We start from the raw sequence: 235,916 nt of genomic DNA on the forward strand, positions 1-235,916 counted from the left end.
ATGGGAAATTAACGGAGGACAAATCTGTATAACAAGCATACTTGCTGAATTTTAGGCAGAGTGAACAAAGAGGGCTATCTGAAACATTTGATCGAGAGATTGTAGACGAGTGATCAAAAAGCGAAACATGTGTCATGGTCCCTAGACTCTGATCAAAGACCACTTTCCACAAGGAGTCCATTAAATGACAAATGTTCTCTGGCTCCAAAGCTGAATTAAGGCGTGGTCTATTTTTCAGTAAGCTTGTGACACATCGTTCTTTTTAAATTTATGGAATATGTAATTTTTCCAGATGTTTGTCTTTTTAATTAGTGAAATGTGCAGAGCTTTGAAAATGTATTTAGATCTAAATATGATTTTGTTTTATATCTGATTTTACACATTTGATATAGAGAAATTTTTTGAGCCCAGCATTACATCACCTCAGCAGCTGGTGATATCTGTTCATCAGAGGGCCCATTTGCTCATATTGGACCAGTTCCATTTAGCCAATCAAGCTCAGCTGTCTGCTTCTGAAAAATGGGACTTCACAGAAGGAATGCACAAACAAGAGAGTTTGCTCCTCCCCTTAACAGAACACAGCCACAATTTGAACTCCACCTCCTGTAGGTGTGCTGCAGTGTTACAAACTACCATGCCATCCTACAGAAGTGGAGTTTTGAGTACAACGCTAACTTCGTAAAACCTAGAATGTACGACACCATGGATATGACCTCAATACTGTAGTTTACAGGGCTAAATACTTAATTTGAGCCAGGATATACCAATCAAGAGCTAAAATGTGGAAAATAAGAGGATAAAAAACTAATTAAAAGATAATGTTTTCCAGTAGTTTCAAAGACATCTGTCCTTGATTGATGCCACTTTTGATACCTCACCATTGCCCGTGGTTCATAGCCTCTCATGCACGTGGTTTTTTTTTTTTCAAGATTTTAAAGTGCATTAAAAAATAAATTAAGAAGTCCTGAAAACCACTGAAATGTTTTAAATGCATCAGAATAGCGAATACAAGTAGATGTAAAGCTCGAAGTCTATGACTGTACCTAAGACTAATGATGGATAATGGCAGCACACAAATAAAAGGCTGAAGAGCTTTCATCTTCCTATGTGTTGGAGATTCCAAAAAAACAATGTTAAAGTTGGGGCACTGAACGCATTGCTACATGGTGATAAAAGCAATGTCTTTTAAAACTCGGTTTTCTCTCTTCTATGGCACCCTGAGTGACCTGCCTGTGCTAGTTGTTCATATGTACTTTAGTTAATAGAATGCATGTTTATATATAAATAGTTTTTTTTTTTGTTGAGGATGCATCTCCAGGACGTGGAAGTTTGGTTAACTGGAGACTTTAAATTGACCCTTGAAATCAATTTGTTTGTGTGCATTAGTGGCACATGTCATCTTGGACTGGCTTCTGCAATTGCACGTATACCTGCTAGGTAAGTGGTGGACCCTGCCCCTGTTCTTAAGTGGGTTTCATAATGGAATGATGTTTTGGGTCTTAATTTTTTTTTTTTTTTTTAAATGGTCATCACATTAATGTGTAAAGGTAGGTCCATACAGAAGAACAAATACCATGTTTAAAATGAACAAATACAGCATGTACACCACTGCCTGGCTGCAAATTTGATAACCAGTAGGGATGGGTGGACTGCCGCTTGCTGCTCTCCCTGATTCTGTTCTGCATCCTCCCTCAAGTCTCCAGAAATTTCTCCTGTGCAAGCATTAAGTGATTTCTAAAATTAATAAACAGCCAAAAGGAGGCACTTTACATAACTAAACTTGTGTTCCTTGAAAACATGATATAGTGTACTATCTGAGTGCCACCTGTAGATTAGAGGTGAAAAACACAGAAGCAGAGACCTGAAGAAGTCCAACCACATGAACTACTGACTGCCCACTGCACTTTAGTGTTCGCAGTCCTGTTATTCACATACCCATCGGGGCACTTTTGACAGCTGGCAGGATGGACTTTCAAGATCAGAACTGGCAATTCCTTAAACTGGGCAAAACACTTTTCCCTTGGTCCAGCAATTTTATTGTTTGGCCCACAGCAAACACAGTCTGTTTTATGGTGAGGGCAGAGCAATTTTGGTAAGCCATCGGTTAAGATGAATTGTGCATTCTGATGTGCCTCTTTCGATGCTGTTGTACTCTGTGGTGACAGGATTTTTTATTTTAAGCGAAGCTCTGTTTTCAATCATGGACCTGGCTGGATGTTTCTTGGATTGTGGTTCATCTTTGATATGTTATAACAGTCAAAATCCCATCAGGGTTGCTGTTTCTGTTGGCACCCAGTGGCCAATACCCTGCAGAATTCAAAGTCACTTAACCATTTTTTTCTCATCCATAATCCCTCTAAACTGCAGATGCATAAAGTGGGTAGGTGGGGACCACCACGTCAACAATCAGGTTGCCATCAGTGAGGGAGTGATGAATTGTTTGTGATTAATAGGTGGATCTAATAAAATGGCCACTTAAAGGGTTCCGTTTTGCTTTAATGTATGACTACATTAACGACCAAAAGTAAGAATACAAGCAAAGGTCACAAGTTTCTGTCTACTCTTAATATGTTTCTCCAAACTGGTTTCCTAACGTTTGTTGACTTAAATAATACATAACACATATCACCTCAGAAAGCCTGGACCTTATGAGAAGAACCTTGGACTCATGGTGGGCACCTCGTTATCTGCATACCTACGGACAGAGAATAGAAGTGATCAAGGAAGCTAATGGGATGTTAGGTTACTTATCAAAAGGTGTGGAGTAAGAGTTGAGGGAGGTTATGCTTAAGTTGTGTAACACACTTGCGTGTGAGGGCTCACCTGGAGAACCGTCTTCAGTTTACGTATCCATATTACAAAAAAAACTCACAACAGTGCTAGAGAAAGTCCAGAGAGGAGTAACTCGGCTGATTTCAGGGCTAAGAGGAACGACTGAAGAAGCTGAGCCTTTTCAGTTTAAGCAAATGGAAGAGTAAGAGGTGACATGATCTAAGTGTTTAAAATTACAAAGGGAATTAGTACAGTGGATTGAGACTGTGAACTCGGGGACATGGTTGGAAACTTGTTATGGGTGAATTTCACACAAGTTTGTCTTCACAAAAAAAAAAACAAAGACACATGAAAAATGTTACCAAGTAAGATTCTAGAGACCCAGAGGTCTCAACTTACTGTTTTTTAGTTTTATGAAGAATTACACAAATAGGATGACTGTCCTAGACTTGTTGGGATGAATGCCCAGTTCTTGTCATGACAAGTCTGTTAAAAAAAGCAAGTAAAGCTGAGTTGGTGAGCATCTATGAAAACAAAGCGTCACACGCAGAGCAGGGCTTTGGGTTCAAATCACAGTAGAGATTCCCTCTATTGGAAGCTTTGATATTCTCCACTCTTTGTTTCCTTCCACAATCCAAAAACATGCCTGCTCCTTGTGTACATGATGGCCTACATAACTATATGCTTCATATTATTACAACATGATTTTCGAATACCCTATATGTATCAACCCTAGTGCAGCATCCAAGTTGTGTAAAGATGTCAAGCACTACATCAGTGAAGAGGAAACCAGCTGAAAAGCAGAGTTGCTTTGAGCTAAAGCTGTCTACGGAGCATGTGAAGGTAGCACTGGGACACAATAAGATGCTGCAGATGTTCTATCAGACGGTTGTGGTGGGCGCCCTCTTTTGTACGCAGTGGTGTGCTGGGGAGGCAGCATAAAGAAGGTAGGCTCTATTGTAGGCAAGGAGCTGGACAGTTTAACATCTGTAGCAGAGCGACGGACGCTAAGCAGGCTCCTGTCAATCATGGAGAATCCACTGCATCCACTGAACAGGATCATCTCCAGACAGAGGAGCAGCTTCAGCGACAGACTGCTGTTACTGTCCTGCTCCACTTACAGACTGAGGAGATTGTTCCTCCCCCACACTATGCGACTCTTCAGTTCCACCCGGGGCGTAAACGTTAACATTATACAATGATATTGTCTGTCTGTCTTCATTGTTAGCACTCTTTAATTTAATATTGTAGTATCTATCTGTCTATCGATCTATCTATCTGTGACCTGAGTGACATCACAAAAGTATGTGAAAATAAATCAACAATATGGCCGTCGCCAAATCTGCTGAAAGAATATAACATTCTAAGGTCGAGGCCAAAAGTTTTGAGAATGACACAAATATTCATTTTCACAAAGTCTGCTGCCTCCATTTTTAGGATGGCAATTTGCATATACTCCAAAATGTTATGAAGAATGATCTGATGAACTGCAAAGTGCCTCTTTGCCATGAAAACAAACTTAATCCCTAAAATCCCATGCCCATAAAGGGCTTCACAGGCAAGGATATTGCTGCAAATAAGATTTCACCTAAATCAACCATTTATCGGATCATCAAGAACTTCAAGGAGAGAGGTTCAATTGTTGTGAAGGAGGGTGCCCAAGAAAAGTCCAGCAAGTGTGAGGACTGTCTCTGTATTGCTTGTAATTTTAACTTCAGTAGACCATAGAAACGTCTGACAAAAAGATCTAAAAACACTGAAGCGGCAAACTTTGTGAAAACCAATACTTGTGCCATTCTCAAAACTTTTGGCCACAACTATCGATCAGTGACTTGTAAACTTTTGCATTCGTGGCCCAATTTTGCCTTTTTTGTGTCTCCGGCGACAGTCATCCCTGCCCTCCCTTGGAGGATTGCCACCGACAGTCATTGTTCGCCCTTGGCTGAGCAATGGATTTTGCTGAAACTACTCACAGTGATTCATCGCAGGATACTCTGCAAACCACACATGAAGCTTTCCCATTGATTACAATTGTGAATCGCCAAAATAGGACAACATGCGGCCCAACGTTTAAGAACCTATGATCTTGATAAATGAATGTTTTAAGATTCCATTAATCCAATTCAGGTTTGCGGCATAAGATCGCCAGTCCATCATCGTATACACTCGCACCCGCTGGGGTAAACATCTTTAGGGGTTTGGGAAGAAATCAAGCACAGACACTGGGAGACATATAAATTTCCTGGAGAAAAAGGAGCTAGGCATGGATTTCATACCCAAGAGACCTGAACCATAAGGTGGCTGCCCTTCTTTTTAATACAGAAATATAAATCTATCAATCCATTTTATAAATCTGCTATTCCAGAGCAGGGTTTCAGGGAAGCTGAAGTCTATTTCAGCAAGCATCAGGCATAAGGCAGAAGACTAGCAAGTTAGGCGGATTGGCAATGCTAAATTAGTTCCATAGACACGCGTTTGTTCACCTGACAATGGGCTGCAGCCCTGTGTAGGGATTATTCCTGTCTTCAGCCCGATGCTTGCTTAGTTAGGGTCCAAATATACATTTGCTTCTCTAATAATTGTGGCCTGCATGTACACAGATCTTAACTGAAGTGTGAGAGTTCTGCAGACTCCGCACATGTTACCTAAAGGGTCTTTGTGACTGCATGGAAAATGCTGTGAGAGAGAGAGGGAGAGATTGTGAGAATGTAGCCACTCCTTGAAAGATGTTCTCAATTTTCCATATAAAAATATCCCTCTTTTATGGTTGGGAACAGCACCCGTGTCTAAAAAAAAAAAAAAAAAATGGCTCTGTGAACCTTTCCGGATTTGGTATTATTACTTTCTGAGCATTGTTGATGAATTTCTTTCAAATGTGGTATGATGGTACTTGTCTGCGGATGTCCTCACTCCAGTAGTAAGCGCCAAGGCTGATTAGGTTTACTGCATATTGGACAGGCCTGGTCTCAGTCAGGGCTCATTGTTAACCCAACAGCAGACTATACTGTAAGTATCCCTTTACTTGACCCAGCATAAGCTTTTGTCTCCACAGTCCTGAACTGAAGCAAGAAGGGTTCAGGAGTGCTATGTTAACCACATCTGCATCCGTTTGATAGCGTGCACACCTTTGCTATTGTTCATTACAGTATCTGGTTCGAGCAAATAAGCCCAGCAAACATGGAGCTTCCAGCACATCTCTGACTACAGAATGTCTGAAAGGAGTTGTTAAGCAAACATTTCTCTACTTTCCTACTTGAGAGGAACCAAAGTCATAACTTTATTTTTCATGATTTGGCTCTTTTTGGTTCACTTTCCCAACCCCCTCAACGTTTGTCTTGAATAGCTGTCTTCTGTGAAAACCACTTCAAAAGCCATGCATTGGCAAAAGACTCCAGTCACAATTGGAGCATTCAGCACATGGGCCTCTTGAAAAACAGTAACTCTTTTGAAGTCAAAAGAACAAGCCAGCACTTTGAAGATTTGGGAAATGCGTAGCTTCAGCATTCAGAAAAGCAGAACAGACCCTGCTCCACTGGGCATCACTGAGTAATGAAAAGTCACCTAAACAGGCAAAGCGTAATTCACTTAATCATGGGCACAAGAGATTCACAGAAAAGAAACAGAAAAAAAAACTGTTGTACGGGCTCCAGAGATATATAAAAGGTCACAGTCAAGCAACATTTATTTAAGTGTAAGCTTCAAACATTAAATTAGAAGGGCAAATGGAAATCAAATCAAAATATTCAGGTAAGTGATATAGGAAGGAGCAGTCTTGGCACTGCATTGTGTTCATGATGAGAATGAAGAAGGCAGGCACGTACCACGAATAAAATGGAAATGCCTGAATTTCTGAAACAATCTACCCTAACATCAGCACATTTACGGGTTTTAACTGTTAAAGGTTATTTCGAATTGTGACACAATCTTGGCCTTTTCTTCTAAATTTGCCTGAATAAGAAACATTTTAAACACCTGCATTCTCATCCAGGACTCGCACAGAAACAATAAATGGCAATGATTCATCTTCATTCACCTTGAAATTCTGTCTTCTGCAAAAGCCATTACTTCAGATTCAGCAGCCCCCCCAAGTCAGCCTTGCAACATGGTCCGTCTTCTTTTTTGTTGGCTTTACAAATCCTACAAATTCCAGTTCTGAGACTGCTCTGATAAATCGAGCACTTTGAGGAATTGAAGGTTAAGGGAAACAGGAAAGGCATATCACCAGAGAGACCCATCAAACCGCCCCCTAAAGACTCTGCTTATGACGAAGACGTTTGTACTTATTGGTCGCATTGACATGTTAATTAACTACATTCCAATTCAAAATTTAAGTGATAAAAGACTATTGTGGTAAACTACTAAATCATATGTTAACATCCCATTAATAAAATATGAAAAGAAAAATGTTATCAAATGAAAGGTCATAAAACATTTAAGGAAATTTAACAACGGTATACAGTATTAGAAAACACATTACATTTACACACATCACAAAACTAGTGGTAAAATCCTTACGGTTCCTTATGGTGTTGTGAAATCCAGAGTGTTCTGTGATGAGTCTGGGTGTCCCACTGCTAAAGTCTTAAAATGAAAACTATTTGGGGCTTAGGGGTTCCAAAAACAAAACATTTTGGGCAAAGCAATGATGACTACACGTGTTTCTTTCCTGAAATGTGGTGGAAATGGGATTTTTTTGGGATTAAGTTCATTTTCATGGCAAAGAGGGACTTTGCAATTAATTGCAATTCATCTGATCACTCTTCATAACATTATGGAGTATATGCAAAATGCCATCAAAAAAAATTGAGGCAGCAAACTTTGCGAAAATTAATATTTGAGTCATTTTTAAAACTTTTGTCCATGACTGTAGTTCCAAAAAAAAAATTCTAACTGAACAAAGAAAAGATCTGAAGCAAAGCAATGAAATTGTGACTGAATGTTTCAGTGCTGTTGAAGTAAGCTTCAGGCCCTGTACTGTGAGTGAGTTAGCAGCTTCTACACTTTGGCACCATGAAAAGTGTCCTGTGTTCTGCGTGATGTTGGTGAGAAGTACTAGGTGGCATGGATTTGCAGATTGCACATTCACATATGATGTAATTAGTACATTTAAGATATTCCTTTTTTGACTTTGTGAAGTGGGGTCCAGCCTCAAGTGGGGAGGCAAAATGGAAGGGTGGGGGGATAAGGGGGGAGAGAAAGAGAGCAAGCTACAGTATGTCTAATCTATCCTTTTAATCCTTATAATTATAACTACCAATGTAACAATAGGCTGCATGGCAATAACTCTTGGGGAAAATAGCAAATTAAGGTTAAAGCTGTCTTACTTCCAGTTAAGACTATAAAATGACATCAAAAATTCAGAATCAATGTCTCCATGATGGTACAGTTAACTTTGTGAGCTGGAATGTTAAAGGCCTGAATCACGAATTAAAGAGAAAGAAAGTATTCTCTCATCTTACAGGTTTAAACTCTAAGATAGTACTTTTACAGGAGACCCATTTACTAAGTAAGGATCAGTTCCGGCTGCAAAAGGACAGGACTGGCCAAATGTTACATTCTAGCTTTACAAAAGAAAACTAGAGGTGTGGGAATTCTCATACATAGAACAGTCTCATTTGTAGCATCAGATGTAGTATCTGATCCTGAAGGGAGATATGTGATTGTCATGGACAATTTATTTAACTGTAAAGTGATTATGATAAATGTTTATGCACCCAATGTCGATGATAAGAAATTCATGCAAAATGTATTTGCATCGATTTCCAATGTGAACACTCATAAAATTATAATGGCTGGAGACTTTAATTGTGTTTTAAATCCACTCTTAGATAGGTCTCCTGTCACAGGGGGGATGACATCTAACACTGCAAAGACAATTACACAGATTTAACTGACCACAACCTCTCAGACATCTGGAGGTTTCTAAACCCAAACTCAAGAACATATTCCTTCTACTCACCAGTGCATCATTGCTACTCAAGAATTGATTATTTCTTTATAGACAATAATTTCTTGCCTTCGATTAAATCTTGAAAGTACGACACTATTGTTATTTTCGACCATGCCCCTCTGATCTTGGAGCTAAAATCATTATGCCCCACACACTCATCTTGCAGATGGCGTCTTAACCCACTTCTATTAGCAGACGAGAACTGTACAGAATTTATATCCAAACAAATCAGTTTCTTCCTAGAGACAACTATATCCTTATAGGTCTCTGCAGGAATACTCTGGGAAACTCTAAAGGCCTTCTTAAGAGGACAGATTATTTCATATCTTTCCCACAAAAATAAATTAGAAACCAAGAAGGTATCAGAGCTAACCAGCGAAATTTCTAGAATAGATGAAGAACATGCTAGGTGTCCAAGTGAGGCTCTTCATAGGAAAAGACAGGCACTGCATTCAGAGCTCAACCTCTTAACAACTAAAGAAACTGAACAACTAATTTCTAAATCAAGACATCTTTACTATTAACATGGAGAGAAAGCTAATAAGCTCTTAGCTCAACAAATCCACAAGCAAGAAGAACACGAATGGAGATAAAATCATTGACCATAAAAAATATAATGCACACATTTAGAGACTAATATAAATCCTTATATTCTATTGAGCTTAAAGAAGACAACACATTATCTAATGCATTTCTGGATACATTACAGATACCACAAATAAGATACTTTTAGTGCAGAGGAACTGGATAAACCTCTGGCGCTATCAGAATTACTAGATGCTATAAAGTCACTTCAAAGCGGGAAAGCAGCAGGCCCTGATGGCTACCCTGCAGAATTTTATAAGAAATTCTCTGCTCAGCTAGCTCCCCTCCTATTAACAAACAACATTTACAGAAGCTAGAGACAATCAAATTCTACCTCAAACTTTTCGCCAAGCAATAATCACCGTCTTTCCTAAACAAAATAAGGACTTATTACAAAATGCATCATACAGACCAATTTTACTTCTGAATAATGATGTTAAGATACTCTCCAAAGTCTTAGCTAGAAGGATGGAGAAAGTGCTGCCTTCGGTAATATCACAAGATCAAACTGGATTTATGAAAGGCTGACAGCTTCCAATCTTCGACACCTGTTTAATGCAATATATTCACCAGCAAAGTCAAACACCCCAGAGATATTATTATTGTTGGATGCAGAAAAAGCATTCAACATTATTGAATGGAACTACCTTTTTTATTACATTAGAGAAATTTGGGTTTGGCCCGAATATTTGTGCATGGATCAAACTACTATATACCAATCCAGAAGCTTCAGTTTGTATTAACAACATTTGTTCAGACTACTTTAAACTAGAATGTGGTACCAGACAAGGATGCACCTTGTCACCACTGCTATATGCAATTGCCATTGAACCACTGGCAGTTCACTGTCGAAATGTTTATCAGATAAAGGGGATTATCAGAGAAGGACTTGAACAGAAAATTTCTCTATATGCAGATGATATGGCACTGTATATATCAGACCCACAAAAAAACTGTGCCTGCAGTCCTAACAGCACTTACAGAATTTCAAAAGATCTCTGGTCTCAGAATTAATTTGAATAAAAGTATGCTCTTTCCAGTGAATTCTCAAGCATACAATATTAGATTGGACACCTTCCCTTTTATCATTGCAGATCAATTTAAATACCTAGGGGTAAACATCACAAGTAAACATAAAGCTCTTTAACAACAAAATTTCGCCATCTGTATGAAAAAAAAATTAAGCAAGACTTGCATAGATGGTCAACCCTTCATCTCACTCTAGCTGGAAGAATTAATGTTGTTAAGATGAATATCCTTCCTAAGCTTTTCTTTTTATTTGAAAACATTCCAATATACATCAATAAATCATTTTTTAAGCAATTAGATTCAACCATAACCTAATTTATTTGGAACTCAAAACATCCACGTATCCAAAGAGCGACCCTACAAAGACCTAAGGCAGAAGGTGGCATGGCTCTACCTAACTTTCAGTTTTATTACTGGGCAGCAAACATACAAGCTATAAAAACCTGGACACAAATAGATGAACACAGGCTTGGTCTGCAATAGAAATAAATTCCTGCAGTACTTCTTTTTATTCCCTGCTTCGTGCCCCAATAAACGCAAGTTATCGCCAATATACTAATAACCCAGATGGGCTTCACTCACTCAGAATATGGAACCAATGTAGAAAGCATTTTAAAGTGGAGAATCTTTTATCTGTGGCACCTCTGCATGACAATCACCTTTTTCAACCCTCGCAAACATGCAGTTTTTAATACATGGAGAACATTTGGGATTAAATTGTTTAGAGATCTTTATACAGACAACATCTTTGCATCCTATGAACAATTACATTCCAAATTTAACTTTCCAGAAACACATTTCTTTCACTATCTTCAAATTAGAAAACTTTGTTAAACAGAACCTGGCCGATTTTGCTCATCTAGCACCCTCCTCTATGCTGGAAAAGATATTGCTCAGTTTCGAAGACTCAGACAGCATTTCTGCAATATATAAAATTATTTTACAGTCCCTCCCTTTCAAAGATCCAAGAGGACAATGGGAAAAAGATCTCTCACTCAACATATCAGAAAAGGAGTGGAAAGTAGCAATGCAGAGAATTCACTAGAGCTCCATATGCACAAAGCATACAATTATTCAACTCAAAATTATGTATCGAGCACATCTGTCTCGCTTTAATGCTTCCAGGACAAGATCCAACCTGCGAACGCTGCAATCAAGCTCCAGCCTCACTGGGTCACATGTTTTGGGCCTGCACCAAATTAACACCATTCTGAACAAAAATGTTTAAGTGCCTTTCAGACAGCCTTGGTGTCACAATCCTTCCTAACCCATTAACAGCTGTGTTTGGTGTTCTTCCAGATGGGCTTAAAGTGGAGAAGGACAAACAAACTGTGATTGCATTCACTACACTATTGGCACGTAGATTTATCTTACTAAACTGGAAGAATCCCAACTCTCATCTTTTATGTCAATGGGTAACTGATGTTTTATAGTATTTGAAACTGGAAAAATCAAATTCTCAGTTAGAGGATCTGTGCAGAACTTTTTCAAAACCTGGCAGGATCTAATCAATATTATTTTAGAATAAGCTTTTAAAGCACTGAGGAAATAACTCTCTTCCCATTTCTTTTTCTTCTCCATTTATCTTTATCTTCCTATTAAACTAATCAATTTACATATTTTTACAAGCTTTAAGTTTTACTCCATTGGCTATGCTCTCCTTCTCAGGGGTGGGGGTTGATTTGTTTTCAATCCTATTTTTTTTTTAATTTATCTATTTGTATGGAATGATTACAATAAAATCAATAAAATTAAAAAAAAAGAAGATATTCCTTTTTAAGTGATAGCATTCTATACATTGTAGCTAACTGGAATTCCACAGAATCAGAATAAAAGTGGCAGCAATGGGGCACCAACAGGCCCCCAGATTAGCATGGGCTATTTTGCACACTTGTGCTAACCATTCAACAAAACAGGATGAACGCATTAGGAAGCAGTTTACAAATTGGCTCTGAGTCCCCAATGGGGAATATTTAAAGAAACACTGGCCAGTGACCGTAAGTTATCCTAGTGTACAGTATACAAAGAAGGACTCTACAGATACAGTATCAACCTGTCAATAAACTTAGCGGCTGACCAAACTGGAGAGCTTTTCTGATTTCTAATTTCAGGTCTGTGTCAGCTAACTGGCAGCTCATTCCAGCAGTAGGCCTTGGCACCACACCTCTTCTCTGCTTCTTAGTATTTTGAATACCAAGCTCATCAGAGACTAGACACTTAACCTGGACTCTAGCAGACACTCTGTGAACCAGGCATGTCAGTTTGATACTTAGGAATGGGGACAGCACACATTAAATACACACTGGGTATGCTGTGTGTATTGGTTTGCACTGTGTAGTTACTGCTCTGCACTCTATTTGTGTATACTTTATGTCCTAAGCTGCTGTTGCAGTACATTATTTTCCCCAATTGGCCAAAATAAGTTATGTACATAGTAACAAACTGTCAGCATATCTCAAGCATCATTTTTTTTAGCAAACAGAAGTCTTTTTTACAATTTATACCAGAGCCAGGCTTACCTCACATTAGGAGTTGTTGTTTATTTCACTGTAAGTATATCATGATCCCTAAAGTAGTATCATCGTTTCTTTATTTACCACTCCATGATTGTGCTAAGACATAATAAAAACAGGTAAGGACTAAAACATTATAAAATACATAATGTTCAATACATGTGGCTTATGACAATAGCTTTTTGCTATGGCTAGTGTAGAACACCACTCTCTGTGTGAAGAATTCTTTCAACACTTGGTACAAGTTGTAATGAATGTCAGTGATTCATCCAGCCCTGGCCTTGTTTGCTGTCTGGCACACTGAACTATTTTCCATGCATAGCTTACATGTCATACCCAGATTAGCACTGAACTGCACTCACACAACTACTGTGGACAGTTACTGACCATGGTCCACTGAAACTATAGGAAACTGGACGGGATGGAAAAAATCCTCCCTTATACTGGAATACTTCCAACTATGAAAGTGCTGTTTAAAGAATGTGTTAAATTTACAAATAATTGCATCCACCTAACCACCTAATTAAAAACAGAAAAAATCCTGGTCTATATTCAGAAGGATACTGTTTCACATCATCTATTACAGGGGACTCTGTATCATTTCCTTCAGTTGCCGAGACCACTGTTGCAAAAGCCTGCTCACAAATGAGAAAAAAAATAAATGAAATTTTATATTATATATATATATATATATATACACATACATACACACAAACATACACACACACATACAGGGTGAGTCAAAATTATGGTACTGCTATGTATATACTTATATACAATTTTTGTGGATAATTTATGTGGCACATATAGTATATGTGTTGAACATGATGGCAAACAGAGACATTCCTGTAAATCATCTTGCACATATGAAGCATGTTTTGTGAATAAATTGTTTCCGCAATATAAATGTTAACATTATGTTCACTCACCCTGTGTATATATATATATATATATATATATATATATATATATATATATATATATATATATATATATATATATATATATATATATATATATAAACCCAGTTTACACAGCGCATCACTTTTTCCACATTATGTTATGTTACAGCCTTATTCCAAAATGGCTTAAATTCATTTTCTCCTCAGAATTCTACACACAACACCCCATAATGACAACATGAAAAAAGTTTACTTGAGGTTTTTGCAAATTTATCCCTAGGTATTTGGATAGGGACACAATTTTCATAATTTTGTACACCACCACAATGGATTTGAAGCAAAGCAATCATTATGTGATTTAAGTGTATAGACCTTCAGCTTTCATTCTAGGAGTTTAACCAAAATATTGTATAAGCTGTTTGGAAAAGGCAGACATTTTTACACATGGTTCCAAAAGTATTTGGACAAACTAACATACCATATATACTCGTGTATAAGTCATGTCTTGAAACCAGAAAAAAATCGATCATAAAATCAGACCCAGACTTATATGCCCATACAAAAATACGACACTTCACTATTATTATTATTATTTTCTTTTTAACATTTTCTTGTTTCCTCCAATCTCTCACCAGCTTCTCAGACACATTGAATTTTGTTGTAGCAGTGCATTTACCAACATCTTTCACCACTTCAACGACTTTTAATTTAAAACCAGCTTCATATTTTCTTCTGATTGAACGCTACATCATAGATAAGGGATGTACTTACGATAAAGGTGTATAAGGCTATGAGACACAAAACAGTCAAAACGTCGCTTTGGAATAGTTCGGGTATTACCGTGTGGTCATGTAGGCACAATACATAGAAAAAAAGGCAGTATGCTCCATGTTTACTCTCTCAGGTGGGCGTTGGCATATCATAATCTCTTGGACCATCCTGCAATTTCTACCAACAGTCATATCATCAATAAACACTTGTGACTGACTTCCATTAGCAGCCATGCATCATCAGGCTATAAAACTGCATCCACAATGTTTCTCATATGATGTGGCATTTCTTTTCCATAATCTTCTCTTTGCAACATTCTAGCACATATTGATCTTGTTCCAGAACTTTCTCCAGAAAAAATGTTTTCTGGCAAAGTCTACTCTGCCCCTCCTATGCTTGAGGTTTACCAGTGGTTTGCACTTTGAGGTAAACCCTCCGTCTTTACTTTCATGAGGTTTTCCCTTGTAGACTTTGGCAATGATAGGTCTACCTCCTGAGAAGTGTTCTTGGTTTGGCTAAATGCTGCGAAGGGAGTTTTCTTCACCAAAGACAGAATTCTGTAATGATCCGGAACAGATGTCTTCTTTGGTGTTCCAAACCTTCTGGAGTTGATGAGCACACTAATGTGTTTCTTCTTTTTAAGAATGCACCAGATGGTTGATTTGACCACTCCTTGTGTTTCTGCTATCTCTCTAATGGGGTTGGTTTTGTTGTAATAATAATAATTCTTTGTTTTCTCTGCATAAGAGAGTTCACAGTAACAGCTTCCAAATGTAAATTCTACACTTGGAATCAATTTCAGACCTTTTACCTGCTTAATTGTTAATGAAATAATGAGGGGAATGAATGTCTCACTCCTCGCTATGGAGCAGCTTGTCAGTCAAATGTCCAAATACTTTTGAATACCTGGAAATGGGGGTCTATGCAGAAAAAAGGCTGTCATTCCTAAACGGCTCATATAATATTTTTGATAAACCCCTTAAATTAAAGCTGAAAGTCTACACTTCTATCAACTATGACTGCTTTATTTCAAATCCATTGTGGTGGTGTACAGAGCTAAAATTATGAAAATTGTGTCACTGTCCAAATACTTATGGACTTGACTGTATTTATACTGCTTGTTAAACACGTCTTTTATTTAAAGGATGTGTAAATAAAAGGAACTACCTATATTCCCAATTACTTATCCAGATTAGGTATACAGCTTGTTAGAATGATGTGCATCAGACAGAAACCAAACCCAGTGACTCTAAACTACCATGTCATGAGAAGAAATTCAAATGTATGATAAAATCACAAAGAGGAAAAAAAACACCGTAAACTGGAGAGCAACTGTCCGCGCAGCAACATATTCATAATCAAACACAAATACATTCTGCACTGACAAGGAGATGGTTAAAGAAATTATTGATTTTTCACTGCTGCCTTACTGCTCCAGAGTGCAGTCTCCAAGTTGTCCCTATTTCAGTATGGACAACTCTAAATTAACCTAGTGTGATGAAAGTGTGCACTGGGTTGGTTGCTGTCTTTATAAGTTGTAGCAATAGATATGTCTCTTACTATAAGCACACATAAACATTTTTTCTGAGACTGCAGTTATTTGAATTTTGTAAAAACTGTACATTTTTTCTGTGACTCATTGGTGTCAAAACTTGAAATCATATAAAAATAAACATATCTCAATCACAGTTTATAAGGGGCAACACTAATTACTTTTCGCACATAGGAATAATGAACACTGTCATTCCACTTATGGTGGCATAATAACATTACAAGGGAACTGAAGAACAGCTAGAGTCAAATTGTCAAATCTGCCCTGTCCTGGCAGATTTTAGAAATTGAGGAATGGATTGTTATTCTCTAAAGCAGTCAAGGCCTCGATTAAAAAGTGTGCCAAGATTTACAGATTCGTACTTGATCTTCTCTTTTACAGATAAATGCATGTCTGCTTTAGATCAGCATTTATATTTAACATCTTAAATACCCCATTTCTAATAATTCCCAAAAACACTGAGTGGCAAACTTTCCCCATTTTTGTGAAAACATTGAACGATATAATGGCATATTAGTGGCAATGTGCTGTTACTTTAGTAAATTTGAGAACACAGGAAAAAATAAAATCTACTGGGAAGATAAATCTAGATTTATAAGAGGTTCTGCTGCTTTTTCAGTTCAAAATAACAATGAAACCTTTCCCAGATATAAAAGTGTGTTTTTACCTCTAACCAGTCAAACAGATTGATTAGCCGGCCACATTCCAGGTGGAGTTTGTAAGCAATGCAAATATCAGGCGCCGTGCTGGATATGGCTCCTCCATCACTTTGTAGGGATTCATTCTAAAAGAAAGAAATAAAAAAAATTTTACACATACTTCGATATACACTCTCTGGATCAGCTACAAATGTAAAGTCAGAAAAGTGCAAACGACCTGAGAGATTAACAAGAACATAAATTAGACAGATATAAAGAGAGAGAAGAAGGAGGACTCATTGCACCAACGTGTTTCAATGCATGCACTACATGGCAACTGGAGATCAGCCAGAGAGCAGCACAGTTGGTGAAGTGCCTCGGATATCAGCAGAGTCTGGCTGGCAGAAGCTTTGTGCATGTAATGTAAATCTCTTATACCATAATAAACAAAAGAAAACTCCACAGTCATATGGTATCCTCAAAATGTCCATATATTCAGATGATACTTTGCTTAACTGTTTTTCCAAATTGTAACTAACCACAGGTTTAAAAGAGTGGCTTTGGAATAAAAAAAAGACATTACAGAAACATCAGTGCAGTGAGAATGAGTTCAATTTAGTATTGGTCAAGTGGGCTGCAATGGAATGAGACAGCATATACTATGATATCTTTATATATAATACGCTACTGTGGCATCTGTTTGTCTGTCCAGGATTTTAAATCACCTGTAGCTCACAAACCGCTTGACCTATTGACCTGAAATTTGGTACACATATACTACGTGACGTCTACTATCCGCTTTCAGGGTGATGATTGACCTCCAAGGTTATTCCTCTTTTAATTTTATTTTAATGTAGAATCAACACTCGGCAGTGGCCAGCAGGGCGGCCGTGTGGCACATGCGTATGGGCACCGTTCTCATCCCTACCACCTTCACTTCATATCTTGAATTATTCTTGAGACAAATTGAAGACTTAAATGCCAGCTTAAGTGAAAAATTAAAGAAAACATTTTAAGTAATTGCAACACAAACACTGACTTAATCAGTTTTAACGCAAAAAGATACAGACGAAAGAAGAGGAGAAGTGGGCTGCTGGGGGGGAGAAAAGAAGAGCTGCTCGTGAAGCAGCAAGCGCATCAACCTCTGAGCAAACAAATGCTAAATGTACAGAGAAAGAGGATGAAAACTAGGAATGCTCAAGTCAAGTGTATTCACTGCATGTTATCATGCAGTGTGCCGTTACTGGTTATTATATAATACAGCTAAAAAGTTTTAACATCTACCATCTCCCATGTTGATTATGAAGAAGCCAGTGATGACACTGCATCAGTTCAGCAATTTAGCCATTTACACTGCAGCATTAAATTATATGCAGTAAAACTGCACAGAGTTTATTACATCATGACTTCAAAGTACAAGGGAGTAAAAAAAGGAAATCCTTCCAATTAAGAAAATTACACATACAATTACTGGCCCATATAATATCTGGCCATGTTTCAGTGATTACAGTTGTCCTGTTTTTACAATTATATATTTTTGAAGTTGGTTAAAGATGAAAAATATAATAAAATGAAATCAAATGTTCAACACAAAAGAAGAACAAAAAGGCTGTAGAGACTGTAGGAGATGAAGAATTAAGTAAAATGAAATTAAAAAAAGGAAATCAAAAGAAGAATTAGAAGTCTTTTTGGTAAATAACTGTTAACGTTCACTGAAATTGGTTTCAGTTAGCCATGAATAGTATTCAAATTCATCAATGTACATTGTAGAGTGCAAAAAAGATACTCAGAACTGGCTGCACATTATGAAATATATAGATTTTAGTTAATTCTGCAGGTAATGGTCCAAATGAATCACAAGAGAAGGAATTGAATTCTTTTTGAAACTTTCATCTTACTAACCCTTGACACACTTAAGGAAAAAAAGAGCAGAATTAGTTTGTCTCATTTATTTTTCAGGAAAAGCAACATAAAATAATTGTTAAACCTGTTTAATCCAATTCCAGAAGTCAGGGTGCGGACGCCTTTCCATGCATTTGTCCATGCTTGTATTCACACAGGGCCAATTTAAAAATCACCAGATAATCTAACATGCACATCTTTAGAGACTTGCAGAGGACCAGGAAGTAGACTTGCAAACTCCATACGGTGTAGGATATCTAGAAATGTTAGCCTTTTCACTTAACATTAACTCTAGTCTTAATGTTTACATTGCAAAATAAACTGCCAATGTTTTCTTTTTAACTATTGAGTAAAATTTTCTTTATTGATCAAAACATCCACATACTCCGGTCTAGAAATGCTTATAGTCATGCCCTTCTCCCTCCATTACCAAGTCTGTGAAGTATAATTAACATTTAAAAAATACCAATTGAGACGTTCCTTTATTGTGGGGAAAGTAATTCAGATTATGAAAATATAATATTTAATACACATCATTTATAAATGTTTTCTATCTGAAAGTGTAAAGTACCATTTCAGGCTCTATATAAATAAAATTATTGTTACTATTACTCCAGTAAGACAGCTTATTCCTTTTCAAAACATGGCGGTTTTGTGGTCAGATATATTCCACTCGGCTGTACATCATAAGGCCTGTATGGTAAAAGTAGCCAAACTTCTGTCGACAAATGCAATGTATACGGTACATGGGTGGGCTCTGCAATGGTATGGCAGTTTCCTGCCCAGTTTGACAGGGATAAGCTTCGCTCCCAAACGCACCAAACCTAATTGCTTTATGAAGGATTTTGTTATTCTTCTATATTGTTGTATTCATTCAGCAAAAGTGGTCATACTACTGTATAAAGATAATGGTGAGAACTACAACTACATTGTTGGTTTATTTTTACACCCCAGAATTTTTACTAGCTTTAAAATTACACAGAAACTATACTATTTATTGTGACAAAATATAAATATGAGTTTTAACAGCCAAATTAAAGATATCTTACATTAATGAAAAATATGACATTTAGATCTGGCATTATACACATCTTTTTGTTGAAGGTCAACTATTCTCATTACACAGCTCATTTCTGTTAGCTCAATTTTTCTGAAAAGCGACTCTTAAACTTTCTTCAAATAGCAGTGCATAGAAAAATGACTTTTCAACCACAAGTTTATTTAGGGGTACTAATCGGTTTGACAGATAATTAGTTAAATATGCAGTAAATGGTGGTCTCTTCCATATTTATACAACTTCTGCAGCAAATTCTCAACTAAGGACATTTTCAGCAAAAGCCAAAAACGTATGGCATTTTGTTCTGCATGAGTTCTATTCAATTTATTCTTGTTAGGAACAGTTCCAGTTATGATTCCACAGCACTATATTAATACATTATCAAAATCAAATATTGCCCTGGAGTCTAACTCTTATCTGATGTTAGCATTCAACTACTTACAATTACTACACTTTCTACCCTGTTTTAATTGTCATCATTAATCATAATATTATATCACTAGTCTGCTTTCTTTGTTTTTTTTGCATTGAATATCTATGCCATGTACAAACATCAAAAAATAATGAAGTTTTTGGCACTTCATGTCATATTTTTTCGCTTAAAACAATATACAGAGTGATGTAGTTATCATTACAAATATGGTACATCTGACTGTTTATCCATTATAATCTTTTAGAGTTGGGAGAACATAACCCGAGATCAACTATCATTCCCCAGAACTTAACCAAGTGACTATAAGTTCTCTATATGTTGTACTGTATGATAAATGATATACTTTTAACAAACAAAAACTCCCTAAAATACATTTAAAATATTAAGCAGCATACACTTTCTGTAACTATACACTGACACCTTGGTGATCTCTGATTCTCAAAGAAGGCCAGGGGGCTTACTGTTACTAAGCTACTGGACTTCCGCTTTTCATTTAACTTGATTTATTAACCATTGCTTCATTAGAAGAGTTTAAAAAAAGAAAAAAAAAAAGAATAAAAAGTGACTTGTTTAGAAAGCAACTGTTGTTTTGGTCTTGTTTCCATGGCTCAAGCTGCACTCACATATTCTGTTGTGCTACGTAAAAAAAAAATAGTGAAAAGAAAAGGAACGCAAACAGCTGAGTAGGATAGTGGAATAGCTGTTCTTAGAACAAAATCCGGTGCTGGGAAAGCTGCTCGACTTTAATTCTGATAAAATGTTCTGACACAGGAAACCATCAAGTGTTACATTAGATGAACAATAAAGATTATAACAGATGAATGCTTTAAGATGTTATGTTGCAGGATGGACACATGAAATTAAGAAAGAAGAGTATGAGGCAATTTGGAAGACATCTGATAGGAACAATTCATTGAATAAAATGTACAGAAAGTTAAACAGAGCTTGTATGAATCAACACATGGTAGAGTTATTTTTCTGTTCATTATTATTGTGGTGTATTACATGAGGCAACTATTACTTTGGAATGTTCTTTTTGTGTGATATATGGTAATGTATTCTTTTACACTGCTGTATAAAATGCAGTATGTGTGTGCTGGTTAACTTGCTAGTCTGTTCTGTGAGATAATCCAATAAAGAACAAGGATCTTTTTTGCATCCCTTCTTGTTGACTGCAGTTCTGAAAGAAGAAATGTTACTGTACCTAGGATATGCCAGTTATCTCTATTACAGTATTTTAGGTGTGATCATCAAGGAAAGATCAGGGAGTTATTTTTTTTTTCTCCCTTTGGCTTTTATTTTAATGTGCTTAAGAAATGTTTCATTGTTTTTTTTGCACACAGAAGAATTCAGTGGCCAGTTATAATAAAGTAACATTCCAACAGAAAACGTGGTGATTTGTAGAGCATGTCATCACCTCAGACAACCTGATGACAATAACAGTGTTTAGTATTTGGGGATTGATACGATGAAATAATGTACATAAACATTTTGAAGCATCGTGAAAAAATATCTAAGACTTTCCAAAATTCATGTTCTTCATGCTGGTGTAACAAAAAAAATTATATAGAGTGCTTAAAAAATTAAAGGAACACTTTTTAATCCGAGTATAGCATCAAGTCAATGAAACGTCTGGGATATTCATCTGGTCAGTTAATCAGTTAAGCAGCAGAGGAGGTTGTTAATCAGTTTCAGCTGCTTTGGCGTTAATGAAATCAACAACTGGTGCACTAGAGGGGCAACAATGAGATGACCCCCAAAACAGGAAGGGTTTAACAGGTGGAAGCCACTGATATCTTTTCCTCCTCATCTTTTCTGGCTGCTTTTTCGCTAGTTTTGCATTTGGTTTAAGGTTCCTTATTTAGTCATGTTTAAACAAGAAAACATTAAATTTGCCTTCTAATAACAGACAGAATGAAATAAAACAAACAAATAGAAACAAGACAGGTTAAGGTAAGGCAGTTAGATAATGCATATTTACACCAAAAAAAAAAAAAAAAAGGTTACAGGATATATATATCAAAACCTTAATCATTATCTCCGATATTTCTTATTGAAAAGTCGAATGACACAAGGAAGAAAGGAATTTCCGGAGCGATTTGTGTGGGTTTTCAAAGCGACTATCCTTCCTGATTTACTGAAGTTTAGGTCTACATGTAATGGATGTCTGTCATCAGTTGAGATGATTTCCAGTTTCTTTAACAACTAGTTAAATCATCAACATCAGCCCCAATAACTTTAGCTGCATACTTTGTAATCTGCTGGAACTTTTTTGAGTTTTGGTTTGTCAGATTATTAAACCAAGCAATGAAACTGAAAGTGATCACAGACTGGATCAGACTGCGATTTGACTACGGTCAGTGTCACTACTGGTAGCATGAGGCCATACTTGGACCCTATTGAGGTTGCACAGGTAGTCCTACTTCTCAAGGATAGCACATCAATATGCGCCATTGCCAGAAGGTTTGCTGCGTCTTCCAGCACAATCTCAAGGGCATGGAGGAGATTCAAGGAGACAGGCAGTAACTCTTGGAGAGCTGGACAGGGCCGTAGAGGGTCCTTAACCCATCCGCAGGACCAATATCTACTCCTTTGCACAAGGAGGAAGAGGATAAGCACTGCAAGAGCCCTACAAAATGACCTCCAGTAGGCAACTGGTGTGAATCTCTCTGACCAAAAAATAAAAAAACAGACTTCATGAGGGTGGCCTGAGGGCCTGATGTCCTCTAGTGGGCCATGTGCTCACTGCCTGACACTGTGGAGCTCGATTGGCATTTCCATAGAATACCAGAATTGGCAGGTCCACCACCTGTGCCCTGTGCTTTTCACAGATGAGAGCAGGCTCATTCTGAGCACATGTGACAGATATGTGAGAAGCCGTGGAGAATGTCATGCTGCCTGTAACATCGTTCAGCATGACCGGTTTGGTGGTGGGTCAGTCATGCTCTAGGGAGGCAAATCCATGGAGGGACACACAGACCTCTACAGGCTAGACAACTGCATCTTGACTGCCATTAGGTATTAGGATGAAATCCTTGGACCCATTGTCAGACCCTATGCTGGTGCAGTGGGTCCTGGGTTCCCCCTGGTGCAGGACAATGCCCGGCCTCATGTGGTGAGAATATGCAGGCAGTTCCTGGAGGATGAAGGAATTGATACCATTGACTGGCCTCAACACTTGCCTGACCTAAATCCAATAGAATACCACTGGGACATTATGTTTCAGTCAATTCGACGCTGACAGGTTGCACCTCAGAATGTCCAGGAGCTCAGTGATGCTGTGGTTCAGATTTCAGAAGACACCACCCCCCACCCCCCACACAGGACACCATCCATCGTCTCATTAGGAGCATACCCCAATGTTGTCAGGCAAGCATACTAGCATGTGAGGGCCATACAAACTACTGAGTACGATTTGGAGTTGCTGCAATGAAATTAAGGTAAAATGGACTAGCCTGCTGCATCATTTTTTTCACTTTGATTTTAAGGGGGGCCTTTGAATTCAGCCCTCTGTAGGTTAATAATTTTCATTTCCATCCTTTTGTTCCTAATACATTACCCAGTCCATATCAGTATAGATATCCAACATGATTTTTTTCCCCCATTGAGATCTGATGTGTTTTCAAAGTGTTCCTTTAATTTTTTTGAGCAGTTATATATATACGTCGTCACGCATGCATTTTGGAGGGTCACCTTCCGGTCTCGGTAGAGGTATGTAATACCTCTTTGGAAAGAGTGGGACACTGCTGATAAAATTTTCACCTGCATCTATCTCCATAGCTCTGCACTCAGTAAGGGCAACTGATTACACCCCTTCTGGGCCAGGTCCTATAAAACAGGGCATCCCCCAAAGAAGACACCTTACTTTGATTCATGTCAGACCGCAGGACAGAGCTCGACAAACACAAGACCTGCTTAACCAAGCAGCATTATCGACTTATATAGCTATAGCCTATATTTCTGTTATTTAGCACAATCACATGTTTATTTTGTTTTGCTTTATTAGATTAATTAAACGGGATGACTCGGTTGGTGTCCAAACATTTCTTTTGGACCCGATTCTCATTACCACTTGACCACTACAATTATTTGATAAAAGTTGTACTGATCAACATGAAGTTCACTTTTGCATGGCAAATTAGTGAAGGTGGCAATACAAATATCCATGATTTCTACTGCCTTCAAAATCTTGATGCAGCTGCATTAAATTGTTATACATTATGCGCCAAACTGCCCTCTCTAAGCCTTGAAATACATCAAAAATTTCAAAATAGCTTTTGGTGAAATTATTGACTAACAGTACATATGGCGAAAAACACACATAAAACAGACAAAAAGGGTTGCTAATTTAAAAGGTTTCTTTGTGTTCTGTACTTCTAGGTACTTCCATCAACTGACTATTCACTTGACAGTGTTTCATTTTCAGTCTCTGTGGCCATTTTAAATATGTCAATGTACTGCTCCATTTTAGTGTTCCCAATCATATTTTTACAATAAATCCAATTTAATTGGATTGAGGCAAAAACAAAGCCCAACAGTAGAACCATGCAGCTTAAAGTTTATGCTTCCCTGACACCAATGGAAGACAAAGGTACCCTCAAGAAAGTGTGTGTAGAATTGCTCCCAATCAAAGCCCAGACTTACCACTGATTCCTCAATGTCCATTGAGATCCCTGGAAAGAATTTAAATCACAGCTGTGTTGTATATTTTGAAATGTGAAATCTTTCCCATTTCTACCAAGACATTCACTGCAACAGCACTTGTCAATTAATTCTTCCTAACTAAAGACCACTAAATAATTTACATCATGCCTAACATATACCCAGTTCTTTTTCAATACAATCCACCATTAGGACAATAAAACATGCTGAACCATATATTTAATTTCATTAAATGTAAATGTCATATTGTAGGATCAGAAAAATACTAAAAGGCAACTATTGCTTATTTAAAATTATTTGGTGAAGAGGCACTTACTGGCAGATATTTATATGGGTTGTTCAAGGCTGTCTGAATAGCGGTGCGAGGTGCAGCATTTAAATGCTTTCGTAGAGTACCAGAACAGCTGTAGTATACCACCTCATGCAGTGCAAGGTATTCAGGAGGCAACAAATGTTTTCTGGGTAAGACAAGAGTGAAAGAAAATAAAAGCAAAAGACTTACAAACATTGACATTTTAAAACATATGTATTGTTGCTTCTGTTTTACCTTCACTGTAACTTAGTGCAAGTACCAAAACACCTTAGCTCTCAGGATTGGACTTGTGTCTGGTAAATTACAAGTTTACACTTATACTTTACATTAGCTTCAAATTAGCTAATTTAGTATTCACAAACGGTTAATTACAATGTCCAATTTAAAAAAAAATACCCTAAATGCACATGGAATACATTACAAAAAAAGGCATGCAAAAAACAATCACACATCCCTTCTACTTGAACAATGGGTACAGTTTCGCTCATCAAATCACCTACTTGACAATATGATCAATGAAATCTATGGCTTCAAGTCGGAGCATTTCAAACTTGTTAAGTTTTTTGTTTTTTTTCAGTTCTTTCATTTCCAGTAAGGTCTGCCAAGAAAGGACAAAATAAAGTGTAAAAGAAAAATAGTACAACATATGTTTGTTTGTCTTTATGTGAATTTGAATTGCAGAATTCTTGCCTTACAACATTTTCAGATTAACAATCTACAGGGGTCTACATTCCAATATGTAATAAAGGTCCTACAGATGAATGAACTACAAAGACAAACAGAGAAATGTAGAAAGATGATGAGGGTCTGAAATGCATTCAGCTTAGGTTCCCTCTGTCCTGTAGTGTTTTATTGTCACAATATAATTTTAAAGAGACAATTCAAAACAACTTTACCTGCTGACTAATTCTAATGGAGAGTAAGCATACTTTCATCACTGCCATGGAAAATTTGAGAGAAAAGGTGTGAGGAATTTAAGGCATTAAAATGTGATCATTGTGAAGCCAGCAAGATTAATATGGTTAGAAAAGTCACCTAAAATACATTGATTTCATAACCCGAAACCTACAGAAGGAGCAGCCACAGCAAATAAAAATGCCACATAAAACATTTCATTCAAATACTCTGTACTGATTAGAGGGAAAAGGATCTTAGCCATGTTTTCAACATTGATTAAACTGGACTTGTACACAAAAGGAAGCCAAGCTGCAAGTGTATTTCCCTTGGGAAGAAACCTGCCTCGGTGTTCTAAGCTGCAAAGTTTCACTGCACCTTAATGATCATAGTAAGTACAGCTCTTGTGGTGAGAGGAATGACTAAAGCATCAGATACCTTGATACTTGGATTATATTACCATCCAAAGAAAAACAAATAATAATAATAAATGCTGATGAAGAAAGCCAAGTTCAGTTGTGCAGAACAGTGTAGCTAAGTAAAATTAGTCACAAGGAATGATATCTAGCGGTTCAAAATGCCATCACATGATCACACGGCACCTCTCAAGATTCAAAACACAAACATACCGAATTGCAAAATTAAACAGAGTAAGAGTAATACTAAGCAAGGCGAGGTAAAACATGTCTCATTGTGTCCAATGTGTCAAGAGGAGAGGGTTTGGAATGTGAAATCAACAAATTCTAAAATAATTTAACATTATGTTTTTTTTTACAGTGATATGGTATACAAGACCGCAGACTATTATAAAGAAAAAAAAAGTTACATCACATGTATTTTGGCACAAGTGTTGAACGTTTCATTCACATAGATATCACCTGCCCACTTGTTTTTTATTTTTTGAGTGATGATCACATACAACATCAAAGGAAGTGAATGCTGCAAAAGTTTTTTTAGAACTGTTGTAAGAGGAAAGAAACATCCACCACAGTCTCCATCACTTCAGTATTTATGTGCAGTATATATGAAACAATAAATTTCCTGGAAGATGTGACTGATCATCACACTTATGCATTCTTTAAAGACTTTTTACCACATAACCTCTTTATGGGGAACATGAAACCAGGGTTTAGACTCGTCTGTTATGACAACCCCCTTGCATTAGTCAAATTATTATATAAAGTTACCATTTGCAATTTAAAATATTTAATTTAGACTGTAAGGCACAACAAATTTCATTATAAGAAAGCCACTTTTCAGAAATATACATTTTTTTATGAGATTACTTACATGAACCACCTCTATCAAGCATGCCAAAAATTTAGATAAGTAGATAAGCAACACTTTTGATTGTAAGAATATTAACTTAAGACATTTGTTTTAATCACCTTCCTTTACAAAGCAACTGCTTCCTTTAATAAAAAGGTTATGTAACAGGTATGTTAATAATAATAATAATTTTTTATGGCCGGCATAGTGGCGCTGTTGCCTCGCTGTTAGGAGACCCGGGTTCGCTTCCCGGGTCCTCCCCTGCGCGGAGTTTCCATGTTCTCCCCGTGTCTGCATGGGTTTCCTCCTTGTGCTCCGGTTTCCTCCCACAGTCCAAAGACATGTGGGTTAGGTGCATTGGCGATTCTAAATTGTCCCTAGTGTGTGGGTGCGTGTGTGTGTGTGTGTGTGTGTGTGTGTGCGCGTGCCCTGCAGTGGGCTGGCAGCCTGCCCAGGGTTTGTTTCCTGCCTTGTGCCCTATGTTGGCTGGGATTGGCTCCAGCAGACCCCCATGACCCTGTAGTTAGGATATAGCGGGTTGGATAATGGATGGATAATGGATGGATGAATAATTCTTTACATTTATATAGTGCTTTCTCACATGATTGAATGCAGCTAATAAATTTCTCTAATTCACTGGTGAGTATAAGAGCCTGTTTTTTTGGTTACACGATTCAAAGGTTCCATTTAGTATATTATGATCTCAATAAAAAATACACATACTGTACATGTGTGTTTTAGTGTAACTAATTTCATAGAAATCAAAGGAAAATTACTTTTTGAAGGTGGAATAAGTCTGTTTTTTGCTGAAAACCCTTCTGGGGAGATGTATCTTCTCCGTCATCTTCCTTGTAATCTAGAGAGATATCTGAATAAAGAAGAAAAAAATACCAGTATGGATGAATGAGAGACATAGTCCAGTGTTAATACAAAATCAACCTGACCATATCTAGCTTCAGGTAAAGACTGACAATCACCAGAAGAAATCTAACAAGAGAGTTCAAAAGAGCTTCAATTGAAGGCTATGCAGCATGAAAAATCAAGAATGAAATATAAATTGCGTTAATATTACTAACATGAAAACAAACAATACATGTAAACAGATGTTCTTAATCTCTCTATGCACAGTATAGAAGAAAATTATGGGGAAGTTCTGACTTCACAGTTTCAACAGATGTACAGATTTGAAGAATTTCTGAATACACTTCCAGCATGATTCTGTCCATCGCTCTGTCTACCCATCTCTGTGTCCATGAATGGATCAAATGAGTTAATCAATTTATTCACTCATATGGATATCCTGAAATGTTCCAGTGCTGCTCAATATTTCTGCAGAGAAATGTTTTTTAAAAGAGGTTTAAAAGGAAAGTTGTCAGGAATAACAACAACTGCATACATTTTTGCAAGGTCTAGGGAATTCCTAACTGTTTAAAAGCAATGGAGCAAATCATCAAATAACAGACGTGAAGGTATGATATGTTAGCTACCTCCAGACTCTTTCACTTAATAGATATTTACACTTTGTTTACTTAATTTTAAAAAATGTAAACACTCGCAACAAGGATTATCATAAAACAGCCAAAGCTACCCGACTATTGGACCAAATTTTTAATCACAATTTTCAATGGTGACAGTAAGGCCTAGTAGCTAAGGTCCTAGATGTAAAACCACATTGTTGCTGATTCCTTCATACACTACCTAACCATGAGCAAATCATCTACCAATACTATGATGTGAGAGTGGAGGGATGCATGAAGACGGTATATGTTTGAGGTGTTTCTGTGGGTCATTAAACAAAGTAAAGTAAGCTGAAACCAACCTGTCCTTTTAAAACCCAATTAGTCACATTCATATCACAACCCAGGCTGAAATTCTAGGTTATCACCTCAACCTCAAGAATACACATTTCAAAAACCTCAGCTATATCACCTCTCAAATAATATAGTATGTTATTTCTAGATGGCCCAGTTAATGGTAAGATCTGTAAGCTACAGATCACATTTTAAACCCATCTGCAAAAGAGATATTTGTGGCCCAGTGGACAGATAGTTGTCTCTTTTTCAGAATGATATGGGACTGCCGAAACTGCCATTATAATGAAACTGAGAAATCAAGGCTCTAGAAGCACTGAAAAGATCACAAGGAAACGCATGCAATGGTTTGTGACTGTTTGACCCTTAATAACTGCTTCACTTGGCATAAAAAGCCACTATGAAATCTAAGTTCAAGAAAATAATACATGAAAAGAAATGCTTCATAATATTTATTAAACATAAAAGAAACCTAAACAGTAAAAGTTAGTTTTGTGATCCACATATAGCTTATAGTTATTGCCAGGTTTAAACACTCATTGAAAGCAGATATTGTCTTTTTCTCTGTAACCTGTAAAAGCAACACTGGTGGCTTCCCTTGAAAAACACGTAATAAAATCCCAAAAGTTGCCAAAGTCTTTATGAAAACACACTGCACTGTAAAACAAAAGAAAAAAAATCTGGGTATCCAATAAAAGCTAGACAAACGGCAAATGGGGAAGCAATCAGCTATAAACATACATTTGCTAAAGAACACATTGGAGTCTTACATAAGACAAAAAATAGATGTCAGAAGAAACCTACAGTTACATAAACATCTGAGAAAGTGTGAGAAAGTGAATATTGCTGATATAGTACTTGCTGAACTAAAGATTTTAAAGAGTGAGTCTCCCCCCCACCCCAATTACTTCAGCAGATTTTACACATTGAAAAACAAAAAATAATCCCTACTACTAAAATGAGCCACTGGAGGGATATTTCCACTTTCTAAAGCTATTTTCCTTTAGGCCTGTCGTATTATTCAAACAGACTTAGAAAACACATAACCTCACTAAACAGAAATTCACCCCCGCTATGACTTTTACAGTAAAATCTACAAACACCATTTATAAGCTGGTTTGGACCATTCTAGATCAAATGAAATACTATGAAATCTAAAAAGAATGCATTTCCACAATAATCTGATCAGAATATACCCTTACACATCTTGGCAGCTACATACGACACCTGTTGCAATACTTTGCTATTCAAGACAGCACTAATTGGCTCAAAAATGAAGCCTGCCCCAACCAACCCATACTGTCTGACTCCAACCAAGCCCAATATAAGCTCCTAAAACTGAAGGGCTGATTTGACAAAAGTCAAAGAATTTACATTAAGTCATAATAAATAAAAAAGTAATTCATTGGGCGTCCTGCTCATGTGTGAATTGTGCTCACTCAGCAACCTTTCAAGCTCTCTCTCCCTCTGTCTTGTTAATCAACAGTATACATTTATGCTTTTTAATTCACACTCAAAACTTTATGGTCTTAAATGGGCATACATGAAAATTCCGAAAGAGATGGACATCAACAAATAATTCATACGAATAAATATGCTATATCATTTTCTTTATAAATGCTATCCTTACAAACACTTAACATGTATCTACTATCGAAAATAACAAAAAATCTGGCTGCTACAGCATGTTAATATAATATTTATTTATTGTATTTTGTAGGCAAAACAAAACAGGGCAGATCTGGGAGTCTTGCTAGATTGTCATAGTTTAGTAGAGCATGTAAAATGTTGTCTGAAACTGATTAAATGCTATCATATCAGACTGATCTGAATCCGTAGAACCTTGTAAGAAGGAATACTTTGATTAGGATCTCAAAAATATATACAACACAAACTTCTTCAATTCAATTTTACCAGTAGCATTTCATCTGAATGTTTCTTAATTTCATATTATAAAATGTGCCTACAATCTTGTAATTCATTATTTTAGACTCCATGTGAGACTCCATGCACCACAGCAGTTCTCCCATTCTCTACAGTCACTAACCCATCCCATTCCTTGAAGCTTCTGTAATAAAAAAACACTGTGGTGCATAACATTTAAAACTATGGCTTGTATAACCAAAAAATCTGAAGCTGTAGAAGCAGGCTGGCATGAACACCCTCAGCCCCAATGAAGGCATTGGGGGTCTCAGGAAAGGCAGCAGAATCAAGATTTATTGTATGGTGCAAATACTGATGTACTACAGATGGCAATGAGAGTGCAGCCATAGGAATCTCTTACATTTATTACAATTCTTATCATACAAGACATTATTCATCCTCATCTGACTCCTGTCATTTCACTGCTCTAATCTTGCCTCTAATTAATTCTACCAATATTTCTTAGCTGAGGGGGTGTTAAACATGTCTCTGTCCATCATTTCTGTTTGACAAGGCCTATCCTTTCCCCCTACTAGCTCAGCGCTTTCTCTGTCTAAGCGAGCAGCCCATCCTTTCCCAGCTCTCCTGCATGTCTGATCATTGGCTTATAAACTATTGGTGGTTTCTAGGTCATACAGAATAATAAAACTATGTAGGCATAAGTCTTTTTAATCCTAACTCTTACATCTTAATGCTTAGTAAAATATAGTATTTACTTTTTCATGTGCTTATAATACTTTTCGAATATGTAGAGATTACCATTGTCAAGAATACATTTTTTCTCTAAAGCATACCTAATTTTTTTTACTATATTAGGGTAACAGTAATATGGGAATAATAATAATACATAAATACACAAATTTCAATTTACTTTTACATAAATGTATATTACACATAGGCATTTTTGCTGCATACTGACATTTCAATGCAGATTAAACAGGCATAATGTAAAAAGGAAAGGCCAGCCATACAGTTATTTAGCCAACTATCCTGGTTAAAATTTTGAGTTATCTGACACCAACTGTAATATTTTAACAAAATTTAAACTTTTCCTTGGGGACAAATAAAGTATAATGCAGCCATCTATCTAACATTCTTGCAGCTAATACATTTTTCTTCAGCCTTCAAAAAACTTAATACATTTTCTGTTGCTGGCTTCATTATGACCATGGACCATAAGCATACCAGAGCATTCTCAGTCACACTGGCCCATATTTGCATCATCAAGTGAAAAAAGGCAACATGTATGTAATAGAAAATCCAGGTTAACTTTGGGAAAACTATTAAATAAATAATATCCAAATTAGCACATATTGCTAGACCAAATAGATGAATCATTTTTAAAATTATATATACTGCATTGGTAATATTCAATACAAATGATGCTAAATTGCATAAAGGCTTTGCTGTCACTATAGTCTTGATTCTAGTTACACTCTTACTTATATTGCAACAGTTCAAGACCACTATTTATTATGAAATAACAACTTTTAATTAATAAATAATATCAGAACATACTTTATATTTAAAAAAAATTAATTTTCTTTTTTTTAGTATCTAGTCAAAGTCTTAACTATGATGCACATGTCAGAGGTCAGCAATCTGTCTTGAAGAGTTATTTTTATATCATGGAACTTATTCTTTATATAGATGTCTTAATTTTTCATATATATGAACTTTTTTCTTTATAGAGAATGTTGTAAACAAAGAATACCAATATCTTACATTTCCCATTTATAACAGTTTTTTGTTAATTATTTTACAGTGATGAGGAGTTAATAGTTTTACTTGCATAAAATTGTTTATCTTGAAAACTAGATATCTACTTAGCCTTTCATGAAAAATAACATTAAAAGACAAAAAAAAAAAAAAACAAGGAAAGACCCAATGGCATAATTAATTGTTACATTTATTTCTTTAGCCATTTTTCCTCCATCTGCACAAATGAAAATGGCACTCTACTTCTCCTGCCTATCAAAGCTTTCAATTACTGGTAGGTATATTAACAAATACGAAAGGTCCGCATTTCAGATATATAAATAAAGTATAATTTCTGAAGCAGCAGCCTGGGAGTGAGGAACAGAAGTTGCCCCACATTTGCCCTTTAACACATAGCAACTTACACACATTGACAGCACTTAATGGGTAAGTCAAATTTCAGGTAATTAATATAGTACCAGGACTACCAACGTAAAAACACATCTTTGCTTGGCTTAAGAAACAAAAAGAAACCGGTTCACATGCTGAAGAGCAAGTAATCAGGTACCGTCACTATGTGGACCTCAATCCTTAAATATGCAGAGTGGATGAGTGGGCAGGAAGATTAAGTAAATCATTTAACCTAGATAAGCTTTACAACTGAAAAATCATTCTTTTCCTTTCATATAGTGCAGAGTTTTGTAATTAATATAATTCAATTGCTGGTTTAATTGGTTTAAATCAAAACTTTAATTATGAATAATATCCTCATTACCACTTAATCATGCTCATTGTTAATGGGCAGGGAAACTATCCTGGCAGCAGAGGGCACACAGTGGGAGCGAACCCCGAACAGTGTGCCAGTCCATTGAAAGACTCATAATTTCACTCAAACAGAACAAATATGGAATCACCCATCACCTTAGCATGTATGTACAGTATTTGGGAACATGGGAGGCAAAGTGTAAGAGGAAAAAAAAAAAAAATCAGGTATGGGCTTCAAACTAAGGACATTTAATTTGTCAGACAGCAGTGGTCATGAATGCACACATTTATGAAAAAAATTCTCTGCATATACTGTACATTAAAATTCTCCTGAGATCATGAGGTCTGTTATTATAATATCAGTACAGATAAGTTGAAAGAAGAATGCAACTATGAATGCAATTGATCAACTTAAATGATTTCTACTCAGTTACACTAGACCTCGCTGCACCTCCTACTGGAAAGTTTTTTTGAATGCTTCCTTGATTTCTGCAGATTTTTCAAAAATATAACTACATCTATTTATGCAAAAATCTGGTCTAGAAGGAGCTGTATTTATGTCAAGCTGTGCACCATCTGTAAAATACTTATGACTGTAATTGTCACCTCTAATATTGTAAAGCTTTTTACTTTTTAACAATAGAATCATTTATTTGAATTGAGTCTTTTTCTCAATCTGTTTTAATTAAGGAAACTATTAATAATTTAGAAGCTGAATTTAATCACAGAGCAAGTGAAACAGCATTTCACAAACAAAATTCTAAATTTTTTTTTGTGCTGGGGCAGACAAATTAAAATACTATAAATGCTTAAGCTTTCATACCACAATTACATACACCGTACACAATAAATAAACACAAGTTCAATGCAATAAGAGAGGGAAAATATCTGCATTTTGATTCAAGTCATGGTCTTCTTTGTGGATTCATCTTATCCCGCTGGCTGAAAAAAAAAGGATAATCTTACCACTGATCCTTTTAAAAATGTATGCTACTTTCTATTGCCTTTTCCACAACCAGGGCACAACGTCTTTGGAGGGTCTGGTAAACACACCTTGGCGAGTAGCAGAAATGAAAGATACCATTCTAAAACTAACAAGATTCATTTAATGTTCTGAAATAGAAACCTCTGTTTAAAGCAAAATATTTGCATTTATTGGGCTTCTGAAAAACCTGTTGTGCTTCAAATGAGACATTTATTGGATGACATGCATATGTAATTTCTAAAAAATATTATGTTTTATAGCAAATCATAAAAAACAGGCTATACATTACACATTAAATTTTAACGCAGCGAATATTTACTACAGATGCTTCTTATAAAAGAAGTGTCAAATTGAAACAGAGATTGAACACTTGGTCTGTGCTTCTTAAGGTTTTACTTACTCCACCAGCTTTTATTTATTTATTTATTTATTTTTTTTACCTAGATCAGTCAGGATGCAATGTTACATACTGTATCTGCATATGCCAGAATATAATGAAAGTGATAATGTATATTTGACTCAAGATACAGCTGTAAATGTAGAAAATCTATTTAAACAGAACAGTACAATTATGAAAAAGAAAAAAAAAACTTGTTTAAAATTGCACATCAGCATATACGCATTTTGGAAAGTAAGACATCTTTGCTGTGCAGAATTAATTCTTAATTTACTGCAGTGGAGGAGGCTAAATGAATGACAGATACTTTCTACTGTTAACATGAAGCTAGTTGTTGAATAAATTGGTGTCTATTTGATAGTGAAGGCAGACACATGCAGTCGATTATTCACGATTATTCGACTTGCCTTTCAGGAAGTCCAATCTTGACTTGTTCCCTAACACGATGAAAGTTTAATTATTCCCAGATATCACATCTAACAGCAATAGAGGTCACGTCACTAGTCCAGTAAAATGACAGCAAACCAGATTCACTTTTAAACGAGACAAAGATTTACATAAAAAGATCAGAGCTGTGTAATATATAACCAAATTTAAAGCAGGAAAAAAACAGAATGCTCACAAAGAATTTCTAATGCACAATATAAGGAAAAAGTGTGAAAGCAGTTCTGTTATGAAAAGTCTAACATCTTAAGGTACATATTTTAAAAAAGCAGAATAAAAAAAAAAAAAAACACCTGTGGAAATTGTGCTATGAAAGTGTTGAAGTGGCTGGGGTATTTCCTTGGAGATGTACAGAATGCGATGTGCCTTTGAAATTCTGAACATGTAGATTTCAGTGGGGACCACGTCAACAGAAGCTCCTTTTTCATGTGAATACCTAATAATTGTTAATGTTGAATAGTGTGATATAATTAGTAATACTTTTGTGTTTTATTATTTTAGTCAATCACACGGCAAACTAGGTGTGCAGCCAATTTATCACAATCGTTCCAGTAAATGCAGCGGGGTGCCAAACCATTACTAGAAACTGAATAAAAAAAAACAGTATTTTGATGGTTTTGATAATCTGATTTTATACAGATTAGTTTAAGAAAGCGTGAAATTAGACGTTCATTAAAAGGCAATCAACCCTAACATTCGACGACGGTTGTGGAGTTGATAGCACATAATAACATATGGGCACACATATATTTGATACATTCCCCTGCATAATGAAATTATGGATCACGGGGTGTAAGAAACACTGTGCAGGAAATAACCCTGGACCTGGGTACCAGTAAGTTGCTGGGCATGCTCATGCACACTCAAACTGGGACCAGTTACTAATTAACCTAACCTGCACACCACAGGGGGTATGGGAGAAAAAATAGAATGTCTCAACCAAAACTCCTGACACAGGATAACATGCACGCTCTACACAGGTAGCAACTGGGTGCAGGATTGATGACGACGATGACATCACCCCAATTTTGGTAAAAAAAAAAATCTTGCATAAAAAAATAGATTTTTTTATTTTATAAAATCAGTACATTCTGTTCATTCTGTTTTATAGAACTTACTGTCCAACTCCTGAAACAGCTTGACAAATGTTTCCAGCTTTTCCTGCACCTCATTAATAACTTTCCCCTTAGCATACGTTAATATTTCTATGCATTTAGTAAAGGCAGTCAAAAGCTCATCTTTTGCCATTAGCCTGGAGAGAAAGATAAAGGAAAAGAGAGAGAAAAATTAGATGGTGATACAAATGTATTCACTTTAGAAGAGAATAACAATGAATGCCATTTTAAAAACAATACAAAAGGACTACTGTATTCAGTTTTTTTCCCCAAAATAAGACATAACAACAAAACATTTATAAAGATGCTGAACATTTGTTTTAAACTTTTAAAGCAGCAACACACTAGCAGTACTCACATCTATATGAATTATTATACTCTGTGAGAAATATGTACAATGTGAGGAAAAAAGACAAAATCAGTAGTTATAAGTATATAAGTGATAAATGCAGCTGTATATCAAATGTAGCTTTAAGTGATGCATACTAAACTACATTTTTATCAGTAACTAGAAAACCACAACTGGCATTCTGAAAATCATAATGTAGCTTGTACGCATCCACTTTAGTATTTGTTGTGTTCAGTGGAAGAATAAGCAAGAAAAAGATATTTGTGCATGTTATATTTAAACAGCATGACTTAAATAAATTCCATTGCCAGTACATTTTATTTACTAGTTGCTCAGTATCAAACTAAACAGCACAATTTAATTTTGTTAAGCAAAATCCAGTTAGTTTACTTGTACAAGCTATACATGCTGAGAGATAGTCTTTTTCATGAAGATGTTTCTTAATAATAAAAAAAAATTGATGATGTATTCATTCAGAAGGGGCGGCACGGTGGCGCAGTGGTAGTGCTGCTGCCTCGCAGTTAGGAGACCTGGGTTCGCTTCCCGGGTCCTCCCTGGGTGGAGTTTGCATGTTCTCCCCATGTCTGCGTGGGTTTCCTCCAGGCGCTCCGGTTTCCTCCCACAGTCCAAAGACATGCAGGCTAGGTAGATTGGCGATTCTAAATTGGCCCTAGTGTGTGCTTGGCGTGTGGGTGTGTTTGTGTGTGTCATGCGGTGGGTTGGCACCCTGCCCGGGGTTGGTTCCTGCCTTGTGCCCTGTGTTGGCTGGGATTGGCTCCAGCAGACCCCCGTGACCCTGTGTTCAGATTCAGCGGGTTGGAAAATGGATGGATGGATGGATTCATTTAGAAGTGGAAGTTAACCCTTTATGAAATATTACCTCATTAGAAACCTCTGGGCAGTGTAGACTATTTCTGTATCTGAGCAGACTTCTCTCATCCATTTTAATTTGTCTTTTTTACATTTTGAAATGTACAAAGTAATAAAATATTAACTTGCACCTACCTGTACAGCCATGCTGCACAGAAGTGTTGGATTTCACACTAACAATTGAGGTCTTGAAGACCAACAGTAAAATGTGCTTCAAATTAAAACAGCTAAGAAGCAGAGGAGAAGTTGATATTTTTCTTCTTAAAATAATGAAATTTTTATTTTGTTATGGAAACAATGTTACATTTTGAAAAACTGTTACTAGCAAATTAAACTGATAACTTCTTTTAGAATATAATAAGGTACCACCTCCCTCAATGAGTATGTTAGATGAAAAATACAAATTATTAAAAATTGAAGGAATGAATATGAAAACTATTTTGGAAATTAACACTGACCTTAAGTATTATACAAATTAAAAAAAAGTTTTACTTTCTTTATAAATGTTTGCTGTGGTTAAATTCTGAATAATTTAAGGAATCAAAAGTGTAATCACACTCATAGCATGGATGTAATGCACATTTTTGCCTGTTAATTAGTTGATGCTGAAAAAGCCAATTTTCGACTTACTTCTCTAGCGCACAGACAAATGGAGAGTAGAAAAATGTGGTTGACCTATTTCACAATATTATAAGTATTTAAAGGAATTCCGATGTAGCACAGAGGCATCTACAATACTTAAATAAATTATGTAAAATGACCATAACATCTTACAATTTGATAAGCATTAGCATAAAAATATATTTAATGTAGATTAGAACAAACTATTCATTGCATCAGTTAATTGTCAACACCTTTCGCAGATGTTTCACCTACAAAATCCGAATTGGTTTATTAATGCTATTCTTAAATGTCTCTAATGCCTAAAATGCCCAAGTGACATTTTCAATAAAAAAATTACATAAGTGTATATGCATATTTAGCTGCATCTTTATTTAATCTGTATAAACACCATAATACAAGAACAAAATTACATTCTGCAAATATACTTTTAATGAGTAACAGTGTAAACAGACCTTAACCTTATATGTTAATGATTTAATTCATTTCATGTAATTCACTTAATTAAATTAATGTAATTACATTCATTTAATACAATTATTTAAATTGAATGTAATTAATTTTGTTTTTACGAAAACAAACATGGCAAGTTTTGGAATATTACTGTTGCTTTCTGAAAATACTAAAGGAATGACAGCAGTATTACATTTTAGCTCTTTACATTCCTTTGCTTCGAATAAAAAAAAGGGAGACATTGCTTATGATTCTAAATTGATATTTAACCCTCAAGACTGGATCATGACATAGTACAGAGTTATATTTTGTGCATATATATTATTACTTCACATAACTGGACAATAGAACTACTGAGATACAGCTTAAATAAACCAGCACAAAGTACCAGCTCTGGAATTTATGTTATTGTTAAATCATATCTTCACAGCAAAATGAAAACACAGCACTCAGTCAACAGTTGATGCTTTCTATCAAACACTGCAATTAAACTCAACAAATGCTCAAAATGACAAAACTCCTAAAACAAAAGCCACCTATTAGATGAAATAAAATGCTACATTGGCCACTGGAGTTTGTTAATAAATACTACACATGTGGGAAAACACACATTATTCACTCTAAATATGAACCTGAAATGTTTTGAAAATGTTTAGAGAAACTGATACTGATTATATAATAAAAGAAACTAATTCAAGCGATGTGTACCTAACAGAGCCAAACAAGAAAAATGAAAATATAACAGGAGTAAAAAATATCCATATGAGGAAAAAACAGTGGCGTTAAAGGAGAGGTCAATAATTTCATTAATTTAAATCTTAAGCAAAACTAAAAGAAATAATCAGAAAACATTCTGTTTCACAACATAATATTATATGAGGAACTGAACCATATTTTACCATGACCTCTACTTAATCTGCAATTGCTCTGTCCTGGGTATGACGTTAATCTGCATCCAGCTCTGCATGTAGCCCCTCCAACCTGCAGGGAAAAACCTGGGGGTTGGTGGCAGAATTGGCACTCCAACCACCATAAAAAACCTCACACTTGTTCCATTCCATCTGAACTAGTGTGGTGCTGAGGTGTCATTCATTGCATGGCTGTACTCGGATCCTAACCTGGGGTCATGAATTGGTTTGTCATGTGGTGGTTGTGACAGTATGCTGTATCAGTGTGTGCTCCTAACCTCCTTGACTACTAGAATGGGCGGAGTGGTGGCTCTGAGGCTTGGAATCTGCACCGGCAATCAGAAGGTTGTAAATGCCAGAAGTAGTTCCACTCTGCTGGGCCCTTGAACAAGGCCTTTAACCTGCAATTGTTCCATCCTGGGTATGATGTTAACCAGCATTCAGCCCTGTGTGCAGGTCCTCCAACTTACAGGGAAAACTTGGGGATTGGAGACAGGATTGGCACTCCGACCAGCATAAAAAACCTCACACTGTTCCAATGTGGTGCTAAGGTGTCACCCTCTGCACTCGGGTCCCAATCCAGGTGGAGTGATGGGTGTGTCAACGTGCTATCATTGCATGCTCCCAACCTCTCCTCTCTACGGAGAATAGCTGCATTAATAGAAATTTACTGATTGGGAATTTAAAGAATATTGAAAGAATGCCTCTAAAGCTTCTTTGATGTGCAGCTCATTCTATCAACCCAATAAATTATGAACATGTAATGCAAAGATTTTGGGTTACAGCTCCAGCAATGTGTATTTTTCGATGTTGCATTCTTTAATGTATCAGCTATATTTAAGCTACTGTGGAAAAGGCACACTTTGACAGGACTAGTAATATCTTGATACTAATGTGTGATGTTCTATTTTTATAACTTCAAATCACATTTAAAAAAATAAATAGGAAATATCAAAATTTAACCTCAACTATTTATATAAAATAAATTAATATTATATAAAATATTCATGCACATAAAAAAACCCTAGTTGTATATAGTAGTAAAAAACTTTACTAGTAATTACAGATATAGATTATCTGCACATAATCACCTCAATAACTGAAAAGCAGATTTATATTCCTCAGTTTCCCATACATTCCTCTCCAAGCACATGCTGTGCAACTCTCTGATCTGAAAACAACAACAGGACATGACAAAGGATGAAGCAGCAGCTGAACAAATTCCTGAAAATATGGAGCATGATCTTTATCTTCCATGACACAGCTACCATACAACAACATTATTACTAATTTAAGATGACTGCTTACCTGTTTGCCTAAAGGGTACTTAGGGAGGGACGAAGTCAAAACATGCAGGCACCTCAAAACTGGATAATAATTCTTATGGTACAAATGGAGTTGTTTTAGTAGTTGCTGAACCACCTCCTATGGAGAATAAAAGATTGAAAATTTTAAAGGCTTAAAAATTTCCACTAATGAGTCTTCTTGCTTGTGTCAACATTAACTCCTCTTTAAATCACTAAAACACTTTACAAAACAGAAGAAGCCTATCACAAAAATCATCACCAGACGGAATGGTGTAACGGGATTTAACATAAATAAAAATAAAGCTGGTAGACACTGGAAACAGTTCATAGCCAACCTAGAAAAGATGGAACATATAAATAAACTACATTTACAAAAGTGCTTATTGACAGAAATAATCTATGCAAGGCATAGCATAGCTAGCATTGGCACAGAGACTTACGAATCTGTATCAAACTAATTAAATACAGGAATGGTAGTTCTAAAATGTAAGAGATTAAATAGGGGCTTTAGGTAGGTTGAAAAGTTCAGGGATAAACAGAGAGATACACAGATAAGGTGTCAAGAATATAGGTTTGAAAAATGGTAAAGCCATCACCAAACACACATCAAACTGTATAATTGTAAAAGGTTTATGTGAAACAAGCAGTATACCCTGGTTGTTGAATTCTTGTTTTAAAAGGTCAGAAATTAACTCCACTGAAAATTAATATTTTTTTTGTATGTAACTTACAATATGTACTTGTAGTGATGGAGATGAAAAAAAAACTGAATGTTTTCACAAAGAATGGAAAGAAAAAAAATTGATTTAGTAGAACCCAATTGAATCCAGTTCTGTACGATGGCAAATGATGTGAAAAATGTCAGTTGGGGGGAAAAAAAATCTCATACTCATAATTCACATATCAGCAATCCAGCTGATGCTCAAAACATGCAAAACACTCATGTTTTTTGCAATACTATTTTTAAACACATAGCATGCACCATAAACCAGAAACACATTCTATAAATACTGCACTTTTGAATGTGGTGGTGTATTCCTTTAAGGTTTTTCTTTATCAAACAATGCTTTACTTTGATTAATAAAAGCAACTTTTGACGTGTTCTTTCTTTGTTCTACTACGACAATACCTCTGAACACGGGTTACAGGATATGGTGAGGATGAATCTGTATCCAAGCTGCTTTCTTTCCCAAAAAAAAATTGTATTAACATTAGAAATAGGAGTGAAAACTTGAGATATAACAGGTGCATTATTCAAATTTTAAACTTTGTATTAATATTTGCAGAGTGAAGCGAGCAGGACAAAGCCTACTGGTGCAATAAAATATAAAGCATTGCTAAAATCTACTAAGAAACATAAAAATTATTAGTTCAACTATCTATCTGTCTGCTCAATTATCCTCTCAATTCAGGTTTGTTGGAGGCTAGAGCCTATCTTGTCAGCACAGGTCACAAATCAATATTATTCCATTATAGGCCTATGTATAACTCCACTATTCAAAAAAGTTACTTATTATAAAATGTTATGAATTACAAACATTGTGTTACTTTTTCTTCTTTTGTATGAAAAACTGCACATTTCACTGGCCACCATTTGTTTTTACTGTAAATCCTAAGCCCAGAGCCAGTTCATACCAATATTTTGATGTGTGCAAGGAAACAAATTGTACCTTCATACGCTGAAAACAGGAAAAATTTTTAAATTTTTTTTTTCCATAGCCAAGTGACGAATTGCACATTGTATGAGCTGGCGGCATTTCATCAGGCAAACAAGCAGCTTCAGTGCCAGCTATAGAGGAGCCAATAAAAAAGGCAAGCCTTTTAAAGTTGCATAAGAATTCCAACTAGCACGCAAACGGCAAGTGAGCTACCTAAAAGAGCGATGTAAAAGACCAATAAGGCATCAGTTAGCACAGCATCAGCCCGGCGTTTCAAACTGAATTAAGTCAATTGTAATGATTGTGCCTTTATGATGACACTTAAAAGAGCATTTTGTATTATAGTTTCTGAGCAATTTAACATACAGGTGATCTGCGTATAATTTAAAGTGACAATGAGAGCTTCTGAAATGTACCCAAGATGAGCAAAAGTGGTATCACAGTACAAATTTCTCTAACTTTAATTTGGAAAGACCGTCCAAAGATTGATTCCTGGGAGCACTCCTGGTTGCCAGATTAAAAAAAATAAAACACACAGACTGCAATCCAATTGATTGTTTCAAAACAATTCTTTCAGAGAGGACTTATGAATTGATGATGGTGTAGACAAACAGTCATGCTGAACATTTTTTAATTCTCCCTATGAGTTATCAACACATTTCTATTTCATTATTCTTCAGCCACCTACAAAAATAAGAAGCATAAACTGGCCTATGTAGTCTGTAGCAACAGGGAATATAAACTGAGTTACAGTGAAGCACCTATGTGAACATAGCAAATTACTAATGCATGCAATTAGTTGCTTTGAATGGTTTATGCACTTTAAAATTTGGTAGTTGTATGCTTTCCCCTGTTTCACTAATAAAATAATATTTTGAATCTTTCAAAAAAAAAGAGTTTTCAGAAGAAGAAGAAGAAGAAAAAAAAAAAAATCGGCCAACAGCCTTAAAGGGGGAAAAAAATTAGGCTTCAAAGAGTTCACTAACAAAAATATATATTTCACTACAGAGGTACAGTTTTGTTGTTAATGAAAAATGAAACAATGTACATTTCTTACTTCATTCTCCTAATGCTAATTAACAAATGTAATTGAGGTTCTTGGCATGCAGCAGATCTTGATGTGGTGTTAAATTGGGAACAATTAATGGAAAGGCCTCCAAACTAAATGTCAACCAAATAAGTTAAAGCAGCAAAGCAGAAAGTAACAAAAAGATGCATTTTCTTTATGCAGAAAATTATGGGACATATATTCAACAATAAAAAAGGTACATGAAAACATCACACAGACAAAAAGAAATTTAAGCACCGGTGGTATGTTTTACTAGTCTGCAGCGAAGTAGTAATGAACCTACACTGTTCTGGAGGGAAGGAGGAACACAGGAAGAGTTTAAACTTCTGTTTAATTTACTAAATAAAAGTCAAACTGAATTTTCTAGCAAGGTTTCAATACAAACCTTGTAAAAGTGAAGATATGTCAACTAAAAAACAGTTCTGCCAATAAAACAAAATATTTTCAAATTGTAGAAGAAGTCAACCATAATAAAAAAATCACCTTCAGGTGGTGGTCATCAGTCAGCAATTTCACCTGTTCATCTGGCTCCTGATTTTCAACATATCTTTAATAAAAAAAAGAATAATCCCACAAATCAGATACAATTCATACGGTTATGGACATTTAAACAAAGCACCTAAGACACATAAATGTTTCTGGAGTGCAAATTATATTTTTCAGACTATTTGGTCTTCTAATTTCTTCACTAGCAAAGACCTATAGACACTTCAACTCTTAATATATAGGCCCTGTTCCTGTACAATATCGCCCTTCCTTGCCAGGCAACCACTTCCATCACAAAATATATTTTCAAATTAATTTAATTATGTGTAGTAATTACACACTCAAAAATCCATTATTAATCTTTTTATTCTTGTATAAGCAGGTAATTTAAAAGTACGATGCTCAAAATTCCAACCCAAATCCTAACGAAAAGTTGTACATTTAAAAATGAGCTTTTATTCCTTTCTCATTGCATATTAATCGACAATGTCTGTAATATATATATTTATTGAAATACTTTGTTATAAAGCAAGCTACCAAGGTTGTCAGTTGATTTAGTGCCATAACCAATCCTTAAATGTTTTTACTTTTACGAGTGAGGAAAATGATAATTTGGTATTTGCAGAGAATAAAAGGCCAATTTACATCTCTATTTGCTTTCTTTACAATTCTTGCTTTTCTTTGTTGATTTTTGCCAATAATGTATTTTTTAATGATTTGGGATATACTGAGAAGTCAAACAAATTAAAACAATGCACAACATAAAAAGGCTAAACTAAAAATTATACCCAGCTAAAGGTCTTTAAGATACTGTCAGTGTTAATGCTATTACCATTAATATTTGCTTTATAAATCATTGGGTCCAGACCTCTGGTACCTGCTTAATGTAGTTCAGGTACATATAACCCCACCTTTTTTAATTGCCTTAAATATGTATATTTTAGAATATCGTTGGTTTTTGCTCACAGCATAAAAACTTCAGGTAAGCAATAGTATTGGGACAAGTGTCTGCTGGGTATTATGTTATTAGTCAGGACTTTTTGTGACTGTACTGGATTTCATAGGCCTATATAAACATGAAAATAAGAGAAATATCCATGTAAAAATTATACTGGATTTCTTTAACCAGTGGATGCTGAGAAATAAAAATATTGAATCATAGCATAGGACTTGGACACAGAAAAAAAAAAATCAACAATACAGGATATCTTAAAAGCAAATAAACAAAATCCCTGGTGTGCTTAGCTAGTGGTGACAACAACAGTAGATCACATAAAGGCGGCAAATCTGAATGATGACATAAATAATTTACTATGAAGGAAAAGTCTAGAACAACTACTGCTAAAGTTACCAAAAACCTCTATAGTACCACTATAACAGATACTAAAACCTGCACCTCAGCGCTAGGCTTTTTCCCATTGCAGGTACTTTTTTCAGGAACCAGGAACTTTTTTTAAGCTCATGAACTTTTGTAGCATTCTCATTGCAGGAGCTGGGGCCATTTGTAGTTCCAGGTAAGGAGTTCCTGGTACCTTTTTAGCTACTACTCCAGTGTATGTACTTTTTATTCAGCCTGGAAGTATTGTGGTGTGGCTCATACTGACTGGTTGACCAGAAGCACTGGTGCCAACTGACAAATTTGTTAGTAGTAGTGAAGATGGAGTACCACACTTTGCACTGGATCACTATTTATAGCTGCCTCCATTGTGTACCATGCCATGCACCGCACTGAAGCGGTAAGTCTCTTGTGAACTCCTGAATGTGCCAGACTTCAAAATACATCACTCTTTTTTGTACACCTCATATTTTGCATAAAAGTTACAGTTTCTGTTGTGCGATGAGAATACAACACATGAAAGTGATCCGGGCCCTACATCAAACAGGAACTAACTGGTTCCTGAAAACAATGTTCCTGTGCTGAGAAAATGCCTATTGACTATAAAAGACATTAACACACGAGAAGTAAAAAGGATGGTTTTGAAAATGCTAAAAAGGTTAATTTTTGGCAAACCTTTAGTTATAAGAAAGTATGGAACCAACTATAAATGGTGCAAAAGATGTCACCTCATATATAAAATATGGACAAGGTGGTATAATTTCTTTGGTATATATACTTACTCTAAGACAAGTTCACTCATCTTTACCTAATAGCTGTAGCAGCAGAATGACTTATTAAGTGTTTTTAAATCTTTACTAGCCTATGTTCAAAAAATTGCTTTCTCGCTTATTGGCTAACACCAAAACACACATGAGTTTGCAACCAAGGATTTAATTTAAAGAGGAACTGGAACTTAAATCTAGACAGGCTAAGTAAATATACAGAATTAAGTTAAAATTTAAGTAAATTTCACTGAAAAACTGACTTTGACTTGGAGTAGGCCTGCTGAACAAGGTTGTATAGAATACTAAAAATTAAACAACTGTGAAAATGTAGCATATTTTGAATCTAAGAACTGCTTGATTGTAGCAACCTCCTTCCAGTGTACATAACTTAGATTAACTGTTTCATTTGATCTGCACCGAACAAGGAGACTGTGTGACAAGCAATGAGCTTGCATTTGTGTGAGGTCTTTGTTTATTGCAAGAATTGGTTTCCAGTGTAGAAAATTTTCTCCCATGTGCAGAAAAAGTTTAGAATAGTGTTCAGACTTAGTAATGCAATATCTTTCAGAATTGGAGAAGACAGAGGTTTGCAATGGTACTGTAGTTATTGGGGCTAATCCTTTTACAATAGGTTCTACTTGGTTATGCAAAGAATAGAACCTTTTACAGAACAAATGTGCTGACGAATTGGGGACTGGTTATGTTGTTTTCAAACATATATCAATGCACAAAAGAGGCTTTTGAAATTCACAAAAAACAAAACAAAACAAAAAAAATGCCTAAAGTAACATGGGTGAATTTTTATACTTATTTAAATTATTAGTTTGTATTTTTCTGTGAGTGAGTGAGTGTATTGAACTGTCACCCCAACCATGGTCTGTTTCCGCCTTGCATCTGAAGCTGCCAACACAGTTTCTGTCACTTGTGACCCAGATATTGGATTAAGCAAGTTCAAAAAATGGATAGATTTTTAAATTGACAGTGACCAGAATCATAAACACATCTGATGATGTCAACATGTTTACAAGTGACAACTGATTATTAATGTGAAAGGAAAGTACAAACTACAGTTTTTAATGAATCAGCTGATATGTCAATTAAGACTTCACTTGTAAATCCACATCTTGAATGAAAAAAGTATTTATGGTAATTCTGTTTTTTTGCCCCAAAGGTTAAATCTCTGCTTAGTTCCTCCACCACCAAAAGCCATACCAACAGTAGTATGGTCACTTACTGCTTTGATAATGTCAGAGAAGTCTACAAATGAAGGCTCTTCACCTACAGTGAGGGATAAAGGTGATTAAAAGGACTTAATTGTTTAATCTTCTTCTTCTTTCATTTGCTCCCATTAGGGGTTGCCACAACGAATCATCCAAAATTGTTGTACGCATATTGATTTGGCAAAATTATACACCGGATGCCCTCTCCTGATGTAACCCCCCTCATTTATCGGGCTTGGGACCAGTAAATACTAATAAGAAATAGCAGTTTAGACTGAACATAAACATTAGCTATGTAATTCAAATAAAGACTTTTTAAATGTCTTTAAATGCGATATAAGCAGTGTGCCTACACTGAATAGAAGCAAGACAGAATATTTTGATAGGTAAAGGTAAAATGATGTTCCTTTCTCTCATTGTTAATGGAAACCCTTACACATGGATGCTCTACAAGAAGGGAAAAAATAAAATTAGTTGAAAGACTCTTAACATACCTCATGAAAGATGGGAGTTGGCGAACATTTTCACACTCCTCTGAGCTCAGCATCTGAGCCCGTTTAGAAGCTTTATGTTTATCACAGCATAGTACACTGAGAGGTTGGTTATAGAAGTGCTCCATAAGAGAAAGCTGAAAAAGTGAACCACTTGTTTTAAGAAAAAACAAAAAAGCACAGTTAAGAAAAATAAAAATCAACATCCAGGGAAGCCAGAATAAAGCAATGATATACAGAAATATACAAAGAATAACAAAAAAAGGACTCAGTCAACTTTTCATTTGACTAAACTAATATAAAATTTAGCAGAAACATGAAATTTGAATCTGGACCATGATTTGGCTTTTAAATTCCCAGAAAAGGATTTAGGGGTTTACATTGACAGAAAGTTTTTATCATCTAAGCAATGTGCAGAAATAATTTAAAAAATGAAATAAAAAAAGAAATAAAATGTTTGCTTTTATTGTGAAAACTGTTAAATATAAATCAAGGAACATTCTGCTTAGACTATATAATGCACTAGTAAGACAAAGCTGGATTACTGTGTGCAGTTTTGGTCACCACACTAGCTATGCAGTAGAGAGAAGCCAGTTGCATTCCAGTACTTAAGGACAAGTCAGACAGACTTAGAGAATTAAACCTGTTTAGTCTTGAGCAGAGGAGGCTGCATGGGGACCTAATCCAGGTCTTCAGAGTCCTCAAAGGCACTGATAGAGTAGATCCAGCAGAATTCTTTCAATTTAAGGGTGACTCATATATTCAAGGACACAAGTGGAAATTAAGGGAAAGTGCATTTAAGACTGAAGCCAGGAAGTATTTCTTCATCTAAAGATTTGTGGGAATCTGGAATAAACTACCGAGACATGTAGTTGAAGCAGAAATCTTGACAACCTTTAAGAAGTGCCTGAATGAGATACTGGAGCAGCTTAGCAATTAGCTAAACAAACAAGCTTGATGGACCAAACAGTCTTCTCTTGTTTGAAAAATTTTATGTTCTAAATTTTGAAAATATAAGGAAGTTTCTTAAAATCCAGAATAATGGAAACATAGGTAGTAATATGTACTGTTCAATAATTCATAAACATTGTATAAAGAAACATACAGTATCTAATATAAGTACAACCACAAACGTTAGGTTTTTAAATTAGTACATTGGCTTATAGTTAAACAGAGCCAAAGTTAAATTCCTCTATTTAATACATTAAGTAATTCATTCATTTATTTATTTTCTAAACTAGATAATTCAAGTACATTTTGTTTTTGGCACAAGATGCCAAAGCCTACACTAGCAACATCAGAGCAAGACAGAAACCAGTGCAGAATTAGGATAAAGTTCATCACAGCGCACCTTCAATCTTATACATACCAGCCTTTGGGATTTGAAAAACACTAAATGTGAACAATGACAGGGAGAATGTACTTGCTCGAGAAAGCTGAACATAATGAGTCCTGAAGCGGTAAGGCACCAATATTTGCAGTTAAACTCTTCTTACTGGCTACAGTTTAAAGTGTTCACTGGCATTTGCAAGATGCTTCTTAAACTTTCCAAGTGAAACTGAAATCCTGCATGAGGCAAACTTTTTAGCTATAAAGAGCCTAGTCTACCTGCTAGTCTAACATATGGTCCAATTAAATCAAAATGGAATACGTGTAACTTTAGCATAGTGTATTCCCTGTTATAGCTACTACAAAGTGTGTTCATAAATAAAAGTTTTAATTATTATGGAAATTGTTGTGGTTCAAAATTAAAACTGTGACTGCTCTTTTTATCTTAAGCCAGGTCAGAAGTTCTCTTTAATTTTAGTCATTTAGTCACTCTGGTGCATATTTGAGAGGGAGTTTCTTTTTGTTCTTTATTACACCTTATATAATTTATTGTATTAGGACTTTGTTTGTTTTCGTATACCCTCGGTGTCAGAGCACAGAGTCAGCTATTGTAAAGTGCCCCTTGAGCAACTCCAGTTTAAGGCCCAGCAGAGTAGGATCCCATTTGGCAGTAACATGGATTCGAACCGGCAATCTTAAGGATACCAATGAGATTTTATTTGTCATAATATAATAATATTTATTTAATGATTGATATAACTTAATAAATAAATCCAAATTTCCCCCTGGGGACAAATAAAAGTGCTATCCATGTATCTACCTAAACATAATTTGGATTTCCACTCTCTTTCTCTTCTATGTCCTAAAGTGGCATTTAGCATGGCTGACATTTACTGCTGTATTATATATATATATATATATATATATATATATATATATATATATATATATATATATATATATATCATATATATATATATATATATATATATATATATATATATAACATATATATATATATATCTAACCCACCCAATTGACAATCCTGACATCACTTTTGTACCACTTCCAGCTCTATCGCTTCATGTTAGTCAGGATAAAATAACATCTGCATGGAAAGTGGGTGTCACTCAGAGCACAAGCACTCAGTTTACTTAACAGCACAGAAATTAAATGGGGTATCTCATCTGAAACCCTAGCCCTTTGTCAAGTTGCTTATTTTACAATATGTTTTTACATATTTTGCTCTTTTACACATAAATACACACACATTTTATGTACTGTATATACAGTATATCAATCAATCAATCAATCAATATGTATGCGAAGCTCATGGCATTTTTTACTTAATAAAAATAAAATAAAATGATTTTTTGTGATTTCATTAAATAGTATGCTTTCTTTTAAGCCAATTTTTAGGTGGGTACAATGAACTAATCTTTTACATGTCAAGTGGGCCTTAAATAATTTTTGTTAATTATGTGAATTTCCCCTTGGGATTAATAAAGTATATCTATCTATCTATCTATCTATCTAACTGGGACTAAACTGAATTCTAGCTTTACATTTGATACTTACATTTTCTTCAGCAACATTCAGGTCTGTCAAGCAATGTCAGTAAAATCTACCACTTGTGTCATATAATGTGAAAGCGGACGTATGCTATATGAGCAATGACTATCCTTAGTAGAGCTGGCATCAACTTGTTTTATCACTATGTAACCTTAACTTTCATCTCTGAATTATGCTGTACAAAAAAGATCATAATAGAGTTCTTGTTTACTGCTACAGTATGTGCCTAATATTGTAGTCACCATAGATTTCTGATATAACTTTTTAAATAAAATATAAATGATAAAATACTTATGTTTTGAAATGAAATATTTGAATATTATAGAAGTTATTTACTAGTCTTAACTCCTCCTTGATCTTTTTTCTAAGTTGTAGTGTAGTTTTTTTATATACTATTGATACTTTCTAAAAGGACTAAGGCCCAGTTTGGTAAGTTAAATAATATTTACTTTAATATATTTGTATTAAAGACGGAAAACATGAAACAAAATCTAATTATTTGGACAATATATAAAGTTTACAAATAAAAGAAAATAAAAACACACTATGTAATCTTTTTAAGCTAATATGTAATTTTCACATTTCATTTGAACAAAGGCTTCTAAGGATACAGCACTTGTACCTCATTTAAACTTAATTACTAGATAATTTATTACGACAAAATTGATGATTTAAATTTGCCTAAATAGCCATTTCAGTTTATGACAGTTGAAAAGATACTGGAATGCAAAAAAGCTGAGAGGCGTTTTCTTTTTCTTATTAGGCATATAGTCACACAAGCTAGTTAAATGAATTCATTACTCTGTCAGTTACAACAGAAAATATATTTACCTGCAGTCCTTTAATGAAATTCCTTACAGAGAAGTCATGAAACAGGAAGATGCTCAGTAGAACCTGAAGTGCTTTACCATTTAACTTGAATGGAAAACTTGTGGTCAATATAAGCTGTTGAGGAAAATATTCACAAAACATAATTTTTAGTGCAATTACTCAAGTACAATTCAGCTGTATACACCACAAAGTGCTAACAGAGCAACACAACTATTAATGTGATTAAATGCACTGCAAAAAAAGTGTAAATATTGAAGAATTTGATCAACAGCACATGGAAAAGCAAAATAAACATATTTAGAAGCTATCTAATTTGACTTGAGTTCTAGAATTTTTTTCCTGCAGTCTGAAAAAATAAACAGTACATCAAGAGAAAAAAATTACTTGAGAATGAACTATGAAGGAGCTAAAAACAGAATAACAATAATAATTTTAATCAAAGCTGAAACTATTCTTTTTAAGTTTAAAGGTTATACTTCAAGCTGAAAAAACAATGAACAGATGAATTTAAAGCATTAACTGTGAACTGTTACTATAGAATGTAATGAAGTATTTTTACCATACACAGTAGAAGTGATTACTGTTGCATTCATTAATACTTTGCAGAATTTGTTAACTTAACCAGTACGAAACAACATTTAAAAAAAAAAATCAGCACTCAGTACTGCACCATAAAAGCTGTGCTTTGACAAGTCAAAAAATTATTTGGTGAAAGAGATTTCTGTAAAACACTGTAAAGACATTTCCTTTTTGTGTTTTTATGTTCTTTGCTACTGAGCTAATCACTCAGAATTTTATTTGAAAACGATCTGATGAAAAATGTTCAGACACTGCCTTTAATAAACTGTGTGATCTAGTGGTAGTTACTTTATTGGCCTGTACTGTCCAGTTTTTTGCACAAAAATTCTTATATAGCTACTACTTCCAATTTAACTTAGAAGCCAAACCTGAATATTAACAGTATGCAACTTTTGACAAAATATGAAGAAGCTACTATGGTCAGGCACAGGACCAGGATATAACAGGCAAGTCTACATTTTAAAGAAAGGCTTCAGGACAGACTACCAGACTGAAAGGACCGGACTGAAAGAAATCCTGTGCATTCAGCATGGGCCACTACAAGAATTTATGCCCTGAAAGTGTGCTGCATACTTGGGAGTGGCATTATGCATGGTTACTAGAATGACAGGATGAGTTGTGGCCTGAGTGGAAGCAAGCAGTGCTCCATCAGGAAACTACAGGGCAGTCAAACAAGCAGTATGCAACAAAGCATAACCATCTGGTCGAACAGAGGGTGAGGCACTGTGGAAAAATCAGAGGAGATAAATAACTCACAAAGGAGACATACAAGACCATACTGTTCATTTAGCAGGTCAAGTAGCCAAGAAGCTGCTTTAGAAATCTGTAACATAATGCATGCCAGGTGCTACAGAGGTAAAGTGATGCCAGGACCCTTTAAGGGTGTTCTAGTGTCAATTCCTTGGAGCAAAAGTAGGTGGTGTTCCAGGCTGTGTAACTGATTTTGTGCCTTGGCTGGAAACAATTCCTGCATGGAGTTCAAAGCTTCACAGGCAGAAGAACAGTGAACCAAAAAAATCCAATTTTTGAAGGAATAGATGCCATGGTCTAAACACATAGATAAACAATGATGGGAGATGATGTGGAGAGCTTGATTGTGCTTGGTATGTGGGAAAGAGGGTGAGCTACCTTTTTAGACAGACAGTGACTCAAGACACACATAAGAAAACTCTGTTGTTAACTTTATACTAGGTGGCTCTTTTTGTGTTTCCTCTCTAAGGTTATTTTTGGCTAATTAAGTTTCCACTTTTGGTTTTAGCTGCCTTAACATATTTCTAGGTGTGGCAATCTGCTTCAGACAGTCTTCTTTCTACTTTAGGGAGTTAAATTGTCAAAAAAAAGTGCAAAATGTAATTGTAGCCCTCTTTCATCTATATATTTCTTCTAGAAGAAATTATTTTTATGCAATAAACAACCTCTAGCATGAATTTATAGACATCAATGTGGTATAATGTTTATGTGTGAGTACTAAAAAAAGACATGACACCTTTTGTTAAATAGTCTTCATGTCTACAACTTTAAATCTACTGATTTTTTAGTGTATTGCCATTAGTATGTAATAATGTGTTTATTATAGTGTCCTCAGCAAAACTAGAATGCCTGCTATTAATTCATTTATAAAAATATTACAGATCGAGGGGACTTCTCAGCTTGAAGCTATACATAAAACATGTGATAGGAATAAAAACAAATCATTCCATTAGATGACCACATTCAACAAGAGCCCAGTTAACTTACATTCACTATAAGTGCAGATTCAAACAAAAGGGTGTTTGTCAAATTAAATTAATTTGATTAAATTTTATACCTTGTCCATAACTGTAGTCAGGTGCTTAGTGCAGGAAAGAGACTGAAAAAGCTCAATGCACAGGAGAGAGGAAACTGAATGGGGTAGCATTCGATGAACAGTGGCTGGAGAAGTGGCAATTCCAAATATGAAGATGAAAGGCAACTGATGAATGTATTGGCTGTTTTGTTAAAAAAGAGAAGCATTATTTAAACATCGATGTTTAAAAAGAGATAGAATAAAGTAAATTTAACTAATTAAAAATATTCAGAGTATACTGTTAGGAGTTTGTGTTTTGCATATATATAGTAAATACCAGTTTCTGTACATTGTGCAGCATTTAAAAATTTTGTTTACTAAATATCTGCTAATTAAGAAATAAATCTATTTTAGTTAAAAACATCACAATGCATACAAAGCTTGATATCTGATTACTTATGGAACCTTAACATAACATTCACTTAGTTACTTAGTCACTTGTCTCCAAATCAGAAAATATCCGCTAATGACAAAGGAATTAAATATTTTTTAAATAAACAAGTAATTTAGGTAGTTTTACATTGCTTGAGGGCTAAAACCCAATTTTATTATTAACTTAGAGACCTCCTTAATCATGTCACCTAAGTCATAATTAAGCATCCATTTACCACAACCATTTTTACACTAAAATAATATAATATTCGTGAGTTATTTAAATACACATAAAAGTAGAAAAAGGCATCTTTAGAAAACTTTTTTCTACTCTTGCTTACCTCAGCAGAACTACTGCAAACAAGGTCCAACACAGACTCCTAGTCATACACTAGAGATTGCTTCTAAATTGTTATTGATCTGTCCCTTACCAATCTTAAAAGATTCAAGTTTAAAACAAGAACAAGTATAACATCAAAATAAAAATACAATTAATGTTATAAAGAATGACTAATAATAATTATAATAATTAATTAGTTAATTACAATTGTATAATCCTTTTCTAGTCTACCCAACTTTGTAGTTCATTTCACACAAAACAATAGCTTGTTTTTGAACCGGATTTAGATAAAATAGTTAAAAAAAAAATTCTAAACATTATAAATAGTTACAGTAAAACAAAAAGAAAAGCCATCAGGGTTTAACAACTCTACCTGGGCAAAATGTAATTAGAATGGCATAAACTAAAACAGAGATGCAGGACAACTAAAATACAGGTGTATAAAACAGCATTGACTTAAAATGTTATTGATATGTATATGTTACATGTTATAAGCAGATATAAATAATATCACCTGCTTTCAATACTATTCTAAATTAATATATGATCAAAAAGCTTTAATCCTGAACCTGAAAAGGGCATTCTATAGTGCTGAACTGGCCAAACATTAGGTTCTGTGTGCAAAACACAATTTACAAGTTTTTATCATTTGTGATTTATAGTGTTTCTTGCTTCAGAACCTATTCATCGTGGAAGCTAAAAAAACCATAAAAATCAAGGATTGTGCTATCACTGACTCTCTAACACTAGAAGATAAAACTCCTTCAGAAAGTCATTCTGTGCCAGATAGCATATACCGTCTTCATATATGCCACAGTGAAGAGATGGGACACAGAATTCCACTGTGACATGATATTTATATCAGAGGGTCTCAATATTAGTTCCACTAAATCTTCACAGAATTTAGGTGTTACATTTAACACTGATCTATCCTTTAAGACCAGATTCTAGCTATGAAACTGAAGAAAACTGACTGCATTTTCTCAATATAAAGTATTCCTGAATTACAATTACAATAATTATTGGATTTATTTCAAGTATTATTCACAAAAGTAACACTTTATTACTTTATTATTATTTACAACCTACTGTTAACACAAAATGGTGCTGCAAAGCTTCGTACTGGAACTTTAATAATGATATATAACCCCTGTTCTTAAATCTCTACATTGACTTTTAGTTAAAATCTAAAGCCAAATTTTAAACCCCACTTGTAACATATAGGGATGTAAATAGATTCAGGCCACTTTATTTAACATAACTTATTAATGTATGAATTTTACAGCTTAGATTACTGTCACAAATCTAAAAATTTAATGGATAAAAAAGTACAAGAAGTAAATTGACAAGCTGCAGAAGTAACATACTGAGATGATCTGTCTGCCAGTGTATACTCCACTCAACTCTGAATTTAAATCCAGGGAGAATACTCAATGCACATTTATTATTGCTGTACAATTGTTAATTTATCAAATATATTTTTCACCATATCCAATTCAATATCTTGACATCCTGTAGTAGCATTACAGTTGGGCCACTGTTATTTGGTTGAATTTGCTACTTCTGACCATGAACGATACTTCAAAATGATCTGACCTTTTGCCATCAACTATAACAGATATAGGAACACCAGACTATCAATTTATTATATTAAAGTAATAGACCATAGTACCCAGTGGAGAGGCAAAATTTATGTTGAAGTCTCGCTCTAAAATTGTTGGCTGCATTTAACCTTGAAAAACAACAGTGACTGTGGGACTTCGACAATAGAATATATTGTCAGAGAAATATTGAACCATTACGATCAACAGATAATGCAGTAGTGAAATTGTTTTTTATAACTTAAACAACAGGTACATGAATATTCACTATGTACATAATGTGTCACTGAGCCATATTTCCTCTTCTAGTCATCTTGGAGTAAGTTGGCGGCATTTTTTTGTTTTAAAGTCATGAAGATCATGTAATGTATCTGGTACAAATTCAAACGACAGGAGAAGTGTGATGATATGATAGAGCTTAGAGTACTACACAATACATGACACTTTAAATAATAGAACATTTCATTATAAATGGGTATGGGAAAGTCAAATCGAACATTTATAAGGTAAAGAACTTTAAGGTAGGTTTTCTCTTAGCTTTATGACACAGACACTATCCGGAAAAGCTGAAATCTTATTAATGCTTTAAAATATGGGCAGTGCAGTCCATTAAGGTAAGGTAAAGTAAGGGTGCCCTTGCCATGATGTCCCGAATTTAGATTGCAGTTAAAGACAGAGGATCATGACCAAACAAAAGGGAAATCACACCTTCAATTTCTCAAGAAAATACTTGCTTGCTATATTAAAGACTTGACAATAAACAGACATGATATTTAACAGATGGTAATTTCTCTGTTAAATAACTTCTCCAGTGCTTTTCTGCTCATTTGTAGCTCACCAGCCAAAGATCATAACGGAAGAAAAGCTGTAAATAACTTGCTGATGTGTATTTTCTAACATAATTTGGATCTAAAAGGCTTTTCTCACATATCTATACAGATTGTGTCAGATTTCTGAAGTGTGACATTTCAGAAGGCATTAAACAGTTCCTATCATCTGCAAAAAGATTATGCCAGAAACAGTACAAGCAGTAAAATGCTGAAGATGGGCACCATCAGAGAAAAAAAAAAGCTATTAGTTAATTCCAACTCCAAGTACACAATCTACTGTACTATTGCTCTGTTAACATAGCCCGGAAAAGAGCAATGCTTGCCAATCCCAAATAATTCAACAAGCTTTTATTTTTTTTTTTTAAAAAAGAAACCCTCACTTTCTAAACTAAAATAAAATAATGACAAAACTTGAAAAGAGAGAACCACTCAAAGGCATCTTTATAAATCATCACTTTCCTTTTCCGCTTGTTAAGCAATGGGAAGTCTTCACCCAAGAATGTCAAAAACATGCATCATGCAACACCTCCAGCTGCCTCAACACTTGCCAAGATCACATCCGCTACTCAGTCTGATTTCTGGACAGTCAAGCTCTCAAACTCCAAGCTTACTTCCAAATAAAAGAAAATATCCAGGCTGCACAACAGAGAAAAGTAACTGTAGACAAGAGCTCTTTGTTTAGCCTTTCACATCATACTGTGATGCCCCAGCTGTGAATTATATAATTCAGTAGCTGCCAGAACAAACGCAGCTGCAATGCAAAGGGAGCTACAGGTGATATTCTTTTCAAACTGGAAAAAAAAGAAACCCAAAATTACTTTAATGTATTAAAGCATCAAGCAGCCCCATCTCAGAACTTATCTTTCATTACCCCTTTTTCCTTATTTTAAACAGCTGTTTGATAACTCCTCTTGAAAAATAAAACATCTTTCATCAGGAAACTGTTGCATCCTGCTGCCATGTTTTATATGTAGACTGACTGCACGTTCTAAACTGAGAGCTTACTTATAATCCCCCTTCTCTACCCTCTTGGCAAATCTTCAAAGATGAGATTAAAACAGTATACTTCTCAGTATACAACAGTGACCTATGCTTTAATAGTTACTATAATATTAGATTAATAACACATTTAACTTTAAGTTCAACAGATGCCCAAACTTACACTTAGGGGCCATTTTATTATTGTCGATATACTCTATGTCATAGTGAGTTGTTTCTCATTTTGCCTTCAGTACAATCTGCATTATTTAGGTCATGAACTCAACAAGGCATTGAAATGTGTGTTCCATTGTATTGTAAGCGGTCATGTGGTAGATCCTAATTGTAACAGCTACATTAATTTCATCTCACCCCACAGATGTTCAAACAGATTGAGATCTTAAACTCCAGGATTCTCCTAGACTTGCACTTTATTCACCTGAAAATTCCCTTAACATACAAGTACTCTGTAGATATATAGAAATAGACCTGATGAGCAATGATATGCTATCTTGTGGCATTCTCATATTGGTCTATATTATGAAAAGAACCATGTGTTTGCCATGAAAATATGTCCAACGCCATACACCATGACCATCAGGAAGAAGTATCTATGTCAAAGTGTTTTTACCCTTCCATCTATATGAGTAAGTGGGAACTGGATATCTAACTTGAAAGGCATGTTTTCTTCAATATTTAACCATCTTGTATTTGAGTTTCTTAGCCTAATACAAATTCACTTTACTTTTTTGATGAACAGTAACAAAATTCAGCCGTAAACTGGCTGATACACCCTAATACAATGTGTGAAGAGTTGTACACTTTCAGCACCATTGGGCTCATATCATGGTTGATTGATTGTTGCCAACCTGTTAAGCTGCAAAAGTCATGTTGACCTCTGCCGTTTTTATTAGCTTTCTATGTCCCTGGGTTGCTTTTAGAAAGCATTTTTACATTTTGGTCCATGGTGCACATACCCAAGATACTATTACCTGTACGATGCTTCCACTGACTGAGCAGTCAATTATGCTTAATGTGCAAGGGTCTCTCAAAGTGGCCACTCAGTGTATTATAATTCAAACAGTGAAGAAGCTACCATGCTGACTACTAATTGATATCTTGTGTTTTTATTTATTTTTTTAAATTATGCAAACTGACAAGCCTGAAAAGGAACTCAATACTGTTTCCTTTTAAACAATACATTAGGTTCAACACCAGGCTCAATACCAAAACACACACACACACACATATATATATATATATATATATATATATATATATATATATATATATATATATATGTATATACACATACATACATAAATAAAAGTATAGGAAGGCATCGTGGTTGCTAGCAATGATGCATAACTGTTCTAGAGTCCTGGACTCGAATTCTAGACTGGTCACTGTCAATGAAGATTTTACACATGCTCCCTATTTTTGTAAGGGCTTTTCTTGAGGTAGCAACGTTTTTGCTCCATATCTGAAAGTCATGCATTAAGTACATTGGTGAGCAGAAGTGTGTGTGTGTGTGTGTGTATATAAGTGAGCTCTGTGTTAGACTAACATCTTTTCAAGGGCTGGTTGCTGCCTGGTGTCCTTCTTAGATAGGCTCCACCTCATGACCATCAATTTAGTTTAATGCAGAATATAAGCTGGTGTGATTATTTGCTAAAATAATACTAAATTAATAGTGGTACATATCCACTACAAGGCAATAACTGGTTGATAGTGCACCTTATTGAAATGAATCTGAAGGAACTGCACTTTATTTAGAATCTGTGTCTCTCTTGGCTTGTATCTTATTATGATTTTTATTGTTATGTACAGTATATATAAAATTAATATATATGCAATAATTTCTGGTACAATCTGACTTTGAATATAGACTAACAAAATTTTACACTTTCTACATATTAAAAAAAAATCAAACCTGAGGCAACCTCACTAAAAAGTTGCCATTTTCACTGGACCTTTGCACCTTTTGCACTCAATAGCTCCAAAACACAACATGACATCAATGTGATTTTTACTTCAGATAATTAGAAACGATTGCATTAGAAAACACCACCGATTCCAGGTGTTTATGTTGACCAAATATTTGATTTAAATAATTAAAATTGTTCAAAAAGAATATCAGTTTTTACATCTTTTGTTCAATAAGTGTTTAATGGTTGATCAGATCAAAAATCAGTTTGCTCTTTTCTAAACGCTCACTTTATGGAAAACAAAATAAGTCACATTCAGGTTTTGTCTAGAGCAAACAATATTTGAGCAAATGGCCCATTTGTGAAGAAACGCATGCTTGAGCTGGAGTAAGAAAAATGTTTTGAGAAGACGGGAGTGAGAAGGGCAGACACTCTGAAGGGATAAGCCAGTAATGCTCCTCAGGGATAAAGATGGTGTGTGCGTCGATCGAATCTCATTTATTTTTCATTGGTCAAGTACATTACAACTGTGGTGCATTCTACACATTCTATAACATTTTAATATTATTACTAAACTATTAGGAGAACTATTACAACTGTTCCAAATATTGTTCCTTGCTGTAAAGAGACTTCTATTTCGTCAAATCTTATACTTATACTTAATTTCATAGACAGAAGGCAAGCAAGGCATTTGAAACTAATGACAGAGTCTTAGAAGCAGGCTTTATGGAAATGTGCTTGAAAGAGAGAGCACTGGTCAAAACTGGTTCAGATACAAGTGGATACTGATGAAAGATGATGAAGGTACATGTTGAACAAGAGAGAGAGAATATTTTCAAGTTTATTCTATTACCAGTCTTTGATAGGTCACATGGCTAGCTTGAAATAAATTCCAAAAAATACAGTGTGCAAAGAATATTGTGTCTTTGGTACTGCATAAAGTAAAGTTTAATTAGCAATGTAGTGGAAGCAGTCAGCACAATGGATTCTAGATATTTGACACTGATGTGTGTGGGTTTCTGAAAGAGTATTCTGTGATCCATGGCTCACATAGAACTAAAGTTTTTTTTGGTTTTAATGGATAGATGAATTACCGTTTAAAACATGCAAGTTTTTCATTATATGATTATGAGCAAAACTGGTTGAATTAAGGAAGTATCACTAAAAAGAATTGTACATTAAATATTAGGTCTTTCATAATGCATATAAAATGGTTGATTAGCAATGCACTGGAAGCTAATACGCACAACATAAGGGATGCTAGACATCTGGCATTGGTTTAAGATTCAAAAATTAAATGAGCAATCTAGCTAATGGAAAATGAATGTGGTTGAAACTGAATATATAATTATTTCATCTGCTATAGCAAGTTACATTGTTGGGCATAGCATGTTTTATTGAGTATTTTTTCAAAGAACGGCTTAAACAAACTTGTCCACTGGGACAGGTCTGTCATTAAGAGTATCCTTTCCCCTTTATTATTTGAATTGTGTGGCACACATATAGATATGTCAGTTTATAATACAGTAAAAGTGATGCAAATATATTAATCAGGATTAAAACCATTATCCCGTGTTAAACACAACCTCACCAGTTCTCAACCTGTTGTGAGATGTATTGATATATGCTCATTAATATTGTTTATTATTACCAGAAAACTGAGCAGTTTGATACAGATAAATCCCATAATGGAGAGAAATGGTTATAATGAGCAATGATTTGATAGTGATGGTGAAGTTGAAGGGGGTAAAGCAAAAGGTGAGTCTGGAATGGAAAAAATATTAATGGTATAATTCAGAAGCAGGGGCTTTACTCTCAAGGATCATCAAGATTATGAATAGTGAAACCGATGAATTTAGGGTGAACAATCCACAGTAGGTCATTGTAATCAGATAATGACAATTAAGTTAGGTGATAATGCTACAAATAAAGAAAGAAAATGGACTAATTGCTGTTATTAGTTCCCTGAATCAACTTTAAGAATTTGTGCTAATGACGTTTGATTCTCTGGGAGAAATTGTACTGTAAGCTTGTACCATCAACATACCCAACAGCTAAGTAAACGCTAAACTGCTCTTTAAAATTTTAAAAACAACTTTTACTTCATACGCTATATGCTATCAATTTATAAGAATATAAATCCTACCTACCCTACTCTATTTTCACTAAAAGACATAAGCAAATAGTTTTTCTGCATGTCTGTGGACCACAGACATTTGTGCAATGGGCAGATATATTCAGAAAATCTTGCCATCTTGAAGGCTGGCAACAAGTCACATAATTAAAAATATTAGACAATTCTGTCAAACTTGTTTTGATATTTTTCAAATAAACAGTTCATATAATTTTTTTAAAAAAAGGAAATGAAAAAATACACAAACACTGTTGTTTTCCATTAATGATTTCTTTCTTCTACGATACACACTTAATGACATTTTCACTTGGGAATAATTAAATTTGTCTGTTCTAATCTAATCTAATCTGCACAAAACAAAATACATTCTAGCTTGGTTTAGCAAGACTTGACCTAAAGATAAACACAGAAAAATAAAATTTCCATATTTTTATTTCATTAAGGAAGCATATTCCGAAATGATACTTTGTAGAAAACAAACAAAAAAGACTGCTTTTTAAGAGTTTGTTTTTCTTACTATAATAGTTTCTGCTGCAGTTTACAGAATATCACACACTGTTTAAAAAAGTAACACACATTTATCATATCGGAGGAGAAAATGAGATATTCTGGAAGCAAGAAGCTGGGAGGCAAAGTATGTGGGCGGCCCCTTATTTTAATGTGCATTGTGATTTTGTTGACTCCCATGTGGCCTTTCTTTATTATTAAAAATAATTCAATCAATACTTCTGTCTATGTCTCTGAACTCTATTGGCTACCTAGGATCAGACCTGACAAACTACTGAGACCAATTGTCACCTTTTAAAATTGGTTTAAGATTAGATCTAAACAAATGTGTGTACATCTTACCTGCAGATTATAATGAAGTCCTGAAGCACCTTAGAAGTAAAGCTCTCCAGGTCCTTAAAAATCACAACTATTGGTGGGTTTTGCCCAAACTTTCCAAGTGTGGATTTACGCTTTTTGGAAGGAGAAAGTACATTAGAATCCTGCAATATGAGAGAAAAGAAAAACTAACAATCCATTCAATTTTCTAATTTTGCATGTTAAAAACAATATTACCTCTAAGGAATTGCCTGGTGTGTGCATATTTTTCTTTGCATGAATGACAAGATCTAAAAACCACAATTTCTGAGCACCAGTACTAGCAATTTATTTCCGTATATAGCACAAAAAAAGCATCACACATATGCAATACATTAAATAATCATATTTAATGTTAAATACAGAAAAAACAACTGTACTGATAATTGGTTTTTTTAAGTTTATTTCTACTCAAAATTTAAATGAATATTCAAACAGTTTCTCTTCTGACGTTTTTTGTCTTCCATATGTTAGAAACTCTATAAACATTAACAATCTGTGCAGAATTTAAATATAGCCAAATCAAATTTTCCAAATACTCTGCACTAAAGCAATTTTGTTTTATTTTTGTTAAATTTTGTTTTTATATTGTTTATTAGACTAAATCATCTTTCACAGTCAGCACAAGGTCTGGCATATGCCACAAATTTACAAAAGTGAAAATAACTCCTTGAAATGATTCTGCTATTTAGTAAATGTAACCATATCTGAAAATGTCTTTACAGTTCCAGTTTCTAACTTTTCCTTAATTAAAATCAATAAACAAAGTTCAAGATTCTAATGCAATCACAGCTGCTTCTGTAGCTTTGACAAATTCGTCAAATTTTGCCTTCTTAACAGATGACCTGCAGAAAACTGTATAAAAAAAGTCCTCTGTGTGTTGATGTCGCTCATCAGGTGAATGTTTTTCCAAGCACCATCTATACCCAGGTCCTCACCATGTGCCACACAATGTTGCTCTGATAAGTGTAGAATGGATTGGTGCAAAACAGCAGCTACACCGTTTCATTTGCACTGTGTTACTGATGCACAGTCTGAGGTAAACATTACCATCTAGTTTAAGTTTAACTTGTTTTCCATATAAAACTGTTGAACAGCACCAAGAGTAGATGAAGTACCACATGCTGTTGATTTTTTATTCCAATGAGCACAGTTTTATGAATGGAATTGCCTTCAATCCTAAATTAAATACAATTAACATTTTGGAAACTGTTACAGTTATATGAAAAAGTCTGGGAACCCCTCTCAGCCTGCATAACAATTTACTTTAATTTCACCAAAAAAAGATAACAGTGGTAGGTCTTTCATTTCCTAGGAACATCCGAGTAATGGGGTGTTTTCCAAACAAAGATTTTTAGTGAAGCAGTATTTAGTTGTATGAAATTAAAACAAATGTGAAAAACCGACTGTGCCAAAATTTGGGTACTCTTGTAATTTTGCTGATTTGAATGCATGTAACTGCTCAATGTTGATTACTTGCAACACCAAATTGGTTGGATTAGCTTGTTAAGCCTTGAACTTCATAGACAGGTGTGTTAAATCATGAGAAAAGGTATTAAAGGTGGTCACTTCCAAATTGTGCTTCCTTTTGACTCTCCTCTGAAGAGTGATAGCATGTGATCCTCAAAGCAACTCTCAAAAGATCTGAAAACAAAGATTGTTCAGTATCACGATTTAGGGGAAGGCTACAAAAAGCTATCTCAGAGGTTTAAACTGTCAGTTTCAACTGTAAGGAATGTAATCAGGAAATGGAAGGCCACAGGCACAGTTGCTGGTAAACCCAGCAGGTCTGGCAGGCCAAGAAAAACACAGGAGCAGCATATGTGCAGGATTGTGAGAATGGTTACAGACAACCCGCAGATCACCTCCAAAGACCTGCAAGAACAGATGGTGTACCTGTACATCGTTCTACAATTCAGTGCAATTTGCAAAAAGAACATCTGTATGGCAGGGTGATGAGAAAGAAGCCCTTTCTGCACTCACGCCACAAACAGAGTCGCTTGTTGTATGCAAATGCTCATTTAGACAAGCCAGATTCATTGTGGAACAAAGTGCTTTGGACTGATGAGACAAAAATTGAGTTATGTGGTCATAACAAAAAACGCTTTGCATGGCAGAAGAACACCGCATTCCAAGAAAAACACCTGCTACCTACTGTCAAATTTGGTGGAGGTTCCATCATGCTGTGGGGCTGTGTGGCTAGTGTGCTGAATTCAGTGGATGAATTCAACCCAATTTCAACAAATTCTTCAGGATAATGTTCAAGCATCAGTAACAAAGTTGAAGTAACTCAGGGGTTGGATATTCCAACAACACAAGACAATGACCCAAAACAGAGTTAAAAATCTGTGAAGGCATTCATGCAGAGGGAGAAGTACAATGTTCTGGAATGACAGTCACAGTCTTCTGACTTATCTGAATATCATCGAAAATCTATGGGATGATTTGAAGCAGGCTGTCCATGCTCGGGAGCAATCAAATTTAACTGAACTGGAGAGATTTTATATGGAAGAATGACCAAAAATACCTCCATCCAGAATCCAGACACTCAGTCTATAGGAGGCGTCTAGAGGCTGTTATATTTGCAAAAGGAGGCTCAACAAAGTATTGATGTAATACCTCTGCTGGGTACCCAAATTTATGCACCTGTCTAATTTTGTTATGATGCATGCTGCATATTTTCTATTAATCCAATAAACGTAATGTCACTGCTGTAATACTACTGTTTCCATAAGGCATGTCATATATTAAAAGGAAGTTGCTACTTTGAAAGCTCAGCCAATGATAAACAAAAATCCAAAGAATTAAGAGGGATTCCCAAACCTTTTCATATGACTGTATGTCAGTTGATTCATTGACTATCAAAATGTGGTGGCCAGTTTTCTAATTTCATTTAACATATCAGTTTTATTGTTGAATTTACACAAACTATGAACACAAATGCGTACTGTAAATGCTACTTCACCAACTAACTTATGTTTTCATGTAATTGGCAACTTGAACAAGAATATCCTGGACCACCTATAACAATGAAGAGTTTCTTTTCACAGCCAGCAAAATGTTACCTATTAAAATGTTAACCTTTTCAGGTGTTAATTATTTTCGCTGCAAGTTTTTTTTGTCTTCAAGTTCCTGTTTGAATTCTGTTAATCTTTTTTACCCAACAAACCTTTAGATTTATTTTAAAATTTTGTAACTGAATCTATATGAGATTTCTGGTGTCATGGTTCACAAGGTCTACTTTCCAGTCGCAACATGCTTTCTCTGAGGTCTATTTGTTAAAAGATGCTGCTTTCAAACATACTGCATGTGCTGTCCGGCGGTCTGTGCCAAGATCTTTTAATATAACATTCCACAGTCAGTCATTCCATTTTAAACCCCAACAGCATTTACTTGAAATACTGCTTCAACTCTTTTAAGCTTTTCACTTAGACATCATAAAAGTGATAAACAAAAAAGAGCAAAAGGTAAAAAGAAATAACAGTATACATTGTTTAATATATCACAAATTAGTTTGAAACTTTTTAAAATCAGATTAGTAACTGATTTAGTTGAACTTTTATTTCATTTTTGATATTTTAATTTAGTTTGAAAATTGGGTCTTTTTGTGAACAACCATGTAAAATCTGTGAACGACACTCCTAAACTCACATGCTCAGCTTAGATGGTAAATTGGTCATAACATGTCTGAGTAGCTCTCTGATTTACAGATCAGTGCACAAAGAACTGAATTGCTAGAAAATTAAAAGGTGACTTTAAATTTTTACATCACAAATTCTTAAAATCAATTTTTTGCCAACTTTATTTAGACAATGTATTTTGGTTAAATGGGGTACCTAAATAATCCAAACAGCAATAACAAACCCAAGTAACACTGTCTAACACCCTTATCCAATTCAACAACAGTAAATGTTGCAGAAACAAATGCCTATCCAGGCCAATTGCACATCATATTGGTGCACATCCACATTCACTCATACTATGCCAGTTTAAAGTTGCCCATCAGCCTAACTTTTATTGTGATGTGAGAGAAAAAAACAGAGTACCTAAAGGAAAAAAATGCAGACCTCAGGGATTCTAAAACAGATCTCAGGAGTTGTGACCTATATAAATATATTTTCACTTTTTGCAAGCTTTCCATGGCTATCCAAAGAGAGTGAAATCTCAGTCTTCCTAGTATTGTCATTAGAAAAATGGACATGTTTCTGTTTCTTAAATTCATTCTATCCCGACACTTCTTTGGACAGGTTTTTGATGTATTAAGAACAGATATTTAAACAATTCTTCATGCAATTTTACATGCAGAGCCACTTGCATTATATTTTTGCTGTACATGTAAAGTAGGGAAAAGGATAAACAAAGTTTAGTTTAGTCCCATATGTTATTCATTGATTGATGGATCTTGCCCACAGCACTCAGATGGAGTCCTGTGCTGTGAAAAGCGTCAAGCTGGGTCGGGCACTGTACACTTAATCTGTTCTCTACCAGCTGAGTTTATTTATTTATGTTTTTAACTAGCAAAATACTCGCGCTTCTCAGCGGAGAAGTAGTGTGTTAATGAAGTAAGGAAAAAGAAAAGGAAACATGTTAAAAATAACATAACATGACAGTCAATGTAATTGTTTTGTCATTGTTATGAGTGTTGCTGTCATCAAGGATTTGATTATCATTATTTCTTTCAATCAGGTTCGTATTTGGAGGATGTGTTGTGTTATACACAATATTATATGTGTATATATATATATATGTGTATATATATATATATATATATATATATATATATATATATATATATATATATATATATATATATATATATATATATATATATATATATATATATATATATATATATATATATATATATATATATATATATATATATATATATATATATGTGTGTGTGTGTATATATATATATTACACAACCTGAGCCACTTTATAAAGCGCGTACAGTATTTACATATGAAGACGATTTCATTTTTAAGATGAAATGCAACAAAATATGTTTATTATATTATACAGATAAAACTTTAACTTCATTTAAATAATCTATATTCTTCACTGGGACTGTCGTGAAGGATAGAATAATTAAACATGTACTACAAAGATATTTCAATGTTCCTTAAACGTTTTGAAGAATCGGTGCTCTAAGCTTACAGATGGCTTAACGTCTATTACAGAGCTGATTGTATGGCGATCTGTTACTTGGGGAAAGAAAAGCAAGGACTGCAGTGACGGCTACGCCAATATATATTGAATATAAAACAGAAGGAGAAAACAACAGCACAGCTAAAAACGCAGCGACAAATTTCGGCAAAAGTTAAATGCTTGTGTCATGAGCACGAGGCGGCTATGCAGTGTCCGCAACGGACGTGGCCATCCACCATGCATAAGCTACCTTACTGACATTGGCGGGTGAAAGAGCCACTGATTCTTTCTCTGCCCAGGGCTGCCACGAGCCTACAGCCGCTCCTGAGTACTGCTGCAATAAATTATTTCATCGAAGGTTGCACACAATCACTGCACGTGAAACCCATGTTTAATAACGTGCTTTAACTCCTATCACCATGAAAATAATATCACGTATACATTTTATATATATATATATATATATATATATATATATATATATATATATATATATATATATATATTGTCACAAAATTGAGACATACTTCAAGAAAGGTTTGGGGCAGCCACCCGTATAATGTGGTATCCTGGCTGCAAAAGTCATTTTTACAAATAATCAGCACTGAAGTACATACAACTGAGTCCAAAACAAGACTGAGGGAAAAGGGAAAAAGGGCAGGCTTTTAAAGGGGAAGACAGGAAGTGAGGTCTTGGGAATCGGGCATGTGTTCGTCACTCATTGGATCAGGCCCGGGCGTGACATCAGGGGCGGCGCCGGTTAGTTCTGTCTCCATTGGTTCGGTCCCGGAAGTGATGTCACGAGAGCCAGGTGGAGTCTCCCAGGGATGGTCTACAGGGAAGTGAGAAAAAGAGTCAGTGCACTCTGCCACACCCCAGCCTGCCTCAGAACTGTCTTCACTCAAGCCCTTTAGCTGCCTCCCATGCGCACATGTGTGACAAGGCCCCCCCCTTAGCCCAGACCCGACGGGTCGGGCGACCCTAACCGAGAGGTCGTGAACCCGAGAAAGAGCATCAGCGTTTGCATGGAGAGCACCCCGACGATGAACGAGCGAAAACTTGTACGGCTGCAGGTCAAGAAACCACCGGGTGACCCGGGATTCACTCCTTGTGCAGGGCCATCCACTGTAGAGGCGCATGGTCCGTGACAAGAGTGAACTCCGCCCAACAGGTAGTACCTCAGCTGAGTAATCGCCATTTAATCGCCAAAGCCTCCCTTTCCACCGCTGCATACCTGGTCTCCCGGTCCAACAGTTTCCGGCTTAGGAACATGATGGGGTGTTCCACACCATCGACACTTTGGCTCAGCACGGCACCCAGGCCTGTGTCCGAAGCGTCCGTCTGGAGGATAAAAGGCAAAGAGAAGTTAGGTGCCATCAAAATAGGTGGACGTAAGGGCCTGTTTCAAGTCACTAAATGCAGTGCCTGTGTTCTCAGTCCATACCACAATGTTCAGGGCCCTCTTCTTTGTTAAATCAGTCAAGGGCGCCGCTCTCCGAGAACCGGGGTACAAACCGGTGGTAGTACCCGGCTAACCCGAAAGGCTTGGACCTGCTGCTTGGTTCATGGACGGGCCATTTCAAAATGGCATCAACTTTGGAGCACTGTGGCCTCACGGTACCTCACCCACCAGGTAGCCTAAATATTTGGCTTCACTTAACCCAAAGAAGCATTTCTTGGGATTAATCCGAGCCCGCCTCACCAAGTGTTCGTAATACCGCTTGGACCTGCTGTAGGTGTTCTGTCCACGTGCTGGAATAGATGACCACGCCATCCAGGTAGGCAGCACTGTATGAGTTATGAGGCCGAGCACTTTGTCCACCAGACGCTGGAAGGTTGCTGGCCCGTGTAACCCAAATGGAAGGACACGATACTGCCAGTGTCCGCTAGGGGTACTAAACGCGCTTTTTCCTTCGCGAGTCCGCTAAAGGAACCTGCCAGTACCCTTTGTCATGTCAAGTGTGGTCAAGTACCGAGCCTGTCCAAGCCTCTCGAGGAGGTCGCCCACTCGAGGCATTGGATAAGCATCGAATTGGGAGACTTGATTAAGCCGACGGAAGTCATTGCAAAACCTCCAACTCCCGCCAGGCTTACCGACGAGCACAATTGGGCTGGACCAGGGACTATAACTTTCCTCAATCACACCTAGCTCCAGCATGCGCTTGATCTCAAGCTCCACTTCAGCCCTTTTTGCCTCGGGAAGACGATACGGGCGTTCTTGGACAACAACCCCGGGCTCTGTCACAATGTTGTGCTCAATCAGAGAGGTCCTTCCGGGCGTTCACTGACTACCCTCCGGACGGCCGGATAACTGTTTCCAGCTCCTGCCGCTGTCTGGGACTTAAGTCCGCACGAAGTTAAGGCGTGTGTGTGAGCGGGCTGGCCGGAGGAGGGATCGGGTCCCTGTCCTTCCACGGTTTCAGCAAGTTCACATGATAAACCCCTCCTTTGGCCGACGCATTGGGTTGACTCACCAAATAGTCGACCAGCCCCTTCCTCTCCTTAACTTCGAGGGGCCTTGCCAATGGGCAAGCAGCTTAGAGTGGGAGGTAGGCACTAGGACCATGACCCGATCTCCGGTGGAACTCCCGAAGAGACGTGCCGCGGTTGTAATAACGGGCCTGTGCTGCTTGTGCTTCTTCCATGTGACTTTTAAGGAGGGGCCGAATCTTTCCCAATCTATCGCGTAACTGTGCGATATACTCTAATATGTTTGTAGAGGGAAGAGCCTCTTCTTCCCATCCTTCTTTTAGAATGTCTAATATGCCCCGAGGTTGTCGCCCATACAGTAATTCAAAAGGGGAGAACCCCGTGGAGGCTTGTGGGACTTCCCGATAAGCAAAAAGGACGAGGGGGAGGAGCTGATCCCAGTTCCTTCCATCCTCGCTGACCACCTTACGTAGCATTTGTTTGAGAGTCTGATTAAACCTCTCTACTAACCCGTCGGTTTGAGGATGATACACCGCGGTCTTTAAATGCTTTATTTTCAGCAACTTGGCAGTCTCCTTGAACGTCTCCGAGGTCAAAGGTGTCCCCTGGTCTGTCAAGACTTCCTTGGGAACACCCACGCGAAAAGACCCCTAGTAATTCCCGCGCGATAGCTTTGGATGTAGCTGAGCGCAACGGAACAGCTTCGGGTATCGTAGCGTAATCCACGAGGACTAAAATGTACTTGTGTCCTCGGCTGAGGGCTCTTGGGGTCCGACCAAATCGACCCCGATTCTTTGGAAGGGAACATCAATCAGAGGAATAGGGACAAGAGGAGCACGGTCTCTCCTGGGAATTTGTCGCAGTTGACACTCCGGCAGGAAGTGCAAAAGCGACGAACCTCCTCATTGACTCCCGGCCAGTAGAAACAGAGCTTGATCCGCTCCAGAGTTTTTTCGGTGCCCAAGTGGCCACCTAGGAGGTGGGCGTGTGCTAGCTCGCAGACCTGCCGCCGAAGGTACGCGGAACTAGCAGCAGCTTTCTCCTGCCCATCATGCATTGCTACACGATAAAGAAGGTCGTTGTCTAATACAAAGTGAGGGCCCTGTGGTATAGACTGATCAGTGCGCTGGCCATTTACAAGGACCACTGCATTTTTTGCAAATTTCAGAGAGTTGTCATTCCATTGCTCCCTTCTGAAAGAAGCTGGCGTCTCTTTAAATTGAAACCGCAATACAGAGAGAGGGTCAGCGTCGACCTCAAGGGCGCTGCCTCCTCCCGCTCGCCTCAGGCTTCAGTGGATGACGTATCAGCACGCCGACGGCCCGAGGGTAACCACGCCACTCAGGGAAGCCGCTTCATCTCTCTCTGCCGGCTGATTACACGGCGTGGAGGCAGCCTGACACGGCTCATGCCCGCCTATAACAAGGCCCAAAGTATTCCCGGGAGTGGTATGTGTCTCACCGCTTTTAATTTCATGCCAGTTCCGCCCCAGTATCACCGGGTGTGGAGGATCAGGAAGGATTGCCACAGTTAATTTTCGAACCGATGCCCCGTAACTGATGACACACGTGGCGGCCTGGTACCAGCGGGTTTCCCCGTGGACACAGGTTATACCGACCTTATACTTTAACCACTGTCGCGGTAGCACAAAACGGCGGGCAACAATGGAAGTGTTGCTGCCGGTGTCTAATAGAGCAGACGTTTTGTACCCGTTGACAACCACCGTGCCTGTGTGTGGAACCGCTAACGGGTTTATCAGAGCACACCAACCCCTCCTCCCCCTCCACCTGCATTCTGCCTCATTCCCAAGCGGTTTGAGCGCCCGCGGCCCCGGGGACGCTGACACAACCTCTGGGTTGTACAGGGGGGGGCTAGGTGTTGGGACATACCCCGGTTGAGTTTGGCTAAAGGACAGTTCAGCTCCCCCAGATTGCGAGGCCGTCCTTTGTTGTTCTACGAGCTCTATGAGCTCTGCCATGCTTGTAAATTCTCTACCCCAGACCGGCTGGGTGAAGCCACTGGGTAGTGTGTCCAGAAGCAGGTAGCAAGCCACCTGCTCTATGACTTGAAAGGGCTTGAGTGTCTGTGGCCACAGCCCTACTTTTGCCCATAGAGACCAGGCTTGCTGTGGGGTTGGCCGCTCTGGGTCAAACCTCCAGTTTTTCAGATTAGCCACCCCTAGGTGGAAATCGGGGCTCTGGCTTCACAGGGAGGCAGGCACTCTCCTCCAAGAGAGCACAAACAGCCCTCTTCACCTCCCTCTTCTGAAGCAGCCCAAGTCTGTGAGCCCCTCCCGAACACTCCCCGGCCTGTCTAGATTGCCTAGTTGAACAGGCCGAGAGCAGAGCCTGTACCGGGCCACCCTCCCCGCCTGAAAACTCGGCTCCGGTACGATCCCACCTGGACGTGTTGCAGGTCCTGTCCCCTTCTCTTCCAGGACTTTTCCATCCTGCCGACTACGCCAATGTCACAAAATTGAGACATACTCCAAGAAAGGTTTGGGGCAGCCACCCGTATAATGTGGTATCCTGGCTGCAAAAGTCGTTTTTACAAATAATCAGCACTGAAGTGCATACAACTGAGTCCAAAACAAGACTGAGGGAAAAAGGGAAAAAGGGCAGGCTTTTAAAGGGGAAGACAGGAAGTGAGGTCTTGGGAATCGGGCATGTGTTCGTCACTCATTGGATCAGGCCCGGGCGTGACATCAGGGTGGCCGGCGCCGGTTAGTTCTGTCTCCATTGGTTCGGTCCCGGAAGTGATGTCACGAGAGCCAGGTGGAATCTCCCAGGGATGGTCTACAGGGAAGTGAGAAAAAGAGTCTCTGCCCCACCCCAGCCTGCCTCAGAACTGTCTTCACTCAAGCCCTTTAGCTGCCTCCCATGCGCACGTGTGTGACAATATATATATATGTGTGTAACTGCTCAAAAAAATTAAAGGAACACTTTGAAAACACATCAAATCTCAAAGGGAAAAAGAAATCCTCCTGGATATCTATACTGATATAGACTGGGTAATGTGTTAGGAACGAAAGGATGCCACATCGTTTGGTGGAAATGAAAATGATCAACCTACAGAGCCCTGAATTCAAAGACGCCCCAAAAATCAGAGTGAAAAAATTATGTGGCAGACTAGTCCATTTTGCCAAAAGTTAATTGCAGCAACTCAAAATTGTACGCAGCACTTTGTATGGCCCCTGTGTTCTTGTATACATGCCTGACAACATCGGTGCATGCTTCTAATGAGATGACAGATGGTGTTGTGGGGGATCTCCTCCCAGATCTGGATCAGGGCATCACTGAGCTCCTGGACAGTCTGAGGTGTAACCTGGTGGCATTGGATGGACCAAAACATAATGTCCCAGAGGTGTTCTATTGGATTTAGGTCAGGAAAGTGTGGTGGCCAGTCAATGGTATCAATTCCTTCATCCTCCAGGAACTGCCTGCATACTCTCACCACATGAGGCCAGGAATTGTCGTGCACCAGGAGCCACTGTACCAGCATAGGGTCTGACGATGGGTCCAAGGATTTCATCCTGATACCTAATGGCAGCCAAGGTGCCTTTGTCAAGCCTGTAGCGGTCTGTGTGACCCTCCATGGATATGCCTCCCCAATCATTAACCCACCACCAAACTGCTCATGCTGAATGATGTTACAGGCAGCATAATGTTCTCCATGGCTTCTCCAGACCCTTTCACTTCTGTCACGTGCTCAGGGTGAACCTGCTCTCATCTGTAAAAAGCACAGGGCACCAGTGGTGCATCTGCCAATTCTGGTATTCTATGGCGAATGCCAATCGAGCTGCATGCTGCTGGGCAGTGAGCTCAGGGCCCATTAGAGGACATGGGGCCCTTGGGTCACCCTCATGAAGTCTTTCTGGTTGTTTGGTCAGAGACATTCACACCAGTGGCCTGCTGGAGGTCATTTTGTAGGGCTCTGGCAGTGCTCATCCTGTTCCTCCTTGCCCAAAGGAGCAGATACTGGTCCTGCTGATGGGTTATGGACCTTCTATGGCCCTCTCCAGCTCTCCTAGAGTAACTGCTTGTCTCCTAGAATCTCCTCCATGCCCTTGAGACTGTGCAGGGAGACACAGCAAACTTTCTGGCAATGACACGTATTGATGTGCCATCCTGGAGAAGTTGGACTACCTGTGCAACCTTTGTAGGGTCCAGGTATCGCCTCATGCTACCAGTAGTGACACCGACTGTAGCCAAATGCAAAACTAGTGAAGAAACAGTCAGAAAAGATGAGGAGGGAAAAATGTCAGTGGCCTCCACCTGTTAAACCATTCCTGTTTTGGGGGTCATCTCATTGTTGCCCCTCTAGTGCATCTGTTGTTAATTTCATTAACACCACAGCAGCTAAAACTGATTAACAACCCCCTCTGCTACTTAACTGACCAGATTAATATCCCATAAGTTTCATTGACTTTATGCTATACTCTGATTAAAAAGTGTTCCTTTAATTCTTTTGAGCAGTATATATATATGTGTGTGTGTGTGTGTGTTTAAGATCTCTCCAGAGATGTTCAATCGGCTTCAAGTCTGGGTTCTGGTTGGGCCACTCAAGAACATTCACAGAGTTGTCCTGAAGCCACTCCTTTGATATCTTGGCTGTGTGCTTAGGGTCATTGTCCTGCTGAAAGATGAACTGTCACCCCAGTCTGAGGTCGAGAGCGCTCTGGAGCAGGTTTTCATCCAGAATGTCTCTGTACATTGCTGCAGTCATCTTTCCCTTTATCCTGACTAGTCTCCCATTTCCTGCCACTGAAAAACATCCCCACAGCATGACGCTGCCATCACCATGCTTCACTGTAGCGGTGGTATTAGCCTGGTGATGAGCGGTGCCTGGTTTCCTCCAAACGTGACGCCTCGCATTCATACCAAAGAGTTCAATCTTTGTCTCATCCGACCAGAGAATTTTGTTTCTCATGGTCTGAGAGTCCTTCAGGTGCCTTGTATCTTTTACTAAGGAGTGGCTTCCGTCTGGCCACTCTACCATACAGGCCTGATTGGTGGATTGCTGCAGAGATGGTCGTCCTTCTGGAAGGTTCTCCTCTCTCCACAGAGGACCTCTGGAGCTCTGACAGAGTGACCATCGGGTTCTTGGTCACCTCCCTGACTAAGGCCCTTCTCCCCTGATCGCTTAGTTTAGATGGCCGGCCAACTCTAGGGAGAGTCCTGGTGGTTTCGAACTTCTTCAACGTATGGATGATGGAGGCCACTGTGCTCATTGGGACCTTCAAAGCAGCAGAAATTTTTCTGTATCCTTCCCCAGATTTGTGCCTCGAGATAATCCTGTCTCGGAGGTCTACAAACAATTCCTTTGACTTCATGCTTGGTTTGTGCACTGGCATGAACTGTCAACTGTGGGGCCTTATATAGACAGGTGTGTGCCTTTCCAAATCATGTCCAATCAACTGAATTTACCACAGGTGGACTGCAATTACGCTGCAGAAACATCTCAAAGATGATCAGGAGAAACAGGATGCACCTCAGCTCAATTTTGAGCTTCATGGTAAAGGCTGTGAATACTTATGTACATGTGCTTTCTCAATATTTTTATTTTTAATAAATTTGCAAAAATCTCAAGTAAACTTTTTTCACATTGTCATTATGGGGTGTTGTGTGTAGAATTCTGAGGAAAAAATGAATTTAATCCATTTTGGAATAAGGCTGTAACATAACAAAATGTGGAAAAAGTGGATATATATATATAGTTTTAATGTCAAATAATGCAAAGAGTATGCGACACGTGTTTCGCCCTAATTCTGGACTCATCAGGCATACACACACACTGCACCCCCCCTTGGGAATCGAACCTTGGACGTCAGGGGTAATTACATTCAAGGCATTCGTAGTCTGAATCACAATCTGACTGTATGGGTGGTTACCTACCAGGTAACGCTTGTGGTTGGTCAGCAAGTCGGCCAAAAAGCCGCCATGGTGCCCTCTTTCAGTTGCGAGAAGCAGATCATAGAATGGTTGAAATAGTTTTACTGTCAAATAATGCAAAGAGTACACAACATGTGTTTCGTCCGAATTCTGGGCTCCAGGCGTACACACTCACTGCACCCCCCCTTGGGAATCGAACCTCGGATGTCAGTGCTAAAGGCGAAGCCTCTTGTGTTGCGCCACGGCGTGTGGTTCGTTTATTTGACCCTATGTAGATCAGGGTATTTATATATATATATATATATAATACCCGCGCATTGCAGCAGAGAAGTAGTGTGTTAAAGAAGTTCTGAAAAAGAAAAAGGAACATTTTAAAAATAATGTAACATGATTGTCAATGTAATTGTTTTGTGACTGTTATGAGTGTTGCTGTAATCAAGGATTTAATTATCATTATTTCTTTAAATCAGGTTCGTATTTGGAGGATGTGTTGTGTTCATGTTACATTCCGTATTTGTAAACCGTTGTAAAGATAACAGGTTTCATTCATCGATTCCTTTCTTACTGCATCAATAAACAGCTTGTCTTCCTCTTTATTTGAGACATCACACACTGCATGCACGGATTTTTTTTTACACTGTCTTCCTTTAGCTGGACATTGACTTTTTCCACCGTGTGCTTTGTTCAGTCAGTTCACGTGAGCCACTCGGAGTACATGCATCGAAGGTTCTCAGCTGTGCTTGTGCTACCTCGTGCGATGTCCACGGCTTTATTTAATGTTTGCTAAGACCCGGCAGTTAAAAGTTTCTCTCGCAGTTTCGCTGAGTTTGTGCCAAACACCACCTTGACCATCTCATCTTCGTTTCCATAAGCACAGAATATTTAGCGGCAGAGTGACTCTATTGGATTGCCACTGACAAACGACCTTATATCATATACGCAGGCACTCAATTACGTGGGAGGCATGACGATGAGAGATGCAACTCCGCCTCACACGGCGACCGAGCTGCAGGCTATGGCCGGTACCGTATTTACTCGTGTACCACTCGTTTTTTCCCGAAAATGAGCATTAGAAAATCAGGTGCGCGTCATACACGAGGAAATGGTGCATGTCATACACGAGGAATATGGTAGAAGGGTAGGTTTGTTTTTGAATCAGTTTGGCGTCGTCATTCAGCATGGATAGTAACTGTTTACGCTCCTTCCCGGCGAGAGAGAAACTAAAAGTGGTTTTGGAAGTAGAGACGATAGGAAATCTGGCAGCAGGTCGCAAGTACGGTGTTCCAGAGTCGTGTTCGAGATTGGCGACAGAAGAAAGAAAAACTTTCGTCATGCAACAAAAACAGACGCGCATTTCGTGGAAAACGTGCCCAGTTCCCACAAGCTGAAGTTGCACTCGCTGATTACATTCAAGGCAGGCGTCAGCTTGGATATGCAGCGTCCACGGAAATGATTCAGGTGAAAGCTCGTGATATAGCGAAAGAACATGGAATACCCATCACTCAGTTCAAAGCAAGCCGCGGATGGGTTATGTGCTTCATGAGAAGGAATGGCTTATTAATAAGATGCCGCACGACCATTTCGCAGTGTCTACCAGATGCATATGAAGAAAAGCTACTAGCTTTCCAAAAATACATTACTCAGTTGAGGCAGCAGAAAATGTATTTAATGGGGCAAATGCTGATCAAACGCCAGTTTATTTTGAGAACCCCTCAAACACTACTGTTAATGCAGTCGGAGATAAATGATACGCACGGGAGGCAGAGAGAAGCAGCGGTGTACCGTGTGCCGTATGGGACGTCAGTAGCGGTAGCATATCCAGCAGCGAATTGGAAGATGATGATTAAACTGGAATATTCTGGTGAGCACAATAATTTTCCACTTGCCGTTACAGTCCTTTACCGATTCTCTATATGGTTCTTTCTTTTCTCATTTCACAGGGCTATTTGTCATTTCCACCTTTCGCAGCATGGTGTGACTGAACACTGAACGTTCTGCAGTAGGGGTACTGCTTACAGTTAGTACAGTATACTGTATCATGTGCAGAAAGAATTAAACAAGACATAATTATTCTCCATTACAGTTATTCACGTCAGTGTCTTACTCCAACCTCACTCGCTTCCTATACAATCACAATGTGTGTCGTATACGGGGCAAAAGATTTTTTCCCGATTTTCTTTGTAAAAATTAGGGTGCGCGTCTTACACGAGCGCGTGTGGTACCGGACTAAATACGGTATATATGTACATAAGTAGGTTTCAGTTATGACCGTTAGTCATAGAATTTCAAAAGGAAACCTGCCTAACCTTTGTAAGTAAGCTGTAAGGAATGAGCCTGCCAAATTTCAGCCTTCTACCTACACGAGAAGTTGGAGAATTAGTGATGAATGAGTGAGTTAGTGAGTGAGTGAGTGAGTGAGTGAGTCAGTGAGTTAGGACTTTGCCTTTTATTAGTATAGAAGATAAGGTGGGTAGAAAAAAAAAAAAAAAAGAATTGCTTAATGACTACATTTATTGTGTCTAGGCCATCACAGGCAATTTTTTCTACATTTCATATATGTATTAGGATGAAACCATCCAAGCCCCATTAACTTTTCTCTTTGGTTATGGCATTTTGTGTGCACAGAAAATCCTGCTGTCATGAACAACAATACATTTCTTTGCAAGTAGCAGCATTCACCTGCAACTTTTACGCAGTTGTGAACAAATTATAAGCACTTCATGGTTTGCAGATGCATATGAAGCAAAAATGTAAAAATAATAGGAAGAAATACATAGAGTACAAAGCACATACTATTTAAGGGTATATGAATATTAACCTACGTATGTATAATATAACAAATATATAGTTATAATAGCATGCTACATAGGTTTTAAATAGTTTTTTAACTAGGTTTAAATAGGAATTGAAAGCCCCAGTGCAAATGTGTTTGTTCTACACTGACAAATGTAAAACAAATTCATTCGTTTGTTTACAGAATGTAAAAATTAGTATGGAATGCTCTGGACGAGAAATTTCTAAAAGTTCAACTAAATTAGGGTTCAACAGGTCATTGTCACATCTTTTAATAATGTTTTCAGAATGTAGCTTCCTGAATATCAGGGCATTCATGTGTAAAACTGCTGAGAATCTATGCTAAAATTTTCATTATGTTAAAAACATAAAAATGGCATACACACTAAAAACAAAGTTTGAGTTTGCAAATGGGTCTGTGTAGTTTTGCTCTGGTTTCCTCCCACAGTACAAAGATAGGTTAGGTGAATTGGCAATGCTAAATCGTCCTCTTTTGTGTGTGCGTGTGTGTGATGACCCTTAGACCCTGCAATGGTCTGATGCCCTGTTCCTGCCAGTGCCTATTGCTTTCTATGATAGGCTTCAACTGTCCCCATCCCTAGATAAGCAGGATGGATGGACCAATTAATACTATGATCTATCCTGCTCAAAGGAACTTTCACTTGCACATATCCAATTCTTAAATGCATAAAGAAATACTCTTCACTTACAGGTTAGTTCTCTGCCTCGGATTAACCTTGAAATAGGTTATTTCAACTTGAATATGTTATATGCAGTATTTTCCTCTTTTACACACCCAAAAGGCAGAGTGGTGGCTCTGAGGCTAAGGATCTGCTCTGGTATCCCGAAGGTTGCTGGTTCGAATCCCCGTCACTGCCAAAAAGAGATGCTACTCTGCTGGGCTCTTGAGCAAGGCCCTTAACCTTCAATTGCTCCAGGGGTGCTGTACAATGGCTGACCCTGCACTCTGACCCCAAGGGGTATGCGAAAACCAAGTAATTTCCTTTCGGTATTAATAAAGTATAATATATTAAAAAAAAAAAGATGCTGTCAGCAAAACAGATCGATAGTAGTCAGTACTAGCAATTGAAACAGTAGTGCGAACTACAGTACAAACTTCCCAAAGATGCATGACTATATGTTAGCTCGATATACTGTAATCTGATTAACTGTTAACATGATGGACTTGAAATTAGGGCAATTTTGTGAATTGCACCTAATAATGGTTGGATAGGCTCAAACTTGCCGTGTCTCAAAAGGGACTAAACAACTTAAGAACAAACAAGTTAAATATGTGAAAAATATATGTACATGTACTGTATGTGTTCTCTTCTCAAGTCATATCAACGTTTAATGAAATCATGGCATAAATGTATGGTGTCTTCAATGACATTCTTAATTTATGTAACTTTTTGCAAGCACATCTTCAACATTTGATTAATTTATGTTAAACAAATGTATGAAATCATTATGACTGGCATATAACTTGCAATAATGCCAGTCTAGTTTTGCAACCGGTTATGTTTTAAAACATAAAAGAACTGAGTGCTAGAAGGAAATTCAAAGAATCAAATATCACAACACTTAATTTTGTAAAATATAATAAGCCACTTATATACAAATACTTCCATAAACACTAGCAACCATTCTTTCACTCAGTTAACATCAAGATATTTTTAAACTTTCAAAAATATCACAAATTTCAACAGGCACACTGCTATTACTAATCAAAATGTTTTTTATCGGTGTACATACCTTACATATTTTGATTATCTTTGTACTGAAAACAAATTGTACATAATGATTTTCAGCTAGAAGTGCACATTTGTTTAATGCTCTCATAAATTATGTCCTTTAGGTTTGTGTACTATAGCTTACAGCCAAAGTAATGGCAGTCAGTGGATGGGCTGGCCAGGAATGGAATAAGCTCACACCACTTCATTAACTTTTGAGATTTTGAGTTCCTCCACCAGTACAATACAAAATCATTGACATCTCCAGTTCAATCTTTTGTGGTGATTTATTCAAAAATGTCTACATCATTTCATGCCACATTTTTTTCAAAGCACCAACATAAGAGAGTACTTGTTATTAAAAGATAAAAAAAAATGTAACTGTTCACTTTTAAGCTGTATTAAACTTCTCTTGCAAAACTCTCTCACGTTAACATACACAGAATTTTTCAGATTACTAATTAGAAACAGGACTAAATTCTTATCAATCTGAAAGCATTTAACATAGGTCTGAGGCAAAGGTCATACCTAATTTCTCTGCACTTCTTTGCTTTTGCAATTTTCCCCATTAATTGAAGTTATTCGGTTCCCATAATGTTGTTATGAATGTCTGCCCTAGGCCTAACTTCAACCATGCTTTTATAACAAAAATGAATTATAACTCTTACTTCATTACTTGGAATTTAATAAAAATCGAACAATACTATTCACCTATAATGATAAGGTATGCAGAAATAAACTACACAAAATTGTAAAAATACATTTTGTATATAGTTTTATATAAATTTTACTGTATATAAAGTGAGGAGAGTGTGTTGAGCAGATGGAAAGAGTACTTTGGGAGGCTGATGAATGAAAAGAATGAGAGAGAGAGAAGAGGTCGAATGATGCTAAAAAAAGTACTAGATAAATAGAAAATACTAGAAAAAGTAGTTTATGAGCAATTAACTCATCACCTACAGGACCATCAGGTAATGGATCCTTTTCAGTCAGGCTTTAGGCCCCAACACAGCACAGAAACCGCGCATTTACGTGTCCTAAGTGACGTCCTTTTGGCATTGGACTCAGGACTCAACCATGTGGTTATGGTTCTTCTCGACTTATCTGCTGCTTTCGACACAATCGACCACAACATCATGATCTCCCGACTCAAATCCTGGGCTGGTGTATCTGGCTTAGCCCTCGACTGGTTCAGGTCATATTTCTGCAACAGGACTCTCAGAGTCATGCTAGATGATTTTTCATCTGAATCAGTCCCACTCCCATGTGGGGTCCCCCAGGGTTCCATTTTAGGGCCACTACTTTTTTCAATCTACATCCTGCCTTTAGGTGCAATTTTTAGAAAACATGCAATTTCATATCACCTATATGCTGACGACTGCCAAATTTATTTCTCCCTCAAGCCAACTGACTCCACCAAACCTCTCCTCGACTGCCTATCTGACATTAAGGACTGGCTGGCTGTAAACTTCCTTCACCTGAACGATTCAAAAACCGAGGTCATTGTTTTAGTCCTGACTGCAAACAGGCTCCACCCCTTGGCCTCATTTCTCTTCCCATTCCAGTAACTTCGTCTGTCTCCAATCTTGGAATCAAAATGGATACGTTCCTGAAAATGGATGTTCAAGTCAACAGCACAGTAAAATCCTGCTTTTTCCATCGGCTAATCGCCAAACTCAAGCCTATTCTGTCTAACCACCTCCTGGAATCAGTAATCCATGCATTCATTACGTCCCGGCTTGACTACTCTAATTCCTGCCTTTTTGGTATCAGTAAAGCCATTCTTTCTAGACTCCAACTGGCTCAAAATGCGGCTGCAAGGCTTCTAACTGGAAGTAGCAGAATCCAACACATTTCATCGATTTTAAAAACCCTACACTGGCTGCCGGTTAGATTCAGAATCGATTTTAAGATTCTCCTCCTAACCTATAAGGCATTAAATGGTCTAGCCCCCGCCTATTTGAGTGTCGTGCTCCATTGTCACAATCCCCCTCGTGTTCTTAGATCCGCAGATCAGCTGCTCCTACCCGTTCCCAAGGCACGTTTTAAAGCTCGTGGTGAAAGGGCTTTCTCCGTCTGTGCACCCAGGCTCTGGAACTCCCTGCCCTTAGTGGTTAGGCAAGCCGCTTCAGTCGCCACATTCAAATCTCGCCTAAAAACTCACTTCTTCACATTGGCTTTTAATTCTTAACCTGTTTTATTTTCCAATTGCCTTTTGCTATTTTCTCTATTTTATTTGGTCCACTGACCTGTTTTTAGTATCTCTGTTTTAATTCTCTCTTGATGTTTGTTTTTAATATTTTGCTTTTAGTCCTGCTTGTTGTAACTGTACAGTGCTTCGGTCAGTTGTAATGCTGTGTTTTTAAGCGCTCAACAAATAAATATGTTATGGTATGGTATGGATGTGGAAATAGTGAATTAGGAAGTGCAACGGATTAGCAAGGAGGAAGTAAGGACAGCTATGAAGAGGATGAAGAATGGAAAAGCCACTGGTCCAGATGACATACCTCTGGAAGCATGGAGGTGGAGAGATGGAAGTGGAGTTTTTAACCAGATTGTTTAATGGAATCTTGGAAAGTCAGAGGAGTGGAGATGAAGTGTACTGGTGCCGATATTTAAGAATAAGGGAGATGTGCAGGACTGTAGTAACTAGAGGGGGATAAAACTGACGAGCCACAGCATGAAATTATGGGAAAGAGTAGTGGAAGCTAGGCTGAGAAGTGAGGTGATGATTAGTGAGCAGCAGTATGGTTTCATGCCAAGAAAGAGCACCACAGATGCGATGTTTGCTCTGAGAGTGTTGATGGAGAAGTATAGAGAAGGCTAGAAGGAGTTGCATTGTGGACCTGGAGAAAGCATATGACAGGGTGCTTCGAGAGGAGCTGTGGTATTGTATGAAGAAGTCAGGAGAGGCAGAGAAGTATGTAAGAGTTGTACAGGATATGTACGAGGGAAGTGTGACCATGGTGAGGTCTGCGGTAGGAGTGGTGGATGCATTCAAGGTGGGATTACATCAGGGATCGGCTCTGAGCCCTTTCTTATTTGCAATGGTGATGGACAGGCTGACAGACAGACAAGATTAGACAGGAGTCCCTGTGGACTATGATGTTTGCTGATGACATTGTGATCTGTAGCTGTAGTAGGGAGCATGTTGAGGAGACCCTGGATAGGTGGAGATATGCTCTAGAGAGGAGAGGAATGAAGGTCAGTAGGAACAAGACAGAATACATGTGTGTAAATGAGAAGGAGGTCAGTGGAATGGTGAAGATGCAGAAAGTAGAGTTGGCAAAGATGGATGAGTTTAAATACTTGTGATCAACAGTACAGAGTAATGGGGATTGTGGAAGAGAGGTAAAAAAGAGAGTGCAGGCAGGGTGGAATGGGTGGAGAAGAGTGTCAGGAGTAATTTGTGACAGACAGGTATCAGCAAGAGTCAAAGGGAAGGTCTACAGGACAGTAGTGAGACCAGCTATGTAATATGGGTTGGAGACGGTGACACTGACCAGAAAGCAAGAGATAGAGCTAGAGGTTGCAGAGTTAAAGATGCTAAGATTTGCATTGGGTGTGACGAGGATGGATAGGATTAGAAATGAGTACATTAGAGGGTTATTTCAAGTTGGGTGGTTGGGAGAGAAAGTCAGAGAGGCGAGATTGTGTTGGTTTGGATATGTGTAGAGGAGAGATGCTAGGTATATTGGGAGAAGGATGCTAAGGATAGAGCTGCCAGGGAAGAGGAAAAGAGGAAGTTCCTAAGCAAAGGTTTATGGATGTGGTGAGAGAGGACATGCAGGTGATGGGTGTAACAGAACAAAATGCAGAGGACAGAAAGATATGGAAGAAGATGATCTGCTGTGGCGACGTGTAATGGGAGCAGCCGAAAGAAAAAGAATATAGTTTTATATAAAAATATTTGTTCTCCCTAAATACAATTAAAATGCATTAAAAGGAGAAAAAATGTAGTTAACAAACATCTTCTGCTGGTATAGTTAATATAGAGATCTATATATATCTATACTAATAAAAGGCAAAGCCCTCACTCACTCACTCACTCATCACTAATTCTCCAACTTCCCGTGTAGGTAGAAGGCTGAAATTTGGCAGGCTTATTCCTTACAGCTTACTTACAAAAGTTGGGCAGGTTTCATTTCGAAATTCTACGCATAAGGGTCATAACTGGAAGCTATTTTTCCCCATATAATGTAATGGAGTCTTGAGTTGGAGATGGCCGTGGGGGGCGGAGTTTCGTGTGAAACAAACACTGCCGGTAAATGTTCTGTGCTTATGCAGAGGAAGATGAGATGGTCAGGGTGGTGTTTGGCACAAACTCATTGAAACTGCGAGAGAAACTTTTAAGTGCCGGGTCTTAGCTGACATTACGAGATGGCACCAGTACAGCTGGGAACCTTCGATGCAAGAACACCAAGCGGCTCACGTGAACTGACGCAATGTGCAGACAAAAAGCAACAGTTCCAAAGAGTGCTGAACAAAAACCGAATTACACAATTGAGAAGGCAGCAAAAAAATATGAAGCGTCTTATACATACAATCATATTCATAAGTGCAGCTACTGTGGAAACAAAGCACACGGTGGAAAAAGTGAATGTCCTGCTAAAGGAAGACAGTGTAAAAAAACCCGTGCATGCAGTTTGTCACATCACAGAAAAAGGAAGACGAGCTGTTTATTGATGCAGTAAGGAACTAATCGATGAATGAAACCTCTTATCTTTACAACGATTGACAAACACGGAATGTAACTTGAACATATCCTACAAATACGAGCCTGATTGAAAGAAATAATGATAATCAAATCCTTGATGACAGCAACATTCAATAACACTCACAAAACAATTACTGTATATTGACAATCATGTTACGTTATTTTTAAAATGTTCCCTTTTCTTTTCATAACTTCTACTTCTCCACTGGTACGGGTATATATATATATAAATGTATATATATACCCGATCTACAATACATACTTTAGCATAGACAAGCCACACGCTGTGGCTATAATTGTAGAGTCTTAAGCCTCTAACGCCGACATTCGAGGTTCGATTCCCAAGAGGGGATGTACGTACTATGTACATGCGCTACCCGATTCATTTTACCTTCGCATCTCCTTGGTTTGGGACGTATGAAAAAATATTAGGTTAACGCAGAATCATGTTACGTTATTTTTAAAATTTTCCCTTTCTTAGCACAAGCACAGCTGAGAAGCTTCGATGCATAACGCGTTAAAAAATAACGCATTTAATCACACTTTCAATTCCAAGCAAACGGGAACTTTTGTCAATGCATGATTTCCTGGTACATCCATTACACTGATGCACACATCACAGCTACAAAAATGTTAGAGTCGGAATAAAGCGCGTTCCTACGACTGATCATTTGACTACCCGTAAGCCTTGATAAAAGCATGGTTTTGTGCACACTGAAAAGCAAGCAAAATTAGATGCATTACAGAAAGCGGACTTTGTGGCTCTTACTGGGGATCATTGGACTTCCATGACCGTTAGTAATTCTAATTACTTCTAATTATAAAATGTTCAATGATCACACTGTTGTAGTCTAATGTACAAAAAAATTTTGGCTAATGTTACTCAGAGTTTAAAGAGTAAGCTGGTCAAATTACCTTTTATGTTTCTGACTTATTTTTTAAGAAGAAAACTGCACTTTATGGTGAAATTTTGGTTATTATTATTTAAAGACAATACTATTCTGAAAATGTACTTAAAGTACTTAAACTACCACTTTATTTTTAAGTCTGCCCAATTTTAACCAGGGATGATATTTTTGTTTCTGTTTTGAATTCAAATGCAGTTTAAAAGCTTTTTTCAGAAATTAAAACAGCTTCAGTTTACAATATTCATGTCCATGTCTATTATTTGATTCTGTCGCCCACTAAAACCGTTTTAAATTAAAAAAAAAACATTTGCGATTTGGGGCAAATTTACGTGTGCGATTACATACGATTAATCAAGATTAATTCTTACACAGCCTTTAATTAATTGGATTAATTTTTTAAATCGAGTCCCACCTAATATATAAATATGTAGATATATATGTAGATTTGTATATATATGTGTATATACAGTATATATGTAGATATGTATATGTTGTATATACAGTATGTATATATGTGTGTGTGTATATATACAGTATGTGTATATATGTATATGTATATATATGTATGTGTGTATATGTATATATATAACTGTATATATATATATATATGTGTATAGATGTGTATATATATATATATATATATATATATATGCCAGCAACACTCATGACAATGACAAAACAATTACATTAACAATCATCTTACGTTATTTTTAAAATGTTTGCTTTTCTTTTCAATAACTTCTTTAACACACTACTTCTCCGCTGCGAAGCGCGGGTATTCTGCTAGTATATAGATATATATAGATAAAATATTCAAATTCAGTACTGTATATTGAAAATTATAATAAAGAAATGGAGAGCAATTCCTTTTTCACAGCCAAAAAAAGCCAAAGGTACTATTAAACAGTACGTTTTAAATTTGCATGGTATATAATTTTTTATCCTAACAGCACACACACAAACATCAAATAAACTGCTACTTTCTTGTAAATTATTTTAATATATCTATACTAATAAAAGGCAAAGCCCTCACTCACTCACTGACTCATCACTAATTCTCCAACTTCCCGTGTGGGTGGAAGGCTGAAATTTGGCAGGTTCATTCCTTACAGCTTCCTTACAAAAGTTGGGCAGGTTTCATTTCGAAATTCTACGCGTAATGGTCATAACTGGAAGCTGTTTTTCTCCATTTACTGTAATGGAGATGAGCTTCAACGCCGTGGGGACAGAGTTTCGTGTGACATCATCACGCCTCCCACGTAATCACGCAGTACATAGAAAACCAGGAAGACCTCCAAAAGCGCTGAAGAAAACATGCATTATATAATTGAGAAGGCAGCGAAACAATAAGAAGCGAGCGAGTGACATATACAACCATATTCATGAGTTCTGCTACTTCGGAAACAAAGCACGATGTAAACCTACACTTTAAATTAAGTTCATAGACAGGCTGCCGCTGGCGTTTGTAATTTAGTGCCTGCCCATATAAGGCCGTCCGTCAGCGGCAATCCAATAGCAAACTCCCACTAAATATTCACGGGTTAAGGACTGTGCTTATGCAGAGGAAGATGAGATGGTCAGGGTGGTGTTTGGTACAAACTCTGCGAAACTGCGAGAGAAAGTTTTAAGTGCCAGGACTAAGGTAACATTAAATACAGCCATGGACATAGCACGAGATGGCACCAGCACAGCTGGGAAACCGATGCATGTACACCGACGGCTCACGTGAACTGACGCAGTGCACAGATAAAAAGCAACAGTTCCAAAGAGCTGAACAAAAACCGAATTACACAATTGAAAAGGCAGCAAAAAATATGAAGCGTCTGATACAAGCATATTCATAAATCCAGCTACTGCGGAAACAAAGCACACGGTGGAAAAAGTCAATGTCCGCTAAAGGAAGACAGTGTAAAAAACCCGTGCATGCAGTGTGTCAGGTCTCAGATAAAGAAGAAGGCGAGCTGTTTATTGATGCAGTAAGAAACGAATCGATGAATGAAACCTGTCATCTTTACAGCGATTGACAAACACGGAATGTAACTTGAACACAACACATCCTACAAATACGAACCTGATTGAAAGAAATAATGATAATCAAATCCTTGATGACAGCAACACTCAGTAACACTCACAAAACAAATACTGTATATTGACAGTCATGTTACGTTATTTTTAAAATGTTCCCTTTTCTTTTCTAGCTTTTTAACACACTACTTCTCGCTGCGATACGCGGGTATATATATATGTATATATATATCCCGATCTACATACTCGAATAATGGATACTTTATTAGCCATCAATGATTGTTTTGGTAAAGCCATACTCAGTGTATTCATTAGATGAGCGGTAAAAAGTAAAGCGAGGGAGGATGACTTATTGAGGCATGCAGGCTGTAGTGCGCGTCAACTCTATCTGAATTGCGATCACATTTGAAAAAATATATCTTTTCAAGTTCTATTTAGTCCATATGTGTCAAACTCAAGGGCCGCGGGCCACATCCGGCCCGGCGTAATTATATCCGCCCCGAGATCATTTTATATACTGTATTATTGTTATTAATGGCCGGGTATATGAAGCGCTGGTAACACAATAAACTACAGATCCCATAATGCAGCGCTTCAGCTGCCTTGCAACACTTACGCGTTAATCAAGTCTAGCTTATGATGCTGCAAGTTATTGCGAAGCTAGCTCACACGATGCTGAAGAGAAAAGTTGATTCTGAAAATAGAGCCTTTAAAACCGATGGGAGGCTGAGTATATGTTTACTGAACCCGTGTCTCATTTGTGGAGCTAATGTGGCTGTAATTACAGAATTTAATCTAAGACGGCACTATGAGACAAAACATCAGGGTAACCTGAATGCAATGCAGAAGATACAGAAAGCAGAAGAATTAAATAAGAATCTGACACTTCAGCGGACGTTTTACCCGTGCACAATCACAAAGTGATTTCAAGTGAAGCTGCTTTTATGGGAGACACAAATGCACCAGTGCAATTGCCCCACTTTCCCTGTTGCCAAGTAATGTTAAACCAAGTCGTCACTACGGTGTTCCCAAATCGCACTTTGCTGATAAACTGAGAGCACTGAGTTTGCACAGCGCTTTGGTGACTTTGAAGAACAAAAAGTCCGTCTACATGCGGCTCGAACCTTGTGCATGTTTGGTAGCACATATCTGTGTGAGAAGCTCTTCTCAGTGATAAAGACTAACAAAACAGCACACAGGAGTCGCCTCACTGATGAGCACCTGCAATCCATCCTGAGAATCTCCACAACACAGAACCTCACACCAAACAGAAGCGAACTTGTTGCCAAAAAGATGCCAGGCGTCCAGCTCTAAAATGACATATGAGCAAAGACAACTGAATGATTTGATTTGTTATTGCTGAAAGGAACACATTTTATTTATATTTCCAGGTTTTGTTATGCAGCATGTTCATATTTGAATTTGTATAATTTTGACAGGATATATTTTTATGGAGAGCAAAATCTTTTGGGATATTTAAAATCTAAGTTTATTTTTTATATAAAATTACATAAGAGTAAAGAAATTTGAATGTTTGTTCTTTTAACGTTTACTTTATTTCTAACTTGTATAATTTAGACAGGATATATTTTTATGGAGAGCAAAATATTATAAGTTGTTTAAGGTTTGAGTTGATTTATTCAGAATAATATTCCTGTCTGTTTTACCATTCCTACCAAAGATATTTCTGTCGACTAAATAAAAATTCCTTCTATTTAAAATTTAAATAGAACTTGAACAAATCGATAGTTCATAATATCCACGCAGACTTGCGTAAGAGCGGAGTTATCCATTTTAACAAGCAGCGTATTGCACTGATACGAAATAGCTGTGTGTGTATATATGTAGATATGTGTGTGTGTATGTATATCTATATCTATATATCTATATATATATGTATGTATATATGTGTGTGTGTATATATGTGTATATGTATAGATATGTATATATATATGTTTATGTGTGTGTGTAAATATATATATATATATATATTGTCACACATGTGCGATTAGGAGGCAGTCAAAGAGCCTAAAGGTGAGTGAAACATGCGAGATAGAGGGTTGTCACGTGGTACTTACCTGAATCTCTTTTGCTCAACAGAAAACTTGAAGAAAAATAATTCCTCCACTTCCAGGATTCCAAAATGGCGCAATGCGTTACTTCCGGCCCACCATGATGACGTCACTTCGGCTCCATCAATCCACCTCACTTCCGTCCCATCATGATGGCGTTGTTTCCGGTTCCTGTTTTCAACGTCACTTCTTGCCAACCATTTCCTGTCCCATAATCCTTCTCTGTATAAAGTCGCCATTTTGACTGAAGAAATCTGTTCATTGTTTTGCTCTGAGACTTTGAATCGTTATTTTCTTTAATTGTCTGGACGACAATATATGGGGACGGTCCCCAAAACTTTGTTTTGTGTTGTGTAAGATTCTTTTAAAGAAGAATAACCATCACAATTGGCGTAGCGACAGGATTGTTCTTTGTTTATTTAAAGATGTCGGAAGAACAGGACCTGAACACCGTTCTGAGCACCATCATGGGCGATCTGCAAACCCTGAAGATACAGATGGGTGAGACAAGGACCCAGGTAGCAGAAGCCAACGCTCGTGCTGCTGCTGCTGCTGCAGGTGTACGGACGGAGGTCGCTCGGCCACCACCTATTGCTATTGCTACACTAACAGAATCGGACGACATCGAGACATACTTCTTGATTTTCGAGCGTACGCTAAGCGAACGCATGGCCAAGGTCGGAATGGGCGTACATACTGGCTCCCTACCTGAAGGAACGGCGCAGAGAGCCTATTATGATCTAACTGAGGAGCAGGCAGCTGATTATGGCGCTCTAAAAAGGAGGTCTTCAAGCGCCACGGCGTATCTCGGAACAGCAGGCAGAGAATGGAGGGAGTGGCAGTTCGATCCAGAGAGACCGATAAGAACCCAGGGCTTTGAAGCCTGGGGAAAGTATGTCGCTGGCTACGCCCGACATTAATAATTCACATAAAATGGCGAGCTTCTAGCATGTGAAACTTTGTGCATGCCCTCCTGACCATATCGCCCAGCAAGTACGGAAGCATAATTTTGAGGACATGGACTCCTTAATCCAGATCACTGAGCGTCACTGGGCGGCTTGCAAATCAGGGAAATCAGAACGGTTCTCCCGCCGAACCCAACAGGCACGTGGGGCAACTCCTGAGCCCACCCGACAAACTCCCGAACCTGCCGTCCGTAGAGCGGGACAGAGGTGCTAGTCTTCCCGCTGTTTCAAGTGTGGGGAGATTGGACATCTGTCCCCCAACTGTACCATCGAGCCCATGGATTGCTCATTAGTTAGGGGAGAAAGGTATTGTGCCACTGTGACTAATCCTTTATCTCTTCCATATACAGGTGCAGTTATTATAAATGGCAGGAAGGTAAGAGCAATGTTTGATTCGGGAGTAACATTTCCATTGTTGCCACCCGTTTCGTTTTACGCAACAGTGGACTAGGATAAAAACTAGTCTAAAATGTATTCATGGGGATATCCGGTATTATAAAACGCCAGATGTGTGTATCAGTAAATCATCACCTAACGAGCATGGCCATGGCTGTATTACGGATCCCCTTTTCCAGTTATATTGGGTAGAGACTGGAATAAAATTACCAGCGGTAATAACGTAACTGTACCTAAGAAACATTTAGGCTTAGTAATGGAGAATACTGCTCCGACTGCCTCCATGCCATGTCCCACAGTAGCACGGACCCATACGGGTACCCAATGTGAAGGAATTGATGTCCCATCGACCTCTGCGGGAACTAGTGCAGTTAACGCAGATGACGTGGAGACAGAAACCACACCCCTTAAGGTCGCACAAGACCCTATACAAGATTTAACTGCCCAATTTCTATTAACACCATCGTCTTTTAAAAGGGAACAATGGAGCGATGATTCCTTAAAAATATTAGGAATGCAGTAGTATCTACCGAGGGTTATACAACCCTGGATCCCATGCCACCGATGCGTTCTTTGTACTTAAAACGAATTATTATATAGAGTGGCAGAACACGAGGGAGAAGTGCGAGCGTTGTTGTTAATTCCACGCACTTTTTGAAAGGTGTGTGAATTAGCACACGCTCACCTTCTAGGAGCCCACTTAGGCTCGAAAAAACATTAGAGAGAATAAAGCTCCGATTCTATTGGCCGGGAATTAACGAGGAGGTCCGGCGATTTTGCTCTTCCTGTCCTGAGTGTCAACCGCCAGATTCCTAGAAGGGCCTTGAGCTCCTCTCGTTCCCCTTCCCTTATTGATATCCCTTTTGAGCAGTCGGTATCGATCTCGTAGGGACCATTGGAACCCTCGTTAAAAGGATTTAAATATATTTTGGTGCTAGTAGATTATGCCACTCGCTTTCCGGAAGCTGTTCCATTGCTCAGCTAATCTGAAAAACATCGCGGGAATTAGTAGGGATATTCGCCGTGTTGGGATTCCCAAAGAGGTTTTAACGGACCAAGGGACTCCTTTCACATCGGAGACGTTCAGGAAGTAGCCAAATTACTCGAATAAAACATCTGAAAACGTCTGTCTATCATCCCCAAACTGACGGTTGGTAGAGCGTTTCAATCAAACTTTGAAACAGATGTTACAAGGTAGTTAATGAGGATGGAAGAAACTGGGATCAGTTGCTTCCTCTCGCTTTTTTGCTTATCGGAAGTCCCTCAGACCTCTACTGGTTTCTCTCCTTTGAATTATTATATGGAAGACAACCCAGAGGGCTTTTGGATATGTTAAAAGAAGGATGGGAAGAGGAGGTCCTCCCAACTTCAAATATTCTTGAATATATCGCAATTACGCGATAGATTAGAGAAAATCAGACCTATTCTAAAAGAAAATTTGGAAAAGGCACAAGCAGCGCAGTCACGTTATTATAACCGAAACACCACCATTCGGGAATTTGTCCCGGGTGATCGTGTAATGGTACTGTCCCAACTTCTCATTCAAAGTTGTTAGCACATTGGCAAGGCCCTTATGAAATTAAAGAAAGAAAAGGTCTCGTTGATTATTTGGTTAAACAACCTAATCGGCGACCTACTGAACAGTATATCATATTAATTTGCTGAAACCATGGAAGGACAGGGAACTTGATCCCTCGTCCAATCAGCCTCGTTCTCTTTTTATGTCATGTGCCCATCTTAATTTTGGCCCGATTTGACATCAAACAACGACAAGATCTCGAGCGGCTATCTTGTCTGTCCCTAAAGTTGTGGACGAGATACCGGGACGTACGTTGATTGTTCACGATATTATTACTAACCCTGGAGTGATTGTCAGAGAGAGACCTTATAGGCTCCGGAGGCAAAGAAAGAAGTAGAGTTGGAAATTAGGCGAATGCTAGAATTAGGGGTTATTGAGGAAGTCATAGCCCTTGGTCTAGTCCAATTGTCTTAGTTTCTAAACCTGATGGGTCGTGGAGGTTTTGTAATGACTTTCGACTTAATCAGGTCTCTAAATTTGATCATTATCCCATGCCGCGGTGGATGATTTACTTGATCGGTTGGCAACGCTCAATTCCTAACTACTCTTGACATGACGAAAGGGTATTGGCAAATTCCCTTAGCGGACTCCGCCAAAGAAAAAAACGCTTTTAGTACACCCAGTGGACATTGGCAATACAAGGTCCTTCCTTTTGGCTTGCACGGGCACCAGCTACCTTCCAACGTCTGGTAGACACACTGCTAAGGCCCCACAATTCATATAGTGCTGCCTACCTAGATGATGGTCATTTATTCCAGCACGTGGAAGGATCATGTATGGCAGGTTAAAACAATACTCTCCAAGCTAGCATCTGCTGGTCTTGAATTAATCCGAAGAAATGTTTTTTTGGATTAAGAGAAGCCAAATATTTGGGCTACCTAGTAGGAGGGGGTGTTGTTAAACCACAATGTTCCAAAATTGATGCCATTCTTAATTGGCCCCGTCCGATGAATAAGCGGCAGGTACAAGCATTTTTGGGATTGGCAGGTTACTATCGTCGTTTTGTACCGCATTTCTCAGAAGTTGCTGCTTATCTAATTTAACAAGGAAAGCGAGCACCTTTAAAAGTGGTATGGGATATTTCGGTTGAGAAAGCATTCAGTGACTTAAATTGGCCCTTACTTCAGCACCTGTTTTAAGATCTCCTGATTTTTCTGTTCCTTTCATCCTCCAGACCGACGATCGCCACAGGTTTGGGTGCCGTGCTGAGCCAATGCGTTGATGGTGCTGAACACCCTGTTATGTACCTGAGCGGAAACTGCTGGACCGGAGACCAAGTATGCTGCAGTGGGCGAGAAGCCTTGGCGATTAAGTGGGCTGTCACGTCTTTGAGGTACTACCTACTGGGGCGTGAGTTTACTCTGGTGACGGATCATGCTGCCTTTACAGTGGATGTCCCTTCATCGAGTCTAACCCTCGCATCACTAGGTGGTTTTGAATCTTCAGCCTTATCGTTTCAGTGTCATTTATCGTAAAGGTTCCTTGCAGGCCAATGCAGATGCTCTCTCGTGTCCACGACCTCTCGGTGCAGGTCGCCCGACCCGAGGGGTCTGGGCTGAGGGGGGGGTCATGTCACACATGTGCGATTAGGAGGCAGTCAAAGAGCCTAAAGGTGAGTGAAACATCGCGAGATAGAGGGTTGTCACGTGGTACTTACCTGAATCTCTTTTGCTCAACAGAAAACTGAAGAAAAATAATTCCTCCACTTCCAGGATTCCAAAATGGCAATGACGCGTTACTTCCGCCCACCATGATGACGTCACTTCCGGCTCCATCAATCCACCTCACTTCCGTCCCATCATGATGACGTTGTTTCCGGTTCCTGTTTTCAACGTCACTTCTGCCAACCATTTCCTGTCCCATAATCCTTCTCTGTATAAAGTCGCCATTTTGACTGAAGAAATCTGTTCATTGTTTTGCTCTGAGACTTTGAATCGTTATTTTCTTTAATTGTCTGGACGACAATATATGGGGACGGTCCCCAAAACTTTGTTTTGTGTTGTGTAAGAATATATCATATATATATATATATATATATATATATATATATATATATATATATATATATATATATATATATATACTGCTCAAAAGAATTAAAGGAACACTTTTAATCAGAGTATAGCATAAAGTCAATGAAACTTATGGGATATTAATCTGGTCAGTTAAGTAGCAGAGGGGTTGTTAATCAGTTTCAGCTGCTGTGGTGTTAATGAAATTAACAACAGATGCACTAGAGGGGCAACAATGAGATGACCCCCAAAACAGGAATGGTTTAACAGGTGGAGGCCACTGACATTTTTCCCTCCTCATCTTTTCTGACTGTTTCTTCACTAGTTTTGCATTTGGCTACAGTCAGTGTCACTACTGGTAGCATGAGGCGAAACCTGGACCCTACAGAGGTTGCACAGGTAGTCCAACTTCTCCAGGATGGCACATCAATGCGTGTCATTGCCAGAAGGTTTGCTGTGTCTCCCTGCACAGTCTCAAGGGCATGGAGGAGATTCTAGGAGACAAGCAGTTACTCTAGAAGAGCTGGAGAGGGCCATAGAAGGTCCATAACCCATCAGCAGGACCAGTATCTGCTCCTTTGGGCAAGGAGGAACAGGATGAGCACTGCCAGAGCCCTACAAAATGACCTCCAGCAGGCCACTGGTGTGAATTTCTCTGACCAAACAACCAGAAAGACTTCATGAGGGTGACCCAAGGGCCCCATGTCCTCTAATGGGCCCTGAGCTCACTGCCCAGCAGCATGCAGCTCGATTGGCATTCGCCATAGAATACCAGAATTGGCAGATGCACCACTGGTGCCCTGTGCTTTTTACAGATGAGAGCAGGTTCACCCTGAGCACGTGACAGAAGTGAAAGGGTCTGGAGAAGCCATGGAGAACATTATGCTGCCTGTAACATCATTCAGCATGAGCAGTTTGGTGGTGGGTTAATGATTGGGGAGGCATATCCATGGAGGGTCACACAGACCGCTACAGGCTTGACAAAGGCACCTTGGCTGCCATTAGGTATCAGGATGAAATCCTTGGACCCATTGTCAGACCCTATGCTGGTACAGTGGCTCCTGGTGCATGACAATTCCTGGCCTCATGTGGTGAGAGTATGCAGGCAATTCCTGGAGGATGAAGGAATTGATACCATTGACTGGCCACCACACTTTCCTGACCTAAATCCAATAGAACACCTCTGGGACATTATGTTTTGGTCCATCCAATGCCACCAGGTTGCACCTCAGACTGTCCAGGAGCTCAGTGATGCCCTGGTCCAGATCTGGGAGGAGATCCCCCACAACACCATCTGTCATCTCATTAGAAGCATGCACCGATGTTGTCAGGCATGTATACAAGAACACAGGGGCCATACAAAGTGCTGCGTACAATTTTGAGTTGCTGCAATTAAATTTTGGCAAAATGGACTAGCCTGGCACATAATTTTTTCACTCTGATTTTTGGGGCATCTTTGAATTCAGGGCTCTGTAGGTTGATCATTTTCATTTCCATCAAACGATGTGGCATCCTTTCGTTCCTAACACATTACCCAGTCTATATCAGTATAGATATCCAGGAAGATTTCTTTTTCCCATTGAGATCTGATGTGTTTTCAAAGTGTTCCTTTAATTTTTTTGAGCGGTTTATATATGACAGCAACACTCATCACTCACAACAGTGACAAAACATTGACAATCATGTTACATTATTTTCAAAATGTTTCCTTTTCTTTTTCATTGCTTCTTTAACACACTACTTCTCCGCTGCGAAGCGCGGGTATTTTGCTAGTATATTATATTGTCCACTATAATGTTTCTGCATCCTTAAAGTAGCCAGTGCTAACCTATCTTTGTATGATTAATTTCATGTACTGAACACACTAATATAAGTTACTGCCTTGACAAAACTGAGTGCATTTAATTTTGGCACTGCTTTAAAACCGGTGTACATTTACTTTTGATCACTCCAAAAGGAAAAAAAAGCCCCAAGCTTTTTTTTGGAGTTTATAATATCTTGTATCACAACTAATAAAATATGTGCACTATTTGATAAACAGCATCACAGTCCTTTTAGTACTTTTTACCTTTCCTTATACTCGGTTCTCCTAAGTAAAGAAGCAGCAGATGAATAGATGTGATGTACTAGAGAGTACAGTTGCATCATTCTCTCTCATTTACTTACTGGTAGTATGTTTGTCCCCAAAATAAATATATATTATACAATTTCAATAGCAAAGTGACTTTCTTCCCTTCTGTGCATTTTTTTTTAATTGAAGTAAATTTCAATAACAAAATGTAAAGCTCTTTGGTGAGATCATTCATTTACCTTTCACATTTTTTACCTTTCCAGAGGAAAAAAAAAACTCCTCTTAATGCAGCAATACAACTAGCATTGTAACTTGTTGCATATGTACTCATTTTCATAGTAAGTGCTCACTGTTCATCTTAGCATACCTGTATAATTATTGCATGCTTTCATTATTATTAGCATGATCACCACATGCACACTCTTGCAACAAATGTAAATTTGATATTTATATTTTTATATTATTTGATATTTTTCCACTTCTGTTCATATTTTGTAAACTTTTTAGCATCAAAAAAACACAGTACATACTGCATTAGCTTCATTGTATGTAATAAAAAAATCCGTCTCTGTAGTACAGACATGTTTAATCATAAATTCATGAGTGAAATCTAAGGTGTGAGTTGAAGGAAAAACCTACTTTGAATAGTAAGCACAGTAAAAACATTGTAATCTGTTCCAGTAAAAATTAAACTTCTCTTATATCTACAATAAAAGCTGAAATAGTGAAAAGAAGGTATGCTTGCAATTGAATGCTATTTGTGTGTTAGTCAAAATGAGGAGGTGTTGTAGATGCTCTTGTGTGTGCTGACTGGTTTCCTCTTTTCTTCTTGTTTTTTTACAAGTGCAGTGCAAACATCTGTACAGTTTTATTCCAACTATACTTAAATGTGAAATGCAAGACTAAATTTAGAGGAGGTCTAGCTTTTTTGGCATGAAAATATTTATGCATGTTTCAAGGCAACCACAAGCAACATTGCCCAGAATGCTTTCAATATTTTTGTATTGGCTATTTTTAAAAATGATGAATCTAAGCATGGATCTTAAGTATAGCTGGCTTGTGGTACAAGTGGTTGTCTACTGCGCATCATTATAGGGGTACACACAGATGTTGTACCAAACACACCATGAAAGCGGAAGATTTTTATGCCACTCCCATACCTCCATCAAAATTCTTATACCTGCAAGGGATACTGAGGGTACAGGAGACAGCTCGTCATATTACTGGAAATTAAAGGTGATTTTAAAAAATAATAAAAAGCTAGTACAGCCAATAATAAAATCTCTTTCTTGTCATTTTATAGACTAGAAAATAAATAATATTAAACATTTTTATATGTTGAAGACAAAATGTATTCAAAATTGTATCCAAGGTTTTATCTGAAATTTATAAAATAATTTACTGTTTCGCTTTGATGATAAAGCTAGATTTTTATACAATGCTCCTCTTTATATTCAAAGTCATTACTTCTTTATGAACACTCTACTTCTTTCACTGGACAAAAAAATTTGATTTTCCTGCCAAAGGGGAATGCCTGGTCTTTTAATAAAATGTATTCACTGCAAGAACCTCAATGGAATTAATTAATGCAAAGCCACTTTCATGGTTTAAGATCGTTTGGCAAAGATTAATGAAAGGCTGGGGTGTGAAACAGCCGCAACTTGATTTAACCTTGATAAACAGGGCCCAATGCTGATTCTCAACAGAGACATATTATTACATGATGCTATACATAACAAGTTTAAAGATATAATACAAGCGGCATTAAGCATTACTGTTATGCAGTCTATATTAAAAGGATAAACTTTACTTGTAAAATAACATCTTCAGTATCCTTTGTTTCCAAACTTTCCCCATTGCTGAACACATATTGGACACACAAACACAACACATATATAGATCACTGCAAGCATACTTTAATAGACTGATAAAGGGCTGTTCCACAATTTTTTGATTTAGTCTTTAAATATTGTGCATGCATGTTAATGCAAATGCACAACATTTGTTTGCATTCTAAAGGGAGGATGCAAAATGTGCTTGGATATTTTTAAACATACATTTATACATTAAATATTAAGGCTTATTGTAGTAATGTGAAATAGTGTGTTGTGTCCTTCCAATGTTAATATTATTTATTTAATCTAACATCTATATATATATATATATATATATATATATATATATAAAATTCACTAAGGCAAGACAACCATGAAAAGCACGCCGGAAGGGGCGTGGATTCACTAAGCCGCCAACAAGTGAGACACCTATGGCGCACACAGGAAGGAGCCACGCCCACCAACTCCAAGACCATTGGATACGACGACAACTTGCAGGGCCACGCCCACCAACTCGGACGCGAGGACACAGAAAAAATGGCGTCATTTTTATTCGTCTGTCGTAGAGGCCACATGCAGTGCAGGTCAGGTTAATGTCATGCACCTCCGAGCTACGTTGACTGTTCATAGAGGCATTTTCTCATGGAGGTGAATCGCCATATGCAGCGTGTGAAACGGTTTGCGAGGGGTATCCCATGGCATCCTTAAAACAATCCTTTACAACTGAGGTTAAAGTGCAATGAAGTAAGCAGTCTTTAAAAACCGAGTTTTCGGTTATGATGCACGGCCGCGTGCACTATAGCAAACTGTTTTACACGTTACATACAGCAATTCGCATCCGCGACAAACATGCGTCTTCTTAGATGCTTCTGCAGGAACACGGAAGATGTTTCCCTGCCCACCAACAGTCCTTTTTCACCGGCCGGCATCTATCCTCGCTCTCTAGGCATTCACACTGCCTGCCCATTTGCCCGGACGCAAAAACTCACCGACCACCCAGTTAGTCACTTTCGTCTGTGGTAAGAGTTCACATGCACGTCTAAGCCACGCGGCGTTTGTTATGCTGCGGGTTCACTATTGTGTTGTATTTTGCTCTCTCCAGAGTTCCATCTTTTCATTTACTTACTGTTGTATTCTCACACCAACCCGTTTTAGACATCCATGTCTTTCCAGAAGTGTTTAGCATTCAATAAAAAATTATGCACGAGATTGACCGTGTGTCTACCCAGCGCAGAAAGGCGTGGGTAAGCCGTTGAGCCCCATTCGGGCTGCAAGCAGTGGAATTCCCACTAAGTATGACTCATACGCTCCCACTGATTACGTCCCTACCCTTTGTACACAACCCCCTCCCACCTCGCTACTACCGTGGTCGGGTGTCTTGGTGGATTATATATAGAAAAGCAGCCAAAACCGAGGGGTATCCCATGGGATCCTTAAAACATTACTTTACAACTGAGATTAAAAACACAATGAAGTAAGCAGTCTGTAAAAACCGAGTTTTCGGTTACGACGCACGACCGCGTGCACCATAGCAAACTGTTTTACACGCTACATACAGCAATTCGCATCCGCGACAAACATGCATCTTCTTAGATGCTCCTGCACTTTGTACACACCCCCCTCCCACCTTGCTACCACCGTGGTCGGGTGTCTTGGTGAATTATATATAGAAAGGCAGCCAAAACCGCACAGAGCAATAAAAAGTCTAGAGTTCCATCTTTTTATTCACTTTCTGTTGTATCCTCAAACCCTCCCTTTTTAGACAACCATGTCTTTCCAGAAGTGTTTAGCATTCAATAAATAATTATGCATGACATTGAGCGTTTGTCTACCCGGCGCACAGAGGCGTAGGTAAGCCATTGAACCCCATTCGGGCTGCAAACCGTGGAATTCCCACTAAGTGCGTCCCAACCCTTTGTTCACACCCCCCTCCCACCTCGCTACTACTGTGGTCGGGTGTTGGTGGATTATATTTAGAAAAGCAGCCAACGACTCAAGTGACGAGTTGGAGGTGGGCACATGAGCGGGCAGTACATACTGAACGTGAAATCAGCAGACTAGCATGACGGAGGGAGCTGAATGGGCGTCTTTCTCCTCTCCTCCCGTTTTACACTCCGCGCCGTGCACCCCCATCCCTCCGTCTGGCAAGAGAAGGTGCGATTTTGGTCCACCAGTTTTCAGTCATGGACGATTGTATGTTGATTCGTTCCATGCATTTTTACAATGTTGCTTTTCTTGCTGATTTATTACATTACTAATTTTTCAAATGTTAATTTTCTCCCAGTGCTTAAACATTATTAAAAAACCGGCATGATTATGCGGCGTATGGTACGCCGCGGGTTGGCTAGTTGTTATTTATTTTCACAATCAGCTTAAGGGATGCAGGTGTTTCCATCTAAAGTATAATTTCTTTAAAGTAAACCAAGAAACTGAATACAGAAATGTAAAACATCCTTGTTTAGTACAGAAAATGCACACTATCTTATAGAAAAAAAATCACAATAGTACATTCATTATTCTTTCAAGGTCTTATTCACTTTAAAGCAGTGGTGTACATAGGGGCTGAGACTTCGGCAAAGAAAAAAAAATTAAATATCATTTACCTATCTTAAATCTTTCAGTGTTTCACCAAATTACAAATCATCACCATCAACGGAAATAAATAAGCATAACATTATTATATACCATATCATCAAATATAAACAATGTCCCATCAGCTAGAGATCCAGTAAAATAATTTAATAAGTACAACCGATCCTAGGCTAGTAGTATGTTGCAGGTGAAGCCACATTTTTATTATTCTTTTATTTTACAGTGTTGAGTGAATGCAGCATAATTCCTCTGCTCTTTAGATGCTGTAACTATTAAAAATGAAGGGATGCACATGGAAGTATAGGTAACATAAATCAGAGAACATACAAGTGCAACAAATTGAACTAATTCTAATATTTTATGCATACTCATATTGTGCTATGAAAGCAAGCTTCAATGACAAACCGTAAAGCACTGCACATAGATATTTTATTTACTTTTTATGTTTTACCTTTACAGATGTACAAGGCCTCTCACACTGTAGTGATATAATTAGAAATGTAACATGCTATAAATGTACTCATTTTTATAGAAGCCCTTAGTAGATGTCCCCTCTTTGAATCATGATTGTTCAATGCTCATTTCGGTGTACTTGCTTATTGTATACAATATGATTTTATTAAGCAATAGTTAGCATCTAGTATTATTACACACTACATGTACACATTTGCAAGAAATGTAGGCAAGAAGGCATCATCTTGAAAACTAAGGTTTGAAAATAAAAATGACTGCTAACACTGTGACATTTTTGGACCTCCATGTTTACTTTGATGCACTGCCAAACACTTTTAATTATTATATATATTATTATTACATTCTTTTCAATCTTGCAAGCTGGTAACACTCAGAGACTTCTCTTCTGATTGGGTTGTGACTTTGGGTCTGCCAGATCTCTTTTAAGGAAAACTAGAAAAACTGAGATGTTCTAAAACTTTTGACCAGTAGTGTACATCATGCTTTTATTATTTTAATTTCACTTACTAGGGTCATTTAGAATTCTAATTATGTTATTAGTTACAACTCTAACTCACTAAATACTGTGACAAAATAGGGTGAGTGAAAGGACAGTATGGGATAAGCTCTTAAATTGGCATTGCTCAGATCATGCCAGGCACCACAACAGAGTTAATGATGAGACCTGAAAACTTTGTAAGATCACAACATTCTTTATAGTACCATTTTATCTACAGTATATTAACCCTGTTCAGCCTATGCACAACTGGTTTATTTGGGTAGTAAAGAAACATCACTCTTGACTGTATACAAATTGCACTTACAATGATTTTCTCAAAGCTAACAGACGATAAACCTTACCTTTGTGACAGTCTGGTACCATTCGCAAAGTGTTGCTATAGAACACTGAATTCTCTTCTTGGGGATGCCGGATATATTGGCTTTAGGTTGAGTTTCCTCTTCATCCTCTTCGACTGATAAATGGTACCCCATCAGATGAAGCAGCAGTTTCTGTAATGTGTGTTTCAAAGCTAAGTTCAAAGAAAGTAGAAGGTAGACAGATCATGTGTAAAAGTGATATAACACTTTTAAGTGTAGTATCAAACATATAATTCTAAAACATTAATTTAACAGTGTACATTATATGATGATAGCAATGTCTATAACATGACAACACATCAAATGCTTCCAAAGAAAAAATATACTTTACTGCAAAAATATCAGTTTCAAAAATCAATAAAGGACATGTTTTTTCAGTCAAAAAAATTTGCTCTAAGGCTGCAAAAAACAGTGTCATGTATAATAACCATTGATAAAAAAGCCACCAATTAATTTTGTTATCAATTATCTGCCTTGTTACATACTATAAACATTACTTCATTGGCCAAGATAAACATTGTATTTTTAGATATGGGGTCGTTGGATGATGCAGAATTGATGAAGCGTTGAAAGAGTGCAGTCATTTCAACATTACATTTACCAAAAATATGTGTTTTGCAGAAGAAATAAGAGTGAGCTCACTTGGCATGACAGGACAACTGCAAAGAAAGCACATCTGAGTAATGGTGCTCTCTCTCTCACTTACACTAGGGCAGCACTCTCAAGGTTTTTCTTCTGGCAGCTCAAAATCCTTATCAAAAAGAATCTGACTATCGGCAATATGTAAAATATCTGCTGCAGAGTATCTATTATGATGATGTTAACGATCAGAATTTCATACCATACTGTAAGGAAAGAGGCTTTAAGTGTACAGTGCATCCGGAAAGTGCTCACAGCGCATCACTTTTTCCACATTTTGTTATGTTACAGCCTTATTCCAAAATTGATTAAATTCATTTTTTTCCTCAGAATTCTACACACAACACCCCATAATGACGGCGTGAAAAAAGTTTACTTTAGATTTTTGCAAATATATTAAAAATAAAAAAATTGAGTAAGCAGATGTATATAAGTATTCACAGCCTTTGCCATGAAGCTCAAAATTGAGCTCCGGTGCATCCTATTTCCCCTGATCATCCTTGAGATGTTTCTGCAGCTTAATTGGAGTCCACCTGTGGTAAATTCAGTTGATTGGACATGATTTGGAAAGGCACACACCCGTCTATATAAGGCCCCACAGTTGACAGTTCATGCCAGTGCATAAACCAAGCATGAAGTCAAAGGAATTGTTTGTAGACCTCCGAGACAGGATTGTCTCGAGGCACAAATCTGGGGAAGGATACAGAAAAATTCCTGCTGCTTTGAAGGTCCCAATGAGCACAGTGGCCTCTATCATCCATAAGTGGAAGAAGTTCGAAACCACCAGGACTCTTCCTAGAGTTGGCCGGCCATCTAAACTGAGCGATCAGGGGGGAAGGGCCTTAGTCAGTGAGATGACCAAGAACCCGATGGTCACTCTGTCAGAGTTCCAGAGGTCCTCTGTGGAGAGAGGAGAACCTTCCAGAAGGACAACCATCTCTGCAGCAATCCACCAATCAGGCCTGTATGGTAGAGTGGCCAGGCTAATACCATAGCTACAGTGAAGCATGGTGGTGGCAGCGTAATGCTGTGGGGATGTTTTTCAGTGGCAGGAACTGGGAGGATAAAGGGAAACATCCTGGATGAAAACCTGCTCCAGAGCGCTCTTGACCTCAGACTGGGGTCACGGTTTATCTTTCAGCAGGACAATGACCCTAAGCACACAGCCAAGATATCAAAGGAGTGGCTTCAGGACAACTCTGTGAATGTCTTTGAGTGGCCCAGCCAGAGCCCAGACTTGAATCCGATTGAACATCTCTGGAGAGATCCTAAAATGGCTGTGCACCGACGTTTCCCATCCAACCTGATGGAGCTTGAGAGGTGCTGCAAAGAGGAATGGATGAAACTGGCCAAGGATAGATGTGCCAAGCTTGTGACATCATATTCAAAAAGACTTGAGGCTGTAATTGCTGCCAAAGGTGCATCGACAAAGTATTGAGCAAAGGCTGTGAATACTTATGTACACGTGATTTCTCCGTTTTTTTATTTTTAATAAATTTGCAAAAACCTCAAGTAAACTTTTTTCACATTGTCATTATGGGGTGTTGTGTGTAGAATTTTGAGGAAAAAAATGAATTTAATCCATTTTGGAATAAGGCTGTAACATAAAAGAATGTGGAAAAACTGACGCGCTGTGAATACTTTCCGGATGCACTGTATCCGACTCCAATCATTTTGTGGTCTTTGCCGCCATCTAGTTGAGAATAAAAGCAAACAGTACCCTAACTTTTGCTGATGTTTAACAATGGTTTTAGTCTGCCATCACTTGACGTTGACCTTTGTCCACAATAACCTTAATGGCTAGACTTTACACTTAGTAAGATTTGTTGTTATGCATTTTTTGACAAACGGGAAATAATTTTGGTACAAAGGAGAGCATTGTTTATGGAATAAAACTGTGCAGAAGTATTTTAATAAAAAATAAAAAAAATAAAAATATTAAAACACCTGATAAACCAGCTACCTGAATAGCAAAATAATCACTACTTGCAGCGTTAATATGTACCATAAAAATGTACAGATAACTTTTTAACTAACCAAAAAATGTACTATCAATGAAAATAATAAGGCAATGCCAAAAAACACTTTTTCCAATAATTTGAAGATTGAAATTTATTTTGTATGAAAAAGTATGTTTAACATTATTTTTAAATAATAGTTTCTTATTGAAACCTTTTTTAGAACTACAAAATCGTTTATAAGTTATGTTCGGAACTTGATCTGTTTGAAAATTTATAAAAGTTTTATAGAAAAGTGTAATCTGCCTTTACAGAAAATAATTGTAGACAATATTGAAATGTGAAAGTGAATAGTAAGTGAAGCATACACAGTTACAATACTTGCAATTCTCCTTAACATACTGTACATTTCATATGTTTAGCAAAACATTGTTGGCAGAGCAGTTAAATGGCATATTTTTTAGATTTAGATTTAATTAAAATCTTACATCAAATGGCGTATTTTAAGGCCAGATGCTCTTCCTTACACTAGCCTGCTTAAATTGCCTTTTATGTGATACAACAGGGACGGTGACCTTATTCTAATTTAAGTTCATAGGGTAAAAAGCAGTGCTGAAGATGATGAATACGGATAAAGCAGCTGGCTGATCTAACGCATATAGATTATGTTGAAGGCAGTGGAAAGCCTTGGAGCTGAATGGTGGACAGACCTGTAAAACATTAGTGTGGCAGATGAGGACAAAACACTCCAGGTAAGGGGATGGTGAAAAGTGCAAGTGCTTTTATTAAAAAAAACTCAACAAATGTCAGAAGTGTTCAAAAGTGCAGTGCTTCAAAAAACATTCGGTAAATAAATAAATAATTCATAAAAAGAAGGGGACTTTGTGGAGGTTAACATCAGAATAAATAAAGTCAATAAAACAAGGTTAAAATTCAGGCAGGAAACTGTCCTTTCTAAAAAGCCTGTTGCATTCTTTTTCACTGGCGGCTTCCCATGCTTATCCCAAACGGACATTGCAGCAAAAGAGTTGCACTACCAACAGATGCACCTGACCTTCCACAGGTCCGGGTCCCTGTTATCCCATGGCTACAGTAAGACTCCCTCTCTGGACTTAGGCATGGGTCCCCGATGGCCATGGCGCTCACATTGAAGCTCTCCTCTCAAGTCTCCTCGACCCCTGCTACCTTCCCAGTCTCGCTTCTTTTAGCACGCATCTCCCTAAGTTGCTTAGCCAGAGTGATCACTCTTTCAGCCCCCAGGCGACAGCCACTCATTCCGCTCAAGGGGCTCGCCTTCCCAGTTGCCTGCCTTCACCCACTCTCGAATTCACTCACATACACTGGTTTGTTCTTCCTTCCTGTCTTCTTGTCCCTCTCTCACTTTAACCTCCATTTTCTTCTTGCTTTTTTCTTAACTTGATTTTCTTTTGTCTCGCCCTCCCGCTTCCCTTTTAAAATGGGGACGTGGCAAAGCTGCAGGAATCACCAGCTCCCAGCGTCAATTAGGGTTGCGGGCGATCCTGCACCTTTGCGCTAAGTGCAGGGCTGTCTGCTCCCGCATCGCATACAGGAACCTAATCCTTAATAATTATTTACATTACCTTACCTGTGATGCACGTTAAATGATGCACGTTACTGGCCTATCGTTATAGTTTCTATCAGACAGTTGTGGCAAGTGCCCTCTTCTTTCTATCAGATGGTTGTGGCAAGTGCCCTCTTCTACGCGGTGGTGTGCTGGGGAGACAGCATAAAGAAGAAGGACGCCTTACACCTGGACAAACTGGTGAGAAAGGCAGGCTCTATTGTAGGCATGGAGCTGGACAGTTTGACATCCGTGGCAGATTGACAGGTGCTGAGCAGGCTCCTGTCAATCATGGAGAATCCACTGCATCCACTAAACAGTATCGTCTCCAGACAGAGGAGCACCTACTGCTGTCACTGTCCTGCTCCACTGACAGACTGAGGAGATCGTTCCTCCCCCACACTATGTGACTATTCAATTCCACCCTGGGGGTGGGGGGGGGGTAAACGTTAACATTATACAAAGTTATTGTCTGATATACCTGTATTTTTATCAATCTTTAATTTAATATTTTTTAATATATATATATATTTTTATTAGTATGCTGCTGCTGGAGTATGTGAATTTCCTCTTGGGATTAATAAAGTATCTATTCTGATCTGCCCGATTACCCTATTCATATGATGGGATAATATTTGCCATTTTGTAGTTCTCTGGAATTTCCCTAGTACCCGGTGACTTCCTAAAAATATGTGTGAAGGATTTATTTATGCATTTACTAATATTCTTAAGAACTTGAGAATAAATATGATCTTATCCTGATGTTTTAGTAGTCCCTGTTACAAATAGGAGGTTATCCCATTTCCTCAAATGTGAAGATTTCAGTACAATGCAAATTTACAGCATTTACTATTTCACCATCTGCATATGTTAATTCCTATTTACTATGCCTAACCAGCAGCAGCAAGCACATCACACCCATCCTGCTCAGTCTTCACTGACTCCCTGTATCTTATAGAATCGAATATAAAATCCTACTAATAACCTACAAAGCCTTAAATAACCTCATGCCAAACTACATCAGTGACCTTCTCCGTCACCATGTGCCTGCCTGCCCACTAAGGTCCTCTGAATCTGGCAATCTTGTTGTACCCCACACTAATCTACACCCCATAGGTGACAGGGCCTTCAACTGTATAGCGCCCAGACTCTGGAATGACCTACTGAATTTAATGAGATCAGCCGAATTCATGAATTCTTTCAAAAAAAACAACTCAAAACTCATCTGTTCAGGAAGGCTTTTAGCTCTACTTGACCTTATTACTCTCAGTTTACCTCTCTGTCAAGATGCTCAGGTAACCTGTATGTGTGTGTGCTAGACCATCAATTATGTTGTCTGTTAGGCTTTTTTTTTTCCCTCTGAATTCACTGTCGTAATCTTTATTTATTTATTAGGTTTGTACAATGCTATATACTGTATACCCTGCCGTTCTTTCTTATATTCTGCAAGAGCATGGGAAAGGCACTATATAAATAAAATGTATTATTATTATGCCCGATACACCTCACCTCCTCCTTGACTGTTTTTTTACTACTAAAATACTGACGGAATATGTTTTGGGTCATCTTTCTATCCTGATCTTTATAAAATACTAAATCTAGACAGGCTTCCCACCATGTTGATGCTTTAACATGTCACGTTAAAAAAATAGTCACAAAGTACATCTGTAAACTCCTGCTTAATATTCGTGTAGCACCCATGACTATGATATCCCCCTGTAAACTTGACTTTTTTAATATTATTAAAAAGATGCACATTGAAATTACTGTCTGCATTGTGGAGTCTATAGCACACCAAACAAATAAGGCCAAATTCCCTACTTACTGCTTTCCAGATGTTCTCACTAAGCTGTGGTTCATCATCCAACTGAAGAAGACTTCCATTTAAATTCTGTTTTACATAAACAACCATAAACTACTTTTCTGTTCTGTCTACCCTTCCTAAAATGTATACCATATATATATACTCATCTCCATTCTTTTTATTTAGCCAGGTTTCTGTTATTGCTATATCATAATTATGCTCAGTTACATAGAACTCCAGTTCTCTTCTTTTATTACTGATACTTAAGGCAAGCTAATTTTAATGTGTTATTTTATTTTTGTATTTAAACTCTGGGTTAGAATTTACATCGCAGGCATATTTGTTTTCACACTGTTTTTTGCCTGCCTACCACCTCAGAGTTTTCAGAGACACTATCCAGCTCCTTAAGGACCTAAAAACAGTTTGACACTTCCAATTCTGCATAGTAGCCTCCAGGCAGTGTGCACCCTTTGCTTTGTGACTAATCTATCTCTACCCATCCTGTCTGGAGTCTCCTCCCACTTCATTTTAGGAGTGAAGACTATCTCATTAAAGGACACCTGGTCCAGGTCCATCAATTCTATGCTGCAATGCAGGCCAGACAAGTCCTCTTCCATTTCAGGGGCCCTGAGCTGAAGATGCTGGATAAGCTAGCATTTCCTGCAGACATACCCTTCAAGAAGAACTCACCCCTCTAAGCCATCCTCCAAAAAAGTCCAAAATCCAACAGGACTTGCATTGCACTGGCCTTCCTTTAAAAATGTGGCTCTGGATTACTAAACTCTTTTTATTAAAATTAAATGATTTAACTTAAATTATTAAAATTAAAAAATTAACAAATTAAAGAACTACCACAGTTATTAAACACTTTCTTGCTCCTTTAGCTACTATAAAACTCTCCCCTTGACTTGCTGCTGTGTGCCTTTCATTGAAGTTATTAAACTTTACTTTTCCCTGTCTGTTACATAATTTTGCACCCTTCTTATTATCTCCTTCCTTTGAAGATCTTTGGTTACACCATTTGTATTACATCTTATTCATTAACCTTTATTGGTGTCACCCTCTTAAATGTGCTAACTTTCCTGACTGGTAAGAACTGTTCTATCAAGTAAAATGTTTTACACATTACTTCTTTCTTACTAAGAAAACTACTAAATACCAGCTGCTATTCTCTTGTCAGTTTCTATTGCCACGAGCCCTTTCTTAACTATTCTCAAGTCAGCCATCTACCTGTACTTAAATACTTTCTTCCTAAAAAATGAGTGCATATAGCCACACTTTCCACTAATGCTAATGCTTTACTGTACAAGTCCAATATGGTGTTCTATCCAATATTTTTTTATATGCCTTAATTTCTTCCCACTATGGAATCGCTGTTAATTTTTTTTTTTTACTATTCATTGCTACATCCCTGGTTATTAACTTATGGACTTGTCAGTTTCTGCAGCTGTTTTCTGCACTTTCTGTCCCACCTTGCCTCGCCGATACTAGTTTTGAATACTAGTAACATGTACATGTAACAAGTAATTTTTCCATGCGCTTCTCCCAAACACATAGATACCTTAACTCCAGTGTGAGTTGGGGGAAAAGAAAAACCCTTCTAGGGTTAAAAAGCTTTAAAAAGAAAAAAAATCTTAGTAGCAACCAAAAAAATAAAGTTGTTAGGAGTAAATTTTTTATTTTAGTTGACTCTCACACTGCAGTATCATAAAACACTAACTTACATTAAAGTTTACACAACAAGTTAACGTTTTTTGAATTCAAATCTTTCCATTGTTGTTAATTATCAAAGAGTGTATAAACTAAAATAATGCCAAAAAACATGCATTGACATAATTTAGCTTGTACTAGTGAAAACTAAAGTAAGATCTAACTGTATTGTAAAGGAACCTGCTTTTTAAATGGGATTTCACATATGAAATGTACACTGAGAGTGGCAAGTGTAACTGAAAAAGAGGTGGTGGAAGGAGATATGAAAAGAATGACTCTCAACCCAAAGAATGCTCAAGAGAGTGAAAAAGGGATTTCAGAAACAACAGGCCAACTTGGGTAAACTTGGTTAATAAAGTGATGGTGATGAAGGTATCAACAGGGGTCAATAGCAGTTTGCTATATACTTTAGACAGAATGAAGAGATGGTAAACATCTCATCATCATCCTGCTCTGGATAAGTGGGTTTAAGAAAATGCTCTGTTTTCATTGCTACCTCTACCATGTCACCAGTTTTATCCAAATATTCTACATGTTGACCTATAGGTGACAGTAGTTAAACTAAAAGATATGGTTTAAAAAGAAACACTTCATTCCTCACAAATAATATATTAAAATTGTGGATATTAAAAACTGCAAAATTAGAGTGAAGGGCAAAATGAATAGCAACATATCACAAACTAAACATATTTTGTCAAAGTGTCATAAATACATTTGCCAGAAAAGAAATTTCTGGCACAATTTCAAATAAAACAGGTTAAATAAATCACAAGTATACAAATACCATTCAGCAATAAAAATATTTAGGGAAAACATCACAGAATAACACATTTGCAGACAACTATAAGTCCAAGATGAAGCATATTATACGATTACTTAGTATGCCAACACATGCTTGACACCAATGTAAAGTACACTGATTTAAGCAATAATGAATCAGCATTGACCACAGCATGGCATTTGCACCCCCTAGTGACAAAAACATTGAGCAATTAGGATTTATTCAGTTTAAAGTGTTGAAAACATTCTGAAGTATCTAGTATATCTAATAGAAATACACAATTACAAGCTCACTAATTAAATACATCATTTGCCCCAGAAATTAACTACAAATGTCATGAGTCCACAGTTTGCAAACTCTCACAATGTTTTAGCAAACTATCTTGTTCTAACCACATACACAGTAACAAGAAATATAAAATATGCTACTTTTTTATACTTACATGGACAATCTTTTGCATCAAGACCAACCACATATGGTGTAACTGACTGATGAAGCAACTCGCATAAGTTCTGAAAAGTCATATTGTGGTCTGTAACATTCACACCTGAAAAGAATTGGAAAATATATTTAAAAATGCACATATTAAATAAAAACCTGTGGAGTTTTAGCCACTTTCAGTAACTTGCTAAATAAGTAAATGCTGTAAGGCCTATCAAGAAAATAGTTACATTATTGTATAAATCAAACCACAGTATATATCACTTCTTGAAAAATAATAAAACAGACCTCTTAGATTAATAATAGTAATGAGATTTAGGGCAAAGATTTTTTTTTTTTTGCATCATTGTCTCAATTACACTGATACTTATTTAAGTGTTTTCAAAGTCTTCTATATAAATACATAGTTATTATAAATCAAAAGTACCTCTATATAGTAAGTAAAGTTTTACTCAGAAATTATTAGTTTATATAGAAGTACAAATAATATACATCCGTTCCAAATCATGTGAATTTGGCTGACAAGAAGAATCACATTTAAGAAATTTTGTATTACATGTTAAATTTTTACCGCTACTCCTTCAGATTAATGATAGTAAAGAGCGCTTAAAGCACTGTTAACTGACCCAGGACAAGAGCAGCTGTAGGGATTTCACTTGACCTCATTCGAAATGTCCATTCATCTGTTTTAGAACGAAAAAATGTTGTAGACGTTCTTGCAAATTCTGCCAAACTGTCCAGTATGTTTTTATTCAACTCTTCTTGAATGCTCTATGATAAAATATGAAAATCACAATTATTATGTGTCAATTAAAACCCTGGTGCTGGAGGGTTGCAGGAGCTAAAAATTTTAATTCCAACTAATTTCTTAATTAGAATCCAGTTCTTGTAGCGACTTAAAATTAACAAAAATGTTCTACTCCTTGTTCCTTTTATTCTGATGCATCAGAAATGCCAACAAGTTTAACTTTCTTTTTTATTCCAAAATATAATACATACTCTATATATGGCAAGTTATTAGATTAGATACAAGTAGATTATAAATATATTTCCCTTCTACACCAAAAAAAGAAAAATGAGACAATAATAGCAAGTAGTGATCAATCTAAAATTTTACAATGGCTACACAGTTTATAACTATTATGGATGACTGAGGAAAGCTTCGAGGAGTACTAATTGATGATGGCATTGATAAAAGGCTACAAAAAAGGGCAGAAAAAAGTACTTTTTCCAACTGCGAAATTGTAATGTTTTCCAATTTTATGTAGCACTAGACATTTTTTTTACCATTGAACTGTAGTAGAAAGATTAGAATTCCTCCAACTGTAACACAACCATCTACAACTATGGTGGATTTTAATCACATAGTAATGTTCACCAAGCAATGGTGCACCTCCTGGTATCGGCTCAAAAATATATTACAAGACAAAGATTAATTATAACCATGATGTTATTGGATAGCTAGATAAAAACTGTAGTCCAGGACAGTCACCTATAAACAGGGTTTATGTTAAGGTAGATTTCTGACAGCCTTAGTCGAGGGACAGGTATGCATTGTACAATTGTGAGTTCAAATTGGCATACTGAGGAATACTGTATTAAATCTAACTCCAATTTGTTGTCTGATGATGTAATTGTAAAATTTTGTCATCAGTGTAATCTGAAAGTATCATGAAATGTGTTATTATATAAGCACTTCTATAATTATGAGATACTTCTATAATCAGCAATAGTATTTTGTAATAATGCCTCTGAGGTAAATAATGGGGGAAGGTGGGAAAGTATATTACCTTCACAAAAATCACTGGCTTGTATACAAAGTAAAATGCGTTTGTGAGAGGTTATATTTAGAACCCTGAGATACCTAAACATGAGGGTATTTAGATGTATATGAAGTAAATACTGTATTGCACTTTTGGGTGTAATTGTGAACACTGATAAAAACTAGTGTGATCACTGGAGCAGCCTTGGCCTGTAAGATTTTAGTTAGACAGATGAAGATGAATTCTAGGGATTCCTTCACTTTTGTCTCAAAGAACATTGTATTATTGGTGATATATATACAGTTGAATACCCATTTGGACCTGTAGGTTTTCTACTTTGAAAAAGATTTTATGACAAAAAAAATTAGAAAGTAAAAGGATCAGCATGCACTTCTTTTGGAATTTCAAAATGTAAAGTTCAAACTATTATTAATTTCTGACAAAAGTCCGAGGCTAGCAAGGCAAGTAAACAAGAACTAATCATTAAGATATCATTTTTTTTTCTTTTGGTTTAAATAGCTCATGCTCAGCTTTTAGCAGGTTATCTAAACCATTTTAAGTTTTTACATAATTTAATTAGGACTCAAGCCTTACACTTTTCATGTGCATTTGCTACACATAAAAAGTAAGAACAAATATATACATTTAAAACTGTACATTTCTTTTGCAAATAACTATCATCATGAAAAAAAGCACAATTTCACACCTAAAATGAACGCAATCACTAAATTAATCCATATGTAAAATGTCACAATATATTAGATTACTTGTAGATGATACAGAAATATTAGCTTTCCCTCTTAAAAATTTCTGTCCAATGTTTAAATGTTAAAATTTAGAGTCTATGTATCTGGAAGAGATAAGTTCATTCAGTACCTAGTCTTCAGTTTTAGATATACATTTAGAGTATGAGTGGTTAGCACTGCTGTCTTACAACTCCTGAATGCTGCGTTCAATTCCTGAATCACACACTGCACACTTATAGTTGCACTCTCCCAACGTCTGAATGGATTTTCAACCATGTTTTTTACCTTCCATAAGCATTTAAGTTAATTGGCCACTCTAAAACAGCCCCATGTAGGAGCAACTGTATAAATAAGTGTGACAACTGATTGACCAGCTCCCTAGCCAGGGTTAGCTCATGTATTTGCAACCTATGCCATTTAGATAGGTAGTGGCATCCAGCAGCGGATAAATTGGATAAGCAGGTTAGAAAACAGAAGGATGGAGGAATTTTATTTAAAAAAATACATCTAGAACATATGCTGATAAATGATGTTGTACAAATCCATTTTAGGGCCAACTACAGTCATATATGGTCTAAATCCAATGCTAAACTGGCCTTGCACCAGGCACTCATATGGTTCAAAAATGAGGACACTAAACATACTGCTGGCAATAATGAAAATCTAAAACTTGAACTATACAGAAAACCAAATATCTGCAGTAATTTGTCTGAATGTGCAACTTAATGTTATGGCTGAAAAAGATTGGCAGGTCATAGGAAAAACAAATATACTATTTTAGCCTATTTTCATTAAGCATCATAGTGTGTAAACTATTAAGTAACAATTTGTAAATGCAGGTCTTACGTCCGTTTCCAATTTAATTTGCTGCCATAAAGACTGAAGGGTCTCAAACCGCAGTTTGCTGGATGCAGACTCTTCATCCTCATCATGAAAATAGTCACCTGTGGTTGGAGGATACACAAAACAAAAATGTGTCAAATAAATGAGACAAACTCAGCTATATATTTTTTCTTTTATTATATGAAAAAAAAATATTTTTCTTTACATTTTATTTCATTTTAAAACCAAAATAGACATACACTGTAAGGAATACAAATAAATTAAATCTGCAACAAGGTTGTCCTAAATACATGAACAAGCTAAATATAAATGAAAATGATAAACAATTTGATATGAAAAGTAAAGATGCCATATAATTGATGAATACCCAAGATACATATGAAAAGTAAAAATGCTGTATGATAGATTAATTAAAAGACATAAATGAGTACATCCTCTTAAAATAGTTCAGTTGAAGGAATAATCCACCCAAAAATTATATTTTTTATGTCCCTTACCCCCATGTATTTTGTAGTGATGGACGATAAATTTTAATTCATGCAGAACAGAAAAGGAGAAATTTATGACATAACAGAACTCAATGCTGGTCAGTGCTCTACAAAAACTGACAATGAGAAGAAAGGCCACAGGAGAAAAAAAAAAAATCTTGTGTAGCATAATCAGTGTCTGTTATCCAGTTGCTTGCTCAAAGCATGCAAAAAATATTGTTAAACAGTTACATCTGGAATTATTAGCACATGTGGAAGAATATATGATCAATTTGTAGGTGTCTATTCGGGGATTATATTCTGCTATGTGAATTTATAACTCCTGTCACTAGGAAAATATGATGTTGTTTAACAATAAGTAATGAAGTGGGTTTCATGTATGTTAAATAGTTTCATACTTGATATTTTCTTTAAGTTGTGACCAAAATTATATCTGCATATGTACTTATTAAGTACAGTATATCATATCAATAAAATATTTCCACAGGGTGTCAGTAGAAGTCTGTGAAGGCAAAGAAGTTTCAAGAACAGGCAGTTACTGAAAGTACAATTAATGATCTCTATAAGCAATAAAACTGATAAATGTTTGCGAAGGGTCACCGAACATGACTGAACTGTTGTTAGTAGAAGGTAAGCAGGTTGACATTGATTGATAGGATGGCTAGTGTTGGGGGGGGAGATGTTTAAGCTACAATAGTGGAGACTGTTTTAACGATATTATTCAGGACTTTTTGTTAAATTAAAATATTTTGGTTCATTTTCTTTCACACCCATACATAAATAGTAAATCTAAAAACTCGCTGGAGTGACTTTCTTACTTGAGGACCTGCCTCTCCCTATCATTTGTTGGTCAAGTGTTCTGTCTTCAATTCAAAAAGTCACTCCTGTGAGTCTTTGGATTTGCTGTTTATGTATATGTATAGATCTAAAAGACATCCATAGCTCTCTCTGGAAGGATCTTGCACTGTCGCAGGTTAGCACAGAGGCAAAAAGGAAAGTGGGAAGTTGTGAATAATGAGGTACATTGAAGTGTGGAGTAACCAAGTTGGATCTGCATGCTGGAGGAAAGATCATAAGGTGTTGTCCAGTAGATCAAAGAAGAGCAAATACAAGCACTACACAAGAACTTGAGTGAAGTAGGTTGAAATGCGCTGTGACTTGTCCTGGTTCATTTGTTTTCATTTTACTTAGGAGCTAACAGGTTAAACAATAAGCAGTCTATCAGTAAAACAACATCTAAAAATATAAGATGTTTCATAAATGAGAGGAGACCATTCAGTTGATCAGGCTTATTTGGGTAGTTACCATCTACGTTGGCTCAATATCTTACCCATATGCTTTTAAAAAGTTGTTAAGGTTTCTTCTTGAACTACATGACTCTGTAGTTTGTTCCAGATTCCCAAAACCTTGTTTAACAAGGTGCCTCCTTTAATCAGTCTTAAATGCACTAACCCTTAATTTCCAATGGTGTCCTGGAATTCACAATTGATTCAATTTTACAGGTACCTCGGAAATTTCTGAAGATTAGGTCACCCAAACAATTTCCTCTGCTCAAGACTTAAGCATTTTAATTCTGTAGGACATGCCCTTTAGTCTTGATATGAACTTAGTGCTGGAAGCTGTGCAGAGAAAAGCAACCATGTTTTTTTTCATGTCATGGTGACAAAAACTGCATATAGTAATCTAGATGCAGTCTCACTAATGTACTATAAAGTCTGCTCTTTAATTTAAATTCGCTTTTTTTTTTTTTTACAATACTACCTATCCTGTAATTTGCCTTTGTAATTGCTTCTGCACATTGCCTAAATGATAATTTTGCTTCACTGTAAATTCCCTGAATTCTTAACCCCTTAATTTCAACAAAGATTTAGTGTGGAACTGCACTAAAGGCATTTTGAAAGTCTAAGTAAATTATATCATATGATTTGTTTTGTCTGTTAATGCAATTTCCTTTTTATTAGCCCACGCTGTTATTTCAAGAGTGCTGTATGAGAGACTTATTTTTTACTTTTTAGTACACTTTTTAACTTGATATAAGCGTCGTTTTAAAAAGTATTTATATATATATTATTTTCAACTTTTTAGTTTTGGGTTTGTTTTAGTATAATTTTGTAATCAATATTTTAACACTTCCTTAATATTTATATCCATTAATAGTGCCATCTATTGGTGAAATCTTTAAATAAATATTCTTCATATGAAAATTTCATTTCTTAATTAACATGGATTAATTGATCAATTAGTGAAACTGATTATTGATTCATGTATTGTCATAGGAAGTGAGTAAGTGTGCAAAATTTCAAGTCATTTGGACAACAGGAAGTGGGTTAAATATTGATTACAAGAGTTTGCTAAAAGACATCTGAAGGACTCCGAGATGGTGAGAAATAAGATTCTCTGGTCTGATGAGACCAAGATAGAACTTTTTGGCCTTAATTCTAAGCGGTATGTGTGGAGACAACCAGGTACTGCTCATCACTTGTCCAATACAGTCCCCACAGTGAAGCATGGCGGTGGCAGCATCATGCTGTGGGGGTGTTTTTCAGCTGCAGGGACAGGGCGACTGGTTGCAATCGAGGGAAAGATGAATGCGACCAAGTACAGGGATATCCTGGACAAAAACCTTCTCCAGAGTGCTAAGGACTTCAGACTAGGCCGAAGGTATGACCCTAAGCACACAGCTAAAATAATGAAGGAGCGGCTTCACAACAACTCTGTGACTGTTCTTGAATGGCCCAGCCAGAGCCCTGACTTAAACCCAATTGAGCATCTCTGGAGAGACCTAAAAATGGCTGTCCACCAACGTTTACCATCCAACCTGACAGAACTGGAGAGGATCTGCAAGGAGGAATGGCAGAGGATCCCCAAACACACGCAATGTATATATCTATATATAAACTGCTCAAAAAAATTAAAGGAACACTTTTATATCAGAGTATAGCATCAAGTCAATGAACCTTCTGGGATATTGATCTGGTCGGTTAAGTAACAGAGGGGGTTCTTAATCAGTTTGAGCTGCTTTGGTGTTAATGAAATTAACAAAAGGTGCACTAGAGGGGCAACAATGAGGCAACCCCCTAAACAGGAATGGTTTAACAGATGGAGGCCACTGACATTATTCCCTCCTCATCTTTTCTGACTGTTTTTTCACTAATTTTGCATTTGGCTACAGTCAGTGTCACTACTAGTAGCATGAGGCGATACCTGGACCCTACAGAGGTTGCACAAGTAGTCCAGCTTCTCAAGGATGGCAAATCCATAAGTGCCATTGCCTCCTTTGGGCAAGGAGGAACAGGATGAGCACTGCCAGAGCCCTACAAAATGACCACCAACAGGCCACCGGTGTGAATGTCTCTGACCAAACAATCAGAAACAGGAGTTCATGAGGGTGGCCGGAAGGCCCGACATCTTCCAGTGGACCCTGTGCTCACTGCCTGACACCATGGAGCTCGATTGGCATTTATCATAGAATACTAGAATTGGCAGGTTCACCACTGGCACCCTGTGCTTTTCACAGATGACAGCAGGTTCACCCTGACCACTTGTAACAGACGTGAAAGGGTCAGGAGAAGCCGTGGAGAACGTTATGCTGCCTGCAACATCGGTTAGCATGACCGGTTTGGTGGTGGGTCACTGATGGTTTGGGGAGGCATATCCATGGAGGGACGCACAGACCTCTACAGGCTAGACAATGGCACCTTGACTGCCATTAGGTATCGGGATGAAATCCTTGGACCCATTGTCAGACCCTATGCTGATGCAGTGGGTCCTGGGTTCTTCCTGGTGTAAGACAATACCCGGCCTCATGTGGTGAGAGTATGCAGGCAGTCCCTGGAGGATGAAGGAATTGATACCATTGACTGGACCCCACGCTCACCTGACCTAAATCCAACAGAACACCTCTGGGACATTATGTATCGGTCCATCTGATGCCACCAGGTTGCATCTCAGACTGACCAGGAGCTCAGTGATGCCCTGGTCCAGATCTGGGAGGAGATCCCCCAGGACACCATTTGTCATCTCATTAGGAGCATGCCTGACATTGTCAGGTATGCATGTAAACACACAAGCACATAGGGGCCATACAAACTACGGAGTACAGTTTGGAGTTGCTGCAATGAAATTTCGGCAAAACGGACTAGCCTGCTGCATCATTTTTTCACGTTGATTTTTGGGGATTCTTTTAATTCAGCCCTATGTAGGTTGATAATTTTCATTTTAATCAAATGATGTGGCATCCTTTCGAGTTTTCTTCCTAAGTTACTAAGCATCTGGTGTTCATCTGGTGTTTCTCCAAACAATGCCTTTAAGAGCAAAACCAAATTCCATTTCAAATAATTTGATAAATTCAAGAAATATTAGAGTGTTATTTATTAACCCTCATAAGAGAAAAAGAGGAAGGTTTATGGATGTGGTGAGAGAGGAAATGCAGGTGGTGGGTGTAACAGAACAAGATGCAGAGGACAGAAAGGTATGGACGAAGATGATCCGCTGTGGCGACCCCAAACGGGAGCAGCCGAAAGAAGAAGAAGAAGAAGAAGAAATGTAAATGGGATTACATTGATTTGAAATTGGGCAGCACGGTGGCGCAGTGGGTAGCATGGAGTTTGCATGTTCTCCCTATGTCTGCATGGGTTTCCTCCGGGTGGTCAGGTTTCCTCCCACAGTCCAAAGACCTGCAGGTTAGGTGCATTGGCGATTCTAAATTGTCCCTAGTGCGTGCTTGGTGTGTGGATGTGTGTGTGTGTGTGTGTGTGTGTGTGTGTGTGTGTGTGTGTGTGTGTGTGTGTGTGTGTGCGTGCCCTGCGGTGGGCAGGTGCCCTGCCTGAGGTTTGTTTCCTGCCTTGCACCCTGTGTTGGCTGGGACTGGCTCCAGCAGAAACCTGTGACCCTGTAGTTAGGCTATAGCGGGTTGGATGATGGATGGATGGATGTATGTTTCCAATACAAAATGTGTTGAATGCATACGATTTTGAGCAATTGTGGGCAAATGAATTCAAGGAGTTGCATTATTTTGCTTAGCATAACCGTTTCTTGCATGCTTATATTTTTATAGGTAATATAATCCAAAAATACACATACACACAGCTGTTTCACATAAAGTATACAGAAGAATTGTAGATGAAAAGCACTACACAAATGAAAATGCGAGTGATTAGAACTTCAACATCAATTTTTTTCACCTTGCATACTTTTCAAAATAAAGAGTGACCTGACATTTCCAAGTAAATTGCTGCTCTCCTACAAGAAGCAGAAAATTAACACAAATACATGTTTTCAGAACCAGGGATCAAGTAACTATATGGCCTTATGTCTAAATTTGGCCTCCAATTAACTTTTATTCTCCTACCTTAACGTGCAAATGGTTTATCACCGTTTCTTTTTGCTGATCTCATTAATTTTTATATTTTTGTGCACATTCTGGTATCACTAATGCACTAATAACAAGTTACCCATTAATTCGGAGGATAAAATTCTTTATTGAAAGTGCAGTTTTTCGTTACAGGGTCAGTGATCTATCAGCAAATGTGAGTAATGTTTCATTATGATCACTGCCTAAAACAAAGCTGAAACCCAAACATTTTGACATTTAGCCAGAAGATGGTTTTGCAGGGTTAGAAAATTGTTGATTACCGAATTAGCATATGTCTATTTTAGTTACCACTATCACTATTGGCTTAATGTTTTCCAAGTGTGTTTCTCTGGATTACTAATTTAGGATTTTGCACAAATAACTTTTTTTAGGTTTGCTCTTGTCACATAATGATCTATAGATAGTTCTAAATAATCAGTTCATTTTGTACACTAAAATCAATGGCTTGCTTATTAGAAGCTGGTGTGTAGTAACATGGCTTAGATCTGCATGGTTACAAGGATTGCTAGTCCTAAGAGATTTACTTTCTAAGTGGTTCACATAATGCTGAAGTTTGTTTATTATCATCATCAATTAGCTGCTTTATTACATTAGATTGTGCATTAGATGTTATAAAGTTAAGAGAATTCTTACTCGCATTTACTCTCAGAAAAGCAAAGAGACATTTAATATATAGAACAGCCTTTACAACATACATTTAAAAAAAATCAATAAATCAATATAGTAACAAACAAGAATGTAGAGTATTAGCCAGTTATTCAGGGAATTTTAAGGACTGTCGGGCAAGATCCAGTAATAGACAACAGGCTTACGTATTACAGCTTGGTTCTTTCCATCCAAGAAAATCCAAAAGCAGCCAATTGTGTCTCCTTGTGAAGATAACTAATATTATTCATATATACCAAATTGAAGTATAAACCAACTTTAAAGACAGTTGCCAAAGCAATGTAACTAGTAGGGCAGAAAAAACAAACAAGGTGTTTTAGTCACCACTCGTAACATATAAAACAAAATAAAAACAAACACCACTGAGGATGCCATCTTACTTGGTACCACAAATCTCTGACACCAATAAGTTACAATTTTTGCATTTGAATAAATATTGCACTGATTTTGGTCTATACAGTCCTCTTTAAGGAATATTATAAATTTACTTCACACTCCAGCTACCTGTTCTGGTTCACAACAAGCACATTTAGACAGACCAGACTACCGCAGGCCATCATCACCCTTGCTACAAGCATGTCTGTATAATTCCTAGGCTTGTCCAGGCTTACCGATAGACTTGATCCCTCCGAACATCTATGGTGCTTTTTCCTCACTGAGCTGATGTTGGACAGGTGACCCCAATAACCTGCAGACTAAGTCATTTCTAATTATGAAAAAAATTAGACCTAGGTGCTAAAGTGCATGCTTAAGATTAAAGCCTAATGAAGCAATGAGGACATAATCATCTGCAAACTGCCGAGATGCAACCTTCAGATCCTCAAATGGTTACACAACAAACCTTAGCCGTGTCTTATATGCTATGAAACAATTACAAGTAGGAAAGGAAAAATCCAATTGGTTGAGTTCTATTCTCATTTTGAAAACTTTTGAAAACTTGGTGTATAATACTGGAGCACCTCAGGGAACTGTCCTTCATAATACCAGCGCTTGCCATGTATAGAAATTTTCAGATGACTAAACCATCATAAGCTGTATTAATAATGGAGATGAGTCAAAGTACAGGAAAGTGGTAGAGAACTTTGTCTTGTGGTGCAGGGACAACAACCTGCAACTCAACATCAGCAAGACAAAAGAACTGGAAGTGGATTTTTGACGTGCCAAAAATCTTCTGAGACCAGTTACTATTCAGGAGGAGGACATAGAAGTGGTGCAGAACTACAAGTACCAACACAGCTCAATGTATAAGAAAGGCCAGAGCAGACTGTATTTGCTAAGGCGACTTAGGTGTTTTGATATCTGTAGCAAGCTGCTGGGAATGTTCTACCAGTCCATAGTAGCCAGTGTTGTGTTCTAGGCTGCAGTCTCCTAGGGAAGCAACCTGGGCACAAAAGAAGCACAATACGTGAAAAACAGAAACTATCAAGAAATCCTGCTGCATCAATAGGGCGAACATGGAACATACTGGAAGCCGTTGTGCAAAAGAGGATGCCGTCGTAAAAAAATCCCTCCCTACCCCTCCAGGAGGTGCTCTCTTGGAGTAATTTTAGCCACAGGGTCTTTCCATTACTATTTGCTTAGAACCTCCTGTAAGGTCTTTTTCTGCCAACTGGTATCAGACAGATCGATACTTTCAGCTGATGTACCCATTAAGTTTAACGTTATTTATTTATTTATTAATTGATTAAATGTATTATCTGTTCTGTGAACCTGTACTCTTTTTTATGTTTCAGCTGATGTATGCTTTTGAATTTTCCTATGGGATTAATAAAGTTTATGTAATCTAATCTAAAATATTATGCACAAACTATGCAAACATTAGTTTCACTCCTAAAATACAGTGAACAAATACCATGCATCTGTAACTCTTAAACACAATACTTTTGTATAACATTCCACACAAAATCACAGAATACTGAACTTGACAATAACCATTCTCTAATTCAACAGAGCATACATGGACAAGACCAGAAAATTGTTATGACCCCTCGAATATCCATGTAAGCACAAGAAGATAGTCCACTTCACCATGGCCAGAAAAAAAAGCATAGTTTTGTTTTTCTCTTGGTTTTAAGGACTGTACACTAGAAAGAATCTCCATTGCAATGCCACAACAAAACCTCTGCAAAAAGTTGGCTTCGTAAAAATGTTAAAAATCTCACAACACGCAATTGTTTTTCAAGTTACTAATATTCTAATTTTTGAGGAAAAATCCATAATGTCAAAATACAGGGAATACTTACAGTAAATGTATACAAACAACACTTACCTGCTGATAAAATTCTCTGTTTTTTTGAAGCTGGCTTGAACACAAAGCAGCCCTAAGTGAAAGAGAAATGGTTATTATAAAGTATGGATCTATTATTTGAAATAGAAAAATTAGCATAAGAAATGATCATTTCTTTTCCTTGTGGTATCTAAAGATTTTCACTCCAACCAATCTTACATAGAGAATGAACTGTGTCCATTGTTAATCTTCTAGTTTAATTCTCATTTACTCATATTGGTACCTCCTAAGTGTACTTGTATGTAAATAACCCTGCAGTACAGTATATGCAGAATGCTTTGCCATATAAGAGTTTACAAACAGAACAAAGTGTCTGAAACAAAGTTGATAATGTTCTTAAAACTTCAATTTTTTACAAATTCTAAAATGTTTGGAAAATAAGAAGTAACTTTTTACCCTACTGAGGATTTTAATTAATTATCATCCATCCATTATCCAACCCGCTATATCCTAACTACAGGGTCACAGTGGTCTGCTGGAGTCAATCCCAGCCAACACAGGGTGCAAGGCAGGAAACAAACCCCGGGCAGGGACACACACACCCATACACCAAGCACACACTAGGGACAATTTTAGAATCGCCAATGCATCTAACCTGCATGTCCTTGGACTGTGGGAGGAAACCGGAGTACCCAAAGGAAATCCACGCAGACACGGGGAGAACATGCAAACTCCACACAGGGAGGCCATGGGAAGCGAACCCGGGTCTTCTAACTGCGAGGCAGCAGCGCTACCCACTGCGCCACCGTGCTGCCCTAATTAACTATCAGATAAACCAAATTTAAATAAAGTTCAGATAATTTGTTAACAGTTAATATGTATTGTAAAAACCTATAGTTCAGTCTTTAGTACTACAGTCCCCCACGGGCTGGACACCAAGATCAGGGATCTGGGAATGAGCCCCTTTCTTTGTGGCTGAGTCGAACTTCCTGACTGGTAGACTGAAGGCTGCACCACCTCCAACACCCTGTTCCTTAACATCTGTGCTCCACAAGGTTGCTTTCAATGTTCCTGATGTATACCCACTATACACACAATTGTACAACTACGCACAGCTCCAACACCATGGTGAAATTTGCAGATGACATGCTGATGGTAGGATTGTTTCCAATCAGGAGGAGTCTTCCTATATGGACAAGGTGGAGGCCCTGCTTTGGTGATGTCAATTCAACAACTTGGACGTAAATGTTTCCAAAACCAAGTAAAAGGCTGTGGATTTCAAGGGGAAGCAGCAGAGGAAACACACCCCACTTAGGATTCAAGGGTATCCTGTGCAGACAGCCAGCATCCATAGGTATCTTGGAGTGCATATTTCTGAGAACCTGATATGGGCTAATCACACCTCCACCCTGGTGTAGAAAGTAAGGCAATGTCAGCATCACCTAAGACAAGTGTAGAAATTCAAAATTTCTTCTGCCGTACTAAACGCATTCTTCAGCGTTTTTGTAGGATCTGTGCTTACTGGGTGCATTACTGCCTGATTTGGTAGCTGCAACTTCCAGAAGCAAAACACCCTGCAAAGAGTGGTTTAATGTGCTAAAACGGATCATTAAAACATGGCCAAGTCTGCAGGAAGTCTATATCAATCAGTGCAGATTCAGTACAAAATGGACGACAGCAAAGATATTTCACCCAAGCCATACACTTCTCCAGTGGCTACATTCAGTCTGATACCTCAACAGCTATATGTCCTGGACTCAGAGGCTGAGGGGAAGTTTTTTTCCTCAGGTCATAAGAATTTTAAATTCTGCTTTAACTCTGTCTTTTTTATCATTGTCATTGTATTATGCATCTGTGCTACTAAGGTTTTACAAAATTTATATTATGCTAATTATATAAGTTTATGCAGCATAAGCACTTATATTTACTATACTGCGACTAACGTTTCTGCATTTAACTTGTACATTCCAAGATAGTTATATTTTGTTTAAAGTTCAGTGACAGAGTGGTTTTTGCCTCAGTAACTTTTCACTATTTTTTTTTGTACAATTGTGTATGATTTACAAATAAATAAAAATATTGAATCCTTAAATGTTGAAATGCAACAGAATCATCTTTAACCAGTTTAATACAAATTTGAGTCTCAATGAACATAAGTCTCGGTGGCATTACAACAACATGTATGAGATCAACAGTGGTCTCAAAGAACATTCATGAATTCACACTGAATTAAATAGCTTAATTCGCCCGTTGAATTTATTAAAAAAAAAACGCCGACATTGTGCAACGTGCAAAATCCACTAAAACAGGGACCATTTTTTGGATTCGACCGCTTAACGTCAATGTGTGTGGAGTAGCAGCGCTATGCGCTGCGTCACCACACCACACTGAAAGACACGCGACCGTTCCCTTTAAAATGTGATGCTTCACAGTTGGTATATGTGAAAAACATCTCCGTAAATGTAACCAAATGCACATGCAAATGAAAAAAAATTTGACACTCGCGTAGATGAATATCAAAGCAACAGATAATGCATGGTTTTCACGTACCTTAGACACGGAAGAAGTAGTCATTGAGAAAACCAGAGGCTAAACTTAGGATGAACACCAAGTTGCTACGACCCGAAAGAATAGAAAGAAGTCTGAAGTTTTCCCGGGACTATGACGCAATAGGGTCATAGAGAGCTGATCCGGAGACTAAGCGCTTCTATTGGCTTAAATTCTAATGGCGTCAGGGTCGCAGGTCGCAGTCTGGGCGGAATTAAACGAAATACAAAATGTGTCTTGAGTGCCCTTGTTTAGAATTTCTTTCCTATACTTATTTGCTTTTTTTATCAAAGCCACTAAATACAACGAGAGAATCGTGACTGGGATTGTTTGCATACATGGCGTGTTATTTTAGAAGGGCAATCGCTTCTCAGGTGAAGTTTGTAAAAATACGTCGATATTGTCAGTAAACTGAAGTGGATGAGAACTGAAAGCTATAGAATACGCAAGATATTTGCAAGCCTGTAAATGTATCTATTGTGCGTGCCCTGCTTCCGAGTACAGCAGGACGTGTTTCGTTATCTGTAAACGTACGTTGCGTGCTTTACTTTGAACTAAGAGGTTCACCCTTTGCAACAGTTTACGTGCAGAGGCTTACAAAAATAAGCGTGCATGCAGTTTATGGGATCGTGATGACAGAGCTCAGTCTTTATACACCCGAGTCTTCTTCCTAGTGCCTTCCTGCGTCGTGGAAATAATTGTCAATGTGCAATTCCCGAGTACACTAGAATATATACTTCTTTTAAAACATCTCTCGGAATTCTCATATTGGAATCGCATTGCATACTCTAACAGTGCGTTTGCTGATTTTTATTGTTGCTTTGCTTTAATTGTCAAAATGTCAGTACGTCAAGGAGGTGGCAGCTTTTTAATAAAAAAGGCGTTAATACTTAAATTATGATAAATGCTTAAAGTTATATATAAAAATCGTGATACGTTTTATCAGAGTACACCTTTGTACTTTAAAATTGCATAATAAAATATTGTTTTAAGCACTAAACTGTGATTGAAGTTAAAAACTAAATAAAAGTTAACTTTGACCAAAATAACAAACGTCTGGTGACATTGACCATTACTGTCTTCTTTAACATCCTATACATTTTAATTCATTTAACCTGATTATTTCAAAACAAGGACATTGTGTGTCAGAGCTGGTCTTACCAGCACGAGTGCAAAACGGGAATGAAGCATTGGAGGAAAGGAGGCAAATCCATGAAAGGGTGACCTCATTCATAACAGGCAATGTTAAAATCCATAGTCTGCCTCACCTGTAAATTCTTTTAGAAACCCACACTGACACATGGAGAAGATACAAAATGACATTGTGGGCATGGTCTGAAAACTATGATCTTGGAAATATAAGAAAACAATTTAATGTCTATGTGAAATTACAAACTAAATAAGTAGGATGTAATTATATTATTTTCATCCGGACTGTTCAACAAATATAGGATTGAGGCTGTAAAACATTTTTCACACAGTACACTTTCAAGAAAGAATAACAAATTAGTTAATAAAATTTGAAAAATTGCATGTGATCATTGGTAAAATTAGCAGTAATGAAACTGCAGAGACAGAATGAACTAGGTACATGCTATGCATGTATTTTATCCTTAAATATTATTTATATAAGTAGCTTGCCTACAGATTAATTTACTAAATGAAATATAAAAAGTAAAATGTTTCATGGGCTTAAAATATTGTACCCTTTTGTACCTTAAAAATGCAACAGAAGATTTTTTAGTTTACAAGTTTGATCCAGTCAGTCATGCTAAAGGACTAAGTATGTTTTGAGTTTTTCTGTATGTTAATGGTTACCACAATTTATAGTGTATTCAAAATTTTTTTGTTTAATTTTCTCTTCTAGCTCTCCAAGATTTTGGGACCTGCTGAAGAAAATTTTCTTCCTCTTATAGTGGCTATCCCTGTCTCCAAAAAACAGTAAAGTCTGAACAAGTTACTATTACATCAGATATTTAAAGTTGACATTAACAATGCAGTGTTGCTTTGATCAGTTTGAATTAAGTAGTAACATGGTCTGTTCCAACTTTAAGACAGACAGGGTTTTTTTTAAGTAATAGCAGAAGTTGGGACACCTTTACAAATTGTTTTAACTTGCAAGGCTTAATTTATTTTAATTGGTGCAGAACATCTGTAGATTATAACCTATTTGTTGTTCCCTGAAAAAGGCCCATTTGTAATATTGTAATATCTCCTTTTTTTAAGTTTTTGCTAACCTAAAGCTTAAATTTAAACCTCTGGTAGTTTACTGCTTATCTTTTCACCATTTTAGGTCATTCATTGCATTTCAACTGATTACATTTGAGTAAAAACCAGAGAAACTGGTGTACTAAAACATTTGACTGGAGTGTACTGTATATATATGGGTATAACTAGTCATATATCAATAATCTAGTTTACAGGAATATTTGCTGTTTGTTTATATTGTGTCAATCTCCTTCATTATCTCCAGCCATTCCCCTGACTTCCGTTTATCAGTAAGCTCCCTGGTTGAGAATGGATGGATACAGCCAGACAAAAGTGTCCAAATACAGACTGAGCTGCTGGCAAAACAGGTACACAAAACAGGTGAACGCCTGCTCTCGTTGTAACACTTTGCTGGAGACATGCTCATTTAACATTTACATTTAAAGACATGCTTTTATTCATTCACTGAACTTTTGTATTCTTATACACAGTTGCAGGGGTCTTGAGAGCTTACCAGCAGAACAAGTTGCAAGTCAAGAAATGATCTTGTGTGGAGCACCAATCAGTCATAGGCCAGTCAAGAGCTGATAATCTTTCTGTTCTACATGTCTATGGAATGTAGGAAGAAACAAGCTTACATAGTAAACTAACAGGAATATAGGGAGAATGTGTAATCTTCACAGAAACAGTGTCTAGGTCCTCCGGTCTTGAATAAAGTTTTCTGGAAATGTGATGCATCAGTGCCAACCACAAGTAAAATTAAGGTCAAAGTTTAGGTTATTTTAAAATGATTTTTTTTATATAATTCTGTGTTGTGTTAAACTTTAGTGTGATAGGAACCCTACTGTTTGCAGTTTAGTAAAGCAAGTATGATCATCATAAAATTTAAGTGTCATTTACTGGCCGATTGCCCAACCCATCTGGAAGTTTACTTTCATTTTAGATTTAGTATGGACATAGATGAATTTCTGTTAATCATTACTGTATATCAATCTACCTTGTGTTCTTTTCATTGATCTATCAAGATAGATAGATCTATCTATCGATCTATCTTAGCTGCTTACATATGTATTCTTTGTGTGCTTTTCATTAATACAATACACAAAGTAACAAGTTGAAAGTTTCCTTCTCAGTTTGTCTTGAAGCTGATTTTATGCTAAGAATTTATATTCCATAAATTTGATTAACATGCTAATTTAGACATGCTAATTAACATGCTAAATTTAACTCTTTGATTTAATATTTTTTTTTATCAGTATGCTGCCGCTGGAGTATGTGAATTTCCCCTTGGGATTAATAAAGTATCTATCTATCTATCTATCTATCTATCTATCTATCTATCTATCTATCTATCTATCTATCTATCTATCTATCTATCTATCTATCGGTAAAATTCTTGCATTGTTCAGTTACTGCTGTCATTCTTCTCTTACACATTAAGTAAAAAATGATGGCACTGATTTCTGTAGGACACTTCGCTGGTTAGTTTACTTTCTGTTGTTCTCATTTCGAGGAAAGGTTTTGGTGAATAGCACTGTTCAATTTTGAATAAACAGATGAACTGGAAAATCTTTAGTTTCTTGTGTGATTAGGGTGATGAGAAGGTAACCTCTAAGGGTTGGTTTATATTTCATGCTCAGCACGTGCACATATCATTGCTGCCTCATGTTCCCAGCATTCATATGATGCATCCTCTGAGCACGTCCTCAGAAATTAATGCAGTGCGTGCATGAGTTATAATACCAGCAAAAAATCAGGGGCACAGTGTGTTCAAGTTAGAATGTGATACCAGCAAAAAATCAGGGGCACAGTGTGTTCAAGTTAGAACGTGATATCAGAGTCTTTGTTTACAATCAACATGTGACAGCAAACAGCTTTGCAGATCCTACAGGATCAATGTGCATGCTTTGATGTTTGATGAATGGTTCAATGTGGTGAAGCAAATCATCCAACTTAAAGCTAACATGCAAATGTATTTGTGGTTCTTTTCTTCATGTATTTCTAGAATAGGTAATGTGAGTGTTGCATATTCCCCGTTGTAATAATACGATAGATTTTAGAGGTCTCACATAACATTTTCTGTGCTGTCTTTTTTTTTTTTGCACCTTTGCAACAGCATTAGAATGTACCAAAGCCACAGAGAAGAAAAAAAAATTAGGGACACAGTGAAGGAAAAAAAGGTCCAATTCGTTATTAAAGTGGAAATTTTGACTTTAATCATGTAGTTTATTTTGTCCTTAAAGTACAACGTCATAAATGTCATCTTGAAATGAACCCAGTTGTTAATCACTATGTGCTTCTGGAACTTCCTTCTGCCCTGACAGCAGCAGCAGGCAGCGAGTGAGTCACAGAACACTGTAAATGTATGATATACCAGCTCTCTGCAAATTTAGAATCCTTAGATTTTTACTTGATATCACTTTCATGATGAAATGTGTTAAAGCATGTATGTTAAATTTTTCAGATAAATCATTAACTCCATTTAAATAATTAACACTGTTAATAATTACACATGTGGGGGCAGCAAAGTGGCGGAGCGGTAGCATTGCTGCCTCACATTAGGGAGTCACATCCCTGGTGTTTCCTGCGTGGAGTTTGCATGTTTTTATGGTGGGTTTCTACAGTGTGCTCCGGTTCCTTCCAAGGACATACAAGTTTGGGGAGTTGGTGATGCTAAAATGACACTAATGTATGTGTGTGCTTGTATTCATTCACCTTGTGATGAGCTAATGCCCCGTCTAAGGATTGTTTCTGCCTTGCATACGATGCTTGCTGGAATGGGTGTGTTCCTGGATTGATGGATGTAATCATTAATCATTCATCCTCTTCATTGATATTCTGGCAAGGTGTCCTGGGAACTTAATGGATGTTTTGGGCATTTCACAGCACAGCAAAGCCGAACATTGTTTTCTCACCATAATGATATCTCGCGCTGCCACCTTATGGAACCCCCTAGATTTGGATTGAGTATGCACACAAGTATAAGCAATACACTGCTTGCGTTGCAGTAGCGTTGGAAGGTGTACGTGTCTCGTGAAGTATAAACCCGTCCTAAGAATTGAAATGGTTTGTGAATCTTATATATATTCTTATTTATGCAAATTAATGTTACTGAACTTGTCTGTGTTGTAAACAAATAAATATGTGAATGTATTTTTGCATAGGGTACCTTATAACTCATGCATAAAGGCTTTATAATATTTATTAAGCAACATGCCATATACAATTTGTCAATGTATTTTGATCATTTTTGTTTCATAGCTGAAATGTGACTCTTTGCTTGATGAAATACACTTGAATCAGGGTGGAATCCACTTTAAATTCAACAGGAAAGTGTTGGCTGAAGTAAGTTCTATGGCTACTATCAGAAAGAATGTTATCTTTTTTCCTTTTTCAATGTGGGTCATAATTTCAAGTGGTTCTTTTCAACTCAACTCTTTTCACACTTTATTCTTGTCATTCTGCAGTCTGAAATTGATAGAATATTGTAAGATGGGCACAGTGCAACACATTACATAATAGTAGATTACCTAGTGTCAGTTCTTTATGTAGTTTATTGTTAGCATAACAGAATATATCATCTAAGTACTTAAATAATATTAAAAGTGAGTACTGTATGTTTGCAGTGAAAAATGAAAAGCATTTTTCAGTTTTTGTATAATTGGACTCAGTGTATGGTATAGTTTGTTATGATGAGCATGTGAAAGCTGTTTGTATTTAGCATAAGAAGACAGCTGAAGTATATTTCAATTTTGTAGAGAGTTCTTCAGCAAGTCTTGAAAGACGGACCTTACTTTGGAGTCAAAAGTCAACTTTTCAGTGTGTGCAAAAAGAAGAAGGTTGTGGTGGAATTCAGGTATGTGCCTTGTGTAATCATTGTAAATTAAACAGAACGTGATATAATATTTTCATGCCTCCTTAGTACAATTTAAAACTGTTGGTGTCACATCATGCACAAGGCAGACACGAACCCTGGACAGGGTATCAGTTCATTTCTGTTTTTTATTTAAGCCTTTTTGAAGAAGGAAAAAAAGTAATAAATACGTTACTATTCCTGTTTCAAAAATGTATCAAACAAAAACCAGTCTAAATGAGATGATGCAAAATGATAGATAATCTTAATGTATACATCTTTCGGTAATATTGTTACATGTCACATGCTGTGGCTTTTTTCTTGCATGTTATATGAACCAGTACTAGCTTAATTGGTTTGTAACTAATGTTTTTATTAGACTAAATATAAATAAAATAATTAAACATTCCATATATAAAATAGCTCCAGTAAATAATATAAAATGGCCAGAAAATTCAAATGTCTTTGTACCACTGGTTCTTGGATTATAAGTAATATAATAGTTTGAAAAACCTGTTAAGAAGAAATTGAATTCAGTTTGCCTGTAAGGCTAATAAAGGGACAAAAAAAAGACTTTATGTTATTTCACATTTCATACAATATGATAATCTAATTGTGAAAATATCCAAAATTAACATTATATGTATTAATTTATCCATCACAGAACCAATGATAATAAAATGTCACATATTTGAAAACATAAAATTTAATAGTAACACCATCCTGTTTCTCTTTCTTATTTGGCTGTGGCATGTGACAGAAGTTGCAGTAACAGCATACAGTTGAGGTGATGTTAGTTGACTTTGAAGCCATTACATATTGGAATTTTCTGTCTAAAAGAAAACGTGCATACAGTAGGAATAGGCAAAATACTGAATGTGCATGCTTTTTAATAATTCAACATTAATTAATTCATTAAGTCAACATTAAGTTGAATCAAGAAATAAACTTTTTCTGTAGCACTATTTTCAGGATACAGAGATTTTATAAAGAAAATTGGTGTGTTTGCATGTAATGCAATGTTTGCATTTTCAGTGGCTGATGTATTATAATTTATTCATAACAATTATGAAATTATGCATCCCCTTTGAGACTATTTAGTGATAAAGTGTAAGCAAATTTAGTTTTATTCTATTATATGCAAACAGTATCCCTTAGCCTTATCTCTGGAACTTCTACCAGTGTGCTCCTAGCATAGTCGGTGGATTTAAAGTGAAGAATAGATCATTTCTTCCTCAACCTTTGAAATTTGTTCATAGTGATTACATGTGTGAATGACACCTTTTCTAAGCTCCCATATAATTTAAGTAATGTTATCAAATTGTGAATATTTTGTAATGATTTTCTACACCATATGTCTGTTTTAACTAGTACATGTGTTTAAACTGCAATTATGTCAAATGTGCTGAAAGTATTACTAGTTCAGTACATTGTGAATAATAAAAGTTATGCTGCCATTAAGCACATTTAATAGAAACATTTCATTGCAGAAGTTGATTTTTGTCTGAAATCTAAACTTTCTTTAAATTTTCATAAAGAAAAAGTACACATTGAAGTACACAGTGCGGACAGGCATTGACTTTAAGTTGCAACAAAAATGCATTGACAAGGCTTACCCTTTGCCAGTGCAGATTTAAATCTTTCCTTTTATTGTAAAAGTCATTAGCACTTGTTCAAAACTGGCCTCTGCTAAACATTATCAACTTTCTAATTAGTTGTTTTCTTCCAGTGCCAGTTTCTTTACAGGAGGTACACAGATGTTTCATTTAGCGTGTCACTTTAATTCAGTTTGTTCCATTAACTTGTCACAATGCTATGATATCAAGACAATGGAAAAACAGGTCAAACAGGCCTCAATATAATCCATACACCCATACTAGGACCTTTGATCTGCCTGGAAACAGGCTTCACTCAAGGGAGTCTGGCCCCAAATTCAGATGGCAGACTTCAAGGCATGCACAGGTTAAAAGTGGGGCTCAAGCTTTAAAATATCACAAAATTACTTTAAATACTCAAAAATGCCCTTCAAGGGAGAGGATATCAGGGAACATTTGTGTTAATTAAACACAGCAAAATGATAATGTTAACAATGAAGTAAAAAAACTTAAACAAGAAAACAACAAAATTGGCAAAACATGGGAAGAAAAGGTATACCAAAGCTATAAGGATTTGCCTAAAAAGCTAACAAGAGTCCAGTCCATACTCCAGTGAGTAGTAACCAAAAACAAAGGGAAATTCCACAATAATCAGAGAAATCAAACAAAGTACTCATATAAATATCTGCAATCCACAACATTCAGTGAAGCTCTAAGGGATGCTGTCCTCAACAGTGATATTGTGATGATCCCAATTTTTGGGGTTCCATTCACAAAACACAAAGGGTGTATTCAAGAGACACGTATAGTTTAATGCATAACAAGTAACTAAAGTTTAAATAAAATACTAACAACAAAATTTATACAATAACAAACATATTAAAATAATACTTGAAACTTAAAAAGAAACAACAATAAAAGAAACAACATATATATTCCAGGAAACAAAGCCCATCTGTAGATTCCCCACTTGTTGTTGCAGATGTTATATCTGATCTTTCAGCTGCTGGAAAGAAAAGCATAAGAAATTTTGCCCCCCCAGCCCCCCATTGATGGAAATCTGCAAATGTGGAGTTCAGGAAGATTATTTTTTAGAAGTAACTGGAAGGACCTTCCTTTCTGTATGGAAATTGTTTCAGATTATATCAAATCTTTCTTAGGTATGTTTTGTTTAAAAGACTGTAGATTTCTGTGCAGGGGAAATTTATATTGCATGGACCGGAAAGGGAGTACACAATATGAGATTGTTTTCAGGTCTCATCAGGCTGGATTTCATCTTGCCTGGGAATAGGAGCTGAAGAATTACTGTATTGGAAGTGTAACTTGTATTTTTGTTGTCATTTCACATTATTTACCTGACTAACTTGATTATGAAAAAGTCCACGGAATCCCATTATGGTGATCCACTGCTAAGTCAATGAGCAGAAAACACATAGAACTTATTTTGAAATATAGAGAAAAAAAAAAAAATCTTATCTAGCATGTTTTTTTTTCATTTTCCCACCTGTGCCCATGCTGTGTATGGTGGTGGCGGCCACTGTTGCTACTATGTGATTTTCACTGTCAGGAAATGTAACAACATTGGACAGTTGGTATAGAACCAGATTATTAAACACACAGTCCCCCACAATATTTTTTATGGAGAACAAGCGTTGGTAATAAGAAGTGTATTTGCCTGTTAATCATTTTTTAAAATTAAATTCGTGCCTAAAACAAGTACATTCATTTTCCCTTTAACAGGAAGCACACTAGCATTTCATGTCTTTTCAATCTGAAGGATGTAACTTCAAAGTAGACAGAAGTTGATGTGGCTACTTGATGAAAATAATGAGAAAATGGTAAAATTCTTAATTTCAGATGAACATAGGACATTTAAATAACATGAGAAGAAGAATTTGTATTCAATTCAATAAACAGTAAACCTCTGTGCCTGCTTTCTCAGAGAAGTATAACTGTGCCAAAATGCACAAATATCTGGCGTATCTATGAAATAATGTCAAAATTATATCCTCCTCAAAGCAATTTGAGAAAGGGTAAAATCTGCTCGCTTCTATATAACCTTTGTGGTTAGTAAAATTTAGTATGACACAAAATAAAAGAGAGTGTTCCATCAAGGAAGCATTATATAAAATTTTGTGGAATGTTATGAAGAGCCACAGGCCATTTACTAAAGGTGAGCTTATTAAGAAATGTTTTTTGGAGTCTAGTGAATCTCTTTTTACTGATTTTAAAAGCAACGATGATATTGTTGGGCAGATATCAAAAATGTAACGGTTAGATTAAGAACTTCTCTATTGCTTCACAACTTTCTTCTCTCAGTGAATTAGTCGATTACTACAACAATGGGCTCCAGAACATCGTTGAGACTGATGCCCCAGTTAAATCACAAGTGGTCTCTTTTGTAAAATCTGCCTTGTGGTTTACAAGTGAGATTTGACAGATGAAAGCAGCTTTGCGAGCCCTCAAGCGGCATTTTGTTGCCAGCTTTGCGAGCGCTCAAGCGGCGTATTGTTGCCAGCTTTGCGAGCCCTCAAGCGGCGTTTTGTTGCAACCAGTTTAACGGTCCATAAACTAGCCTATCGGGAACACCAAAAAAATCTACTCCAGAGCACTGACCACTGCCAGATCTCGATACTATTCAAATTTAATCAACAACAGTCCTGGACACTCCAAACAACTTTTTTCCGTGATAAATCATTTACTCAGTCCTCATACCTACGCCTGTAATAATTTCACAGAGGAGCAGTGCAGTAATTTTATTGAATATTTCACCTGTAAAGTAGTCATCATCCGCTCCTCATTGTCTGTCTCCAGCCCACCATCGCTGGATGTTTCTACACCAAAGCTAATGGGCTGCCTTTCCCAGTTCCTCTGTACCACAGTTAAAGAAGTTGAGGGCATCATATAGAGGATGAGGTCTTCAGCGTGTTCATTGGACCCTTTTCCTACTCCTCTGGTAAAAGCTAATGTATCAGATATAAGCCCTCTTATTGCTGATATCATTAATCACTCTCTACAGAGCGGCTTAGTCCCACTGGCCTTGAAAACTGCAAAAATTAGACGTCACTTAAAAAAAATCCTCTTTGGATCCTGAAGTGATAGCAAACTATTGTCCGATCTCCAACCTTCCATTTTTGTCTAAGGTTTTGGAAAAGGTTGTTTTGGTCCAGCTTCAGGATCACCTCAAAAAATTCAATCTGTTTGAAAAAATTCAATCTGGTGTCCGAACTTCTCACACTACAGAGACAGCCCTGGTCAGAGTCACCAACGACCTCCTGATGGCTGCTGACCAGGGCTCTTCATTACTCCTTATCCTCCTGGACCTCACAGCTGCATTTGATAGGGTAGATCATAATGTTCTCCTTCATCGTCTTCACTATATAATTGGACTTTCTGGCATTGTTTTGGAGTGGTTTGAGTCCTGTCTTACAGATGGGGCTGAGTATGTGGCCTTGGGGGATGCTAAATATTGTACCCACACTGTCACCTGATGGGTCCCACAAGGATTAGTCCTTGGGCCAAACCTTTTTAATATCTATATGCTACCCCTGGGTCACATCATCTGCAAGCATGGAGTTTCATTCCATTGCTATGCCGATGATACGCCGCTCTATGTGAGAATGAATTTGACTTCTTTTACACCTCCATCAACTCTTTCCTCTTGTTTGGATGAGATTGAGGCCTGGATGTCCAAGAACTTCCTCAAGCTGAACAGCACTAAAACTGAAGCTCTTTTAATTGGCACCCCCCCAATCAACTTTGTTCCTCTGTAAATTGTATTTCCTTTTCTGATCTTACCATTACCCTCTCCCTTTCTGTTACAAATCTGGGTGTCAAGTTAGACTGAAAGATGAAAGCTGGTTCATACCTTTGTCTCATCCAGGTTGGATTATTGTAATTCACTCCTCATCGGGATCCCCAGCAAGAGCCTTCAAAAGCTCCAACAAATTCAAAATAGTGCTGCAAGAATCCTGATGAGGGTGCGGAAATATGAACACATTTCACCAATTCTACGGTCACTTCATTTGCTCCCTATTCACCTCTGTATTGAATACAAACTGTTTGTTTACTCACCAGTGTATCCATGGAAATGCTCCACAATATCTTAAGGAACTCCTTATATTATAATCTACTACAAGAAACCTCCGTTTTGCAAATACCTACCGCCTTCATCCCCCTGTGACCAAACTTTGTACAATGGGTGACCAAGCTATTGCAGCCGCTGCTCCACGGCTCTGGAATGCCCTTCCAGAGAGCCTGAGAACACAGCAGATTGTGGGCTGTTTTAAAAAACAGTTAAATACTTTTCTATTTAGGAAAGCTTATTAACAAAAATTGTACTAATTATTGTTGTTTTATCTCTGTTTTTATCTTGCTTTGCCTTTGTTTAAACTTTTTTATGTAGCACTTTGAAATTTACTACTAATGTAAAGTACCCGGGGCAGCACGGTGGCGCAGTGGTAGCGCTGCTGCCTCGCAGTTAGGAGACCCTCCCTGCGTGGAATTTGCATGTTCTCCCCATGTCTGCGTGGGTTTCCTCCGGGTGCTCCGGTTTCCTCCCACAATCCAAAGACATGCAGGTTAGGTGGATTGGCAATTCTACATTGGCCCTAGTGTGTGCTTGGTGTGTGGGTGTGTTTGTGTGTGTCCTGCGGTGGGTTGGCACCCTGCCCAGGATTGGTTCCTGCCTTGTGCCCTGTGTTGGCTGGGATTGGCTCCAGCAGACCCCCGTGACCCTGTGTTCGGATTCAGCGGGTTAGACAATGGATGGATGTAAAGTACCCTATAAATAAAATACATTATTATTATTAGATTCTATAGAAGTCGAAGGCAGACAAAAGGGATTGGTAATAAACATCTTGATTGTAGTATATTTAGTTTTCATTTTTATTAATGGAACAACAACAAGGCAGTATTAAAATATAGCATATTTTTTCATTATGTGGAGACATTTAAATAAGCAAAAGAGGACTGTATAAAAAAATAATAGAGCTAAGCTATAGTAAAGTTTCAATAGCTTACTTAATTATATTAAGCTACATTTTTAACTTTTCTATTGTTTCCAAGTAGAAGTTATTTATTTAATATTGTTTTATCTAGTGATAGATAATAATTGCAAGCAAATCTTGAGTGAGTTCAACTTTAAATAAAGTGCTAATTGTTGTAGATTGTCGTAGTTTCTTTAGAGTTTGTGATGAAGTTTTATAGGTTTCTGATACTTACCACAAAGATAACAATAATAGTAATATTTTAAGTTGAAGGAGAAGAAGTAAAATGAAAACATAATAAGGTAGTTTATTTCACTAAACTGCAAGTAATTGTTGCCACTTCACAAACAAAATCAAGAATAATACTTTAATAAGCATCAAGATGGAAAAACCAAGGGTCACACACAGAATGAGAATAAAGCTTGAAAACATGCGTATTTGTTTAACAATGATTGATTCACAACTATACTTTTAGAAGAATCACTTTCCCACTGTTATAGCCACAGGAAATGTCTTGTAAAATAACAACTACTGAAACTAGGCATAGCTACTGTTGCACTATTTTTTAGGTTGCCCATGTTCCCAATTGTCTTCCAGTGTTGCGTGATGTGCCTCTGTCTGTAATTTCTCCCCATATCTTATGCAAGGCTTTGTCTTATGCCCAGCGAATCTTCTTGAACCTTCCTGGGTTTATTAAGTATAACAGATTGTTCCAGGGGATTGTGGAATGTAGAGTATAGCATAACATTGTGATATTTTGCTGTCAATCACCGATCCAGCCCCATTTATCTTCAGGGTAATATACTGGCTATTAATATACAGTAATTATGACCACCTGTGTGTTAATACTGTGGTATTGCTTGCAATTCACATATGCAGCCAACATGCTGTAATCAGTGCATGCTCCCAACCTCTCACATTTGCCATGCTCATTCACATTTGGGGCAATGAACTTTAAGTGCATGCCAGTATACATGAATGGAGCTTGCTTTAACATTACCTTTAGTGGAAAAATGTTTAAATCTGTCACCTCGTGCATTTTAGGGCATTCATAATTTAGTACAAAATTCGAGAAATGGTTTGTTGTGACATATCTAAATCTTCTTCTTGTAGATGGAGTGTTCACATAATGTACAAAATTTGGTATGAGTATTATCCCACCTCTGTCAAATAAGTATTTTTAAGTTAGTTGTTATTATGTGTTTCCAAAGCATTCAGCTTTTCCTGGTATATTCATACAAATCTCTGTCTGATCAGTATCTTCAGGCAGCTCCTAGCAAGTTATGCCAGCTCACGAGCTCTTCTAAACCCTGGTGAAGTTAGTAGTAGTTTCCTTATTTAGGAAAAGTGATAAAATGTTTTTGTTCTTCTTCTGCAAATGTGCATTTCTATGTGATTTTTGAGCCAGTTACATCTGTTTTCCAGCTCTGAGGCACTTGATAAATATAGGCACTGATATAATTTCCACTCTTTCCAGTCAACTCTCCTTTAGGTCTCTTGAGAATATATCACTCCAGAACAGGAATCAGATGTCTTTTGACCAGAGCACATTGATTACCTATTGTGCTATTTTTTATGTACAGATAATTTTTCTTTTGATATTTTTTCATCTCTTTCAAGTTTGGAGATTAAATAAAGCTTCATCTTTGGGACCCCAGTGCTTTTCATTTTTCTGTTTGCTGTATTTTCAATGGCCACTGCGGCAATAAAAATGTACTAGTAGATTAAATCAAAGTCAAAACATTTGCAAAGGTCAAAAACCAAATAGTCTAACAATCATATGTGATTAAACCCAATGCATAATCAAAAGATAAATTCCTTTGTATAAAAGTCATGAACCCAGATTTCAAAGAGATATGCACTAGCAAATGGTTTTGAGAATTTATCTACAAAACTTGGACAAAAGCTGCTTATATTCCTTACCAAGAATGACATCATACAGTTTCAGGAGTCACAACCCTAACAGCAGACAATTGTGTCCTAAAGATGTGAGTGCAAAATGGCGGTGCTCACAAAAACAAGATGGTGTCATGGTAAAAAAAAAAAAAATGATAAAGATAAACTAAAGCTAAATGTCACAACATAAAATGCAGCATCATGACCAAAGTATAAAACTGTATTCAACATCATTCAAAACCTTATAAAGAAAACTACAGACATTCAGAGAAATAAAATTGTTAAAAAAATGAAAAAATGCAATTAATAATTTGCAAGCATTCACAACATTCTTTTGTCTCCCCTTTTTGTAGTTAAATTTTTTTGGTCAATTATTCATTTTCAATATTTTTTCCAATAGCACCTAGCTCACTGCACTTACATCACTTTGGCAACTCTTTAATTACCAAAGTTCAGCTGGATTCAGATTTTAAAGTAACTTTTCTGAGAATACATTCAGAACCTGAGAGGAGTAAAGTCAGGGAAAGCCTCCTGAGAGTAGATTGTTATAAAAACAACTGATGTCCCAGTTTCGGTTTCTTCTGTATACTGTTATGGTTCAATGTGACAATATGTTTTTTGGGTCATGAATGATGCATAGAAATCCATAGTTGTAGTGGTATTATCTGAATCTCAGGAGCTGCTGTGTTAGATTGATTTGCCATGCCAACATACATATTAGGTTGATATGTCACTGAATTTAAGTGTGACACCAATATAACTAGCTAAACATCAGCTTTAGTAATAGTTGTCCCTAATAATTAATTGATAACTGCTATAGTTGTTTATTATAATTTCATTTTTTTATTTTGTCATTTAATATTTTTGAAATATAGGGAATGCACTAGTATTGCAGTAAATACAATGTTTATTTTAATTATATTGTTATTCAGTATAACATAAAAACCTCTTCTATACAAAAAGGAAAGCTTAGAGGTAGTTGGCAAATTCAATAATACACATTTTTGTTTATGCAGTCTACAATACAGCAACGAAACCATCTGTGCCAAGCTCTCAAGTCCCTCATAAATATTTTTACTTATTCAGGCTGCATCATGCAACTAGCTCTATCCAGAGTGTCCTTGAATTTTCATAATCCTCCTTTACTCACTGAATTATAGATTCTTCTTGACTGCACCCTTTGCCTCGGTAGCTACAAATAGGCTCCCCTCTGTTTTCTGCTGCTCTGTTTGCTTCCCTATCATTTTTTCTTTAAAGAACAGTTTTCTACCTTGGGTAATCCTCTAATATAGTGGATTCAGAAAGTATTCAGTCCCCTTCACTTTCTGCACATTTATTGTGTTTTATATTTAATTTTAAATGGATAAACCTGTGATTTTTAACCTTCAGTCTACACTCAATAATCCATAATATCAAAGTGAAAACATATCTTCAGAAAAGTTGGCAAATGTATTAATAATCAAATACTGACATAGCTCATTGTATTCAAGTCACTTGCTGTGGCACTCCAAATTGTGGTAAGGTGCATCCCATTTGCCTTAATTTTCCTTGTGATCTATCTAGAACTTGATTGGAGTCCGTCTGTATTGAATTTAATTGAAGGATATAGTCTAGAAAGGCATACACTTATAGATGTAAGGTCTTACAATTCACACTGTCAGCACAAAAAGTGTTAAAACTGTGGTGAGACATAGATCAGGATAAGGGTGTAAAACCATTCCTAAAGCTCTGAGTGTTCCCAGGAGCACTGTAGCCTTAATAATTGTGAAAATTAAGAAATTTACAACCACCTCACTCTTGAGAGTCAAAAGAATGACTATATCAGCAGCACTTCTTCAATAGACAAAATCTACTCTTAAGCAAAAAGCAACCAGCATACTGCTTGGAGTTTGCTAAATGGTATTCAAAAATCTCTGACTGCATGAAGAAAAAGGTTCTCTGGTCTGAGGTTTAAAAAAAAAAATTAAGTCATTGGACACGACTCCAAGCACCTTGTCTGGTGAAGACCAGGCACAGCTCATCGCCTGCCTAATACAATCCATATGGTGAAGTATGGTGTTGGAAGTGCCACAGTACGGTAGTGCTTCTAAGCAGCAGGGACTAGGATTGTGGTCAGTACGGTAGTGCTTCTCAGCAGCAGGGACTGGGATTGCGGTCATAATTGAGTGAAGGAAAAAAAAATGCTCCAGAGAGAATGCACAATCAGAGTAGTACAACGGTTCACCTTTCAGCAAGACAATGACCTGAAGACAGTGCTTGAAGTGGGCCACCCTGGCACTTCCCTATTCTGCCTTAAGGAGAACCCATAGTTAATGAATGCATATTGATGCATTCCTGAAATTCACACGCATTACCTCTACCAACCCACATTTAGAAAGAAAAAAAACTGTCCTTCCAAGTTTTTGCATTTACAAAGGGGACCAATGTAACCCAACCAAACCACCCACCATGTCCGATAAAATTACATCTCCATTTCATCTAGAACCTTGCCTAGGAGGAGGATAAAGAAGCTGAAACAACTGGGAATGCCATCAGTTCTTTTTACACTTCCAGAATTGCCCAAAGCTTTCAGCCAAAATAGCACTGGAGCTGCTTCAAGACGAGTCTCTTGATAGTACTTGAGTGGCCCAGCCAAAGCCTAGACTTAAGCTCAATAAAGCGTCTGTGGAGAGACATGAAGAAAGTTTATATTTGCTTCCCATCCATTCTAACAGAGTTTATGGGGATCTTCTATGAAGAATGGACAAACTGCTCAAATCCATGTGTGCAAAGCTTTCAGAGACTTGCCCAAAAAGACGATGTTATAATTGTTGCCAATGGGGCTTCTGCAAAGTACTAAATTAAGGGTCTGAATACGTAAATGAATACAAGATTACTAAATACTTTCTGAATCCATTGGATTATTGCCTACTTTGTAAGTCTGCAAAATTAACATTATTGAAGGTAATAGTTTATGTTTGAGAAAGAGATTTAACCACTGAGAAAGATTAATATATAATCATAAGTATGTAACATGAAGCTTAGAAAGCAGATCAGAGACAAACAACAAAAATTACTCTTGAAGATGATGCAGATATGGTTAAATATACATTTTTATATAGTGGTATTTGTTTTTTTTTTTTAATATTTGCATTATCTTAAAGGTGAAATGTTATCTTTTTATCATAATTTTATGGTACTGGTTTAATGTATTGTAGTGTTTTGAACATTGTACATGGGCAGTTTGTACTTGTTTGCTCTCTTAACTGGGTACACGTAGAGGATGCAATCCTTTTTTGGTCATTTTAGAATAAACCGTTTTATGTAAATTATAATACAGGTATATATGATTTAAGCAAAGTTCGTACATTTTATGCAATTTGCAGTTCCCTTACTAAAAGTTTGGCTTTATTGTTCATCTATTATGAAGTATGTATTTTTTTATGAAGATATACAGTACCTACATAGGTTCAGATTCTCAATAATACATTATGTAGCTTAGATTCTTTTAATCTTGTAATAGTTGTTACATTCAGCCTTACTTTCTTAACATCTTATGTGTGAAAACATATGCTCTGTTTATAGATTATACTTGTGATTTAAGTGCTGTGTATTGTTTTACAGCTCACCTAATATTGCCAAAAAATTTCATGCTGGCCACTTAAGATCCACTATAATTGGTAAGTATTTCAATTTAATCTGTAAGACAGGTTTGTATTTTACAAAGATAATTTTACTTGGTGGACAGAAAAATGAATTAACTACATGCACCTATCGTTAATACAGTACTAAAAATATAAGCATTGTCATTGTTTTTAGTGCTACCTATGGATGTGCATTTGGACTACAGCTCATTTGTTGGACAACAAAATGTTATTTAATGAAGGTGAGGACGATTGGTTACATAAGAAAGTATAGAAGCTCTGCAATGAAGCCCAAGTATTATAGTCAATTCCAGGGCTAAAATGGCATATAGCCTTTATATTTTTATAAAAATACTAATTGCCTGTTAATAAATGTTATTGAATCAACAACAACCTCATTAAAAATGAAAAATAAAAGGCAGCATCATGGGTTTTTGTTTTGGACACGTTTTAATCAGTTGTGCCATAGTATTCTCGCTGTTTCCAATGCTGTGTGAGCAGGGTAAGAATATAAACTGGTTGTCAGCAAGCTGTTTTCTGTGAGATACCATGAACATACTGTTAGCACAATTAAAATTCTACACTAGAGATGCATGAGGAAGGCAGAAGTGCAGCAGAATGAGCTAAAAAAATAAACAGGAATCAGCTTGGTTGGTGGAAAATGGGAGTGAAGGTAACTTTTTTTGACATGACTTGGATCGAATGCACAGGGCCCATATTCATAATATCCAGTTTACATTACTATAGTTGCTGTGTAAATGTCAGTCTGTGTATGCAATGAAAAAATTATGTATTGCCACATTTATTGTATAGCAATACCTATCATTCTCATTAACTCAGCCATTCACTTATGCAAATTAAAAACAAAAAGGCCAGAGGATCAAAATGCAATTTCTCCAGAGTAACTGGCAGCATCCTAATCTTCATCCGTTGAGAAATGAGACAGTACCTTGAAAAAGAGTGGTGCTGGTGGTCAGTTGTAGGATTTTATTTATAATCTAAAAATAATGGGGAAATATTAGACTTTTGTTGTTTAAGGTCATACATTTTCCTTTATTTTGCAGTTATTTTAATAATTTGATTTGATTGTTCCCAATCTATTAGCAATCTGTTTCAATTCTTAATTTATGCTGTTGTCATTTCTTTTGTTTTTCATAGCTTTGCAGAAAAAGTAAAGCATTTTAAACTTATTCAGTGTTTACAAATTTATAAAACATGTATTACAAGAAATTAAATATCATTTGATATTTTTAGCTAGGTCTTGGGTCATCTTTGAGAGACCTGCTCCCATGTTGAAATTCTGTAGCCCATCTCTTGACAGTGGCATACAAACTGGTATGGTCCTTGTATACTGTACATTAACTAGGCAAGAATGAATCTATAAGGGTGTGTTGTTTTCTATTGTAAAACAATCAGTAATATTTCAGTAATTTCATACACGGGATCTAATCTTTTATTGCTTGCATATTTGTTTAGGTATGTACTGTATATGTTCCTAATGAAGTTATCCCTGCAAAAAACAGGTGCATTGTCTTTGAACATTTTTGTAGTGTCAAGCATAGTCTTACATCTCCTGTCCAGAGTATCCAGAAAAAGTAACTTTTAAGTGTTGTAATTGGAGGCAGTCTCCTTTAGGCTCTCACGATAAAACAACATTAACAGTGTATTGTAACTTGCCTCTTTTACTTTTACTCCACTTAGACCCTCTTGGCTAGGCTTCTATCTTTTAGAACATCACAGGCCATGCTGAAAACCAGCTGTTAGGAAGCTCTGAATCTTCTTCTGAGTAAAAGGTTTTAATGAGTCCTGGCTGCCTGAGCAAGAATGTTATTGATCCTGAAGAGCCAGTGTCAGAATTGCTGTGTTGGTGTGAATTAAAGTTTTTTCACCTTTTCTTATCTCTGCTTTGAGTTTTTAATAATGTGCTGACTCCAAGCATAAAAGACTTATCAACTGAAGTGTTTTGACTACCCCAGAACCTTCTGTAGCAAGATTTTTATTGCTTCCCTTCGCTTTTTTCTATTGCTTGTCTGGTAGTAGATGATGTCTAATGCATTCAGACTTGTGCTTTCCATCACCACAAGTCCCTTTCACCCTGCTCAATAGTGTGTATATAATTACAAAATGAGCTGTATGTGGCAGAGGTGGTAGGACAAACAAAACAATGCTGATGCTTTAATTCCTTTAAAGAAAATTTCAAATGAAGTGCAGCAAGTGATTGGTTAAGGTTATCTATTTAATGTAGTTCCTAATTAACATTAATTTTTGGATTGCAGATCTGCGGTACATACAGTGCAGACTGTCTTGTATAGAATATTTTACAGAAAGCAAACAAGAATACAACACAAATCAACAAAACATTTTTTTTTCATTTGAGTGATAGTAGTACAGTTTTCTCCAGAGACTGATACATTAATATGTTTGAGTGTTATTTTTCCATTTTATATTAATTTTGCTGTATTTCTTTTCCTTTTTTTTCCAGGTAACTTCATAGCAAACCTGAAGGGAGCTCTTGGTCATTCTGTAACAAGGATTAATTATCTTGGAGATTGGGGCCTACAGTTTGGTATGTTTTCATTTAAAAAATTGTGATTACTGAATAGTGTACAGAATACAAATGCTCTTATGTGTGCCCAGATTTTCACATATTTCCTGATTAAATCTGCTGTAACCATGCTTGTTTGCATAACTTCAGCAACATTAATTCCAAAATGGGTATAACTGATATCTATTTTGCTTGTCATTGCAAATTGCTTATATCATATTTAAATGTACTGTTATGAAGTTATTTCTGTATCTGAAAGTCAAAACTACTCAGACTGTCATGTAAAAGAGCTAGCAACACAACACCACATGTCAAATACAAACGGCAATATCAGTTGCATTTATTTGGAGATTTTTGCAACTTTCTATCAAAAGCCAAAGAACTGGGCATGGCTAATGGCTAAATTTCATGAGACATCGAGTATGGGGTTCTGCAAGATTAAAAGGCTTTTTTTAGGGCTTCTTTTCCCTATCATTGCATTAACACATGTGATGTTTTTATGTAACATTTGCCATTTACATTGCTATATTTCCATGTCCACCTATTTTTCCCTTCCCTTTTGTGATTTTCATGGACAAGATATCAAAGCCACATATTACAGAGTATCCACTTTTGTGGGACTGAGTATTTTATCTTTACTATTGATAAATTATATTTTTCTCATCTGACTACAGTGTTTGTTGCAGTTTACAAACAATTGTGATAATATTGTTATGAGATTTACCAAATCCAACTAAGATTTATTAGTTCTCATTTAAAAATAACATCTTGTTTTTTGTATTGTAAAAGGGTGGCAAGCTGATGAGATTGCCAAATGTGGAAATGGCACCATTTTGTCCAACTAGAGAGAATGGGCCAGGCAGAGATTCAGGGACTCACAGTGAGCCTCAAAAAGACAGTAAAAGTCAATGTAAACAAATTGCAGCTACTATATGTGTTGAAAACTGAATTGTTGTGGGAGCCCCAGGAATAACAAAAGCACCATGTATAGACAAAGGCTCAGGAAGAGACTGGTGCAAGGATATACCAACTTCTCCAGAGCACTAAGGTAGCTGTACATGAACCTGAGTGAAACAGTTGTGATCTTGCTATGGATTTAAAAGGAAAAGTAGTTAATTTGCAACCTTGTAGACATGTCCCTTTCATGGCAGAACAGGTCTAGAAATTTCTATAGTACGCTCTGGTTTGGCCACCCCAAGATTATGCAGATTTGTCCAAAGCCTAGTAACCAGGTTGGTGTTTAAGAGCTGCTGTCTAAAAAATGGACCTTTGAGGCTATATTATCAAGGTGATTTAAAATGGTGGATGTCAAGAAAATCATATCAAGTCCTTATTCACTGTAAATAAAACCTTGTCACTGCCAATATTATAGTGAGAAAAAAGATGTTCAAAATAAATATTGAAGGATTTATATAAATAATAAGGGAATGTAGACTTTTTTTATATTTATATATGCATATGCATTTGTGTGTCAATATACAATGTATTCACATCTTAACATCCTATATGCATTTGATTTCTGCAGTTGGAAGTTTATGTGACTGAGTCCAAGTTCATTTGGGTGTGGGGGATATTGAGCATACAGATCCCTCAGTATCAATACACATGTTATAATACCTTATGCATGATAATGTAATGTACCTTGAGATGCACTCATTGAAGTGCTATAAAAATGCAAGAGAGATTGCTTAAAATACCTTGGTGCTGTTGGGTTACATTTAAAACATATTTTTGCAAAAGTCTCTTTAATAGTTTGGCTTATTAAATAAGATAAAAGGCAGAATTAGTCATTGAAAAAATGCTGTTAATTCAGTTATATTTAGAGCATATAGTGAAGACTGGTAAAGAAAAATTAGTCTGTTGTGTCAGTTTGGTATGCATTACACTGGCTTCATCTTCAGGGTGAGTTCCTGATTTGCAGATGAGGGGGTTTGGGTGGTGACATGATATGAATTGAATAACAGTTAAAGGGACTTTTGTCCCTACTTTTTTATTCATTATATATCAATGTATCTATACTAATAAAAGGCAAAGCCCTCACTGACTGACTCACTCACTCACTCACTCACTCACTAATTCTCCAACTTCCCGTGTAGGTAGAAGGCCGAAATTTGGCAGGCTCATTCCTTACAGCTTCCTTACAAAAGTTGGGCAGGTTTCATTTCGAAATTCTACGTGTAATGGTCATAACTGGAACGTATTTTTCTCCATTTACTGTAATGGAGTTGTGCTCGAAAGCCGTGGGGGGCGGAGTTTCGTGTGACATCATCACACCGCCCACGTAATCACGTGAACTGACTGTCAATGCAGTGCGTAGAAAACCAAGAAGAGCTCCAAAAAGTGCTGAAGAAAACATGCATTATATAATTGAGAAGGCAGCGAAACAATAAGAAGCGAGCGAGTGACTTATACAACCATATTCATGAGTGCTGCTACTTCGGAAACAAAGCAAGGTGTAAACCTAAAGTTTAAATTAAGTTCATAGACAGGCTGCCGCTGGCATTTGTCATGCCCACGGGTAATGCAGGATACAAGTTTAATGAGAGGACGCAGGATATAAACGAGAGTTTTGATCACTTTGTAACTAAGTTAAAATTGCACGTGAAGGGCTGTGCTTATGCAAATTCCGAGATACTGTGTTTGTGGCGGGTGGGGGAGTCATGTCATCATCTCCCCTCCCATTCACCTCATTTCGCTCTGAGCTGAGCTCCGCGGCTAACGCCGTCTTCCAAAGCAACTTCGTCACGCTGCCACCAAATACTCACAGAAAAATCTACAAGTTAATACACACCCTGTCTCTAGAGTTTCTCCACACTCGATGTATTCCTCGCGTCCCCTTTATACCCTCTGATCTCCCATTTCAATTCAGATGCCTCCAATTTCCAGTAAGGCTCTGCTGCGCGACGACAAGTAATAAGTCTCAGGGACAGACCCAACAAAACGATGCCATTGATTTCAGGCAAGATTGCTTTTCTCCTGGACAACTATACTTCTCAAAAGTGGGCTTGCGCAGCTTCGTCATATTACAACCGGAGTGCAGCCAGAAACTTTTAAGTGCCGGGTCTTAACTAACATTAAATTAAGCCGTGGACATCGCAACATCACACAAGAGAGCAGCTCACGTGAACTTACTGAACGCAGTACGAGTGATCACTTCCATGCATCAAACCAGATCAAAAAACGCATTACACAATTGACAAGGTGATGGCTTTATATGGCATTCGTTTATAAAGCAGCAGAGAGGCTGTGTGAAGGCAGCTACACAAAAAAACAGCAGAGCGCCACACTCTGAATGTATTCCTGGCATCACCGTTATACCCTCTGATCTCCCATTTCAATTGAAATGCCTCAAATTTCCAGTAAGGCTCTGCTTCATGATGACAATTAATAAGTCTCAGGGATACACCCTACAAAAGGTTGCCATTGATTTGAAGCAACATTGCTTTCCTCCTGGACAAAACTATACGTTGCATTCTCAAAAGTAATATACTGTGTGTATATATATATATATATATATATATATATATATATAAATATATACACACCCCGATCTACATACTGTCAAATAAATGAACCACACACCCTAGCGCAACATGAGAGGCTTCGCCTTTAGCGCTGACGTCTGAGGTTCGATTCGTGAGAGTGGGTGCAGTGAGTGTGTACTGCCTGGTGAGCCCAGAATTAGGGCGAAACACGTGCCGCGTACTGTTTGCATTATTTGATAGTAAAACTATTTCAATATATTCAATATACAGTGGTGTGAAAAACTATTTGCCCCCTTCCTGATTTCTTATTCTTTTGCATGTTTGTCACACAAAATGTTTCTGATCATCAAACACATTTAACCATTAGTCAAATATAACACAAGTAAACACAAAATGCAGTTTTTAAATGATGTTTTTATTATTTAGGGAGAAAAAAAATCCGAACCTACATGGTCCTGTGTGAAAAAGTAATTGCCCCCGAACCTAATAACTGGTTGGGCCACCCTTAGCAGCAATAACTACAATCAAGCGTTTGCGATAACTTGCAATGAGTCTTTTACAGCTCTGGAGGAATTTTGGCCCACTCATCTTTGCAGAATTGTTGTAATTCAGCTTTATTTGAGGGTTTTCTAGCATGAACCGCCTTTTTAAGGTCATGCCATAGCATCTCAATTGGATTCAGGTCAGGACTTTGACTAGGTCACTCCAAAGTCTTCATTTTGTTTTTCTTCAGCCATTCAGAGGTGGATTTGCTGGTGTGTTTTGGGTCATTGTCCTGTTGCAGCACCCAAAATCGCTTCAGCTTGAGTTCACGAACAGATGGCCAGACATTCTCCTTCAGGATTTTTTGGTAGACAGTAGAATTCATGGTTCCATCTATCACAGCAAGCCTTCCAGGTCCTGAAGCAGCAAAACAACCCCAGACCATCACACTACCACCACCATATTTTACTGTTGGTATGATGTTCTTTTTCTGAAATGCTGTGTTCTTTTTACGCCAGATGTAACGGACATTTGCCTTCCAAAAGTTCAACTTTTGTCTCATCAGTCCACAAGGTATTTTCCCAAAAGTCTTGGCAATCATTGAGATGTTTCTTAGCAAAATTGAGACGAGCCCTAATGTTCTTTTTGCTTAACAGTGGTTTGCGTCTTGGAAATCTGCCATGCAGGCCGTTTTTGCCCAGTCTCATTCTTATGGTGGAGTCGTGAACACTGACCTTAATTGAGGCAAGTGAATCCTGCAGTTCTTTAGATGTTGTCCTGGGGTCTTTTGTGACCTCTCGGATGAGTCGTCTCTGCGCTGTTCGGGGTAATTTTGATCGGCCGGCCACTCCTGGGAAGGTTCACAACTGTTCCATGTTTTTGCCATTTGTGGATAATGGCTCTCACTGTGGTTTGCTGGAGTCCCAAAGCTTTAGAAATGGCTTTATAACCTTTACCAGACTGATAGATCTCAATTACTTCTGTTCTCATTTGTTCCTGAATTTCTTTGGATCTTGGCATGATGTCTAGCTTTTGAGGTTCTTTTGGTCTACTTCTCTGTGTCAGGCAGCTCCTATTTAAGTGATTTCTTGATTGAAACAGGTGTGGCAGTAATCAGGCCTGGGGTGGCTACGGAAATTGAACTGAGGTGTGATACACCACAGTTAGGTTATTTTTTAACAAGGGGGCAATTACTTTTTCACATAGGGCCATGTAGGTTTGGATTTTTTTTCACCCTAAATAATAAAAACCATCATTTAAAAACTGCATTTTGTGTTTACTTGTGTTATATTTGACTAATGGTTAAATGTGTTATATATCAGCGCTTCCCGATTCATTTTACCCTCGCAACCCCTTAGTTTGGGAAGAAGTATGAAAAAATATGAGGTTAACGCAGAAAAACAGATCACCAATTGAAGCTTCATGAATAATAGATACTTTATTCACCATCAATAATTGTTTTGGTAAAGCCATACTCAGTGTAATCCTCCTTCCATGTTATAATTTTTTCGCGACTAGCCATGATTAAATGAACGGTAAAAAAGTAAGAGCGAAGCGAGGGTGACTTATTCGGGCAGGCAGGCGACAGTTCAATAGCTCGAATTTGGATATAAGTAGGTTCTATTTAGTCGCCAGAAATATCTTTGGTAGGAATGGAAGTTGGATTTAGTCTTTAAATTTCTATGGTGAAGAAAAATTTATGCAATGATGATTAAATTTAACTTTCATTCCTACTAAACATATTTCTGTCGACCAAATAAAAATTAAATTAAAATTAAAATTTAAATAGAACTTGAACAAATACGATAGTTCATAATACCCACGCAGGACTAAGTGCACGTAAGATTAGGAGTCATCCGTTTTAACAAGCAGCGTATTGCACTGATACGAAATAGCCTTCCCATTTAATTATTTAGGAATGGATAGTTAAATTAAGATTTTGTACAAAGAATGTTTTTAATTTTTCTTCCTCAATGGATTCTGACACCCCCAGCAACAGCTGCTCGCAACCCAAACGGTATATGTGTGTATTTATATATATATATATATATATATATATATATATATATATATATATATATATATATATATATACACGCCCCCAAAAGAGAGATATAGATATATATACACTGCTCACAAAAATTAAAGGAACACTTTAAAGAAACACATTAGATACATCAGATCTCAATATGAAGTTGGATATCTATACAAATAACGACAGGGCAATGTCTTAGGAACAAAAGGATGCCAAGTCTTTTAATGGAAATAAAAGTTTTCTGCCTACAGAGGGCTCAATTGTGTAGACACCCTAAAATCAGAGTGAAATGAAGATGTGGCAGGCTAGTCCATTTTTCAAAAACTTAATTTCTGCTACTCAAAATGCTTTTCAGTATCTTGTGTGGCCCCACGGCTTGTATGCATGCTTGACAACGTCGGGGCATGCTCCTAATGAGACGACGGATGGTGTCTTGCGGCATTTCCTCCCAGATCTGTATGAGGGCATCCCTGAGCTGTTGTACAGTCTGAGGAGCAACCTGGCGGCGCCTAATGGACCAAAACATAATGTCCCACAGATGTTCTATTGGGTTTAAGTCAGGGGATCGTGAAGGCCATTCAATTGTTTCAATTCCTTCATTCTCCAGGCACTGCCTGCATACTCTTGCCACATGAGGCCGGGCATTGTCGTGCATTAGGAGGAAACCAGGACCTACTGCACCAGCGTAGGGTCTGACAATGGGTCCAAGGATTTCATCCTGATACCTAATGGCAGTCAAGATGCCGTTGTCTAGCCTGTAGAGGTCTGTGAGTCGCTCCATGGATATGCCTCCAAGATCATCACTAACCCACCACCAAAGCAGTCATGCTAAACGATGTTACAGGCAGCATAATATTCTCCACGGCTTCTCCTGACCCTTTCACGTCTTTCACATATACTCAGGGTGAACCTGCTCTCATCTGTGAAAAGCACAGGATGCCAGTGGTGGACCTGCCAATTCTGGTATTCTATGGCAAATGCCAATTGAGCTCCCCGGTGCTGTGCAGTGAGCACAGGGCGCAGTAGACATTTGGGCCCTCAGGCAACCCTCATGAAGTCTGTTTCTGATTGTTTGGTCAGAGACATTCACACCAGTGGCCTGCTGGAGGTCATTTTGTAGGGCTCTGGCAGTGCTCATCCTGTTCCTCCTTGCCCAAAGGAGCAGATACTGGATACTGGGTTATGGACCTTCTATGGCCCTCTCCAGCTCTCCTAGAGTAACTGCTTGTCTCCTAGAATCTCCTCCATGCCCTTGAGACTGTGCACGGAGACACAGCAAACCTTCTGGCAATGACATGTATTGATGTACCATCCTGGAGAAGTTGGACTACCTGTGCAACCTCTGTAGGGTCCAGGTATCACCTCGTGCTACCAGTAGTGACACTGACTGTAGCCAAATGCAAAACTAGTGAAGAAACAGTCAGAAAAGATGAGGAGGGAACAATGTCAGTGGCCTCCACCTGTTAAACCATTCCTGTTTTGGGGGTCATCTCATTGTTGCCCTCTAGTGCATCTGTTGTTAATTTCATTAACACCACAGCAGCTGAAACTGATTAACAACCCCTTGTGCTACTTAACTGACCAGATTAATATCCCATAAGTTTCATTGACTTTATGCTATACTCTGATTAAAAAGTGTTCCTTTAATTCTTTTGAGCAGTATATATATAGATATACATATATAGATAGATATATAGATATACATATATAGATAGATATATAGTGTCACAAGAACGAGACATGGACAGATAAAGAGTTGGGGCAGCCACCCGTATAATATAGTATCCTGGCTGCAAAAGGTCGTTTTCTCAAAATAATCAGCACTGAAGTGCATTCAACTGAGTCCAGTACAAGACTGAGGAAACAAAGGAAAAGGGGCAGGTTTTAAAGGGGGAGACAGGAAGTGAGGTCATATGGATCTGGCACGTGGTCTTCCACCATTGGTTCGTAGCCGGAGGTGACATCAGAGGGACTGGAGCTGGTGTGGCCGACTTCCATTGGCTCAGTCCCGAAGTGATGTCAGGAGAGCCAGGTGAAATCCCCCGGGGATGGTCTACAGGCAAGGGAGAAAAAGAGTCAGTGCACTCTGCCACACCCCGGCATGCCTCCGAACTGCCTTCACTCAAGCCCTTTAGCTGCCTCCCATGCGCACGTGTGTGACAATAGATAGATAGATATAGATATATAGATAGATATAGATATATATATAGATAGATAGATAGATAGATATATATAGGTGTATGTAAATGTGTGTCTGTATATATGTAGATATGTATGTATATACGTATATATATATATGTATGTATATACAGTATGTGTATATATATATATATATATATATATATATATATATATATATATATGCCAGCAACACTCATGGCAATGACAAAACAATTACATTGTCAATCATGTTACGTTATTATTAAAATGTTTCCTTTTCTTTTTCATTACTTCTTTAACACACTACTTCTCCGCTGCAAAGCGCGGGTATGTTGCTATATATGTATATGTATATATGTGTATATGTATATGTATATATATATGTGTGTGTATGTGTCTGTGTCTATATATGACAGCAACACTTATATCAGTGACAAAACAATTACATTAACAATCATCTTACGTTATTTTTAAAATCTTTCCTTTTCTTTTTCATAACTTCTTTAACACACTACTTCTCTGCTGCGAAGCGCGGGTATTCTGCTAGTGTATGTATATATATATATATATATATATATATATATATATGACAGCAACACTCATAACTGTGACAAAACAATTACATTGACAATTATGTTGCGTTATTTTCAAAATGTTTCCTTTTCTTTTTCATTACTTCTTTAACACAGTACTTCTCCGCTGCGAAGTGCGGGTATTTTGCTAGTACATTATAAAGAGAAAATTTTAATTTTTACTTTTTTTGTCCCGTCTTCATCATAGCATTTTATTTTCAAACCCAGTAAATCCTATTCAATCTCAGAAAGCCAAAGTCTAGCAAGGCAGTAAATAACCTAAAATAGGGTGTCAGTCAATTATGGGGTCCACACACATGTGCTGGGCCTGCCTGGGATTGTTTATTAACCTTGTTGTGGCAGAAACACACTGCTCAAATTAGGCACACAGAGTCTCAGGAAGGCAGCAGAATCAAGTTTTATCGTGTGATGCATACACGGACCCAGATCAAATGAAATGTGCACCCCTGTACCCCTGTAATTATTTCCACCAAAACCTTCAGCTTAAAGAGAATAGTGCTTTTTCCTGTTCATCACGCCCACTTGGCTGGTCTTTACCATTACCTAATGTCCATCAGCTTACCCTATGTTCGTCATCTGATTGAAACTTTCCAACACTGCTCCTTATCCTGTGCAGGTGTCTGAAACCTATCTATCAATCGATTCCCACCGGTAAATCGAAATCCGGCGAACCCACACATAAGATACTGGGTTAGAGTTTGGGCAGCTGCTCCCCTAAAACAATAACGCTGTTTCTTATAAACTACATTTTCTTTGACTTGTCATCACCTGTCCAGGGAGGCAGAGGCGTAGCCACTGCAAGTGGAAGCAAATGGCCTATCTAGTTTTTCTCTTATGGTTAAGGCCTCAGTAACTGTGTTTTTTAAAGCAATGGCCTGTTTAGCCTTCCCAAAGTACACAGTGTCCTTGACTAAAGTTTTTAAGCTTAGCAGCAAGATATTGGTGGTTTGCAGCTACAAAGAGGAAAATAATAAAATATGCAAATGAGAGCTTTTTATAGTTTAACCCTTAATATACTAGTGTGTATTAAGATATCTCACTATTATAAAAAAAAGTCTTGGCAAGGAGACGAGACGTGATCTTCTTGGAAGACAATTTGATGTCCCGCGAGACAAGGCAGTGAGACAGAACGACAGCTGCGGTGCAGGCTTTTAAATGATTGACGTGCAGCGCAACATGCAGAACACGCACCTCATCAGAAGAAGCACAAAGCTAGTAGCTGATCCGTCTGCTACTCCTTAGCATGCGTTCAGCTCCCCCCCTTCACAATGCAAGCGGGAGAGACGCAAAGTGGCAGGAGCATAGCGCGCCTCCGGGGGGTTGAGCGAAGTGATCGAGAACTGATCATCTCTGAGAGACACTTTGACGACATATGAGACTAGACATTACAAACTTAGGAAGCAAAACCCATGAGACGGTGACTTTTGCACATCACACCCTACTTACAAACAATTTAAAACAAGTTCAAGGACATATAACCTAGCAGTTGTTGGAATGGTTTTGGCAGACACACTTCATGTGCTCTCAGCTCTTAAAACAACGACAAGCAGAATACACAGCTCGCCAGCAGCAGCAAGACAGCAGATGAACTGAACGCATCTCTTTAGCGTGTGTTCAGCCCCCTTTACAACACAAGCAACGTTATAGTCCAGCGAGAAAGAGATTTAACCATGCCCAGGGCAGGACATAAAGGACAAATATGGTTTTTACAAAAGTTTTAAAGTAAAATTTAAAATAATGCATATGTAACAATTCCCATGAAAATAACAATCTCTTTAAATTGTTTATCCGGTAAACCAAACCCAGGGGTGGACGAGCGAAGCCCCCTACTAATACTTATTTTCATATATGCTTATGATTCTCTTTGAATATATGCAAATCATCAACTTTTAAGAATATTCTTTTCTACAACCTCGCCTGCATGTCTTTGTGAGAAATGTCCACGCAAACATAGGGAAAATATGCCTTTTTTACATAGGTGGTGATGAGGTCTGGGATTTAAACTACTGAACCGCACTTATTGAGTCAATTTACATAGATGATGTAACTGAAAATAATATATGTAAAACCACCCAATGGTATCTCCAATATCTAGCATATCTAGTTTTATTGTTTTTATTAGCTGAAATACCCAGCGTTGCCTGGGAGAAAAATAAAGTTTTTTTTAAATTTTTGAGAAAAACATAATTTAAAAAACAAAACTTTAAAAATAAAAATAAATTAACAAACAATAAACTTGGATTTGCTTCCCGGGTCTTCCCTGTGTGGAGTTTGCATGTGCTCCCCATGTCTGCGTGGGTTTTCTGCAGTGGGCAGGTGCCCATCCCGGGGTTTGTTTCCTGCCTTGCACCCGGTGTTGGCTGGAATTGGCACCAGCTGACCCCCATGACCCTGTAGTTAGTATATAGCGGGTTGGATAATGGATGGATGGATAAAGACTCACTAATGTGCTTGTCTTGCGGTGTTGTATGTATGTTATCATCCAGTTGATGCTGTGAACCGGCCAATTGTATTTAATTTGAAAAGCAACAAGGGTGCGGTGCTGCTCAAATATAAAGAATGCTGGTAGTCACCTCAAGTTTGCCCTCGTGTTTTTTTTAATTGTTTGAGAAAAACATAATTAAAAAAACACAACGTTAAAAATAAAATTAAGAAACAGATTCACTAATGTCCTAGTCTTGTGGTCTTGTATGTATGTTATCATCTAGTTGAACGGAACTTGTCAACTCTATTTAATTTGAAAAGCAACAGGGGCGCGGTGCTGCTCAAAAATAAAGAATGCTGGCAATCGCCTGGTATATACTAACTGTGCAAGCCAGCACAGGATCCTAGAAAGTATTTAAATCGTTAGACCTACTCTGGGCATCTCTCTGCTAGAAGGATTTATGTTGCCGAAGTGCTCGCATCGTTTGTGCATTAGCAGCTAAGCGACTGGCTTTCTTAGGAGGTTTCCTTTTGCCGGTGTACTGGCCTTGCTTGCGTATCCTCGGAGCTGGAGCCCTCACACCAACTCTACGTCTCACATCAGGGCCGGACAGACACACACACTTCAACGCATAGAACTCTATTTAATTTCAAAAGCAACAGGGGCACGCTGGTGCTCAAACATAAAGAATGCTGGCAGTCTCCTCCAGTTCGCCCTCTGGTGGTCATTCCGAGTGTCAACTGGATGATAACATGCATACAAGACCGCAATATCACCCCCACCCTACCCAGAAGGGGGTGGGTTATGGCTGATTTCACCCTGCAGTATTTTTAATCGACCAATGAGGAACATGTGTACCAAGTTTCATGAAAATCGTTCCAGCCATTAAGACGTGATGCTGGAACATACTTACACACATTGACTTATATATATATAGATTATTATTATAAAGCAGAAAAGCTTACTGTACATTTTGTAGCTATAGACAACATTTTATTCTTTGAACCACTGAAACTCTCATAACTTTTTGTTGCAACTTGTGCTTTAGTACTTTTCTTTAATTATGCTAGAAAGATTTAAGTGTTTTTTTTTTTACTTTCTCATATACATAATATAGGAATCGTGAAGAAATTCGATCTCAAGATTTTGATGAATCTTGATGTTTCAGACCTTCCTGAGTCTGAAAATGCCATTTTCAAAATTATGTTTGTCTTTGTGTTAACACAATGACCTAGGCAAATAAGATTTTGTACACCTGCTTTATATCAAAAATAACAAATCCTAGCAACTTTTGGGCCACTTCCGGCAACCGAAAACTGAAACTAAACTGAATACTTTTGTGAATTTTCAAGTAAACTATGGTTATAATTACAGATATATTATTCATATTTTGTATAGATATTTATAATGATAAAAAGAAAACAAATATGAAATTTGAGAAAAATCACTTAACCAGAAGTAATATTTTATTTAAAGAACCAACCAAATTTTTTGTGTGATGGAAATATAAATGTGTACACAATATTATTCAATATAATGCATATTCTTTCAGTAACTATTATTAATTTTATTTTAATTTATACATCATCGGTTTAACAAAAATGTGTAAACATTGAACATGCCATGTAAATATAAAGATGTAATTGGAACAATAAGCTGCTATGTCCCCATCATGTTCTTGGTAATACATTTAATTTTATGAATTTTTTTTATTTCTACCATCATTATCAGAATTAAATGTAGTTTTACATATGCAATTTATTGCAACAAATATTATATAATACTAACACTTTTTAACACTAACAGTTTAAATCTTTTTACTTTGCACATAATCTAAGTAATGCATATGTAATCAAGAAAAATTCCACTGTTTTCGACCTCCCAAAAGTGCGAAAATATCATTTTAATATAAAGTTTGATTATCAATAGAGATAAATGATTGTGTATCAATATTATCACTTTGTTATGATGAGAAACAAAGAGATATGATATTTGAGAAATATTGCGCAACTGGAAGTGGTTCTGATGGCAATTTCCTCTATCTCAGTATACCAGAAAGTCAAGGGGAGCACATTCCTGATTTTTCTCAAAGCTTTCTTAACTATATTCATAGGTTTACTGGGCATTGGATTTCAAGAGTTTGGTTCTGAAGAAAAATTAAAATCAAATCCCCTCCAGCACCTGTTTGATGTAAGTAATGTGCACTGTACTATGGCTACGTTTTTGCTCTTTCATTACAAATAGTGATAATCCATTCAAAAATTAAAAGAGAATAGTTGATTTTCATACTGTATTGTCATTTTAATTTTTTTTTTTTTTTTAAAACAAAGTTTACCAGAAGCAAAAAATCTTTCTTAGGAGATATGTATATGTGATATTGGCAGCCCTGCCATGCCGATAAGTTGGTATACTAATTGACTACTTCAGTTTAAACTGAAGAGAGAAGTGCTAGGTGTTGCATACTCAAGCATGAAGAGCATCACAAACGGCTCTACAAAATGTCAAAACTGCCAGTAATATATTTACAGTTAACAAAGAAATACAAAACCAGAAGATTACCTGCAGTCAGTCTCTGTGTGCTGATGCAAAGCCTGTTCATTTTTATGGATTATGGACTGGTAAACTAGGGATGCTTTTTCTATTTTAGCAGAGTAAGACCCCCTTGGAATTGGAGCATTTTCCTGTTTATTTGGCATAATGGAGTACAGTATATCTTTTTTTTGTCTGTTTTTTATCACATGGGATTTTTCACTTGTATGTTCTTTTTGGTTTGAATTAAATTTTTTAAAGTATCCCCCCGCCCCACACCACTGTAATTAATATTACACCATTAACTGTCTAGTCTATTAAGGATCCATTTGCAAACAAATCTGCTCTTTTTTAACGTTTACCTGCTTTTTATTGACTGTTTCTGAAACCTTTGGTCCCTATTGGTTTTAGCTACTGGCTGGACATCTCTCTGCAGGTGGCCTGTGGTAATATATACTTTTCTGACAATTGAATACATTTGACTTATTTTTAAATTTCTTTTAAAGTGAAATAGTTTTTTTAACACAAAAACAATTTAGTGTATATTGTACATTCACAAAATCAGGTATTTCTTATTAATAATAGATTGACAAAGTATCTGTTCAAGCATTAGTATGTTTTTACTATTATTTGTATAAAGTCAGGACAAGTCTGGATTGGGACAGTACAAGTGTACAGTATATTTGCTATCCAAGACAGTAGGCCAGCCATGTGCCCTGGGGGTAGTAAACTAACCACGCCAAAGTCCTTGGCCATACCCATGTAGCTTGTTTCGTCTCATAATGGAAGCAGCCCTAAAAGCTGATATCCTAGATATGTGGAAATTAGGGCTGGGCAAGTTAACACATTATTATCGCATTAACACATTAATTAATAATAACAAAAATTGCATTAATGCACGATAAAATAATTGTTGCTGTTAATTATTACTTTTTTGAAAGCCTCAGTCTTGATGTAGATCAGTGATCTTCTTGTTACTGCAGTTTTCGATACGCTTTTGCTAGAAGGAAAGTTAGCTTTGTTGATTTGACCTCGACTCCCTGCGCATGCATGAACTGCGAAGAGCAAACAACTTCTAAAATGGTATGTGGAGAGATACCAAAGTGAATGCTCAAAGCAAAACTTTTTTTGTATTATTTCTGAATTGGACTCTGATTTGTTGGACTCCGATTTTGATGCAAGTGATCTGGAGATGTAGGTTAGAAACGAAAGTGAGGTACTGCTGACATGTTCATGTAGCTGATGCACCTATGGCAACGTTCACCTAGGAGGACAGACACTTACAATGACAGCAGCCATATTGTGTCTCACTGCAACTACCACCCACGCGCACCTGTCTCACAAAAATAGCCAGGCAGCCAGCCCACCTTGCACTCCTGCCGGCTCGATCACAAAGATAGCCAGGCAGCCAGTCCACCTTGCACTCCTGCTGGCCGTCGAGCCACTGCTGCTGCATACAGTCGTCGACAGCAGGCAAAACAGGTAGCAACAGATGTTTTATGTTGAATTATGTGTAAAAGAGTTTTTCGGAAAAAATTTTAGCCCTCAAAGAGTTGCTACTGAACATAGACTGTTTATGCTGCTCTCTGATAAAAGAAGTGTTTCTGCTGGTATCTGTTCAGACGAAAAAGAAAACATTTAGAAATGTTAACTTGCTGTTGCTGAGAAGGTGTTTGTTATATTGTTGTGTTTGTGGCTCTGCACCCTGAGGGTAACTTGTTTTTCTGTAACAAACTAGTTAGAGCATTAATGCCCTGGCAGTGACAAATAGCTTTGGTTTTAATTTTGATTTGATTACATTTAAGAAGAAGCCCTGTGGGTGTAGCCTTTGCAGTACTGCATTTCTCTGCCATTTTCTACACACATTATAATGGGTTGTCTCCAGACAATGTTTGATTATTACGTCTGGCCCTGTGATATTATTTCAGGTATAACCAGTTTAATTTTATATTCAAGATGCACATTAAAAGAATTACTGTATAACAAGGAGGGTTGTCAAACATATCAATATACTGATAAATATTTCAATACTGATTATTAATAGTATATATTCTGTAGCCTAAATTATGAGTGTGCTTCACTCTGACTTTTGACAATTGAGCTTTGTAGGTTACCAGTGGGCATGGCTAGAATTGCTGCTTCATTTCCACCAACTCTAAGGTGTTATTAAGATGGCAACCTAAGCAGCACATTTAATTGACAAAGTGGGCAGTCGGAGTGGTGACTAGAAATACGTAAGCTTTGTGCCAAATGCCGACATAAAGCCACGAGATACATGCAATAATGTATGCAAGATTTGCTACTACACAATACAAAGTAAAGGCACCAACACAACCAATTTATCCAATCGATTGAAGGACTGATACTCGAATCAATAATAAGATTTTCAAAAAGTACAGACCTGTAAACCTGTATATTGGTTTGGCATCAGCTTGTGTGACCAATGGCCCATTCCCAAAGTTTACACTATCAACAAAACAACAATAAATATAAGATTCTCAAACCTACTTGTTTCAGTTAGGCAGCAGTGGGTCTGGTGCATGTTTTGGCAGAAATCAGTGTAAGGTAAGAACTAGCCTTGGGCACCAATGTATTGGGGAGGCGTATGTGTAGGCTAGTCGAGGATTGTTTAAACTAGGGAATGGGGGGGCAGGGAGTTTAGGACAGGCCAGATTTAGATCTATACAGGGAAGAACAAACAATGGTGTAGAAATAAAAATGCATAGTAATGTAAATTTTAAGCAAACACGTAAAGATAGAAGGATTAACACATTAAAAATAGCTTGCCTTAATGCTAGAAGTATCAAAAATAAGGTAAGTGAGTTGGAGTTGTATGTAGCAGAGCACAATTATGATATTATAGCAATAACGGAAACCTGGCTAAATAACAAAGATGGGGATGAGTGTAACATAGAGGGATACACATTTTTTAGGAAGGATAGACAGAACAGAAAAGGAGGTGGGGTTGCTGTTTATGCCAAACAGGAATTAAATGTAAGTCATCTTCAGTTGGATGATGAGCCCCATCTTAGTGAGGACATGTGGCTTCGCCTGGAAAATATTAGGGAAAAAGGTCTCATTTTAGGAGTGTGTTATAGACCACCCAATTCAGACAGTAATTTCAACACACATCTTTTAGTAATATCAAAAGGCAAGTTTACAGGGGATATTATAGTCATGGGGACTTTAATTATCCAAATATTAACTGGGATAACCTTACAGATGGAGGAGCACAAGAGCAGGAGTTTTTAGAAGTAATCGGCGACTGTTTTTTAACACAGCATGTTAAAGCACCAACAAGGGGTGAAGCCTATCTGGATTTAGTATTCTGTAATAACCAGGATAGAATTGAGGGTGTAGAGGTGATTGAACCACTAGGGTCAAGTGACCATAATGTAATACAATTCTCAGTATTTTGTAAGAGTACAGATGCAAAGACTAAAATTGTTAAGTTGAACTTTAGTAGGGCTAATTTTGAGCAGATGCGACAAAGTCTAAGTAGGATAGACTGGGATAAGCTTTTAAATGTGGAGACAGTCGAGGAGCAGTGGAACAGGTTTAAAATGTTTTACATGTAATGCAGGACAGATACATACCTAAATTTGGAAGTAATAGGAAACTAAAAAATCTCCACGATGGATTAATAAAGATTTAAAAAGAAGTTGCAAAGGAAAAACTGCTGTATAAGGCATATAAGACTAATGACTGCAAAGAGAACCGTAGCGTATGAGAAATGAGGGCAACCATTAAGAAGGATATCAGAGAGGCTAAAAGACAGTTGGAGAGGAATATAGCAGATAAGGCAAAGAAGACCCCAAGAGATTCTTTCAGTATTTTAGTAGTAAAAGAACAGTTAAGGAGGAGGTCAAGTTCATCAGGAATAGTAAAGGGAATTAAAAGATACAGACAATGAAATAGCAGATGCCCTAAACTTACATTTTTCTGAGGTGTTTACAAGTGAGCAAGTGGATAACCTGCCAGAGGTAAACACAACTACTAAGGAGGTACTGAGGGATTTGGAAATTGTAGAGGGAGAAGTGCTGCTCAGATTAAATAAGATGAAATCAAACAAATCACCAGGCCCAGATAATATTTATCCTCGTGTTCTTAAGGAGGCTAGTGAGTACATATATAAACCCTTGACACATATTTTTAGGAAGTCACTGTGCACTGGAGAGATTCCAAAGGACTGGAAAATGGCAAATATCATCCCATTATATAAAAAGGGTGACAGGGCAGATCCAAGCAACTATAGGCCAGTAAGCTTAACAAGCATCACAGGAAAATTAATGGAAGGAATTATTAAGGATAAGATTGAGCAACACATGACAAGGACAGGAGTTATTCTGAACAGTCAGCATGGGTTCAGAATGGGGAGGTCGTGTTTTACTAACATGTTGGAATTCTATGAGGAGGCAACAAAAGGATACGATCAAAGTGGAGCTTATGATATTATTTATCTGGACTTTCAGAAAGCATTTGATAAGGTGCCACATGAGAGGTTGGGCATCAAGTTAAAAGAAGTGGGAATTCAGGGTGATGTTTTTAGATGGGTGCAGAATTGGCTCAGACACAGGAAGCAGAGGGTGATGGTGCGAGGAACCTCATCAGAACTGGCTGATGTTAAGAGTGGTGTTCCACAGGGGTCAGTGCTAGGGCCGCTGCTATTTTTAATATATATAAATGATTTAGATAGGAATATAAGTAACAAGCTGGTTAAGTTTGCAGATGATACCAAGATAGGTGGATTAGCAGATAATTTGGAATCCGTTATATCATTACAGAAGGACTTGGATAGCATACAGGCTTGGGCAGATTTGTGGCAGATGAAATTTAATGTCAGTAAATGTAAAGTATTACACATAGGAAGTAAAAATATTAGGTTTGAATACACAATGGGCGGTCGAAAAATCGAGAGTACACCTTATGAGAAGGATTTAGGAGTCATAGTGGACTCCAAGCTATCAACTTCCAAACAGTGTTCAGAAGCCATTAAGAAGGCTAACAGAATGTTAGGTTATATAGCACGATCTGTGGAGTACAAGTCCAAGGAGGTTATGCTCAACCTTTATAATGCACTGGTGAGGCCTCATCTTGAGTACTGTGTGCAGTTTTGGTCTCCAGGCTACAAAAGGACATAGCAGCACTAGAAAAGGTCCAGAGAAGAGCGACTAGGCTGATTCCAGGTCTACAGGGGTTGAATTATGAGGAAAGATTAAAAGAGCTGGGCCTTTACAGTTTAAGCAAAAGAAGATTAAGAGGTGACATGATTGAAGTGTTTAAAATTATGAAGGGAATTAGTACAGTGGATCGAGACTTGTATTTTAAAATGAGCTCATCAAGAACACGGGGACACAGTTGGAAACTTGTTAAGGGTAAATTTCGCACAAACATTAGGAAGTTTTTCTTTACACAAAGAACGATAGACACTTGGAATAAGTTACCAAGTAGTGTGGTAGACAGTAAGACGTTAGGGACTTTCAAAACTCGACTTGATGTTTTCTTGGAGGAAGCAAGTGGATAGGACTGGCGAGCTTTGTTGGGCTGAATGGCCTGTTCTCGTCTAGATTGTTCTAATTCTAATTCTAATATATGGCAGGCATGTCAAACACGCGGCCCTCAAACGGAAATCTGTGCGGCCCGCATGACAGATCCTAGTTAGCACAGAACTTGTACAAAATGATTACTATCGTTTGTGATTGAATCATTCTGCATCTTCGGCGTTACTTATTGACTTTTCTTATTTCTGTCTTCTGACAAAAGCACGTTTTCCATGGCATTACGGTACCAGAAACGTCATCTGCTAGTATAGCCACGAACATTGACCAAAGTTAATGAGCCTCACCATCACAACTGAAGTGCTAGGCTGCAGCAGCAAGCAGCAGGGGCGGCCTTAGGCATGTGCAAACTGTGCACCTGCACAGGGTCGCCAAATCCCAGGGGCCGCCACGTCAATATATATTGAATATAAAACAGAAAGAGAAAATAACGACACAGCTGACGACAATGTGGCCGAAAAACATTGTGTTTCTTGTTAATTAGTACACTGTATTTACTAATGTCGCTAGAATCGAAGCAGTAAGCAATATGTAGTATTATAACGTTTTGCCATAATGAGAATATCATGGGCCGCCACTTGGTTTTCAAGTTACGGACACGCGCATATAGAAGCATGTCATGAGCACGAGGCGGCTATGCAGTGTCTGCAACGGATGTGGCCATCCACTGTGCATAAGATACCATATTGACATTGGCGGGCGAAGGGGCCACCGATTCTTTCTCTGCCCAGGGCTGCCACGAGCCTAGAGCCGCCCTTGCTAGGCTACACTACTGGCTGGACTGCTGAGACTGGCCACTGGGCAGAACTTACCATCACGAGTAGTAATAGCCCGCATATTTTCATGTTTTTTTGCTCTAGTTTTATGTCATTTTGTGCTAGTATTGTAACGAACAGTTAGTGCAGACTACAGCTGAAGATCTGAAGTGGACGCGAGAAGTTGGTGAGTTGTTTAACATATTTTTGTGATTTTGAGTTTGTAAAATTAGTGTAGGTCAGGTGGCTTTTTGCATATCGGCTTATTTTACCATATAAACTTTGAAGTAAACTTAGTAAAGTAAAATTTGATTTTTGGAGGATTTGTTTTCAAACTTGAATTACTGTGTAATAAATTCAGTGAGCGTTTTCGTGATTTCAGTTCACACGAACAGGACTTTGCGCTGTTCTCTTACAATGTTGAAAATGCGCCTGAGAATATCCAAATGGAATTGATTGAACTGCAGTCAGATTATATTCTGAAGCCAAAATACAGCGAAGTTGGTGTGCCAGTCTTGTATGCTTACCTGCCACCCTCGTATGTGCAGATCCGTAGGTTGGCATCAAGAGTACTGTCTATGTTCAGAAGCACTTACCTTTGTGAGCAATTGTTTTCGTTAATGAAAGCTACCAAAATCCCACATCGCTCAAGACTTACTGTCGAGCACCTTTCATCCCTCATAAAAGTTGCAGCTGCACAAGGTTTCAAGCCTGATATTGACAAACTGGTTACTAACAAGAGATGCGGGACAAAAGAAATAGATCTCAGACTGCAAGACTCCTGTATAAGCAATGAATATATATAATCTATACTAATAAAAGGCAAAGCCCTCACTCACTGACTGACTCACTCACTCACTCATCACTAATTCTCCAACTTCCCGTGTAGGTAGAAGGCTGAAATTTGGCAGGCTCATTCCTTACAGCTTACTTACAAAAGTTGGACAGGTTTCATTTCGAAATTCTACCGTAATGGTCATAACTGGAACCTATTTTTCTCCATATACTGTAATGGACGTTAGCTTGATGACCATGGGTGGCGGAGCTGCGTGTGACATCATCACGCCTCCCACGTAATCACTGACTGAACTGACTGTGACTGCAGTACGTAGAAAATAAGGAAGAGCTCCCAAAGAGCTCTGAAGAAAAACGCTGAATACTTTATTCGCAAAATACAAGTTTAATGAGAAGACACGAGGTATAAACAAGACTTTGGATCACTTTGTAGGTAAAATTGCTGTAGCGAGAAACTTTTAAGTGCCAGGTCTTAGCTAACAGTAAATAAAGCCATGGGCATCACAACATCATACAAGAGAGCAGCTCACGTGAACTGACTGAACGCAGTACGAGTGATCACTTCCATGCATCAAACCTGTTCAAAAAACGCATTACACAATTGACAAGGTAGGAAAAGAATATGCTCTGAGCTGAGTTCCAAAGTTAACGCGGTCTTGTGGAAGCAACTTTGTCACGCTGCCACCAAATACTCACAGAAAAATCCACAAGTTAATACACACGCTGTCTCTAGAGTTTCTCCACACTCAATGTATTCCTCGCATCCCCTTTATACCCTCTGATCTCCCATTTCAATTCAGATGCCTCCAATTTCCAGTAAGATTTTGCTGCGCGATGACAAGTAATAAGTCTCAGGGACAGACCCTACAAAAGGATACCATTGATTTCAGGCAAGATTGCTTTTCTCCTGGATAACTATACGTTGCATTCTCAAGAGTGAGCTCGCGCAGCTTCGTCATATTACATCCGGAGTGCTGAACTGACAACATAATATATAAAGAGAACTATAATAATCGTAATAAACGAACAATAAAACAGCGGAGAACCCCGTGGATTAAATAAAAAGGCAGCTTCCTTGGCAAAGCAAGAAATAGGATGGCTTTATATGTTGTTCCTTTATAAAACAGCGGAGAAGCTGTGTAAAGGCTGCTTCGCAAAAAAACAGCGGAGCGCCTTATATGAGCAGGCAGTCAGCTAAAGAAGGGAATCAATAAATATCTATAATCATAATAAATGAACAAAAAATAGCATGCATGCCGCGGATTAAATAAAGGAAATGGGTACCTGAACAGTAAAGTAAGTCTCGAATAGCTACACAATAACTATAAGAATCGTAATAAACGAACGATAAAACAACAACAACAACATTTATTTACAGTGGTGTGAAAAACTATTTGCCCCCTTCCTGATTTCTTATTCTTTTGCATGTTTGTCACACAAAATGTTTCTGATCATCAAACACATCTAACCATTAGTCAAATATAACACAAGTAAACACAAAATGCAGTTTTTAAATGATGGTTTTTATTATTTAGGGAGAAAAAAAAAATCCAAACTGTGTGAAAAAGTAATTGCCCCCTGAACCTAATAACTGGTTGGGCCACCCTTAGCAGCAATAACTGCAATCAAGCGTTTGCGATAACTTGCAATGAGTCTTTTACAGCGCTCTGGAGGAATTTTGGCCCACTCATCTTTGCAGAATTGTTGTAATTCAGCTTTATTTGAGGGTTTTCTAGCATGAACCGCCTTTTTAAGGTCATGCCATAGCATCTCAATTGGATTCAGGTCAGGACTTTGACTAGGCCACTCCAAAGTCTTCATTTTGTTTTTCTTCAGCCATTCAGAGGTGGATTTGCTGATGTGTTTTGGGTCATTGTCTTGTTGCCGCACCCAAGATCGCTTCAGCTTGAGTTGACGAACAGATGGCCGGACATTCTCCTTCAGGATTTTTTGGTAGACAGTAGAATTCATGGTTCCATCTATCACAGCAAGCCTTCCAGGTCCTGAAGCAGCAAAACAACCCCAGACTATCACACTACCACCACCATATTTTACTGTTGGTATGATGTAACGGGACATTTGCCTTCCAAAAAGTTCAAATTTTGTCTCATCAGTCCACAAGGTATTTTCCCAAAAGTCTTGGCAATCATTGAGATGTTTCTTAGCAAAATTGAGACGAGCCCTAATGTTCTTTTTGCTTAACAGTGGTTTGCGTCTTGGAAATCTGCCATGCAGGCCGTTTTTGCCCAGTCTCTTTCTTATGGTGGAGTCGTGAACACTGACCTTAATTGAGGCAAGTGAGGCCTGCAGTTCTTTAGACGTTGTCCTGGGGTCTTTTGTGACCTCTCGGATGAGTCGTGTCTGCGCTCTTGGGGTAATTTTGGTCGGCCTGCCACTCCTGTAAAGGTTCACCACTGTTCCATGTTTTTGCCATTTGTGGATAATGGCTCTCACTGTGGTTCGCAGGAGTCCCAAAGCTTTAGAAATGGCTTTATAACCTTTACCAGACTGATAGATCTCAATTACTTCTATTCTCATTTGTTCCTGAATTTCTTTGGATCTTGGCATGATGTTTACTTTGTAGCTTTTGAGGTGCTTTTGGTCTACTTCTCTTTGTCAGGCAGCTCCTATTTAAATGATTTCTTGATTGAAACAGGTGTGGCAGTAATCAGGCCTGAGGGTGGCTACGGAAATTGAACTCAGGTGTGATACACCACAGTTAGGTTATTTTTTAACAAGGGGCAATTACTTTTCACACAGGGCCATGTAGGTATGGATTTTTTTTCTCCCTAAATAATAAAAAACATCATTTAAAAACTGCATTTTGTGTTTACTTGTGTTATATTTGACTAATGGTTAAATGTGTTTGATGATCAGAAACATTTTCTGTGACAAACATGCAAAAGAATAAGAAATCAGTAAGGGGGCAAATAGTTTTTCACACCACTGTATATAGCACATTTTCATACAAACAGTAGCTCAAAGTGCTTTACATAATAAAGAATAGAAAAATAAAAGACACAATAAGAGAACAAAATAAATAAACATTAATTAACATCGAATAAGAGTAAGGTTCAATGGCCGAGGGACAGAAAAAACAAAAAAACTCCAGACGGCTGGAGAAAAAATAAAATCTGTAGGGATTCCAGACCATGAGACCGCCCAGTCCCCTCTGGACATTCTACTTAACATAAATGAAACAGTCCTCTTTGGATTTAGGGTTCTCACGGAAGGGCATGATGAAGATGGTCACGTAGAATTCTGCCTTTTAATCCATCCATCACTGTTGGAGCATCATGAAGCTTTGAGTAGGTGGAGGTGGCGCAGGCCGCCACCACCACAAAGAAACCGGAAAAGAAACAGAAGAGAGTAGGGGTCAGTACGGATTTTAGAGCCACCATGAATAGTTATTATGAGGAAATTGAACATATAGAGTATCAGGATTAAGTTAAATTAAGTTAAATTGAAGTTATAGAAAGGCCATGTTAAAGTAATATGTTTTTAGGTGCATATAGCAGCAGAAGGCCGCCTCATCACTTCTTTTAAGTTTTGTTCTTGGAATTCTAAGGAGACACTCATTTGAGGATCTGAGGTTACAATTTGGAATATAAGGTGTCAGACATTCCGATATATACGATGGGGCGAGATTATTTAAGGCTTTATAAACCATAAGCAGAATTTTAAAGTCAATCCTGAATGACACAGGTAACCAGTGTAGTGACATTAAAACTGGAGAAATGTGTTCGGATTTTCTTTTCCTAGTTAGGATTCTAGCAGCTGCATTCTGTACTAGTTGCAAACGATTTATGTCTTTTTGGGTAGTCCTGAGAGGAGTGCGTTACAGTAATCTAGTCGACTGAAAACAAACGCGTGAACTAATTTCTCAGCATCTTTCAGTGATATAAGAGGTCTAACTTTACTTATGTTTCTTAAGTGAAAAAATGTTGTCCTAATGATCTGATTAATATGCGATTTAAAATTCAGATTACAGTCAACAATTACCCCTAAGCTTTTACCTCCGTCTTGACTTTTAATCCTAATGTATCCAGTTTATTTCTAATAGCCTCATTGTATCCATTATTGCTAATCACTAAGATTTCAGTTTTCTCTTTATTTAACTTGAGAAAGTTACTATTCATCCATTCTGAGATACAAGTCAGACATTGTGTTAGTGAATCAATAGAATCGAGGTCATCAGGTGCTATTGATAAGTACAGCTGTGTGTCATCAGCATAGCTGTGGTAGCTTACGTTGTGCCCTGAGATAATCTGACCTAACGGAAGCATGTAGATTGAGAATAAACAGCGGACCCAGGACAGAGCCTTGTGGAACACCATATTGGATATCATGTGTCTTCGAGTTGTAATTCCCACAACTAACAAAACATTTTCTCCCTGTCAGGTAGGATTCAAACTAATTTAAGACCGTGCCAGAGAGGCCCACCCATTGACTAAGGCGATTTCTAAGAATGTTGTGATCAATGGTGTCAAATGCAGCACTCAGATCTAAGAGGATGAGAACAGATAAATGGCCTCTGTCTGCATTCACTCGCAAATCATTTACTACTTTAACGAGTGTAGTTTCTGTGCTGTGATTTGTTCTAAAACCCGACTGAAATTTATCAAGAATAGCATGTTTATTGAGGTGGTCATTTAACTGCATAATGACTGCATTCTGTAGAACTTTACTTAAGAAAGGCAGGTTAGAGATGGGTCTAAAATTTTCAAGAGCCGAGGGGTCAAGATTATGTTTCTTAAGAAGGGGTTTAGTACAGTAACCGCGAAGCAAGGAGAAACGACGGCCTTATATGGCGTTCGTTTATAAAGCAGCGGAGAAGCTGTGTGAAGGCAGCTACACAAAAAAACAGCAGAGCGCCACACTCTGAATGTATTCCTCGCATCACCGTTATACCCTCTGATCTCCCATTTCAATTCAAATGCCTAAAATTTCCAGTATGGCTCTGCTTTGCGATGACAATTAATAAGTCTCATGTACACACCCTACAAAAGGTTGCCATTGATTTGAGGCAACATTGCTTTCCTCCTGGACAAAACTATACGTTGCATTCTCAAAAGTAATCTCAGTGCACAGCTTGGTCATATTACAACCGGACTGCTGAACTGACAACGTGGTATACAAAGAGATCCTTAACAGATAGTTATTGGTATATTTTCCCTGTTTAAAAAGGTTTTCCTTTCTTCTTAATAAAAATTTAAAAGCAGTTCTTAGCTGCTAAGCTTGAGGATTTTGCTATATACAGTATATATATATGTAGATATATATATATATATATGTATGTACGTGTATATATATGTAGATATGTATATATATATGGATATGTATACAGTATATATATATATGTGTGTGTATATATGTATATATATATGCGTATGTGTGTATATATATGTATATTTATCTGTATGTATGTATATATATGTTGATATGTGTATATATATATATATGTATATATGTTGATATGTGTATATATATATATGTATATATATGTAGATTTGTATATGTATATATATATCTATACTAATAAAAGGCAAAGCCCTCACTCACTCACTCACTGACTCACTCACTCACTGACTCATCACTAATTCTCCAACTTCCCGTGTGGGTGGAAGGCTGAAATTTGGCAGGTTCATTCCTTACAGCTTCCTTACAAAAGTTGGGCAGGTTTTATATCGAACTTCTACGTGTAATGGTCATAACTGGAAGCAGTTTTTCTCCATTTACTGTAATGGAGATGAGCTTCAACGCCGTGGGGCGGAGTTTAGTGTGACATCATCACGCCTCCACGTAATCACGCAGTACATAGAAAACCAGGAAGACCTCAAAAAAGCGCTGAAGAAAACATGCATTATATAATTGAGAAGGCAGCGAAACAATAAGAAGCGAGCGAGTGACATATACAACCATATTCATGAGTTCTGCTACTTCGGAAACAAAGCACGATGTAAACCTACACTTTAAATTAAGTTCATAGACAGGCTGCCGCTGGCGTTTGTAATTTAGTGCCTGCCCATATAAGTCCGTCCGTCAGCGGCAATCCAATAGCAAACTGCCACGGGTAAATATTCACGGGTGAAGGACTGTGCTTATGGAGAGGAAGATGAGATGGTCAGGGTGGTGTTTGACACAAACGAGAGAAAGTTTTAAGTGCCAGGACTAAGGTAACATTAAATACAGCCATGGACATAGCACGAGATGGCACCAGCACAGCTGGGAGCCTTCGATGCATGTACACCGAGCGGCTCACGTGAACTGGCGAGTGCACTGATAAAAGCAACAGTTCCAAAGCTGAACAAAAACCGAATTACACAATTGAAAAGGCAGCAAAAAATATGAAGCGTCTGATACATACAAGTATATTCATAAATCCAGCTACTGCGGAAACAAAGCACACGGTGGAAAAAGTTAATGTCCCGCTAAAGGAAGACAGTGTAAAAAACCCGTGCATGCAGTGTGTCACGGCTCAGATAAAGAAGAAGACGAGCTGTTCATTGATGCAGTAAGAAACGAATCGATGAATGAAACCTGTCATCTTTACAAGCGATTGACAAACACGGAATGTAACTTGAACACAACACATCCTACAAATACGAACCTGATTGAAAGAAATAATGATAATCAAATCCTTGATGACAGCAACACTCAGTAACACTCACAAAACAAATACTGTATATTGACAGTCATGTTACGTTATTTTTAAAATGTTCCCTTTTCTTTTTCTAGCTTTTTTAACACACTACTTCTCCGCTCGATACGGGTATATATATATGTATATATATATCCCGATCTACATACTCGAATAATGGATACTTTATTCGCCATCAATGATTGTTTTGGTAAAGCCATACTCAGTGTATGAATTAGATGAACGGTAAAAAAGTAAGAGCGAGGGGAGGATGACTTATTGAGGCATGCAAGCTGTAGTGCGCGTCAACTCTATCTGAATTGCGCGATCACATTTAAAAAAATATATATTTTCAAGTTCTATTTAGTTCATATGTGTCAAACTCAAGGGCCGCGCCAAATCAGACCGTGTAATTATATCCGGCCCGAGATCATTTTATATACTGTATTATTGTTATTAATGGCCCGGGTATATGAAGCGCTGGTAACACAATAAACTACAGATCCCATAATGCAGCGCTTTAGCTGCCTTGCCAAACACTTACCGCGTTAATCAAGTGTAGCTTATGATGCTGCAAGTTATTGCGAAGCTAGCTCACACGATGCTGAAGAGAAAAGTTGATTCTGAAAATAGAGCCTTTAAAAACCGATGGGAGGCTGAGTATATGTTTACTGAACCCGTGTGTCTCATTTGTGGAGCTAATGTGGCTGTAATTACAGAATTTAATCTAAGACGGCACTATGAGACAAAACATCAGGGTAACCTGAATGCAATGCAGAAGATACAGAAAGCAGAAGAATTAAATAAGAATCTGACACTTCAGCGGACGTTTTTACCGTGCACAATCACAAAGTGATTTCAAGTGAAGCTGCTTTTATGGGAGACACAAATGCACCAGTGCAATTTGCCCCACTTTCCCTGTTGCCAAGTAATGTTGAACCAAGTCGTCACTACGGTGTTCCCAAATACGCACTTTGCTGATAAACTGAGCGCACTGAGTTTGCACTGCGCTTTGGTGACTTTGAAGAACAAAAAAAGTCCGTCTACCTGCAGCTCGAACCTTGTGCATGTTTGGTAGCTGTTTCCTGCAGAGGCATTAGCTCTCTTGGAAATGTGTTCTTTTAATATTGTGGCTTATTAAATAATTAAACAATATCATAATATACCAGAAAAGGCGATATCCCTCCCATAGTGATTACGGCGGTACAAGAATCACATGAGACAAAATATCTTTTAGCTTACATTTACTGACGTTTTACGCAGTTACAGACGGGGAGGCATATGGACAGACTTTATCCAGGTGGGAATCTGGATCAACACAGTCAGCCATTTTTTCCGTCCCTACGCTGGGAGGGTTTCCAACACCTATTGTTGGCACAGCCTCGAAGGGTCTGGCCACTGTCCAGACCTTTTATATGGTTCTTGCTTCATTTGCTGGTCTTCTCGTTTCCAAACAAGGGCTGAATTCCTCTCCCACAAAATACAGAAATATCATAGTGCTTACATGTCGATTCTCATTCTCCCAAGAAGGAAAGAAGGTTTGTGCTGATAGAGGACAGAAATACCCTAACCTGTGTTTAAGCTGACTATACAAGCCTCCAGTTGTCTTTGGCTATCTAATCCAATGCTTGGTCAGCAATTCTAACTGCTGAGCCTCTGTGTGCCACAGTTAACATGCATATGTGAATAAAACTCATAACAGTATTGTCCAGATACAGTGACATAAAGAAAAATGTAGTATTACAGTAGCACATATCTGTGTGAGCAGCTCTTCTCAGTGATAAAGACTAACAAAACAGCACACAGGAGTCGCCGCACTGATGAGCACCTGCAATCCATCCTGAGAATCTCCACAACACAGAACCTCACACCAAACATAAACGAACTTGTTGCCAAAAAAAGATGCCAGGCGTCCAGCTCTAAAATGATATATGAGCAAAGACAACTGAATGATTTGATTTGTATTGCTGAAAGGAACACATTTTATTTATATTTCTAGGTTTTGTTATGCACTATGTTCATATTTGAATTTGTATAATTTTGACAGGATATATTTTTATGGAGAGCAAAATCTTTTGGGATATTTAAAATCTAAGTTTATTTTTTATATAAAATTACATAAGAGTAAAGAAATGTGAATGTTTGTTCTTTTAACGTTTACTTTATTTCTAACTTGTATAATTTAGACAGGATATATTTTTATGGTGAGCAAAATATTATAAGTTGCTTAAGGTTTGAGTTGATTTATTCAAAATAATATTCCTGTCTGTTTTTACCATTCCTACCAAAGATATTTCTGTCGACTAAATAAAAATTCCTTCTATTTAAAATTTAAATAGAACTTGAACAAATACGATAGTTCATAATATCCACGCAGACTTGCACGTAAGAGAGGGAGTTATCCGTTTTAATAAGCAGCGTATTGCACTGATACAAAATAGCTGTGTGTGTATATATGTAGATATGTATGTATATGTATATATATGTTTATATATGTGTGTGTGTATGTATATATATATATGTATTTGTGTGTATATGTGTGTGTATGTATGTATGTGTGTATGTATATGTGTATATGTATAGATACGTATATATATATGTTAATGTGTGTGTGTGTAAATATATATATATATATTTATATATATATATATATATATACTGTATATATATATGACAGCAACACTCATCACTCACAACAGTGACAAAACAATTACATTGACAATCATGTTACGTTATTTTCAAAATGTTTCCTTTTCTTTTCATTGCTTCTTTAACACACTACTTCTCCTTCAAGTAAGCTGGTATTTTGCTAGTATATATATAGATATGTGTATGTGTAGATATGTGTATATGTAGACATGTTTATATGTATATATGTTTATATGTGTGTGTCTGTGTGTATATATATATATATATATATATATATATATATGAGACAGCAACACTCATAACAGTGACAAAACAATTACATTGACAATCGTGTCACGTTATTTTTAAAATGTTTCCTTTTCTTTTTCATAACTTCTTTAACACACTACCTCTCCGCTACGAAGCATGGGTATTTTGCTAGTATAATAATATAAGGACCTGGCTAAGACTCTGATTGTACGCTGTTGTACGGAGAGTGTATGGAAATAAATTGCTTTTCTTTAAACTTTAAGTGTTACATTTTTTTAAGTTTTCAGTATTGGAACGAAAGCTACAGTAACTTTGTATAATAGTATTTGTTACAGTGTGGCCCGCTGACACACGTGTGGCAGTCGAAGCGGCCCACCAGTGGTGTGAGTTTGACATGCCTGATATATGGGGCCTACATAGGTGTCATCAGTTAATGTAACCTTCACACCTTTGAGATTGGGGAGGAGGTTACTGGAAATATTCTATTTAGAAAGGACAAGATTCTGCAAAAATTCAAATTAGCAATGAATAGACATGCTATTGAAACTCAGAATGTTGGATCTGTGAGAAAGAAGTACTATACGATGTGTCACCAGTCTTTCCCCTAATCAACAGTTGGGAGATATATAAAACAATTCTAGGTTACTCACATACATCTTCCCCTTTAAGTGATGGCTTTCAATACTCCATATGAACTCTATAAGTCACTGCTTTGGCCAAATGAAAAGGTACAAAAAGCTACTGTATTTGCTGCTGAAAAAGGTAAATCAACGTGGGTAAACAGATCTTTCCTTTTTTTTTTTTTTTATGTTTTACTGTTTCACATAATAACTTGTGACTTATATTTCAAAAATGTTCAATTGCCTTTAAAATAAAAAGAAATAGTTAATTACATCGTTCATTAGATTTTGGTCCAGGCTATGGCATTTGTTTTGGGACAGGAATGAGCAAATTAAAATTCTTAAAGTGAAATCTTTTGAATTTTTTTTGGTTTCTTGAGCAGTAATACTTTACAAAATTAATAAAGGTAAAAAATAAGCCTGTACTTCAATCTGTGCTTTATATTTTTAGGTGTATGTGCAAGTAAATAAAACAGCAGAAAAAGATGAAAATATCAAAAAATCAGCTCAAGAATTCTTCAGACGTCTTGAAACTGGCGATGTTCAAGCACTGTCATTGTGGCAGCACTTTAGAAAAATTAGTATTGAAGAGTATGAAAGAATATATAAGGTATGTTCTCATTGATTTGTTTTTACTATTATAAGTCCTTATCAGTGAAAAGTGCTTTTCTTTTTAAAATTTTCACTAGATGAGCAAATTTATAACAAAATCACACAATCTGCAGGGCATTTGACAATTTGGAATTTAATGGAAATATTAACAATGAAAGTCAAACCTAATAAAACTAAGGAGTTAACATACATTTACAAATCTTCCTTATAGCTAAAAAATAAACCTGACATTTTCAAGTTTCTATTTGCTTTTTCAGGGGTTCATGCATGACTTAGTTTAGATTCTCACAAAATATGCCAAGTAGCATCAATATCACTTAGTGATAATTTGTTTTAAATGCGTTTATCAGAAAGATTTACTGTTGATTATTCTTTGTTAACTATAGATAGATAGATAGATAGATAGATAGATAGATAGATAGATACTTTATTAATCCCATTTGTGCTACCAAATAATATTATGCATTTACTCCGTCTATGCCAGGAATTTATGAAAAATGAAGAACCTAATAGTTCAGCATAGTTTTTCTCTGACCAGTTACAGCACTGTTCATGCTCCTAAATAAAGGACTGTTGGTAATAAATATGCAAATATTCCCACTGAAAATATTTAAATGTAAAAAGAGTGTTCTATTCCAGGACAAAGCTATGGTGCTTGTCATCATTTTGTTCTAAATTACTGCACAATTTTTATTGTATTTATTTAGTTTTTTGCATATTGTAGTAGATCATTGAATTCAGAAAGTATTTATACTCCTTCACCTTCTGTACCGTTTATTGTACTGAAGATTTTATTTTAAATGGATACATTTGATTGGATATAGTTTAAAATGGCACACGTGTGTGTAGAGTCAAAATTCACACTGCATGGCAGGACAAAAACCAAGCCATGTTGTCTAAGGAGAACTCTTTGTAGACCTCTGAGATATAATTGTGATAAGACATACTGTAGATAAGGGCAAGGGTATAAAACTTGTTAAGAGTTCCCAGGAACAGATTGGCCTCAATAATTGTGAAATGGAAGATGTTTGAAACACCGGGACTCTTTTTAGTGTTGGCTGTGGCTAAACTGAGTAACCTGACAAGAAAGGCTTTGTATACAGAGGTGACAAGAAACCCAATCGTCACTCTAACAAAGCTTCAGAAGTCATCTGCTGAGATGAGAGAACCATTTGGAAGGGTAATCACCTCAGTAGCACTGCATCTATCATAGGTTTATGGTAGAGTGGCTAGACTGAAGTCAGCCATAAATGAAAAGCATATGACAGTTTAAACGACTCTTGAGAGCATGAGGGAAAAGATTATCTTATCTGTTGAGACAAAAATTGAACTCTTTAGGCATAACTCCAAGCACTATATCTGGTGAAGACCAGGCGCAGGTCATCTCCTGCTCCTTCTCATTCCCTGTGGTGAAGCATAGTAGTGGCAGCATCTTTGCTATGGGGGTGCTTCTCAGCATCAGGAATAGGGAGACTAGTCAGAATTGAGGGAAGGATAAATACAGCCAGATACAAAAAGCTCCTTGTAGAATACCAGCTCCATAGTGAACAACCTCAGACTAGGGTGATGATTTACCTTTCAGCATGACAATGACTTGAAGTATACAGCCAAGACAATGCTGGAGTGGCTTTGGGGCAAGGCTTTGACTGTCCTTTGTGGTCCAGCCAAAGCCCAGACTTAAACCTCAAAGAACATTGGTAGAGAAGCCTGAAGATACAGTAGCAGTTTACAGATGCTTCCCATCCAGTCTAAGTGAATAGAATTTGTTTGGAAAAATTGGATAGACTGCCCAAATCCAGGTATGCAGAGCTTGTAGACACATACTTAAGAAAACTTAATGTTGTAATTGCTTTCAAAGGGTCTTCTTCAAAGTACTGAATTAAGGATCTAAATACTTATATGAATAAATAAAAAATAAAAATATGTCACCAAAAATTGTCTAGGTGATTATAAGTTTTAAAATAGGAATTGGTTTTAGTCAAAAAATTACATATATTGTACAGTATTATGAGTTTACTTGTGTTCATTTCAACAAGGTCAAGCTACTGTAGGTAAAAGAATGCCTATGTACTTAATACTTAAAGTAACAAGGTTCCATCTTTAAATACTTTTCAATACTTAAATACATCTTGTAAACTCTTATAGCTACACATGATGAAAAAGCAATTTCAATAAAATAGCTAATATTAAATGCAAAGAAGATCATGTGAAGATCTGGTGATATGATTTTGAGTTTTTAAGTTTTGCAAAATTTATTTTTATGCCTTTTGTGTAACTGATTTAATTTATTGCTTGTTGCAGTTTTTAATTTTCAAAAATTGCACCATTTTATGACTTGTTTCATTTCATGGATGTTACAGTTTTCTCCTTGCAGTTCTTGGTAATTGTGCTGCTATGTTGCTACCATGTGGTTCCAGTAAGTGCAATCGGTGATGTCATTGTGATAATCACATAAAAAGGCAGCACCCTCTCTCTCCTGCAACCAAATTTGTGGATAAATTCCAATATAAATTTCATGCAGTAGCTAGCTTTAAAAAGACCTTCTGTTACAGGATCCTTGAATATTTATTTTAACATTTTCTCTGTTTTGTATATTTGGAATTAATTTTAGTATTTTAGTATTCAGACTTTCCGCTTTAACCTTAGTCTGTCCCCAGTTATTTTTTTATCTCCAAATTGTGGGTTCAAATTTAACAGAGAGGATTTGATTGGAAAAACGTGATGAATATCATGAAATCAGGGGACAGTCTACTACAGTTTCTTTGCAGGTAATATCTGCTGAATACATCCCCTTCAGAAATCCTACCAATAAAATGTTACCATTTATTGAATGTCAATGTTTTAAACAGCTAACTTGTTCTGAATTAATGCCACCAGCATATATTAAAACTCTCAAAGTGTCCTAACTGTTGCTAGCATATGAGTGGATGTTTTAGCATTATACCTACAAGTGACATTTGTGATATCCAGGAAATTAAACCTACAAAACAGAGCTGAAAGATTAATAATAAAATATTGCTTTTTATTTTATGTGGAATTGTGCTTAAATACAACAGTTGCAATTCACTCAAGACTTACGACAATTACAGTTTAGATTTTGAGTGTGTCATTAATACTTATAGAGAAGTGTTCCTACATAGCACCAAGAAGCAATCCAGGGCTCAATTGCTAGAAGGGGGATGTGGACACTAACACCCTGAACCAATTTATGAATAGGTTTTCCCTCCCACTACCACCTTCTTCCAATTACCTTACTTCACACACCATCCTTCCTACATCAACAACTACTACCACATCCACTGGAATGGCCAGTGACATGTCCATCTCTGACCATCAATGTGGACTGACCATAACTGAAGACCAAGTAAGGAGACAACTGAGGAAGCAGCACACAGGAAAAGCTGTGGGACCAGATGGAGTCAGTCCTCAAGTTCTTAAGGCCTGTGATGAATGACTTTGTGGTGTCACCTGTTCACTTTGTACCTAAGGCTTCAGAAAGTGCCACTGCTGTGGAAAACATCCTGCATTGTTCCTGTTTCAAAGAAGGCAGACACCTCTTCACCTAAAGACTACAGAACTGTACCACTTATATCTCACATCATGAAGACCTTTGAGAGACTGGTCCTGGACCATGTGAGGCCTCTTGTGGTAGCACACAAGGACCCAGGTGGATGACCCTTTTGTGTCCTGGATGATTTACTATCTGTCAGTTAGACCGCAGTTTGTGAGACTCAAGGACTGTGTTTCAGATGGGGAAATGAGTAACACTGGAGCACCAAAAGGAACAGTCATATCTTCTTTCCTCTTCACTCTGTACACCTCAGCCTATAAATATAACACCAGGTTATATCACTTGCAGAAACTGTCAGATTATGCTGCATGTTAACATCAGCAAAACCAAGAAACCGATTATTGACTTTCAATGAACCAAAGAAACTCTATGTCCAGTCACTATTCAAAGAGTGGGGATCCACATTAATGACAGGTTTTTACTGGTCTTGGAACACAGAGGAACTCTATAAGGGCAGAGCAGGCTCTTTTTCCTTAGGAGACTGCATTCCGCTAATGTGGGTAGTGACATCCTTTAGATCTTCTATAACACTGTGATGGCCAGTGTGATTTTTCTATGCTCTGGTGTGCTGTGCTGGTAACTTCACTTCAGTTGAGGTCCACCAAGTCAATAGGCTAATTAAAGGGCAAGCTCAGTTATACAATGCACTCTGGATGCCCTGGATTAGTAGCAAATGAGAGAATTAAAGCAAAACTGAGTGCCTTTATGCACAATGCTGCACACACTCTCTAGAACAAACTAATACGGAGTACTTAAAGCCAAAAACAATATGTCTGCATGACAGCCAAGTCAGAACTTTATTTTTAATTTTCTTGCCTTAAAGTCCATCTGGTGCTTGTTCAGACCAAAGACTGCGTGTGCAGATTTATTTACTTGTTTATTTGTCTACCTGTTAATTGTTTATTTATTTAAAGAGCTTCTGTATAAAGCCAAATTCCCCCCTGGTGACAACGTTCTGTCTATCTATACTATACTGTTACATATCTATTGCTTTTTCAAAAATACAGTTATTTATACCACTGAATGGTCTTTTGAGCAGTTAATGAAACAAAAAGTGTATTTACATCTAAATGGCAAAATGGTGTAACAGGATGCCCAGCTCACTTACAGTTTTAGGAATCTATATTGCCAGCCAGTTATCTGTGTGGAGTTCATGCTGCCTGGGTCGTCATGGCTGAGTAGGTATTAAGTGTTTAGTAATTTAATTGGAAAATTAAATTAGCTTGAGTGGTGTGAGCAGTGAAATTGGTGTAAATGATTTGAGAATGCCCTGTGATGAGCTGACATCACACTTTGATATTGCTAAGCTGTATTCAGTCATGTAAATAAAAAATAGCACATGAAAATAGGTAGATAAATTAAAATGTGTGCAGTCTACTAGAAACTAACTTTTATTTATTTATATTTTCAGCGTTTAGGTATACATTTTGAAGAGTACTCAGGAGAATCCCTATATCAGAAGTCATCTCAGACAGTCCTAGACCAGCTTGAAAAACAAGGACTTCTCAAGAAAACAAAGTATGTCGTTGATAGTGGGTCACTCACTGTAATTTTCCTTTACATGTTTTCTGTAGTATGGAGATGGTGTTAGATAATTTATATCTGTTAGAGCTAGAATTGCACAATTAATTGTATATTAATTCTGATTACAATTTGTAGCATGTAACTGTGTCCAGTGAAGATTTTAAAAAAATGATTAACATCCACAGGATAAAAGTTGTCATTTCGTTTTTTTAGTTATTTTTCCAAAGCTGTGTTGCCTTTTCTTTATTCGAAATTGAAATGCATCTGAAACAAGTGTTACTTTATGCAACACAAATGACTTGTGGTTAAGTACAACACTGAAAAGCTTGCAATGTTGCTTTCTGTAAATGAGTATGTCTTTCATTACAATACAGGAACACTGACACAGCTACTTAAGGGCTGAGTCTGGACCAGAAACCAGCGCTTTAGCAACAGCATGCAACAGGGTGTTACCATCTGAATACTTCTTGAGCATGCTATATATTAATACATTTAATGTGCTTACATAACTGCACAATAGAACTATCAGGTTGTGTTTATATTCACTTCTTAATCTTGGGTGACTGCTATTAAAAATGTAATTTTTACATGCATTAACAATCTAACTTTTACATTTTTTTGTTTTTTTAGAAGTAACGTTTGTTTTAAAAAAAAAAAGTATTTTTTGTGTTATACTTAGTATTTATTTAATAATTATTTTGATATAATTTGCTCTGTTAAAAAACAGTACAAATAAATGTGTGCTGTATCTGTATCATAATAATTAAAGACAATATTAAATGCTTTTTTAAAATGTTTTTAGTTTTAATTTTTTTTTCATATTTTCATTTTTCTTAAACATTTGTATATATTTTTGCAAAATAATGGTCCATTGTTAATGTTTGTGATTTATCTGTTGATTATGAGCATTCTGAATGTATTACAGTTTATATTACATTTTCGAGTATGTCTGTAATATTGGTTAAATTCAAATTGACAAAATATTTGCAATCAGACTTCAACAGTTACCCTCAAAATAGGCAGTATTTCGGCTTTTAGATTAAAATTCATCAGTGTTGTGAAGCGTTCCTTTTCATTTATCATTTCAAATATTTTATATACACTTCCACCAAATAAATGAAATAGCAGGGATTGTGCAGGTGTGTGAATTATCTCTCTAATGGACATATACAGTTCTGAAAGCATTTGATTGATTTATTGGTGTCTTGTGTGATTGTATTCTGATTCCTGATGTTGTAACCTGTATATACAGTACAGTAATCCCCTCGATTGCGGGGGTTGCGTTCCAGACCCCCCCGCGATAGGTGAAAATCCGCGAAGTAGAAACCATATGTTTGTATGGTTATTTTTATATATTTTAAGCCCTTATAAACTCTCCCATACTGTCTTTAAATATTCCCTGTTCAGTTATACAGCATAATCCCTTTGTATTCTCTTAGATATTAGGTAAGATTCATTGAAATTATGTATGTAAACACACTGTTTATATACAGTAAAACCTAAATATTATTTTAAAGATATCGAGTGTCTCCGATATCACATATGTTACAGCCATTACGATAGACAGGCCAATAAATACGTACAATGCAAGAAAATTGTATACAGTAAATGTGTGTACAGTACAGTACAGTGACACTAAACGTACGTACATGTACTAAATACTGTAAGTAGAAAATTAATTATGGTTACTCACCAACAATGACACAATGACTTGTCCGATAACGATGAGTTTAATTTTACTGCACAACAAAGGAGAGCGTTACAGCCCTTCTAAAGGAGCCACTTCAGGCAACTGTGTAGCACCGCCATTATTCTTCTTCAATCCAAATCCCTAAAGCAAATTCCATCCAGACTACTGCCTTATTACATCCACTTACAACTCGTTTTGCACCCTGGTTAAAAGGACACTGTGGCCGTAGATCTTATATTCCTTTCCTACTTTTTAAATAAATAGAATCGTAGCCTCATTGATGCTGTAATGGCGTCCTACAACAAATCCAAAACGTTTACCTTTTCGGCAATCGTTAACATCTTCCGTTGGCGCTTGGGCACAGACCCTGAAGCAGTAGCAGGAGCAGATCGTTTTGGAGCCTTAATAAAGGTCTTGACTATGCAAAAAGTTAAACAGAAAAGAGCACAAAAGTTAACTCCTTACACAGCCAATCACGTTGATGCTGAATGAGCAAGACGAGACTTCCTGGTTAACACCGCATTCAGCACACAGGAACTTAACTGCGTGCTCTGATTGGTTAGCTTCTCAGCCATCTGCCAATAGCGTCCCTTGTATGAAATCAACTGGGCAAACCAACTGAGGAAGCATGTACAGGAAGTAAAAAGACCCATTGTCCGCAGAACCCGCGAAGCAGCGAAAAATCCGCGTTATATATTTAGTTATGCTTACATATAAAATCCGCGATAGAGTGAAGCCGCAAAGTCGAAGCGTGATATAGCTAGGGATGACTGTATATAAAATCCAACGTCTGTCTGTCTATGTCTGTCCGCTACTTAACGGATTTACATTGGGTTTTTTTACTATAATTTGCTTGAACATTATGGTTTATTTTGTGATTTCTGTCAGAGCGCCAAGTATCATAGTTCGCTTGCAGGAGCAATTTATTTGCACTAATCCGAGACAAAGGTTGCTGGCTGAGGGGTGAGTTGGGCCCTCCTCACTTGTGCACCAGCCTCAATTCGAATCAGTCTACCTCTAGCCACGTTTTGGAGCATAACTTGCCTTCACTTTGCTAGCAATACCTGTTTGTTTATTGATTTTTAAAAATTGTCCTGTTTCACTACTACACGGGTGTAGCCGTGGGGGATAGCTAGTAATATATTTAATAAATATATATTTTCTGTTTCACTTCTGATAACTCAGTGGTTATTTTAAGATTGGCTTGTCATTTCTTAGTTACTATAGAGATATGGGGCCTCATGTGTAATGCCATGCGTAGAATTCACACTAAAACATGCCAAATGGACAAAATTGGAAATGTGCATACACACAAAAAAATCCATATGCATAAAACTGTACGTACACCAAGTCCCAAGCAATTCCTCTTTATATATCCTAGTGAATGTGAAATTTAACACACATGCACGTGCCTACAACCCCACCCGAACTACTCTCATATGCAAATTATCCCCTTCCATTCAGTGTTTTGTTAAGACAATAGCAAAAGAATGTGGAAAAAAGAATTTCAGCGAATGTGAAGTGGAGGCAAGGAAAAACAAACTATTTGTTGGCTTAAGCAGTGGTATCTATACTAATAAAAGGCAAAGCCCTCACTGACTCACTCATCACTAATTCTCCAACTTCCTGTGTAGATAGAAGGCTGAAATTTGGCAGGGTCATTCCTTACAGGTTACTTACAAAAGTTTAGCAGGTTTCATTTTGAAATTCTACGTATAACGGTCATAACTGAATCCTACTTACGTACATGTATACGTCCATAGCCTACAGCTTGGTGGCCGTGTGAGGCGGAGTTGCGTCCCCCATCACTACGCCTCCCACATAGTTGGCTGCCTGTCTATATTGCGTCCCCCATCCCCAGGCCTCCCACGTAATTGACTGCCTGGCCAAATAAGGCCGTCCGTCAGCAGCAATCCAAGCTGTGAGAAAACAGTAAAAAGGAGGCGTGTCAGACGTCGTGGTTCATTTTCTGATGCAGCTAGACGGAAATAACTTTGTGATGCTGCTGCCAAATACTTGCAGAAAAATCCACAAGTTAATAGACACGCTGTCGCTAAATACTCGCGGGCAAATCCACAAGTTCATAGAGACTCTGTCGTCAAATACTCGCAGGCAATTCCACAAATTCATAGAGACGCTGCCGCTAAATACTCGCAGGCAATTCCACAAGTTCATAGACACGCTGCTGCTAAATATTCGTAGGCAAATCCACAAGTTAATACCGGGAATGCCTGTTAAACATCTTAGATTCACGAGTAGCAATTTAGGTGGTGAGATGTCTATCAAGGTGATCACCATCAATCAAAGAACTGTCACTTACCAAGTGGTTTCCATGCCCAGAGATTCCGCCTGCCTTTTCCATTCTCTGTGTTACATATTGCACGGCCATATTAGGCTCAATCTTGATATCCGGAGGAACATTGTGTCTTATGTATTGAATGACTGGGACAGGTTCAAGGTGTGGACTGATGATGGTACAGGAGATAATTATACTACACAGGGGCACTATAAGAGTGAAATGCTTAAGACCTTCACCTATGCTTCTGCATGTGAGTTGATGGCTGCCGCTGAATTGTTCAGTTGTCGCTTTCAAGTGTACCGAAATGGCCAAATATTTTACACCTTTGGACAACCGCCAATGCCTCTTAAACATCTTAGATTCACAAGTGACAATTTCAGTAATGGACACTTTGATATTTATGAATGTTTAAACTCTCAAAAGCTGGATGCAAAGTTATCGATGAAGCCGGTTGTATGCTTGCAATGCTTGATAGATGCCGAATGTCACTTCAACACAAGTCCTGCAAATACTAACGTAATTGAAACAAACCATGAAACTCAAACCGATTATGACAGCAGCAATCCAAGCTGTGAGAAAACAGTAAAAAGGAGGTGTGTCAGACGTTGAGGTACATTTTCTGATGCAGCTAGACGAAAACAACTTTGTGACACTGTCGCCAAATACTCACAGAAAAATCCACAAGTTAATAGACATGCTGTCGCTAAATACTCAAAGGCAAATCCACAAGTTCATAGACACGCTTCCACTAAATATTCGAAGGCAAATCCACAAGTTAATACTGGGAATGCCTGTTAAACATCTTAGATTCACGAGTAGCGATTTGAGTAGTGAACACTTCGATGAATGAAACCTGTTATCTTTACAACGGTTGACAAACATGGAATGTAACTTGAACACAACACGTCCTCCAAATACGAACCTGATTAAAAGAAATAATGATAATCAAATCCTTGATGACAGCAACACTCATAACAGTGACAAAACAATTACATTGACAATCATGGTACGTTATTTTTAAAATGTTTCCTTTTCTTTTTCATAACTTCTTTAACACACTACATCTCTGCTGTGAAGCGTGGGTATTTTGCTAGTAAACAATAAAAGGAAAATGATGGAGTAATACAGCGTGGTAGAGACACTGGAAATTTCAAGTTCAGAAGGTTGCACAGTGCCCAGAATAAAAAGTAGTGTTCAGATATCAAAGTCAACGTGAAAAGGTGAATCATAGCCAACCGTCTTTTTATTCTGTTTCAGACAATATTACAAAAGCTGATGCCTGTGCCAAGGACACAAATCCACGTGGTGATGTTGCTGCTGTGCCCAGCTAATCTTCAGGCACTGGCTGCACACACTCCCCTGCCTTGGAAACTGCTGAGCATCCATCTGGCTGTGTGCTGATGGATGCTGTTCTGGAGTCACAAAATGCAATAGTAGATGCTGTAAAAGATGTGGCCAATGAACTAAGGAATATAAAGACTGTTATATGTGATATTGACCACAAATTAAATGAATTGGTTAATAAATAAATACTGCGTCTGATCACCTGTTTGTACATTCTGTTAATTACATTCAAACAAAGGTGTAACACTGTCTGATTTGGTTGATCATTTGGTGGGTCAGGGCCAGGTTTATCATACCATATCTCTTCAGGTATGGGCAAGCCATGATTGTTTGCCACATTATGTAGTATGCTACATGCTTGCACAATGTGACACATTTTCTGTGGACAATAGAGCAGAACATCAATAGAGTGGAAATGCTTTCTATTTACATAAGCAAATTCATTCTCTGAAGGCGCCTTTGTAGTTTAGCTTTGGCACCAAGTACCCCAATGGATAGATTCTCTGTTCTTTAGATGGCTCTTTGAGGTGACTCACTATCTTTAAAAGGACTGCTTGCCTTCTGCCACACTAGTAGGAAAAAACACCTGCGACGTGCAGGGTTTCCATTTTTATAGGCTATAGATGATGCAACACCTGGTCATTCTTTTGATGATTCATCCCTAGCTGATGTAACTTGTCCAGCACCATTGCAATAGCAATGTTTGTGCAGCTGACTGCTCCGATTACGTTTGGAAAACCGGACGTTGCTGCAAATTGCACTTTGATTTTTACCAGAGTGTAAGGAAATCTTATATATCTGGATGACAAGTGGATAATACCACCATGTACAGCTGGCATGGCTCGACTCAGTGATATTTGTGAAATAACGGATCGGTCAGCAAGTTCACTTTAATATGCTCCTGTGGCTAAAAACTCGAGAGTAGACTCAACTTGCAAAGATGCAGGTGGAGCACAATTCCTTAAAGTCTGCCTTTGTAAAGCCTGGTGCCAATTGACCACACAGCTCCAAGAGGATAGCTTTTAGAAATCAAAATCGACTTAGATGTCAGTTGTCATTATCTATAAATACGCACTCTCTTTTAATTTTTCCATTTGCGATGTCTTCTAACAACACTAAAGCAGCAATGGTAATTGGATAGTTTGGATATTCCATGCTTTATATTGTTACAGAATGATTACAACGAAGTGAATTACATTTTTTAAATGATATGTAATTAATTTTGGTATATTTGATAAAGCCGGCATCATGGATCGGAATATGAAAAAGAAGGGAAACGACACAAAAACAGTAGCACTGCTTTGATTCTGGGTGCCACCTGTTTGCAATACCGAGCAGAAAAGTGTGTACACACAGTGTGATGCTGCCATGAAAATGTGTGTGGTTTTACACCAAGTTTAGTTTTTATACATCTCGAACTGAGAGTGGAAATGGGCCTACACAGTATTTTTGTTCATACACACCCTTTATACAAGTAAAACCAGAATAAAAGAGTAAAGCAAATATAGATAGAGAAAAGGAACGCAGAATATTTCAGGGACCAGTGATCAAGAAAGTATCTCTTAGAACAAATGCAAGGTGAAAGTAATTTATGTACTTTTTTCAACAAAACTGAGTTTAGGTGAGAGCACCATAACAGTGGCATTGGACTATTATGTAGAATTGCTCATCTGGAGAAAAGAGGCATTGCCTGGGACATATATTGCATTGTCCTAGGATAATTGTATTGTGTTTGCAAGAACTACTGTATTGTTTTTATTTATTTATTTTGTGGAATAACATGATGTAAAGAATTTATGATTAAAAAGTAGAACAAACCTATCAAGTCACTCAAACTATTTTACATATTAAGAAGAGAAAATCATAGAGGAAAATAAGTAGTGACTATTGGCTATATAAAGATGACATGTGCATCATACTGGTTTATTAAAAGTGAGTTCAGAAAATGCATTAATTGATAGAGTTGTAACAAATTAAGAATATAGTCATGTATCCAATATCAAACTTCCATCCACAGTTGATTATTTTCGGGGGATATCTTATATTTATTCAGATAATGAAAATGTCTATTTTGTGATTAAAGTGGAAATTTTGGCTTTAAACTCGAAATGTCCACTTTAACCTCGTAGTTTACTTTATCATTGAAGCAGACCATTTTAAACATCATCTTAAAACCGACCCAGTTGTTAAATCGCTATGCGCTTCTGGTTTTTCCTCCTGACCTGACAGCAGCGGCAAGCAGCATCACCAGACAAAACACATTCAATTTATAATATTCCAGCTCTCTGCGCATTTAGAATTCTTAGATTTATACTTGATGTCATTTTCATGATGAAACACCTGCAAGCAACACTTTACAAATACATTTTTGCAAAAATTGGCTCCTGTTATCTCAATACATATTATTAGAAAATCCTGAATAATTAAATGTTTTAAGATAATAGGTAATCTGCCTTTTATCATGTCTTTTTCTGTAGAGAAATATAAAATTCTTTATTTTTATGATAAAAGTATCCCATTACCTAATTCATTTACAGTGAAAACATTTGCTAATGCTTTTTTTTTTGTAGGGAAGGAGTAGGTGTGGTGGATCTGTCTGTTGGTAGAGATATGACATCCTGTGCCACTTTAGTGAGGAGTAATGGCACTTCTTTGTACTTAACCAGGCAAGTTCACCAATGACAAATAAAATGTGATGTTCATTTTGATTACTTTAACTAAGTTACATTTACACCCTTGTATTACAGGGATCTTGCAGCAGCAATTGATAGAATGGACAGATTTAATTTTGATGAGATGATTTATGTGGTAAGTTTAATTTTTTTTTCAATACATATTGTAGTGCTATATCTGTGGCCATATATTAATCTAAAAATTAGGGAATATAGACATGACTAATTGTTCTTTGTAGTGTTTTTTATTTCTGTGCATCTCCCACTGCTAGAAAGTGTACATTGGTTTAACATACAGAAGCTACCTTAACGGCTATGTATGATTTTTCCCTTGAAATATATTGTAACAAAGCCCAATATATAGTAGCACACAATTGTTAATGTTGGTTATTAAACATTTCTTCTTCACTTATTAGAATTTAAGGACAAAATAATAATTTTAACGAGAGCAAAACATCAATCGCCTTCCACTGTTCACCTAATTTTGCATATTATAATTTTTAAACAATTGTAATTTTTATTGTTAAAATTAACTGTCAGAATCACAAGACTAGTAAGTAACTTGTCCATGTTTCACATACTAATTATTTAGAAAGCCAACATGCTAAGCTGATAAGTTAAAAACGTTGGCTCTCAATTTGTGTTATTTCATAAAGAATTGGGCATGTCTTCGGTTCATCACGCAATCACTTTTAGTGTCAGATGGAGATGTGGCTCTTGCTTGCATATACATCACAACCCCTTTAATCACTTCGAAAAAGAGGTACCCAAGTGAGTTCCTGGAGAGTGGAACCTTACTATGTCCATTACTATGTTTTCATTTAAAAATGACATTTTTAAAACAAAATGATCTCCACACATAGAAAAATTGTGAAATAAGTGAAGGGGTCTGAATAATTTCTGAATCCATTGTATTATATATTCACATTAATACCATAGTTTTAATGTGTGCCCTGAGCAATTATTTTTCTCATACTTGCAGAGCATGTATGCTTTCTACAATACAAATTGCACTTCACAATTGGCTATTTACACCACCTGATCCTAAAGGAAATTGCCTGCAGCAAGCAGTATGTGTTTTGAAAAATGATAGCACATTGTGCATTCCCAAGTGTATTATTCTATAAATGGGCTGGATTTGTAATGTCATGTGTAATAGAGTATTTACAAAAAAAATATAGGGTACACTTGTATGTGTGTTTTAATGTCCCTTACTAGCATGGTCACAACTACTGTATATACTGTAACTTAATACTTGCAATTACCTGGCATCATTCCTCGAAACCTGTCTCCATTAACTCGGCAGTGTATAACTGACATGGACCATTGACTTGGAGACTTGTTTATGTGGAAGAAAAATAGTCATTTAGTATAGGCTTTGTACTGCTAAAAAGCTGGCAAACTTAATAGAAATACATAGTTCCACAAGAACTAATTTAGTTGGCAGGGAAAAGAAAATACAATATGAATTTTTAATTCCTTGGTTAAATTGGAAGAAACACCCAAGTTGGAAGAATCTCATAGGGAACCAAATATAGAAAGAATAAAAAATGAGAAATTCCTGAATTAGGAGATGCAAATACTGAAAATATAATGAGGATATGGTGGCTTAGTAAGCATGGTTCCACCAAATATTTGAGTTTATAATATCAAATCAGAAATATTTTGTACATTTTTGGCTAAAAAAACAGTTCTATAACTTTGTAACCAAGGAAAGCAGTGTACTGTTGCATATGCACCTTATATGATTTTCATGTATGTGTCCATCATGCAATATCTGTTTTGATAAAACTTTTGAAAATAATGGAGCTGAAGGTGTGAGAAATGTTGAATACTGTTTTTCTAAAAGACATGTGGATGTTTAATGACTGCTAGCAGAATCAGAGGACTAGAAAGCAATTGAGTTTTCTAGAATATGTTGCTAACACCAAGAATTGATTTCCAGTTAAGAAAGTTGAATTGAAAATGGTTGTCACCCTGGAAGGGAGATGTGAGTTAGATGGTCACCTGTTGGTTTGCTTTGCATCTATTTGTTGTTTGGTTGCTAGGTAATGAGAAAATAAGCAGTTGAGGTTTATAAATATTAAAGATCAAGCAATTTATAATTAAAGTAAAAGAAGTATGTTCCACAAAGTATTTCAAATCAAACTTAGCAGCAGTAATTGGTACTTATTAAAAAAAGTGGTTGCACTAGAAACCTGTAGCCAATATACCCAAATGTTCGACACCCCTGCTATATTATAAGATGGTGCATCTGCCTGTGCTACCAGTAACATAAGTAGTATACAGCTTACTAAAAGCTTTAAGGTAAAGCAGAGTTTTGATAATAGGAAGTGCAGGTGTCTGCAGATTGAAAGAAGTGAAAAAGGCTTATATACTGTTTTCTTGTTCTTCATCATTAAATTTTTAATTTGTTCATTATTCCTGTTGGCTTATTGCAGATCTTCTCTACTTTCACACCTCTTACAAAGTTCATGATATACAGTTGTTGTCCACAAGAAAATCGGATTGTGTGTTTCATGGCTATAGTATTAGATGCTTCACTGTGATCATTTACTGGGGCAAATGTTGGGTAGTAGTGTGATTGTTATAAATACATAAGTTTGTATATAAGGCTGATTTTATTTTATTTAACACTCAGTTTGCTCCATTATGGTGACTATCACCTTGTGATCCACTTGACTAACACTTAAGGTTCACAGGTGATCCGCAGACGACACTATGAGAACCACTGATATAAATTTCTTACTTGGTTTGCTAAAGTAACATTTTGGGTAACATTACCCTGTCTTTTAGCTACCTAAAATAATCCATTCATAAAGTATCATCATTGACTGAGGAAAAGAGATTGATTAACAATCACTCCTTGCATGAAGACATGTGATGCTTGCTCGATTGGTGTTGAAAAGCCACACATTTTTTTTATATATTCACTGCCCTTCAAGTACAAGGGTGTTGTACCAAAGCAGCCTGAGTTGCCTTAAAAGTCTGCATATTTTAATGTTTTTAGTTAACCAATAAAAGGTATCATTTTGCTTGACTTCTCACTACACTGCACTTGAACAAAAACACAAGCAGCATGGGCACAACTGAGAGGGAAGGTTTCTTAAGTCTTGAATATATCCTAGATATTTTACAGGCATGGATTTTCGCTTCAAGCCAATGTTACTTCTATTTGTTTGTAGATTTACCTAGTTTAATGGTTAGGAACTGTTGGTTTGATGGTGGTGTATTGTCCTTTGTATTTGCAGAACATTTTGCAGTAGCTAGTTGTATAACGGCACCCAAAGGCAGGATAAGAAAAGCTGTAAAAAGCATAATATTAGATGGAATCATAGCCTTAAAGTCGAATTTTAATGTTGATTTGACAGTATCCATCTATCCAACATGTTAAATCCTAATTACAGGGTCACAGGGGTCTGCTGGAGCCAATCCCAGCCAACACAGGGCGCAAGGCAGGAAACAAACCCCGGGCAGGGTGCCAGCCCACCGCATGGCGCATGCACACACACACTTGGGGCAATTTAGAACCGCCAGTAGACCTAACCTGCATGTCTTTGGACTGTGGGAGGAAACCCGGAACATACAAACTCCACGCAGGGAAGACCCGGGAAGCGAAACCGGGTCTCCTTACTGCAAAGCAGCTGCACTACCTACTGTGCCACCATGCTGGCCATGAATTTGACTGTAATACAGGTTACTTACTAACTACACCCCAGGGAGCGCCACGCACCAGCCACTTTATGTCAATCATTTAAGACCCTGCACAGCAGCTGTCCTTTAGTTTGACTGCTTTGTCTTGTGGGATGTTAAAGTGTCTCTCGAGGGACATCTGGGTTGATTATTACTTTCCTTATTTTCTGAATCTGCACATAGATTATTATTGTTCTCTTGTGCATCCTTTTTTGCCTTCTTTTCTCTCCAAAACTTTTGTGTCTCTTTTTGACACGCTGCTCTTTCTTCTTCGCTTAGTCATTCACTGCCATTTTTTAAGAGCTGGGGGCACATGAAGTTTGTCTCCCAAAAGCATTCCAACAACTGCGAGGTTTGATGTCCATGAACTTGTTTTAAATTGTAAAAGTAGGGTGTGACGTGCAAAAGTCACTGTCTTATGGGTCTTGCTTCTTAAGGTTGCAGTGTCTAGTCTTGCATGATGTCAAAGTGTCTCTCCGAGATGATCATGTCTCGACCCAATATTTTCTATATACTGTAATAGATATTACAAATATTTTCCAGGGCATTATTTCTCCCTTCCTTTGTGTTTTAAGGTGCAGTATTGTTTAATTTGGGGTCATTTTTGCCCTTTGCCACAATTAGTTCTGATGCTGTATAAGAAAGTCAGTGACATAGTCATAGCATTCTACAGTCCTCTGCACCTTGCTACATCATAGAGGTGGACTCTGAAAATTAAAAGCAAGCAAGCAAGCTGTACGTACAAATAGTGAAATTTGTTGGCACCTGCAAGGAAAGAAGGAAACCAAGTGTTTTAGACTATGCAAATGGAGGAGAGCTGCATTGTGTTCCATATTGATTGGCTGCCAAAATGAAGTAGCAAAAATAAAGCAACAATGCCGGACTTTTGTGTGGTGCAATAGAAAATTTGGATTGAACCATGATAAAAAAAAAAAGTCCTGAGGGAAATGTGTAATCAGTCACCCCTTGCAATTCCTGGTCATAGAATTTGACTCCCTCAGAGGCAACAAGATTAAGCTATTAGTTATTAAATTTAACATAGTTATTAAATTTAACATATGTTCTGACTAGCAGTTGTGTCAAGTCATAAAGAGTGACACTAATCACAAGCAACTGCTGAATATACAATATTGAATCTCTGAAGAGAGCATTAGCCAAGAGTAAAGATGTTTAGTGTAGTGAAAGGACTAGATGCAAAATATATAAATAAATATATAGTTAGGTCCATAAATATTTGGACAGAGACAACTTTTTTCTAATTTTCGTTCTGTACATTACCACAATGAATTTTAAATGAAACAACTCAGATGCAGTTGAAGTGCAGACTTTCAGCTTTAATTCAGTGGGTTGAACAAAAAGATTGCATGAAAATGTGGGGCAACTAAAGCATTTTTTTAACACAATCCCTTCATCTCAGGGGCTCAAAAGTAATTGGACAATTGACTCAAAGGCTATTTCATGGGCAGGTGTGGGCAAGTCCGTCGTTATGTCATTATCAATTAAGCAAATAAAAGGCCTTGAGTTGATCTGAGGTGTGGTGCTTGCATGTGGAAGATTTTGCTGTGAACAGACAATATACGGTCAAAGGAGCTCTCCATGCAGGTGAAAGAAGCCATCCTTAAGCTGCGAAAACAGAAAAAACCCATCCAAAAAATTGCTACAATATTACGAGTGGCAAATCTACAGTTTGCTACATCCTGAGAAAGAAAGCAAGCACTGGTGAACTCAGCAACGCAAAAAGACCTGGGGCCTCATGTATAAACGGTGCATACGCACAGAAATGTTGTGTAAGAACTTTTCCACGTTCAAATCGCGATGTATAAAACCTACACTTGGCGTAAAGCCACGCACTTTTCCACGGTACCTCATACCTTGTCGTGCGCAAGTTCTCCGCTCGGTTTTGCAAACTGGCGGCACCCAGCGTCAAAGCACTACTACTGTTCCTGTGTGGTTACTCCTTATTTTCCTGACGCAGCTTTATAAATACACTGAAACTAACCGCATATTATTTATTAGTGTAATGCATCTGATTGTAATTAACTTGTAACAATATAATGGTCCAGGGAATAGCCATAGTATTCCAAATACCATAGCTGCTTTAGCGTTGTTACTCTAACTGCACCTTCTTCTTCTTTCAGCTGCTCCCATTAGGAGTTGCTACAGCGGATCATTTTTTTCCATATTACTCTCACTGCACCACTCGGAGTAATTAGATCACTGTATCTGAGTGTGAATCACAGCAGCAGGTGATCGGACAGAGAATTATCAGTATACAGCTTCACGAACATGCTGTCTCAGCCACAGCAAAACGTTTCAAAGCCTTTCCTGTACGGACCTCGTGGTTCAGAAACAGTTTCATCCCAAGAACTTTAAACGCACTCAATCAATTGCTCCTTGTAGAACTGTCAGTACTTATAAGTACAATCACCCCACTGTAAACTTGCACTACAGTTATAATATTACACAACCTGCGCCACTTTATAAAGTGCGTATTTACATATGATGACGATATCATTTTTAAGATGAAATGCAGCAAAATATGTTTATTATATTATACAGATAAAACTTTAACTTCATTTAAATAATCCATATTCTTCACTGGGACTGGCGTGAAGGATAGAATAATTAAACATGTACTACGAAGATATTTCAATGTTCCTTAAACATTTTGAAGAATTGGCGCTCTAAGCTTACAGATGGCTTAACGTCTATTACAGAGCTGATTGTGTGGCGATCCACCGTGCATAAGATAACATATTGACAATGGACTTTCTCTATTGGACATAGAGCTGCCCATGAGTACTGCTGCAATAAATAATTTCATCGAAGGTCGCACACAATCACTGCGCCGTGAAACCCATGTTTAATAACGTGCTTTAACTATCATCATTAAAATGATATCACGTATACATCTCAGTATTTTAGTTATTTGGAGAGCTGTAATATGAATGTAATGGATTTTGTGTCCTGTCGAAGGAAGAGAGCCGGTTTAAGAAGCACGTAGTGATTCACACACATAGAGCATATAGAAGATCACATACAAAACAAAGCATTTAACGTGCTATACTTTAATTATGATGTGAGTTGAGAAACTGGTTATTAAACGATTTTAAGATGAAGTTTATAATGTTCTATTTTAATGACAAAATAAACTACGTGATTAAAGTGGAAATTTCGAGATTGAAGTTGACATTTCATGCTTTTTCCTCACTGTGTGCCTTTTTTCTCTGTACCCTAATAAGCTTTCATATGATACTCAGACAGTGGGCTACAACTTGCCTTTTCACGGCGACTTTGATATGTGACTTCTTTTTTATTTCCGACACTGTGCGACATTTGTGAACGTGAGCTTTCAAGTTTCTCCAACACACTATGTCACTCGATCATCTTCCTTTTGTTGATTATACCACAGTTTAATTAAACAAATAGTATGTTTTTCCTTTGCCTCCACTTGGTATTCGCTGAAATTCTTATATTTTCCCCCGTGCTTTTCCCATTGTCTTTTCACAGAAGGCTGAGCTTAAGGGTGATTTATATTGATTTGCATATTCAAAGAGGCGTAATTCTGTAAGGAGTTGGGGCGTTACATAAAGCGTGTGCACAAGTGTTACTTTTCACACTGACCGGGATTTATCTACCGGAAGAACGTGGAAGTTGGAGTAAGCACAGATTCCTGCATCTGGATTTTTCTGTGCGTAAGCACATTTCGGCTTTTGTGCTTACGCCATATTATAGTGCGAATTATACGCACGCCGTTATACATGAGGCCCCTGGACGTCCACAGAAGACAACAGTGGTGGATGATCGCAGAATCATTTCTATGGTGAAGAGAAACCCCTTCACAACAGCCAACCAAGTGAACAACACTCTCCAAGGGGTAGGCATATCGATGTCCAAGTCTACCATAAAGAGAAGACTGCATGAAAGTAAATACAGAAGGTGCACTGCAAGGTGCAAGCCACTCATAAGCCTCAAGAATAGAAAGGCTAGATTAGACTTTGCTAAAGAACATCTTAAACAGCCAGCACAGTTCTGGAAAAACATTCTTTGGACAGATGAAACCAAGATCAACCTCTACCAGAATGATGGCAAGAAAAAAGTATGGAGAAGGCGTAGAGCAGCTCATTATCCAAAGCATACCACATCATCTGTAAAACACTGTGGAGGCAGTGTGATGGCTTGGGCGTGCATGGCTGCCAGTGGCACTGGGACACTAGTGTTTATTGATGATGTGACACAGGACAGAAGCAGCCAAATGAATTCTGAGGTGTTCAGAGACATATTGTCTACTCAAATCCAGCTATATGCAGTCAAATTGATTGGGCAGCGTTTCATGATACAGATGGACAATGACCCAAAGCATACAGCCAAAGCAACCCAGGAGTTTATTAAAGCAAAGAAGTGGAAAATTCTTGAATGGCCAAGTCAGTCACCTGATCTTAACCCAATTGAGCATGACTAAACTTCGGACAGAAAGGCCCACAAACAAACAGCAACTGAAAGCCGCTGCAGTAAAGGCCTGGTAGAGCATTAAAAAGGAGGAAACCCAGCATCTGGTGATGTCCATGAGTTCAAGACTTCAGGCTGTCATTGCCAGCAAAGGGTTTTCAACCAAGTATTACAAATGAACATTTTATTTCCAGTTATTTAATTTGTCCAATTACTTTTGAGCCCCTAAAATAAAGGGATTACGTTAAAAAAATGCTTTAGTTGCCTCACATTTTTATGCAATCTTTTTGTTCAACCCACTGAATTAAAGCTGAAAATCTGCACTTTAACTGCATCTGAATTGTTTCATTTAAAATTCATTGTGGTAATGTACAGAACGAAAATTAGAAAAAAGTTGTCTCTGTCCAAATATTTATGGACCTAACTGTATAATTGGTTATTTTATAGCTGTTTGAATTTTGTGTTTTCTGGAGAATGATAGTAGTCAATTAACATATACAATTAGTTTATTATGTCTGTATGCATGTTACCTTCTTCTGGGGATTTGTTTTTCATTTGGAAGTTATAACTTATTTTAAAGGAATACTTTAATGTACCTGAGGATTAATGAAAATAAAAAGTTAGTATTTCCTACTTTTCTTAGAAATGATATTGTAACCCTTTTACAAACTAACTTTAGCAGGTTCTGAAAGGCACACCATTATCAGGATAAAGGGAGTCTAAACAAGTTAAAAAAAAAGTACACTAAGTTCAATGCCTTTTTTTCTGCATGTCACCCTTTGTTAAAAATGCTTCCCTGTTACAGTGATGTAGTCAGATGATAAAAGAAATTACTCCAGCACCTGAATAAGTAGCTGTTTATCAAAGTTGGGTTTGCCAGTCATTTTGTGTCTGCCAGACACATGAAGAATTTGTTGCAGCCTGGACACAACTAGATACTCTTTACTCAATGTCAAATAAAACTATATAAATGTTACATTTTGTTTTACCTGTTTTTTTTAATTAATATTTTACTTTTATTAAACTGATTAGTCGAGTAGCATGAATAGGAAGCACATTAAACAGACTCTGCTAATTAAATAAATATACAGTATAAGAGACATGATAATAAGGAAATGTGTCCTTTTCTTCACAGTCTGTGCTAAGTTGGTTCTACAAGGTACATAAAAAAAATCATGAGGAAAGAGATTTCAATTTAGTCCATTGATGTCATTGTGTGGGCCAATAGCTTACTTTTTCCTAAAAACGGTACTTGCCTAATAGCTAGAAAGGAGGAAATGGTGCATATACATTGAAAAGGAGCCTTAATAAATATTTTTTTCTTATTTTCCAAATCTGCTTATTGAAGTAAATGGTTGTTGTAAACTGTGAATGTACAGGAATTAATGAGCCTTCCCCAAAAGAGAAAGGAAACTGTGTCCAAAAAAAAAATAAAATACAGGTTAACCTTCAGACTGCACACAAAGAGGTTACAAACTTTTGAGCTGTGAGGCAATGGTAGTGACTACTGCACTGACAGTATACTTATAATACTAAATATTTACAACAGTTTTATTTTTTTCTCCAATTATTATTTCATAGACATGCACACAAAATCTAAAATGTAATATAAATGTACTGAAATTAAAATTAATTAATCTATTTGACATTTATTTGTTACTTTGAATAAAATTGTTCATCCTGTTGATTTCCTCTATTTATAGATTAAAACAGTTTCTTAGCAGTATGTCATTTTTACAGGAGTAGAAATTTGTAGAACTTTGAAACCAGTTTTTTCTTTCTTATTCTTTATTCTTTTCTCATTTCTAGACAGATAAAGGACAACAGAACCATTTTACACAAATGTTCCAGATCTTGAAGGCAATGGGGCATACATGGGCAGAACAGTAAGCACAAAAAATAGCCTAATGTAAATTGTATACCTAGAATTAAGAAGTCACTCAATGAAAGAGCCTATTCCAACCCTAAATGTTGCAGACATTTAGCTCAGTTTTTCATTTTTGGTAAAGAAATGTGGCACACATTATTTTGACACTAGAAACTGAGTTTTCTATCTGTCAGAATGTAGAAATACATTGTTTCTATGAGCTGTTCATCAAAGTTTTCAAAGTATGATGGCGAAAATTATAGGTTTTTCCTTGCTACAAGGTAAGGAGCTTGTCAAAGCTGTTTTTAATTAGACAGACTAGTCAAATAATATAATCATACATTGTACATCATGTTAATCATGTCCCTGTAGAACAGATTTTTCATATTTTTATGCTTTTTAATTCATGGTCTAATAGATGATGGCTTTTCTGTTCTTTCTTTTTTCCTAACTGTAGTCTTTACCATGTTCCATTTGGGATTGTTCAGGGTATGAAGACACGAAAAGGAGATGTGATTTTCCTAGAGGATGTTTTGGATGAAGCTCGCTCAAGAATGCTGCAAAATATGAGTGTTTCAAAAAGTAAGATGTGCCATCACAAAAACTAAGACAAAAAAAACATAAACAATTGAGAAGTGGAAGGCTAGGTACAAACCAAAAGATATATAATACTGAGAGCAAACACTGAAGTTATTCTATGAATGAATTCAGTCTTGGACACTGAACTGAATTCCATGCGATGTTATAAAGTGTAGCATCTGTTACTTGATGCATAGTGTCTTCTGGGAGGCAGCCCCTAGCAATAGTGCACAGCATCCAAGCAACACAGTAAAAAATTAAATACTAGAAATTTTTACACTGGTTCATAACTAAATTAATACATGTTAGACTTGTATTAATATCCTTTTAGGTTAAAATGTTCCAATGACCCACAATAGAACAATAGGAAAATGTATTTAAAATAAGATATCTTAACAGGGTGTCCCATTACGACAATTCATGTTATTTTAATTAACATGTAACTGGTTGGTAATATTGTTTTTTTTTTTCTTTCTTTTCTAGATAGATAGATACTTTATTAATCCCAAGGGAAAATTAACATACTCCAGCAGCAGCATACTGATAAAGAACAATATTAAATTAAAGAGTGATAACAATGAAGGTATAACAGACAGACAATAACTTTGTATAATGTTAATGTTTACCCATGGTGGAATTGAAGAGTCACATAGTGTAGGGGAGGAACGATCTCCTCAGTCTGTCAGTGGAGCAGGACAGTGACAGCAGTCTGTTGCTGAAGCTGCTCCTCTGTCTGGAGATGATATTGTTCAGTGGATGCAGTGGATTCTCCATTATTGACAGGAGCCTGCTCAGTTTCCATCACTCTGCCACGGATGTCAAACTGTCCAGCTCCGTGCCTACAATAGAGCCTACCTTCCTCACCAGTCTGTCTAGGCATGAGGCATCCCTCTTCGTTATGCTGCCTCCCCAGCATACCACCACGTAGAAGAGGGCGCCACAACCGTCTGATAGAACATCTGCAGCATCTTATTGCAGATGTTGAAGGACGCCAGCCTTCTAAGGAAGTATAGTTGGTTCTGTCCTTTCTTACACAGAGGATCAGTATATTCTAATGTATCAGCATATATTCTGCAAAGACAAAAGGACATCACAACCCAAATTTATTAAACTTATTAGTGTGTTTTATTGTTTTAGTTTGTATTCTTGCAGTAATGTATTCTGAAAATATATAAAGACCCAACACCTAAGCCATAGAACAGGGAATTGAACATTTCCAGGGTAACAATAGTATTTCAAGTAAAATATAACCTTTTGTTGTACATCTAAAGTTAACGCTGTGCCCCCATACAGACGAACGATGGTTCGTAAAAACTTATAAACTTGTACTTACATAGCCATTTATCAGCAAAATCAGTTTTACATCAGTAACATGTCAGGTTATATACAATCTTGCAAGAAATAAGTGACCATTACTATAGTGAAGATTAGCCAGTGTCCCATGTACAAAATACTATTGTAACTCCAGTTATCCATATATCCACTCATCAGTTTTTAATACTATTAAAAAACACTTTAGGTTCACTGAGAGCAAGGCAGAACCCAAACTTGGACAGGGTGCCACTCTATCACTGCCTTGAATGTAGAGGAATAATGGCTTGATCCATGATACCACTGCTGCAGGCCCATAAAATTGTCCATTTCAAAATGCAGCTAAACTCTGCCTTTTGTTGAACACTACACAAATTCATACTGGTTTTAGATCAGTGTGTGGTCTATCTGTATTAGCCAGCTGACCAACAAGTGGTGATCATTTGACAACTCAGCACATCTGTTTAATTTAGACTTCAGAATGTACATTTTCAGTCAGATGACATGACTACAAAGATGATCATTTATCTTTGGTCCAGTGATTTCTGGAATCAAGTACACTTGGTGCCACATTGTACTTAAACATGGTGTTTGTTTTAGGCAATCTGAGGTTAATATAGAAATCCAGTAACAATTCAGCATTTGAATTTAGATCAGGCAGGCCATTCATACCAATCACAACCCTCCAGTTATCTCTGTCTTTCCCTACCAGAACATTAAGTTTTTCAAAAAGGACTATAGACCCAAACAGTAATACTCTAGAACACTAAATCAATTGTCTCTAAAAACGGCCAGTTACTCTGAATAGTGCATAATCGCAAACAAAGTTACAATGAGGACAACCTCTCATCCACAGGAAAAAAGACCCAACTCTCCAGGACCCAGTTGAGAGCTCGTTAGTATTGCTCCTCCAACTAGTTTTTTTTCCCATGAAACAACTCTATACTAGGAGAAACACCATCTTTGACTAAAATGCTTGTCCCACAGCTAAAGTTTTGAATTGAATTGAATCCAGTTTTATTAGGTAGTATTTTAGAGAAGTTGTATTATTTGTCCCAAAAGCCAGTTTCCATTGCCTAGTTCTAGTATGCCTTAGTGAGTTTCATTGTTACCTAACCCAGGTGGCTTTGCATTTAAACCTCATTCTTTGTCTTGTGGGTAATAAGCCAACATGGAAAATCCACATAGCAACTTTTTTAGGCTGAGCTCAAACAAGTTACATGGGACACCTGCCACCAAGCACTCACCAGTGAACACTACTCACAAGTCAAACCCATGAATGAGTCCAAGTATCCCTGTTCCAGGCAAAATTCTTTTTAATTTAATTATAACATTCATAAGGGACAGATAATGGGTTGTTCTTTTTCTGTTTCCTTCTCTTAGACCTGTTTGCTGCATTTAACCAGGTCAGGAAAATATATCTCCATACAATGTTGACCTAAAACTTACTGAGGCACGCAAATCCCATTGGATCCATTCTGAATTTAGGAGTTATCTTAATCACTGATCTGGCTCAAACCATTTTTTCAAGCAAGACAAACAGAAAAATTAAAGTAATGTATTAAAATGAAGGATGGAAATATTTTGGGCATTCATTTGTTTTAAGCAAACCTAGGTACTGTATTGGCATACTCATACTCTTTTAAATCATTCTTCTTCCAACCTGCCATTAGTTTTAAATACTGCATCTAGAATACTACTTGCAAACATAAATGTCCAATATTTAAGTCTCCATGTGGACTAGATTTAAAGCTTTTTTTAACATATAAAGCTGATATGACCTTCAATTCACTTTACATTTACATTGAAATCACAAGATGCAATCCTTTACAGTTGTAAGCATACAGAAAATAATATAGCATGTAGTGTGTTTAGCTATGTGGCTCCAGAATCAATTGTTTAATCTGTGGAAAGACCCATCTACTTCAACACTTAAAAACCTACTCAAATTGTACCATTCATTTTTAGTTGCTCCTTTCCCTTTAACATTTTCCTATTCTTTATTCACTTGACACCTAAACCAAGATTCTTGTCCTGCCTTTTTGCTCACAATGTGAAAGTGATCAAGAAACTGTGGTTTTAACTGTAATAGCTCTTAATGCAAGTGTGCTAGCTTATACTATAGTCTGTTGCTAAGTTCCTAAGTCAGCATTTAATTATTGTACATTGTACATTTGTTAAAATTTCAGCACATTCAGGTTGTGTGACTTGCTCAGGGTCCGTCAAAGGTTGGTATTTAACCAGCAACATTGTGATTTAAAGTCCAATGCTTTGCCACAACACCAAACTACCTACCTAAATTCAGCCACACTTTTAACTTTACATATTACAAAAGCCAAGGGTTTATTTTGTCCATAATGTCTCCTTTTTCTCAGTTGCCAACTGTTCCCTTAATCTTCATGTTTGAGAACATTAAAATAAAGTATATGGAACTTTTTAATTTTTTTATTACTATTTATATACTGTATATGTTTATGTAAATTTGTAAATATTGCATGGGGTTGTTTTCTGTTATCGTTTTTCTTTTTCTATTTTATACTATTTTATACGAAAACTAAACTGAAATGAATAGGTTTAGAATATGAAACTTTTTTTAGGCATACGGTTCGTTTTTCTTCTCTTAATTTTTGAAGAGAATTGTTCCCACACAGATGTTTAAAAATAATTCTTTGCATTCATATAGCGCTTTTTTAATGTTGCCCTATTGTGTTAAACTATACTACATTCAGATATATTGAACCATTTTTTTTTCTTAAAGCAACCAAAAACTTGGATGACCCTGAAGAAACAGCAGAGAATGTTGGCACCAGTGCTATTGTTATCCAGGTAAAAACAATTTCCGTTAAACATTATCATTTTCATAGGCTCAACTATTCAATTTATATAAAAGTGACATTTGTGGACAATATGTTGTGGAGGTCATGATATAAAAATGATGCTAGATGACTCTTATTAAAGTTTTGTATTAAAATATTTACTTTAATTATAATAATAAGTGGTCTCAAAAGATTTGTAGGTATGACCCATATCAATCTATCCATTTAGTAATTTTCTAAACCTACTTTATCCTGAGCAGGGTCATGGGGAAGCTGTAGCCTAGCTTATCAAGCATAGGACTTAGGTCACAAGGCAGGAACAATCTCTGGAAAGAACATCAGTCACAGAAACTTCAAATCAGCTTGACTCGCCAAGCATGGTGCATATAATAATGAGTGACTTAAAAAAATTGCGAATTTGTTTAATTATTCAAATTACATTATTTTCATCACCAAATGTGACACTGTAAAAGTCAATGTTGTAGTTTACTTAGCTGAAAATGAGTACTTTATTACAGTGAAGATCAAATCAATCTGCTAACTTGTTCTGTGTTTTACTTTGTGAGTAAAAAGTAATTATAAAAAAAAACATTAGTAGGGTTTGTACAAATTAATTTTGTATCATCATTTACTATGACAGTGTTTCTCAACCACTGTGTTGCAGGCTTTTGCAGGATAATTGCGAGATGCTATTGTTTAAAATGGTAGTGGGTCATGAAATGGGGTACTGCTCTGATACATTCATTCAACCTCTCTCCCTGCTCTGACAATTGTGCTTGAATCAACAATAAGGAAACCAATACCTCCCAGCTTCTGACGAACAATCTGAAATCATCAAGGGGGACAAAGGGTGGCGAAAACATTTACATTCAATGGGAAAAAGTGGGTTGTGACGCCAAAAAGGTAGAGAAACACAGCACTCTGAAATATGTTGCTTAAAATAAAGCTGATTAAGGGCTGCTATTTCCACTATTGAGCACATTACCTATACTTTTTAGCACTGTGTAGTTTGGTCTCCCCCAGCATAATTGTTAATTACTGTTTTTCATTTCAGCCTGCGAAACAACAATAAAAACCTAGATTAAAACATAATTTCTGCAGCTGTAATGCGTGTCTTATGCGAAGGGAAAATAAGTATATAGTGACTCATCTGACAATCTGATTATTAAGCTTTATGTGTGATTTTGCATTCATTATCACAGTCTATTCCTAGTGATTTTGAGGATTTGCTTGATTAAAGCAAAACACCTAAACTGTTGGCCTTGGTGACTTTTCATCCTGTATTTTTAAAATCTGTTTAGACCAGCTAGTACCTGTTTTTACAGTGATTTTAAATCTTTCACAACAATTATAAATACTGCAAAAAATTACTTTAACTGAAGAATATTCCTTATGTTCCAAAGGGTGTTACATGATCCACATTAATTCTGTGGTCGAAATTTAACATCTTATTAAAGAAAGAAACATCCTCTAACAGGACAATTCAGTAATCAGGCAGGAGAAAAGCTTTTCATTGTATCTTTTAATTTCTCCTCGGCAAAATGCCTTGGAGGGAGCATTCTTCAAAAGCAGTCCATTTAAGCATGATCAGAATGGTCAGAGAAACAAAGTATAGAGGTTCATTTTATAAACTGTTGAATTTACATGCTGTGTCAATCAATGCATACGTTTTACTCTGGTTGGTTCATTGGGTTACACCCAAATGATTTATATAAAATAAAAGTGTATTATATTCTGGTTCTTCTTTTACCTTTTGAGATGAGACACCACTCTTGAAATTTCTGTGCATATAACAACTGTCCATTCTAGTTTATAAGACATCTGCTGATTTCTTAGTCATCTTTCAGTACATTTTGTATATTACATCAACCTTTCTTCTGGTACATTCTCAACAAATCTCCTGTTTCTTTATTACAAGTTTGCGTAATTATAAATGGCCCCTCTTGCCTCTGTGATTATTATTGTTTATCAGTTCTTGAGAGCTACAGTATTTAGTAGGTGATTTGCATCATTATAGCTTTATTTTTGCAGTTGCAGTAAAGGCAGGTTAAATAATATTTTTCAGCATTACACAGTATATCAGAGGCTATGATTAAACCTCAAATGTATATTCACTTGGTCCTAGTGCCTTTTATTAAAATTTTAGAAAGAGTTGTGACTTACACAAGTACGAAGTATAATATACAAATAGCTAAAGACACTTGAGTGTTCTGAATGTTTTTTCTTGTTTTTCTGCACAGTCATCACTGTTTAACTTTTCACTACAGTATTTTTTTCCACACAGGATGGATTTTGACATTTTTGCTTTACTCTCTATTACAAGGATTGTCTTATGGTTATAGTTTTCTTGTGCAAAATATGGAAATATTTTAGAATATTAGTGAAGCACTATCTCTCTCAACTAAACACATATTGTCTGATTACTAATTACACTTGTACTTTATATATTACTCATTTCCATATTTATAATTCTTTCTGTAATTATTTCTGCAGTACACATTAAGCCATCTGATTTTTAATTACAAGGATTGACCTTTTCATCTTTTTTAAATAAAGTTGATGACATTTGCAGCTTTCAGGATATTAGGAATTTCCTCATTATATAACATGTAATGAAAACTACACTTTATGGATTTACTTTTGTATTTTACGGATTTATGTTCATGATGAACCTGCACTGGTGCAAATGTGGGACCAGACTTGCTTTATAGCTTATGATTTTCTGTCATTTGTATCTTATTAATAATAGGCAAATGCCTGAAAAAGTGTAATGAAGACTTTGAGTGCAGCATATAAGGGCAAAAGAAGCAATTAAAATTTAACCCATGGAAAAATGTATTGCCTTACCAGCAACTCCTGACATCTAGTAAATGGCTAGACCAAACCTTGAGATCAGTCAAGCAAAAGCTGCAAATCATTATATTGTTGCTTTTTAACTATACAGTGTCACCCCACGGTTGACAAATTATGATGATATACCTTGCACCACTCAGAGTCCTCGTTTATAGTGTTAGAGAGCTGTGTGCTGACTTGTCTGTGATGATAAAAATTGTCACAGCTGTGAAGTGCATAATTCAAATTCACAGCACTAATGTATGGTATGAATTTTCAGATGAATATACTTTTTCAACTTTCGACAGGTTTTTATTTTGAAGAATATTTTTTGATGTGTTGCTTTTGCCATGTTCTTTGTAGTGGGGGCTGAGAAAAATTTTTAATCATCTGTTCATACAGAATGTTGAGAAAAAGTTTATGACATAACAGAACTCAATGGTGGCCAGTGCTGTACAAATACATTGTGAAAAATGAAAAATTGAAGAAAAAAAAAAAGAGACCATGAACAACTTGTTGAATCGAAGTCAGAACTCTTGACCAATGAATGACAAGGAGAGGCGGGTCTTCAAGTCAAAAGTCAATTCCATGAGTCTTTGGATGTACTGTTTATGTACACACTGATAATTCTGGAAGTAACTGTATAACAATATCGTAGCAAAAATAATTTACATGTTTTGGGCAAGCAACTGGATAACAGACATGTGAATTATGTGACACCATAAATTTTTTTTATATTTCCTTGGACATTTTTGACATTGTTTCCTGTTGTATAGCACTGGCCACCATTGAGTTTTTGTAATTGTAATTTTTGGTGGAGTATTCCTTTAACACTAGAATTGTCAGTGTGGCTTTGACATCATGGATCAGAAGGCACATACTAATTCAGCGTGAGCAGGAACACTCAAGAATAAAATTGAATAAAAAAAAAATCACATCCACAGTCATTCTCAGTCACGCACAACACTCACATCCACGTCCACAGTTTTCCCAGTCTCGTTCGCGCACAAGATCTGACACAGTTTTCAACTAAAGAGGGGGTGTAACAAAACAAGTTTGTACCACGTCTTTATCTGAAAACAGCATCAGATCGAAAGGGGCGGGGGGTGTGTGTCTGGAAACTTGAACGTGAGTCAGACAATAAAACTGGGGGGCTGCACTGAATAAGCTCCAGTTTTATTCTCTCAATCACGATCACACTCTAACACACACCAATCCTGATCTATATCCCTAAGTAAAAGCGCCAGTGTAAATTCACACCCGATCTGATGCTGTTCGTTTTCAAATAATATTGCATTAGTGCGATGATGTTTTCTGATTAATTTTATACCCAATGTCTCATATATTTGTCTTTTTCTTTTTTTTCTCCGTGCTGTGTTGACATTGTGCACCAGAAGGTGTGAGCTTATTCAGTGCAGCAGGAACACTCAATAAAACTGAATAAAAAGAAATACAGTAAAGTGACGGTGAGATACGAAGAAGGCAGATTCACCAGCGTTTGTGTTTCAGCTTTTATCCCTCCAGATCAGAGAATGTCCTGTTCCATTGCCTCAAAACACTACTCGCATCTACGGTTATTCCCAGTTTCAAATAAAAACTAACAGTGTTAGATACCTAGGGTGGTGTATGCATGGTGATCATGACTGAGAGAATAAAAGTGAAAAAAGAAAAGGTAACTTTTACAAGTACGTACTATAAATGTACACGGCCTGTTACAGATGCAAACCAAATGTATGTGTGTACTGTATAATATTAACAATAAGAGCAGCTCATTACTGAAAACAGCAAATAAAGGAGACAGTCAGGATCAAACCGGGGACTCTTGAATACAAGTCAACAAATCTTAGCACTACGCCACAGAAGCTGTTGTTATCATCCTTGAACCTTTTGTGAAAGTGTTTATTTGATCTTTGGACTTCAGGCTTCACACATTCTATAGTTTATGCCTACATTTTGTAACATTTATTACTAAAATATGAAAAAGTTTCTGTTTTAACAATGTGTTTACACAAATTACTGTAGAAACGGAACACACATGAAATGCATGTGTTCCAAATAACGATCTATTATTTCCACTCTAAAACTCCAGCAGTTCACTCACTCCCATATAATCAAACAAGGCATGAGCTGGGAGAATTTTGTGAACATTCTGCGACAGTGGGGGGATGGAATATCCGACTGCTTGCTGCTTGTCCTAACTGGCACATTTACAGGACAAAAGACGCTGATAGAGAGGTGTGAACGGATTTAAGATGGGCCAGATTTACGAGTTTTCTCATAGGCTCTGGTAATTCTAGTGTTACGCACATTTGATTTTCAGCTTTTTTTCATCTTCAGCTTTTCTCTACCCAGAAGCATTTGGACAAGCTCTTGAATGAATATTAGTTCAGTGAAGGGTACAGTTTCTCACACATGTAAATATAAACTGTGGGCCCTAGCTATGTAGAATTGCCAGTCAACCGAACCTGGGCAACTGTGGTTTGTAGGATAAAACTGTAGTGTCCAGAGAAAATCCATAAAGACAAGGAAGGAATAAACAAAACTCGACATATTTTTCAGATAATGAGTTCATCATAATGCTACACCATAAATTATGCTGTGCCAAAGTCTATTATGCTAACAGAGTGTAGAAGAAGTCAAATAAGGTTTGAGATAAAAGCATTGCACAGTGTTTATTCCCTAAATTATTAAATTTTGTCCTTGCATGTTTATATGATTTTAATGCCCTAAAGTACCATAGTGATAGAAGCATTTGAAGTATGTTTCAATTATGTTGATTAAAGAAAAAAAGATTTGTGGCTTCACACTATGATATTACCCATCCTCTAATGCTTCTCATATGTTCTAGTTATTCCTTCTATGCCATGCCATACTTGCTCCAATTGCCACGTACGTCATATTTATTTTTTGGTGATTCAGCCTTATTTACTCTTAATATAGCCTTAAAACGGAAACTAAGTATATATATTAGAATTCTTCTTGGATTACACACAGCTAAAACTTAGCTGTTGATGTTGTTACTGTTTACCTATTGATAAAGTTGTTTACACTTAAGTGAAGGTACTGTATATTATACCACTAATAACTGGATTTTGAACTTTGTAACAGACAAATCTGAAGTTGTAAAATTAGGAAATAAATTTTCAGATATCCTGCTTTTAAACAATGGAGTTCCTTAGTACTGTATATTTAGGTAATTACTGCGTACTTTGTTCACACATGACTGTAAAACCAGTTTCACTGGTATTCAACACTATGCATTAGCTGATAACACTGTTGTAGTCGGTCTGATTAGCAGCAAAAGTGAGTCTATGCGGATGAAAATTAAAAATTGTTGACAAAACTAAATAAATTATTATTAAAATAAAAAGATAATCACTCTCATATCATTACTGATCGTGTAAGAATTAAAATAGCTAATTGATGAAATGGTTCAAATTGAATATATCCTAAAGAAGGTTCATCAATAGCAGAACTGTAACCAGAGTTCTGTACTTCTATACTTTTTAGGGAATATTTTAATCCAAGGCTTCACAGTTTGATATGAGAACATATCAATTTATAATAGCTGGGTCGTTTAATATAAGGTCTCCCTGAAGAAGAAAATCCCTTAAGTGTTCTGAACACCTGCTGAGTTTTTTTTATACATTTTCTATATAAAATGTTTTTTTTTTAAATGGTCAGCCAAATGTTTTTATGACTTAGTTACATTGGATACAATGTAATTTCCCTTCTATCAGGTTGCAAGAAATAAATTTTGTTTTCTTTTTGAAAATACTGTTTTGTGATATATATACTGTATAACACTGGTTTTCAACCTTTATAGCCTCAGGATGGACCCAGTTTTACCTATTAATTGCAATGTCAACCCCATTGAGGATTCCCATAAAACAAAGAGGATAATGTTCTCTGTTGTTGAAATGATCGTGACTATCATGGTGATCACATGCCCACAATAGCCTTATGCTTCTTCTTTTAGTTGACAATAGTGGAATGTGGCATGGTGGTCTACTACTGTTTCCCCACTGGTAGATAATGTTGTTCAGCCAGAAAGAAAAATGGACCAAACACTTGCTCGAAGAAACTTTGACTGTGTTAGGATTGTTAGTGCCAGATGAGTAACTATCTTAACCTTAAACCCCAATGGAAGGAAATATCATGACCAATTTGCATTGATTATGGCCTAGTTTTATTGGTTACAGTATAATATAGGCTAATGTAGGCTACAGTCGGTATTATACAATTAATTAAACAATAACATACTATGTATGCTTTGGGGGAAGTGTCATCTGCTCTTTAACTGCTCGTACATGGGTAGCTCCTGCATTATCAGGTTAGATATCCTTCTATGGGTGACCAAAAAAAAAAATTAACGGCAAGCATATTTGTCATTAGGGACAGGGCTGACACACACTGACATTTTGTCTCCTGCTCAGACCTGTATTTTAACAGCCTCTTACCTTTCAGTGGCAGATTTGTGTTATCAGATATCACTTTATGTAGCATCGTACTGGATGTTCCGCTATACTGCACAATGTGACTGTTTTTTTTTCCCCCATCAATGTGTGAACAGAGCATAATGTGAAAGATGACACTGATACGCAGTGCTTATGCATCTGCAACATTAGTGCAACATGAAAATGAAACTCGATCTCTCTGCTTGTAAAACTGGTCTGATTGTAATTGTTATCATAGTCATTCTCTGTACTTTGAAGAGGTAGTGTATATATGAATCGATGTGTATAAAAATACAGGATAAATCACATCTTTTATTATATCAGTATGGTATGTGGCATTTTATGCTCCAATACTGAACAATCCTGCATTGTAAGGGATGGGTGACAGCCCTACTGATGTGTGTTAAATGAAGTTCATTTTCATGAAACAACATAGAAGAAAATCAAATTCCAGTGACCCACTTCTGCTATTAATAGACTTGAGTTCATTTGGCTCTGCTTGGTTATATGTGAAGCGTGGTCAAATTAACCAGATTAAATGAATACATTTAAGGATTGCATTAAAAAATGAATTTGCAGAAATTTGAACGTGATAATCGTACACATTAATGGCTATTAATCAGCAGCTGTAGTTACTTTTTTTTTTTTTAACAGTATTTTTATACTATGTGTAAAATGAATTATGTTTACTCTAAAGTTCTGAAATTATATATTTGTTGTCGTCTTTTATTCTATTTAAGTGGTTTTAGGGCATTTATGATTACATTGTGATCACTTACATAATTAGCATGGCTTTTTGTCATGTTCAGCTAGAACAATCCTAACCTACCTACTTGTAAGCAATTGGAATAGGAAGTCCTGTTTCACTTAAAATTAGAAAAAAATATCTTTGAGGAATAGTCCAAAAGACTCTTAGACTCTGACAGGCATTTGTTAATGTTTTCATACATTTGAGTGTGGTGAAGCAAGACTAACGTTTTGGACATTTCCATGTTTTTGATCAATATGTTCAAATTGAGCCTTCTTTCTTCTTTGCTGTCTTGATAAATACTAATGTATTGTAATTTCATTAATGCTGTCTTTAAAATTAATAAAATAAACACAAAAAGCAAGCATGACAAGTAACTTGGGTTTTTTTTTGTTTGTTGTTTTTTTTGGGGTTTTTTTTCTTGCAGGATTTCAAAGGACCTCTGCTATCCGACTACAAGTTTGAATGGGACCAGATACTGCAAAGCCAGGGTGATACAGGTGTCTTTTTGCAGTATACACATGCTAGACTTTGCAGGTGCTGAAAAGTATATAAGATTATTTTTGATGATATTGTAGTCTAATTAACTGCTATCTTAGGTAATGATAAAAAAAGAAATGGTTGGAATATAAATATTATTGGATTTACCATAAATTACTTGATTAGGTTTAGATTTTTCTCTAGGTATTCCTTTTTTCCCCCTTCCCACATGTCAAAGATGTGTGGTTAAGGTTAATATGAGACCCTAATTTTCACTTTGCGTGAGAGTATGCATGGGGTGGGTGCATGAGTATGCCCTGCAGTGGACTGATATTTCATGCAAAGTTAATGACAGTAAAGACAACAACAAAAACTCTAGTCTGCATTCCTGGAGAAAATAAATCCACAGCAGGTCAACTGTTGGTTATAACAGACAAAAATTAAAAATCAGTTTGAATAACCTAGGACAGAATACACTGCATTTTCTTGTGCAATCTTTTATAGAAGTACATGATGGATATTGTGACAAGAAGATTAAACATTTTCGATGTTGATGCCATGGCCCCAGTATCCCTGCATCATTTTCCATGTAGATTGTCAATGTAGCAGTGGCACCATGTGCCATATTAGAATTCAGATTAGAGAAGCAGAAGCAAGGGGACCAGTAACAGTTTGTGATTTCCACAATTATATTTGTGTGCATATGACTAGCAAACAGAGTGGCAATATGAACAGCTCAATTAGCAGCTCTAGCCATGATAAGCTTGATTATCAAGTAACAACAACAACAACATTTATTTATATAGCACATTTTCATACAAAAAAATGTAGCTCAAAGTGCTTTACATAATGAAGAATAGAAAAATAAGAGACACAGTAAGAAAATAAAATAAGTCAACATTAATTAACATAGAATAAGAGTAAGGTCCAATGGCCAGGGGGGACAGAAAAAACAAAAAAAAACTCCAGACGGCCGGAGAAAAAAAATAAATAAAAGTAGTAAGTCTTCAGCCTAGATTTAATTGCTAAGACCATAGTTAGTTTTACTCACCATTGGGATGTTTATGTAAGTATTTAGTAGATATTTTAAGTGAGCAGGGTCCACGCCATTTAAAGCTTTATGAGGATTTGTGAGAACTATGAAATTAGCCCTATATTTACAGCAACGGTAACTCAGTAAAAAGATTTAATAGGAGTCTGATGTCATATTTCCTATTTCTAGAAATAATGATTTTTGCAGCAGCATTTTAAATTCACTGAAGACTACAAATAAAATTATATACATAGCCTGTTAATTAACCATTGCAGTAAATAAATGTGTGAATTAATATCTTTGTAGCTGTATATCTGTAAAATGTCCAACTTTTACTATATTTTAGCTGAGACAAGTGGTAAAAGTTCTGAGCTGATTCAGTAAAACAAATGTTTAGGCCTGCTGAGATAAAAATGACAGTTATTATAAATTAATGCTACTTAATTGTTTTAAAATCAAATAAGAGCAACTGAAAAAAATGTGAAATTACCTACTTTTCTGATACTGGCATTCATCACATAAAACTATTCCAAAGTCATCCTTATCATTAAAATGTTTTAATTTATGAAGAAAGGTAAAGCTAACCAGCATAGCCTCTGCTAAAGGAATTGTGTTAGTTTTAAAGTGGCTGGTTTTAGTAAGTAGACACCAATCTGAGTGTGTAGGTAGTAGTATATTGTTAAACAAAACAGCTTTATTTCCAGGCAGGTGAATGTTTAGAAACAAACAATTTAAAGAGCAATGATATTTATTAAGTAGTTTTATATAACGACAGGTGCAACAGATAAACTGCCTGCAGTTTAAGATCACAAAACTACAGCCTGATGGTGCTCTGACCAGTCAGCCATGCAACTCTGCAGCCATATGTTGAGAGGAAATATACTAAGATCCTTTTTAGTTACATTAAAGACTGTCTTTCTTCTTTTTTTTTTTGCACTCCAGGCTGGTAACTAGCATTGAAGGGAATGCAATCTGCTATACACAAAATCCCCTTTATATAATGTTATAAAGGGGTCTGACACAATATTAGTTTCTTTTAGGTTTGGTGCATGTAGATATAGTTTTAGTATTTAATAACACTGTACACTGAAGCAATTTGTTCCAGCACAAAGCAAATACTTTGAACATGAAAACATTCCTGCAACAGGTAGAGAATAATTTGAGCTTACATTTAGTGCCAAATACATTTTAAACTCATTGGTCCTGTTGCAGATATACGTGGAGGTGAAGGACACTAGGGTTTAATGCTGGGAGATGCACATGTTCAAGCTCACTCTTTTTTTGCTTGTAACCAGTGCTGCCAAAATAGGCTTTGAACCCCCGCAATGTAAAATGGATTAATTGCATTAGAACATGAATAGACATTTTACTGTGTTACATTAAAACAAGGAATCTTTCATGCACTTTTATGCTGTTAAGTTAACATAAAGTTCACTTTGATATCAAATCAAAAACAAAGTTAATTGATTTTTAATTAAAAATTAAAACACTTAATGATCGGTTCCATAAATATTCAGCCACTTTGCTTTGTCATACCTAAATAGCAATTATTTTAACCAGTACAATTTTATTGTCACATAAGAAGTTTCTAACACAGCCTGAATTATTTTTCAATTAAGAGTATGCCATCAAGACCTTAGTACCCTCAGGCAATGGCATATTATATAGTACCTTTCTGTACTGTGTCAGTAATCCTGTGTAAATCATGTTAACTTTTGCTCCATTAGAAAATTAGAAGAAAAAAATCTAAGATTAAATGTTTAAGTATATTTCACAACAGAGCAAACATTAATAAATACATAAATAACATGCTTTTTTAAAAATTCTGTTCATAGTAAATGATAAAATTGGTATCCTCTTGTCATTTGCAGCTTCACTGACACTTCCACATTTTCAAAAATACTGTATTTGATTGCGTAGCATCTGTTAATATATTATGGCACAACTTCCTACCTCCGTATACATCTAGCTAGGGTTAGTGAGAAGTCCCAAGTAGTGTTGGGGATCATTACTTACACTACTCATTACTTGCAAGTTACTAAATATGTTAAATAGTTGCTAATTATAAAATATAATGCATTACAAACAGTATGTTATTTTTGTGTTTATTTTCTTTTGTATGAAAAACTGCGCAGTTCCCTGGCCAGCAGCTGTTATTAAAGCCTAAGGCTATATATACAAATTTGATCATTTTCATGTGTTTTATAAATGGTCCTTCATGTGCTGTGAAATAAATAACATCCGTCCCCAGTCTAAGGCCAGGTTTATACTTCACATAACGTAATTCATGCTGCAGCAGACGCTCTTGCTACGCAAGCGTTTTACTGTTTATACTTGCACACGTACTTTACGTAAATCTGGAAGAATCCACCAGGTGGCAGTGTGATATATAACCACGGTGAGAACAGGTTCAATTTCGCTGTGTTGTGAATTGCCTGGAACACCCATTAAATTCCAAATACACCTTACCGCAATATCTCTGAAAAGGATGTTTAATGATTTTATCCATCAATCCAGGAATGTGTCCATTTCAGCAAGCATTGGATATGAGGCAGAAACAATCTCTAGATGAGGCATCAGCTCATTTCAAGGTAAATACAAGCACTCACATACACGCTGGCATCATTTTAGTGGCACCAAATCTGCATATCTTTGGAAGGAAACCGGAGCACACTGCAGGAAAACATGTAAACTCCAGGCAGGGATCACAAGGGACAGCAGTGCTACTGCTCCGCCACCGTGTCACCCCCATGTGTGTAATTATTAACAGTATTCATTATTTAAAAGAAATTAACAATTTATCTATAAAATGTAACATATATACTTTAATGCATTTCATCATTAAAGTGATATCAAGTATAAATCTAAGGATTCTAAATGTGCAGAGAGTTGGAATATCGAAAATTTAATGTGTTCTGTGTGGTGATCTATTGCTGTTTGCCGCTGCTGTCAGGTCAGGAGGAAGCCCCAGAAAAAAAAGACGGCACAAAAGATAGTATGTGAGGCATTTAAAATGAATCGTGTCGTTACGATCGGGAATATGGGACGCTTGGAAATAAAAGCACCATGAATGCATCTGTACGTCGGTATTTTGCTTCACCACATTGAACCATTCATCAAACATCGAACCGCGCACATTGATCCTGTAGGATCTGCATAGAGGCTTTCTGTCACATGTAGATAATAAACAGAGACTCTGACGTCAAATTCCAAGATTTATCACACTGCGCCCAAGGCTTTTTGCTGGTACTGCAACTCATGCACACGTCGCGTTAATTTCTGAGGACCTGCTCAGAGGACACATCAAATAAACGCTAGGAACGTGTGGCAGCCATGATGCGTACACATTCTGAGCATGAATTATAAGCGAGACCTAAGCCTCCAAAGATTCATGGAATGAGCACTGGCCACTATGCCGATAGCTCACACTGTTTCAACAAAGGTATAGCAAATAACTGAATGAAAAACTACACCATGTGTGCACTCCAGTAACAGAAACCTATCACACTATTTTCTGCCTGGCTGTGCAATTGAGCCCCACCACGTTTGTTTTTGCTTTACAAATAGTAGTGCTGTGATAATCCCACAACTTCACACTGGAGGGATTAAATTTGCCCCTCCATACATGCAGGATTTAATGCATACCTATAACATTACTTCAGTTCTTTTCACTTGATTGCACGATACACAAGTTCTTAACTTCTTCTTCACTAACTGTCACCAGATGGCCGGAGCACAGGTATGCACAGTGTTACTGACCCTAGTAGGAAACATCTTTGTGAAAACATGCAATACTTCTGCAACATAATGCAGTAATTGTAATTAAAATGTTTTTTTTTGGGTTTTTTTGGCAGTATCGGGAATAAACTTCCACAGTAACACTATCTGTTTTTGTGGGGTTCTTTTTTAAATAACATAGGTATTTTTACTTCATTAAAGTATGCATTGGGTTAGATTACTCATTACTTTAAAAAGTAAGCTGATTGCATTACGCACATTACCTTTACCATGTAACCCCCAACACTGGTCCCAGGGGATCAATGATTCTGCTAAATTTGTTGTTTATTTTTTATTACCAATAATATGATTAAGGTGCCTCTGCATAATCTGTGCAGTATGTCTTAAAGCATCCTAACACAAACTTAATGTATCTCGAAGTAATAAAAATTGTATGCTTACCTGAGCATGTCTTGCTCCAAATTATTTCAAAATAGACTTCAGCTCTTTTTGACCCTGTACTTGATAACACTTACCGAAAACTATTTTGATAGATGCTTGTTTGGTCCACCAACTAGGAATTTGTTACTAAATACTCTAGCATAATTTATACATTTTCTTTTTGCACTACTAAGCAAAGGTGGGTGATAAAACACAGTTTCAGGGCAGTGTGATCTTTCTATGCTTTATATAAGAGAAATGATTGTCATATTGAACTAGACAGGTTATATTAAAATCTCAATCTTCTTTCTTAGGTTTATTGAAGTACAGGAGTAGAAACCTGCAAAGGCAATAGCAAAACCAAGAGAGGAATGCACCAGAGCTGTTTTCTTAATGATGTAATTAACTGACATTTTTGTTGGCATCCTAAAGTGCCTTAAGTTATAAAAGAAAAAAACTTGACTGCTTAATGGTAAAAATCACATAAAACATTTTTTACTCCAGGTAAAACAATAAGTACACTGTACAACAGAATTTCACATCGGTAAAACAATAAGTACACTGTACAACAGGATTTCCCATCACACATCAACTATTGTGCTTCTCCCGTGCCCTTCCCATCTGATATTTCAGTTATTCTGCTGCATCATAAAGAAAACAATTTTAACAAAGAGCACTAATCTGCATGTTTTACAGATTATATTGCCAGTTTCTTTATGTACTAGAGTTTGATCACAGTTAACTAAACATTAATTATCAAAACAAATAAAGAAAAATGATAGTCATGCTTTTTATTTAAATACATATTTTAGTTGAAAAAACACCAGAAAAAAAGTTGTGGAAAAAAGTGAAAAGATTGGTAAAGACTTACTTACAACTTATTTATTCATATTTCTTAGAAATGTATCCTATTTGGATTATATTGTATGTTGTTTAATTTTAGTGAGGCATTCCTCTTTACCCTGTTTCAGTGGTGTGATATCTTATAATACCTTTGTTTCAAACATTCATTAGAATATGATTGCTGTTTTACAAGCTTTTCTAATTCCTTCCATGTTCCTTTCCAGTTTGCAGGAAATGAACAACTCTAGCAGTGAATGTTCTTTCAACCCAGAATGTCTTCAGGACCCTGCAGCCATTGCTATTTTACAGCACCTTCTCCGGTAACACAAACTTTCTCACAATATATTAAACTTAAAAGCTTACTTCCTGGGTCAGCAAGAACTTGTGGTACCTATGAACAGCAGTAGATATAAACTAGTGGTATGTTTATATTTTCGTATTTACATACCTGGAAGTCCTGGAACATTATAAAACCAAAGACAAAAATAATGTCAATATTAACATTATTTAAGATTTTTATATTAAGAGCTGTGGTAATTAACCCCAGCAAAGAAAGACACACAGACTTTTGCTTTGCTTTTTCACACAGCACACAGTGCCCAAATCACCCACAGCACTATTGCTCGGTTCTTTTCTCTGTTCTTTCTTTTCTTTTGCCGTCTCCACTCCTCTTCTCACAAGCTCTGTCCTCCACCTCCCGACTCCAGCTCCCTAAATGGAGTGAGGAAGCTTCTTTTATACTGCACCCAGAAGTGCTCCAGGTTCTCTCAGATTGGTTACCGGTAGCACTTCGTGTTGTGGCGGAATTGCTGCATGGGTACCGGGACCGTACTCCAGGTGTTTCCGGATCTTCTTCAGGCAGCACTTCTGAGTGTGGGGGAAATGCTGTCGTCCAGCTTTCTGCAAGTGTCTAGGCGCCCCTGGAGGTGACCACAGGCCCCAATAGGGCTGAGCTTCCAAGCTCCAATGCCATTGTCCTGACTTACTCCAGGGGGGTCGCCCCCTTGTGTTCTGGGGGAGGTATCGTCCCCAATATGTTGTTTCCCCCTGGTCCTTCCATCACAGGGGCATCCTGGTGGAACAAGCTCCCCAGTCGTCTGCCACAGAGCTTAAAAAGGTAAATGGACAATAGAAGTCACTTTTCCAATGGATGCTTAACCATTATATGTGTAGATACATTTTTTTAAATGAACTAATTCTTGTAAATCTGACTTTAGTACAAGTCATTTGATTTTTTTATTCCAAAAAAATTCTATACTAACTTTAATTTCCTACTTATATCATTTTTGTCTTTTCTTTTACTTGAAAAAAATCTGAAACTTCAATCATTGATGAGTACAACCATCCATAACATAATATTCCATGCCTTTGATATAAATATTTTATAAGAATTATCTTGTTATTGATAATATTGAAAGAATTGTTCTCCAACTTACGGTTTTAGGTATGATGAAGTGCTGTTCCAGTCTTCAAAAAATCTTCAGCCTAGGCATCTTGTCAACTTTTTGTTAATGCTTTGGTATGTAATTATTTTAAATGTACAAGTCTAATTGTAATGGTAAGCATACTGTACAATATATTTGCTGGTAAAATATTAAATATTCCTTGCTTTCTGGAAATATAATTCTTATATAAACATATGGCAGAAAAAAAATGCAGCTGATATTTTTTCAGAACTAACTTTCAACACTGCTTTGCTTAGGTTATGCCTTCAGTATCTAAGTTGTCTAACCTCAAAGTTTCAATGAATGAAGGATGATTTAATATGAACTTTACACCACATGTAAACCCCCTTCTTTGGTGTTATCAAAATAGTAGTGAATATTTTGCTGATTGATGCTTTTTTCCTGCAGTATATGGTATGGTTTGGATCTTGAAATTGATCAGACTAATTAGTGTGCCTACTAATACATCACAGCAATACCCAGATAATATGTTCAAAGAATTTCTGTCTTTATTTCCCACGAATTTCAGAAGTGTATATTTTTTTATGCTAAGCCAGTTCTCAGTTATTTGGCCTAGTTTTTTTGAAGTGCTGTAAAGTTATTCAACTTAATGGCTTTTCCAGCAATTGTTGCATACTTTCTACTTTTAACCATGTTTTATAACCTACAAAAATTTATATCAGAGGTTACAGTGCAAAAGGTGCACACCACACATACAACTGTGATAAAAGTGGAGATAGTCCTTTCTATGAATAATGAAATCCATTCTGTTTACTAGATTTTCACTGCCCTCAGTACACATGACAATATTATCACCTTTACTACCGCTGCAAGTGTTAGTGGTAATTTGTATTACCTGGTTAATATTAACTTCATGTTGATTTTTCTCTTCTAGTCGCCTTGCAGCTGTTGCTCATAAAACTCTACCTGTCAAAAACAGCCCTCAGGAATTAGCTCAGGTATGTAGTATTTGACATAACATGTACAGTCTCCTGACTAGCAACAAATAGCTAAATACTGTGTATGTAACAAGACGACATTTGTCACATCATTAAAGATAACAATGCCATGTTTCAACTTTACACTTATCCATAGCTATTACTCTGTTTGTTGCACAAGTAATATTTTAGTGTTGACGGTTTGCTTTTAAATGCAGACTTCTCACTTTACATACAGTCAGTATATCAAAGAATCAAGTATATTTTTTTTTGCCCAACCAGTGCTTTTTTTAATCTTTTATTGAATTTAATAAAATCTTGTAACACTCCATACAATCAAGTCAAACTTAACAAAATTAAATTCAATTCAACCCCCACCCATGAGAAAGAGGGGAAGGCCAACAGCCAGAGTAAAATGTTTGAGAGTAGTAAAGAGGGAAAGGAGTCTTTCACCCCAATTAAGTGCTTATTCTAAAATATAATTGATTAGATCGTGCCAGGTTTTAAAAACGCTTTGAACAGTTCCTGTAAGTGAGAATTTGATTTTTTCCAATTCCAAACAGTATATAACATCAGTTACCCACTGACTTAAAAGTGGTGGGTTAGGATTCTTCCAGTTGATCAGGATAAGTCTACGTGCCAATAGTGTAGTAAAGGCAAGTTTGTCCTTCTCCACTTTAAGCCCATCTAGGAGTATACCAAAAAGAGCTGTTAATGTGTTAGGAGTGAGTGTGACACCAAGACTGTCCGAGAGGGATTTAAAGATTTTTGCCCAAAATTATGTTAATTTTGTGCACGGCAAAAACATATGGACAAATGAAGCAGGAGATTGATTGTAACGCTTGCAGGTTGGATCTTGCCCTGGAAACAGTGCTTTTGAACTACTCCATTTTATTGACTTTGCCAATAGTTTCAGCTGTTGCATATACTTCTGATTTCTTCCATATAGCCATAAATTATTTTTCCCATTGTCTGTCTTTACAGAATCTGCCAATAAAAATTGCTACTTGCAGAACTGTTCCCTGAATAAGGTTTTCCTCCTCTCTCTTTTAGGGTTCATGAAAAAGAGGTTTTGAGTGGAATGATGAAAATTTTAAATGACTTTAAATCAGTCATTGTCCTGAAGAGTTCAATATCCAGACATAATACACTTTGATTCTTAGTCTTATCGTAGCAGTTATGGTTTACATGCAAAGATTTAGTTAGACTTAGCGTTGACAAATGTAAATCATATTTAACTATAACAATCAGATTTACCGGCTATTTAATTGAACCTGTTGAAATTTTGTGAGTCAGGACATATGTACTCATAGAAATAAACAGTTGTATTATGTATATGTAAATGGCCTCAGATTGGCGTTCAGCATACTAATATACATTGACTCAAAAATGTATTTTTTACATGCCAAGTTATCTATATTAATATTTTTTTTTTTTAAATTGAATGGTGTCACATATTCAGCCAAAGTAAATATTAGGAACCCTGAGTGAACAAATACTATGAAAATGTTAAGATTTATTTTAAACTTATGCAGTACCATGTGAAAATCTAATTGCCGTGTGAACTCTTAAGTACAGGCCATACCACCTTCATTTCAGAACAGGATATCCAACTGAAGTTAAACATGTTCCTGCATGGGAGACCAACCAAGGAAAGCTTGGGTTTCTACTGGAAGAGGTGTTCTTGAGACCAGCAGGAAGCGCTTACCCTGTGTTCTGATTGTGGACCCCAATGCCCCAGTGCAGTGAAAGGGACATTTTGCTGAAAAATGGTGCCATCCTTCAAATGAGGTGTAAAATTAAGGACCTGACTCTCTCTGGTCATAAAAGATATGTGAACATCCTTCATAAAGTGTAGGGAGTATCCCCAATGTCCTGGCTAAATTGCCCACCATGGCCTAGTCACACTGGCCCCCTTAATCCCCTGTCTCCAATTGGCTAACTGTCTCTCACCCATTCAACAACTAACAGCTTAATGTATGGTGAGCATACTGGTGCAAAAATTGCTGCTGTTGCATCATCCAGGTGGATACTACACACTAGTTATCATTAAAGTGGCTTCCTGCTCACTACCTAAAGTTTCTTTGAGCAGTGAGAAAAGCGCTATATAAATGTAAAGATCTGTTATTATTATTATTATTATAACAGGTTAGGCCATTTTAGCAGTACTAACTACAAACACACTTTTTCTGTACTTATTGACCATTCTGTCTAAATTGGATTTGTCATTAAAGCTTCAATCAGTGTTACATAATAGATGGCTAGCTACTTGTATGAAATGGATGCATAACTCTGGTATGGACTTTTATCCCACCAATTCTCTACCCTTTCTTAACACTAGAATTACCAGAGCCTACGAAAAAACTCGTAAATCCGTCCCACCTCAAATCGCTTCTTAAAATCGTTCACAGCTCTCCACCAGCGTCTTTTGTCATCTAAATGTGCTGATAAAAATCAGGCTGCAAGCAGCCAGCTATTCCATCCCCCCACTGACTTAGAACATGCACAAACTTCTCCCAGCTCATGCCTTGATTGATTTTCTGGGAGTGAAGTGGAGTTTTAGAGTGGAAATAATAGATCGTTGTTTGGAACGCACGCATTTCATGTCTGTTCCGTTTCTACAGTAATCTGTGTAAACACATTGTTAAAACAGAAACGTTTTTTATATTCTAGTAGTAGATGACAAAATATATATATAAACTATATAATGTATGAAGCCTGAAGTATCAAACAAATACTTTCACAAAAGCTACAAATCTAACACAACAATTGCGCTTTTATTCAAAAATATAACTGCACAAACAAAAAGCCTCCTTAACATGCGACATTGACACCTGTTTATTATGACTCCCTCCATGGTGCAACAGAATCAGCTGCCGACTGGGAATCATAAGGTCGCGAGTTCGATCCTGCACCACTCTGTTTTGAGAAGTAAACTGCTCTTAGTCTTACTATTTTAGAATAAAAAACATGCATTTGATTTCAGTCTGTAACAGCCGGTGTAATTTATGATACTTGTAAAGGTTAGCATTAGCTAAAGGTAAATCGTGTTATAAAATGATTTCTTCAAAACGTCAAATGTTATTTATTTGGCACGGACATGCTCAAAAAATACATGTGTAATGCCACAAAAACCGTGCCAAATAAATAACATTCGACGTTTTGAAGAAATCATTTTATGACATGATTTACCTTTATTTATTTACTTACTTCCTAAAGCCTAAAGTCACAAGTAGTGTGCAGAGGGCATGCTCAAAAATGTGTGTAATGCCACGAAAAGTGCCTGCTGACACTTTAGTATGCAAGCAATTGTATGTGCATTCTTGCTCCGATGTAGAAGGGAGCTGAGTTTACCTCTGTTACAGCGCGTCTATGTGAAAACAGCAGTATCAGATGCGGGGTGTGGCGTGTTTGGGCTCGTGAACGCCGCTGAGATAATAAAACTGACTAAAAAAAAAAACAAAGCTAACCTTTACAATTATCATAAATTACACCGGCTGTTACAGACTGAAATCAAATGCATGTTTTTTATTCTAAAATAGTAAGACTAAGAGCAGTTTACTTCTCAAAACGGAGTGGTGCAGGATCGAACTCGCGACTTTTTGATTCCCAGTCGGCAGCTGACTCTATTGCACCACGGAGGCAGTCATATTAAACAGGTGTCAATGTCGCATGTTAAGGCGGCTTTTTGTTTCTGCAGTTATATTTTTGAATAAAAGCGCAATTGTTGTGTTAGATTTGTAGCTTTTGTGAAAAGTCGGTGGGGGGATGGAATAGCCGGCTGCTTGCAGCCTGATTTTTATCAGCTCATTTAGATGACAAAAGACGCTGGTGGAGAGCTGTGAACGATTTTAAGAAGCGATTTAAGGTGGGACGGATTTACAAGTTTTTTCGTAGGCTCTGGTAATTATAGTGTTAACAACTATCACTTTTTAAATACATCATTTTTGTCTTCAAACCCCTCACTATTTGTAGACATTGCTGTAACAATAGCATATCGACACAAATTTAAATATTCATAATGTTTATTGTTTCTGTTGTTCTGATTTTGTTTCATGAATGATCTGGTCATCTAAATCTCTTACACTCTAGATCCAAGTTTAGAAAGAATTGCAGCTAGCATGAAGTACATAAAAAATTTTCTGTCTTATGAATTTTTTTATGTTATACAGAGATGTTAGTGTTTACAGAATAAATTATTTTAGACTTAATGGTAATATTTAGGAAATAGGCATTATGTACTGCTTAGTGGGTTGACTCAAGAGCGATGTTTAGTTAGGAAAGAGGTATTATGTACTGATTTCTACCATGTGTGACTCCTGTCCACTCAGCTAAGCCACATATACACAAAATCTGCTGCCTCAGTTTCATGGCTTTATTCTACTTGGCACAACTGCATTTTCTCAAATAAACACAGTGACTTTTGAAGTCAGCAGGGGGCAAGAGGAACAAAGGTTTACTGGTCTGTGAAGCTCATTTTAAAGTCAAGATATGTTGTTTGCTGATCTGGCAGGACCCAATTTTGTGGATGTTCACATTCCTAGATCTTAATTGATGAACCTGTCTGAATAGGGGAAAACAGTCTTGTCCAGCCTTCCAGGGTCTTTTTTTGGTTTAGAGCGCCACCAAATCTAGGGAAAACTTGGAAAGTGTCATATTAATTGATGGATAATTCCTCAATCAGACTTGAGGTTAGGTAACATCATAGGGGAGTACATATTTGGTTCTGTGTGGGAAGCTGGTCATAGTTTGTATATATATATTACTAAAAGTTAAAGATCTTATAGCAAGATGGCACTGTCCCTGTATAAACCATAAGGTTTTTTTTTTTTGGAATTGAGGAATAATTTCTTATGCTGTTAAATAAACATTTTCTTGATTTTGCATAGTCAACTTTCAGGTATGTTATCATTGAAAGGTCTACGATTATAAAGTATATGCATGATTGTGTTCTGCATTGTCACATTCATGGAATAGCAGAATGCCATGAGTAGAAAGTCAAAGTGAAAAGTCTACTGTATATCAGCAGCTTCCTTTAGAGAGATACTCAGACAAAAAAGATGCACAAGGCAATTAATTACCATTTATTGGCCTAAAGCAAGTCTTTTGGTATGCATGCATAATTATAAAATGCTTTTACTTTGGTAGATGAAAATAACTATACAGCTGGACAACGTAGCTTTCTGCCTTTAACATTTATTTTAACATTAGTTCACAGTACGATATTTGTTTTTTATGTGCCATGTGTATTTTTTAAAATATGTCATGTATTTTTAACTAAAAACGATTGTACTTACTAGATAAGATTCCTAATTGAACTACTGCCTCAGCTCACATAACAAAAGTAGACATTACCCGAAACACAAATATAGATCGTCTCATTTGTCACCTATAGATAACAGACATTGAGTCAAACAGTTCATACATTGTTTTATAATCTGAAAGGTCAAAATGCTTAATCCCAGGATTTAAGTAATTCTGAATTTCAGCCTTCAATGATCCAGACTTACAAAATCATTATTTGATTAAAAGAGATGTTCATTTCACATCATTTAGCTAAAATTAGTTGTAGGTGACATTATGACAGAAGTGTGAATATCAGAAGTATATTATTACATAGTTAAGGACTGGATTGATTGGATTAAGTGGTTTGGAGGTGTCACTGACATGCACTGAGGAAGAGTAACTGTTGCATTCTGGGCTACAGGATGGCTCCTTTAACTCAACATGTTGTATTATTTATTGTTCTGCTTGGTATCTTGGGTTGATAAGAAAGAGATGGCAGATTTTAGCCCCAGAGGTAACTGACTAGTAACAAGTGTGGCACAGACCTGTTGGTTACAATTAAACCCCTCATTTGAATAATATACTGTTAACCACTGAGAATAGAGCAACAGCCATGCATATGTAAGTAGAGGCTTACTGACAAACATAAATATTAGGAACCAAAAACATTAAAAAGAGCAAAAATAAATAAAAAGTAAATTGTCTTAATTATTTAACTGTGTCAAGAAATCCACTACTTACAAGAGAACTACATAGTTCTTGCTAGGCACTAAACATTTTGTTAATGTCTTATTATTGGCAACTTTCTAATTACATTAATGTTCTTTCTGTTGTTTCCTAGGCAAGGCTGCAGCTTTTTAAAGGGACCTGCACTGTTCTCGCCAATGGCATGAGGCTGCTTGGCATTAAACCAGTGATAAAGATGTGATTCTGCTTTTAATTTGTTATTTAATGCATAGTTGTGTCAACTGTCCAAAAACATATACGCAAGAAACAGTACAAAGAATTAATGAATTTATTTCAGATCTTCTTTATATAAAAAATAAAAATTCAATTGAAAGAATATAAAAGCTGCCAATTTTTCATTTTTCTTTCTAATCTTGCATTTTTTTTGCAGGATTTACAGACATTCATCTTTGCATTAACAATCACCATGTATCACTACACCCAAAACAGTGATTGGGACAGTGCTGATTATCTTGTTACATGTACAGTAAAATAGATAGAGACAGTACCACACTCAGTGGGTTTGGCCCAGAATGAAATTCAGTACAGAAATGCTATACATAACAGCCTATTCACTAAGGGTCTCAACTCTTTTTATCTTATTATTTAATATTTTGGTGACGCTGATTTTTTTATTTCTTTTATCTTCTTGTACATTTTAGTGGCAGCCATTCAGAATAACAATCTTTATAAAATAAACACCAACCCTCCTTACAGTGTGCTGCTGTGATGAGTGGTCCATGGCATTGGGATAATTTTAAATAAATGATTGTGCCCCGAAAGGTGCAGGACTTCAGTCAGGTGCAGGTGTGCTTAGGCACGCCTTGTACTGAAGCTGATTGGGGTACTTGGCCAATCCTGCTGCATACTCATCAGGCGCCTCAGTTATGCCTCAGTGTGAGGTAGTTTGTTGCACCTGCACCCAATTAGGTAGGAAAGTTAAAAGGAACCTGCATGGGACAAAGGGGGAAGTTGAGGAATGAGCCTAGAACGAGTAATAGAAAGAAAGAATCGGAAGTAATATGGAAAGACGGTGGTTGAAAGAAGGGATGATGGAGGCAGTAAGCAGACAAACAGTGTGCAGGTGGATGGAGACAGGCAGCTGGGAAGAAGGGTCTCTGAGGGAGCATAGGAGGGGCGCTCGAAGGAGGCAAAAGAGGGTCGACATGGCTGTATGTTGACGGGGAGCTGTAATCACCAAATCCTCGCAGTGAACTCCTGCATAAGACAAATGGAGAGAGAAAAGGCTAAGATAGTAAGCATTCAGCAGGGACCTGGGCCTGTTTCAGAGTGGTGGCCATGCCTGTCAGCTGGAAGCTGGGGAGATGTCTGTTCTTAAGAGGCACTGGGGCTTAGACTTCTTTTGACTGTGCATTATGTAAACCTCTTATCTGTCGTGGATTTTAACTCTGTTTATCTGGACATAATTGTGGATTTTAATCTCATGGGAATTGCTCCTGTTGTAATGGATTATTTATTTATTGGAGAGAATTTTAAACTGTACTATTGAGCACTTGAATTGGTTGGATTTTAATTAAAGCACTTTATTCACTTTTTCACTTATTCACATAACGGTCGACAACATCCGCCATGTTGAACTTTCTTATTTATGGCCCCATCTTCATGAAATTTGGTAGGCGGCTTCCCTGCGCTAACCGATACCAATGTACGTACTTATTTCGGTGGTATGATGCCACTGTCGGCCGCCATATTGAACTTTTCAATGGTCTTTGTTACTTATGGGCCCATCTTCAAGAAATTTGGTATGCGGGTTCCCAACGTTAACTGAATCCTACTTACGTACATATATACGTCCATAGCCTGCAGCTCGGTCACCGTGTGAGGCCACGTTGTTGGCTGCCTGCCTATATAAGGCCGTCCGTCGCTCCAGTCTCTACATTCCCTTCCTTGCTTCACCACGGGATTCACGTCTCCCTGCTGATAACTACAGCCTTTTTATTTAATCCACGGCTTCTCAGCTGCTTTTGTTCATTTATTACGATTATAGTTATTGTGTAGGTATTTTAGACTTACTTTACATTGTTCAGGAACCCATTTCCTTTATCATTCCAACTGTACCCCCATTAACATGTCTATCGAGGTGATCACCATTGATCAAAGAACTGTCACTTACCGAGTGGTTTCCATGCCCGGAGATGGCACCTACCTTTTCCATTCTCTGAGTTACATATTGCACGGCCATATCAGGCTCACTCTTGATATCCGGAGGAACATTGTCTTATGTATTGAATAACTGGGACAGGTTCAAGGTGTGGACTGATGACGGTACAGGAGATAATTATACTACACAGGAGCACTATAAGAGTGAAATGCTTAAGCCCTTCACATATGCATCTGCATGTGAGTTGATGGCTGCCGCTGAATTGTTCGGTTGTCGCTTTCAAGTGTACCGAAATGGCCAAATATTTTACACCTTTCGGCAACCGCCAATGCCTCTTAAACATCTTAGACTGACAGGTGACGATTTCAGTAGTGAACACTTTGATGTTTATGAATGTTTAAACTCTCAAAAGCTGGATGTGAAGTTATCGATGAAACCGGTTGTATACTTACAACGCTTGACAGATGCCGAATGTCTCTTCAACACAAGTCTGTAAATACTGTCGTAATTGAAACAAACCATGAAACTCAAACCGATTATGATAGCAGCAATCCAAGCTGTGAGATTTGAAACAAGATTACTGTTCACATGGCCAACTGTACGTTGCATGCTCAAGAGTAAGCTCAGCGCACAGCTTGGTCATATTACAACCGGAGGGCCGAACTCACAATGTGGTATACAAAGAGATCCTTAACAAATAATTATTGGTATACTTTCCCTCAGTTTAAAAAGATTTAATTTTCTTCTTAATAAAAATTTTAAGGCAGTACTTCGCCGCTGCGAAGCGCGGGTATTTTGCTAGTGTTAAATAAAACTAGCTAAAGCCCGACGTAGCATACACCTGTGTAAGAATAGGAACGGAAAACGGTGAGAAAGGAATTCAGAAATCAAGAAGAAATAAATACTTCTTGAAAGACACAGTTGTAAATAGGTGTTTTGGTGGTGATGACAGATAATGAGTCGAAAGATCTAGCCCTAGAAAAAGCCACGTACAACTGACAGTGGCTGGAGACTGGTTGGTAGAATTATTGTAAAGAGTAAACAGCATGTGGGTATGAGAAAGGCTGCGCTTCTGAAATTCGATTACATAAATATAATCAATAACAACCTCAAAAAGATGTTGTTGTAGAAGTAATTCCTGCAGCTTAATCCAAAAGACTCATACTACAATATCAGGTCAGTGCTCTGGTCTTTGGGTATCCGACAGTGCATGTAGAATTTCCAGCCAAGCAGGATTACATGTGAAAGTGATAAATAAATGAGGCTGTCCGAATTTACATACTATGGCCATGGCATCCTGCTGGTTTTGTTGCATGTATCTTGGATTTCCTGGAAATGTGGACGGTAACATGATCATTTTGCCTACACTTACGTTGTTATTTTCAGCATTTGCTTGCAGTGCATCTAACAGTCCTTTGTATTGTTCCACGCACAGCTCTTGTTGATCTAATCTGAGATAGTTGAAACGTGCGCCCTCTGTTTTAACATACGCATCTACGGAGTACTGTTGGAATAGTTCGTCGCTGGAGTGCAAAATACTAAATGTATTCCTCATTGCTAATCTGTACGCGTAAAATTGGCATCAAGTAAGCCTTGAGTAAGAACTTTTGCGGTTCTTTTATCGGAAACATGTTGTAAATTTTTGTGCCAGCCAATGTCTCCGTAAGGGAATAAAAGTGGGGAAACCATAGGATCGCAATTCATATTGAGTGTGGAAATCTGTTTACAGGAGTTGTCTATGGGACAGCTGCAAATGTCCCTTTCGGCAGGCGGTTTGCCATCTTCTCCGACGAAAATCGCTGCAACATTGGTGTGACATGTCGGGGCATTGTATCGTCGTAAATCCTGCCTAGGGTTTTCCTCGAAAAGCATTCGCACAGATGCTGTTGGATTGGACTGAGCGATTTCACGCACGTATGATTTAGCGAAGGGCTTGATGGTTCTGAGCATGGAATCTAGCTGTAGAAGTAAATTTTCGCTGCATGCAGAGTTTGCTTTATTTTATAAGCGTACTTCAGAAGCTTGGCGAGAAATGCTGTGTCGGCTGCGTGTAGGCGGGACCGGTTTTGAAGAGGAGCCAATGGCAGCATGGGAAGGGGTTTGGAAGAGGACGAATAGGAATCAAATGCCGTGTGGGCGGGACCAGTTTTGAGGTGGAAACAGGACGAACCAGAAAAGAAATATATATAAGAGATATATATGAAAGCCAGTACCACGTAAAAGAGTGAAAAAAATAAATTTCATCAAGCCAACAATTTCACCTCATTTAACACGTATTGTTCCTCACATAAAGGTAAAGATGCACTAAACGACTGAAACTCAATGCAGTGTTTTTTGTTATGTTGAACCTGCGTTGTCATGTCAAAGTAGTGTTTCACATTTTAGTTATTTACAGTATGTATACAGCAAACATTTTGGTGTAGAATAGAACATTCTGCTGCTAAACAAATCTCCAGAGTGTAATTTATTTTTTCCCTACAGACACTGATAGAGCCATGCAACTGCAGTTAGGTAAGCTGACAGAGGGTCATCATCCTTACACACAAGAAACAAAAAGTAATACAGTACATTAATTAGCATTTTATTATTCTAAGAACTGTATTTTTTAAGGATGTCAGATGTGGTGCCATCATCTTTTGGGGTTGAATCCTGTGCATAGCTGCTGCTGTTGTCGATTTTGCATGTTTTATCCATGTCTGTTTGTCTATCTGTGTGTATGTGGATCCTGGATTTGTCCAGAGCTCTGCTCAGGGTTGGTTATTGTTTTTGCTCAGTAGACCATTGTATACAGTATGTCTGATTCACTCAGTTGGTCTTAAGTTTTTTTTTTCTCTTTGTGTACAGTAATGAACAATTTTTATCAGTACTCATATATTTTTAAACTATTACATTAAAAAAAATGTCTTAATTATATTTTAATGTGTGAGCTCTTTTTTTGGTGTCAACAATGTTCTACTGGGAAAAAAAGTTGTATCATATTTTGTAGCACATAATCGGCATCATCTGTGCAAGACAGTATATGGGGAGGCATCTTAAGGCATGTTAGTGAGGTGTTTCTCCTAAGACAGCCTGTATGGAGTGTATGCTACCATCCTCGTTGTAGCTTTACTGACCAAGAAAGTCAAAGGTAGAGAATCTGTATACTTTAATATAGGCTTCTGACAAGAAGTTATACAAAGTATGAAAGATGTATTAATCAATGACAACTTGAACATAAAAACTAGATAATCTCAATAACTTAAAACACAATATGGCTGAATGTAAACTAAAACTAAAGTAGAGTGGGGTGGAACAGAGCTAGGGAAATACCAGTATGGAGGGAGGACAAGAATACACCAAAGCTGTCTAACAAATAACGTTAAATCAGGCTGCTGTAGCAGCACACAGACAAAGCTTAAGTATGTATTACATTTAACAGTTGTCCCAAGTTTTAGGGTGATTGTCTGTTCTTCATAAACCCAGCCTGATCATGTCATATGCTAAAAGGCAACACTCCTTTCTCTTTTGCTTTGAAAAACATGCAAAACATGAATGGTAATAGTTATTTATTCAAATTGTAACTTGAATC

General features: G+C 37.1%; 2 protein-coding genes across 4 annotated transcripts; one reads left to right on the forward strand and one right to left on the reverse strand.

The window, feature by feature from the left end:
• Nucleotides 1–6,395: 6,395 nt before the first annotated feature.
• orc3 (origin recognition complex, subunit 3) lies at nucleotides 6,396–127,293 on the reverse strand. Its single transcript, XM_039748007.1, has 20 exons — nucleotides 127,173–127,293; nucleotides 124,665–124,716; nucleotides 115,871–115,968; nucleotides 113,142–113,286; nucleotides 112,517–112,621; nucleotides 103,583–103,752; nucleotides 63,084–63,223; nucleotides 54,034–54,193; nucleotides 51,648–51,761; nucleotides 47,919–48,052; nucleotides 44,099–44,162; nucleotides 40,890–41,006; nucleotides 40,673–40,752; nucleotides 36,384–36,517; nucleotides 28,019–28,110; nucleotides 25,580–25,677; nucleotides 25,083–25,224; nucleotides 16,742–16,858; nucleotides 13,414–13,484; nucleotides 6,396–6,950 (listed from the first exon to the last, which is right to left on the reverse strand). Exons 1-20 carry the CDS (start codon nucleotides 127,194–127,196, stop codon nucleotides 6,845–6,847), a joined length of 2,163 nt encoding a protein of 720 aa, XP_039603941.1. The 5' UTR covers nucleotides 127,197–127,293; the 3' UTR covers nucleotides 6,396–6,844.
• Nucleotides 127,294–127,350: 57 nt separating this feature from the next.
• rars2 (arginyl-tRNA synthetase 2, mitochondrial) lies at nucleotides 127,351–230,550 on the forward strand. Of its 3 annotated transcripts, none has more exons than XM_039748008.1 (20): nucleotides 127,351–127,543; nucleotides 129,037–129,110; nucleotides 129,643–129,745; nucleotides 132,639–132,722; nucleotides 133,136–133,233; nucleotides 145,313–145,368; nucleotides 147,815–147,898; nucleotides 161,172–161,248; nucleotides 179,305–179,463; nucleotides 184,448–184,554; nucleotides 192,464–192,559; nucleotides 192,641–192,701; nucleotides 202,517–202,593; nucleotides 203,032–203,156; nucleotides 207,223–207,290; nucleotides 215,745–215,854; nucleotides 222,056–222,151; nucleotides 223,276–223,350; nucleotides 224,172–224,235; nucleotides 230,342–230,550. In XM_039748008.1, exons 1-20 carry the CDS (start codon nucleotides 127,508–127,510, stop codon nucleotides 230,426–230,428), a joined length of 1,737 nt encoding a protein of 578 aa, XP_039603942.1. In that variant the 5' UTR covers nucleotides 127,351–127,507; the 3' UTR covers nucleotides 230,429–230,550. The 3 variants fall into 3 exon arrangements, with proteins under 3 accessions (XP_039603942.1, XP_039603943.1, XP_039603944.1); XM_039748009.1 differs by lacking the exon at nucleotides 127,351–127,543 and adding an exon at nucleotides 128,865–128,952 and having other exon boundaries at nucleotides 129,643–129,758; XM_039748010.1 differs by lacking the exons at nucleotides 127,351–127,543; nucleotides 129,037–129,110; nucleotides 129,643–129,745 and adding an exon at nucleotides 132,118–132,443 and having other exon boundaries at nucleotides 230,342–230,549.
• The last annotated feature ends 5,366 nt before the right edge of the window (nucleotides 230,551–235,916 follow it).

Source organism: Polypterus senegalus, chromosome 3 (assembly GCF_016835505.1).
Source record: "Polypterus senegalus isolate Bchr_013 chromosome 3, ASM1683550v1, whole genome shotgun sequence".
Classification (NCBI taxonomy): domain Eukaryota; kingdom Metazoa; phylum Chordata; class Cladistia; order Polypteriformes; family Polypteridae; genus Polypterus; species Polypterus senegalus.

Excerpts from the sequence above, each read along its gene's own strand:
- orc3 (XM_039748007.1), bottom strand. The coding sequence starts at position 127,196 with ATGACTACTTCTTCCGTGTCTAAG. Across the intron at positions 48,053-51,647 it reads ATTTCATTAAAGGACTGCAG|CTTTCTCTTATGGAGCACTT; the intron begins GTAAATATATTT and ends TCACTTTTTCAG. Across the intron at positions 16,859-25,082 it reads ACCCATATAAATATCTGCCA|AATGAATCCCTACAAAGTGA; the intron begins GTAAGTGCCTCT and ends TCTTTCTTTTAG.
- rars2 (XM_039748008.1), top strand. The coding sequence starts at position 127,508 with ATGGCGTGTTATTTTAGAAGGGCAATCGCTTCTCAG. Across the intron at positions 184,555-192,463 it reads GGACTTCTCAAGAAAACAAA|GGAAGGAGTAGGTGTGGTGG; the intron begins GTATGTCGTTGA and ends TTTTTTTTGTAG. Across the intron at positions 207,291-215,744 it reads CCAGTGCTATTGTTATCCAG|GATTTCAAAGGACCTCTGCT; the intron begins GTAAAAACAATT and ends TTTTTCTTGCAG.